The 244,405-nt window shown below is 47.0% G+C and overlaps 2 protein-coding genes and 1 long non-coding RNA gene across 12 annotated transcripts; 1 reads left to right on the top strand and 2 right to left on the bottom strand.

The window, feature by feature from the left end:
* Positions 1-6,123: 6,123 nt before the first annotated feature.
* On the bottom strand, positions 6,124-9,945 carry ARMH2 (armadillo like helical domain containing 2). The gene is made up of 2 exons (XM_019425285.2): positions 8,929-9,945; positions 6,124-6,614 (listed from the first exon to the last, which is right to left on the bottom strand). Exons 1-2 carry the CDS (start codon positions 9,191-9,193, stop codon positions 6,187-6,189), a joined length of 693 nt encoding a protein of 230 aa, XP_019280830.2. The 5' UTR covers positions 9,194-9,945; the 3' UTR covers positions 6,124-6,186.
* A 3,220-nt stretch (positions 9,946-13,165) lies between these two features.
* RIPOR2 (RHO family interacting cell polarization regulator 2) lies at positions 13,166-243,392 on the bottom strand. Of its 10 annotated transcripts, none has more exons than XM_019425291.2 (23): positions 243,044-243,390; positions 75,356-75,482; positions 73,457-73,612; positions 72,587-72,665; positions 69,608-69,631; positions 68,467-68,520; positions 64,913-65,062; positions 61,157-61,220; positions 53,055-53,098; positions 51,164-51,289; positions 50,765-50,913; positions 49,125-49,254; positions 48,607-48,756; positions 42,825-43,502; positions 39,423-39,604; positions 36,540-36,711; positions 33,727-33,862; positions 31,522-31,683; positions 30,352-30,510; positions 27,883-28,085; positions 23,462-23,545; positions 19,649-19,739; positions 13,166-14,922 (listed from the first exon to the last, which is right to left on the bottom strand). In XM_019425291.2, the coding sequence occupies exons 1-23, from the start codon at positions 243,117-243,119 to the stop codon at positions 14,822-14,824; spliced, it is 3,297 nt and encodes a 1,098-aa protein (XP_019280836.2). In that variant the 5' UTR covers positions 243,120-243,390; the 3' UTR covers positions 13,166-14,821. The 10 variants fall into 10 exon arrangements, with proteins under 10 accessions (XP_019280836.2, XP_053760819.1, XP_053760821.1 ...); XM_019425286.2 differs by lacking the exon at positions 13,166-14,922 and adding an exon at positions 16,062-17,425 and having other exon boundaries at positions 243,044-243,391; XM_019425287.2 differs by lacking the exons at positions 13,166-14,922; positions 243,044-243,390 and adding exons at positions 16,062-17,425; positions 130,866-131,077.
* LOC128777701 (uncharacterized) lies at positions 106,431-114,280 on the top strand. The gene is made up of 2 exons (XR_008423019.1): positions 106,431-107,098; positions 113,553-114,280. It is a non-coding gene; the product is annotated as an uncharacterized LOC128777701 (long non-coding RNA).
* Positions 243,393-244,405: the final 1,013 nt, after the last annotated feature.

The raw sequence follows: 244,405 nt of genomic DNA, 5'->3' as shown, positions 1-244,405 counted from the left end.
TTATCTTTCGCCCAAGAAGGATAGGAGCTGGTGTGTCTGAGCTCCTGGGGCCTCTGGGCAGGATAACTGAGGTGTGTGCTGTGTATTTACTAGAGCAGTCCCTCAGCAGGATCACAAGTTCCTTTTTGCCTAGATAGTAACTTTTTGATAACACACCTTCTATCGGCTTTCTCCCCCACCCTGTTCTTAGTTCCTTAGGTCAATCTTGCAAATACGGTCCCTGCATTCAAATTCTTAACTGGAGTTCGCTTCTAGGAGAACTCAAATGTTGGGGAGAGATGCAGTTGTAAGGAGCAACCAAGGAAAGTAAAGTAACTGAGTGTTAACACTTTGGTAAACCAGTTTTAAATTCCAAGCTTAGCATACGAATGTCTCAAGGCCCGCTTCAGCCTTTTATTTTACCACCTTCAACTTCCACGTGTGCTAGAGTCCAAAGAGGAATCTGAATACAACAACAGAGCTAGGCTGCCTCATAAGCTACGTTTCCATAGATAAAATGTTAACCAAAAGTTCTCTAAGCATTGTCAGAAGAGGGGCCTTAGCAGTTTCCGGTTAAGCATGTGAGTCAAACCCAGCCATTTAGCTACTCTGTCTCCCTAGACCCCATTAAAAATGACAGTAATCTATAACAGACATAATCTCACACTGATGAGTCAGTTAATAGTCAGGGAGGATGAAGGAAAAGTGACAAAACAGGGCACAGAAGGAAACTTAAAAATATGAGTATTGCTAAGCAATCCCATTTCTAGAAATCTATTCCACAGATATGTTCCCACACATGTGAAATGATCTATATTTAAGATCATTTAATGATCTATTTATTTATTCTATTTATTCTATTTGTTCTATCTTATCTATTTAATAGATCTACTTAATGATCTATTCTTTAAGGTATAGAACCTAGACCAAGATAAAGTATTGGCAGATACAACACCATCTTTCACAGAACTAGAACTAATAATCCTAGAATTTGTATGGAAGCACAAAAGACCACGTATCACCAAAACTATCTTGAGAAAGAAGAACAAAACTGGAGGTATCACCATCCCAGATCACAAGATACACAACAAAGGTGTAGTAATCAAGACAGTATGGCACTGGCACAAAGATGGACATATGGGCGAGTAGAACAGGCTAGAGATCTCAGAAATAAACCCACACTTTTCTGGTCAATTTATGATGAGGCAAGAACGTACAAGGGGAAAATACCATCTCTTCTATAAATGGTGCTGGGAAAAGTGGACAGCAGCATGGAAAAGAATGAAACGGGACCACTTTCTTACACCATACACAAAAATAAACTCAAAATGGGTTATAGACTTAAATGTGAGACCTGAAGCCATAAAAATTGTTAAAGAAATCGCTGGCTATGTGTTCTTCTACATCAGTCATAAAAACACTTTTCTAGATAGGTCTCCTGAGGCAAAGGAAACAAAAACAAAATTACTTTGTTGGGACTAAACCAAACTAAAAAGCTTCTGCACAGTGAGGGAAACCAGCAAAACAAAAAGGCAACCTCCTGAATGGGAGAAGATATTTGCAAATGACATATCCAATAAAGGGTTAATATTTAAAATATATAAAGAACTTCTGTAACTCAACACACACACACACACACACATAATCCAACTAAAAAATGGTCAGGGGACCTGAATAGACATTTATCCAGAGAAGACCTACAAATGACCAACAGACACATGAAAAGATGCTCAACATCACTCATCACCAGAGAAATGCAAATTAAAACCACAATGAGACATCACTTTACACTTGTCAGAATGACTTAAATAAAAAACCACAAGAAATAACAAGCGTTGGCAAGGATGTGGAGAAAAAGGAACCTTTGTGCACTGTCGGCAGAAATGTAAATTGGTACAGATACCATGGGAAAGCAGTATGGAGGCTCCTCAAAAAGTTACAAATTGCAATTAACCATATGATCCAGTAATTCCATTGCTAGATGATTACCCAAAGGAAATGAAAACACTAATTTGAAAAGATAAATACACCCTCTCTTTATTGCAGCATTATTTACAATAGCCAAGATACGGAAGCAGCCCAAGTGTCCATAGATAGATGAATGGATAAAGGAAGTGTGGGATAGATGGCATATAGATTATAGATATGCAGAATAGATGAGTGGATAAAGACGTGAGATATAGATGATGTAGGTATATAGACAATGGAATATTACTCAGCCATACAAAAGCAGGAACTCTTGACATGGGCAACAAACAGCATGGATGGACCTGGAGGGTATTACGCTAAGTGAAATAAGTCAGAGAAGGACAAATACCAGATGATTTCACTCATGTGGAATTCAAGAAACAAAAAAAAAGAGACAAACTCAAAACAGACTCTTAAATACAGAGAACAAACTGGTGGTTGCCAGAGGAAAGATGGCGTGTGGGGGGTGATAAGTGAAATAGATAAAGGGGATTAAGAGTACACTTATCATGGGACACCGGGGTGGCTCAGTTGGTTGAGTGTCCGACTCCTGATTTCAGCTCAGGTCATGATCTCATGGTTAGTGATTTGAGCCCCGCATCAGGCTCTGTGCGGACAGTGTGGAGCCTGCTTGGGATTCTTTCTTTCCCTCTCTCTCTGCCCCTCCCCCGCTCATGCTCATTCACACTCTGTCTCAAAATAAACAAAACAAAACAAAAAAAAACACTTGTCGCGATGAGCACTGAGTAATGTATAGAATTGTTGAATCATTACATTGTACACCTGAAGTTAATCTAGTATTATATGTTAATTATACTTCAATTTTTAAAAAGGTGAATACCAGAAAAAAATTGCTGCAAATAAAATGCTACTATATGTTAAAACAAGACTAAGAAAAGGGATATATGTACCTTTCCTTGTATACAGATAGAATATCTCTGGAAAGTATTCTTTCCAGCAGGGAACCTGCTACTTTTCTAAATCTGGTGTTTTCGGGCACCCGCGTGGCTCAGTCAGTTAAATGTCCAACTTCAGCTCAGGGCCTGATTTTGTGGTTTGTGAGTTTGAGCCCCGCGTTGGTCTCTGTGCTAATAGCTCAGAGCCTGGAGCCTGCTTCGGATTCTGTGTCTCCCTCTCTCTCTGCCCCTCCCCTGCTTGTACTCGGTCTCTCAAAAAGTGAATAAACATTAAAAAGAAAATCTAAATCTGAGGTTTTCTTCCAGGAGTGGGAAACTCCAGTCCTGTAACACTCCTGGTTTCAGCAGAGGTGAGTGACCTCACTGACTATAGGCTTTGGGAAAAACAGAGCCTGGCTCTTCTCTTCTGAGGAGTGAGGAGTTTGAGGTCCTCTGCTGCTCCTCCAGGGTCAGAGGCTGGCTGAAGTCAAATGATCCCTCCAGAAAAATAAACGTATCATCGGAAATGGCAGATCTCCAAAAATTAACCTCCTCTTCATTCTTTCTGAGGAAACTAGTGGAAAACCCGCTCCAAATTCAGATGTGGGAGTGAACCAGAAAAAGGAAAGCAAAAGTATGTGGGATCCCTCAATAGTATGTGGGATCCCCCAACATGGGAGGGATAGAGGGGATCCCTGGTGGTGAAGGGAAATCCTAAAATCTTTGCTAGCCAGGTGGGAGGCCCAAATGGGAACAATAGCATGGTGGCATCCAGGATGGGGGTGGGGGTCTGTCTTCAAGAGGAAACAATTACTCAGCGTGTAAGTATTGGGTGGCTGAACAGTTATGGAGAATGGAAATCCGTGAATGAAACTAAGCAACACAACAAAGGAATCAGACTCCAGGGAAAACAGTTGTATGAGGAAGGAAACGATACTACACATACTACTTAGCCATGAAAAACGCTGAAGTACTCCTCTTGTTTTAATGGACAATTGTGGCACAATTATATTGAGAGACGAAGGGGAAACCCCAGCAAGGAACAGGGTTAGAACCTTAAGACCTTGCCAGTCATAGTAAGAAGTAAAAAGAAAATTACCTAAAATTGGGGGGAAAAAAAGAATTAGCAATATATGTGAACTACTTATTTTTTAATGTTTATTTTTGAGACAGAGAGAGAGCATGAACAGGGGAGGGTCAGAGAGAGAGGGAGACACAGAATCCAAAGCAGGCTCCAGGCTCTGAGCTGTCAGCACAGAGCCCGATGCAGGGCTTGAACCCACGGACCGCGGGATCATGACCTGGGCCGAAGTTGGACGCTCAACTGACTGAGCCACCCAGGTGCCCTTATGTGAACTATTTAGAACTAGGATAGTCATAATAATAAAACAATAATAATAATAAAAACCAGAAGAAACAGACAAAAAGCCTCAAATGGTCGTCTCTGGGAGTGCGAATCAGGAAGGGGTTAAGGGACTGCTATTTCTCAGTCTGAGTCATTGTATTATTTGACTTAAATTTTTTTTAAAAATGTTTATATTTGAGAGAGTGCGCACAAGCTGAGGAGGGGCAGAGAGAGAGGGAGACACAGAATCCTAAGCAAACTCCAGGCTCTTAGCTGTCAGCACAGAGCCGGATGCAGGGCTCGAACTCATGAACCGTGAAATCATGACCTGAGCCAAAGTCAGGCACTCAACTGAGTGAGCCACCCAGGCACCCCGCATTATTTGACTTTTTAAATTATGTTTGTGTATTACTTGGACATTACTATTAAAATTTAATTTTAAAGAGCATTAACAGGGGCACCTGGGTGGCTCAGTCAGTTAAGCGTCTGACTTCAGCTCAGGTCACGATCTCACAGTTTGGGAGTTTGAGCCCCGTGCTGTCAGCACAGAGCCCACTTTGGATCCTCTGTCTCCCTTTTGCCCCTTCCCTGCTGGTTCTCTTTCTCTCTCTCTCTCTTAAAATAAACTTCAGAAAAATAATAAAATAAAAAGCATTAACAAAAAGTAATTTCTGACCATGACCCAGTCTCTAAATGGGACTTCCAATTTTCAACCCTTAATCTACCACCATAAATGGGATTCTGGTTTGAGAAAGTCTGCATTCACAAAATTCACAGAGGATGAGAATACACAGTTGCTCAGCAGAACACAGCTTTCTCTGGTTTAACACCTGAGAACACTTGTGCCAAGATCCCTATGAATCCGCGTGATGTGATCAGCCCTCCTATAAGAAATACAAGCAGGGATCACAGAACTGCTTTACCATTTTACCGTCACATTGAAGCACAGCTCAGTCAAAGCCAGTTTGTGAAAAAGGTGAAAAATTCAACATCCACTGGCTGCAACTTAAGGCAACTGTCGATGTGCCTTTAGGCACTTGCAATAAATACTGCTTTTTGCACTAAAGCTTTTAATGAGACTGCGTAGCACAGAAGTCAAGTGCAGGCTTTCTGCTACTTATTCTCTAACCGATAATACAGGGATTGTGCACATCGTTGTAGGAAAACCCAAGAGCCTACCTTCAGGCTGTCTCTAGACGTCTGAACACGCGGCACCCCGTCTCCATCCAGAGTTGTACCGGTGGAGTTGAGTTGAGGTTTTATTGAGTGTTAATTGCCCCGAACTTTCAGCTGGCCTCACGTGCGAAGGGATCATGCTTTGGTGGCCAGAAAACCCTCTCAGATAAAGTCGTGGCAGCTGGATGATGAGAAGATCAGCACTGAGATAGGGCTAAAAGGGCACAGGTGGGGTAGTGTCCATTACAAGAGGTGGCTGTGGGCGAGGTTAGGGTTTGGCATTTCTAGGTGCCTTGGCTTAATGTCATCTGATGACCCCCCCCCCAAACACACCATTGCTCCTAACAGTTGTATAGGTAATGCATCGTTCACTGAATCCCCATTTTATGAACCTACATTTTATGAGGTCATTTTATTTTTATTTTTAAAATTTTTTTTAAAGTTTATTTATTTATTTTGAGAGAGACAGAGATAGCACAAGAGGGGGAGGGACAGAGAGACAGGGAGAGAGAGAGAATCCCAAGCAGGCTCCGTGCTGTCAGCTTAGAGCTCGATGTGGGGCTCAAACTCATGAAATGTGAGATCGTGACCTGAGCTGAAACCAAGAGTCGGACACTCAACTGACTGAGCCACCCAGGTGTCCCTTTATGAGGTCATTTTAAACAGCGGTGCTTTTCATACGTTTGGTTATTTCGGTCACCGTGATGGTTGATAGAGAATTTTTCAACTGCCTAAAAGAAAACACTTTAGGGTACTATCTCGACTTGTTATTGTTTATTTCAGTTTTCCGGGTTAATGCAACGGTAGCTGCCCTTAGAGAAATTAATTCCTGTGAAAACCAATGAGGAAATATAGCACCTCTGCAAAATTCTCAGGCCACCCAGACCAATTCTCAGCCGCCAGTATTTGCAAATGATATTTCAGATTACTTAAGTCTCTAAGCTCCTTCATGCAGGACACATTATTGCAGGTCATGACAGAGAGAACGTAGCAAGCCCAAAATTTAACAAGGAGGTGTTTGTTGATTTCAGTTTTGATGACAGAATCGACTCTGTACTCAAAAATCCTCACGAGGATAGGGATAAACTTGAAATTCTTGGCTTTCCTCTGGCTGGTAGGATTTAAGTAACACCAGCAGGCTATACTCTGGAGCAGCAGAATCTTTACTTTCGGCGCCAGCTGGTGATTTTGCAACAAACTGGCCACTTCTTTTATGTGCTCAGTGGCGTATTTCCCAGCCGTGGGTCCTCCTGGAAAATAAGTATTTGCATTTCAGAAGTATTTGGTGTATCTAGGAGCTGGTGACATTTGAGTGCTGATGTGTCCATATTCCTTTTGCTGTATACTGACACTTTGGATGCTCTGAATTTTCCTTTTCCTTCCCCCCACCCCCTCCTGGTGTGCTGCTGTGAACAGGAAAAAGTATGTTGATAAGCACAAAACACGAAAGGGACTGGAAGTTCCCCGCCTGTCAAAATCTCCTCCCTGGCTCCTTTATTCAAGCACCTACTTGAGTAGGTGTCAGGAGTCAGTACTTCAAGATGAACAGAGCAAACAAAACAGAAAACCAAAACACTGCTCTGCAAAGCCAGGGTGTAACTCGTAAGAGAGGTTTTTCATGAGCCGTCCCTTGCTGTCCTGTTCTCTCTGATGTCTCATTTCTCAGCCCGACTCTTGCAGATCTGGAACCAACGTGACCTTATAAGATTGCTCTTGCTTGGGAACCCAACCTGGTTCCCAGACTGACCCCACCTGAACCCGGGCTCTACTTTCCTCGTATACCGGAACCCCAGATTGCCCCAGTTCAAATCTCAAACCCTAAGAAGGTACTGGCCAAGAAAACACTAGATGAAGACTACTCAGGAGGTGAGGAGTAGCTGGCATACTTGGCCAGATTCTAGCCACTGGGGTTTTGACCTGGCTTGGATTTCTCTTAGTGGCACTACCACAGTCCCGTGGACCCAAGGATGTTCTAGCCAATGCTAAAGCTTTAGCTGAAGCCTGGGCATAGGCTCTTTCCCTGCCTTCTACAAGTATAACTAAGACTGAGGTTACATACCATCAAGTTAAAGAATTCTGACTCTTTTATAACCACCCAGCTCTTCCCCCAAATGGTGAACAGAGCTCTACAGGGAACTTTCTCAAGTGGTGGGCGCCATTTATCCTTCCTTCACATGGGAGTCCTCCAGCTTCTTTCTAGCTCTGTGCCACTGGTTCTCACCCATCCTGGCACCTAGGACCCCTTGGTTCCTGAAAACGGTAAATGTTTTCTCTCACGGACGCCATTCTTTGAAAAATTTAGTCTATCAAATTACATCTAGGCAACCCATTAAAAAAGAGATCAGTCATCTTATGATACTTATAGCTACCAGAGCTTCTAATCAAGAGACGTGTTGTTGAAGATTATGTATAAAATTTCACTGCATATCCTGAAATTTATTGGAACAAAAAAAGTGGAGTTGAGTTTAAACCTGATAATCATTAGAGTGGTGTGTGTTTGAGCAGTTTACCACGTAATTTTCTGGCCAAATATACATTCACGGTTGCTTTTCACTGATGCCCCAAGTGCCTTCCTGATAGGTGTTTTAACAGCCTTAGGCTTTTAATGATTTTTCTAAGGTAGTTTCTGTGTAATGCATTTTTGCAAGATAAAAAATGGGGTGCCTGGGTGGCTCAGTCGGTTAAGCGTCCGACTTCGGCTCAGGTCGTGATCTCACAGTTTGTGGGTTCGAGCCCCGCGTCAGGCTCTGTCTGTGCTGACAGCTCAGAGCCTGGAGCCTGCTTCAGATTCTGTGTCTCCGCCCCCCCCGACCCCCCAACCTCTCTCCTGCTTTCTCTCTCTAATACAAATAAACATTAATAAAATAAAAATAAAATATCAACTGGTATTACTCTGTGTTGGAATCATATCACTAAGTTGGAATTATATCAAGTCGGTTTAGATATTTTATTTTTTAAATAATAATGAGAACTTTGATAGGCAATTTCAGTATAGTTGTTTTTAATAAAAGTGGGAAAGTTCTTACTGAGTAGTTTATTTGATGGACATTCTTTTTTAAATTAAAATTAATTAATTAATTTTTAAATTTACATCTAAGTTAGCATATAGTGCAATAATGATTTCAGGAGTAGAATCTAGTGGATGGACACATTATTTTAAAACATGAGATCCTTAAGGAGAAAATGATTAGTAAATATCTTTGGTGGTACAAAGACAAAAAACTAAAAATTTAGGCAAAGGAAATGTTATTGGAATTTTAAGATCAGAGCTATGAAAATCACTAACTTACAGCATTATAACAAGCAGAAGATTTTGAAAGACCTACATTAGCACAGCTGGTTAAATCAGTACCAGCATGGGGCTCCTGGGTGGCTCAGTGCCTCAGGTCATGATCTCGTGGTTCGTGAGTTCGAGCCCCTTGTGCTGACGGCTCAGAGCCTGGAGCCTGCTTCAGATTCTGTGTCTCCCTCTCTCTCTGCCCCTCCCCTGCTCACGCTCTGTCTCTCTCTCAAAAATGAATAAACATTAAAAATAAATAAAATAAATAAAAAATAAGTCCGTACCTGTGAAGGCCAACAGTCCGATTCTATATGCAGCCTGAGCCCTCTTCTCAATGGCTAGAGATTGATTCTTCAATACACGACCAAGCACCACGAATTTTTCTTTGTGAAAAATACTCTCAACCGAAGGGATATCTTCTTCCTTCTTCTTAATGAAAATGCGCCTAACAGTGACATTCCAGAACTTCTGGAGGCGCTGATACAGCCCCACAAAATACTGGTAGATCTGAGTTGAAAATTGCACATAATAAGTATGTGCCTTAGACATCGTATGAAAAAGGCCAGTGGTGCTTCAGTTATCCTTGTGTTGTGGCAGTTGAAGTCAACAGTCTAGAACTCTGGAATGCATCTCTTAGCGACACTGGAGAATGGAATACACAAATCAGGGGCAAGCAATGGAGGCCTAAATTCTTCAGGCCGCCATCGAAGGCCTACAATTTCAGTCAAATCAAGTTCACTTATACGCCTCTGGTGCACGGAATCTCAGCGTCGACCACACTGGCTTCTCCTCACATACGCCAGGAGTGTTCCCGCCCTTGTCCCTTTGCTTGCACAGGATCTACGGGAACTTGCCTGTTCTACGTGGCTTGTTCCAACACATCCTGAATTTCCTTTCATAGCATTGTGGCTATTCTGCTTATTTGTCACGGAATCAGAGTTTTCCTCCACATCATGGATTTCCTATGTTGGTCCTATTTTGCTGAGAAAATAGAAGCAGTCAGTGGAAGGCATGGTTGCCTTCATTGCATCCACCTATCTCCATCCGTGCACATATACTCCAACTGTCCTGTTGTTATGGACCCCTCTCCATTCCTGCAGTACACTTCGTGACTTGTCCCACTCAAGGAGATTGCCCTACAGTTCTTCTCTTGCCTTAACTAAGTTTTTCATGTTGACTGGATCCTTTTCACATCAACAAGCAGGCTGTACTTGTTCTCAAAAAAATAAAACACTCTCTTGACCTCATAGAACCCCTCTGCCAAGTTATTGCTCTGTTCCTGTTTATACAAAAACTTTTCTTTTTTAAATGTTTATTTTTGAGAGAGAGACAGAGCGTGACCAGGGGAGGGACAGAGAGAGAGGGAGACACAGAATCTGAAGCAGGCTCCAGGCTCTGAGCCATCAGCACAGAGCCTGACACAGGGCTCGAACCCATGAACTGTGAGATCATGACCTGAGCTCAAGTCAGATGCTCAACCGACTGAGCCACCCAGGCGCCAAAAACTTTTCAAAGAGTTGCCATACTTAGTGTTTCAAATATTCTTCCACTGTCTCTTGGATGTACTCCAAAGATGGATTTCAAACCCATGAATCTTCAGGCTCACCGATGACCTTCATTCTGCTGAGTCCAATTCTTAGTCCTCAGCATTGGATACTCCTTTTTCCTTGAAACACTCAATTCACCTAGCAAATAGCTTCTAAGATGTCACACTTGATTTTTCTCTTGCTTGCCACCCTCCGTTTTCCTTTGCTGGTTCCTCTTCTCTCTATGACCTCCAAATATTGGGGTGTTCCAAGACTGTTCCGTCACACACACACAAATATATTTTAATATTTTATTTAAAAAATTTTATTTTTGAGAGAGAGAGAGAATGAATAGGGTAGGGGCAGTGAGAGAGGGAGCGTGAATTCCAAGCATGCTCCATGCTGTCAGCTCAGAGCCCGAGGTGGGGCTCAAACTCATGAACATTAGATCATGACCTGAGCCGAGATCAAGAGTCAGATGCTCAACCGACTGAGTCACCCAGGCGTCTCATATTTAACATTTTATTTTTTGAGTAATCTCTACACCCAACATGGGGCTTGAACTCACAGCCCTGAGATTAAGAGTCACACGCTTCCACCAACTGAGGCAGCCAGGCGCCCCCCTCCCCAGTTTTGTATTCTTAACTAGATTTCTCACCTGGACTCCAAACACAGTCACCAACTTGACAGCCATCCATTTGGATATCTACGTGGCTTCTCAAATATAACATGTCCAAATCAGAATTCGTGCATTTCCTGTCTAAGCCAGCTGCTGCTCAGGTTCTCTGTCTCGGAAGAGGGCACCCCGATCCTTCCAGCGGTTCAGGTTGAAATTTTTGGATTTATCCTTGGCTTTTATTGGTCTCGCATCTCATTTCCAACTTATCGACAAGGCTCTACTGTCAACGTAGAAATTTGGACGGCGGGTCCCTCTCCATTCCTACAGTACATTTCATGACTTGTCCCACTCAAGGAGACTACCCTACAGTTCTTCTCTTGCCTTCTACAAAGTGTACCTGCCTATCCTCTTCAAATATATCAAGATACGGAAGCTCAAGGAAAGGGGGAGTGACTACTGCTGTAAGTGAGAAGAGCCTTAAAGAGACATGACAACTAAACATGTAATCCATGGTTGGAACCCTGTATCCATACGCGTGTGCATGCGTGTATGTGAGCACCTGTGCATGTGGGTATGCGAGCACGTGCATATGCATGTGAAGGCTATAAAGGATTATTAGTGGGACAACTGGGAATCATGGACATGTGTTGGCCAGCACGGCAGCCACATGTAGCTTTGGAGCACGTGAATGTGACTAATCTGAATTGAGCTGTGCTGTAAGTATAAACTACATACCGGATTTCGAAGACTTAGTATGAGAAAAAAATAAAAAGAATGAAGGTGCCTGGGTGGCTCAGTTAAGTGTCCAACTCTTGATTTTGGCTCAGGTCATGATGTCATAGGGGAAGGGGCAGAGAGAAAGGGAGAGAGAGAGAGAGAGAATCTCAAGCAGACTGCATCATCGGTGTGGAGCCCAGTGCAGGGGCTCAAACTCACCAACCGTGAGATCCTGACCTGAGCCGAAATCAAGAGTTGGTTGCTTAACCGACGGAGTCACCTAGACGCCCCCCAAAATGTATTATTAAAGTTAACTTCCCCTATTATTTTTACTTTTTAAAATCTATTAGAAAAAAGATTAAAAATAAACTGTGCCTGCTAGTAAAATCTAAAACCCCAAGCATGGCTCCTCTTCAAGGCCATTGGACTTATTGTTACCTCTTCTTCCTGGGGATATTCACGTGGTTCACCCCTCAGTTCCTCAAGTCGTTGCTCAAATGTAATTTTCTATTAGGCCTTCCTCGAACACCCTCTTCAAACTTGTGACCTTTGCCATGTCACTTCTCCCTTCCCCAACCTTGTGCAATTATGATCGCCTTCCCTGTCTTTCCTTCACCAGAATATGAGCCCTGTGAGGGCAGAGATTTTTTTTTTTTGTTTTCTCTTCACTGCTGTATCTGCAGTGTCAAGAACAGACCCCAGGGGGCGCCTGGGTGGCTCAGTCGGTTAAATGGCTGACTTCGGCTCAGGTCATGGTCTCACCATTCATGGGTTCGAGCCCCGCGTTGGGCTCTGTACTGACAGCTCAGAGCCTGGACCCTGATTCAAATTCTGTGTCTCCCTCTCTCTCTACCCCTCCCCGACTCGTGCTCTGTCTCTCTCTCTCTTGCTCAAAAATAAATAAACATTAAAAAAATTAAAAAAAAAAAAGAACAGTCCCCAGTATATACCTTACTCATAGTAAGTATGCAAATAAACAAACACACAAAACTTGTTGAATAAATGAGAAGTTAGAGATCAGGTTTGTAGCAAACAATTTGTTTCTCACACAAAGCATACTTAGAATTTCTCAAAATCAAGAGAATATTAATAAGAGATATTATCTCCAGGAAAATTTCAGGGATAAAAATATTTCTCTTTCTATTTGACTAATTTTCTTTTCGAATACAGTAAGAAGGGCTGGTGTTTTCTGCCGAGTTGGGGTTTACGGTTTTCCTTTACCATCTTGTAAAGTTAAGGAAGACAATTCAGTTAAACAGTATAGCAATAAACCTTCCTTGTAGGAGAAAATTTTTCCTGCTGACTCAAAGGAATCACTGGTATTTAATAGCGTCAGTGGGTGAATACTCTCCCAGCTGAATGCTGGGGGCTCCTCTGTGATGACACGGGTGGGGTGTGGGCTGGGAACACACAAATGAAGGCTCTTAGCATCCTCAAGGGGCTCGTGGTCTCTGCTCACAGATACCACAATTCTGAAACACAGCTCTTTTCCTCCAATTAGCTTTACAACACATTGAGAAGTAAACATTATTATCTTCATTTACAAGTGAAGGAATTTCAAGATGAGAAATTCAAGTTGCGAAATGAGGCGCCCTGTGCTGTAGAAACGCCAGGTTAAGAACGGCATGTGAAAAACAGAGCAGACTCTGTGCATAAGAGTAACAATTCAAAAATAATTTTTATTTTAACTTACATGATCGAAAGAGTGATGGATACAAATGCCACGAGACTAAAGGCACCCCCTCTGAGTGAAAATAAAATGCAGAAATGAATACAAAAGTACGTAATTAATTACTCATGCAATATTCAAAAAATTAGAAAACGAAAACAAAACTAACAAAAAACTCTGTAACATTTGTGATTTGACTTTCTACAAAAAGAATCAACCATCTAACAGAGACTATAGGCTACAGACTATACATGCTAAACTACAGACTGTACAATGTACCTTTAAAATGAAGGATATATGCATATATATAATATTTATAAATATACAAATATATATACACATTATAACTTCACAGTTGAAAGAACTATTCGCCAGGAAGTCTGGCAAACAATTCTTACTTTAAAATGGATTAAGAGTTGTTCTTAAAGGTCTTGCTAAAATGTAAATATTTAAAACGACACCTAAATATTTGATACGAACACATCCAGAATACAGTTGATATTCCACGGTTTAAATCACACTCACACATTTTATTTTGATATCTTGGCATATCCCACCGTGTATACTCTTAAGAGGAAGGAAAGTTAGTTAGTACGAGCTATCTAGTGGTCTTGTACTTTATTTAGTGGAATTGCTCCCCTGATACAGAAACAGTGAGGGGAGCTGTTGTTTTAACTATTTGGCCAAGAGATCCCACCCAGTGACGAGTGATTTCTCTGGGGCAGTAACTGTCCCTGTGCCTCGTCCCTCGGGACATTCTTCCTCCTAATCTCATGGTAATTCCTGTAGAAGCAAGGACCACTTGTGAATCTCCTTCTGCTCCCGCCCCATTAAGATTCCTCCAAGTGCCCAGTTCTACGACCCCAAAGAGCATCACAGCTTTCTGATTCCATGAGTTTTTGTTTTGATTTGTCTTAGCAGCAAAATACCTCTGTTGTAAAAGTATCATAAAAAAAAAAAAAATGGCTCGTGTTCAAAAAAGCTTCAACTTCGAATGTCTTTTTTTAAGGAGTACGGGTATCATCTTAGACATCAACCTGTCTTTTATCCATCACAGAAACATGCTTTGGGAACGGTCAGGATGGAGAAAAGAAACAAAAGAAGTAATGGAGGCTTGGAAAAAAAATGAAGTTAAAAAAAAATTTAAACTCTTACAATGTGTCATTTTACCGAGTTCTGCGGGCAAACTGTTATTCGAAGAAATTCTTTTTTGTGCTTTGCATTTAAGGTAAAATTAGGTAGCTGGTGGGGCCCCTCAACCCTCAGGACACGACGGGGAGACACCGCAAGGCGTGTGACAGTCATCAAAGTATCATGTGACGATTTTAGGCTTAGAGAAGAACTTCCAAAAAAGTACAAAGATGGCTGTTCTAAAATTCCATACATATGAGATAAGATGGATTCTTTTACCAAGTATTGTCAGACGCAGTCGACACCGTCATCTACGGAGTCATATTGGCCCTATTCTATCGGCCAAAGGAAAAGTAGATAGGTACTATGACGCTCGACTTTGACTTCTATCTATGACGTGTTAAATTTCCAGACAACCTCAGCAGAACTCTTCAAGGTTTAAACACGCCCGCTAAATCCCAGCACCATCTTGATGAACAGGGCCATTTATTAAGATGGCTGTTGGGCAGAGCTCATTAAAAGGCCGTGGCAACTTCAGCCCCATGACGCCCTCCAGCGTTAACACGGTCTCGAGGAAATTTGTCCAGCTGTTCGTACGCCAGCCGCCCATCTTCTCCTGCGCGCAGAACATCAAAAATAAACACCAGTTTAACCTTCTCATTCATCACTCAGGATAACGAATTGAAACCAGTTGTTTGGGAATGGATTGCTATATTTGCTAATGTTAACTTTAGTAAGGAAAGTCATCTTCTGTAATTCTTAATTATGTGGTTTCCTAGGTACTGTTTAGAAGAGCCAAGAACTTTTTTTTTAATACTCAAAAAAAAAAAAAAAAAATTCCAGGGGCTCCTGGGTGGCTCAGTGGGTCGGGCGTCCCACTTCGGCTCAGGTCATGATCTCACAGTTTGTGGGTTCGAGCCCCGCGTCGGGCTCTGTGCTGACAGCTCGGAGCCTGGAGCCTGCTTCGGATTCGGTGTCTCCCTCTCTCTGCCCCTTCCCCGCTCGTGCTCTGTCTCTCTCTCAAAAATAAATAAAGATTAAAGAAAAGAATTCCAGTGTAGTGAACATACAGTGTTGTATGTTTCGGTTTCGGGTGTACAATACAATGATCCAACAATTCTATACATTACCCAGTGCTCATCAAGATAAGTGTACTCTTAATCTCCCTCACCTATTTCACCCATCCCCCATCCACCTCCCCTCTGGTAACCATCAGTGTGTTCTCTGTAGTTAAGAGTCGGCTTTTTGGTTTGTCTCTTTTTTCCTTTGTAGAACAACCAAGTACTTTTGAGTTAATGCCAGAGACTAAAATAATGTCAGGGTGTGGAACAGTTGAACTCCTAGGGGCATTTAATGGCAATAATTTCACACATAGATTTCTTCCTGAGAAACCATATGGATTATAAGTGTGTTAGAGATTTCAGAATGGCTGGTCCTTGACTTCAAGGCATTGAACTTTGATATAGCTTTTACTTTTTTACATTATATATTGACATATCTAAAGGGTCTTTTATAAAAGTCAAATTTAGCTAGACTTTAGCTAAAAAACTTTAGCTAAAAAAAATTACCCTTGGCCTTGGACACATGTGGTGATGCCATCTACCAGCTAGTAACTAGGTCACGTCTGCCAGTAGAACCATCTCGAACAGCCAACAGGTATTTGTAAGTTATCTGAACATTCCATTCTATTTTTTCCTATTTAAAACAATGATTAGGAAACGGGGAAAACAATCACAGAGAAGTAGTGATAAGAAGCAGGTTTTCACGTATTTAATACAAGAGAGACAAAGCTGGGAATAATGAGTTGTGGTCAATCAGAAGTTCATTAAGAGGGACACCTGGGTGGCTCAGTCGGTTAAGCTTCCCACTTGGGCTCAGGTCATGATCTCACAGTTCATGGGTTTGAGCCCCGTGTCAGGCTCTGTGCTGACAGCTCAGAGCCTGGAGCCTGCTTTAGATTCTGTGTCTCCCTCTCTCTGCCCCTCCCCAGCTCACATTCTGTCTCTCTCTCAAAAATAATAAACATTAAGAATAAAAAAGAAGTTCATTAACAAAAAAAGTAAAAAAAGATTCATGAAACGCTAGAAATACATTGATGTCAGTGAGTTTTTGAAAAGCAGTGTAATGGTGGATTTTATAATATATCGTAGTCTCTGGAAACAGAAGCCTCTCGATCAACTAAAGTTTGTCTTTTAGAGGGGTATATTTAATTTTTTCGGTAATACATCACATACCAAAGGAGGGAGTCACCTGCACTTATAAGAACTTAGCGAACTCCTCTAGACAAAGGCCACCAAATTTTAGAGATTTCTGCAGATTGTTTTGTCATGCCTTGTTGACTTTTCTGAGGCAAATGCTATTTTTTCCCCTAATTCAGTAATTTTTACTTTTTTATTGCTTTGGAGTGGAATCCTTTTTTGAGACAAAATATTTGCACAAAACCCTGACATATAAAACATTAAACACAGCACCTTTCCAGGTGATGACAGCGGGGCGGGGGGGGGGGGGGTAGAGAGAGACAGAGTTAGGCACATTCATACCATGGCACACAGCCTGAATGGCTTGGGTAACTAATGCTATTTAGAACCCAGTGAATACCCGGCCCGTTCCTAGCGTGTGCATGGCTGTATCCCAGTTTAGAGGTGTGCAGTCCTTCCCCAGAGTCCCGCAGAGTGTAGGTGGGTCAGGATTCCATCGCGGTGCCCTACCGGGTCTGGGTGCCCATAAGTGAGTTATGCCTCAATGGGCCCTTCTGCAAAATGGGACTAACTGCCCTTCTCCCTCGTGGAGTCCTTCGGAAGATTAAATGTGCTAACTCATGCAGGTCCCTCAAAACAGTGCCCGGCACAGAGCGAATCCTCTACGGGTGTAACTCCGCATCACTGCAGAGACACAACCAGAGCTGGGATGCCGGGGCCTCTTACTCTAACGTTGTTTTCCGTGGGCGTTGATCTGCGTTGGCCCCTCCTCTGGTCTGTCAACAGCCCTGGGAAGCAGGCAGGTGTTGGAGGAGAAAGGGCCTGAGCTTTGGCACATGGGGCAGTGTGCTTTCAACCGGTCTGAGGCCCAGCCGGACGGGTAGGTGGCCACAGCTACGCAGACAGCAGTGGGGCAGCGGCCTCAGGTGGCGATTTACATGTGAACGGTAACGACTCAAAATTAAATACGGTTAACCTTCAGTTCCTCACTTACAGAAGCCACTAATTCCACAGCAGCCGTCTAGGACAAAGAGACCGGCCCTCAAATCACAGGGGGACCTACCAGACACAATTACCAACTCGGTCATCTGGGTGAGTTAAAAACACACCAGTGTTTGTGTATTAAGGTCAAAGGAGATTCATAACATCGGGTTCAAGCATCGGTTACATCTTAGACTCCCCTGGGGGGCTTTGAACTGTCCCGGCACCCAGGCACACCCCAGCCGACTGAAATCAGAACCTTCGGGAGTAGAACCCCGGGCATGAGTGTATTTGAGAGCCTCCTTAGTGATTCCAAAGTGCCAACTAGTGTTGGGAACGTGAGCTGGTGGTATGAGGGGGGCATGGGGGCCGGGGGAGCCCCGCAGGTGAAGCAGGTGTGACCATCGCTCCTGGAGATGCTGTTTGTGCCGCTGAAGTGACTCCTGGGGCACATCTGGCGGGGACAGGCTTCTCTGGGTCACACTGGATAAGGAAGTGTCGCTGAGCTGTGCAAACACTTGGCTTGCCTTCAGTGTTAGCCCAGAACACTATGGGATAAAAGAGGTTCAAACTAATAATACCCTGGGCATGTGTTTAGGGAATTAAAGTTGTATGCCTAAAGCAGCCATAAGGAATCACTGTTTTTTAAAAAAAATTTTTTTATGTTTTTAATTTTATTTTTGAGAGAGAGAAAAGGGGAGGGGAGGGGCAGAGAGAGAGAGAGGGAGACACAGAATCTGAAGCAGGCTCCAGGCTCTGAGCTGTCAGCACTGAGCCTGATGTGGGGCTCAAACCCACGAACCGCGAGATCATGACCTGAGCCAAAGTCGGAGGCTCAGCCAGCTGAGCCACCCAGGCGCCCCCTCACCCAAATTTGTTTTAAAATTTTTTTAACGTTTATTATTGAGAGACAGAGACAGAGCATGAGCAAGGGAGGGGCAGAGAGAGGAGGAGACACAGAACTCGAAGCAGGCTCCAGGCTCTGAGCTGTCAGCACAGAGCCCCACGTGGGGCTCGAACTCAAGAACCTGAGATCATGACCTGAGCTGAAGTGGGATGCTTAACTGACTGAGCCACCCGGGTGACTCAAGGAATAACTGTTTTATCCTTCAAACAAACATGTGCTGGCTTGGATTTCTGTGGATCAAATGATGTATTCGTTAGCAGAAGGAAGTGTCATTAAACCAGTAACTGTAAGAAAGAACACCTACAACAACGAATGTGATTTGCACGGTGATTATAAATGCCACGAGGTTCTGCCTTACGTTATTATGCGACTATAGCCAAACCAGGGTGGCTTCTTTCCAACTAGTATTATTAGCCGGATTATATTTGAGGACTTTTAGAAGCATAGTTTTTGCACATTAAGAGCGGTTGCAGTAGTAAAATAACAACTGTCTCTATCTTTTATGCAGGTTAGAACAGCCTCTCTCTGCCCCCTGCACTCCCCCGAAAGAACAAAGGCGTGAAACCTGGTAGGCAGGTGCCTTTACAAGGTGAAGTGGGGAGGGGGGTTTATCTGGCTATTCCAGCATTCAAGAACCACACTTCTTTTCTCCGGTGTCAGGACTCAGCTGGGCACAGGTCAGCGGGGCAACCAGAGGCTAACCTGCGAGGCAGGGTGAGGAGGGGACTAGTGTGCCCGCCGTGCCTGCCGCCTCAGCCAACCGCGGCCCCCGGAGTCCCAGCCCAAGCTCGCCAGCCCCCCCTGGATCCCTGACTACTGCCTCTGCTTTGGGTTCGAGTCTACGTCCTGGCCTCCAAACAGCGCAGGCTGATCGGCCTGGCGGGGCTCCCGAGAGCGGCCCTCCCCCAGCTCCAGGCGGTGAGAACCGGGCATTGGAGGGAGATGGGAAGCCACCAGTTCCTCATAGTGTGTGTGTGTGATTGTGACCTACCTTGTGTGTGTGTAACGTGCCCTGTGCAAGTGCGCGATGTACCTTGTGTGAGTGTGACCTCCCCTGTGAGTGACGTATGCCATGTGAGCACGCGTGTGACGTCCCCTGTGCGAGTGTGATGTCCCATGTGTGTGACGTCCCATGTGTAAGCATGAGTGTGAGCAGGGCCCCCGGGGGGGAAGGTGCTCCCACGGCCCCCACGAACCTTCTGGGCCCAGCTCCCTTGGAGAGCACCAGAAGGAAACAACGTGTAAGCGAAACTCACCGAGAGACAAGAGGGTCTCCGAGGCCACGTTTCTGATTTCCTCCGTGTCGCACTGACACAAAGTCACCAGCATCTTAATGCTTTCGGTGGCCTGCGAGGAGAGAGCCGTTAGTGCTGCGACACCCACGGCGGGGCCACAGGGGCGGTACTGTCTTGCCCAGGGTTCCCTGGGCCCGCTGAGCGTCCGGCTCCTTAGGGGCTCTTTTAAAGGAACACATTCCGCGCCGTCCCTCCAAGATGCACCGGATTCGTCTCCCGGGATGGCGCCTGGGCCACGCACCGCAGGAGCTCCAACAACGCACGTTTGGAAGCGGAGTGGCCAGCCTGTCCTTCCAGAACAGGATCCCCTTCCCCGAGCTCTTTCCCACGCGCCTCACTGGTTCCAACCCAGTGCTCAGCTAAGGACTCTGTGTTTGGCTTGTGTGCGCAACGGGAGGACAGCCAGAGCAGGTGGTCGGAACCCTCGTGTCTGTGCATCCCACACGTATCAGCGCCCCAGGGACCGGGCAGTCGGCCAGGCAGCGAGCGGGGCTCGGTCCTGACCCCCCAGGGTTTCCGGTCCGGCGGAAAGACAGACGGTGGGACAATGACAGGCGGGGACACGGTGCTCGGGCAGAACAGAGCTGGGAAACGTCATCTGGTCTGACCTGGAGAGTCTTCACAGAGGAAGCGGTGTCTTAGGGCAATTAGCCACATTCTGGCAAGTGGTGTGTGTGTGTGTGTGTGTGTGTGTGTGTGTGTGTGTGTGTGTGTACGTGCGTGCACGTGTGCATGTGTTGGGCGGTGTGGGGCAGGAAATACATTCCAGGCGAGGGGAGCACCTCCTACCAGGACCCCAATCAAGGAGGGGCCTTACCAGCCACATTAAGTGCTTTGAACTTCATCCTTAGCATGGTGGAGAGCCACATAAGTGCTTTAGAAGCGGGATTTGTGGGGTGTTTTGTTTTGCTTTTATTTATTGATTTTGAGAGAACTAGAGAGCGAGCAGGGGAGGGGCAGAGAGAGAGAGAGCGAGAATCCCAAGCGCTGACGGCGCGGAGCCCGACGTGGGGCTTGAACTCACGAACCGTGAGCTCACGACCGGAGCTGAGATCACGAGTCTCACCCTTGACCCACGGAGCTACCCGGGGCCCGGGACTCGTGCTGTAGTGAGAGCAGCCTCGCCGCCGCAGAAAGCGCGCACGGAAGGCGGCTCCAATCGGGGTGGGCAGAGCGGGCTGCCGGGCGGTGGGGTCCGCGGGCGGGGCCGTCGGGGGGTGAGGATGAGGTGGGGGAGGGGCACGGACGAGCTGCACCCCCCACTGAGGTGGGCGAGCTGGGTGCCGGTCGGAGGTGACTTCCCAGCAGGGACACCCCGCAGCCAGCGGGGCACGTGCCAGCGAGGGAAGAGCCGGCCTGGAAACCGGGGCGGGGGGGCGTCATTGGCCTGGGGAAGATGACAGACACCCCCGGGAGAGGACGCGTGCAGGCAGAGGAGGGCCTAGGACCGCGTTTCCACGGACACCACGGCGTGGGGCACGCCTGCGGCCAGACCCAGATGCTTCCGCTGAGGTTCTGACGAGCTGAGGGACCAGATTGCGAGATGGCGATTCTCCTTCTGGAAGGAAGCCAGGCGCAGAGAGCCCTGGTGCCGGTGACAGAGGTGTCAGTGGCAGTGAGCAGCACGGGCAGACCACAGGCTCTTAGCGCAGAGAAACAGATGAGGGGCCCGAACTTCGAGGGCCTCTTGGTTTGAGGATCTCGATCTCTCATTTGGGTCCAGTTTGGTAACAGAAAAATGTGGCTGTCTGCTTGCTAGCATTAACTAAGTACTACTAATAATAGTAACGATACAAATAAAATAATGATAATAATGATAATGATGATGATGATGTTTTCCCTGACAGGTTAGCTAGAGTTGATTGGTTTGGGTGGATGAAACCCCCGTGTCCACACTGTTTTTCACACCATGCTGCCCAGAGCCCCTTTCAGGAGCTGGGAGGCTGGGGATGGTTTAAAAAGAGGTGTTTTGTCCAGCACAAAGGATCATATTTTCTGGAAGAAAAGAGAACAGTGGAGGAATCAGGGCTCTCAGACTTGAGATCTGCTGGAGTTAAAACTGTTGCTTTTACTGTCACGTTCACACTGTGCAAATCCACAGAAGCGGACACAGTTCACTGTACCCTGGTGACTTTGTTTCCATTAGCTCTGTGTCACAGCCATCGTCTCTGAGATGTCACGGGCACCAGGAGGCCACTCAAATAAACAGCAGTCACTGTGGGCTCTCTTGGCCACATAAGGTATTTTTCAGCACGTGACAAGGAAGGCTATATTTCCCAGAGCTGTTTTTCTGCACAGGTCATGAGACTTCTTTTGAGAGTATTAACCCCTCTCTTCATGCCCATCCGGCTACAGGTCCTGCTCCTTGTTCCATGCGGCCATCCAAGATTTTAGCAAGTTTGAAGGTGTGACTTTATCTTTTTCTGAAAAGTGACTAGTCTTATTTTTGATGATTTAAGGTAGGTTGAACATTAAATCTTTCCTACTGAAAGGCAAACTTTTTTCTTTTCTTTTCTTTTCTTTCTTTCTTTCTCCCTCCTTTCCTTCCATTTCCTTTCTCTTTCTTTCTTTCTTTCTTTCTTTCTTCCTCCTTTCCTTCCATTTCCTTTCTTTTCTTTCTTTCTTTCTTTCTTTCTTTCTTTCTTTCTTTCTTTCTTTCTTTCTTTCTTTCTTTCTCCTTCCTTCCTTCCTTCCTTCCTTCCTTCCTTCCTTCCTTTTAATTTCCTTAAGTAATCTCTACGGTCAACCTGGGGCTCAAACTCATGACTCCAAGTTGCATACCCCTCTGACTGAGCCAGTTGGGCACCCTGAAAGGCAAAGTCTCTCATGTTGGGAATTCTCAGCCTTTGTTTCATTTACATTTTAGCCCTGTCACTGCTCAGTGACATGTCCCCCTGACACACTTAAAATGGGTGAGCTGCTGCTGGGGTGCCTGGGTGGCTCAGTCAGTTGGATGTCCAACTTCAGCTTGGGTTGTGGTCTTGGGGTTTGTGGGTTCGAGATCACCATTGGGCTCTCCACTCTTAACAAGGAGCCTGCTTCAGATCCTCTGTGTCTCTCTCTGCCCCTCCCCCATTTGCTCTCTGTCTCTCAAAAATGAATGAACATAAAAAAAATTTTAAAAAAAAGGAAGGGTGAGCTGCTTGTTAAAGCAGATAGATCATGAGGAAGCATCTGGGAATTTATCGGCACATTGAATTTCAGTATTTCCTTACAAATTTTATTTGTCCCTGTTCTTTCTTGTACACAAGAAAAATTGGTGAAATCATCCTATCAACTCTTTTTTTGGGGTAAGCTATCCATTTCTGGGCTGCGGGCTGCTGAAACACATAATTATTTCATTTGGAAAATGATCAACCCTAAGGAAACAAAGTCACATTTAGCTACTATTTAAAGAAAAGACCCCCAGGGCGCTTGGGTGGCTCAATCGATTAAGCATCTGACCTTGGCTCAGGTCATGATCTTGTAGTTGGTTCCCTTCATAGGTTCGAGCCCCGCATCGGGCCCTGTGGTGACAGCTCAGAGCCTGGAACCTGCTTCGGATTCTGTGTCTCCCTTGCTCTCTGCCCCTCCCCCACTTACTCTCTGTTTCTCTCTCAGAAATAAATAAACATTAAAATGAAGTTTTAAGAAAAGACCCCCAAATGAATACACAGTTCCCACCGTGAAGGAGGTAAGACAGGTGCCCCCAAGTATGGGAAGAAAGCTGTTGGGTGCACTTGGCCTAGACTTGCTCAGAGCTGAACTGCCGGGGCCTCGGAGACTGGATCTTACCTGCAAGCTTTTCAGGGCCAGGCAGGCTGCCTTCTGGAGCTGGGGGTTTGCCTTTGTCAGTGCCTCACAGTAATACAGCAAGGCCTGGAAGAGAGGGAGGGACCCCGTGAGGACATTTTGATGTGTTTGCAGTTTCAGAGGCATCACTTTTACTCCCGGACCTAAACTATAGATAAAACGAGACATTTCATATGACCTTCAGAGCACAAAAAAAAAAAAAGAAAAAAAAATCCATAACAATTCATGTTTACTAAAAGAACTGTCTCTGAATTCAATCCATTACTCTATCAGGTCACAGACTCTGTGGACTATGAAGCTGGAAGGTCCAAAGTTACGTTTCCAGCATTCAAGAGCCCCTGAGGTCTGGCGCAAGTGCTAAGATTGCAGAAGGGTCTGTAGGGAAGGAATGTGTCTCCACAGAAGCTGCGAGATGCTAAGTGAATCGCGTGGAAGAAAGCCACCTTCCAAAGTGCCAGGACACGGTGCATGAAAATGATACTCGACCTGGACCGGGAAGGACGGGTTAGATTTCAGCCAAAATTAAGAGTTGGACGCTTAACAGACTGAGCCACCCAGGCTCTGCCCCCCCGCCCAATTATCTTTTAAGCTGGCTTAAGACCCAGGCCCTGCGTCACCAACCACTATGTGACCGTTTCTCTACTATCTTTCTGATTTCCTATGACTTACGTTGACCTAATTATCGTTACGTATGTACACATATGTACGCCTGTGTTTATATCTATTTCTACTCTCTCAACTTGCTCACGCGTGCTTCTGGCATTTTACTTAACTTCCTGTGCCGTAGTCTGTCAATCTGCAAAGTGAGTAGAATCAAAAGCCACTCACAGGCCTTTCTGATTCTTCCACATGGTGACACATGTCAAGGACTGAAATCCGGTCTTAGCATGAAGTAAGGCCTCGATAAATAGAGCTGTAGTGTTACTGTTATTCTTATATACATCTGCGTATTCATGTATTTGTTTATAGGAGATACAACAGTGACTCCATTTCTGTTGAAGCTCCCTAAAAGATGAAGATCTTGTTTTTTTTTTTTGTTTTTTAATCTTATTTGATTTCTTACAGCACCTAGAATGATACCCTGCGCTGAGTGAGCACCCATCAACTCTGGTGCCACCATCGTGCCTGGATGAAAGAGCTTGAAAGTGTAACCAAACACCTGCTGATGTGTTTGCTCATGGGATGGCACCTAGCACTGTGGTGGTCCCTCCCAGTTGTGATGAGACACAGCCTACTTTCTCAGTGCTGGACAACAGCCCCACCCTTAAATTTTTTTTAACGTTTATTTATTTTTGAGACAGAGAGAGACAGAGCATGAACAGGGGAGGGTCAGAGAGAGGGAGACACAGAATCCGAAACAGGCTCCAGGCTCTGAGCTGTCAGCACAGAGCCTGACGCGGGGCTTGAACCCACAAACCGTGAGATCATGACCTGAGCCAAAGTCGGATGCTCAGCCGACTGAGCCACCGAGGTGCCCCTGTTTTGTTTTTTGAATGTTTATTTATCTATTTATTTTGAGAGAGAGTGTGCCTATATGAGCGGGGGAGAAGGAAAGACAGGGGGAGAGAGAGAGAGAGAGAGAGAGAGAGAGAGAATCCTAAGCAGGCTCTGTACCACCAGCACAGAGCCTAACGTGGGGCTCGATCCATGAACCGTGAGATCATGACCTGAGCGCAAGCCAAGAGTCGAACGCTTAACCAGCTGAGCCACCCAGGTGCCCCAGGAACAGGATCTGTAGATGGGACTTCTGGACCACACTGTCCCTGTGAGCATGAAGCCCGTAACTCTGCTGGCTTGAGTGGGAACTGGGCGCTGTTCCCCGGCCTGAGAAAGCATGTGGCACTTCTCTGTGCCTTGCAGAGATATACCATCTCACAGGACACGTAAGCAGCATCTTGCTCACTTGGGTTTGAGCAGTGGCCCAAGAAGAGGTGGCTGCTGTGACATTTGGATCGATAAGAGTTATTTTTTTTAATATTTATTTATGAGAGAGAGAGAGAGAGAGAGAGAGAGCGCGCACAAGCAGGGGAGGGGCAGAGAGAAAGGGAGACACAGAATCCAAAGCAGACTCCAGGCTCCGAGCTGTCAGCGCAGAGCCCGACGTGGGGCTCAAACCCACAAACCGTGAGATCGTGACCGGAACTGAAGTCGGACGTTTAACCGACTGAGCCACCCAGGTGCCCCACAATTGGTAGGAGTTCTAAGAAGCCAAGAGAAGCTGTGCTGTTAAGCAAGAAGTCCCTGACACTGAACAGGACAGCGAGCATCTCCTCTGGCAGGTCCCAGATGATTGGAGAAACAACATCCCAACACAACGGTACAACTGGAAAGGATGGACATCTTCTACTTGTTTGGGGTGGGGGAGCAAAAAGCATCAAAAGTGAACCAACCTACAACTTTTAGTTTCAGTAGCTACGGGTTCTCAAAGGTTCAAGATTTATAGAAACACCAGCTCTCACCTAGGTATTTTTATATTTGCTTTAGCCCTTCACATGTGAGTACAGAATTAATGTGCCAACGTTTGCTGTTTCATACAAGAAAAAATGGAAAGAACTCAAGGTTTGGGCACGGTGGGTCCAACATTTCTAGGTGGTACCTAAGTTTCTAGCTTCTTAACTAGTGTGTCGTCTAAGCCATCTGCAAGGGGACACTCTTTCGTGGAAAACGAATCCAAGGGCATAACAATGAGAGCTGAACTGGAATAAAGAGAGAGCATGTGGCCAGTGGCATGTGCCCTAAAAGTAGAAGGCGCATACAGAAGAGCCAAAGAAGGGCTGTGTTGTAACTGCTGTGGTTGCTACTGTTTTCTGTGTTGTTTTTTAATTTTTGATGTTTATCTATTTATTGTAAAACTGAGAGAGCAAGTGGGGGAGGGGCAGAGAGAGGAGGAGAGAATCCCACACAGGGTCCACGCCGTTAGCACAGAGTCTGATGGGGGGCTCCATCCTATGGACCGTGAGATCATGACCTGAGCCGAAATCAAGAGTTGGATGCCCAACCGACTGAGACACCCAGGTGCCCCAGGCTGCCTTTATCTAAGGAGACGCTAGACCATGGGTCCTTGTCATGACCAAAGGGCACTTGTCACGACCAAAGGGCACCATGATCCCACACACAGAAGACTGTGTCTGTATAGGCTGCTACCAGCAGCGGTCACACGCCTTTAATTTTCCTCCTCTCTCTTCAGTAGAGTGAGGATGATTGGCCCATAGAACAGCCTGTTGAGCAAATCCCAGAAAAGACTGGAGCTTTGTAGGAAAGAAGAACATGAAGTCCCTGCTCTTGGGCCCAGATGACCTTAGAATGGAAGGTCTTGTGGAGACACAAACATCCCACCATTCCCCAGCTTAGCTGACACCTCAGAGAAGTTAAGCTCTTCTCAGCTGTCAACATTTGACCTTTCCCAGGACAAGAAGGGGCCAACTTTGATTTTACTGAGCTGATTTTACTGGGCATGAGCTGATTTTTAGAACAACTGTTCAGATTATAAAGGGGACCGAGCCGTTGTCTGTACGGGGCCCCTGTGTGCTTGAATTGCCAATGCCTGTTACACCCGGCTGGTACTGAATTAAAGCCACGGAGGGGTCAACCTCCTCTCCCCTGGCAAAAAGGAGTGATGGCTTTCGAAATTAAAAATATTCTTGTTCTTTGACTCAATGGTTTGATGACCGATGCCAAGTCACAAACTGTGTGTGCCTGTATGCTCATCATGATATTTTTCAGAGTTGGGATCTCCACAAAGGCCCATCAGTATGGAACAAGATAATAAATTATAGAATATCCATACCCTGAGATGCACATTCACCCCTCAAATAGAATGAAGTAGATCAACATGTTCTAACAAGGAAAATAACCATGATCTATTACATTTAAAAACTCAGTTATGCAACAGAACAGTGTGATCTCATTTAAGAAAAAAAATTATTATAGGGGCGCCTGGGTGGCTCAGTCGGTTAAGCGTCCCACTTCGGCTGAGGTCATGATCTTGCACTCCGTGAGTTTGAGCCCCGTGTCGGGCTCTGTGCTGACAGCTCGGAGCCTGGAGCCTGCTTCGGATTCTGTGTCTCCCTCTCTCTCTGCCCCTCCCCTGCTCACACTCTCTCTCTCAAAAATAAATAAATATTAACAAAAAAGAAAAAAATAATTATAGACGTTAGCATATGCGTAGAAGAACATTAGAAGGAATGTACACCAAATCCCTAACAGTTTTCTCTGGGGGCTGGACTTATGGGCACTAAAATATTTACAGTATATTTTGTAGTTTAAATTGTGTTACAGGGTATGTATTATTAATAGGCAGAAGAAAGTTATTTTTTTATAAGAAACATTTGGCAAAACATTAATAGTAAATGATAGAAAATTAAAGAAGCTTCTGGCTTGATGTCCGTGGTTTGGGGCTTTACCTTTTCCCTGAAGTGCTCGTTTCTGGAGGCTGCGGTCAAGTACAGCATCACAGCCTCACGGGCTTCCTGGTCATCGCCAGTCAGCAGCACAGCCAGGGTCCCGAGTACTTCCTGCTGGGCCGAGAGGCTGCCCAGTGCAAGGTCACTCATGGCCTGGAGCAGTTTCTCATCTCTCAGCGACTGCAGGGTCTGAATCAAGGAAACTAGGAAGTGAAAAGAAAGCAGAGTTCACTTTCTGATTGTAAGGTAACACACTCACTTTTTTTTATACGACTCAAGTATACATGTAATAACAGACCCACGTACGCAAAGTCAGCATATGATGAAGGTGATGTTTTCAGTTAGTGAGAAAAGGGCATGATTCTAGTAACTCTATTATGGCAAATGGCAAACCTTAATAGGGAGTAGCGAAGGCAGATCTCCATCTTGTACGGCCACTAAAATAACTTCTAGATGAATTAAATAGTCAAATGTAAAAATATACAGCGAAGGAACTACAAGTAAACTTGTAGTTTACTACAAATAAAATCTTCCCAATGAGAGCCAACTCTGTTGCCGATCTTTTAGCCATACCCGTCTGGCAATCCCCTGGCCCCGAGTGACCCCAGCTTGATGTTCTCTCTGTCTGCACTCGGGCACCTGGGCCCCGATGGAGAAATCCAGCTGGTTGGCTGGAATATGGAGATGATACGATAAAAAATAAAATTCTGAGTCCCATTTGGACAAACTGATGATGTTCCATGACCAAGGAATGTATTCTGATCCCTCATAAAGTACCCGGTGCAGGCATCTGTCACCGAAACATTAGGATAAGAGTGTATCTGGTCAGTACAGATGGGAAACGATAACCTAAAATTCACGATCCATCAGTAGACAGCATCCACTATTCAATGGACACATTAGTGAATTTTTGAGATTTTTTTTTTTTTGGCTTTAATTTCCTATTTCTGCTGCTGGGGATGTTGTGGTCATTTCACTGCTTTTTAAATAAATGCCACAGCATAAGGTCTCGAGACAGTATTATGTATAACAATGGAACAAACAAATCACGGAAAACAACCTAACTGTTCAACAATCATCAACTATATTCGCATGCACCCAAATGCAGGGATACTCCAAAACTGAAAAAACTTTCAAAGGATAACATGGGATATAATACCAAATAAAAGCTAGGACTGAATGCTTTATAATAGGTCATCCTAGCTTTGAAATGTCAAATCCATGCATATCCAACTAAATACATTAAATTTTAAAAGTAAGATAGTAGGTGATTTGAATATTTTTAGGTGTACTTTTTTGTTTTCTAGTCTTTTTTTTTTTTTAAATAATGAGGGCCTTTTTCTTATTTAAAGGAAGAAGAAAACAAAAAAGACATGTACAGGGTTAGGGTTTCTCCACGGTCCTCCTCCACTCCTACTGGTAAGTAGGTACGCCTTCCCCCGGGACCGTCGGGGGGAGGCTCAGGGATGTCAGCTGCTATTGATGTCATTTGAACAGTAGAGAAATTTACTCAGAAAACTGCTTTAGAGTCAGTGACAAACTTAGAGAAGATAGGAATACTATCCTCAAGTGAGATCCTGTGGTCTCCCGCCTCGGTTCTCCTTCTAGAACTCTGGACCAGCATTTACTCATCATGAGGGCTACGTAGACTCTCCTGTGTTCGGGCTGGCTTAGGCACCGGGTCGGGGGGAGAAAGTGCGTCTTCTCACTGGGATGTGAGCTCTGTGACGGACCTGTCAGTGCAGGGTTCAGCGTTCTGGAGGGAAGGGCTAAGTCTGGTGCTGAGCCAACCCGTCTACTCCTAAAGAACACGCTGCAATCCCACCCCCTTTCACCGGCAGCGGTGAAGTCTGGGTGGATTTACAGAGCACAGACTGGGGAGCCAGGACCCAGCCCCTCACGCCTGGCTCTGCCCCCAAAGAGGTTTCCTCTCATTGCAGCTGCTTATTTTATTTTCGGCATGTGACACCACGCAAGAAGCAAGGCAATCGTGAACTTCAGGCCACCCCGCTGTGCTGGTGCCCGTTCTGCACCCTCCCCGGAGACACAGCCCGAGACGTGGTTTTCCATCTCCTTTCCTGACCAACATGTCGCCCCATCTGCCTTCTCGTGAATCCCATTGCGGACTGTTATGAAAGTGCCTCCACAAAGGGCAACGTAACACAGTACTGCCTGTAGGCTCGATCCCACAAACGGCAAATACATTCGTGAAGAAATTACATCATTAAATCAGCTTCTGGTCAATGTCGTATCCTTGCTGCGTGATCAGGATGCTCTCGGTACACCCCTGGTTCATTGCCAAGAGGCTCACTACTGTTAGGGGTCCAGAAGTCGTTGAAAAGGCTGATCTCATCCCAGCTGTTGACTTGGGGGAAGAAATGGTTACCAGCCCTAAAAACTATGGCTGAAAAGACCAGAGCTCACTCCACATGGAGCCACCACACGGTGCAACGAAAGAACACGTCCCACCTTGCTTGGCCAGCTGGTTCAAGTAGCTCTCTAGGTCGCTCACACCGTGGCTGGTGAAGTAGCCGTAATACTGGAAAACGGTGATGACCTCCGAAGAGAGGCTGGAGGGGAGCAGAGGCTCAGCCTGGTCCAGGATTTGGGACACCAGGGTTCGAAACACTGTTTGGAAGGAGAAACACAAAGAGGCTTTGAAGTGCCACGAGCACTCATTCGTCCACCTGTCTGTCTTTGTACCGTGGGGTCCGGCAGAGCACAGTACGCGAGACGAGCTAGTCCTCAGTGAATAGCTGGACGATTACTGGACGTACGTATACATACCTGTGTAACTGCGTTGGGTCAAGAACAGAACACTGCTGGCACCCCACCTGGTTGACTCATGCCCCCATCTCAGTCTGTAGATCCCCCCACCCCCACCACAGGTAACTGATAATCTGACTTCTATCACTAGGACTCAGCTTTACCTGTTCTTGAACATCATATAAATGGGATTATACAGTATATACTGTTTGTATCTGGTTCCTTTTACTCAATAAAATATTTGTGGGATTCACCTACATTGTTGCTTTCAGTTTATTCTTCTTAAAAATTGCTGTGTGATAGCCTATTGTATGACTGATGCTATAAATACACAATATATACATATATACAATATTATATACATACACATTATACACACACACACATACACAACACATTTATTTTCTTGTTGGTGGGCATTTGAGTTGTTTCTGATTTTCAGTTCTTGTGAAGAAAGGTGCTGTGAACCTTTTTTGTGACTATAAGCATCTATCTCCCTTGACATATTTAGGAGCAGAATGGCTGGATCATAGGGTAGGTATATTTAGCTTTAGTAGAAATTGCCAAACTGTTTCCCAAGTGGTTCCACCATGGGACACGCTCCTGTTGGTAACATTTTAATGAAAAACATATACAGCCACCTATACAGCAACACGGACGCACAGTGCTTTTAAAAGTCACCGCTGAGATTCTGAGTTGGAACGCGTTCGTGCTCTTTCTTTTCTTAGAGTAGATGATGGACAGATGACGTCTTCTCCGGAGAGTCAGCCTTTTCTCCAGGGCTAGCTGCTGGGGAAGCGGTGAGGGGCAGCCCGCCAGTGCTCGCTCTCAAACCAAACGGCGGACCCCTTCCTCCCCGCCCCTGCCCTGTACCTGGGTCTGCGAGTCCTGGATATTCTCTGTTGACAGTTCTGGCAAAGCTGGCTTCCAGCTGCTTCATCACTCTGTCAGCCGAGCTGTGGTAGACCCCCACCGGGCTGCAGCACCTCGTCCAGAATGACAGCAAAGACAGCTTTTTGTGAAATTCTGGGATGGCTGGAAAAGAAGAGCAACCCCCACCCCCAACACACAGTTGGAACGAAGCAGATGAAGAGATGCGCCTGTGTGGGGGTGGGGCAGGCATCACTGCCCCCCCCCCCTTTTTTAAAGATGGTGGTTTTTAAAAGTTTTTTTAAATTTTTTTTTTTTTTTTTAATTTGAGAGAAAGAGAGAGAGAGCGGCGGAGGGGCAGAGAGAGAGGTGGGGACAGAGGATCCAAAGCAGGCTGTGTGTTGACAACAGAGAGCCTGATGCGGGGCTCAAACCCATGAACTGTGAGATCGTAACCTGAGCCGAAGTCAGATGCTTAACCAACTGAGCCACCCAGGAGCCCCAAGACTATGGTTTTTACATAAAAAAAATATTTACTGATTTTGAGATACAGTGGGGGGGGGAGGGGAAGAGAGAGAGAGAGGATCCCAAGCAGGCTCTGCACTGTCAGCACAGAGCCTGACACGGGGCTCAATCCCGTGAACTGTGAGATCAAGAGTTGGATGCTTAACGGACTGAGCCACTCAGGTGCCTCTAAATTTTTTTTTTTTAAGTAGGTTCCACACCCAACGTGGGGCTTGAACTCATGACTCAGAGAACCACAGTCTCCTTGTTCCACCGAACGAGCCAGCCAGGCATCCCCTAAAGACTGTGGTTTAAAATTATTTTTTTAATGTTTATTTATTTTTGAGAAAGAGAGAGACAGAGCATGAGTGTGGGAGGGGCAGAGAGAGAGGGAGACACAGAATCTGAAGCGGGCTCCAGAACTGTCAACAGAACTCCGAACTGTCAGCCCAGAGCCCGACGCCGGGCTCGAACCCACAAACCGTGAGATCATGACTTGAGCTGGAGTCGGCTGCTCGAGCAACTGCGCCACCCAGGCGCCCCTAAAGACTGTTTTTTAACTGGAACTACGAGATTCCTCTGTAGTTGGCAGATTTTCTAAAGGGCAAGGAACTTATGACCGGGAGCTCATCTAGCCCGGGCGGCAAAGAAAACACAGCAAAGGCAAAGCTGTTTGCTTTCGGTGAGAGAAAACCCAGCAGCCCTCCTCTCGGAAGATGCTCTCACCATCTCCCCCCCGCCGTAACTTTCCTGCAAACCCGGCGACAGGATCAGAGAATCACCCCTCAGGAGATGTTTCTGAAGGGGCCATAACACATCAGGAGGTGGGCTGGGGGAGTGTGACACCCGCCTGGGGGGGCCTCTCCGGCTGAAAAGGCGAAGAGCACCGTGTAGGCAGCACACGGTCAGTGACCGTGAGGTCGTGACCTCATGCGGTTGGGACCATGAGGAGGTGCCTGGGAGCCGGGAGGACGCGAGTCACTTGCATCCTCGGCTTCCTGTCCCCTTTTACGTCTCTCAGACACCTGCCGAGGTCACCGGCTCCCAGGAGGACTGGATGCGGGAGGCACAAATCTAAAACGGGAACCTACAGGGAGGTCTCTTCTAGGCTGGGTCTGAGCGACCCAGAGAAGAGTCTGGCACCCCACTACCTCCACGGGATGTGTGCTGTGAACAAAGACGAAAACTCCTGTCTTTATAAAGAGCTCTGTGGCCAGACCACGCAAGTTCAAAGGCAGCTTCCCCACGTCAAGTTCTCCACCTAACCCTCTTGGAACCGGGGACTTTCCTGAGAGCCTGCCAGCGTATTTCTACCTTTTCCAAGGACAGCTGGGGAGTGTCCTGCCTTTGCCAGTCAGCTGCTGTGGGAGCTGTGTCTTCACCAGCAACACGGCACAAGCACGGTCCCGGTCGCCTGTCCCCCAAATGGAACCGCGCTGGCAGAAAAAGTCCGTGAGACTGCCTGCGAGGCGCACGCTGGTTCTGCTTAGACGCGGGTGTCTGACTTCCGGAGGTGGGGGGCTGGCCCCACGGAAAAAACCGTGTTCTGCTGGTTCGACTCCGAAGGCTGAGGCGCAGTGTTAACGAGATGGCACCAGTCCACGCTGGTGGGCACTGGACACTGGCCATGCCTCCACTGTTATGCCTTCCTGCCGGCCCCACGGAGCAAGGGAGAGGCTGGGGGTGTGGCACACACGTGCTTACCTTCAATGACAGAACTGATGTTCCCTATGTTCTCATCGCTGACGGCCGACAGTTTCTCCATCACCTGGACTTGCCGAGAAAGCTTCTCCAAGAGGTTGCTCGCCACAAATGGGGTTTTGCTCGAGAAAACAATTTGCTGATGAAACAAACGAAGCCGCCGTGTCAATCACGCCCACTGTCGTCAGCGGAGGTTTCCCGACCCAACCCCGTCCTTCCCCACACGGCCGTCACGCTAAATACACCTGCACGGTGCTCTGTGCCGGTGTGAGAACGTTCCTCGTTCTGTGCCAGTTACAACACCTGACGAAATCACACGTGTTTTTGTTGCCTCTCAACTTTTTCCGTGCCTGTATGGATTCTGGGATTTTTTCACTAATAGAGCCACAAGGTTATTATCAAGTTGAGGCTCTGTAAATCCTCTTTGAAACTTCGAAGGCATATTCAGGCTGCTTATCTGTGTGCTAACACAGATAAAGAAAGATTGCTTTCCCAAGTAGTAATTTTTCCCAGCACGGATTTCTTTCTTTGTTTTCAAGCTGGAAATGAAGAATGTGTGGTATAATAATCATGACTATAATCAAGGCTTTCTCATTCTAATTAACAAGTGCTGATTATGTACCAGGCACTGGTCTGAGCCCATGTATTAGCTCATGTCATTGCTCACCACCACCCTAGGAGGTGGGTACTGTTGATGTTCCATTTTACTGCTGGGGAAACTGAGGCACAGAGAGGTCCGGTAGCATGCCCAAGGCCACATAAATAGTAACTGATTTCATTTGAGTGCAGGTCACAAGAGTAAAGGGCATGAGAGAGGACAGAAGTCACTTGTTGCCTGAAGGTTCTAGACCTTTCTGTGTGCCTCAGAGACCTGTCCAGTCACCTGGTGGGTATGGATGCAGGGAGCTGACCTGTACTGCCATCCTCCCCTGTCTAAACCATGTAGATTCTATGCACATATGATTTCCAATCTCCGAGCCTAGTGTGGCAATTATGTGCTGATGCCTTTCACATATGTAGATACAAGTAGAAGCGAACTGACTTCAGGCATAACATATGGTCCACATGGGATGCCTGTTTTTTTCTCTTTGCAATTACATTCTGAATGAAGATGTAAACTCACCGATTAGGCAGTGGGTGTGAGCTAGAAATTACGTTTCTAATCCTTAATCCTTTACATCTCTGTACGTGTGCCTCTTCTGTTTTTTTGATGCTGATTTTCCCCACAGTGGGGTTGACTTGTTATGGTCATGGTCATGGTCTGGTCTGAGTATCGGGAAGAACGCTGCACTGAATATTTTTAAATTTTTTTTAGTTTATTTATTTTTTGAGAGACAGTGCACAGGGGAGGGGCAGAGAGAGAGAGAGAGAGAGAGAGAGAGAGAATCCCGAACAGGATCTGTGCACTGTCAGCACAGAGCCTGATGTAGGGCTCAAACTCACGAACTGCATTGCACTGAATATTGCTTGTCAATTAGTCTTTGAGAGGAAAACATTCATTCCTTCATGGAAGAGAATTCTCTTATGTCTCACAAGATAATGACTTTACCTCTACAGTGCCAACAGGTAGTGTGCTCAGCACAGAATCAGGCTCAGCAAGGACGAAGAGTTGTGAAAACCATCTTATTCAAGTGGTTGGATAGAGAATAGTTATAAGCAAACAACAACCCTTTCCCATTTTGGTCAGAAAAAAACCACTGGACCTTCTGCCAGATTGGTTGTCAGTAAATGGCTGGCAAATTCAACAGTCAACAGAAGAGATCAACTGGGATGTTGGCCAACCTAGCGGTAAGAGTCGTAATTGCCAACCAGTTTCCCACAGTGTCTGAGGTGACTCTGGGGTTGTTTGTTCACGGAGGAAAAGTATATTCTCCATCTCATCACAAGTGCGTTATGGAAAAAGCACACTAACCCACTTCTGGCCTCTCTGGGACCCCCCTCCTCCTTACCCTGCCTCTTGTCTGCCACTTGGTCCCATGCTCTTAGGAGCATGATTGATTGATTGACTATTTATTTATTTATTTATTTATTTAAGTTTTGCACCCTTCCTGTCTGGCCAATCCCCCTGAAGACCATTACACATTTGCTTTCACATTCTCATCCTGTTCCCCACACATGCAAACAGGCTGGGGAAGACAAGCAACCAGGCGAGGAGGAAGTATTTAAGGAGATGCTTGGGGCAGGAGGTGGGGAGCACTTTGTTCAGGGGAGCTAACGCACTTCCTGCAACCAAAGAATTTCAAAATATCCGCTTCACTGTTGCAAAATCTTAACAGGTAAGTAGCCTGAAATGAGAAGAAAAACAAGTCCCATGGCGTCCCAGAACGAGCGCCTACCTGGCAACGATAATGGCCTCTGGAACTATTCTTTCTCGCTGCTAATACGTACTTATTCAAGATCTGGGAAACCGTGTTTATATCCTGCACCATTTCGCCTTTAGCCGTCCAGGTGGAGTGACAATATTCACACTACCGTGTGCCCTGTAACACTGGCTTTCGAAGTCCACCCGTTTGTAGATGGCACAATGCAATTTTTTTCCCCTTAGTCACGTTACTCTTCTCTTTTGGCAAATGATTTGAAATCAAGAGCTAACCTATTGCATGTTCGAGTGCGGAGAGCTAGGTTTCAAGATAGAAAACCCAGGGTTCAGGGAGGATGGCCAGGGCCATCAGAACTTTCGAGTCGGCCCAAAGCGAAGCAGGCTTGTTCTCATATTCCTGAATGTTCATTTCTCTGGCAAAACTGAAAAAAGGCAGCACACATTCTTGGTGCATAAAGCGCCTGGGGTCTAAAACAAACATAGTCGCCGAGCCCACCTGAACGAGTTGGGTGCAATACTGAAGGTGCCTGACAATGGTGATGTCCAGGCTCTCATTTCCTGTGGTCAGGGGGAGGGGGCTTCCGGCCACACTGGTCCCGACTCCTGTGTCTTCTGTCAGCGCCTCGCTCAGGTGCCCCCTGGCCTCTGGGTGTACCGACCTGTAAGGGCTGAAGCAGGAAGGTGAGCGCAACGTTAGCGGTTTCTTTCAGCGGGGAAACCCCAGGTCAACCCTACGAAGCTCCCAGAAGGCCCCAAGTAGCACCTACCGCAAAGAGGCTGTCGCTAGCCTACCTTGGAAAACCGAGAGACCTTTCAAAAGCTACTTCTTGATTCAGCCCAGTCACCAATGTGCCGTATTAAAAGATCACACAAAGAAACTGCTTCCAGAATTTGCTTCTCAAGCACAGTGAATCAATGTTTAAAAAATTTTAATGTGTATTTATTTTTGAGAGAGAGAGAGCGAGAGTGAGAGCGAGAGAGAGCACAAGTGGGGAAGGGCCAGAGAGAGAGGGAGACACAGAATCCGAAGCAGGCTCCAGGCTCCGAGCTGTCAGCACAGAGCCTGACGTGGGTCTTGAACCCATGAACTGTGAGATCATGACCTGTGCTGAAGTCGGACGCTTAACAGACTGAGCCACCCAGCTGCCCCCAGCAGTGAACCATTTGTAAAGCAGGCTCACCAAGGAATCTGCTCTCATGGTGCACCTGTTACACTTTCTTGCTTTGGGGATGGGGCGCTTTGCCAAATATCCTGGGATTAAATTGTCCTCTATAGTTGTGGTTTCCCAAGAGCAATTCCATTAAGAAATAATGTCAAGGTTTTTTTTTTTTTTTTTTTTTGGCCTCAGATCAATTGCTACTAGAAGAGAAGGAAAAAGGAAAACTGCCAACAGGAGGCATGATGTTCTACCCCAGACAAAGGCTAAAAGGCGTTTATTTGACTCTTCCAAGGCAGAGCTTGGTTCTGCCTCTCCTACCTTGTTTACTCCCTGCTGGTGAACTGTCTAAACCTGGGATCGTGACGGGCACTTACGTTTACAAATAAATATGTTGCCTCTATGATCCAATTTTGTTCTTAAAATTAATCTGTGTGGGAAAGAGGGAAGAGCTGTCTCATTTCACACTGGGAGGACTGACGGGCAGAGGTGTCCCCCGTGGGGTCCTGTTCACATGGCTAGACAGCGACCGGGCAGCTGCTGGCTTCTGGGTTCCTGGCCTCCAGCCTCCATAATTTAAAGAGATCGTGAACCTGAGCTAAGAGGCACTGGACGCTTTACTCCACTGCACACCTGCCTCCAGGGGAAAGCACTGTGCCTGCATCCCGGCCATCAACACATATTTAATACTCACACATGGGGGTGCCTGGGGGGCTCAGTTGGTTAAGCGTCCGACTCTTGGTTTTGGCTCAGGTCATGATCTCAGTTTCGTGAGTTCAAGCCCCGCATGGGGCTCTGTGCTGGCAACACGGAACCTGCTTGGGATTCTCTCTCTCTCTCTCTCTCTCTCTCTCTCTCTCTGCCCTTCCCCAACTTGTGCTATCTCTGTCTCTCTCAAAATAAATAAACTCAAAAAAATAAAACACACAATTTTCACAATTTTCCCTAATACCACTGAGGACATATACTAAAGTTGATCGATTCAGTCAATTTAATAGCAATGTTCTATAAAACGTACCAAATCTACGAGGTTTTTGTTGTTAAAATGCTTCTGAGAGCCAGAAGAACGAAGCTTAGACTGATGTCTGACTCTGACATATTATGTAACGAGGAGACAGATTTTTGGTTTTGCAGCATTTCACAAATTCGATCAAGCTGGAGAAATCTCAGCATAGAATGCAGGGGCATCGCTTAAACGTTGCATTCGTTTAGTAACTTTTGTTTGCAGTGTCCTCAGTTTGCTCAAAGCATAAATTCTAGTTCTCACTTTTTCTCTTCCTGGTTTTGGAAGAAGAAAACCACCAGGAACAAGAAAACCCCAAAACACTGACATAACATCACCCACAGAGAGGTTTGTGACGGCGTAACTTGAAAACCTGTTTACATAACACGGCAAAAGTCAAGATGGTGAAAATCTGCCCTTTCCTTTGGGAAAGTGTGTGAGTGTGTGTGTGTAGTGAAGGTGAACATATTCCACTGTGCTTGGTTTGCTTCGTTCAAGTTACAAAATGGACCCCAGACGCTAGTGCCAAAGACAAGGTGTGGCCGCACACGGAAGGCTGATGGAGAAGGTGACAACAATCCCCCTTCCTCTTCCCTTCCCTCCCCAGAGAAGGCCTCATTCTCCACCTGCTGGGCTGCAGAAGCAGAAGAAATCGTTCTCAGTTATTGGTCATCCCTGTTACATTCTGAGGCAATTATGTGCCTGGACTTAAACCTGGCATTGACGTGTGCACGGATGAGGTTAACGTACAGCAACTTTGCCAAAGGGAGCAAGAGATACAGGGGTGGAAAAAGCAGAGCACAACAAAATGAAGAGATAAGAAATAAGACACGCAAAGAGAGGAGAACCAGGTACAGGTGGATCATCCAGTAAGAGTTCTCCAGACACATAGCACGCTTAGTTAATTTGGAATTCATTGCACTGGGGGCAAGTTGTCGACCCCCGGAGCCTCCAAGGTATCGGTGTGCACAAGACACATGCCCATACAAAAGTTTCCCCTTTATTTACAGCGAAGAAAGGTGATTCATTTTCCCTTTGACAACACAAGAGAGATGAACAACATTTAAAAATGGCCCTTGCCAATAAGAGGGAATTGAAAGCCAGTTGGTCATTCATGTAGGGAGTTTTCTCTTCCTGGAGATGTGCACGGGTCCCGTCTGAGACTAACAAAGAACCACTGTTCAGAAGAGAGGTAAGCGGACGCTGACTTGACACTTACCTATTTTTCTCCGTCTCAGTGTCTGAAAATACCGAGTCCGTGCCTCCTCCAACAGTACAAACCTCATCACCATCCTCCTCCTCGTCAAAATCAGAGGTGTTCAGGAAATCAAAGCTTTCTAAAGCACTTTCGACTGTAAGACTTAAACTGGAAGACCGGCTGCGGTTTCCGGCTGGCTTACACTGCAAAGGCAGAAGGCATCGGGGAGAAGGTCAACATATCCAGAAGCAGAAACACAACAGGCAACACTCGATCTGAGATGCGACACTTTCTTTTTTTCCAAGCTTTTATTTTTTGTTGGTGTTGGCATTTAAAAAAAAATGCATTTAAAATCTTCGCATTAAAAAAAAAAAAAAACTACAACGATGGATTAAATGACACAGGATCTGGGATTTGTTCCAAAATGATCTGGAGGGAAATAAGCGGGGAGGAGAACAGACGGAACAAGACTGGCCGTGAGCTGACATCGTGGAAGCTGGGGGATGGGCGCACTGGGAGCTGTTACAGGATTCTCTCTACTTCTGCTTGAAAGTTTTTTAAGAAATTTTTTATTTAAAAAAATTTAATGTTTTTATTTATTTTTGAGACAGAGAGAGACAGAGCATGAGCAGGGAAGGGGCAGAGAGAGAGGGAGACCCAGAATCTGAAGCAGGCTCCAGGCTCTGAGCTGTCAGCACAGAGCCCGACGCGGGGCTCGAACTCACAGACTGCGAGATCATGACCTGAGCTGAAGTCGGACGCTCAACCAACTGAGCAACCCAGGCACCCCTACTTCTGCTTGAAAGTTTAGAATAAAAAGTTGAGAAAACATTACAGCCCAGAAAGCCTTGGGAAACGGAACTGCCGTACCCCTCTGCCTAGAGCTCAACTCCAAAGAAAATACAACCAGCAGACAAATCTAGAGAGTCACGGAGTCCGTGCCAAATAGTAACCAATCTGTAACGTGTGCAGTGTCCCGAGACAGGAGCTGACTGCCCAAGGAACCTGTTCTAAAGGATTAAAAAAAAAAAAACACAACCCCAGGAAGAGAAAACTACTCAAACTCAGACTTAACTCATACTCCCTAGGCAAGTGGACTTCAAATTAATTTTACATTCACGGCATATCATTTTCTTTGAGCGCTGAGGAGAAAAGGAAGGGTACAGGCCCGGCAAGAAGGGTCCCTGCTTCCTCTCCGGAACAAATCCCGTCACTTCCGTGACTGGGCCCTGGGATACTGTGGGCAAACCCATCCTAGGGCCTGGGGAATTCTGTATTGCTAGACACAGACAGAAGCAAGACAAACAGCGTAACGCCAGTTGCTACGGGCACAGAGATGGAAAGAAGTCCTTCCAAATATTCAAGAGGACGGACGCTGGGGCGGACTGAACGGGACAAGTCTTGTGAGTCAGAAGAACTACATGTCCACCCTCTCGGGCTCTCCTCGCTGACTTCGCAACACAAGGCAGGCAGCGCCTCGCAGAGAGCTGTCTCTGATTGTCAAGATGGCACAAAAGCACGGGGGAAACCGCCTTTCGGTCTTTTAAATCAGAGTTGTTTCCTTCACCCTCAGTGATCTCCGTCCCAGGGGCAGCATCATTTAGTTTCTGATCCTCAAGAGGCTTTAGCATCCTAGGAATGTGAAGGGGGGGAGAAAAGAGAAAGCTTTGTCCAGCTGACGCTTTAATTCTGGCTGGATCTAAAGCCATTTGCCCCAGCCCTCAACTCGAATGCTGTTTTCAGTCTCAGACAGGTAGAAGGAGCCGGTCCAGACTCAACCCACCTCTAGGGTCTTCGTTCTTAAGGAGCTATCTGCTGAACTTGACCTGGCACGGTATGGATGCGTTTACATATCGATCATAACGAAGGGAGGGACAGTAAAGGATTTTAGAGGCATGACCGTTCTGGAACAACAGCAGATTGAAATAACACTCTGGAAAGAAATCTGTGACCCCCAGGTTTTTATAAGACTAACAGATGGGGTGCTTAGTGTTTCCTGGTGGGCCCAGATACTTCTCAGCAATCCAGATGTCTGGAAATGGGAACTGGTATCTCCACTTGCTTTCTCGAAGGCATCTGCGAGAGGTGGGGTCAGTTGTCTTTAAATTGAACACCTTTCGCCCACTAAGCAAAGCTGGTCACCTATGCAGATAAGAGCTTGTTGGGGGGTTAGAAGATGTTTTCACTGGAGTACTAGGCAAGCAGCATGAACACACGGGTCCTGAACTGGCACTTTTATGTTTTACAAAAGGCAGATTCAGAGCGTCCTCTCAGAGGCTATACCAACAACTGAATTAGTCCGTCATGGGCACTAGACGATCTGCGGAGTTGGGATTGAAGTCTCATCTGCCCTGGGGACAAATCCCGCTCCAAGCTAGGGGAGCACGACTGAGAAGGCTAAGAGAGTCAGAGAAGCCTTGGAAATGTGTGGAAATGTACTTCCCACAGGCCACTGAGAAGACCACATCTCAAAAACAGTCATTCCAAGGGACACAACAGCCTTCTGTGGGTGGAATCTCGGCTCTCCACTGGCACCTTATTTTCAAGCCTATTTTACAGCACAGGTCACCAAAGAATTGCTGTTTCCTGGAAAAGGACCCGATTTCTTTCCTGTGTGGCAACCTTAGAGTAGCAAAGGACACAGAAGTGGTGTGGGATTCGGGACAAAATCAGGTCCTGTCTTCTTGTGCCGTGTTTTCAAAAGTTTAATCTGTATGCCCGGTAGAAACATACATTCCGGTGTAGCAACAATGATCCCATCGTTAGGAACCCCCGCCTGTGCGGAGATCATCCCTCTTGCTCTCCGCTCCCACCACGTCCACACTGAGCTGTCTGATCAGGAACAGGGTTGAGAAGGACATCTCTGGTGGACTTGGGGGTCCCTGGCTTCTAGAACACAGCAGATGACGATTGGTGCTGGATCTGTCTCAGATTCCGACTCACTGGTTGGGACGAGTCTGGAGAAGGGACTCTTTGGAGGCAGTGCCCGGGGCTGGCGGGGAGGCCTGTGGCGGGGGGGGGGGGGGTTGCGGAGGGGAGAGACCCATGGCTCCACCCCTGCCTAAGTCTTGATCAGTCAGGAAGGGATCCTATCCAGTAGCATCCCAGTGACATTATGAGCATCAAAATGCCTCCGTTTCACATCACATCACATCACATCACATGGGTTTACAGTGACTAACTCTGGGACCGAAGGGGCTCAGCCACTCCTCAGAGCTGTTTAATTTAACTCCTGATCGTCTTAGGTACGTCGATCTGTTGTGAGGAAAAACGAAACTTAACCCGTGCTACCGGGGTGGAAAGGTCAGCGCCAAAGGATGGTTATCTATCGGTCAGGGAAAGATAGATACGCAACTTTGCACAGAAGCTGGCCTCAGACGCCTCTCTCCAAACCTAGTCTGGTTTCCCTGAAACGGTACTTACTTTTAGAATATCATCCAAATGCTTGACTTCTTGGTTCAGATCCTGAAACTCCTTATACTGCTCCTTGTGGGGCTCCAGCGCAAGGAAAAGCCCGCTGAAGGCGTCCTCCAAGCTTCCGTCCAGGAAGGATCGACAGCCTTCGGATTCTCCGCTGACCGAGCCCTCGGAGAGCAGCCTGTCCGCGGCCGCGGGCGCCTCGGCCGAGGTCAGCCTCTTCACCAGCTGCTTCGTGAGGTTTCCTTCAAAAGCGTCCAGTTCGACCGGCTTGAGCTCGGACGCCTCGTCGGACTCCCGCAGGAGCGCCTCGGCCACCTCCTTCTCCAGGAACAGGCGCTCCGGCCCGGCACCTGCCGCCGCTCGGCGCTCCGGGGGGCTCCTGGGCCCGGCTGGGGGCTCCTCCGGGGGCGGCTTGGCCTCCCGGCCCTCTCGCGAGGAGTTTCTGGAAGATGCTGAGCCGGAGTCTTCCGTGCCCTCGTTGTGGGAGGACGGGCCGCTGGGGCTCAGCTCTGCGGGGGTGATGGTGATTTCGGGGTTTGCCGCACCCGCGCCGGAGAGAGAGCCCGCTGGGTCCGGGGTGAGGGCGCAGTCCTCGTTGGGCAGGTCACCGAAGCTGAGAGACAGTGGCGTTTTCTCCTCAGCGGCCTTGCCGTTTTCAAAGACGTCATCGGGTAGATTAGACTGTGGATAAAAGGCGTCTCGTTATTATTTAAAAAATTTTTAATGTTTCTTTATTTTTGAGAGAAAGAGTCAGGGAGTGAGCAGGGGAGGGGCAGAGAGAGAGGGAGACAGAATCCGAAGCAGGCTCCAGGCTCTGAGCTGTCGGCACAGAGCCCGACGCGGGGCTCGCACTCGTGAACCGTGTGTGAGATCATGACCTGAGTCAGACGCTGAACCGACTGAGCCCCGGGAGCCCTGACACCATTATTTTTAAATACAAATTATATGCTTGGTGTGGTTTGTGTGCAGACAAGATACGAGATCATTAAAATAAACAACCGGCACTTTCATATTAATGTTTCATTTGTTGATTGTGTGTGTGTGTGTGTGTGTGTGTGTGTGTGGCTGTGCGTGTGTGTGGTTATGTGTGTGGTTGTGCGTGTGTGTGTGGTTGTGTGTGTGGTAGTATGTGTGTATGTTTGTGGTTTGTGTTGTGTGTGGTTATGTGTGGTTGTATGTGTATGTGTGTGTGTGTGGCAGTGTGTGAATGTGTGTGTGGTTGTGTGTGTGTGTGTGGTTGTGTGTATGTGTGTGGTTGTGTATTTGTGTGTGGTTGTATGTGTGTGTGGTTTGTGTGTGTGGCTGTGTGTGTGTGGGTGTGTATTTGTATGTGGCTGTATGTGTGTGGCTGTGTGTGTGGTTGTGTGTGTGGTGGTATGTGTGTGGTTGTGTGTGTGTGTGGTTGTGTGGTTTGTGTGTGTGTGGTTGTGTATTTGTATGTGGTTGTATGTGTGTGTGGTTGTGTGTATGTGTGATTTGCGTGTGGTGTGTGTGTGTGTGGTGTGTGTGTGGTTGTGTATGTGTGGTTTGTGTGTGTGTGGTTGTGTATTTGTATGTGGCTGTATGTGTGTGGTTGTATGTGTGTGTGGTTGTGTGTATGTGTGATTTGCGTGTGGTGTGTGTGTGTGTGTGTGGTTGTGTATGTGTGGTTTGTGTGTGTGTGGTTGTGTATTTGTATGTGGCTGTACGTGTGTGGTTGTATGTGTGTGTGGTTGTGTGTATGTGTGATTTGCGTGTGGTGTGTGTGTGTGGTTGTGTGTGTGTGTGGTTGTGAGTGTGGTTGTGCGTGTGTGTGGTAGTATGTGTGCATGTTTGTGGTTTGTGTTGTGTGTGGTTATGTGTGGTTGTATGTGTATGTGTGTGTGTGTGGCAGTGTGTGAATGTGTGTGTGGTTGTGTGTATGTGTATGGTTGTATATGTGTGGTTGTGTATTTGTGTGTGGTTGTATGTGTGTGTGGTTTGTGTGTGTGGCTGTGTGTCTGTGGTTGTGTATTTGTATGTGGCTGTATGTGTGTGGTTGTATGTGTATGTGGTTGTGTGTGTGGTGGTATGTGTGTGGTTGTAGTGTGTGTGGTTGTGTGTATGTGTGGTTGCGTATGTTTGGTTGTATGTGCGTGTGCGTGGTTGTGTGTATGTGTGACTTGTGTGTGGTTGTATGTGTGTGTGGTTGTGTGTGTGGTTGTGCGTGTGTGTGTGGTTGTGTGTGTGGTAGTATGTGTGTATGTTTGTGGTTTGTGTGTGTGTGGTTATGTGTGGTTGTATGTGTATGTGTGGTAGTGTGTGTATGTGTGTGTGGTTGTGTGTATGTGTATGGTTGTGTGTGTGATTGTATACGTGTGGTTGTGTGTGTGTGGTTGTGTATTTGTGTGTGGTTGTATGTGTGTGTGGTTGTGTATTTGTATGTGGCTGTATGTGTGTGGTTGTGTGTGTGGTTGTGTGTGTGTGTGGTTGTGTGTGTGTGGTTGTATGTGCGTGTGTGTGGTTGTGTGTGTGACTTGTGTGTGGTTGTATGTGTGTGGTTGTGTGTATGTGTGATTTGCGTGTGGTTGTGTGTGTGTGTGTGGTTGTGCATGTGTGGTTGTGTGTGTGTGTGGTTGTGTGTATGTGTGACTTGTGTGTGGCTGTATGTGTGTGTGTATGTGTGGTTGTGTGTGTGGTTGTGTGTGGTTGTGTGTGTGTGTGGTTGTGTGTGGGTGTATTGCGTGTGCATGGTTGTGTGTGTGACTTGTGTGTGGTTGTATGTGTGTGTGGTTTTGTGTGTGGCTGTACGTGTGTGGTTGTATGTGTGTGTGGTTGTGTGTATGTGTGATTTGCGTGTGGTTGTATGTGTGTGTGGTTGTGTGTGTGCGTGGTTGTGTGTATGTGTGACTTGTGTGTGGTTGTATGTGTGTGTGTGTGTGTGTGGTTGTGTGTGGTTGTGTGTGTGTGTGGTTGTGTTGTGTGGCAAGAGAAAACAAAGCTCTTAGAAAGGACTTCTGGTGTTGAATCTAGGTGAAAGTTCATTAGACTATTCTTGGGTTTAACATTTTCAAAAGAAAAGGGTGGGGGAGGGGAGACAAGCGAGCCTGTTTCCTAAAACGCAGGATCTCACAATATTTGGCAGCTGTACTTATGAATAATGCTACCAATTTTGGGGGGGAGGCATTTATCTTAAGAGACTTGACAACATTCATGCTATTTCACTCAAAAGACGGGATGCTTTGTTCTGCTTCAGTTCTCATAGATTATTTTAAAAGAATCTCTACCCACAAATCCAAGCCCTTGAAAATGTTCTATTAATTTGGTAACCATGCCACAAATAACTGAGGCCAGAAATACACTCGCATAGCTTCTGTAAAAACGGGAGACTAATAAACTTGAACATCTCCCGCGATTGCACAGCCAGAGCTGTGTCTAGAAACAGCGAGTCCTCTTGTCGAGCCCACCCGGGCTGGGTCAAGTACACTCTGTGATCCATGAAGCAGAGCTCAGAAGGGGGAGAGGTTCCAAATATCCAGGTAACCAAGATAATTCCTTTATGCGGGCATTAAAATGATTTCTAAGTCAGTTTTCCCTACGTTGCGGTCCGTGCAGGGTCTCGGTACCAAATGCTGCTCCGTGGAAAAAGTTTTCTGGGTATTTGAGACCAGCTCTTTCAAAATGGATAATTTCTCCTGGGTTCTGGATTTGATATTCTAGGTAAATGGTAAGTACCACGCTCATGCCTAATTCTATACAAAGCAAGGAATTACCATCATAGTTCTGGGAAACAAAACGTTCCAGCCAGTGAAATGGGAGCGGATGGAAAGGGAGCCCCTGTCCTCCCCAGCCGTGTCTCTGGTCCCCTCGCTGCTGGGCTGGGGCCGCCAGATCCCAGCACGTGCGGTCAGTTCAACCCAAACTTCCTATTCTCATCTGGTTGACCACAGGGTGAGCTGTGTCACTGGGGCACTCCAGGAACCTCTGCAGCTCAGTTTTGCCTCTAAAGAACGTTTTCTTCCGTGAATGGTCCCCGAGCGTGCTGCTCAGGGTCCTGGGGGTGCAGGGGCGGGAGTGGGCGGAGTTCTGGGAACCCCTCCAGGAGCCGCGAAGCAGCAGGTGGGCCCCGTGGGCTCTGGGGCTTGTCTCCTTCGGTGTCCTCTGCCCTCTGTCTGCCCCCCCCCCCCCCGCACCTTACCCCTCTAGGAGAGACAAAGGGGGAGCTTCTGGTAGGATTGGAAAAGGGCTACCCCCTGGACTTCCTCCGAGGGGATCCCTCAGGCATCTCACAGAACCCCCGGGGCCCTGGCCGCACTGGGGGACGAGGGAGGCACTGGCTGAGGCAGGGGGTTGCTCCATCAGGATTCTTGCGGAAATTCCGAAGTCCTCACCAGCCGTTTCTCTCGGGCCTCATGTTCCCAAACCCAACGCGCACCTACACGAGTGGCCAAGGTTGAGTTAGACGAAGCCGAGGTGCTCTGCTCAAGGGGACTCCCGGTGTGCCAAGGGGAGCCTATAAACGGGCACACGACAGTACGAGCGTGTGTGCGATAACTGAGGCGTGACACAACAAGGCAGGACCCCTGCACGGGGATGGCTGCCGCCTGGAGAACAGGGGGTCCCAGAGCTCAGCCCTGGGGGGGCGGAGGCGAGGAGGAGGGAGTGCATTCGAGAAGGAACGCTGTGTGTGCAAATATGGCAGCTCGCGAAGGGTGTGGTGGGGTTGGAGAGCGGTGGGGAGGTCAAGGGGCTCAGGCAGAGGACGAAGAGCGGTCAATGGCAGGCGTGGAAAGCCGGGCTGAGGAAGAGCCGCTCTGAGGCGTCTGCCTTTATCCAAAAGGCTATAGGAAGCCATCAAACTCTTGTTTAAATTATGCTATTAAGATCTCTACCAACTCCCTCCACAACTTAAAGCAGGCGAACATGGATATACACGTGATATCCGTGGTTACGTATACAATTGTATCTGCTATGTCGTTTTTGGGTCCATGTGTTCAGGCACATTTTCCTTACACGATCTTTCCGTTTTCCTCGGAAACTCCACTACTTTAGTCTGGTCCTTGTCACCTGGGATTTGTAATTCAACGAATTAGATGCAATTATTATGATCATTAACCAGAAAACTTTTTAGTCCTTTCCTTTCTGGACATTCAAAGATGACTCCCCCCCGCCCCCAAGCATGACTTCTATATGTTCGTAAAGAACAGAATATTCCACGTACACGCGTACGTGTGTGTGTGTACGTGTGTCCTCTCTTGTGACCTAACGTCTACCACATACAATGTAGGTCACCTGTTGCATTCCTGGCTACAAATGAGTTTCTTTTGCTAAGGCAGCAAAAATTAACAAACACTACCATAAACCAAGGCTAAGAACCTCTTTAAATAAAAAAGGCTCTCATAAAATTGGTATGCATCCTTTTGACCTCCTCGAATGCCAGTTTTTGAGGTTACTCAAATGCTAAGTGCATCTGAATGCCGAAAGGCCTAGAGACTGTTACCGGTGATAAACTAGTTGGACTCGGGAAGGAACGTCTTTGACCGCAAGTGTAATTGTATTTTTAAAAGATGAAGATCTTGTTACCATGGATATCTTTGCCCCAGCGGAGAAAAACCACAGCACAAAAGCGGGGCTCGCCAAAGACAGGGACAACCACCTGGCGGACAGAGGCGCATGCGTGACCCAATTTCCCGCCCCAGGGACAGGACGGCTGTATCCGTCGCCCCGTGAGCGCGACAGAGAAGCGGGAAAAACGGACAGACCACAGCACACGTGCCACCAGCCCCCACGGCAAGCACTTCCCAGCGGGCAGGCCACCCGCACTCACATAAAACTCTAGCCCGGCCTTGGGTCTCAGCCGGAGGGAGGGCAGGTCACTGAGGGAGCGGCTGCAGTGCAGCTTGGCCAAGAAAGTGTCCTGCCAGGCACTCAAGACAGACAGCCGCCGCGGCCTGTCTGCCGGAGGGCGCAGCCACCGCTTGGGAAGTCAAAGCAAGACGCGCAGTTAGCGGAAAGCATTGGTTCCCGTGTCTCGTTAGCTTTCGAGCCCGCGTTTCTGATTAGAACTAGGAGGCCGCTGTGGACCCCCTCACTCTAAAAGGCTGAGCTCAGAGAGTCTTCAGAAAAGTCTGCGTGTTATCAGTGCGATCAGTAAAGGGGGGGTGAGGGGAGAGGAAAGACGGCAGGGGGCGGTCTACCACCGCCGTGTGCAGATGGCCAAGGGCATCTTGGAGCATTATCAGGAGTTACCGAGAACCCCTAATGCCGTGTCAAGCGTTTCACATACTGGGTGCCAGCCCCACCTCGGGTTCAACGCGCCTCCTCCCCAGATCACCGTGAACTTACGAAAAAGGAGTGGTCCTTCAGGGTGGGCGTCTCCGGGGTCCCCTGGCTGTACATGGACATTCTCCTCTGCAGGGCTGCGGCCTTGCTCCCGGCGCCCGAGGACGGGGCCATGTCCTCCACGTCAAAGGGGCTGCAACACAACAGGTCCCCGTGAACGCACGTTTGTTAGGTCGCCTCTAACCCCTGGACTGCAGGCCGAGAAGACATCTCATTATACTAAAGTAAACTCAAAAAAGTGGGAACTGGGCTGGCCGGGCGGGCGATAAACCAAGATAAAACAAAGTGGAGAAGACCGAGTCCAGACCCCTCCAGGGGCCAAGGTTATCATCATGGCATTAAGTGCAATTCACCTATACACCCAGCCATTAGATAAATCTGTTTCTTGGTTAATGTTAGACATGGAAACGTATTAATGCTTGTCCAGTACAAGATGTCAGTCTGTGAAGATTCTTTGAGCTTTATGTTGGCACTACAGGAGAGTAACGTGATTGTTCTAAAGAAAATGAACGTAGACTCCTGTTCGTTTCTGTCAACACAGAGCCTGTTGCGTGCGGGACAGTCTGTCCACCGTCACCCTGTTTATCATCATGCCATCTGGTTCATCCGGCAAGACAAACGATCTTGCCTTTGCCACACCGATGACTACAGCTGACGTGGAGGGAGGCCGGGCAAAAGGTGCCCACAGGCGTTCATGGACAAGATAACGGGGTCCTTGCTGCTTCCATACCTCACCCTCTATGTCGGAAAGAGGACCCTGAATATCGGTGCCCCGCACGTCATGCTTGCGTGGAAATATACCAGGGGCACAGTGTCAAATGTCATGGGCAACCAGTGTTTAGTGGCTTACGACTTTTCTCATGAGGTGACTTCAGAAAACCACCTTTAAGTTCACTGCTCTGACAAAAGGTATCTCTTGCTCTCTGGCAATTTTCTATTTCAGTAGAGTGTGAAAGATACCGAGAAGTTTCCCAGAGCAGCATATGGCACACGAGATAAAGAGGGACAGGCAATGAAGACATTATAGAGAGAATCGGGATTTTTTCCAAGGGTGAAATATCTCCTTTGGACAGTTATTTTTCTTCCAAATTAGCTTAAGAGCTGTATTTCTGTTGTTTTTTAAATTTTTTAATGTTTACTTATTTTTGAGAGACAGAGAGAGGCAGAGCACGAGTGGGAGAGGGGCAGAGAGAGAGAGAGAGGGAGACACAGAATCCCGAAGCAGGCTCCAGGCTCTGAGCTGTCAGCACAGAGCCCGACGCGGGGCTCGAACGCGTGAACCGCGAAATCATGACGTGAGCCACCCAGGCGCCCCAGAGCTATGTTTCTTTATATACATTGAAAGGTTGAGAAGGAGGGAAGGCAGCAGAATAAACAATTTTCAAGCAGGAAGTAGGAGAGGGGCAGACTGGTAAGACAGAGGCTTCTCCAGCTTATGGAGCTGACAATGTGCAAACGTCACCTGCTGAGCCGGCCGAGCAGAGCCTCGGGCCCGCGAGGTTCTGACACAGGTCTCGGTGGGAACCGAGAGTCTCCTTCTGTGACAAGCCCCCCTGGGGATGCTGATGGTCCCCGTGCCACCCTCTGAACAGCACTGGTCTGCAGCACGTATTGACGTGGCAAAACTGAAAAGGACCACTTACTACCAGCTGATCTCCAGGCTCAGTTTGATGGTGCCAAGGTCATTGATGTCAACCGCCACCACCTGAGGTCGGGCGGCAAACAGCTCTTTGGTCTCGCAGGTCACACTGCCGACCAGGAGGTGAGTGGCGAGCCCTTTGAGTTCCGTGACCTGGTGAGAGAGGGACAGGGACGGCCTTACGTCGGGGGGCAGGGGAGGGGGGTGCTGGACAAATGGCAGGGATGCTTTCCCCTGTTCTGCTTGGCCCGCTCTGGGCGAGAGCCGCGGTCTTCACGGCAGACTCGGGGTGCAGAGGGGAGTCTGCAAGGCGGAGGGGCCGCGGGCGGAAGTCATGAACAAAGGTCCCCACTGACGGGGTCACCCATCCGTGCACCAGGATATGACAATGACGATACTGAACCTTGATGGAAATGAATCCGACGATCAGGGGCAGGAACACGACCTCCTCTCCATCCCAGCTCTGCTTGCCATTGGCTTCTATTCTGCCTTTCAGTTTCCACCTCTGTCGGCCGTACTTCATGAAAATCTGGGGGAGAAGACACCAAACCTCGGGTTCCAGGGGCCTCGCCCCGACTTGCCACCCACACTCCGAGATACACGGCAAGGGAATAAATCAGCTGCTGCTCCCCCCTCTTCCGTCCTCCTCGCCCACCCCCTTCTTGTGGGTCTTTCCAATTCCCTGGGGTCTGGGCGGAGGGGCAGATGGTGAGTGGGGAAGAGGCTTTTAAGAGGGAGCAAGGTCTGCTCCGCTAGGCAGAGGGGGTGGGGGGCCCTCTTTGTAAAAGGTCAACCCGTGTCTCCTTGTTACCACGGTCACGGTGACCAGATCCTTCTCCTGGGAGAATACAATGCTTCAGTACATTAGCCGTTGGACCCCCCAGCTCCGTGAGCGGGAGGAGAAACCATCAGCTAAAATCTACTGAGCAGCCAGAAGCACGAAAAAGACCTCCTCCTCCTCCTGGATGAGGGAGGCAGAACTGGACAAAGATTTTGAAATCCGACAGACCCCAGGGAGAGGGTCTCCACTCTCTTTGCTCAGGACAGCTTTACCGTTTAGGGGAAGATACCCTTCCCTCACACCCGCCCCAAGGATGATCATAGAGGGTTTTGGAGAAGACAGTTAGATGATTCAATTAGGGAAGTTCTCTTTTAAAGAGGGGAAAAGAGAAAAGCCTTTTTTACTTTCTGGAGTGTATCTTTATAAACAAAGGTCTAGATACTAGTGTTCTTTAGTCCGTGATATTTACGAGCACTCATGATCCCGGACTGGCTCTTGCATCAGGAGAAAAGGCTGCTTTCAAGTACAACATTGGGACTGGGGAAAATACGAATATGGACCGTATGGCAAATGCCAATGTTAAGTTAGCTGCGTTGAGAGTTGCACGATCCTGATAGGAAAGCATGTTCTTCCATTTTGGGGAAAATACATTATGGGGCAAAAGGTCACTATGCCTGTGCTTTGGTCTAAAACGGTTCAGCAAAATAACGATCATAGTAGTAATAATAAGGCAAATGTGACATTATGTTAAAAATTGGTGTCTGCAAAAATAGATCTACCCTATGACCCAGCAATAGCACTGCTAGGAATTTACCCAAGGGATACAGGAGTACTGATGCATAGGGGCACTTGTACCCCAATGTTTATAGCAGCACTCTCAACAATAGCCAAATTATGGAAAGAGCCTAAATGTCCATCAACTGATGAATGGATAAAGAAATTGTGGTTTATATACACAATGGAGTACTATGTGGCAATGAGAAAGAATGAAATATGGCCCTTTGTAGCAACGTGGATGGAACTGGAGAGTGTGATGCTAAGTGAAATAAGCCATACAGAGAAAGACAGATACCATATGTTTTCACTCTTATGTGGATCCTGAGAAACTTAACGGAAACCCATGGGGGAGGGGAAGGGGAAAAAAAAGTTAGAGAGGGAGGGAGCCAAACCATAAGAGACTCTTAAAAACTGAGAACAAACTGAGGGTTGATGGGGGTGGGAGGGAGGGGAGGGTGGGTGAGGGGTATGGAGGAGGGCACCTGTTGGGATGAGCACTGGGTGTTGTATGGAAACCAATTTGACAATAAATTTCATATTAAAAAAAAATTGGTGTCTGGATGAAGAGTATGTGGGGGTCTTCACCTCCAAACGTTCTCACTGGGGCTTCATTTTTCCCCCAAATAAACAAATGTAAAAGGAAAAAAAAAAGGGCAATGTAAGAAACCAAATAATGGCAGCTGACTCCTGTCCCTCAAATCCCCAATTCCAGCACGCAGATGGACACGATACTTACTTCGTACTGATCTCCAGGACAGAGGCGAGCAAAACCAGCCAGACCTGTAAGCATGCGACAGAGACATGAGGTGCGGCATAGACTCCCTTTCACAAACCCACACTGGGAACGTTAATAAACCAGAAAGCTCATGGAATAGTTTTGAGGGACCACCCGAGGGGATGAGGGGACAGCTGAGAATCCCATCTATCACCGCTGCAGAGAACATTCCTGGCCGGGTTAACCAAAGATGGTGCTTTCTAGGGCAAAGAAGGCTGCTCAACAGGGACTAGAACCCTATGAACCTTTGGCCAATTAGAAGTCCAGCCAGCTTCCAGGACTGGAGAATTAGGGTCAGAAAGATACATTCATTTATTTACCCAAAATATTCCCATGCAAATAAACTGCTGTCTTGTTTTTCCTTCTGTTCCAAAGATTGGTGATTTCTGATAAGTGCCTCTCACTTGGGTGAAGATTCCGTGGGCTTAGTCTGTCCCCCTTGCCTCTCCCCAGTTCACTCATTCCTGTGTTTTCCTATTCCTATCTACCCAGCATAATGATAATAGAGAGATAATTACGATAAGGACAACTAGACGGCATAATGCACCATCTAGTGTGTTATGAAATCACTTAAAACGGATTATCATCTATACAAAGGCAGTAATTAAGAAAACGAAAACAACCAACCAGATGACAACAACCCATTCTCCCCATGTGGAGACGGGGCTTCCCTTCGATCATGCCATCAGCACGTCCTCCCCCCGGCTGGATCTGTTCAACCTGAGATCCAGCCCCATCTCTGATGTAGCAGCAAGAACAAATCATGTCAGGCCACTGTCGTGGGACATCTCAGGGACCCTGAATTTAATCAGTCTCTTTCTTTCTGTAGATATTCATTGAGACTCCATGGCGGGGGGATCTGTGCATTGGGGTAATGATCTGGAAATTAAGAGAGAGGTCACCGATACCCAGAAAATAGAATAAAATGTGATTAAAGTCCACAGGGATGAAACAGACAAGGACCCGAGGCAGTAAGAGGGGTTAAAGCAGAAGGTGACTTCTGTTTTATTTACCAGAGAGCCTACTCTAGGTATCAACTCCAATTTCATCACCTCTAAAAGGGTGGGGAGGGTCACAATCTCCACCTCAGAGAGCTATTTGTAAAGACAATTGATGGCCTCTGGTCCATAGTACGTGCCTAATGCATAGTAATGATTATATATTCAGGAATGGGGTCATACTATTCATTCATTCATTCATTCATTATTTATTTATAGTTTATTTATTTATTTTGAGAGAGAGAGAGAGAGAGAGAGCGTGAGCGCACAAGCAGGGGAGGGGCAGGCAGAGAGGAGAGACAGAATCCCAAGTAGGCTTTGTGATATCAGTGCAGAGCCCGATGTGGGGCTTGAACTCCTACAAATCGTGAGATCATGACCTGAGCCAAAACCAGGAGTTGGAAGGTCACCCGACTGAGCCACCCAGGCGCCCCAGGTCATACTATCTATTGAGCATGTGCCATACATGGTTCATTTAAAAGATGTTATCTATATGAAAAGGTAGCAAATTGATGCACATCAGACAGGGGGACAGCAATGGAGAGATAGTAAAAGGAGATGTTTTTCTATATTTTGAATTTTTGTAAGAATGTGTTACTTAGGTGTAATTCAACAAGAAACTCTATCTCATTTAATGCAGGCTAGTTTCTTGGAGGAAGGTAGTATTTGAACAACAGAATTTCACCACAGGCAAATGAGGGCATGGGTAAGCGGGGCACTTCTGGGCAAAGGGAGTGGCCTGTATTCACGCATCAATATTTCCGGAACGCCTACTGCGTGTCAAGCACAAATATAGTCGTGGGGAGGGAGAGACGCACATCACATGTGCACAATAAATGTAGGGACTAAACTCATCAATAGGGGCTTATCAGTAATCCTGGCTCTGCTTCCATGCCAACCACAAAGCAAAGTCTCTTACCCTAATAGGGACATGAAGACACAGTTTTAATGAAGGAATGAAACAAATTTAATAAGAATGGGCAATTTTATTTTCTCATTTTCTAATGAAAAGCACCAATATAATTTTATGAAAAAAACCCTCCAGTTCAGAATTCACTACAAATGCTTACACACAATGGAATACTACAGAGCCATATAAAAAAGGACGAGATCTTGCCATTTGTGACAACATGGATGGACCTGGAGGGCATGAGGCTAAGTGAAATCGGTCAGGCTGAGGAAGACAAATACCATATGATTCCATTTATATGTGGAATCTAAAAACAAAACCAACAAAATAAACGAGAAGCAGAAGCAGACCCATACTACAGAGAACAAACTGATGGGTTCCAGAGGGGAGGCAGGTGGGGGGATGGGCCAAGTGGGTGAAGGGAAGAGTGGGAGGTACAGGCTTCCAGTTATGGAATAAGTCATGGGGATATAAAGCACAGCGTAGGGAATATAGTCAATGGTATTGTAACAGTGTTGTATAGGCAAGAACGGTACCTACAGTCACGGTGGACACAGCAGAACATATAAACCTGTGGAATCACTACGTTGCACACCTGAAACTAATATAATATTGTCAACTATACTTCAATTAAAAAAAATTCAGTACAAATGTTTAGCTATCTTTAACAAGCTATTATTATTATGTATGAATTATGTTATAATAATTAATATAAATATTAAAAATAATGGTCTCTGGTAAGGTGGGATTAAGAGGAAAATTAAACGTTTGGCATTCAGTAGTGATTTTTATTGGATTTTTTTTCAAATATCATGTGTTTATAAGAAAAAAGACATAAAAAAGATCACGTATGTTGGTTGGCGGGCAGCATATATGCGGAGAACAGGCTGTTGGATATTCATGACAATTTTTACAAAGGTTAGCACTAGATAGAGGGATGACATTATGACTTAAAAATTTTGGGTATATTTGCCAATGTTAAAAAAAAAATTAGAAGGTACCATTTAAAAAATTTAAAACTGATTCGAGACGAACAATCCTGCTCTTTTCGTAGAGGCAGCCGGAGAGGAGATAATTTTGAATGGCTGGTATGAGAGCGGCCCTGGGACTCACAGCTGCCTTCGCACACAGGGCGTCCATACGGCCAACGGACCCCTTGGTGGCCCAGTCTCCTCCAGCTGCTGTTTACGACCTTTGAGTTCCTAATTGATTTTATGTGAGGATAAGTATGGTTTTACCCGTGTAAAGATGACCGCGATGGTATCACACAGTGGATCTTGCCTTCTTTGAATGGCCCCGTTAAGCTGTGAGGCTGGAAGGAATGACCGCCTCTCCCGGGTCCAAGAGGCACGGCCACAGTTAAGAGGATAGGGAAGGTCCATTTAGGCTTAAAAAAAGCACCCGCTGTTACCACTGTCTGTCAGTAGATGGCAGCAACTCACCACCTCCTTCTGCCTCCTTCCCCACCGAGCCAGGCCACTTAGGACTTTGCCAATAACTAGAACATTACAAGCCACTTTAAAAAGATTTACTGAAATAAGAGCAGAATTTAAAAAGTCAATTTTCCCTAGTCATTTTCTGGAGGATTAGTCTTTTTTTTTTTTTTTTTTTTTTTTTTTTTTTTTTTTAATACTTAGGGGGAAAAAAGCACAATTGACTGGTTTTTACAAATCAGGATAGGGCAGATGTGCTGATTCTAAGAAAATCCAAAGTGCCCTTTAAAACCTGTGCAAATTAGGGCAGGTTTCATCCGCTGCAGGCTTACCTGTGCAAATACACCAGAAGCCTGGTTAAAAAACAAAAACCCCAAAACTGACAAGGTATGTAAAGGGAAAAATCCTTTGAAGGTTTTTTTTTCCCCTTTTCAAAATTACCGGGAATTTATATCTGAAGAACTTGTCTAATGGGAGAAAGGTACTTGGTACTGATGTTTTTGAGCTTATGAGCCCATGTTATTAAAGCAAAATTTCTTGAAATCGCTTGTGGCGCTATCACACTGAGACCCTGATTACGACCATAATGTAGCCAATTGGCAACAGGCAGGCAAAAACCAGGTCCCGCCCTCTGCTCCCGTAAGCCAATCACCGTACTGGCTGCAGAATTAAAACCAACAGCAGGCCAATTGTAGTTACAGCCTGAGGTCTCTGAGGCCCGGCTGGGGGCTTGCTGGGATTTTCACAGTTGGGGAAATCTTTATGCTTTCTCAGTGGTTTTGTGATTACCGTTGCACGGTCTAGAAAGCTTTCATTTCGGCCTCTCTAAGGACCACTGGGGGCTAGCATCCAGGGATGGGTGGGGGTAGGGGACTTTTATTTCTATGGTGCATCCTCCGCTACCTTTGGCTGTTTTACTGTAAAACCTACTACGGATTGAACGGGCTTCTGCACCCCATTTGGAAGGCCCAGACACTAGACTAGGCAGCCGCTCACCTTTCCTTCCTTTGCTCAGAGACTTATCTGCCAGAACAATGCTCCCCACCCCACGTTTTCTAGTTCTATGATGCTCTTCCGCTCCAGAGATAAAAAAGATCACACGTGTTGACCGCATATACACAGGGAAAAGGGTGGCCGGGTATTCATGACACTGTGAACAAAGTTTAGCACCTGGTGGAGTAGTTACGAAGCTAAGGAAGTCACACTTTCTACTCCGAGGCGAAGAGCCAAGCAGCTGGCCAGCCAGGAGCTCTGCTACAGGCCTTCCTGATTTATTGACCAGGTATAAATAATGCAGATTTACTAGCCCACAGGGAGTTCTCCCCTCTGCTGAGGCCTGACCCGCCCTGCAAGCTGGACGGGCAGGTGTAGGCGTGGGGACACACACCCCCTGGAGGGTCACTGGAACAATCGCTGCGGGAGCTACTGTTCCCCGAGAGCCCACGTCTTTTCGTCACCGTCCTGGTTAACAAGACGCTCCCTCTTCAACCTGACATTCAAGGTGCTTTAAGATCCAGTCCCAACGCACGTCCGTAACTCTTCTTCCGGGAAGCGGCTCAGCCCTGCCGGCCCACCTGTCATTTTCCACATGCTTTTCCCTCTTTGGTGAACGCCATTGCCTTGCTGTTCACGTGCCCAGAGCAGTCCCTCTCATTCGTGTTCAGAGGTGACACTGGGGAGCCTTCCTCCTTCCTCCCTGCTTCCATCCCCCAAGACAGGTGAGTGGCACCCTTCTCCCCCCGCCCCCCCCCAGGCTTCTGAGATAATCCAGCCTCCCCACTGGTCCAGCAGGTGATTCGTTCCACTGGATGAGAACACGCTGGCTCATACCTCTGGCTCACACCTCCATCTTCTCCAGTGGATGTGTGGAACTCACACCTGGGGCCACGAATCGGGAGGCAGTGTAGGGCGTGGCCAAAAGCAGGGGCTCCCTAAGTGTTTGATCAGTTGTTTTTATCATCGATCCAGCCACACCCCCACTGCCACACACACACACACACACAGCCAAAATGGTTGTTTTCTTCACGTTGGGTGGGGCAAAAAGGGAAGTGTGGAAGGGTGTGGCAGGAGGAAGTCGGGTTACCAGGTCTGAAAATATTATGAAATATCCTCAGTTTATGTCAATATGTTTGTTGGGGTAGTTATGTTTTACCAGAAGGAAAAACAGATAAGAAAGTAGCTGATGGTAAAGACATAAGACTTCTCAGCAGTGTGAGGACGCTTCCCTTTATCAAAAGAAAGGAAGATTTCCGTGCCGGTGTTACCCTTGAAAGGCTTCCTAGTTGTAGTTTCTGAGTTTTCATGTCAGATTAGGGAAGTGAAAGGCCATGCTCTGAGCCACAGTTTATAGCGTCTGCTTTGCTCTCTTAAACTGCAGTCCTCCTCATATGGGACTGAGCATGGGACTGGGAGAGGCCTGGAATTCAGTGTCAAGTTTGACTCCAACTTAGCGAGTACTAGGACAAGTCACTGAATGCCCACTTCCTGCCAATAAAATGGGGGGAGTTATCACCTCACCAATGATGGGTGTCCTGGAGAGCCGTGAGCACCAGAAATAGGGGAAACCTGGGACCCCCAGTAGGAACAGTGGGAAGATGTGCTGCCCGAGTTTCTCTCAGCGAGAGACAGACTAGTCTGCACAGATGGTGACCGAGCATCGAGGGAAAGGAGAGGGAAGTGCTTGCTGCTAAACACTGATTCAGGGCAACTGTCTTCCAGAATCAGGCTGCTGCTGAAACCATCCTGAGAATCTTAAAAAATCTTGCCAACCCCTCCCCCGCCCCCCCCCCCCCCCCCGACTTGCTGGGTCTGGGGCAGGGCCTGAGCGGTTTTGGAACCTCTGACTCTCGTGAGGAGCCAACATGAAGACAAGAAACGGAAAACTGAAAGGGCACGGATGCCCCACCTCGGTGGTACTGCCGGTGTTGAGATTTAACACCAAATCCAAACCAGTTCACTCTCAGGCCTGCCCAAGAGAAGAATGCAGCCATTGCAGACAATGAAGGTCAAGGTCACTGTTACTCCAGCAATAAACATGCAGAGCGGCTCTCGTGCTGTCACGGGGGGCCTGGTGTTGGACACAAACAGTGCCCTGCAGACTTAAGTGACAGATTCCAAAACGAAAGTCTCCTGTTGAACACTTGAAAAAGTACCCCTTCTCTACTCCCTTCACTGCAAAAAGTAGGCAAGAGGGTGATTAAGTTCCCATTAGCAACAAGCCAGGGATCAGGCTGCCGACGAAACCCGAGGACCGGAACCGCCTGCGCCCAGCCCTCGAGGCTGCAGTCAATGGGCCCAAACTCAAGACTCAACGGATTTGCCGCTGCTGATCTGAGAGCCCTGCCCGCGAGGCCCCGGGCGATGCTCCGTCTGCTACAGCGGGCACGCCTTGTTTGTTCTGAAGATGCCGCGCTACAAATATAACCCCTTCATGCTTCTAGGTTGGAACTTTCCAGAGCAAACACCACAGACGCACTGGGAAAAAGAGGAAAACGCAGAGACCTCTGTGGGTTTAACACTAGAGATGAATAAAAGGAAGTAACCGGTGGGTAGTTTACAGAAAACATGAGTGCAAAGGAGTAACTGAAGTGACACCACAGAGAAGCCAGAAGACAAATCGAGGTGTGGGATACTCTATACAACGGTTTCTATGCCAAGTCGACGGTAGGAAGAAAATGGGAAGGGTCTGTGTTAGGTGATAGCAAGCCTAAGAGAGACACCGAATGACCACTTACGATGCCTGGACCTCATGTGGATCCCGATGGCAACATACCAACCATACAAAGCATTTTTGAGACAACTGGGAAACTTGGATCAGGGAACAGATTAGTAACAAAGGCATGTTCGTTTCATTAGACATGATAATACTGGGCATTGTGGTTATGGGAAAAGATGTCCCTATTCTTTTTAAAAAAAATTTTTTTTACGTTTTTATTTATTTTTGAGAGACAGAGAGAGACAGAGCATGAGTGGGGGAGGAGCAGAGAGAGAGAGGGAGACACAGAATCGGAAGCAGGCTCCAGGCTCTGAGCTGTCAGCACAGAGCCCAACATGGGGCTCGAACTCACGGACCATGAGATCATGACCTGAGCTCAAGTCGGATGCTTAACTGACCGAGCCACCAAGGCACCCCAAGATGTCCCTATTCTTTAAGGGATGCGTATTGAAATATATACAGGCAGACTCATATCTGGGCTATACATCATCAAAGGAAAAAACCAAATGAAGCAAATGTGGCAAAATCTTACTAATTATTAAATCTAGGTGATATGGGGCTCACTGTAAATTCTCTTCACTTCTGTGTATGTCTGAGATTCTGCCATAATAAAGATTCAAGGATGCAGGCGAGTCTTAGGACCAGAAGGTTCTGGAACATCAATACATTAACATAAATGGGGAGGGGTAAAGGTGGCGGCACAGTGCCTTTGCAAGAAAAATAAAAATAGTGTGAGCTCTGTCTGTGGAGATGGCTCCTGACTCTCTGTGGGGGAAAAATACCTTTCATCTTTTTTTTTAGTTTATTTATTTTGAGAGAGAGAGAGAGAGACAGAGCGTGACCAGGGGAGGGGCAGAGAGAGAGGGAGACGCAGAATCCCAAGCAATCTCTGCTATCAGCACTGAGCCTGACACGGGACTCGAACCCATGAACCATGAGATCATGACCTGAGTTGAGATCAAGAGTCAGACACGTAACTGACTGAGCCCCCCAGGTGCCCCGAGTACCTTTCATCTTGATGGAGAACTCCCCCAGCAGATTCTCCAGCTCTGCTTCAATGGCACACATGTTCTGTGGACAGTACAAAAGAGTGGCATCAGACCTAGGCTTCTCTCCCACAACAGCTCAAGCCGCACGACGTTCTCTCGGCCGCAAACAAGTAACTAGTGCTTGGATTCCAGGAGACTCCTGGAGTCTCCAGCACTGCCGGAGAAGCCTGCTCGACAAAATGGTGCACGGGAAATTCAGAGCCCAGAACAAGTTCAATTATTTCCATGCGCAACAACGAGGACTGGGATGCTAGATAAGCAGGAAAGCAGTCTTCTCCTAAATGGAGAAGATCAAGGCCGTTACGTTGCTGACTCCGGGACCTACTGCAACAGGAGCCTTGCTGTGTTGCCTTCAGATGGCACATCAGTTATGTCATCAAATTATGCCATGGACAGACGAATCCAGAACATGACATGCTGGAAGAACTGGCCGGGATTCTATGTAAGGTCAATGTTGGCGGGTGGGGGGAAGAAGTTCTAGACAAAAGAGGCTAAAGAGACATAACAACCAGATGCGACCTGTTGACTTTCATTGCATCCTGATTTGAAGGACAATAAACTAAGACAGAAAAGACATTACTGGACCAAATAGGGGACGTCTGAAAATGCACAGGCTCTTTGATAACTCTGTTGAGTGGATTAATTTTCTTACTTGTGACAATGCTGTGTGTTTGTGCAAGGGATACACAGATTACACGGGTTGCCATTATGGGATCGGCGCTGAAATACTTACTGTAAAGTGTCATAATGTCTACTACTGACTGTCAAATGACTCAACAAGAAAAAAAAAAAGAAAAGAAAAAGAAAAAATTGGGCCTATGTGAGAGAAGGAAAGCAAACGGGGCAAACTGTTACCAACTGGTCAACCTCCGTAAAGGTAGATGGTGTTTATTACGCTAGTCTTGACTGTTCTGTCGACTGGGAATTTTTCTTAATGAAAAGGGGGGGGGGGGCAAAAATAGCACTGTGCTCTATGAGTGACGCGGGGCTCCTGAGGTGCCCGGAAGTGATTCCTGGGTGTGACGAGAGTCCTCTGCTGACTCTGGAGTTGAGGGGACACTGAAGGCAGAAGAAGGGACACTATCTCAGCGTGTGGTTAGACTCGTCATTGCCCCCACCCTGCCTCCTCAGTATCTGATGACCCAAACAGAGCCACTGGAGATCAGAAAAGGAAAAGCACCCTGGCGGGGGGGCTCTCCCCACGGGGCCCCTCTGCAGGTAGACCAGCTTAAGCTCCGGAGACCACCTCGGCTGCAGGAAGCAGCGGTGCCCATGCCCGCCCCCTCTCCCAGGCGGGGGCACCTGCAGGCTTCCCCCTCAGCAGTCAGCCTCCACGATGGGAGGGAGGGTGGGGGTGGGGAGGGCCAGCCCAGGGTGCTGACAGGGATGGCTCCCTTTACATTTTGTTTGCTGAGGACTTCAGGACTGATCTGTAAGGCTACTGCTTCTCCTACTTGTTCCTTTGTTCTGCCCCAAAAGATCACTCTTCTGAACTGGTGCCTGAATGGGACGCAAAGAGAATGGCATTGTCTTTCCCCTTGTAAGCTCTTAGTGCCTGAAACAGCTTCGCAAACCTGGGGGAAACTTCCTGAAGTCTGAGCTCTGTGCTGCTCGAAAGCTTTGAAAGCAAACCCTCGGTATTATAAACCTCTTTTCTTAGAGCATCGTGCGTTTCTGTGAAAGAACACGTTACACTCTCCAAAAAGGCCAGTGATGTTATCATGCAAGCCAGGATTGGCACCAGTGTCCTCAAAAAAACCTTGGGGCCAGCTAGTCTAGCGGCTGAGGACCTCTGTGGACAGGATTTGCTTCCATCTCGCCCGTGCAGCGACTGATGAACGTGGCTGCACCTGCGGAAGCATCCAGAGCCTTCTTGCCCTAAACATTCTTTGCTATCAAATCCTGGCTTTGCAGTTCTGGGAAGACACAAACCCACCTGATGTCAAGTGAGGTAGGGCCCTGCAGCAATCCGACACTTTCTTCTCTAAGGCAGAAGTCCCTCTTGCTGAAATTGTAATCTACATCTTTGAATTTGCGAGCAGACTGTGATGCCATGTTTTGGCACTTGACCAAGGGCAGGTGCTTCCAAAACGGCCAGCAAATGTTCCAGGACAGGAAGCTCCTGCCGGTCCGTTATCTGCTCGTGGACTCTGAACGACCTCTATAACTGCTCTTTTGATGTCATGAATACGGAGAAAGGTGGTCTCATGAACCAGGGCTGGGCTACTTCTAAGCCAGAGATCCTCAACCCCTGGGTTCACCAACTTGGACGAGGAAAAGAAACCCTCCGCTGTTTCCCAACCTCTAATTGAAACTTATCATGTTGAAGTGTCACAAATGTAGAAAGGAAGCCCCAGCAGTATGACCAGTACCTGTGACTCTGACACGGACAGAAATCACAGGCATGTTCCTGGTCACATCATTTGTTCTAGGTACCTTGAAAAATCATTTATACTTTTTGCTGCTTTAAAATCTTATAACTTCAAACAAGTAGAGACACTGCTAGATCTTATAACTTAACGTTGATGTGCTAATAAAGCAGCAGAACCAAAGCATAGCATGATAATCAAAATATTTTGCTTTTTAAGGTATTTTGACAACTGGACGGCTAATATTGAAATATCTGTTTCAGGATAATTGGTTTCTTTTGAATTCCTGGATTCTTTGTATTTTATTTCATGCATTTAAAAAGCGTTGTTCTGAAAGGGGAACATGGGTAAAGAAGCCCATTTCAGACCACGGAAAGGGACTAATGGTTCCGACCAGAGGCACAGCTTGAATGGCCATACAAAGTGACCCGTGAGGTCCCTCCCGCCGCAGGGCTGTGACAGACGCTCCGCTCTGGGAACTGTCCAGCAGACCCTCATGGGGCTGATGACTTCATTCATGGAATTCGATCGGTGAGCAGACTCACGGGCTAGTGAGACAAGCTGCTTTAATAATTCAGCTTTCATCAAAGACACTTGGTATCAGGTGACCCCAGGAGGACTGAAGATCTCCCTGTGTCATATGTTTGAGCCTCAGAGACAGAAGCCAGGAGAGCACACTTCTGCTCAGGGTTCTTTATCTTGCCTCCTTTAAGATAGAAGGGAACTTCCTTACAATAAAATAATCCTGGGCAGGAGGCTTAGCGATACCCAACATCCAGGGAAGCCATCTTACCCACCGGGTCTGTTCGACTTCCAGGAATAAAGCCAGATTCGACCACACGCTAGAAAATTTGGAAGCGCACTTAAATGTCAAAAACCAGGGCATCGCGGCTGACTTGAGCATTCACTGAAATTTCCGACAAGTGTTTGCAGCCTACGTGTGCAAAGAGTACAAGGCAGCACGAGCACACAAGAGCGAATGGCTTCGTAGAATCTACAGTCTTAGGGTTTTACAAGCTTGTGAGCAAGCATGTTCCAAGGCACTAGGAAACGGGTGTCTGACAGGCGATGTTCGGGGACTGAGAAAAGCCAATAAAGGCTGCGGGGTCTAATGAAGACTCTGAACAAAAATACAACTGGGCAAACTACCCAGCAGTCATCTTAAATAATTCCACGGACAGCCTCAAACCAACGCGAGAGAGGCCAACAGTAAAACATCTCCCTGAAGAGTAGCATGGGGCCAGAGGCTGCCGCTCCCTTGTTGCTGGCGGTGACCAGCAATTCTGACAATCCCGGGGTGGGGGGCCTGGGGGGGACTTAAGCTGCTGAGAAGACCTGCGCGTACCTCCGTGTACTCCCTGTAGCTGCGACTGATCTCGGACAGACTCTCCCGGGCAGCTCTACTGGCTGGGGAGGCTGCGAAGGCTTGCTTCATTTTGCTGGCACCGTCTTGGAGGCGTCTTTGGATACAGTAAGCTTCGTAGAGTTCGTCCACCTGTCAGAATCACAAGAGGGCACACAAGGGATGTAAACATTTCATCTCACTTGGAAGAAGTTACATAGGCCATGGCTACGTGCTTAAGGTATTTACGTTTCCGACCTCAACAAGGGGACTCTTGGCAGAAGCGTCATCCTTTCAGACAGAGACCAATCGTTTTTGTTTTAGCCACTGGGATCCATTTTCCATTTTGAAGCAGATTTTAATCTGAGCTGTCTTTTCAAATGGCACAAAATGGAAATGAGCTGAACACCGGTGGCTGTGTGAGATGCGTACTGGATAACGAAGGCAGGAGTCTTCTTCATAAGCAAAAAAACGCTGGAAGCGTTTATATGAGGCTATTATCACTTTATTTTAAGAGGACTGTCACAAGGTGATATCCACACATGTAAATTTATCAATTAAAAAAAAAAGAAATTGAGGGGTGCCTGGGTGGCTCAGTCGCTTAAGCGTCCGACTTCGGCTCAGGTCATGATCTCGCGGTCCTTGGGTTTGAGCCCCACATCGCGCTCTGTGCTGACAGCTCAGAACCTGGAGCCTGCTTCCGATTCTGCGTCTCCCTCTCTCTCTGACCCTCCCCCACTCATGCTCTATCTCTCTCTGTCTCTCAAAAATAAATAAACATTAAAAAAATTTTTAAAAAATTGAGCCAAGATTTTACAAAAATCATTTTCAATAAAGAGCCTCACAATAGACGTGAGCATTTTCCTCCTACACCTCTACACCTATGCCTCTAGATGATAATAAACCTTCTGCAAATGACTATCAACCATACTCATTCTATAAGCCTGATAATCACTTGATGCCTCTAAGGCAGTGATGTTCAATCAACCCAAGGCTGTTTTGACACCCAGGGGACATTTGGCAAAAGCTGGGGCCGTTTTTTTTCCCGTGGCACAGCTGAGAGGTGCTACTGCTATCTGGTAGGTATAGAGGCCATGGATACTCAACATCCTGAGCAGGAGAGGGCAGCCCCCACAGCACAGGCCATCTCCAAGTGTGCCTACACCGAGAGAACCTCGTTATTGCCGGTCACGTGTAGGTGCACAGGCTTGGACTCTCCTCCATTATCCACACGCTACCCAGTTAACTACAACAGCTTGCAGGCAGATTAAAAGGACACTAGCACCAGGAGTGAGCAGAAGCAAAGGAAATCCATGAGACCAGGAAGCCTGCCTCGGACAACTTGTTTTCCTTTCTGTACTTCACTGCCTCAAAAAGCTACAGAGCCAGAAGACGGTCGAGGTAAATGTCATGGGTTTTGGAGCTGAAGATTCCTCTTTGGTTCTGAAGGCGAGTTTTGGGGCGCTCGCTAAAAAGCATCAGTAGGACCCGCCAGTGGCGTGGTTTTCCCCAGTTGCGGTCTCTACGTTAGACGTCATCACACTCAGCTTAGAAGATGAACGTTAAGAGATTGCAAATTATTCTCTGGTTACAGGATTCTCTGTCGCTCTTCAACAGTTCACTGCGCTCTGCTGAGAGCAATTGCCAGACTCCGGGAAGCAGCCTTTCATCTTTGGGGCCGATGGATTCGTGCCTGATTAAGGGGGAGACCTAAGACTCAGGGGTGGTGATGTGCCGGTAAACTCGTTGGGCTGGTGACCGGCACAGAAGGTGGTTCCCATACTTAAAAGTTAAACTCAGCCTTACTTGGTGAGCTCATTACCATGCTGATGGCCAGGCCCCACTCTGAGATGCTGATTCAGGAGGTTAGGGCTGGGCTGGGCATCTGAAGTTTTAAATAAACGCTGCAGATCGTTCTGACGCGGGAGGTCCCCACGAAACTCTTAGAAACACAAGAGCTGATACCTCTTCCAGCGCAGGTCAGGCGGTTGTACCCAGGTAATCCCCTGGAAGCCTGCGCCTTCAACCTTTCCCCCCACCGTGGCCGGGTTTGCCAAAAACTCCGAGTCTGTAATCCCGTCTACAAGGAAGCTGCTGGCGGGGTGCTGGTTTAGCCCTGATGATGTAGTCCACTACTTTGCATTTACAGATAAGTTAATTCTTCGTTTTCATTTCAATATCAACCTATCCTGGCCAAATGGAGTTCACCTTTAGGATAAAGGGTTACCACGTACTCACCTTAGTGGAAACGGGCCCGTCTGTAGGCAAGCATCTGTCTCGACTCTAAGTCAGCAGCGGCTCTCATCAAATAAACGGACTGACTCACTCGGTTGACTATAATTTGTGAGGCATGCTGTATATAGGTGTTGCAAACAGACCGCTACCAACCTTTAACAGCCGCCGGGATTGTTGTGTTTAACAACGATGGATACAAGATGGATAAATTCACTCCTACCTAATGCAGGGTTGTGCCTTCTTGCTGGGTTTCAATCTGCCAACACTTGCCGGCCACACGGATACCTTCTGATGGATGTCATTGTTTTATTTATTAACAGAAATTGGAGCGGTTTCAGATTTGCGGAGGGAAAAGGGATTTGTCAGAGTGGGAACGCACAAAGGCAGTTATAGATACGCGTGCTTACGTGCGCATAAATCATCACAGAATTTTAAAATGAAGGAACTCTTAGGGTCATTTAGACCGAACACGTGCACCTCCCAGCCCCATTTCACAGAGTGGAACACTCAGGTCCACGTAGGTGATAGAGGCCAGAGAGTACACGCCTGGAATCCAGGGCTTCTGACTCCTAGCACAGAGATCGGCTGAAGCATCCAGTCTCCGTACTTGGAAGAGTCTCCTCTGCCACGCGGGGATGCAGACAGGAATAGCCACTGGTGTGATTTAGTGGCTCCCAAAGGGAAATATTTCCAGGCTGTCCCGGTAACTCTCTTAAGTGTTCAGAACAAGGGGTGACAAAGTGCCACCCCACAGAAGTCTGGCTGGACCATCAGTGAAGTATCTGTAGGGTTCAGGGCTGGGTGTCAGGGAGCCTGGCAAAATGGCCCCCATCTATGCGGGCGACGAAGATGAAGAGGTCAAGCGAGGAAGGGCAGAAGGAACTGGGCGCTCGACAGAGTTAGAGAGGTACATGGAAGCGTCCGTAAGTACTTCTACGGCCTTCACGAAGAAGTTTCCGGGGTACCGAGTTGTATGCGTGCCCAGAGGTCAAGTTTCGCAAGCGTGAAGTTTCTCCTAGGTCCGTTTGGTTCAGTCTTTACCAAGACTACGTGGAGACTAAAAGCCCAGCAGGAGGCACTGTGGGTGCCTCACGGGAAGCACTTAATGTCTGTTGAACTGAGTAGGGTCGGTACTATGCCGGACTGTCAGGCTCCTAAGTCTTGTTTGTCTCCATCTTTACTGCCTGTTGGAAGACTTAACTGCTACGAGTCAATTAGGTAAGAAATTGTCCACGGACTAGATGCCACGCTTAGGCCCAAGGCGAAGTGATTAGTGACTGAGAACGGAAACACAGAAGCAAGACAACAGGAACTTCCATTACCTTACTGATGTGAAACTCCAGGCGTCTCATGTATCTTTCAATCGTTTTAATTTGCTGGAAATAAAAGAAGAAGTTTGAAAAAAAATGCAGCCATTTACAGTTTAACCCATCTAGACTGGCAGGAATATCTTCTCCCCGCTCTCCTACTCAGAAGTACCAGAAAATGCGAACCCTCCCCCCTTTCTTCCAATCTTGGCTATTTCAGAGACTATGAACAATTCGGGAAGTATTTTCTGAAACATGGAATAAATATTCCGACAGATGAACTCGAGCTGGTTATTGGAATCGTTGTGTGGAACATCGAGGGAAGCCAATCAAATGGAACTCACTGGGTCTCTGGCAGGACGGTATCATGTTGGGCTAGACCTCAATCCCTCCATTCTATCACCTCTAAGATGAACTCACCCCCCTGCCTTTTAGTGTCTCTGAAACGGGGGTGCATTTTACAATCCCTACTGCCGGTGCACACTCACAGATAATCACAGTGGTTCTACGTGTCATCCCTTCGTTTGAGTTATAAATACTGTTATTACACGCATTCAATTTAATTACCCTTTAAAATGTCTTCAAAAAAACCATCATACCATGATTCAGCATTAAAACTTTCTCTGCATCTACAGAAAGGCATGGGAAGGGGACAGCAGCATATTGAAAGAAACAAAAACAAAATCTACAACGAAAAGAAAGCTCGAAGGGCTTTGCCCTGAGGCATACAATACAAATTTTAAGTGAAAAGAAAAAAAATGGTGCCAGGATTTAACTGGAATCACTTTTTTCCCTCTTAGGCGCATATAAAATACCAGTGTATTTTCCAATCAAGGACGTCTTTGGCTTGATGAAACAGTATAGTCCATATTTAGAAGGGGCACAGGTAAGGTGCTTAAATACCCGGGAAGTCCTGAAACTCATCAGCACACCGAGAACCCTCCAACCAGGTGGCACTTTTATGGAAGTGACCTTAAAGACGGCATTGGAGCTACATGATGGTACCCCCTCATTAGAGAAAAGCATGACTTTTTCTAGGCTTAGAAAAATCCTCAGTTCTCTGAGGTCTTGTTATGCCTAAGAGGACATCACTGACCTCTATTCAAAGATTCAGTGCTTATTTTCCAGCAACTCTCAGCACAGAATGATAACTTACCTTGTCTAGGTCATACAGGACACCCTAAAATAAAAAAAAAAAAAAGGAGTGTTGGGATTAAAAGTTATTCTCAAAATTGTTACTGATATGAACAGAGGGGTTTAGTCTGCATTTCTGCATTACCAGTGAAGTGATGATCAAACCTGCCAAGTTCTACTGGGTTATTTCAAATAGCGGTAAGAGTACTTTTAAGAGCCAATATTTATTTATACTTCGTGTCTCCAGAATTCCACCCCAATCTCTCTGCATGCTGGGAGCTTTAAGGGTTTCACCTGCTTTTAGCTCTCCTCTCTTACGTATTGAGGAACACATAAATTCATGTTAACTTTTCATTTTTTTAATGTTTATTTTTTTGATAGAGACAGAGCATGAACAGAGGAGGGGCAGAGAGAGCAAGAGAGAGCGAGAGAGAGTGAGAGAGAGGGAGACACAGAATTTGAAACAGGCTCCAGGCTCTGAGCTGTCAGCACAGAGCCCGATGCGGGGCTCAAACCCATGAACTGTGAGACCATGACCTGAGCCGAAGTCGGATGCTTAACCGACTGAGCCACCCAAGTGCCCCCATGTTAACTTTTAAATAAAGAAGGGGCGCCTGGGTGGCTCAGTCGGTTGGGCGTCCGACTTCAGCTCAGGTCACGATCTCGCGGTCCGTGAGTTCGAGCCCCTTGTCGGGCTCTGGGCTGATGGCTCAGAGCCTGGAGCGTGCTTCCGATTCTGTGTCTCCCTCTGTCTCTGCCCCTCCCCCGTTCATGCTCTGTCTCTCTCTGTCTCAAAAATAAATAAAAAACGTTAAAAATAAAAAAAAATAAAAAATAAAATAAAATAAATAAAAAAATAAAAAATATTAAAAAAATTTAAAAAATTAAAAAAATTAAAAAAAATAAAGAAAAAAAGTTAACAGAAAATGCGGCAGTGATATATGTGTTAAAAGAATACTTGCCTTCCTGTTTAAACAGATAAAACTGGTGTTTAAGAGGTGTCCTGGAGGGCGGTGATATGCTTTTCACAAAATGTTTTTTTAAGCAAGTTCATTTCCTGTGTGCTCATAATATCACAGCATAATCAGTACACCATTCCCACAGCCCCTTCGGGAGGGGTTTTATGGGACACTAGGTCCTGGCAGAAGCCCCTCCATCCATTCACCATTGTTCTCCAAGGAGACACATTTGTTGCCATTGGGGATGGCCAAGGGCATAGAAGCCCATTCCATGAGGAGCCACTCCCCACAGAGATGGGGCAGTTCATACTCTAACATCACCAGGGTATAAAATCCTTAGCTTCCACAAAGCTTTTAACCTCTAAGCCTTCAAAAAAGGACACCACTACACTTTTTAGCAAATCTCCTAAAACAGAAGAAGAGAGCGGCTGTTCACGCACAGCTGGACCCTCTAGTATATGGAGACTTTTCCTGGGCTTTCCGAAGCCTCGAGACATTCTGGTGTAAGATCATTTAGAATGGAACTAAATCGTTTTTTAAAGCTTATTTCATTTATTTTGAGAGAGAGAGACAGAGAGAGACAGTGCAAGCAGGGGAGGGTCAGAGAGAGAGGGAGAGAGAGAGAATGACAAGCAGGTTCCACACTGTCAGAGTGGAGCCTGATGCGGGGCTTGAACTCATGAACCCAAGATCGTGACCTGAGCCAAAACCAAAAGTCAGATCTTAACCCACTGAGCCACCCAGGTGCCCCTGAACAAAATCATTTAAAATAGTGTATACAGGGGTGCCTGGGTGGCTCAGTCGGTTAAAGCATCCAACTTTGGCTCAGGTCACGATCTCACGGTTTGTGAGTTCGAGGTCAGCTTCGGGCCGTGTGCTGACAGCTTGGAGCCTGGAGCCTGCTTCGGATTCTGTGTCTCCCTCTCTCTCTGACCCTCCCCCGCTCACGCTCTGTCTCTTTCTTTCTCTCTCAAAAATAAACATTAAAAATAAAATAAAGTAGTGTATAGATTAGAGGCCCCTCTGCAAGCAGACAAGTCTTCACAGATTCATTGGACTAGAGGACATCTACAAACATCTTGGGTAGGAGGACATGTAACTAAAGTGGATGGGGGCCCCTCCAGCTTCTCATAACAGGCACCGCTGGAGCCTCCTTCCTTTCCCTCGTTGACGTCACTGAACTGTACTATTTTCTTAGTGGTTCTGGGTTCCAAATTCTGCACTAACAATATGCTAGGACAACCCCAATTTTGCATTTCCTTATATTACTGGGAGGAGAGGCAGAGGGGGTTGTGGCTGTTGTTTAGTATTTTTTCTTTTTTTTAAAATATCTTTTAAATGTTTATTTATTTTGGAGAGAGAGTATGAGCAGGTGAGGGGCAGAGAGAGAGGGAGAGAGAATCCCAAGCAGGTTCTGAGCTGTTAGCACAGAGTCCCCCGTGGGGCTCGAACTCATGAACAGTGAGATCATGACCTGAGCTGAAGTCGGATGCTTAACCGGCTGAGCCACCCACGTGCCCCAGTATTTTTTCTTGATTATAAAGTCTACCTGCATAAACATATTTGGAAAATACTGAAAAATATCAAGAATAAAGCATTAAGAAGAAATATAACCTCCTTCACAAATACGCATCAGGAAGCGGACAGTAAGTACTTTGCCCCTTGGATCTGATTTTTTTAAAAGATATTTCTATTTTTATTTTTTATAATGTTTTATTTATATATTTTGAGGGAGAGAAAGAGCAAGGGAGGGGCAGAGAAGGAGGGAGAGAGAGGAATTCCAAGCAGGCTCTGCACTGTCAGCACAGAGCTCAATGTGGGGCTCAAACCCACAAACTGAGATCGTGATCTGAGCCGAAACCAAGAGTCGGACACTTAAGCAACTGAGCCACCCAGGCGCCCCATGACCTGCTTTTCTTAAAGGTTCTTCCTTGTCCTCGTACCCTTCTCCATCTCCCCATTTCTATCCAGGACAAAAAGAAAAGGACTTAGCCATAAAAAGGAATACTGTGTTAACATCCTACTGGTTGCACGACACCTACCAGGCGAGAGTTCCTTCTCATATCTTTTAACTGAGCTGTCAACTTGTCCAACTCCGTCTGGTGAACCTCCAGATACTCGCTGCAAAAAACAACAGGAAACACCACTGTGAGCTCTGTGCCTGGCGAGTGACATCTGGTGCCGGTGCTGACCCTGTCCTCCTGAAGGGGATTGAGAATCTGGTTCCTGCTCTGCAGAGGGCAAAGTCGGTGGGAGAGAGGCTGTGTGTTTCCCAATCTCTCAACTTTTGGAAAGCTCCAGCAGTTGCTTCTGGTACTATCCAGATGGTTAAAGAGCAGAACCCTGTGAGGCTGAAAGTCCAAAAAGAAAAACCAATGGGGAGAGAAGGGGCAAAACACCTATGGAGTCTGTCCTGGGTCCAGGTTCCCAGAATTCTATCCAGTTAAATACAACACTGACTCTATAGGGCACCCTGCACTCTAGGGAAATTTTATTCTGGGAAAATAATAATAATAATAATAATAATAATAATAAATATATATATAATATATACGACACAATATGACATAATACAACAACTTGGGAAGGTTTCAGAACTCTTCCTCAGCAATCACTAAAATGGAGACGTCTGTCCACCATTGTTTAATTAAGTGAACTCCAATTCGAGGCTGAGTTAAACACATCACTAGTTCAGATGTCCTTCAATGTCATGGATATGATGTGGAAACCCAACATATTTCACATGTTTGGGGCTCATTTAAGGCTTCCTCGGTTGCGGTGCAAGAATGAAATATCATTACAGAAATAGACATTTTAAAATGATCTCCTAAGACTTTGCTGTGTGCCCCCACCTCCCCCAGGACTTTAGAAAGGAGAAACGTTCTAGGGTATTGTTGGTTCAATGTTCTTACTCAAGTCCATTTTTCAAGGCTCTGACGACCTCTTCTACCCTCTTAGGCTGAGGCTCTTTGGGAGGGTTATTGTTTTTGTGTCCTAAATTGTGCATTTTCTTCAGTTTGGCCTGAGGCTTCTTGAGAGCGGAGGGATTTTCGATAAAGGAGTTACATCTACGCAGAGAGAAAAGAGATTGTGAGTCTCAGCATCCAAAAGGACTTGAGCAAAGACATGCCTTTTTCATCATCTTGTGTTTGTATTCATGTCTTTCGGGGAAGGTATCGGTCCCTTATATATGCACAACCTGAGCCATCCTGTGTTTAGTTTATCAGCAGATGTACTATCAGATTTATTGCCCTGAACTGGACAGGCTACCTGGCTAGCCCGTCAGGTACGGTGCTCTGCGTGGAAACATGCCACACCACTGACATCTTATGGAAAGCCAAGGACAAACACTTCCGAGGAAGTGAGGAAGCAGAAGGATATAATCCACTGGAAAAACACGTGTGCTACGTAACCTTGGGCACGAACGTCTACTAAATTCGTCTAGGATGTGAATGAACAGTTTTGGTTTTTAAATGTTTGTTGAGAGAGAGAGAGAGAGTAAGTGTGCAAGAGGGGCAGAGAGAGAGGGAGACAGAGAATCCCAAGCAGGTTCCATGCTGTCAGTGCAGAGCCCAAATCGAGGCTCGATCCCATGAACCATGAGATCATGACCTGAGCCAAGATCAAGAGTCAGATGCTCAACAGCCTGAGCCCTCCGGGTGCCCCTGAACAGTTTTTAGATAAAGGTAAAAGCACGACATGTGGCTAACTCCAGACAGCATTAAAGAAAAGTCCAGGGGCGCATGGGTGGCTCAGTCAGTTGGGCATCTGACTTCGGCTCAGGTCATGATCTCACAGTTCGTGGGTTTGAGCCCTGCAGCGGGCTCTGTGCTGACAGCTCGGAGCCTGGAGCCTGCTTTGGATTCTGTGTCTCCCTCTCTCTCTTTCTGCCCTTTCCCGGCTTGCACTCTGTCTCTCTCTCTCTCTCAAAAATAAATAAACATTAAAAAAATTAAAAAAAAAAAAAAGAAAAGTCCATGTAGCTGGGCCAATAGCTTGTTTTCAGCTTGATTTTGATGGAGTAAATTATCTTTAGGTAGAACATAAAACTTAGTGTCACATTAGTGGCAGGGAGTGCGGTGGGAAAGTGGACACCTGATAGCTTAGACCCAAACTACCGATCCGATTAGGAGACCAAGAGGCCAGAACCTCACTGACCCCACTGTCAACAGGAAAGCCGTGACCTCCGAGTGTGGCAGGTGCCTGCCCCGTGCCTTTTCCTCTGCCGCAACCGTGCACACCAAAGGGGATGTGACAGGTCAGAGCACAAGGGCCCGAGAGCCTGTAAGACCTCTGCTGTGTCAGAAAAACTGACGACAGACCTACTCCATGTTACCTATTTCATTACCCGTGTGTTCCCCCAAGTCCTGGCGTAGATGAAGGGAGATTCCAGAGAAAGCGGAAGACTAACTTCCCAAGCCCGTATCCGAATGACATCTGCTGCCCAGAGTTGATGTGCAGATGCTGTCTTTACCGGCTGCGTAACTTTATACCCAACGCAGGCTCCCAAATCTGGATGCCGTGGGGAATGTGCTGCATGGGGCGTGGAGTGGGAGGGTGGGGAAAGCTATGCACAGATACCGCTGGCTTGTCCAAGATCCTCAGCCATCTGCTTTGCAGCAGGAATTTGAAATGACAGAAAAGAAACCACGGTCCTTAATTTTTGGTGCATTACGTCTGTTTCATGAAAGAGATTCAAATAGCACGTGTGTGTGTGTTTTGACAAGGCTGCGTGCTCACAGAGCCTCTCCAGGGCATGAGCTCACGTCCTTCTCGCGCTGCGTCCCGGAAGAGACCCGCACACGACTTGCCTGGATCGCCTCTCCTGAAGGCCGCTGAACCCCGCAAAGGACTGGCTTCTGATGATCCCATTGGGTCCCCCAGGTGAGAAGGACTGGGACCCTACCAACATGATTTCTGGGAGTCTGGCTGGTAGTCCTGTAAGACAGTGGAAAGATTATGGCAAATTACAGGCAGGTCCAGGCAGAAAAAACACTAAGCTTGTCAACAATGACAAAGGTGAGGTGAGGTGAGTCATGAGACCATTAGATGTTTGTAAGTCTTGTTTCCTAGGGCTCGTTCCTTTCCAGCCAAAGGATTCAGCTCGCGGGTGAAGAAGAAAAAGATACCCACCTACTGAGACAGAAATAAATGAAAATTGCATACAATTATCAGTCATTTTAGGTTTCTTTTCTGGGATTTTTTTTTTTTTTTTTTTTTTTTGACAGGCTCAGATACACGAAACCTTCGGAACGTTTACCTCCATTCAACAGCAGAAACACACAAACAGGCCAAGTCAACGTTTCGGCCAGGCCCAGCATCCCATTCAAAACACAGTCAGGTCTCAGGGTAGGATTCTACATTTAGAAGTCAGATGGCTGAAAACACGAGGTTTCTTGAGAGATGAATTTACTTAAGCTTGTTCTCCTTTCTACCCTTAAGTATATTTTGAAAGATACGATCTCGCCACTGTTGTGGCCTTGCAAAACAAGACGGGTAAAGAGAGCATTCACAAAAGTGGGGATAATGTAGGTTATTAAATGAGAATACAGGAGGAGTGGGAGGAAAGGGAGGGGGAAATACAGCAGAAAGCACGCCCCCTATTTCAGTCTCTCGCTCGGCTTTTGTCAAGACTCACCACGCCAATGACTAAGAGGCATTGTCAAAACACAACTCTGGCGGACACAAGCCTGAGGTTAGTTCCCCCAAAGGACTGGCCTGAGCTGTTAGGTAATTCTACCCGCCTAGGTCAGGCAGAGTGGAAGCAGATACCATTGTCTTAGCAGGGAACCTCACTCCGGAGAGGAACAGGCTCCAGGAGGATGGGGAGGCAGCCTCTGGGAGGACTGAGGGCTTCCAGAGTGAGCAGACACCGGCCTGGCCTGTTTGAACAGCACCAGTAACTGTCCTTTAAAGACCCAGCAAGCAAGCAAGAAAAGCTAAAAGGCACAGCAGCGGAACTTTTCAGATGGGATGGAAGAGTCACTTCGCCAGGGCATACTCGGACTGGCCCCCCCCCATGCCTTGGCTGGTTTCTAAATCCCCTCATTCGGTCCCTACCCCCTCCCTCCCTCTCTAGAAGAAAGCAGCTCTGGGGTGTACAGGGATTCTTGCAGAGCCCGGGTGTTGACTCACCCAGCAACAGGCTTTACAACAGGCACCAGGCTTGCTGGATGGGACCACAGCCCTACCAGTTCCATGCCAGCTATGGGGGGAGGGGGCAGGGGTGGGAGTGGGAGGTTAAGTTTTGCTGGCGTTCTTTAGCATTTTAAAAGTGACGATGGAGGGGCACCTGGGTGGCGTAGTTGCTTGAGCATCCGACTTCGGCTCAGGTCATGATCTCACGGTTCATGGGTTCGAGCCCCGCGTCGGGCTCGGTGCCGGCAGCTCGGAGCCTGGAGCCCGCTCCGGACTCTGTGTCTCCCTCTCTCTCTGCCCCTCGCCTTCCGGTGCTCTGTCTCTCTTTCTCTCTCTCCCAAAAATAAACATTAAAAAAATCAAATCAAAGAAGTGATGATGTGTGTGTGCGCGCGCGTGCGTGCAGTGAAGGTACTACCTCACGCACCGATGGCAGGGAGAAACGCAAGACTCAACGAGGTCCTTCTAGGTGCTCTCTGCTGCTTCCTAAGAGGTCGTCCGCGTCTCAGGCTCATACAGCACGCCTCTGCCATCTTTGTGTGTACACGCCAACCTGTCCTGAGTATCAAGAAGACACTATCATCGCGGCGCCTGGGTGGCTCGGTCGGTTAAGTGTCCGACTTCGGCTCAGGTCCGGATCTCAAGGTTCGGGAGATGGAACCCCGGTCAGGCTCACTGCTGTCGGTGCAGAGCCCGCTTCGGGTGCTCTGCCCCCCTCTCCCCGCCCCTCCCCTGCTCTCTCTCTCTCAAAAAATAAATGAATACTTAAAAAAAAAGGAAGAAGACACTTTAGTTTGCGTTATTTCTGTAGTCGACAGTTTTATAATCACCTTAAGGTCTAAATTTGGGGAATTTTATTAGTACTGTATCTCACTTTATAAATTATTGCTCAGTAGATCTGTTGTTGCAATTACGGGAATCTTCGATCATGGGGAAAGAATTAAAGCATTTGAAATATTTTAATGGCATGATCATTTTTTTAAGCCACAAAGATTTGTTTTCTCTTATCCATTCGATCGGTAGTTTCCACTAGGGGCATCGGGATCCTGTGGCCAGGCGTTCAATTTAATTAATGCGGAAGGCCACGTGGGTACTGGGGTTTTGCAAAGGTCCTCAACTGATTCTTAGGCTCAGCAAAGACAAGAAAAAAAAAATGATGCCAAGTTGGTTGAAATTTTAAAACTTCAGTTAGAATAATCTTCTCAACTCCAACTTTTAACGTATACCGTTCGGTCTTAAATAGGCTTCTCTTTGCAAAGTTTAAATGTCTGGTTAAATGAATTAAACCCATGAACCGGATGGTAGAATAATTCACCTTTTCCCTCCGTTCAGCAACAGATAAGGGTCTTGAGAATAAGACACACGCCTGTCCAGGATTCTACGACTGTAAAGTGCTTTGGGATGGGTAAAACCCTCGGAAGCTACATGTTGAATGGACGATCAGTAGGAACGTGCTTGCTGGTCTGAGGAATGATCATTATCAGGCAAGAATTTGGCCGAGAGCTGGTTTAGGCCAAGATCTCTATCCTGCGGGTCAGCTGTCCCGAAGGCTGACAAGCCGCCCAAGGGGAGTCGTAGAGCACAAGTGCACAGCCCCCCCACACAAAGTCCGGCTGTTGGCGAAAGGGGTAGGTTGGGAGCGGGGAGACAGAGGAGGAGGCATTCGGGCCACGTGACCACCCCGTCCCGCAACTCAGAAGGAGGCAAGTTCTTTGCTACCAGCCTTCCGGCCGCCTCAGCTTCTCCGCACTGGCACATTTACCTGAAAGGCTCTGTTGCCTCCTTTTTGATGACCCCACTTCCGCCTCTGTGCTCTCAAAGTCTGCAGGCTCCTCCCTGGCTCCCTAAGAAGTCCCAGGGATGCAGTCTTCCCAGCTTCCAGCAAAACCACCCCCCAAACTGCACCGGTCCCTTTCAGGGCTCTGAGGACTTAAAACCAGTCATCCCCACCCGAGTCATTTACATTTTCCTTTTACATGCTCCTTTGGCCTGAACGCTTGAACTTAAAAAAAGAAAAAAAAGGCCACGTAGAACTGGAGTATCGATGCTGGGATGCTGGTAGGGATAGGGGGTTAAAGCTGGGTTTATCCTCCCAAGTTTGGAGGACGATTTGGAAGATCTGTTTAAAAAGTAAAACATTTGGGGCGCCTCGGTGGCTCTGTCAGTTGAGCGTCTGGCTCTTGATTTCGGGTCGGTCATGGTCTCAGCGTCATGGGATCGAGCCCCACATTGGGCTCCGTGCTGAGCACGAATCCTGCTTAAGATTCTCTCCCACCCTCTGCCCCTCCCCTCTGCTCACCCTCACATGTGTGCTCTCTCTCTCTCCTCGAATAAATAAATACATAAATAAAATAAAAGGTTAAACATTGGTATCCTTTAACATGTCCTGTCTACTCTTCAGTATGTCCCGTAGAGAAAGACTCAAGTTCACAAAGGGGCATTTACAGGGATGTTGATGACAGGCAGTGGAACAGGGGAAAAACGGAAACAAATGCCAGTTTTTACAGCAACAGTCGATAATGCATCACGGCAAAACCCTGGGATAGAATACTACGTGGCAGTTAGAAAATAATAGGCCCGGGGGGCATCTGGGCGGCTCAGTCGGTTGAGCATCTGACCTCAGCTCAGGTCATGATCTCACGGTTCATGAGTTTGAGCCCCACGTCTGGTTCTCTGCTGTCAGCTCGGAGCCTGCTTCAGATCCTCTGTCTGCCCCTCCCCTGCTCGTGCTCTGTCTCTCTCTCTCTCCCTCAAAAACAAATAGACATTCAAAAAAGGACAAAAAAGGAACATATGTGATACGTGCTGGGCAACATATATACTTATATTGTTGTGTAGAAGTCTTGCAAAGGAGAAATCTGACTTCTAAGAAGCGATGTGTCAGGTTTCACAAATTCTCATTACACCAGAACAGTTCAGATTCCCCCGGTGACATCCTTACGAGTCCTGAGCTTTGTGCCAACGTCTTTATTTCATCTGCAAAACTTGTGTGTGTGTGGGGGGGTACTCAGCACATGGGGCACCCAGCACGTGAGGCCAACGCTCTTCAGATACCATGCCTAGTAACCAAGAAACTCCTCGGAAAACAACCAACTCTTCTTTGGGTGCTGCTACTTAAAACTGCTGGGGCTCCGAAAAACGTTTGGACTCATCGCCCAGTCTTCTGAAAGATGCCAACACCAGAGTTCCTCTGTACCTGACCAATCCCGGGCCAGTTTCCATTCTGGGGCAAACGGTCAAGTGTGGGTCTGGTCCTCACTCTGCTTTGTCCCAGGACACCCGGCTGGTGTTCCAGGCAGCTGTCCCTGCCCTGCCATTCCTCACTCCACGGGAAGCATGGGATGCCTCTGGAAAGAATCCCAAGCACCTTGCCTCGAACAGGCCCTGCCGTTCTGAGCTGAGCCTCTTGGAAAAGCAGCCAGAAAGCCACAGCTGCTTCTCTTCTCGACTCTTTGAAAAACGCAGCTTCCTTCTCTGTGGCACAGTGACAGGATCCGACCAAACACGGACCAGGGGCTTTTGCAATTAAAGCGAGTATCGGATTTTACACGTCATAACACGGGGATACAGGTACACTGGGCCTCGGTGGGCGCTGTGAGCCACCGCCCCCGGTGGAAAGTCCTGGGCTTGGTTTAGATTAGAAGGCAGCTGATCAAATCGGCAGGCAGGTCGTGGAGAAGAGCACAGAGCCTGGAGGTGGCAGGGTCTGGGGTGGGGGCGGAGGCAGATAAAAAGGAACCAGGGGATGAAGAGGTCCCCGCTCACGCCGCCGGGTCTCCTGCCCTGTTTCGACCACAATATGAGTGTAATTCAGAGGGGGAAACAGCCGGCTAGCTGGAGAACGAAGCGATAAGCTGACTCTTAAGAATACATGAATGAGTGATATAAAAATCAACCCTGGACAGTTGCTTGCGGGGTGGGCAATACGAGCTTTTATCACACAGCAGGCCCGCGTGCAGCAGGGTCTACACTGCGGCGTGTGGTAGCTACACCAGCAGAAGTGGTAAAAGGGGAAGAAAAACTTTGGAAAAGTTCGGTCCTGGCGATGGGTCTGTCTCCCATTGTATCTTTATTACCCTGTATTCTGGCTTATGCTTTCTTGTGACTTTGATGAGCCCGAGTTGCAAGCCTCTCCTCCCAAATCTGAACCGTTCCTCTAGGGGACCCATGAGGTCGAGTGCCCTAAGGTAAGGATCCGGAGAGCCCAGCTGCAGGCTGACCTCCTTGCAACACCTGCCCGGCCACAGTCTCCACACCGACCGGGTCAGGGAGGGGGGCCCGAGGCATGGAGCAACCTGAAAGTAACTGGACAAACTGTCCAGTCAGCTAGAAGGAATGTGAATCAGATTGTTAGAGCGAAATCTACCGAGATTCGTTCAAGGAAATGGGAATTATTGGGGTGCCCGGGGGGTTCAGTGGGTTGAGCTTCTGACTCTCCACTTCAGCTTGGGTCATGATCTCATGGTTTGTGAGTTCGAGCCCCGCTGACAGTGCGGAGCCTGCTTGGGTTCTCTCTCTCTTCTCTCTGCCCCCTCCCCCCCCCCCCCCCAAGAAATAAACTTAAAAAACACAATGATTCTGAACATAATGCATGCTAAATTTTGCAACCTGCTTATTTTTATCAGGTTCTTTTTATAGGGCTCTGTCGAAAGGGTTATAAATCAGCTTTCTTCATAAACTATCTTCAAAAAGGGTACTTAAGGGGCAACTGGGTGGCTCAGACAGTTAAGTGTCTGACTTCGGCTCAGTCATGATCTTGCGATTTGTGAGTTCAAGCCCCACGTCGGGCTCTGTGCTGACAGCTCAGAGCCTGGATCCTGCTTTGGATTCTGTGTCTCCCTCTCTCTCTGCCCTTTCCCTGCTCACACTTTGTCTCTCTCTGTCTCAAAAATAAATAAACATTAAAAAAATAAATAACAATAAAAAGGGTACTTAAGTCTGCCCCGTATTCCATATGTTCCTTTGGATAATCAGTGGAAATAGAACCAGTCTGTGTGATATACGCTTTTTATTTCTGATTTTAAGATGTGGCCAAAGGCAAAGCGAACCCCTCTGATGGTGAACCCAGGGTTCTCTTGGGGAAATGGGGGACTAATTAGCATTAGTCCACGCTTGGCTTATAGGACCCAAACATCGTGAAATTAAAACATGACAAAATGGCTGGACATCATCGCCCTAACCCTTGAAGAGAAAGCTAGTTTTTTTTTTAAATGCGTATTTATTCTTGAGAGGCAGAGAGCACACAAGTGTGCAAGGGGCAGAGAGAGAGAGAGAGAGAGAGAGAGAGAGAGAGAGAGAGAGAGAGGATCCAAAGTGAGCTCTGTGCTGACAGCAGGGAGCCCGATGTGGGGGCTCGAACTCAACTATGCGATCGTGACCTGAACCGAAGTGGGACGCTTAAACCAACCAACTGAGCCACCCAGGCGTCCCTGAAGAGAAGGGTTTTTACGGCGTTTTCCTCTTTTTATGTAACCAAATCTAATTAAGAACACATACAGGTAAATCCGGAAGACTCCCACTGCTGATAGAAAATATAAGACATCTGTGATTTCTGAGTGACCATGGTAAGGATATTTCGGCTCTCACCGAGGGATTTCTCCTGAGGGGAGAGTGTCTACTTAAAAGCCAACAGTTTCAAAGCTACGTCCTCTCCGGAAGTTAGGCGAGACCAATCCTCTGGGACAGGATGATGACTATAGCAGGTCTGGAGGCAGGTTGCTGGGTGATGTGCTGGTAAAAGTAACAAATGCTAGAATCAATTCAAGTGTTTGCCTGGTGCCAGGATGGCAGCAGCCACAGGGGCAGGAGAGACCTCTGGGGGGCCTTGGGAGTGTGCCAACACTGTGCTGTGGTCACGGTCGGACAACCGCACACATCTCCTAAGGCCCATGCTGTACACTCGGGTGAGTAAATGCTACGGTATGTGAGTTCTACGTCAATAAAGCTCTTAAAAAAATCACTGTCAAGTTTTAGAAAAAGTCCCCACTCCTTCTGCAAGAGGAAGTGCCAGGGAATCAGGACTTGAAAGGGAAAAGCGGAATCGACGAACAACCGGCTGAGAGTTGACGCTTTTGTGATCCAATCCCGAGGCCGTGTGAGATGCCGCTCGCAGCTCCCCCACCCCTGCACTTTCTGAGTCACTTCTGCAAGGCTGATTTGTGTTCCTTTCCTCTGCTTCTTAACATCGCCATCCTGTTTATGCTCCCCCCACCATCTTGGTCAAGAGCAGAAGTATAATTCAGTTGTCTGAAAGAGGCATGTGGGCCAGATGTAAATAGCCTGCTATGCTAAATGATGATTTAAGATGAATCCTAAAAATAGGCGTCTGCTTATTATATGGTTGCAAGGTGCCTATTACAGAAGTTGACTAATCTTTAAAAAAAAAGTAGATATATTTAAGTCATTGGCTATTTTTTTTATGCAGTGCTTTAAAATAAATCAAGTCAATGCTAATATTTACTTCTTAGTTGTCAACATTAACCGAATAATAAATGCACGCATGACACACGACACTAAGACAAGTAACCCGGATGGATTAAAAACAATCTAGCGAACAATGCGCCATAGACTCACTCGTCAGCAAGAGACGGCAGAACCAACATGGCATCTTGGGCAAGTGCCGAACCTGCTGGGTCTCCATTCTGGTGTCTGTGGAATGAGAGTGGTATTTCCTTCCCATAGTAACAGTTAAGCATTATAAGGTTCAACTGAGATCAATGCATCATTCAATCTTACCATTACAAGGCTACTTGAACATTTTTTTTTAAGTTCTACTTTTTCAAAGTTTTTATTTAAGTAATCTCTACCTACACCCAACAGGGCTCAAAACTCATGACCCCAAGATCAAGAGTCACATGCTCTTCCAAGAGCCAGCCAGGTGCCCCTTCTGGGAGATCTTCTAACCTGACTTCTCATCATCCCTGCAGATGGCAGGACATCAGCCTAAAAACATACATAAGATAAAAGAGGGCTTTCTACAAGACCAGTGTGCTAACCGCTGAGGTATGGGGTCTTGGTAGCAGAGTGCTTTCTAAAAGGTGAAATGCTACAGAAACACAGAGATTGCGATAATAAAGACTTAGGTTCAATTAACTTGGGAGAAAAAGAAAGAAATTCATCTTCAGAATCGCTGTAAACCAATATTGATGGTTTTCTTTCCATGGTTTCTTAGACTCCATCCATCGGCACATAATTAAGTATATGTGATACGCTCAACACTGGCAGGATTCTGCACGTTGTCCAAGATCCAAAGAGAACCGGAACAGGTCTCTGATTTAAACAGCTTCAGTAATTTAATTGGAGAAGAGAATATGACTGTACATAAGCAGATGGGAGACAATTTGTGATGTAAGAAACACCAAGGGCAGCACCTGCTTCTCAGGGCTCCAGAAAAGTGCCGAGCAGAGATGCCAGGGGTCTGGGCTCGGTTTGCGTGGTTCAGCTTACAGCCATTTGAACCGCTGCAAGTTACTTCTCTGAATCCCAGTCCCCTCATTTATATAAAGGATAAACACTTGGAAGATCTTTATGAGGGGCAAATGAGAGAGCATATATAATGCCTGGGAGGTAGCAGGTGCTAAACAAGACTAGCTTTTGATAATAACGTCAAACATAGAGCATCATGGGTGGGAACTCACGGATGCAGGAACCTACTTGTATTATAACTGTTTTCCTGAATATCTCGTCTCTTCAACCAAGCTACAAACTTCTCCCAATAGAGAAGATCAATGAGACAGTGGCCACCAGGAAGTTTCATAAAGAAGATAAAACCGGCTACTTCGAGAATGGGAGTGAGCCAGATAGGCAAAAGCGAGCAAAGCTGGAAAATCACATTTTTCTGAAGATAGCAAGTTTTAGATCATTAAAAGCCACACTACTTTAAATACTGATAAGGACTAAACACATGAGTGCTTTCGAAGCCTAGTTCAAAAGTCAACTAAAAAAAAACACACATGGGATTCTGAAATAATTTAAAGCTGGGGCGCCTGGTGGCTCAGTCGGCTAAGCGTCCGACTTCGGCTCAGGTCATGATCTCACAGTTTGTGAGTTTGAGCCCCGCATTGGGCTCTGTGCTGACAGCTCAGAGCCTGGAGCTTGCTTCAAATTCTATGTCTCCCTCTCTGCTCCTCCCCTGCTCACACTCGGTTTCTCTCTCCTTCAAAAATAAATAAAAACATTAAAAAAAAATTTAAAAAATGAAATAATTTAAAGCTTACGGAAGAGTTGTAAGAAAAGTACAGAAAGCTCTCCTATATCCTTTACCCAGATTCACTATTTTAAAAAAAATTTGTTAATGTTTTTTATTTATTTTTGAGACAGAGAGAGACAGAGCATGAGCAGGGGAGGGGCAGAGAGAGAGGGAGGCACAGAATCCGAAGCAGCCTCCAGGCTCTGAACTGTCAGCACAGAGCCTGACGTGGGGCTTGAACCCACAAACCGTGAGATCACGACCTGAGCTGAAGTCGGATGCTTAACCAACTGAGCCACCCAGGCGCCCCCAGATTTACTATTTTTTGACGTCTGCCACATTTTATGTCCTCCTCCCCCTATACACACACATACACATTATTTCCTAAATCATTTTGGGGAAATTTGCATATACATATTTATGCATATATTTGCTCCACCCCATTGAGCAATCGGCCAGTATGATGCAAATTTACTTTGAAATAGGTCAATGTGTATTTCCTGAGAACACAGACATTCACTGCCAGAACAACAGTGTAGTAATCAATATCAGGAAATTAAACATGTACACAATACTATTATCTAATGTGCAGATCTCATTCAAATTCCACCAACTGTCCCCATAATGTACTGCCTAGCACCCCTACCCTCATGCCAGGAGCCGGTCCAGGACCATGCCCTGTCTCTCTTGTCATGTGTCTTTAGCCTCCTTTAATCTGGAAGGGTTCCTTGCTTGACCTTTGTCTTTCATGACATTGGCATTTTCAGAGAGTACAGACCAGCTGTGTCCCAGAATGTTCCTTCGTTTGGGTTTGTCCGACATTTTCTCATAATTAGGTTCAGGCTCTGCATTTCGGGCAGTGACATCACATAAGTGGTACTGTTGTCCTTCTTAAGGCATCGCATCAGACGGCACGAGGACTCTCTTGGTCCCATTACTGGTGATGTTAACATTGATCACTCGGTTGAGGTGTTGTTGGGCAGTTTCTCCCCTGGAAAGTTACTATTTTTGCCTTTGTAATTGATAAGTGGTTGGTAAGGAGGTACTTGGAGGCTATGCCAATATCTTGTTACTCTGACCCAGGAGTTTTAGCATCCATTGATGGCTCCTGCCCAAATCAATTATTACTATGATGGTGGCAAAATGGTCCTCTTTGAACTTAATAACTTTGTTTTTTCTACTGTAAGAAAGAGCTTTCCTTAATCTTTTTATTTATTTGTTTGCTTATTCCATGATTGTCAGGATAGTCAGGAGGGACTCATGGATTCTTATTTAAGGGATTTAATCCATTAATTCCTTAAAATTTTTTTTTAATGTTTATTTTTGAGAGAGAGAGAGAGAGAGAGAGAGAGCGCGCGCACGCCAGTATCAGTGGGGGAGGGGCAGGGAGAGAGGGAGACTCAGAATCCAAAGCAGGCTCCAGGCTCCGAGCGGTCAGCACAGAGCCCGACGCGGGGCTCGAACTCACGAACCGCGAGATCAGGACCTGAGCCGAAGTCGACCGCTTAACCAGCTGAGCCCCCCCGGGTGCCCACATTGAACCCATTCCTTTCATTGACACCAAAGCCAACTGTCCTTCACAGCATTTTCCGAGCAGTTCACCGAGAGGCTCTTCCCTCTGCACCAAAACTCTGCATCACTGGCGGGAAGTCACAGACTCGACCCAACTTGTTTGATGACTGTTTTCTCGAACATCTCGTCTCTTCAACCGAGCTACAAACTTCCGAGGGGAGGCTCCGTCTATCTGCACCAGCTTTGTTGACTCTTGGCACAGGGTAGGCGAGAAGAGCAGAGCCCTGGTGCCAGGCTGATCCAGGTTTCACCCAAGTCCACTGGTCCTCTCTACGCTCTAATTTTTCTCAATACAATGAAGACAGTAGTAGCTAAGTCACTTAGGCTGTTGCAGGGAGGAAGTGAGACAATGTATGTAAAAGGCTGGTGTGAGCTAATGTCTACCTGTCAACCAGAGCCTGCGCTTTGAAGATGCCTCTGACTTTTATCAATCAAGTGGCATGTATTATTTAGAAAGCCATATGCGTTTTACAAGGGAAGAGACATATAGGAACGAAGTAATTTGACACGACTGCTTCCTTCTTTTTCGCTCTTTTATCACCCCTCAAAGCAATCACAGCAGAGCACGGGAAAGCTATTTTAAGGGTCTGGCTGACTCATCTGAAGAGTAGAGAAGAAATGTTAATCGCATGTCTATTCACCGGGACAGTCAGTTGCAGTAGCTCTCAGGTGACTGACGCCGGTTCCGCCTGAGGAAAACGAAAACTCTGTTTCTTCCTCTATTCTGGCAGATTAAATAAAATGCAGCGAGTGGCAGCTGGCCTTATGATAATTGGAGGAGAAATGACTCAGGACGTAAAACCAGCTTAAATCTCAAGAGGGGTTGGGTGGATTTTAACTAATGTTTTCATAACTCATCGCAAAATGCAAAGTCTAGAATAGTCCTAGACCTTCATTTGGTGCACACGACATGGCAGAACAGGACCAACGGTGTCCTGGTTGGAAGGAAGGAGCATTTTGTATTTCAGTGAAGGTTGAAGCTGTTAGCAATCACAGTACAGTTATACATATATTTAAAGCCCATGCACATCAAAAGGGAACAATCTCTTGGGAAAGCTGTCCCCAGAGACAGCTTGGCTGATCCTGCTGAGAGAAACATACACCCACCGCAAACCCTCACTTTCTGATCGCCAGATTCAAAAACAACGCTCGCACATAGAAGAAAACGGCCCCGTGCCTAGCAGCACAATCACCTCCTCCAGGCTTTCTCCCATGTGGCCTGTGTATCCCAAGAGCTTGGCAACTCATTTCCAGCTAATGGTGAGTGTTGTTTCTCTACTTCGAAAACGCATCAAAGTGATACTGACATCTTCTGATGCTATTTGATTCTCCTAAAATTACCATTTTTGTGAGCTCATATTTTTTATTGGTTCACTAGAACCGAGCCACATCTTTGGAAATCCTAAACAGAGAAAACAACAACGACATTAAGTTCTAGGAGAGGGTCCCCAGTAGTGTGCTGGGAAGCCTAGTTTTGCACAACGTGCTTGTTCTCTTGCCCAGCGCGTGTGGAGAACACCGGTCTTTACGAACGAGCATGAGACGCAGAAAAAGGAACAGTGCCTTATAATCAAGCTACGTGATACGTTTCATCCCAGAAAAAGGATAAGTTATCTTTTTTTCTTTTTGAGTAATCTCAACACCCGACGTGGGGCTCGAACTTACAACCCTGAGTTCAAGAGTCGCACGCTCCACCAACTGAGCCAGCCAGGGGCCCTGAAGGGCCGCATTACCTTTAAGCTTTTCAGATACATAATCAAACTAATAAGACATGTTTCGTCTGGTCAAGTCATCTTTTTTTTTTTTTTTTTTTGGCCATCCACACAAGTAAACTGAATTGACTGACGGTTAAGTGACGGCAAATACAGCTAAAAGCACGGACTCCATTATGGTCATATCACATGATCACGGCCTTCATCCGAGCCAGGAGGTTACAGTGAAGCCCTCGCAATGCTAAGGGAACACAATGGACTTAAAACTAAGGCAGTTCTTTCAAACTCAGTCACATTGTCGTTTTATTCCTGTTGTTATGACAACACTTTTAAAAGCAGCACTTCAAATGCTTCGCATTCAGGCATCTCATTATAGACGTGAAAAACACCTGAGGGTACGCAGTGCTGCTCCTGGGGGCTTTAAGAGGCACGAAGAGATGCGGTTAGAACACTTGGGCTCCTTCTCAGCGTTGGCCCCCGGGGTCCCTGACTTGGCTTTTTTTCTACCAAAACAAGTAATGCGGGCTCATCCAGAGACGGGAAGCATAAAGAATTTACGTGGGCAGATACGCATTATTATTTACAGTCTCTGTTCGTAGTTGCAGCCACAAACAAGACATTCTTTCGCGACCTTGCATATTTCAGGCTCTTGGCGTCACGCCGCTGTTCCAAGTCTGTAAATGATGATGAGTTCTGATCAACCTACAGTTGCTTGCTGTTAGCTCTTGGAGCGCTTCGTTTATGCAAGTGTAAGTTTCCAGAAGGACTTCTCATAGCACGGATTTGCTATGAAAATTAACAATTGATCAAGGGACACTGGTATTGGAGTGAACCTGTTACATGCATCAGTGACCTGCTGGGTTCACACTACAGTCTGGGGAAAGCGTAGACGCGTTTGTTAGACTTTGTAATTTTTTTTTTTTTTTTTTTTTTTTAAGCAGCCTACAAATAGAAAAATGTTTTGGCTAAGGAAATGAGCTAGCTGGATATTGACATTTTCCAGTCATTATGTTTTAATAGGGAGAAACTGATCTGTCATGTTGAATTCTCCCTGCCCTGACGTACAGTTCTCTGATCATATCACCTTGGTCTCCCTAAATCGGTGGTGTTTTACATGAAGGCACGTGAATTATTACTAAGCAAAGTACAGAGGAAGTAAACGACACCAATGGATTCGTTTTGGAAGAACTCAGTGTCAAAAAGTTACTCTGGGATTCTAGCAGAAAAAGGCTGGTATGAACGAGCTATCTTCTGCCAGCAGCTTCAAAGTCGAGGGGCTTTTCAGAGGCCCGGACACATGTTCTCTGCATGGTAATTTTGGCAAATTAAACAGCTATAATAAGGATAGTCGTTTCATTACTGGTCCTCACTGCTGCATACCAAGAAGGTGGCCATGTGGATAACATCTGCTGAGTTATTTTTGGTTGCCAAAAAAAAAAAATAATTTGTAATCAGAATGCAAAGCAGTTAGGTATAGCTAGATTATCAACAGAGCAGAAGAATTACATTCCTTTTTATGACACACCAAGAGTGGTCTATAATTTCGTACTATCCCTTGCTTTGTCCAAAGGATTTGAAGCTGTAAAAACGGCAATAAAGCAAAAAGCCCATCTAATCCTTAGCTTAAAGTACAATTTCATGCAAAGAAAGAACAAATGTTTATGGCTTCTTTCTCCCAAGGAACGACCCACACCAAAGAACTGCATCTTTCAACACGTGGTAAGTTTCTAACACCAAGGACAAAAGAATACATGAAGGCTTATTTGTACACGTGTGAAGTGCCACATTACTTGGATTCTGAGCCCAAAAGGCACCACCAGGATGCTTCCCCTCTCAGGTAGCCCACATAACGCGTGCAACCACACTGGGCTCTCTTATTAAGGTAACTTCCACTCTTGGCTGTCAATGATCCCTTTTGCCCATTCACTGTCCTGAGCCAGTTTACCTAGAGGGGGTCAGATCCGTTTTTTTTTAAGTTTATTTATTTATTTTGAGGGAGAGAGAGAGAGTGTGTGCAAGTAGGGGAGGGGCAGAGAGAAAGAGAGAGATAATCCCAAGCAGGCTCCACACTGTTAGCACAGAGCCCGACATGGGGCTTGATCTCATGAACCATGAGATCATGACCTGAGCCAAAATCAAGAGTCAGATGCCTGACCGACTGAGCCACCCAGGTGCCCCCAGATCCACTTTTACAGCAGGAAAAGGAGGGGTTGGAAGACTTTTCCCAACATCACCCGTCTCCCCTAATGCATCTCTCCACCGTCTCACTCTCACCAGCCTAAAACCGTGTTCTCTGCTAGACCTTCCCTATGATGGCTCACACATTTCCCTCCATTCTCTGGGTCACACCAGAACTGCGTGAAGAACTACTTTTATTTTTCTGGACTCAGGTCTTACTCTGCAATGCTTGGCCTTCCTTTGGCCCTTTTAAATTTTTTCTCTGGTTCACTGGTGAGAAAGTGGTTGTCATTCATTTTCTTTGGTCCTTTCCCACTGTCTCCCTCCGCCCCATCCCATCAGCTTGGGCGAGGTTATAAACAGAGTGAGAGCTGATGATTCTTCGGACAGACTGGGAGACATTGAACAGGGAACAGATTTCCCTGGGACCACTTCACAGGACCTCAGACTCCTTACTGATCAAATCATTTCTTCATGGGAAAAAAGAGAGGGGGAAGGACAGTAAGAGACTCAAGAGACATACCAACCAGATGCAACGTGTGGATCCTATTTTGACCATGATGACGAACCAACTGGGAAAAGGTCATTTTTGAGACACTCGGCACATTTTAACAGGAAGTAGATGTTAATAAGAAATATTGCTAATTATTTTGGTGTGAAATGGAATTAGGATTATGTGAGGAAATGTCCATACTTTTGAGATGCACACCAAAGGGTGTAGGAGTGAAATGACCTCAGGTCTAGATTTGCTTTAAAATGCTTCAACCATAATAACAAAAGGGAGAGAGGAAGCAGGTGTGGAAAATTCCTTTTTTAAATTAAATTTTATGTTGGAGAGCAGAAAGAGAGATCGAGGAGAGCAGAGGAGAGGGACAGAGGGAGAGAGAGAGAATCTTAGGCAGGCTCCACACTGAGCCATGGGGCTGGATCCCACGGGGCTGGAGCTTGGGATTACGACCTGAGCTGAAATCAAGAGTGGGACGCTCAACCGACTGAGCCACCCAGGTGCCCCAGTAGCAGGTGTGGGAAATTCTTAATAGTTGTTGCAACTGGTGATGGGTATTCAGGAATTTGTTATACCATTTGCTCTATTAAGTCTATTTATTGAATATTTTAATAATTTTAATAATTGGGTGTCTACTAGCCCAGTGCTGAAAAAAATGAGTCAATCCCAAGTAGCATGTGGGTATCAGGGCTCTGATCTCGCATAAAGCAGGCAAAGATGACTTCAGAGACAGTGATTCTTAACCTTTGCCCCCTTTCTGGAGCACTCTAGGACACAGTGCGTGAAAGAATGATGAGTGCAAGGTGGCTGCAACGCGGGATAACCCCTGTGTTCTTCAGATCCGGGTGCAGATCAAGGTGAGGTCATTGAGAAGGGAGATGTGTCTGTTTTCTCTAGAAAGAAAAGGAGATTTTGTTTGGCCTGTTAATTTCATGGGTCTACTGTATCCTACTTCAAAGCAAACAAGAAGTCTATAGTTTGACCACAATGAAGGTGAAATCAACTGGCTTCCGGTTCCAAATCCACCTAATTTTCCACTCCACTCAGGCCAACCTCTGGGTAGACACGAGAACTCCAAACTGGGACCATGTCTCTCAGGCAAGGAACAGGCTCGCAGAAAGGGGAGTTGTGTGGTCGGGGAGCCTCAGATTTTGCCTCTGTCCTCTGGCTCATGGGGAGAAGCTTGTGGGAGCACTCCGGGGCTTTTCCCTTAGAGCAGGCGGCAGAACGGGCAGAAACGAATGCGTGCTTCAAGCAAACCGGAGCATGGGACTGGGTAAGAAGAGCCACGCCAAAACAAAAACATGAAATAATCTCCGTGCGGGGAAGGCAGGCCTTCAAGCCAATCGACAGAGAGTTTCTCCAGCATGTGGAGCCTCTTTCCAAAGAACTTAGTGGCAGGCGCTAAACTGAGAAGACTTTAGCAAAAGTGACCCTTTGGAAATAAAAACAGAACGGTCCCTCGTCTGGTGGCTCCGCAGCTGTGTGTGCCTCCAGTATCGCCAAAGGGCCTCGGAGAGGAGATGGACGATTACTTTTATGTTTGCAGATTCCTCTTTTCCAAATGCTCTGACACCTCCTCCGTATCCTGATAGCGACCCTATCAGGCATGACAGTTATCACGATCCCAGTCGTCCAGGTAAGGAAACCTACCTGTATGCAACCGTTCCATTCTGGAACTAGAATCTGACTTTCTCCCTCCCAGATGTGTCTTGTGTCTACCCATCTCCATTTCCTTCAGTGGAGAAGGCAGAATTCCTCTACTAGTTTTCTTTGCCTGTTTCTCTTTTTTTAAATGTTTATTTATTTTGAGGGAGAGGGAGAGGGAGAGGGAGAGGGAGAGGGAGAGGGAGAGGGAGAGGGAGAACAAGTGTGTTTGTGCAGGGGAGGGGCAGAAAGAGAGCGAGAGAGAATATATCAAGCAGGATCCACACTGTCAACACAGAGCCTGATGCAGGGCTCGATCCCACAAACTGTGAGATTAGGACCTGAGCCGAAATCAAGAGTCAGATGCTTAATCAACTGAGCCACCCAGGCGCCCTCTTTGCGTGTTTCTTTTTTTAAAAAAAATTTTTTTTTAACATTTATTTTTGAGACAGAGACACAGCATGAATGGGGGAGGGGCAGAGAGAGAGGGAGACACAGAATCGGAAGCAAGCTCCAGGCTCTGAGCCATCAGCCCAGAGCCCGACTAGGGGCTCGAACTCACAGACCACGAGATCATGACCTGAGCTGAAGTCAGACGCTTAACCGACTGAGCCACCCAGGCGCCCCTCTTTGCGTGTTTCTTAATGTGACTTTCCATCGCCCTGGAGCGGAGGGTCATCAGTGTTCAGAAGGCCCCACAGTACTAATCAAGTACTCAGATGGCTCAGGAAGAATGGCTAATACTTGTCTATGACCCCCTTGCCTTGTATTTTCTTATTCTATAGCCAACCATTCCTACAATGAGGTGCTCATTATGGGTTAACAACACAATGATAATGACAGCATGTTAGACTCAACAAAAATAAATGAGCAATCTTTGCTACTCAAGGGAGATGCCCTCCCTGGATCTTATACTCTTGTGGTTAAGTCCAGGAAATCACGACCACCCTTAGGAACTCAGTCATTGTGTTTATTTGAAAACATCTGCTACGCTGAAATAAATATTTAACCTCCCTCCCAGCTCCTGTAACTTCCTATCAACATAACTATCAATAACCTCTAGAAAAAGCCTAATATACTGTAACATCTAACCTAGAAGTTCCCAAACTTGGCTGCAATTAGAGTCACCTGGAGAACTTTTATTTTCTTCTTCTTCTTCTTCTTTTTTTTTTTAACCTGGAGAGCTTTTTAAAACTGTCATTCTCTCCAGAGATTTCAATTTAGTTTATCTGGGGTGGGGCCTGGGGATAGTTACCTTAAAAAAAAATCTTCCCAGGGTTTAAATTTTCTCTGCACACGGTATGCAGCAATCACTGATCATATCTCCTTTCCATTCTTTTTTTAAAAAGATTTTTTTACTGTTTATTTTATTTTTGAGAGAGAGAGAGACAGAGGGGGGGAGAGAGGGGGGAAGGGAGAGAGGGAGGGAGGGAGGGGGAGAGAGAGAGAGAGAGAGAGATGGCATGAGCCGGGGAGGGGCAAAGAGAGAGGGAGACACAGAATCTGAAGCAGGCTCCAGGCTCTGAGCTGTCAGCACAGAGCCCGACGCGGGGCTCGAACTCACGAACTATGAGATTGTGACCTGAGCCGAAGTCAGATGCTTAACCAACTGAGCCACCCAGGCGTCCCTTTCCATTCTTTTAATATCCAAAAAATTAAGTCATGCATGGGTCTCCAGTCATCTAATTCCAATTCTACTACACAAAATATTTGAAAAAGGCACTGTCAGTCTTCACTGGAAAAACAGCACGATTGTATCTTTATTTAATGGCAAAAAAAAAAAAAAAAAGAAAAAAAAAGAAAGGGAGAATGGTTCTGGGAATCGTAGGACTTAGCAAAACTTTGCCGTTGTCGTGAAGACTTAAAAGTAAAGCCTTCTACTTCTGGGCTGTTGGGACTAAAGAACTCAGCCGACCTGGGTTTGTGACCAGCAGCACCGCTTTGTAAGTGCAGCTTTGACACGTTGCTTGACCTCAGTGACCTCATCTGTAAAAAGGGGATGAAGAAAGGACAGAGCTCATAGGTTGCTGTGAATATTAAAGAGGTTAATGAATGTCAAATGCTTAGAACAGTGAATAAGCATTTGCTATTTTTATCGTTACAGGGATGAGAATGTATTATCAAGTCATTTTTAGTTTAATAAGATCTAGGTTGAGACTCCCTTGTGCACCTCCCAGAGGAGAAGAACTTCTCAGGAGTTGATTGCGTGAGTTTCATAATTTACCTAGGCACTCGTTTGTAAGTCCTGTGCGTTCTCTAGTCTCTTGAAAGTTGAATTAGTAAACTGAGCTAGTGAGAGACTACGGAATATATGCAGAAGGGGACAAAAACTTGATTTTCCTATTTAAAACATGTAGTTGGTGAGGGTGGGGGGTGGTGAGCGCCTGGCTGGCTCAGTTGACAAAGCATGGGACTCCTGATCTCGGGGTTGTGAGTTCGCGCCCTACTTGGGGCGTTGGGGAGGGAGACTACTTAAAAATAAAATCTTTTAAAAAATGCATTTGGTATTAAATATGGTGCAGGACCCTCGGATATTTTACCCCCTGAGCAGGCAGTTTTAAAAGTTAAATTTCCGTGGTATGATTTGCTGGCGTTTTAGTCAACACCATCCAGGCAATCAGCCACTCTGAACATTTTCTTTTTTGAAGGATGTCATCCACACTGTATGTTTCTCAACCCTCTTCGCAGACTTTGGAATCGAAAGTACAGAGAACACTGAGTGTGGGTGTTGAGTACAATTGAAGGGGATGAGCACAATTCAGAATGTGAACTAAGTGACGTCTTTCAAAAATGACACAAATTCACATAAGAATGCATTTTGATCCCATGGAGGGATAGAATTTTTCTGTGCACCAAAAACACATCATTCGGCAGGATGGCTCTATTGTTTTTGTTAGCAATGCGGGCGTTCCAGCCCACGAGCAGACGCCCTCCAACTGTTCAGCCTGGGGTATTCGGGTGAAGAGGAGAGAGGACAACAGTGTGGTCAGGTGGCTAGACCCAGCCAGTCACCACATCCCAGCCCGCTGCCACCGTCCAGAGCTGGATTCCGGATTACGCTGCGTGCCATAATTAATATTCGCAGCAAGAGAGCGCAGTATTAAATTTACAGTTATGTTTCCGTTAGTACTTCTGGAGTCAAGGAAAACAGTCTACACTAGAGCATTTGTCCCAGCAAAGCAGCAGACACGTAAACGCTGTGGTTGCAAGTATTCTGCATTTCCAGAGAGTGGACTCAAGCAATTTCATGCCATCGAAGTTCAAGCTTGACAGAGGGTCTCAAGTCTTACAGGATCTTAGGGAAGGCCATAGCCGTTGTCTTTGTGAGGGGTAGAGAGAAGCGGCAAGTAAGAACAAGGAAGCGGCAGGATCCAGAAGCTTGAACACACACGGGCACACAAAGACACATCAAGTTGTGTGGTATGTGGTTACAGAACCAGTCTATAGTCACACAACTGGTGTGCATCTCCTCCTTGGGACAATGACCTCTGTTTGGCTCCCTCTTCTGTAAAATGGGGATCATTACACCTATCTCTTAAAGTCCTTGTGAGGATTAAGGGACGCCAGACCTGTAAAGCAAAATGCCAGGCACGATGTGTGGACTCAGGTGAAACTGACGGCTGTCACGATCATCACCGTCACTGCCATCCTCATCAAAGTCAAGAATAAAGACACCAGCCGCCTTACCTAAAAATGAAAGTTTTATGTTCTTATGCTCTGATTTATTTTGAGAATCAGGTTGGTCTTGCTAGAGCCCCAAACCTCAAGTGGGAAATTCTGACACAGTAACAAGATTATTATGGACTTGCAACTCGGTCGTCTGAGCCGGGCTCCCCCGTGAGGGGTGCAGGGCCAAGCGGCGAGTCGTGCTCAACTGCCCCTGAAGACAAGATCTGATTAGGGCATGTAACTCTGCCCTAGAAAAGCAGGGTCACTGTTTTCCAAACAATACCAACTGAAGGCCAAGTATACATGTTCTTTTTCTCTTCATGAAGCGTCCTTAGGTTGCTCCTTGGGATCTTTAGTGGAACGCAGGGGAGGAATGAGAAAACAGTAGTGAAGTTCAACACACGAGGTGTCGCCTTTTGAATTTCACCGCAAGGCGTTGGTTCGTTGGTTTACCTAGCTCAGTTTAACCTCCTCTACCTATATCGGTTCCCACAAGGGAATCCGCCCTCTGGGGGACCGCTGTGCTTTGTCTGTCCGTTGCTCTGATAGCAGTAACTTCAGTGATCATCTACCGCGGACCGCCTTTTGCCTGGCGTCAAGGAATTCGGAGCAAAGCCTGCGGCTCAGTTGGACGTGAACATTCACTCAGAATACTGACGTCTGGCTCCTCCTCTTGGTACTTCTTCAGTTTTTAAACTGCACGTTATTGTAGCCTGTCTCAAATTTTTGCAAAAGCCATAGAGTATAATTTTTCAAGCAGACATGTATCAAGTCCTGCTCTTCTCTGAACGATTCTATACGAGTTTAAGCCGTCTATTGCTCGACAAAAGTCATGAGGATATTTCCATCCATGTCTAGTCAATGCCTCACAATTTGTCCAGATGCTTTGTTTTAGTTTTTGGAAGCCACTGGATCCCAGGGGTTCAGAGGCAGTGTGGAAGCTAGCGATCCTGGCTATAAATCCCCCATCAATGCTGACAAAGGAAATCATCATCATTCCCCCTGAATTATTCCCACAAAAGAAATTATACTCAGGGCCCGTCAAGATAACTTCCGTTGCACTGATTTGAAAAATGGGCACTTCTGGAAAAGATGAACTGGGAGTTAAGTCAGTAAATTAAAGCTATTGTTCTGGGAATCATTCAAATCCAGTCAGTCCAAATCTGAGGACTCTATTTGGGATGCAAATCGAAGGGAAAAAAAAATATCCCCCGTTTAACAAAGCAACGCAAGTTGGCATATCACACACTGTGGTTACTGCTTTAAATCTTTTCTCCTAGAGAGAGAAAGAGAGAGAGAGAGAGCGGCAAATCGTGCAAGGATTAAGCAGACCTGACACGATTCATTTTTCTTCGACTGCAGGTAATTACCCCATATAATTCTCGTCCGCATAAATTAAAACTGCATGAATTAACAATAATGCTGTTTTCCTACATTCAGTAACTAAGACAAAAGTGATCGGGGACGCTTTACCCGTGGGTATGGATTAGACAATAGTCTTTATGAAAGGGGACGAATGATTCCTTTTTTCTCTGCTTTTTCTCTTTCCCTCCCCCTCAGAGCGGTTCAGATCTCTGAGGCATCGCGAGGGTCGGTCTTGCGCCATGAGAAAGGAGCCTCCTCACTGACAACGGTGTAATCTACCAAGATGTACTGATCACTCAGAATGGTGTCTGTTTCATTTCTCCAGCAGGGCATCTATGCAGACGCACCGCTTACCTCGCTGGAATCGTGAACGCCACGGCTGCCTAATGTGAAACAGCTTCTCGGCGATTACAGCCGAATGGCGAGGAGTCTCATTAGTGCCTGGATGTCAGCTGAGAACCTTGGCCTGCAAACCGCCTGGACGGACTCTGAGTTACTGAGTTGCTGCTCTAAGCGATCGGGTAACCGGAGTGCAGTTCAGCCGGCTTCCCGAGGGTGCTGCTAACCGGCGGTTAATTTCTGTGGGAACTCTGAACTTGGGGGTCTTTGTGTATTTACATCCACAGCCACAGCCCAGACTCGGAAGCCAGACGGCCCAGGTTGAAAACAGTGCTCTGCTCGCACTAGTCTTGCTGGGCCTTATTTCTCTCATCTATACACCGGAGATGATAATGGGAATGACCTCAGTTTATTATGAGGACTCAGGGAATTAATCCATGCGCCGGGCACACTGAAAACGCTACTAGGTGGTAGCTATTCTTATTAAGATGACTATTATATAAAATGTTTTTCTTTAGATTGTTTCACAACCTAAGGGGGGTTTTCTGTCAACACGCAATATCACATACATGTACACGCATCTGTAAGTCAAGATTTGCATTTATTTTAAAAAATCGTGGGGCACCTGGGTGGCTCAATTGGTTGAGCGGCCAACTTCAGCTTAGGTCATGATCTCACGGTTCTCATGTTTGAGCCCCGCGTCGGGCTCTCTGCTGTCTTCTGATCCTCTGTCCTCCTCTCTCTCTGCCTCTCCCCTGCTTGTGTGTGCTCTCTCTCTCTCTCTCTCAAGAATAACAAACATTAAAAAAAATTGCCATGACTTCAGACATTCCGGTGCCCAGGAAGGCCTGGCCTCTGTACCACATTCAGGATCACGTGATTTACCTACAGGGAGATGATGGAGGGAAGGTCCTTTTTGCCACGTGTAGAATCTATGTACTCAAGGTCTACCTGGGTCTATTTCCCACCCCCCCCCCTTGGATTTTAAAGGATGAAACTAGTTCCTTAAGTGAAAAACTACACATTTTCAGTACCTCTAGGTCGATAACCATATATTCGCACATATGGAAGCATCTTGAGTTGATGCAGACCCTTCGTCTCTTGCTTTGGCTATTTTCTTCCATCAGGGGGAAAGAGCCATTTTGCAGTGATCAGAGCCAAAAAAAAAAAAAATTGCATCTGGAAAATATCTTATTGTGAAGAAACACACACTGAGGATCTTTTGAAAAAAGAAAACAAACAAAATAACAAACCCTTGAAAAAGAAACAGCACATGTCATTTCTATCCTATTTTAGGCCAAAGACCATTATGACAAAATTCAAAGGTCAAACTTTTTTCGAAATGTCATGGGAGCCTGAAACGAGAGCAGTTCCTGACCTTTCTGATGTCATTACAGGGGGCAGGTTTCCACTTGCAAAATAAAGTATCAGACTGAGAGCACTGGCCAGGTAACGAGAGACAATAATCAGACTTTGGGCTCCCAGTGAATTTGGTTTCAAATAGGCCACCTTTCGGTGACTGAAGGCGGCGGGCAGGCAGAACAAATCACCTCTCCCTCTCTCCAGCTTAACACCGATTTTGCTACAGAGGCTAGTTGAGTGGACATCCTGGGGCGGACAGACCCCCATGAGGGCGTGGGAACACTCAGTGCTGACCCAGCCCCTTCTGCACACGCACACTGTCATCTTAGACAAGCTGTTTCATCCTGAAGTTTTGTGTCCCAGTGTGGGGGGCCAGGAGCATTACTGGGAGTCCCGCTACATCACAGGGGGCTGGGGTTTAAGCAGGACACGATGATGAAAGCTGCTGAAAACTGCAAACATCCACAGAACATATGACGGTACCACTCAGAGGAACGTATTACCATATTCTAGCATCAAGGGGGTCTTGAACTTGGACTTCAGGAACGGTAAACTTTAGGTATCAGGGAAGGAGGCGTGTGCAGAAAAGAAGTGGTTAGGAAGCAAGAAAAAGAGAAAAAGAGAAAAAGAGAAGGCAGCCTGTGGGGAGCAGGGCCTCCAGCGTGGCAGACCGTACCTTGGGGACCAGGTCCCCGGGGCCTGCCGGCTACTGTTCCAGGTCTTGTCCACCTCCTCAGAGGTCGTTCCCCAATTTGAGGACGCTCCCCCCAGCACCTCTACTGGCCACATCGAGGCAGCTCTGCTTTAAAAAGAACTTATTTGGGGGCGCCTAGGTGGCTCAGTCGACTGAGCGTCTGACTTCGGCTCAGGTCATGATCTCATGGTTCGTGGGTTCGAGCCCCCGCGTGGGTTCGAACCCCGTGGGCTCTGTGCTGACAGCTCGGAACCTGGCACCTGCTTCGGATTCTGTGCCTCCCTCTCTCCCTGCCCCTCCCCCACTCGCGCTTTGTCTCCCTCTGTCTCAAACATAAACAAACATCAGAAAAAAATTTTAAAAAGAACTTATTTGGATTCTTGCTCATTTACCTGCTGGCTTCGGCAGTTTGAAAACCCTCAGGGCTACCAGTCCCGCGCAAACAAACCAAAACGTTTGGCTAAAATGTGTATACATTTTAAGAATGAGTTTCTTAGGCTGATCTCCTACAGGAGAAGGCGGCTTTAGATTTAGATATGCTTCTACCGACAACTCTCGTGTTATCTCCTCCGATTGAAGAAATGTGACAGGAATAACACGAGACGGTTTTCATTTTCTGCATCTGACTGTTTGGACCAACGTAGGAAGGGCGTGTTGGGTGGAGATACGGTTGAAGACCCTTTGGAACGTACAATGTGCCCTACAGACTGACCGTATACAGTTAAGAGTTAAGCTACAGAACGTCGATATTTACCCCTAACACTGAGACACTTATGCACAATCTCTCCTTAATGCCACCCTGCCAACGATACATGACAAATCAGATAGTAACTTCTAGTATGGCAAACGGGCAACTATTCTGGTGCCTTTTCCTCCCCTCCCCCTCATGCTTTAATGGCTTAATAACATTTGTCAAGCTTCCTAAAAATCTCAGGCATCCACTTCTGTTCTGCCTCATGCCACAGTCCCTCAGAGCAGGACGGTAAGGAGTGCTGTGCCCCCCCCTCCCCCCCGAGCTCCCCGTGACTTCCCACAGCAGCTGCACTGAATATACACGACTGGCACTCGACATCACTCCAGCCTTTGAGTCAGATGCCTCCCGACTGAAGCTGCGAAGCACAAAGGCGCATTTCCCAGAACCCCCTGCAACTCGGATCCCACACGTGATGCAAGGGGGCTTCCCCCGGGTGCACTTGCACGAGATTTGAAGGCAGTAGTGATGGGGACGCTGCAGGTATGTTTCCTGTGGCTGATGTAACAAATCAGTACACGTTTAGTGGCTTAAGACGACACACATTTATTCTTTTATAGTTTCAGAGGTCAGAAGTCTGACATGGGTCCTGCTGGCTAAGATCAAGGTTTCAGCACACGGTGTGCCCTTCGGGAGGCGCCAGGGGATTATCCATTTCCTTGCGTCTTCTGGCTTCTACAGACCACCTACACTCCTTCTCCGTGGCCCCCGGCTTCATCTCTCTTATCGCCATGTTGAATCTCATCGCCATGTTGAATCTCTCTCATCCTGCCTCCATAGTCATGTGACCACAGCTTCTCTTTTAGAGACCCATGTAATGGGACTGGGCCCACCTGGAGAATCCAGGGTAATCTCAAGGTGCTGGACCCAATTACAGCTGCAAAGTGCCTTTTGCCACGTGAAGTAACACATTCACAGGTTCTGGGGAGCAGGATGTGGATATCTTTGGGGCGGGGAGCTTATTTTGCCGACTGTGCTGTACTTCTCCTCCTCTATGGTAACTACTGGTGACCACCCTCCTGGACCGTCTGGCTTTGCCGTGCTGCCTTCCCAACTGGCTGTTTTCTGGACCATGGCTGTGGCAGCCTCATTCGGGAGCTGGTGGCTTCTCCAATGGGCGGGCAGCTTCTTGATGATGGATCAGGCAGGGGCTCCATTAGTGACCCAACGTTACCGGGTGGCTTGGCGTGTGACCCAGCAGCTCCGTAAGCCATGTTATTTTATATCCTTTTCTGCCGAGTGGATCCTGTTGTCTGCATCTGAACCCAGACGCGTGGTCTCAGTGCTAGAACCTTGTGTGCGTCGCCCTCTCTCTTTTCTGAGCTCTGCTTATTTCTGAGGATGAGGCATCACCAAGACAACACGAAATCGGCTTAGCACTTGGGAAGGTAGGAATCATCCCAAAGTGGCTTCAAATGCTACCAGTAACCTTCTAAGCTAAAGGTAAGGCATTGCTGCTCAAGGGTTAGCAGCTGGCAGTTGGCCTGGAGGCTTCGTGTACAGGAGTTAACCTTGAACCTCCGCATACAGCAGGGCACCTACTGTGTGTCACGTTAATCAGAAGGTAACCGGCGCAGTTAAGGCCAAGGCCACGTCACTCCAGGCCTTCGTATGTAGCAAAAAGTGGGGAACTCACAAGCTCCACTGGGAATAACCTCTTGGGAACTGCACTAGCTCCACGAAACTTTGAATTTATCCCTCCAGTTCGGAGAAGGGAAAAAGCATGTGCCCCTGGTGTTCGTGTGTGCTGCTGTTGTGTTTATAAGGTGCCCTCCCCACCCCGCAGCAGGCTCCTGCCCTTGCCTCCCTTCCGAAACTCCTCCTAGAGGACAAGGACAGAAGGAAAGAAGCTGGAAGAGAATGGGGTCATTGTTCCTTCAGTTCCTTCCTGGACAATTTGCATGAGAAGGAAGAGATCACCTCCAGGCTAGAGGTGAAGGCCAGTGGCATTCAATTCAAAAGAGAAACGACAGAAACGAGAAGGAGTGACACCACACTGGCTTTCTGCGCGCAGGCTGCTTTTTGGAATGCTCAGCGCCGGCTTTGTTTCAGCATTTCTCGGCCTTATTAATAGCCCTGTTTCATAATTATTCCCATCTGACCTTCTCTGCCAGGCATGCCTCCGCACCGTCCCAAGCTTTCTTACTACCTTCAGTGCGGATCTTCAATCTGGGTCACGGGCAGTTGGTTAGTATTTGATGCCTGCCATTTGCTCCCCGCACATGCAAAGCCCCGAGGGCACAGGAACAAGGGAAACAGAGCCTCTGGGTCCTCAGGGAGCTCACAGTCTTTCCTTTTCCATCCCATTTGTCTGTATGCCTACACCAGGCTCGGGAACGAAATCTCCACCGGCTGCTCCCATCACAGCCTTCTTCTCCTCCCCTGACCTCATAGCCCTTATTTCTAGGATGACCGTGTAACTTATTGTCCAAACTGGAACACTTCTGAGCGAAAGAGGGTGCTAGGAATAATTATGCTGCTGCGTCACAAGATGCGGACAGGGCAAACCAAGACGTGTGGACGGCACACTGCTCAACACGACTGGGTTCTTCCTACTTCTCTTCCAGACTGTGCACCCCCTGGAACCTACCAACAATCAGTATCTTACACTTTTATACTGAATGCAAACTCTAGCTTCGGCCAGAGCCCAGAACAGTTGCTCAGTAAACAGGTGCTTAAATCAAAAAAAAATTTAGCACTCCCCTACATTACGACGTAACACTGCGGGCTTGGACTTCAAATCCACTCAGGAAATGAACATGACTGTTAATCACTCTATTATATTTTAGAATGCTGAACAGTGTGAAAATATTCCTTTGTCTAAGACTCCCCCCTCCTTGCTCTAGCAGAGAGCGTGTTTTGGTCTCGCGGAACACGACACAGACACATTGCCCCTCCTCTGCTTTCACTGTTAAAAAAAATCTAATTTCCTTTTTAATTAGTGTAATGAACATGTGAAAATATTCAGTGTCACCTAAACAATGCACAATAAAATAAATTGCCGTGGCTTCTTTTCCTGATGGTGTCCAGCGTTTCCAATGAGGGAGGGCAACCCAGCGTTGGGCCATGCGTCAAATGATCTTTTCTAGAGAACCTGCGAAACTCTAAGGAAAACATCTATGATTTTTAGGGAACATTTCCAACGGAAGTGATGAGTGTACTGTGACCAAAGAAAACAGCAACAACAACTCCTGGCCATTCACGCCATTAACCCAGAGAGGAACTTGGTGGCCTCGGAGAGGAGATCCAGAGAGGGAAGCGGGCGTGTGGGTGTTTCCATATGAATTCACCGAAGATAAGCGTGTCGAGTGATTCCGCTTAGTGGGAACTCGAAGGCTTCCGTGTACACAATGGTGAGGTTTTCATTTTCAGGGGGAGAAAGCTGTCTCAAGAAACGATAAGGATATGATTTCACAAGTGGGGAGAAATGAAAAGCCAGAGGCGGGTTCCCTCCAGGGAACGGGGAAAGGCACACCATCGTTTTCCTTTCTGAACAGATCTTTCCAATAATCACACTGCGGGGTGTTTACGTGACAACTGCTTTATGACACCATTCTGCATCCAGATTTGCCTTTGGGGAGCCAATTATGTGTGGCTGGTCTCTCCGTACCTCCTCTCCCCACCCCCACCCCCGATTCCCTTGTTTCATTGTCTGTTTTCAGCTGGTATTCTTTTCTGGTTGAATGGCCACAAACACAAGCTGTCCATCTCCTCCAGCTCCTGGAGTTCGGCTTGGCAGATGAAAATAACCTTGGTAAAGAAGCTGTTCAGAAGCACGAGGCCCTGCACAGGCCACCAGTGCAGAGGAAGCTCAGATGGAAAGTCAAATCTGTTGCCCCAAGGAGCACCCATCGTGTTAAATCACACGGACTTTCACTTCTACACCGCTTCCTCCCAAGAAAAGAAACTGGTTTTAGACTTCTTACTTCTTTCCAGAATGAAAACAAAACAGCTTTTTTATTCCCCCCGCCCGCCCCCCTCCAACCCGCTGAATGCAGTGAACAGTAAAAGACAACACTGGTTTGCAAACCCTTCGGCCCAAGGGACCATCGTTTGCTTCCTGCAACCACTTACTATAAATCGTGCAGGCTGTTCCGCTCACTGTGCATAACTGCCTTTGTCTGTGTTCTAGTCTCTTGACACTGAGGGATGAGCCAATAATCCGTGAATTAGACCAAAATATAACAGAGAGGTGACTTGGGTGCATTTGGAAGTCGGCGAGTGGTTGGTATCACAGCTGGGCAGGGGTTTTGCCATAGTAGGGATGTTTCCACTTAGTGACCTCAGATTCAGGGCAAGACACCGGCAGTCACGGGCGGGACCCCAAGCCAACGGACTTCAATGCTAAAGAGTGGGATTTTTATGTGAGTTTAGCTACCCCCATGTATAGATATAAATAAATAGCTCCCTCCAGGCCCCCTTGGCTTCTCTAGGTCACTTGTGAAAGGGGATAGGTCCCCTTTCTGCTGGAAATAATTTTACTTCGCAGTCCACAAAAGGAAGGAGAGCCATTTCTGGAATCTGTGTCTGGGTACTCAGAGTGCCATGCGAGTGCTCAGCGCATGCTTTCGGTTTTTCCCTGCTCTAGCTTAGTATTTCTTTATATTTATCCTAACGGTAAGATATTCAGAGCAAAATGTCATGTTGGAGTGTCAGAGGCAGAAGCAATACTGATTGGGGGTCTTTTTGGAAAAGCCACATACACAGCTTGTGTTTACTAAACACATTCTCCAACGTTCAGGTTTTCAGATGTTTGGACAGACACGTGTTTTACCTTCTGGGGGAAGAGCCCTAGCTTGGCAGGATCTGAAGTGAAGGGCAGGCCAGGCACCGGAGGCTTGACCCTGAGGGCTGGGCTGGGAGGTAGTGGTGAAGAGGGGGGAGGCCCTCTTCCCTAGCTGCTGTTACCCTGGCTGGACCCACCCCTGCAATTTGCTCCTACAGAAGGGGAATGGTTACTGGCTGCTTCCTAAGTAACCACTGGAGAATAGCCTGGCCATGCTGGTTCTTAGAGTTCACAGTGACGCCACCTGCTTGTGACAGCCGCTAAAACAGATAGATGGAAACAATGGGGGAAGCCGGTGGTTGGTGGTTGGTAGCCGGGGAGCTCAAGAGTCTGGTCCAACAAGACTAGGGGAGCAAGAGGAAGCAGGCAGATAAGCCAATACTGGGGTGGGGGTGGAAAGGAGAGGAGGAACATTCTCAGAGCCAGAGAAACCTGGCAGAAAACAAAAAGGAAGGAATGACCGTGTGTCAATCAGGTAACACAGGGGCGAATGCTGGCACAAGAAGCCCAGCCCCAGCCCCGCAGAGAGGGCCAAGTGCAGTGTCTTTGGCAATGGGGGCAAGGGTCAGTCGCAGTCCTAGAACTTCAACCAAGGACACGGATCTGAGCGTGTAAGAGGTGGCGGCAGGAGGAAAGGGAGCCCGACGTGATTTCTCCTGACGGTCCCCCGCCCCCAATCAAAAGCTTCGACGTTTCCGCTCGGTCACTCGAGCAACACGTGGGTATCTCTGGGACGAGAACCTTCGAGGCCGCCAATGCCTTCTCTGAGACCCTCCCCCCGCCTCCATCGCCCGGCTCTCTGGGTTTTCCACCTGCTCTCCGCCCCCCGGGGAGCTGCCCCTTCGCACTGGGGACTCGCATCGGGCGCTTCTGGCACCGTAACATCTGGGTGGCTTCCGCCTGCGCAATTTCAGGCAGCGCCCGCTCCCTTACACGTGAGCTCTTCTCTCTCTGCTCCCTACCCCCCTGGGGAGGGGACAGGAGGCTACAGTGTCGCCGGTAACAGAGTTGCACTTGCTCTTCTCCTAACCCCTCCCAGGCCACGGGAACTTGCAGGGCGCTCCGGGTCCTCAGGTGCATCGCCCTTCCCCCCATCTTTGCAGACACAGGTCGCCCGCCGCGCTCGCCTCTTCTCCCGTTTGTCACCTCGCCCACCCGCGCCCTCCCCACCCGGGCAAGGGGATTTCAGACACGCGGGGAGGAGGCTGGGTCATAGCCGAGCTCAACCCCGGCAGCCTCGGGACAAGTTCAGACGCTGGACACCGAGATCCCAGCCCCGAGCGGGACTCAGAGCGCCGGAAGTCGCTGGGTGACAGCGGGCCGCGGGACCCGCCCGAGGGCGTCCGCGCCCGCACCCCCGGGAGCCTCTCCCCCGCCCCCCGCTCGTCCGGCCGTGCGCCCCCCCCCCCCCCGCTCCAGGAACGCCCCGGGACCCGGGGCACTGCCGCGGGCTCCTCACCGTCCCCGCGGCCAGTCCTCCGCTCCCCCCGGGCGCCCCTCGGCTCCGCCTGCAGGGGTGCGCGTGCCCCTGTTCGCTCGGCAACTTCGCGCCCCTCCCCTGCGGGCAGCCGACGAGCGGACCCTCCCGGGCGCACGGACCTCAGCCGGGCTGCAGGCGGACCCAGCAGCCGGAAAGAACCCGCGAGAGGTGCACATACCTAAAGACGGAGGCTCCTTGTCATGACCGGGGGACCGGGGGCTCTCGGGCGTGTGTAAGAGCCTCCGGCCAATGCGACGCCCCGAGCCGCGCTCGCCCCGCGGGGGTGCGGGGACAAAGGGCCGCGGGGAGCCGCGGGGACCCTGCGCGCAGACCCCAGCCGCCCTCCCGCGTCCGCTCCCGGCAGCTGCGGCGAGGGGTGCGCGACGCTGGCGGAGCCGAGCGCGCGGGCGGAGGGGAGGGGGGGGGCGGGGAGCCGGCGCAGGGGAGGCGCGGCCGCGGGCCCGGCGGCGTCGGCGGAGCGGGGAGGGGGCCGGGGGAGACAGCTGCTCGACAGTCGCTCGGGCCGACTCCGCCAGGCTGCGCTTTGCTGCCCGCCTGCAGCCGATGGCGGGCGCGCGGGGGAGCCAGCCGGCTGCAGAGTGCACGGGGGCGAGAGGGCAGGGGAGGCCGAGGCGAGCGAAGACCCCTCCAGCTCACCTTTGGGGATTTGGGAGAGAGGCTGTGCCTGGAAAACGCGCGGGGGTGGGGTGTGGGGCGGCAGCGGCGGTGTGTGTGTGTGTGTGTGTGTGTGTGTGTGTGTGTGCGCGTGTGTGTGGTTGGGGGTGGGGTGAAGTTGGTTGCTCAAGGTAAGAGTTGTGTTGGAAAGCCCCCCGGGGAGGTGGGCCTTGAGTGGGCACTGCCCTAGGCTTGTTTGGGTAGACAGATCCTGTAATGGCGGGGAGAAACGCTTTTTATTTTGTTTTGCTGGATTTGACCTTTGGGAAACACATTCCCATTTTGGAGTGGGAACTCTAGGAGACCGGGAGTCTCTAAGGCCCCAGAGATGAGGTCTCTGCCACCTGCTTAAACAGGGAACCTCTGCTGTGCTTCAGTTTCCTCATCCGTAAAGCCACCGTCCTGTACAAACTGTGGCTTTAGGATACGTGAAACAGAACAGCACCGCCAGCCCCAGCTTGGGATTCGGTAACTTTGTGAGGGAGCTCGTACGAATGGATGAGCTTTGTGGCGCCTGGGTGGCTCAGTTGGTTCAGCTTCCCACTTCGGCTCAGGTCACGATCTCTGGGTCTGTGGGTTCGAGCCCCGCCTGGGGCTCTGGGCTGACCGCTCAGAGCCTGGAGCCTGCTTCGGATTCTGTGTGTCTCTCTCTCCCCCTGCATGTTCTTGCTCAGTCTGTCTCTCAAAAATAAATAAACATTAAAAAAAAAAAAAAAAAGGAATCCATGAGCTTAGACAATGAGCAAAAGGGAACATTCCAGAAGACTGTGTCAACACCAGAACACCTATATCCAGTTGTGGTAAAGAGAAAGCATATTCCCAGGCCCGGAGTAGGAACAGCCAAAAACACAGCCTGATCAACTAATCACAACCCACCGAAGGATACAATAGAAGCAGAGGGTGCCGGATGCCTAGAAAGGCCACCAAGGGCAAGCACTGGTCACCGTGTCTTTGCTTTAGACCGGGAAAGGCAGTGAGTGCCTTGACGTCTGAGCCTTTGGTTTTTCAAGACACCACCTCTCTTTGCCCTTCTTTTGACTTAACAAAATAGTTTCTGACAGCACTCAGTCTTCCCACGCGGGCGCTCCTTCAGAGGAGAAAACGTGTGCACCACATGACAGGAACGTTCCAGTCTGCGTGGCCAGCTAGTCTTTGTATGTTTTCAATAGTGGTATTCTTTTCTTTTTAAATTTTTTATTAAAAATCTTTTAAAAAATGTTTATTTAATTTTGAGACAATGCGAGAGACAGAGCGCGAGCAGGGGAGGGGCAGAGAGAGGGAGACACGGAATCTGAAGCAGGCTCCAGGCTCCGAGCTGTCAGCACAGAGCCCAATGCGGGGCTCGAACTCACCCACCGTGAGATCATGACCTGAGCCGAAGTCAGACACTCAACTGATTGAGCCACTCAGGCGCCCCCCCCTTTTTTTTAAGTTTATTTATTTATCTTCAGAGAAAGAGATCCAGGGCGGGGCACAGAGAGGAGAGAGAATCCCAAGGAGGTTGTATGCTGTCAGCACAGAGCCCGACACAGGGCTTGAACTCACGAACCATTAGATCGCGACCTGAGCTGAAACCCAAAGTCGGATACTTATCTGGCTGAGCCCCCTGGGCGCCCCTCAATATTGGTATTCTGGTCAATAGGAAAGTCCCTCGTGAAGTGGGTTGACTTGAGCCAGTCCTTGCTATGTCGAACACTCCAGTTCATTGACAGGCTTCTTCTATCCTTGGCTTCAGAATGGGTACTTCACAGTATCATTTATTCCTGACTATAATTCTGCAGTAGGCATTATTACACTCACTTCATGGATGGGAAAACCAAGATTCAAGAGCGTTAATGTGACTTGTCCAAGGTGGTGTTTTAAACAGCGACGTTTGTGACAATTTGTTATATGGCAGCAGATGACCAATACAGAAAGAGCAGTCTATTAAAATATGAATATGTTGTGGTCACTCTCCTGCTTAAAACCCTGTATGCCCCATTTCGTAGGGTAAATCCCAACTGCATACAAATGCTCCCAAGTCCTTGCGGCCTGGGGTCCCCCCCACCCCCTTACTAAGCTCCAGCCACAAGGGCTTTCTTTCAGTTCAGTAAACAAGCCCGAGCCACTGCTCAGAGAGGTCTTCCTTGCCCGCCCACGTCTCTAAGTATATCCTTCCCTCCACTTATTCTTTTTCAAACTCCTCTTTTTTTTTTTAGCACTAATTATAAATTGTAATGGTCTGATTTGCCTTTTTGCTCGTTTCTTGTCCTCTTTCCCAGGCCCGTGAGATCACATGGACGGAGAGCATTTCTGTCTTAGGTGCCGTAACCCAGCACAGGGCAAGAGCTCGGTACCTTCCTCCCATTCTGGAGCACTCCTTCTTCTTGGTGGGTCCTTTTATTTCCCTTGTGAACCCCGCCCTCCCCGGCAGCGTCTATCCATCTTTGTAATCTTTGCCCCTGTCCCCATATGGGAAACTCATCAAGATCCAGTTTAAACAGTCAGTCTGTTTCTGCTTTTCCGGGGTCCCTTGTCCCCCTTTCCTGCTGTCCTCACCACAGAACTGTCACAACATCTTAGATCTTAGCATCTCTGGACACGCAGTGCCCCTTGTACCTTGGATTGTAGCTATTTGCATAGAGTCTGATGCTTCCAGACATTTCTGCATTTACCTCACTCCGGACAAGAACACCTGGAGAGGAGCACAGAGGTGCAGTAGGAATTTGGGGAGAAAGGGGTAAAGAGCTATTGCACGTTAGCCTTGGTGCTGATAGGGCTGTGCAGTGGGGGGCAAATATCCACCCTTGGGGATAGTAGACTTCTCATCTCCCCCCCATACTCGTCCGCTCCGGCTGCCGTAACAAAATCCCACGGACCGGGGAGCTTAAAGGACAGACGTTTATTTCCCCACAGCGCTGGGGGCTGGAAGTCCAAGATCAAGGTTCTGGCTGATGTGGTTTCTGGGGAGGACTCCCTTCCCCGCTTGCCGAAGGCCATCTTCTCCCTTCGTCCCGTCCGCACACCGTCTCTCCTCAGTGCGTGTGCAGAGACAGCAGTGAGCTGTCTGGTGTCTCCCGCACGAGGACGCTCGTACTCGTGCACCGGGCTCCACCCTCACGACCTTATTTCCCTTCAACTACTTCCTTACTCCAAATACAGCCAGACTGGGAGCGAGGGCTTCAACACGGGAATCTGGGGGAACACAAATGTTCAGTCCACGACACCCCCCTTCCCAACTCCCTGCCTTCCTGATGAGGCACGGGGCGGTTGTAGACGTCACACAAATTTTATGGGGGTGGGGGGGGAGCGGGCGGAGGATGAAAAGAAGGATCGGCATTGTCTCACTTGAGCCGACAACAATCCCTTTTTCTATTATGTCCCCATTTGAAAGATAAGAACGCTGATGCTCTGACAGGTTAGAAAGTAACATGGTGGCTGTCACAAAGGTGGGGCTGTTACTCACAGTCAGAGGTGATACACATTTGGCGCTCTGTGTGCTCTAGGACATTCTACTCCCCACCCCGGTTTCCCCCTTTGGGCTTGGGTAGGTTGCTGGGGCTTGGGTGTGCGGGTGGGGGCAGGGGTGGGCACATTCAGAGCTAGAGGCCAGGGGACTGGGAGAGGCACGGAGGGACTGGGCAGCACAGGTCTACGCAAGCAGGACACAATCCTTAGTGGAGTGTCTAGTGCGAATCCCAGAGCCCAAGGGCACATAACCAGATCGAGTCCGCACCAGGACCAAGGTCTCCCGGTGCGTAGTCCAGCCACCTTCACGCTCCCTCTCCAATCACTGCCCCTGCTGTGGTCACTCCAGGGTCATTCCTGGGTGGTTATTTCCCCTGTCTCCCCACTCTCTCTGTTAGAACACCACCTCCTTCTTCCAGGGATCCCTATGATAGCCTAACCAGGATGCTTCTATCGCGAGACGTCACTGATGCGAGCATTCGGAGACTCCTTGGTTGAGCCCTTGTAAGTTCGTCCAGGGACACAGCGACTCCCAGAGCTGGTCCGGCACTGGGGGTGGGGATATTAGAGAAAACTCTGCTAGTTGTGGGACTTTACATCACTCTTTCCTGCCAGTGGAGAGACATGGTTCTCCTAGGGGAGAAAGAGTTTGACACAGACACCCCCCTCCCCTCCACTGATGTCAGTCCTAACTGAAAAGACCCCAAGGTACCGGAGAGAGCTTTTGTTTCAACTAAGGGCAGGAGACACGGAGGGGGACACGAAGGTAACCCATCTCGTGGAGCGGGGCATGAGGACACTGTAAATAACTGGGGTGGGTGTTATGAGAGAGGAAGGAGTACGGATGCTATGGGAACAGCGATTATTTCTGGTTCCATAAAACAGGGCGTTTGAACTTCAGCAGTACTGACAGGGGTCTCTTTCAATCACTGAATTTTATCCCGCTTTTCCCTCATGGGCATTGGTTCAAGCCAGGTTTGGGTTGGGGAACGGCATTGGCCCAGCCAGCCTGGGGGTTCTTTCTGCCATCAGTCCATCCTCGTAAACACACAGTTCCTTGGGGAAAGCAGAGGAGCATCTAAAAGGCAACCAACTTATTTTCCGGACTTAGCGATTCAGATATTTAATACAGAACTCGGAGCACGCCCGGAGACCCGCTGGGGCCACAAAGCGACACTGATGGAAGGTGTCGGAGATTCCGTGACATCTAGTGACCCCTCTCCATTTACACTTCTCTATATTCCTTCTGCCCATGATGCTAGTGCATTCTGGCTTCTCCTCTTGGTCCAGGGGGTAGCCAGATACACGTGAGATCTAAACTCTCTTCGTAACTGTGGTGCTTAGTATCCATGTGGACAGCAGATCTAACATCCTGATTTTGGAATTCCTTCTCTACTCTTCTGACCTTCCTCCATAGGCATCCGACCACCCAAGTGCATGGCCAGATCACGGCTTGGAAGGCTGCCAGCCCTAAGATTCTTGAACCCCTTCCTTATACTGTAACTCTCTTACCCCCTGCCTTGCTCACATCTGCTGAATTCTTCATTTGCTGCTCTGATCAATCTTTCTCTATTCCTTTTTGTTTTTCATTTGCTAACTTAGGAAGTGCATGAGAAGCACTGTGGGGAGGAGTGTAAAGTGCAGATTTTCGAGTTACCCTCTCTCCCGTTCCAATTTAGCCATTAAAAAAATTTTTTTTAACGTTTATTTATTTTTGAGAGACTGAGAGAAAGAGCAGGCACGGGGGAGGGGCAGAGAGAGAGAGAGAGAGAGAGAGAGACAGAATTTGAAGCAGGCTCTAAGCTCTGTGGGGCTCAAACTCATGAGCCGTGAGATCATGCATGACCTGAGCCAAAGTCAGATATTTAACGGACTGAACCACCCAGGAGCCCCTCCAATTTAGTCATTTTAACAGGCGCACGGACAACTCTGGTGCCGTTGTCTCAGAAGGCACTGTTCTGGATAAGACCCAAGCAGGTGCCCAGTGCACTAGGCACTATAGTGTGGTTCTAGAAGCTTCTTCAATACACCCTACCACCCTTAGGGCACTGCTGGCCCTGAGTTTGGCTCTTCCAGCTATGCTCTGTGTCCAAGGAACAGCCCTGTAGAGAGTCTCGCACTTGGTGACGCTTAGGTTCTATTTTGGTTCTGCCAATAGAAAGCTCAGGGCAGATCTTGACCTTTGAAATCTCAGTGTCCTCACCTGTCGAATGAAGGGTTTGCCAAGTGTCCTTTCGGCTCTGACATTTGACATTTTATGCTGCCACAGTTTTTGCTCTAATTTCCCACTGCCTGGAAATTCTCTGCTGAGAATCACCCATCGCTTTTTCTCTGACCTTTGATGTTTGTCTCTAGAAATCCTGCCTCCCCTATGAAGCCCTGTTCACACACCGCCTCCTTCATGGAGCCTTCCCTGGCCCGCCATGCTGTCCCTGCATTCTCCTGGAAGTACGGTGTCCCGTGAGCACAGACCCAGTCACATAATTTCTTTCCGTTACAGATCTTTGGTCCACTTCTCCTCATTAGTGCCTATGTCCCTCGATGTCGGGAACCATGCTGCTTTCAGTAGTGGAAGCTTTGTATTAACGGGTGTAGAGGACAGTCAGTAAACACCGACCGCGGAATGACAGCATAGCATGGGCCCTGCTGGCTTTCGTCACCGTTTCCCCCGGAAAAGAGCATAATATGCCCGCATTGACTGATGCCAGAACTATACCTACAGAAGCACGCTTTAGCTCGACAGATGACAGCCGGGTCCTGCTGACTGCTTTCTGAACTGCGGAGAGCAAGACCCCATTTTCCTTTGCCTGTGTCTGGAACTGATGATAAGGTTCTCAAGGGAGCAGACGTCTCAGGCTGTGATTTCCTCACCATTGTCACACGTATCTGCTTGCACAATGGGAAACGTGTTTGGCCAACGTCCTTAGCGTTTGAGTGCGTCCCAGGAATGAATGTCTCAGGGGTGCTGAAATCAGGCCTATGCACTTGGGCATCTGATCGCGACCCTCCACCCACCTCCACCCCTGCCTCTAGCTTCCACACCAGGTGACCTGGAAGGCGATGTGGGTAGGAGGTAGTGAGCAGAATGTTTCCCGGCAAGAAACAAAATGTGCCCTAAATGTAGCCAACAATCCCCTTCTATCCAGAAACTTGAGATTAGATGCTCAGACATTATGTTACAGCGGACGTAATTCTCTGCTGTAATATCATTTGGATTAAAAAAATTTTTTTAATGTTTATTTCATTTTTGAGAGGGAGACAGAGATAGAGCATGAGTGAGGGAGGGGTGGAGACAGAGACAGAACTGAAGCAGGCTCCAGGCTGTCAGCACATAGCAGGATGTGAGCTCGAACCCATGAACATGAGATCATGAACGGAGCCAAAGTCAGATGCTTAACTGACTGAGCCACCCAGACGCCCCCGTTATAATACCATTTGGACCAGCAGTTACCAATTTTTTGGTCTCAGGACCTATTACACAATAACATAAGCTAGACAAGTCATTTTATATTTTACATAATATGTATGTATATGTGAGATATATACATATATGTATATGTATGTATGTGTATATATATATATATATATCACACACACACACACGTGTGTGTGTGTGTGTGTGTGTGTGTGTGCGCGCACATAACATAATCTAGGCCAAATCCCTTCACGTTTAACAAAATTATTGAGAGTGGTGCCTGGCTGGCTCAGTAGGTAAAGCATCTGACTCTTGATCTCTCAGGGACATGAGTTCAAGCCCCATGTTGGGTGTGGAGCCTACTTAAAAAAAAAAATTACGGAGGACCTCAGGGAGCTTATGAAAGAGTGTTGGGAAACATTAGGGGTCCTCAGACCGCATGTTGAGAAGCTCTGATCTACCCTGACCAACATTTTGGCAGAATGTTAACTTTGCAAATTCCTAGAGCCGCACATACTTTAACGCGGAAGGTAAACAGCATACGTTTAATTCACTAAATGTTATTGCACAAAGATGTTAAACTATAAAATAATTTAAAAATGGCTGCAGAAGTGATTGGAAACCGTCAGTACATATGTGTAGACATAATGCTAGGCATTTGATACGGGAGCTTTCTTGAAGGTTCTAAATGGACTCACTTTAGAGGAAATCTGCCCCCTTTTCCTCATTAGCAGGGAAGCCATAAAAGAAGAGGTTTGTCCTTAAGGTTCTCCAAGGTGATTTATTGATTTACCTATTGTAAATAGTTGCCTGTTGATGATTGAAAAAAATGTAAAATCTGCTTGTATTCACATTTAAAAATTCTTCTTTTTTAAAATATTATTTATTTTGAGGCAGAGAGAGAGAGAGAGAGAGAGAGCAAGCGGGGAGGAGCAGAGAGAGAGGGAGAGAGAGAATCCCAAACAGGCTCTGCATTGACAGAGACGGGGCTGGAACCCACAAACCAGGAGATGATGACCTAAGCCCAAAACAGGAGTCAGCCGCTTAACCAACTGACCCACCCAGGCACCCCTCAAATTCTTCCTTCTGCAGATCACTCGTTTAGTTGTTGTCATGTCCCTTTCCATTTTAGGCCAGAGCCACTGTTGCACAAGACCCCGTTCAATCCCTTTCCTTCTTACCGCCCCAGTTATGCAAAACACCTTCCCAGACGTCAGTCCCTCCCTGATTCGAAGAGCAAGACTGTTAACGTCAGGAGGGGACCTCAGGAGGCAGCACAGGCCGGGAAGCCACATTATCGAACGCTCTGTAAAGCCTCACCATCATCACGGACGTTACTTGGGAGTCCAGTTCGGTCTGAACCAGGTCCCTGTGAGCTGAAGCGAGCGGTCACCACTCCTGGAGCGCTGGTAGAGCGAGCTGCAGCGTGTGGGACAGCGGGGGATGCAGGAGAAAACCCCGAGGACCAGGCAGGTGCTCTAGACCCCGCTCGTGGGCTCCCAGCTGTCGGGTGGGAAGGCCTGTGTTCCTTCCTCCAGGCCTGGAAACCATTCGCCACCCTTGCTAGCTTCCGGGTCCACGCCTCTGTCCTTCCTACGTCATCCTTTCACAGCCTACGCCCCTCACCCCAATGCACATTTTACCCAAAATCAGGATCGTCCCCCACCCCCCACCCGGTTTCATCTTGCAGAGGTGAGAGTGGAAATCCGACTCCCCAGGCACAGCTGGCTCAACCCATAGAACCTTCTTTGGCAGCAGGAACCCGGCCTGGCCCCGTGTCCCCGCTTCCCTTCTTTGCTCACACTCAATCCACGGCTCCAGCGGCTGTGGATGGGGGCTGTGACGCCAGGACAGGGCTCTGTCCCCCTCCATAATTAGCCAGGCAGCAAGGCTGCTGCAATGTCCCTCCGTTGACAGTGCTCTTGAACCAAATAAATTATTCACGCCACCAAAGTGTAATTGGCTGCCACGTTCAAAATAGGTCATTCACACTCAGGCTGCTGGAGGCGAAGATTTCGCGGCGATGGCAGCAAATCCGAGCGCTTAGGTTTAAGCAAATCTCCAGAGAAAGTGGCTTCTCCAAGCAACCCCCCCGCCGTTACATATCTTTCATCGAATCCTGGTGACGTTCATTAGCGGCAGCGCGAAGAGGCTGAAACAGCTATCTGCAGGCAGGCTGGGGTGCCCGGGGTGCGGGGTGGGGGTGGAAGGCTTTGTTCAGCCTCTTCCTGTGCTGACACTTTCTCCGTGAGCCTCAAGGGGCTCCTTGGGGAAAAGCAATGTGAACACGTGCTCGTGTTTGTTCTTTGCGCCCAAGACAGTGGCCAAGTCAGAAGGAGGACGTAACCGCTGGGCACCAGCAGGTTTTACAAGCGTGAATGTACGTGCACAGGCCTGTCCGAGGAGTGCCTCTCAGCCCCGGGTGAGAATTCAAGGTCAACAGCTGTGGCTGCGTGCCCCTGCGTTTCAGGTCCGAATTCACAGACATTTGGGCCTCTTTGCTGCTCAGAATACACTTGCCCTCTTGTTGGCATAGATGTGCCATTCAGCTCAAGTGCCTGCTGGAGTCCAAATATTTGACCGGCTATTTGAGTGTTTGGAGAGTTGCTCATGTGTTGATGCGTTCCTTTAATGGTTTTTGAGGATACCACAGATTATCTTACAGGAGGAAGAACATTTCCCCCCAGGATTAGAACAAAGAGAAGCGGTTGAACATGTAGCTTGGGGGGTTTGACTTAAAATAAAAGCGATTGCGCTGGTTGCTAGCTCTTGACTGAGAAATGGACGTGTAACTGAGAAAAGCTGATAAATCTCCTTGGGGAAGGGAAAGAAGAGAGTTTAGCAGTGGGATTGACCCCTCGTCTGCCTTCTATTAGGAAGATAGACTGGAAATCTCTTCAGGTCTCCTCCGGCAGAGGTTCTATGCCTGTGTAGCCTCGGAGCAAGACGGAGAGAAATGCAAGCGTTTCACTTGGTAAGCGTAGCACCCAATGTCAGGGGCCACGTTTGGACGCGCCTCCACGACTGTCAGCTTCGCAAGGGCATCAAGCTCTCGCCTTCAAATACGCACCTGCGAGAAGTCTGCCCTGATCACCCAGCCCTTCCCCTCTGATCTGCCTTTTAATCTCCCTTTCGTGTCTGTAAACACCTCGTATTGCGTTCTTGAACGCCTGGTTTTATGGAACAGCCTGTATAGGATCCTCTTAAGCTAGAGATGTGTCTGTGAGTAACTTTCAGTTATGCATATGCCGCTCTATCGTCAACGGTGCCACAGATGTTTCCTGAGTGCCCACTATCCTGGGGCCTTGGAGTGGGACTTCGTCAAGTCAGCCACTATCTATACACCATGAACGTCACTGTCCCGAACCGGGCTCCCGATCCCCGGCCATGGCCTGCTCTTCCGCACCTCCAAGCCCCCTCCTCCGGCAGCCTTCCTCCTCTGAGTAAAGAGCCCCGTGATCCTTCCAGATGCTTGGGCCAAAGCCTTGGAGTTGTCCTCGGCAACTCCCCCCCGCCCCTCACCTACAGAATTAGTTAGTGTCAGGCCTGGGAAGGGCCCCATCAGCTCTCTTCTGGAATATCTCAAGTCTCCCAAGTGGCCTCCCTGCCTTTGCCCTCCAAGCCCCCACCTTTATTTTCAAGACAAGTCAGAATGATCCTTTTGAAACGCAAATCAGATTATGGCACTTTGCTCAACACCCTCTAAAGCCTTCCATCCCCACAGAGCAAAACCTCAGACCCTTACAACGGCCTGGAGGACTTTACAAGGGCTGGACGCCCCCCTCCACCCCCCACCGGCCACCCCTGGATCTCATCTTCGCTGCTCTCTGCTCACGCACGTTGTGCTGCAGCCACGCCGGCCCCTGGCTCCTCCTAGAACACTCTGCCCCAGAAGTGCGGGACAGACCTACAGTTCATCAAGCCTCCGGGTCTTTGTCAGCAAAGGCCTCCCTGACCACCATGTTCTATCCTTCTCAGCCGGCACTCAATTTTTCTTCATAACGCTTCTCTCCTCTGACACATCCTATCTTTACTTGCTTGTCTAGCGTCTGGCCGCCTTTCACTACAATACAACTTCATGAGGGCTGGGCTTTGTTATGTTTCACTGCTGGCCCGGGAGCCGACGAGAATTGAACCTAGCGCATGGTAGACGTTCAATACGTTTTCTCTAAACAGCCAAAAAAGTAAATCTTATATGCCTCCATGGTTCATAACCTCCTGAGGGGGACTGCCTCTTCTGATGATTGCGACTCCTTTCAAGAGCTTCCTCAGGAAGTGCTCATCTCAAAATATATTTACGCAGAGATTCTAAAAACTGATTCCCAACCAGGCAGAAATTGGTGGAAAGAATTCCCATACCTGACTCTTACACATTTGTTTCGAAGAACACAGTCTTTCTAGGATTGTATCAGGTACGCCCAGCCGTGGTCAGAATCTGCTCCCCGGAACCACTTCTGTCTCTCACGGAACTTCCGTCCCTACGTTAAATTTATGCGATTCAAGAAAAGGCAACTGTTCTGCAGACTTTCAGGAACCACCCGGTACTTCGCTGTCTTGTTTGTTTGTTTTAGTGTAGCTATTCCTAACTCTTTTTTAAAACAATGTGGAGATATATACATGTGGTAAAATACACAGAAGACTAACCATCTTAATAATTAAGGGTACAGCTCAGTAATATGGAATACATTCACGCTTTCTACCACCCTTCTCCAGAGCTCTCTTCATCCTGCAAAACTGAAACTCTACCCTTAAACAACCCTCGATCCCCCCTTCCTTGCCCTTGGCTACCGCCCTTGCATTTTCTGTTTCCAGAAATTTGACTATTTTAGATCATATAAGTGGACTCATACAGTATTTGGTGGGGCGTTATTTTATTTTTGTAACTGGCTTCTTTCACCTAGCTAATGACCTCAGGGTCATCTATGTTACAGCCTATTTTGGAATCTCCTCCTTTTTTATGACTGAATAATATTCCATTGCATATAGACCACATTTTGTTTGCCCATTCAGCCGTCAATGGACATTTGGGTGGCTTGCACCTTTTGACTATCGTGAATAATGCTGCTATGAACTTGAGTGTGCAAATATCTCTTCAAGACCCTGCTTTCAACTCTTTTGGAGGTGTACCCAGAAGTGGAATTTCTGGATCATATGATAATTGTCATTTTTTGAGGAGCTGCCATACTGTGTTCCGTAGAGGCTGCACCATTTTACGTTCTCACCAACAGCGGACAATGGCTCCTTGACTGCTTTTAACAACAAGATATTTTCCCTTCCAGCAAGTTAGAACTACTCAACGCTGCCCAGTAGAGCTAAATATTCCTGCTGCTTCTCATGCTTAGCAACCAGGAGCCGAGTGGTCCCACTAAATGTGCATAAGTGTGTGAGGTGGTGCTTTTCCCTCACTCCTTCATGCCCATTTTGAAAAGGCTTCCTTGTCCTCCAATTGACATGCAGGCTAAGTGGACACACACTGGTCTGCATTACAGACAAAAGGCCGTGGACAAGAGCCAGCACTGTTTTGGGATGATCAAAGCTCTGCTAATCCCATGTAATCTTCTCATGCCAAGGTAATGTATTTCCACTCGTGGTTTCTTTGAGTGATTCCGCCCATGATGAACTGGGAGACTTGGGGTGATGTGGGGGGAAGAGCTGAGAATAGGACTGGAGTCATGCTCACACATCAGTCGTTCCTTACCAGGAGTTCCCAAGGGTTCCGGACCTTGGACACATGTGAACCCAAAGAGTCAAATGGGGAGAAAAATCCCTTGAAGTGATGCAGAGGTATATAGGTGGAAAGGACCTGGGGTGCCTGGGTGGCTCAGTCCGTTAAGCGTCTGACTTTTGCTCAGGTCACGATCTCACGGTTGGTGAGTTTGAGCCCCGTGTCGGGCTCTGTGCTGATGGCTCGGAGCCCAGAGCCTGCTTCAGATTTTGTGTCTCCCTCTCTCTTCCCCTCCCCCACTTGCACTCTGTCCCTCTCTCAAAAGTAAATATTAAAAAAAATAAGTGGAAAGGACCCTGGACACCCCCTGTGTGCTACTTTCTTTCACCTCATTCAACAATGGGCTGGGAGAACATGTCCCTAGTTCCACTGCGTTTCCTGCTTGAGTGGTATTGCCTTCTCTGGCCTCCCCAACCAGGGCACCCTGTCTGTGACTTTGCCTTGGACCACAGATTTTTCATCATCCTTCCAGTTGGTGTTACAGAGCAGTGTCATATGCTGACATATATTCTCTTAAAAAGAATATTTAAAGCAATAAAAGGGGAATAGAGCTCCTCTTAAATGGGGGTTTAAAAATGCTAAGACCTTCCCAGCACATGTGAAAAGGGGAAGAGCTGGTGGGAGACACAGTTAAGAAATCAATGACCTCAAGAGGCAACATGATTTGGAATTTTGGTAACATTGGCTTTTTCTATGAAGAGCCATACAGCAAATATTTTAGGCTTTGTGAGTCAAGAGGTAAAAACAAGGAAATTATGTAGATACCTCCACATAATGAGAGAAAACAAAATTATCACATATTTTTATCGACAAAATTTAAAATGTAATAATTGAGTACTTTTTTTGTTTCGCAATACTGGTCTGCTTAAGAGAAGAATGGAATTCTTCTTCTTTGGGATAACATTTCACCTAATTGGAGTTCAGTGTTTAGTGTTCTCCATCATCAACTCAATTGCAAATGTTCTTCTGTAAAAACCATTCTTTTCTTGGAGGCTGTGTGCAGAAACAGGCAGCGGGCTGGGAGTGGCCTGCAGGCTGTAGTTTGGTTGACTTGACTTCTGAGTAGGTCAAGATGGGGTGGAGGGCCACTGACTCACTGCGTGCGGTTCTCAGCGTTGCCTAGTAGGTTGTAAAGGCGTAAGCACCTGTCTTTCTGAAGTATCATGAGTGTTAGGAAGATGCACGGGGCTTTGTCCTCTCCTCTTCGCTGTAGCCTGTGTTGTAAATAACAGAATGTGTTGCTTTTCTCATGCAGATGACGATGCTCTTGACCTACCATCATCTGTCTCTCCAGGAGTGGGGAGGATTTGAGTTGACCCATCACTAGTCTACCCTGCCACAGCGGGTACAGTTTCTGCCCTCAAGGATCAGTTATGTGCACTGGTCATAACTTTCAGTGAGTGGTGCTCAATCAATATTTGTTGATGAGTTCACAGCAGGTTGATCGTATTAATTGTTCTCTAACCCGTGTAGAATGATTATTGAGCAACCGAGCTAACATTTGTTCTCCTGTGCATGTGTGTGCACATTCACATATTTATAAAAAAAATATACACAAAGAGATCACCACAGTTTCTTCCAGGAGGTTTTATCATTGAAAATATTTTAGGGGCGCCTAGGTGGCTCAGTCAGTTAAGTGACCGACGCTTGGTTTCGGCTCGGGTCACGATCTCTTGGTTTTGTAGTTTTGAGCCCCACATCGGGCTCTGTGCTGACAGCATGGAGCCTGCTTAGGATTCTCTCTCTCTGTCCCTCTCCTTCTTGGGTGTATACACACACACACACATACACACACACACACTCTCTCTCTCTCAAAAAAAAAAAAAAAAAAGAAAAAAGAAAGAAACTATTTTAAAAAGCAATGGAAATAAGAACCAAACAAAACACCACTAGAAGGGATGTTGTAGAAGCTTCATTTAATTGCTATCCTGAAATATTGTAACATGTATGTAATTCAAATTCCAATGGATGTTATCCTTAAATTAGAAATGTTTTAACAAATAAAGAGAGCCTAGCCTTTCTAAGATTACTGAGATGGGGGAGACAGTGTGCTATGTTTACTGCAAGTAAATATTTATCCAGGAAATAGAGACTGTATATTATTATAAATACTGGTAGAGACATGATTTCTGATGTCCAGAATTCCTGGCCAAGGCAAGGGGACTCTCTCCACAAGAAAACTGCCGTAGCGTATATTACTCTTCAATACTTAAAGAATTTTCAGAGGGAGACCAGACTGGCTAACAATAAACAAAATGGGTAGGAAGTCACATACTTATTCTGTGCCAAATGATGGGGTTATTCTGAGTTCTGCTTTGGTTACACGGTGGAGATCAGAAAGCAGCCAGGCTTGTTAATTCATGAGCCAGACGCACCTTTGTATTCCCAGGAAAGCATTTGAAATGCACTGTCTAAATAACTCTGCTCTCATCAGCTTGTGTCTTTGTTGATCACAGGCAGTAGGAGAAGAAGGGAATTGCACAGACCTGGGAGGCTGGGGCCTCAGTTCGATAATAACTGACATTTACATAGTAAGCCCTTAATGGTTTCCATTACCTCATACATTATCTCCTTTAACTTCACAGCAATTTTCCCTGGAGGTGACCATTACCAGCATCATCATCCCCGAGACCACCACCATGGCTGCCACGGTCATCACCACCACCATCATCATCACCATCATGATGACCATCATCATCATCATGACCGTCACCATGACCATCACTATCACCATCACCATCATCACCCCAACATCATCCTTATCACCATTATTATCATCATCCCCATGTGGAAGAAGGTAAACGAAGCTTCTGAACGGTTAGGTAACTTTCCTAAAGTCAAACTACTAGTAAATTGAAATAGATCTCTTGAGTCCAAAAATTTTACTCTTTCTACTATGCTACCTGCCCTCAGTTTTGAAGTCTGAATAGTAATAACCAAAGATTTAAAAATAATGGTGGCTTCAAATTCTAAGCAAAGTACTTAATATAGCAATATGGCCAGAAAAGGGGTTTGGCCCTCTGCTAGAAGCTGTTTGCAGGGCAAGCATACAGTTTTACACACGGAGTTTAGATCCTTCAAAATAGCCATGTTTTCTGAAAAAGATTTTTCATCGTGCTTTTTATTAAGACTTAGAATTTGAACTTAAGTTTCAGGTTTTAGGGATACCAATGGAGATTAAAAGGGAGCTGAACATGTCCCACTCCAAAGACATCCCTGGTACCCCTCACTATATCCACCAGAAGCTGAAGGAGAAAGGTGTGTTTTTCCTAATATTTCAGTCATATAATTTATCTGAAAGTGGTTAAAAGTGCCTTCCACAAATCACGTCTGCATATTTGATTCTCGGACATACTTTTCTTCAAATACCATCTATCAGTTCATTGTGCTGTTACAGATAGGAAGAAAAATCCCACCACGGAAAATATTTTCATATTTTCTCTTTCTCAGAGTTTCCTGAATGCCAATTTATAGAGAAAAAAATTAAATTCAACTGCTCAGCCAGCTGACTCAAACTGTAATCTAAAAGTCAAGTTACTTTCTTCCTGTTTCTTAGCTCATTACATCTTAATACTGAATGGATGGTTTAGAATGAAGTCAAGAGGGAGAAGGGCCCAGCTGGTTTTCCCCTGTTGCTGTTTGAGTTGTAAAGTATACATATTTAAACTTTTAACCCCAATGATACAAAGACTAAGAAGGAAAACACTGCAATGAGAAGATGGCACCATAATCTCATCGCTTTCGAGAAGACGGCATCTTGTTCTTTCTTCTATTTAGAAATGTTCATTTCCTAGGGTTACAACTCCTAATACAGCAGAAGATAAAACACCCTCAAGGTGTCTTCTCTGTCTGCTAGGTTATCTATTACTGAAAATCTTTACAAAGTTGACAGGGTTCTTTTTTTTTTTCCTCCCTCAATTGGGAAAACAGACATCTCATGCCTCCGAAAGTTTACATTTTTCTCACTTTTATATTTCAAGGCCCGCGATTCTTACTTTGAATCCATCATTGACCTTTAAGTGTCTTCTGCCTGAAGCATTTGCTCAGCGAGGTAAAGCACGAAAAAGTGTAAGATGTGGAAAGTCCACGCGTGAGAGATACTGATATAAGTTATTAATTTGCCCTCCATAGTAAAACTGACCTTTATTCCCGCCCTTTGCTGTCCCGGCATGGGTCAAAATCTTTCTCTTAAAAATATCTAAACTTGATCAAGTAGATTGTTCTTTTTCCTGGAAGGGAAGTTCTAGGTGCTTGATGAGATATGTTCTGTCTACACAGCACAAAGGGGTTTTTTCAGCTTAAATAACCTGGTGTATCTGCCAACAAGGATCGAACACTTCAGATTCTCATCAGATGCCTCCTTCACTCCAGGTTGGACACATGCTGTCGAATCATCACCCTCACACGCAGCCAGGTACACTCACGTTTCAGCCTCCCCAGAAACCAGCCCCCAGTACGGCCTGGAACGTACTGAATAGGTCAACATCCCACCGGCACCTGAGCGTTTGGTTTCATTTTCTTTTCTCCATTTTACTTGCTTGCTGAGACCGGTCACTATTTTTTTTTCCCCCTTCCTCTCTAACTCTTCTCTGTCCTGGTAGCTGAGATAGTCATTGCAATTTGACTCAGCGAATACCTCTTCCTTCTGTAAAACCTCTTCTGAAATCCACTGAATCATAAACGTCTTTGTTCGACATCACAGCTGCCTGGCAAACAATCAATAGGCAAAATGTAGCCGTCCAAAAATAAATGAGAAGTTGAATGAGCGGACACTCACTGAGCACAATAAAACACGTGAGGAATAGTTAACTGGAGAAACCACATCTCTAGTGAACATGTTGACTTGAGTAAGTCAAGTGACTTCTATCAAGGGGGGAGGGTAATACTACCAATTTATTTCACTGTTTTGGCCATAATAACTACACATTTCTTTGCTTCAAAGCATTTTTTTTTTTTTTTTGGCTACACAGACAACGGGTATGCTCATAACGTTTCGCTCTCATGTCCTATAAAAGATATACGTGAGCATATCTTATACCATTCCTAAAAAGACTTGGCTGGCTGCCTCATAAAGATATTAGATAAGCATTTAAAATGCTTTATTTGTGCCATTGGGCCCCTTTGGCTTTGGCCTGATCTAAATAGGTCACTCTGAGGTCACTCGAGACCATAAATCAAGGGTGGGGGGGGGGGGTGGACCTGTGGTTAAAACAGCCTGCATAGCTTTCATGCGAGGTGCTATTTTCGTTTGTCCCTGAAATGACACCATCCATTTGGCACCAAAGAAAGCTTCCTAGACATCTATGGGAAGGGAATGTTTTGCAATAATCCAAGACATAGGTCACAGAGGCATGAGTTACCACGGGGAGGTCTGTGTCGGCTCCAGAGCCGGTGGTGACAACGTAGGAAAAACGACTTCCCAAGCGAAGCATTTATCCAGGACCGTGAGGAGGGGGACCTGACCCAAGCCGACTTGGCAAATCACGACAGCCAAGAGTGACCGGCTGTTTTCGACTCTGGAAACTAGGGCAACCTCTTCTTGGCCGCTTTCTAATCCCACGTGAGGACCCCAGGTACGGACTCTCAGAGGAAGGTCCAACATAGCTGATTAGCAATTATATTTATACAACGTAAAATGTGGCATAACCAGACAAAAAGCTCCGCCTCCTCCCGGCCGAGACGCATATCTTTACGTTCTATCTTTATGTTCGTATTTTTATGTTCCATCTCTTAAGACTTTTTCCACAGAGGGCATGACTTCACCAGACTGAACTTTTAGGGTTCATTGCTTTTGTACGTATTGGGAATTGAATCTCTTCTTCCTTTCTTCTTTCTCTTAATCTTAGAAAGGGCACGTGTGATTCAGTAAACAACTTCCAAATATGCCAGATTAGAAAAGACTGTTATTGCCGACCTATTAAAAAGTATCTACCTTGGCTTCGTAAGCAGTAAAGACAGAGAATCAGCATCTGCTCCACTCTACTTATAGTTCTTGTTTTCTTTTTCTTCGATAAATCTTTTGCAGTTTTCTTGCTCTCTCTAAGCTGCAATGCCTTTTGAAAGGGAAAATGTGCTAATTGACTTGGCTTGGGGAAATGAGAGAGGTTTGGTTCAAAGTGAGTGGTATTGCTTCTTAAATATCTGCTGGTCTGCTTAAGAGCAACAGACAGCTAGGGGTGCCTGGGTGACTCAGTCAGTCGAGTGACTGACTTTGGCTCAGGTCGTGATCTCCGGGTTCATGAGTTCGAGCCCCGCATCGGGCTCTGTGCTGACCATGCACAGCCTGCTTCAGATCCTCTGTCCTCCTCTCTCTCTGCCCCTCCCTGCCCCTCCCCTGCTCATGCTCTCTAGAAGAAATTTTTAAAAAATGAGTGCTCTCTCTTCTGTCAGCTCATCTGCACCTGGGAGGGGTCCCCTCCTTTGGGAAGGTTGAGAGCTTTCTTAGACACAGTGATCCAGGATGGGAAATTTTCTCATGCTATGCTGCCTTGTACCAGCTCCGAAGAACATTCGACAGTCTGGCAAAAGCTTTGCCGTTCCCTACGGTCTTTCTAGAAGCAAGATCTTATGAGGCATGTGAGTGTCCTGGGAAAAAGGAGCCTGAGAAATATTTTGCACGCGTACCTGAGACCCCGTGGTGTGTTATTATTCTATCCATTGCACTTGACGGCAGATTATTGAGCAGGGCTGAAAACAGGGCAGTGACTTGTGGTTCTGAGGAAAACGGCAGCTACAGCTTTAACTTGGGCCAAGGAATAATTTCGGCTGCTGAACCAGCCACTGACCACCACCTGGGGAACTGTTTCCTCCCACACGCGAATTCCGTTCTGTTCCTGAAAGCTGGCCAAGGGCCTCCATTGTGCGTGAGGCTTTTTTCTTTTTTTCTGTTATTACTATTATCACCGCCATAATTGTTAGAGTTATCATGACTATTATTATCCATCCAGCTAGGTTCTACTAACATACACCAGCCTGTCAAGAAGGCACAGTGACAAAACAGATGAAAGCCTTTTAATCTGATAAGTTTGAAATAATGACGGGAAAAGAGCATCTGATTCCACTGACTGATTTTTCAATACCTTGGTAATCAAATCAATCATTTCCCCCCAAGAAAGAACAAAGTCTACCTGGTAGTAACCATTTTCTAAAAGGCAGGATGGTGTTGGGGTTATTCGGAAAGCCAACCTGAGGCATTGTGTGTGTGTGTGTGTGTGTGTGTGTGTGTGTGTGTGTGTGAGAGAGAGAGAGAGAGAGAGAGAGAGAGAGAGAGAGAGGAGTAAATATAGAAATATTGGGGTTTCTGGAGGGTAGGTAGATTACTGCTTCTCTTTCTCACTAACCATTTGCAACTCTCCCCTAGAACAGAACAGAATTATACACCAATGCTTCTCACTTCTGTGAACCTTAACATCTTCTTTAACCACAGAAAACAATAGCTGAAGCAAACAGGATTTCAGAAAGGCAGTTAAAAAATATTGTGAGCATGACTCATTTTTTTTTTTTTTTTTGCCCAGGTCCATAAATCGAAATGGATTTATATATACTTTTAAGCAAGTGGACCTAAATTCTAAATTTGTGTCCCTTTAGGGGGAAAGGGTTCTTTAAACATGTGTCCATTGCAAGGAAATATGGTTGCCTTAGTAACGAGCTCCTGGGCATTTTCCTTCCGTTATGTTAGAGAAAACTCATTGTACCGAAAGCTTTCTGCTTTCGTCGGCAGGCTAAATGAGCCAAAAGCTTGGGTGAAACAGAGCAAACATGAATTCTTCTAGGTAGATGTATGCCGCTGTGCAGAGAAGATTGAGCGATAGAATGCTGGAATTTTTAAAACCGAAATCTTACAGGATGTGTCATCGGCCCTCTTGTTTTAGATGAAAGGTAAGACTCAAAGAGATGAAATGATGTCCAGGACCCCACACGCCTGTGACGGCAGGGGCAGAGCTCCAGGCGAGCTCCTAGCAACCTGCCTGATGTGTTTTCACCATATCATAACCTCTGAAAACTTGCTTATAGGCTGAAGTTCTTTTTTTAAAATTTAAATCCAAGTTAGTTAACACGTAGTGTAATACTGATTTCAGGAGGAGAATTTAGTGAGCCATCACTTCCATACAGCACCCAGTGCTCATCCCAACAAGTGCCCTCCTCGATGCCTGTCACCCTTCTAGCCCATCCCCCACCTCCCACCAGAAACCCTCAGTTTGCTCTCTGTATGTAAGAGTCTCTTATGGTTTGTCTCCCCGTTTTTATCTTACTTTTCCTTCCCTTTCCCTATGTTCATCTGTTTTGTTTCTTAAATTCCACATGTGAGTGAAATCGTGTATTTGTCTTTCTCTGACTGACGTATTTTGCTTAGCGTAATACATTCTAGTTCCACCCACATTGTTGCAAATGGCAGGATTTCGTCCTTTTTGATGGCCAAGTAGTATTCCACCATAGGTGGCTATCACATCTTCTTTATCTGTCCATCAGTTGATGGACATCTGGGCTCTCTCCCTACTTTGTATAAGCTGAGTTCTATAAATAAGTCCTAGGCTGACCCAACATGTACAAAAACTGTTCTACATCACCTTGTAGCCTCTCTATAAACCCATTTTTGTGACTACATAGTAGGAACGAGTATTTACTGAGTACTTACTATGTTGTGGACGCTATTCCAAGCACTTCCCCGTAACTGGCTGTGAGGTTTGTACTCCACTAAAAAATTTTTTTATGTTTATTTTTTGAGAGAGAGAGAGAGAGAGACAGAGAGACAGAGACGGACAGACAGAGTATGAGCGGGGGAGAGGCAGAGAGAGAGGGAAACACGGAATCCGAAGCAGGCTCCAGGCTCTGAGCTGTCAGCACAGAGCCTGACGTGGGGTTCGAACCCACGAACCGTTGAGATCATGACCTGAGCTGAAGTCGGACGCTTAACTGACTGAGCCCCCCAGGTGCCCCTGTACTCCATTTTATCAGTGAGTGAACTGAGGCACAGAGCAATGAAGTAACCTGCTCAAAGTCACAGAGTGATTCAAGTGGCAGAAGCCAGGCGGTTTAACTAAACAGCTGGGCCCCCTGTTGACTGTCACTCCCAACAGAACTTGCTTAAATGAGTCACCCGCCAGACAAACGCTCGCATAAACTGGCCAACATGAGCCATAGCTTGGAGTACTGAATAAAAATAACACCGGATGTTGGACTTAGAAGCATTCTTTCTCTCATCTTTGGAGATGAAGTTAGGTGAGAAATTGAGCCCAGAAAGTATAAAGCACATCACGGGTGAAGTGCAATGCAAACATTATGAACCTATTTTGAAGATGGTCTACAACCCAGTAGCTGGTACTGTGCCATTTTACCACTGAGGAAACTGAGGTTCGGTGTAGCAAGTTAAAGGACTTGCGTAAACCACAAAAGTAGTTCATGGCAAATGAGAATTTCAATCTGAATCCTGTCTGACTCCCAACCTGACTCTTCACCATGCTTGTCGAGGCTGAAGTACTCACCTTAATAACCCTGCATATTCATGGGAGAGCTCCTACAGGTCACCGAGCCCTGCTGTACTGACATCTCAGCCCTCCTTGGGGGTGGGGGCCACACATAAACTGTAGTGCGGCGCATTGGACTATAGATGGCGCTCATTAGCACCACAGTTACCCGCAAAAGCCTCCCTTTCTGGGAAGGAAATGTGGCCTGGGCGTTTTGGGGGCTGGGTGAAAAATGACCAGATTGTCCAGTCTAGGTTTATTTTCCTAGTTGTGAGCCTTTTTATAAGTCCTGATGGGAGTAAATATCTGAGGCCAAAGTTCAAGTGGCTCTAAATAGCTGTCATCAAACTAAAGCAACGGACTGAGTTTGGCAAGCACCAACGAAGCTTGAGCTGGTATTCTTAAACCCGATTTCAGTTATGATGCAATTCCCATCAGGATTTTAAATATTTCTGAGGCCAGAGAAAAATAACAGAAAGATACACTGAAACACTCAGAGTGTCCCCGAGTCCACATTACCATTTATTTCGACCATTTCAAATTCTAGAAAAGCTCTCACCTATGGCCCATATCATTGGTAGCATTTGACCAAGACACCTGTAGGTTACTAGATTAGCTAATGAAAATCACAACCCTTACAGCCAAACCCCCACCGCACAGGTCTGCTCGTGGAAGAGCCATGAAGTAAGAGGGGAGACCCATATGGTACCAGTGGGTATTAGAAGCTAGCATCCCAGCCTGGAAGAAGAGGAAGAAGGCATGGACACCTGGGGTGCCAAATGTGTCTGAGGAAGAGAAAATGATCCAAGGGGAAAGGGAGAAGGGGGAGAGGCAGCGAGCGCAGGTCAAAGCAATATGGTACCACGGACAACCATCCCTGGTCCACTTGTCCAGCTGCTACCTTAGCAGCTCTGCTGGGTGCAAAGCACCATGACAGCTGTCCCTTAAGGTGTTAGCACAGAAGAGGGACAAGAGACATAATCTTGTACTACCTTCCTCCCTAAACTAAACCTTTATCTAGTCATGACTTCCCAAAACAAGATATTTGGAGGAACCATTCAACTCCCTCATCTCCTGCTTTGCCTGGTATTCATTGGTGCCCAGATGATATCCACAACCACCAGGATGCTTTCAAAGTACCCAAGCTGGGCAAAAGTTCCAAAGCGAAGCAAAGTAGACCGGAATGGTGCCTGCCAGAAAGACGTTTACCTTCACCAAAAATGTCATCCTCTTCCTCGCCCGGGAGCTCCTCGGGGTCCAGATACTGCATCTTGGAGAGGGCGGCAGTCCGCGGGTGACAGCAGGTGTGCAGCCACGACCGTTCCCACCGCCACAGTGCGCAGGGGCAATTTCCTCTCTGAGGGTTGCAGAAGCCCTCAGGGAAGGCAGCTTCCGCATCTGCCCTCCGCAAGCAGCTTCATTCATATGAATAGGCTCCCTGAGCCTTTCCAAGCCTGCATTCCAGGTGGGGTAATTCTCAACCCCCCCAGCCCCCCCCCCCAGAAGAAAGAACTTCTTTTGGAAGGGGGCTGCAGATCCGGTTGGGTCTGAACACAGATAGAACTTAAAGGCCAAGTGCAATGAATTCCTTCAGAGCGACAACTTTCATATTTTCTTAAGGAGGAAGGTGAGCTTCCAACTTTCGTACTTATGAATTTGAACACAATGGGTCGTGTTGAAAGAGACGGGGTTCACGTTTCTCATATCTCGGTTTTGCTTCAGTGACAATTTATCTGAAAGCAAAAGCCGCCGCGCTGCACCAAAGAGGCACCTGCAGGGACGCAGCCTCGGTTTCACTCCGAAGAAGTTGCCTTTTTCCTTTTTGCAAACCTCTTGCCTTTGGGGCTGAGAAACTCTGTAATGTTCCAGCCCAGCTCAGCACACATCTGGGCTCTTAGAGGCTCAATTCAATCTATGGTCAAGCAACAGAGAACTAGTTTGGGTCGAATGACTTCCATTTCACCCTATTTACCCAGCCTGGGTCTTCAGACTTGATCGCTAAAGAAGAAAGAAGAAAATGTGACTCAAAAGGGCAGCTCCTCCCAGAGGCAGGAGTAACCAGTGCGCTTTCACAAGAGTGTGGGGGCGGGGGCTGGCATCGCCATATGGAACCCCCCAAAGTGTGCTACGTTCTCCATGGCTATTCAAACACCAACCTGAGTGATATGCGATTTCATAGTGGGGGGGGGGGGGTTCCCAGAGCTCTCCATCGTGTTGCCAGACCTCACAGATGGTCAGAAGCCCAGAAAATGCAAACAGAGATAATGGTGAGGAGTTGGTAGCCCCCAGTGTTTACTTCCGGCAACTTTATTTCCTGAGTAGGGTTTTAAAACAAATAAATAAATAAATAACATTTTAAAGTTTATTTATTTTGAGAGAGAGGCAGAGAGCGCGAGTGGGGGAGGGGCAGAGAGCGAGGGAGGGAGAGGATCCCAAGCAGGCCCAGCACTGTCAGCGCACAGCCCAACCCGGGGCCCGATCCCATGAACTGTGAGATCCTGACCTGAGCCGAAACCAAGAGTCAGTCGCTCAACTGACCGAGCCCCCCAGGCACCCCAAGAATATATTTTTGATAGACTTTATTTTTTTAGAGCAGCTTTAGTTTCACAGCAAAATCGAGAGGCAGTACCGGTTTTCCCATATGCACCCTGCTCCCCCCACATCCACACCCTCCCCCACTGCCACCCCCCACCGTCATCCCCAGCATCCACCGTCAGAGAGGCACATTTGTTACGACTGGTGCATCTACACGGACACGTCATGATCACTCAGAGTTCGGAGTTTACCTTCGGGTTCACTCTTGGTATTGTACACTCTGTGGATTTTGACAAATGTTTAACGACACGTATCCACCATTAGAGTATCATCCAAAGTAGTTTCGCTGCCCCCCAAATCCTCTGCGCTCTGCCTGTTCAGGCATCCCTCCCACCTACCTCCTGGCAACCACTAATCTTAAAATACTGTCTCCCAAGCTCTGCCTTTCCCAGAATGTCATATAGTTGGACTTACACAGAATAGAGACTTTTCAGACTGGTGTCTTTCGCTTAGTAATATGCACTTAAATTTCTTCTATGTCTTTTCATGGCTTGGTAGGTCATTTCTTTTTTTTTTTAATTTTATTTTTAAAAATTTACATCCAAATTAGGTAGCATCTAGTGCAACACTTATTTCAGGAGGAGATTCCTTAATGATCCATTACCCATTTAGCCCATCCCCCCTCCCACAACCCCTCCAGCAACCCTCAGTTTGTTCTCCATATTTATGAGTCTCGTCTGTTTTGTCCCTCTCCCTGTTTTTATATTATTTTTGTTTCCCTTCCCTTGTGTTCATCTGTTTTGTCTCTTAAAGTCCTCATATGAGTGAAGTCCTATGACTTTTGTCTTTCTTTGACTAATTTCACTTAGCATAATACCCTCCAGTTCCATCCACGTAGTTGCAAATGGCAAGATTTCATTCTTTTTGATTGCCGAGTAATACTCCATTGTATATATATACCACATCTTCTTTATCCATTCATCCATCGATGGACATTTGGGCTCTTTCCATACTTTGGCTATTGTTGCTAGTGCTGCTATAAACATGGGGGTGCATGTGTCCCCTCGAAACAGCACACCTGTATCCCGTGGATAAATGCCTAGTAGTGCAATTGCTGGGTCGTAGGGTAGTTCTGTTTCTAGTTTTTTGAGGAACCTCCAGACTGTTTTCCAGAGCAGCTGCACCAGTTTGCATTCCCACCAACTGCACCAACTGAGTGGAGAAAGAGATCCTCTTTCTCCGCATCCTCAACAACGTCTGTTGTTGCCTGAGTTGTTAACGTTAGCCATTCTGAGAGGTGCGAGGTGGTCTCTTATGGTGCTTTTGATTTGTATTTCCCTGATGATGAGTGATGTGGAGCATTTTTTCATGTGTCGGTTGGCCATCTGGATGTCTTCCTAATAGGTCATTTCTTTTTAACACCGAATAACATTCCACGGTCTGTATGTGCCACAGTTTCTCTACCCATTCACCCACTGAAGGACACCTCTGTGGCTTCCGGTTTTGGCAATTACAAAGAAAACTGCTATGAACACCCCCGTACAGGTGGTGTTTGCCTGGACACAAGTTTCCAACCCCACTGAGTAAAGACCCAGAAACGCAGTTGCTGGGCTGTAGGGTAAGAATATGTTAAGTTTTGCAGGGAGCCTCCAGACTGTCTTCCCAAGGGGCTGTGCCATTTTATCCTCCCACCAGCGATGAAGGAATGTCCTGTGGTTTCACATCCTCATCAGCATTTGGTATTGACAGTGGTCTAGGTTTTGGCCATGCTCGTAGATGCGCGCTGGTTTTTCACTGAGTTACTGAGTGCTTTTGAAGAGACTGCTGGTGCCCGCTGCAAGCTAAGAACCTGTCTCCTCCTCTGTTCACTGCCCCTTTGAAAGGACACCAGCTTCTCCCAGCAGAGAGCGTGTGAATTGGGGCTGGAAGAGTCCAGCCACGAGGAAGTATAACCAAACTCAAGGGGTTTGCCAATTGGGGTGCATTAAATCAAACACAACCTGAGGAAACATTGAAAGCAAAGAACTTACTATTCCTTGTTACAAGTGAGGAGAGAGAGGGGTAGCTCTCAAAACCCTGACTCCCCCTGGGGTGAGTGGGGGGACGCTTCCTCAGTGGGGGCTGGGGCGGGAGCCGGCACGTGTGTTAAGGAACTTAGGCATATTCGATTACCTAGGTGCTAGGGCTCAGTTGTACAAGCCTAACGTGTCAACATGCTGGTGCACACTTGGCATGTTGAAAAAGTGGCAGAAAACCCCGCCCACAGAAGGAGATCTTCACGTTACAATGAGCTAAAGGTAAGTTCAGGACAACGCAGGGGGGCTGGGGCACAAGTCCTCAGCTCCAAAGGCGCTCCCCCTGGCTCACATGAGGGACTATCAGGTGTCTCACTGGAGGGAAATGCAGGTTCGGCCAAACACAGCACATTCCCTCCCAGCTTTTGTCCTTGCCCCCCTCCCTCCCTCCGCTGGTGGCTTCCAGCTCCCCATCCGAGTACCTCTGCGTTGCATCCCAGCTCACGGAGGGTCAGTGAGGAAGGGCTACTGACGCCCCTGCGGCCGTCTGGTTGCTGAGGGGTTCCCAGAGAGAGCACACAGCTCGGGGGCTGCTGGAACCTTCCATCGCCCTCAACCAGGGCTGGGGCCGTCCTGAGGGGAGGTTCTGGAACTATGTGAATGTTTGGGGGTGCACGATGACTGCGGGTCTTACTGGTATTTAATGTCTTGGTACTCTTCCTGCAACGCGTGGGACGGTGGCTCCAGAGGAGGAACTTCCAGCCCCAGTGCCAAGAGTGCCCCTTCCCCACGTGAGAGACACGGAGGGGAGGGGCGCCTGGGGGGTGCTCAGTCAATCCTCTGCCTGCCTTCCGCTCAGGTCATGATCTCATGGTTTGTGGGTTCAAGGCCCGGGTCGGGCTCTGCGCTGACAGCTCAGAGCCTGGAGCCTGCTTCGGATTCTGTGTCTCCCTCCCTCTCTCTCTGACCCTCCCCGGCTCATGCTCCATCTCTCAAAAATAAACATACATTAAAAAAATAAATAGGGGTGCCTGGGTGGCTCAGTTGGTTAAGCCTCCAACTTCAGCTCGGGTCAGATCTCACGGTCCATGAGTTCGAGCCCCGCGTCGGGCTCTGGGCTGATGGCTCGGAGCCTGGAGCCTGCTTCCGATTCTGTGTCTCCCTCTCTCTCTGCCCCTCCCCCGTTCATGCTCTGTCTCTCTCTGTCTCAGAAATAAATAAACGTTAAAAAAAATTAAAAAAAAATTAAAAAATAAAAAAAAGAAAAAAAAGAAAAAAATCCCGAGGGGCAGACAGCTGGAGATGATGCCTTCTCTGTCTCTCCTTCATTTCCCTCCTTTCTGGCCCTTCTGCCATCATCCCCCACCCAGATTCCCACTCAAATGACTTTTCTGGTCAAGGGTTGTACTGAATTAACCTAAATTAAATTAATAAAAAACGGGCCTGAATTGTAAGATGCTGCAGCCACTATGGGACACAGTATGGAGATTCTTCAAACAATTAAAAACGGAACTACCATATGATCCATCCATCCCAATTCTGGGTATATGCCCAGAAGAATCGAAAACAGGATCTTGAACGGATCCTTGCTCTGCCATGTTGCTACAGCATTATTCACAATAGTCAAGATGTGGAAGCGAGCGAAACGCTCACTCACAGACGAATGAATAGAGGAAGTGACATATGTATATATGTTCATATATATATAATATCACATATCTTCGTGTATCTCACATATATGAATATTACTCAACCTAACAAAAGAAAGAAGTCCTGTCACATGCGACCACCTTGTATGAACCTCAAGGACGTGATGCTATGTGAAAAAAGCCAATCACAAAAAGACAGATACTGCGTGATTCCCCAAGTAGTCAAATTCACAGAAATGGAAAGAAGGGTGGTTGCCAAGGCCCGGGGCTGGAGGAAACGGGAGGCTTGATGGGTATAGAGTTCAGTCCCGCAAAATGGAGAAGTTCCAGATCTGCTGCACAACAACGCGTTTACAGTCAACGGTGCTGTAACACACACTTACGGCTTATTAGGAGGGTGAATTTAGGGTACTTGTTTTTTTCCCACACACAGGCAAAATGGGCCCAATTGCAGGAGATCTGGGTTCGGACTAGCTGGGAGGAAGGGCGGGCTATCAGTTTTGAACGTTACTACGTTTCTTACCCATCGTCTCCATGCCCTTTACCCTTCATAGCCCTGTGAGGGGGATGCCGTTAGTTCATTTTACAGATGAAGCCGTGGGACTCTGAGAGCTTAAGTAACTTTCTGAAGAGCACGTAGTGGGTGAGGGGCAGATGTGACCAGCTCCAGCTCACTCCGTTACCTCTGGTCTAAACACCTTTGAGGATGATCTGCGTCACCACAGCCTCCCATTAGCTCTTGGGGTTACCACACTAGGGACTCCCAGTCATTCCGCATGAGCATGATCTCTCTAGGCCTATTTGCTCATGTAGAAATGGAGAAAATAACATCTGGGGATGGGCTTAATTGTGTCCCCCGGACCCTCCGGAAATTCATATGTTGAAGCCCTAACCCCAGGACCTCAGAATGTGACCTTGTTTGGAACTAGGGTCATTGCAGATGTAATTGGTTAAGGGGAGGTCATACTTCAATAGGGTGGGGCCTTAATTCCAATATGAATCGTCCTTATGAAAAAGGGGGATTTGCACAGAAACAGGCACACAGAGAGGACACCATGTGAAGACGAAGGCAGGGATTTAAAAGCCAAGGATTACCAAAGATGGCTAGCAAACCACCAGAAGCTATGGAAGAGCATGGGACAGATTCCCCTCGCCCCCCTCAGAAGGAACCGGCCCTGCGGACACCTTGACCTTAGACTTCTAGCCTCTAGAACCGTGAGACAACAAATTCTGGTTATTTAAGGCACCCAGTTTGGGGTCCTTTGTGATGGCAGCCTTAACAACCTAATACACTTCCTCATTTGGCTTGTTCTGAGGATTAAATAGGTTAGTTCATGTAAAGGAGCTGGCACAGTACGTGGCCCACCATTCACATCCAATCATAATTATCCAGCTCAGATCTCTCACGGGGCAGCTTGGAGCCATTTCTCTGGCAGAAGCCTCAGTGGGGGTAGAGAATGAATGGTCACCGTGCTCGGTATGAAATCTCAACAGCCCTTGGTAAGTTCCCCTCAGTTTTGTCTTCTCCAATTTAGATACTCTAAAAACAGCTACTAGTCTCAAAGAACAAACCACAGATGCCACCAAGAACACCTTGAAACCAAGGAATATAGAAAACATGGTCCTTGCTCTTAGAGAGATAATGCACACACGTGTGATGTATTAGCTCAGCTGGAAAACTAATGAACTACAGGGGCAAACATCAATACGGATAGATTTCAAAAACACAATGTTGACGGGAAAACCCCACAAGAACTTAAATAGTATGATTCTATTTACGTAAATGCCAAAAAATGGGCAAAAGGAAAAACCACGTAACAGCTAACACTGCTCTGGTGCCAGCCACAGTTCTAAGTCCATTGATTCACTGAATTCTCTCACCAACTCTGTGAAATTGGTATTATCTTCATTTTACTGTAAGGCCCCAGAAGTAAAGCAACCCACCCAAGGTCATGCATCCTGTGGTGGAGCTGAGTTCTAACCCAAGCCCTCATCTCACCCTCACTCGCCATGTAACATAGTCTCTCATCTGTGTAAAACATAAGGGACGGCTGAGCCACCCACAGCTCCCCAACGGTAGACGCTCCAGACCTTCCCTTATGTGGCTCCCCTCCTCCTGTTTGCCCTCCCAACTTGGACACATCCATTCACCTTTCAGAGCTTGATCTAAGGGCTACCACCTCCATGAAGCCTTCCCTGATATCTCCAGGTGGAAATGCTTGTCCTGATCCCTTGGTCCACCCATTTATTTATGTGCCTATGTCACCCCTGCCCTTCCCTCCTCGAGACAAAACCTATGTCTTCGTAAACTTTGTATCTCCAGTCTCCTAGGGTATTACCAGGAAGAAAGTCATTGATCGATAAGCATTTTAAAAATGAGTAATAATGATGAAGTGAAAGGCAGAAAGCTCTAATGTGAACTGAATACGAGGGCAAAAATTCTTACTTGGGAAGTCACCCTAGAATCTACAGGGGAGAAAAAAAACCCCTTTCCCGTATCCTTTTAGGTCTTAAACTGGGACCTGTGAATTAAACTGATTAAAGACATATTAGCAGTAGAAAGAGTGTACAAATTTTATTAACATTTCTATGTGCACAGGAGCTTCATGGAAAAGAAGTGAAAATCCCAGAGAAGTGGTAACTCTTGGTCTATATATCATTTTAACAAGGAGCAGTAAGTTGTGGGTCAGTGACGAGACAAAGGAAAAAGGGAAGGTTTGGGCTCCTAGGGGTGGTAAGTTGGGGGAGGGTGACCAGGAAATGTGTGATCCATAAGGGTTGTTTAATAACATTTGTCATGCACACTCTTCATTGTCTCCGGTGATAAAAGTGGTCTTCAGTGATGAAGAGTCCCTCTCTCTCTTATGGAAGAGACCAGACCTTTGCAAAGAGGGATGTGTGCCCTGTATTTAGGCAGGAAGGGAGAGGGCAGAGAGTTCTCCTGTGTCTGCTGTTTCTCAACTGCCATCAGCTAAAAATAATCCTAATGCCAACGTGGCATATTTTTGGGTGGCCTATTCTGAGCCTCTTCAAATCCGTACTAGAATAGAAAGACTAAGGCTAGAGAATCTCAGTGCTCACAGCTAGGCAGTCAGGGAGGGAGAGTTTACAGGGTGTAGGTTGCAGGGAGTCGTTTGACTAGATAGTAAGAGGTGAGTCTGGAACAATAACCGAAGGACCTTGCTTTCAGTGTCAGAGGCAAACAGCTCTGATCAATGCATTTGGGGTAGAGAACAACAGTAAGCATGAGCCGGTACGAAGCAACTATTCCGTGCGAAGACTGTTTGTGACAATCTGGGTTATGTGTAACAATGGAACCTCGTCAAGGTCAAAAGTGCAGGAACTTGGCAAAGCTTTTTTTTTTTTTTACGACTCTAAACAGTTGGTGCCCCCTTTGTGCTATACGGGGTGTTCGAAGTTCAAAGACATGCAAGTCCTTGTCCTTGCTTTGAGGAACTTTACTCACCTGTGGTCATCCATCGATCCTTCCCTTCACTGAGTCATTCATCCACCCATCCATTTGAAAAATAGTCACGAATGCCTACTCTCTGTCTGGCACGGTGGGAAACATTTAAGTAAATGTATAAGTGACTGTGCATGTGTTACGCTGAGCATGTGGAAACCAACACAATACAGTAAAACCTTGGATTGCGAGTAACTTATTCTGCGAGTGTTCCACAAGACGAGCAAACATTTCTGATAAATTTTTAACTTGATAAACGAGCAATGTCTTGCAATACGAGTTGTACATAATGCAAGGCATCGTATGATCACAACTGACCCAATGGTTCTTGAAATTTGCTTGGATATACAAGTGCTTTAGATCACAAGTGTGTTTCTGGAACGAATTACACTTGCAAACCAAGGTTGTACTGTATTATTATTTTGTGGCATGAGAATTTGGTTTATATAATGATCAGCTGTTTACTTATTAAACAATTTTTTTAATGTTTATTTGAGAGAGAGAGAGAGCACATGCGCGTGCACATGAGCAGGGGAGGGAGAGGGAGAGGGAGAGAGGGAGAGAGGGAAAGAGGAAGAGAGGGAGAGAGGGAGAGAGAGAAATTCCAAGCAAGCTCCAGGCTCTGAACTGTCAGCACAGAGCTTGAAGATGGGGCTCAAATTCATGAACCGCGAGATCATGACTTGAGCTTAAGTCGGACACTTAACCAACTGAGCCACCCAGGCGCCTCTATTTATTAATTTTAAACATTTTTTCAGGGCTTGCTCTTGTGAAAAAGACACTTCCACCTGTGAAGAAGCGCTTTGAGGCAGAAGCCATACTGGTGGGAAAATGGCACCATCCAACGCGAGCTTTCCTTCCAATAGAGAATGAGTATCACAGTCTTTTCTCTGTACCTACTTCTGGAGAGTTTCCCAGTCTCTCTAGAACATGTTTTTGATGTTCAGATACAAAAACTGCAGAGCAGGGGAAAGAATCTGAAATAATTAGGGGTAAAATGTTCTCCTTTCAGAAACAGAAAGGAGAACAAAGTAGGAGAGAGGAATTGAAACTGCGGAAGGGCTGGAATCAAGAAAGAAAAAGGTGAAGAAAACCACAGAGCCAGAAATCATCTTATCTTTGGGTACACCTGCCTGTAAAAATGCACATGAAATGCGTCTAACCGCACAGGGCCGTGACCAAGGAGCTGAGACTAAAGGAACACAGTTTCTAACGATACTCATGTTTTCACGTTGCCAAGAGGAGGTGCCCACCTCATGGGATGACAGCCCAGATGCTCTGGAGCCTTCCGCCACGCACTCCCCGGTTTTGGGTGTATCTCTTGGCCGAAGGAGCACACTCGGGGTCACTTGTGGGGGGTGCTGGGGAAGCCTCCAGAACAGGCTGACCAAAGCCCTGGATGGTCCTCTTCCGTAGGACTGAAGACAGTGAGGATAACTGCCCGGTGAAGGCATCTGCTCACTCCTGTCTGGAAGGAGGGAGGAGAGCCCAGCAAAAGCACTCTCTGTGGCCAGACTCACACAGACTACGGCTTGTGCGCGTATAGCCTTGGGCTTTGGGTAGGATTCCCGGGAGTGGTTAGTCTGCGGCTAGTGACTTTTAAAAATGGCATGAAGGGCACTGGGTCTGGGATCTGACAGAACTGAGTTTCAATCCTGGCTTTGCTACTACTACCAGCCCTCTGACTGAAGTTATTGAATCCGACTCTGTGAAATGGAACAGTAATCTGGAGTTCAGCCCTCTCTCCTCAAGCTGCCCCCAGTGAAAACACAATCTTCATCAATACTTTGTGCCAACTATACAAACATGACTGTAAGACTTGGTCCCTGGCCTGTACCCTCCGGCTCAACCAGAATATAATCCCGAGGGCTCTCCAGCATAGAAAACTTTTGACTCCACTGGATAATAACATTTACCTCCCAGGGTTGTGGTGACACGAATTGAGATGGGAATCCCTCTCTGGGGCTCTGCCACCCACTTTAGAAGAGTAACCAGAGATCACTGTGCAGTGTGCCCTCCTCCCCCTTTCTAACCTCAGGACCACTTTCTTGGTATGGGAGCCGTGGAAAGCTGCACAAGTGGTCAGGAAAAGAAACTCTGAGAGGGCGGAGAGAACCAGTCCTTTGCGCCTGTGGGAAATTTAGGGGGGCTTTTAAGGGAGGCTGTAATACTCCCTCCCAGACTGTGACTCCAGACCCAGAAGGGCATTTCTGTCCACAGAAGGGAGGCCAGATGAGGAAGCGTGACTTTCCGAACTTTGAAAGCAAGGTACACCTCTCACCATCCTAAATTTTATGACGAGAGGTTGCCCTGTGGTGCGTAAATCACCGGGTGCCAACTCCAGGGAGAATACGAAATATTGTTGTTGAAAACATGAATGACACTAAATGATGGGTACTCAGTCCTTTGGCAGGTCACAGTTTTTCCAGCAATTTCCAGAAAATTGAAAGAGGACCTCGTTGAGTTGTTACGGGTAGATTAATAAGCACGATTTTTGATGGTAAGTCACTATGAGATTTTTGGTACATGATTAAGAAAGGTCTGAGAGAAAAATGTGGTGGGGTAAGGACCTTCAGAATTCAAAAAAACCCTCTCTTCACTGAAAGCAAAAAAGGAACACCAGAAAAATTGCTGATTGTCAGCTATTTCGGGACTCTGGAACATTTAGTCAAGAAAAACAATGAAATTTTCATAAGAACAATGAGTTTTGTGGCATTTTAACTTGTGCTATTCCCACCTCGTCCCCAGCTCTGTGGTAGCCTTGAAAACCAAGAGTCTGCAATCACAGTGAAAACAGACTGGCAGTCATCGGAGTGGTTGGAGAATGGGGCTGGAGTTTCTTCAAGGCCCCAGTCCCAGAAATGTCATGATTTGACCCGTCTTGACCCCATCGACAAAGCTGTCTTTATTTAACCTGACTCAGAGTTGCCCAATGTGAACACCTTTCCACTAGCTAGACCTGCTTGTTGAAAACAATCAGAGGCCACTGCTAAGCAACGAAGCTGCCTGAGGTGGTGGTAAGAACAGTAGGGGGTAATCGGTAAACCAAAATCTTAAATAGGAAAAGCTGGGGGGCACCTGGGTGGCTCAGTGGGAAAAGCGTCTGACTCTTGATCTCAGCTCAGGTCATGATCTCACAGTTCGTGAGATTGAGCCCCACATCGGGCTCTGTGCTGACAGCATGGAGCCTGCTTGGGATTCTCTCTCACCCTCTCTCTCTGCCCCTCCTTTGCTCATGGTCTCTCTCTCTCAAAATAAATAAATAAACTTAAAAAAAAAAAAAAAGGGAAAAGCCAGGGGAAAAATGGTCTTAGGGGGCTTTGGAAAGTTCTGACATATTTCTGAGAAGCTAGAAGGCCAAACACGTTTACGGCTGTGTGCATGCCCTGGGCTGTGCACATGCTTACAGAAGACGCCTGATTGGGCTATGAATTCTCACCACTGCCTAATCTTGAGGCTCTGTGGAAGCAGGAAGTAAAGGATAAGGCAGAGTTGTAAAGTACCTAGCTAAATGTGGAAGGTATGTCCCAGCTTATACATGGAGCCCCTTGGCAAAAACTAAGACTTAGTTCCAAGCATTTAAGATATCTCTGTCCAACATCAGCTGACCACTATGCGACTAAGCAGAGATCTCAGTGGCTGCGCGTGACAGAGATCGTAGGCTTTACAGAGCAAGTCCAGAAAAATCACTAAACAGCAACAACAAAAGCCCTAGGGAGGTGGGAGAATCTGATTTCCACACTTCCCACATGTATTATTTCAACTGTCCAGTTTTCAGCAGTTTTGAGATGTGTGAAGAAGAAATTATGGCCCACACACAGAAAACAAGGTAAAACACAACCAGTCAATAAAAACTGCCCCTGAAGAAGCCTAGATGTTGGTCTTACTGGGACAAAGACTTTAAGTTATCTATTTAGAATATGTTCAAAGAATGAAAGGAAACTAAATGTAAGAACAATGTCTCAACAATGTAGAATATCAACAAGAAGGTTAAAACTACCAGAAGAAATAAAAAATACTAACTTGAAAAGATATATAAACCCCCACGTTCATTGTAGCATTATTCACAATAGCCGAGATATGGAAACCAAGTGTTCATCAGTGGATTAATAGATAAAGAAATTGTAGGAAATCTTTGTGTCTGTCTGTCTACCTATCTACCTACCTACCTATCATGTAATATTAGTCATGAAAAAGAATGAAATATTTTCATTTGTGACAACATAGATGGATCTTGAGGGCATCATGCGAAGTGAAATAAGTCAGACTGAGAAAGATGAAAATCACATGATCTCTCTTATATGTGGAATCTAAACAAACAAACAAACAAACAAACAAACAAAGATCATAGATACAGAGAACATACTGGTTACCAGAGTGGAGGGTGAGGGCTATTAGAAATGGGTTTAAGGGGCACCTGGGTGGCTCAGTCGGTTAAGCATCTGATTTCAACTAAGGTCTTGATCTCAAGTTCATGGGCTCGAGCCCCACATGGGGCTCTCTGCTATCAATAGAGAGTCCGCTTTGGATCTTCTGTCCCCCCCTCTCCCTGCCCCTTCCCTGCTCACATGCACACACACACTCTCTCTCTGTAAAATAAACACTTAAAAAAATAAATGGGTTTAAAAAGAAAGTCAGAAATTACAAAATAAAGAACCAAATAGAAATCCTGGAGATGAAACGTATAGTGTAACTGAAATGAAAAATTCACTGGAGATGCTCAACATCAGATTTGACCAGGTAGAAAAAATAATCGGCAAACTTGAAGGAGATCAACAGAATAACAGAAAGGAAAAAAAGAGTAAGGAAAAATGATCGGAGCCTCATAGAACTTGGGATACCACCGAGCATACCAATGTATATATAACAGGGCCCTCCGAAGAAGAGAGAAAAAGAAGCAGAAAGAATATTTGAAAAAGTACTGGCCAGAAAGTTCCCAGATGTGATGCGAAGCATTAATCTATACCTTGAAAAAACTCCGCAAACTCCACATACATAGGGTTAAAGATATCACACTTAAACACATCATCAAACTGTCAAAAGCCAGAATCAAGGGACAGTCTGAAAGCAGAAACACATGACTCACCACATACAAGGGAGCCTCTAAAAGGCCAACAGGTGAGTTTCTCATTAGAAACCACAGAGGGCAGAAAACAGATAAAATATTTAAAGTTCTGAAACGACAACAAAATATCAACCAAGAATTCTATATCTGGAAAAACTATCCTTCAGGGATGAAGGAAAAATGGGTATGTTTCCAGATATACAAAAGCTAAGGAATTTCACTTATACAAGAAGTATAGTATAGACCTGCCTCATAAGACCTGCTAAAGGGAATCTTTGAGGTTGAAATGAATGGACATGAGGCAGTCACTTGAAACGTTACCATCAAGAATGTATGTATGTGTGTATATATACATGTGTACATGTATATACACACATATATACATATACACACATATATATACACACACACATATATACATATATATATACACACACATATATGTGTGTGTATATGTGTATGTGTATACACACACACATATATATATTGTTATGATCAATTTGTACTAGTGAATGCAATGATTCTATCCAGACAAAAATTTTAATGCTGAAAACCACTTAGTCACAGGAAAATGCTACATACATATGCATATTTTCTTCTAACAGAGAATTGTGATAGAATGACAGAACAAGACTTCCGAGTATAAAAATACATTACATTGTAAGAAAGGCAATTGTCCCACACTTGGGCTGAAGTAAAACCTTGTGGTGTGGTGGGATCAGCATCACCTTCTGGGATGCGTCTAGCATTTCTAATAAAATATGTCATCAATTTTCTGATAGATTTTAAAGAAATGAGTCCATCTGAAATACTGATTGATCCTATTTGTCTAACTTACAGTCTTAGAGTGAACCTAATGACCTTACGCTAGAAATTGTTAAAAAGCAGAGTCTAATATATTAATGACCAGCTGAATATCTTTTGTTTCTTCTTTTAAATGTCTTAATAGTTACAGAATAGTTATGGTAGCTCTCTCAGGAATGATTCTCTTGTGACAAGTATAAAATGAAACTTTGACAATGTATCTGAGAAGTTGCCTTCACGATTAGGATAAAATTCTCTCGAGGTGGAGGAATGGAATAAAAATACGAATCCAGAAGGAAAAAGGAAAAATGTAAAACATTTCCAAACCTCAAAGAATATGATCATTTAGTTTTTTTATGTGGATGATGGAGATATACATATTTGTATTATATATTACACTCTTTGTAACTTGTAAAACTTATGATAATAATTTTAGATATGCAAGGGTACATAATTTTCCAAAATTTATTTTGGTTTTCAAAAACCTAGACGGTTAAAGACCACTGGTACAGACTCCACATTAAATGGCGCAGGACCTCAGCAAGCCCTGTAGGCCAGGCATCAGGATCAGTGACCCTGAAAAAGCATATGGCGGCCGGGGGCCCATGGTGGCCGGGCATTACAGAGGGAAAGCCTGGTAGATCCGTCCCTTTCCATGGACTAACTCTGGGTTGTGACCCCCTTTGCCTCCTGACCGGTTTCCTCTTAGCCTCAAAATGTCTTCTTTGTAGAGACAGCAACAGAAACAAGGGTCTGAAATTGGGATTTGTTATGTTCTGATTTTGACCAAATGTTTTTGAAAACTCTTCCCACCGTGGCTTCTCTTTAATATACACATCTCAGTGACTTCTGATTTCAGAGAGGACAGAAAAATAATTTGGGTAAAGAGATCTTACAATGACTACATTCCAGAAAAAAAAAAAAAAAAAAGAGGAAGGACGGAAGGAAAAAAAGAAGGAGGACATGTTACCAATCCATCTATCACAGCCACTAACTCAGGTAACGAGCGGGTGAGCCTTGGTGCCCTGCCCTGGCCAACAGCTCCCTCCCCGGGAATCCCCACGAGTCCTGGACCAATCAAAAGAACAGCTCCTGGCTGGGTTTGCTAACTCTGTTGCAGAACAAACTCAGATAAACTTGTTGGCAAGAGAAGCCAATCATTCAAGAGATGAGGACCAGGAAAGGAGAATGGGAGAGATTTCAGGTGGCAGCAGCCAAGGGAGATGACAGGCTCAAGCCTTCATAACCAACCTCTCTGCTTGCAAGATGGACGCCTAGAGTTTTATAGGGCGAGGTTGTGTGCGTATGTGTGTGGGGCCGGGGGTACGTGCCCAAGAGCAGGCACAGAGCACAGAGTCATGGGTGGGGGTCCGTATGTGTTCAGCGTACGATCATGGGCAGGGAAGGGGACACGTGGGGTGTGGTCTTCTAGGCATTCTGTTGCTATCAGGGCTATTCTGGTCTGGCCCGGTTGGTTGTCCTGGTCATTGCAAAATATCTTCAGCAATGCCTCGAGAAGGTGTGAGAAGAAATAAACACGATGGGTTTTAGTTAGAGTATGAGTTAAGAGTCTTGCCTCTGGTTTTAACTGGTGGGGTCTATAGTTGAGCACAAGGGCTCGCTAACAGAAGGAGACAAGAAAAGAAAGCATGGGGGGGGCAGAATATTTCTTTTTTGGAAGGAAAATACGTCCAGATTGCATCTGGGTGTTTTGAGGGGGGGAGGGTTGCTGTTTGTTTTGTTTTTGTTTTAAAGTTCCATGGGAGAATACGCAGAGATACTCTTGGATTTGAAATTTCAGCCTTCGCGGGGCCCCTGGACGGCTGAGTCGGTTAAGCATCTAAACTTCTGCTCAGGTCACGATCTCACAGTTCATGAGTTCGAACCCCACGTCCGGCTTTGTGCTGACAGCTCGGAGCCTGGAGCCTGGTTCGGATTCTGTGTCTCCTTCTCTCTCTGCCCCTCCCCCACTCACACTCTGTCTCTGTCTCTGTCTCTCTCAAAAATGAATAAACATTAAAAAACACTTAAATGCAACGCCCGCAGGTGCATGTAGCCCGGAGGAGGGCTCAGCCTCCTCCTCTCTCAGGCAATTGTGCCTGGGAGCTTGTAGTTATTAGTCAGTTTGCAACTTCCAAAAACAATTTCCGCCCTCAGGTGTGAGCTCAGGTTGCCCGCGGAGAAGCTTTGTTATCACCCCTGGGTCTTGACCTGCAGGCCGCGGGGTTCCCCTTCCCTGTCATGCTCCGTCTGGTCCCTGTCATCTGATTTCTGTCAGCTGAGAGTGTGAAAAAACAATCTACGGTTTGTTTTACCTCCACACCCGTGTCAGGCCATCCTACAAACATCCTCCTCAAAGCAAGACCTTTCTTTCCCTTTCCTAGAACTCTGCTGTGCGAGCAGGCTGCTCAGTTCCACCCATCCTCTCTGAGACCGCAAACAGAGCTGAACCAGAGAACCGAGACTTATAAACAAGGGTGTAGGCCGGTGAGTGTGGTGGGGTCAGGGGAGGAGGGAAACAAGCCAGAAAAACAAAGCCCTGCAGCTTGAGGTGGAGGTGAGCAGAAAGCAGCCAGGCCTCCAAAAAAAAAAAGTGTCAAAAAACAAAACTCAGGGGCGCCTAGGGTGGCTCAGTTGGTTAAAGCCTCCGACTTCGGCTCAGGTCATGATCTCATGGCTCATGGGTTCGAGCCTCACCTCGGGCCCTGTGCTGACAGCTGGGAGCCAGGGGCCTGCTTCGGATTCTGTGTCTCCTCTCCCTCCCCCTCCCCCGCTCACACTCTGTGTCTGTCTCTCAAAAACAAACATTAAAAAAATTAAAAAAAAAAACACAACAAAACTCAAACCTCATGTAACCGTCATGAGGTTGAAGGCTTTAAAAGTTGTTTCTGCTGCAGATTTTGGAGGCTTGTTCTCTTAGCCAGAGGCACCCGAGTGTTGCAAACCCGAATCCTTACAAGTTCAGTGTTAAGCTGTAGGGGGCAAGGGAGGCGCAAGCCTGTTTCTCTGCCTTGAAGGGTCTCGGTGCTTCTGAGGACACCGCGAGGGTCACGTCTTGTGGGATGGGTGGCTCAGGCCAGCTGTCTGGGGGGCTCTCATCTCTGCCAGTGAATAAACAAGCCAATGTGGAGAACACGGGCCTGGGGTAAATGAAGGCAGAAGGCAGGTGCAACCTAAAAGGTCAACTTCCTGTCTTCTCCTATCGTGGAAACCTGAGGTGGGGACGGGGCGGGGGTTTTGCTAACCACCCCGAGGGGAAAGAGAGGCCCCCAGACACCGGACGCTGGGTAGCAAGAATTCAGGGGGGTAGGATTTTTGCCTCTTCCTTCAGGGAAAGCCCTGGGGTACCCCGGCCCACCCCGCAGAAGGGGTAGCTGTGGGAGAGGTGTTGGGATGACAGGTGAATTATTTTCTTGCAAAATTTCATGAAGAGTTGTATAAGCAAAGTACACAAAAGGGGAGGCGGCAAATGCAGTGTGGATCAGATGGAGGGAGGCGGGAGGGGCAGGGGCGGGTGGGCTCTGTCCTCACTCCTTAGCCTAAGTGTGGTTTCATGTAAAACCCACTCAGCCAGCTGCCGGCCACACCCAGTGGTTTGGCTGTTAATTGTAGAAGAGGAGAAATGTCCCCGGTGCTGGTGGGGAACGGGGTGCCGAGCAGAGCGCCAGGCTCTGGAACAGCACTTCTCTCCCTGGACACTTCCTAAACAAAAAGCTTTTGCAAACATAGTAACTATTATGATCCTAGATATTACCCGATCATAATAATTCTGTACCAGTTCCTGTCTCACCCAGATAACTCCGCGAGGGGAGGGGGTTGGCGATACATGTCTGAAAAGCAAGATTCTTTCTCTTCTCTTCCTCCCTCCCTCCCCCCCGCCCCCCCAGCCCCAGGAAAATCGGGGCCCTGTGTTAGCCATTGCTCACGTCTAGGATCTCCTGGTTTACTTTACGATGACAACTTTCAGCCCAGCAAGGGCACATTTCTCCTAAGAAATTTGGGAATGGATGTCACCTGGTCTTCTGAGTTCCTTCCGAGGTAAGGAAGGTCAGGGTGACCGTCCTCACTTTCTTGATTAGGGAGGAAGAGGGGGAGGGACATTTGTGACGTGGCTGAGTGGCTGCAGCAAGCCAAACGCTCCCCAAGAGCGGGCCAGTCCAGATTGCCAGGCAAGTGCTCCTACGGACCACCGCAGGGCTCCGTATAAATGAAAAGAAAATGTATTCGTGTAAAAACAAAAACAAAACGCCACGGTGCAGATATCCAATGGGCAAAGGGGACAAGGCTGGGCCAGGAGGGTTCGCAGCGCTGGGCCTGATTTCTCGGGTCTCTCATTCTCTGTGAGCTCGGCAGTCGCCCAGAACACAGTCCAGCCATACGACTCGAAGCCATAGGATCTAGGCCACATTTTCTCAGTCTTCAGTCAGCCGGTCCTACTCAACACGGAGCTCCCAGAAGGCAAAGGTCAAGTACCATCTTCGCATATTTGTTTGAGGCCTGATGGGAACCAGCGCTCCAGAGACATTTTCTAAATGAATGAGTGACTGAGCCCCGGCCGTGACCTCTCATCTGTTCGGGGAGTGGAGGCTGTAGGAGATTCCTATCAGCACAGAAATGGGGGAGTGGAACCCGGGAGAGCTGGGCGGTCGCCAGGTCCTGGGGTGGTAGGAGGTTGGGAACACCCACCCCTTTGCTCCACTGTGACCTTTATCCCAGCTCTGGTTCCTGGGTGGGGGGAGGAACCGTTATCACACAGGACCTCAGAGTGCTTTTCAGGTCTGGAAGGACTTGTGTCTCTTCCAAGTAGGTGACCCCAGGCCCTGGAGCGAGAGGGACAAATAGATGTTTTCTCATGTAAAGCAATCAGCTAATTCGTGGGTTTCACAGTTGAATAGGTGTCATGTTATCTGAAGACTACTGGAGGGCTTCTGATTTATTGACATAGATAAGGCTTCCTTCAAAGGCTCCCCTTGAAAGCTGTTTAGTGAGGGATTCCAAAGCAAGGTGTTTATAACAATAATAAATGTTTTTCCACCACTTTGTCCCAGGTTTGTCTGCTCCTAGTTCTTTTTCCTGATTTCTCTCCTTTTCTAAATTTATTTTTATTATTTTTTAAGTTTATTTATTTATTTTTGAGATGGGGGCGGGGAAAGAGAATCCCAAGCAGGCTCCGTGCTGGCAGCACAGAGCCTGATGCAGGGCTCAAACTCAAGAATGGTGAGATCATGACCTGAGCCAAAATCAAGAGTCGGAGGCTTATCCAACTGAGCCACCCAGGTACCCCTTGCCTCCACTTTTTAATGCACTAAAAGAAAGCTATAGAAGAGACCCTTAAGAGAGACATTTAAAACCGGTATAAGGGAAATTTCACAGTAGGGGATATTATGAAGATTGGGTGAGAAAGAGTTCAGACCTTGCTTCTTGGATGATTTTCACTGAGCCCTAGTCCACAGAACCCAGGCAGCTTTAGTAGTAATTTTTAGTTCCCCTTTCTTTATGCTTACTGGGATAAGATGGTATCTGGGAACGGAACTTGTGGTAAAGAAAACCTTGCTACAGAAGGACCCCACCCTTGCTTACCTTCCTCTGGAGCCAGTGGCAGTATGTAGTGAATGGTAACTGGGGGGCTTCCTGTATTCTGCAGTGGGCATTGCTACACCACTGTCTCCAGTGGAATGAACCAGAATACAAAATGTATGCCTCTTTTGAAATGTGATGAAGCAATACACAATTCAGAAATAGGGTGACCACATTTTCTGTACTATGTTGCACTCTTTTGCACAATGTGTAAGAACACAACGTGAGAAACCTACGAAAGAAGGAAATAGAACAAGTGAGGTTGTTGGCTGGGTAGGTTCTGTAAGGTAAAGGCAGAATACTAAACACTCCACCTAGCCAACATCCTCTTGGCTATTATTCCTGTTTCCAAACCTCTACCACTCTCCCCTCCTCCATTATTTCCCATCATCCATCCATCCATCCATCCTTCCTTCCATCCATCCATTCATCCATCCTTCCATCCATTTGCCATTTATTGGGCACCCTGTCATTCTAGCTGCTGAGAATATAGACATCAGTGCCAAGCCAGTAAAGGTTAAACCACCAGTGTTTGCTGACTTTCATAGTGCAAATACCCATACCCCGGCTGATCTCAAGCCACCAACATCATGTCATTGAACACAAAGTGGGGAAGAGATCATCAGAAGCACTCAATTATATGGTGTTTCCAACATACAGCTAAAATGGATGCCAAGAACCTCAAGTACACAGATAATGGTTAAATTGGTCATTAGGAAGTGATAAGTTTTGAGTAGTATTAAGTTTGCTGTCAATATAATTTATTTAATTATACATTTATGTAATTTAACTTCAAATAATGGCTGTCTTAACAGCTCACGACCTTTATGAAAATTTAACAGTTGGCTCTTATGAGCAAAAATGAGTTGGCTCTAGCATACCACTGGACGGAGAGAAATAACGTATGATATCTGCTTTATGAAAGTGTTTTATCTAGAAAGTGAGAACATATACGTATGAAAGTGAGTAGTACTCCTTCAGTTGGGGAAAATGCTGGGCATAGAATTACTGGGGACGTACTGTGAGATCCCCTGAAATAAAACCACCTTTAGGAGAGGGTAGTTACTTGGACTCTATGCCAGCACCAAAGAACACAGAGCAAAGTTGGTTTGAGCACAGCAGGTGGCTCTTTCCAGGTCAATAATAGTTTCTCTCTCAGTCAGCGTCCTTAGACTCAAACATCCTGGGACAACTGTCATCTTTGGCAGGGTGTTGACTGCCGAAGGGAAAACTGCAACTTAGGAGCTTAACCCTGGACACCCCAGCAGGGCAGGGGAGGGCTGGGGGGAACAGGGACCCCTCAGTGCACAGAATCACACCTGTGGAACTGTGCATGTCTGGGCTTCAACATTGACTTCTGGTGGCAACGAGATGAACGGCATACATTGGATTAATGACATTTTCCAAGTTCCACGATTCCTGGAATCAATAGCAAAACGTATACCCTTTGGCATGAGAAAACCCCTGAGATATTTAGATAGTTTGGTGGCTGGCAAGAATTTAAGGGAGGTCCTCCGACTGTGACATATGCGGACTTGAGCAAATAGCAAAAATAAAAGAATTAAGAGTTATGGCCATCTGTATTCTGATTTGCAGAGCAGGTCATAGGGGATAGAATCTGCCATGTATACGTGTGTGTGCTTAGAGAAAAAGATGTTAGCCAAAATCTTAACAAGTGTTTATCGCCAGATGGTAATGTGTTTGCTTTTTTGCTTTTGTTTTCGGTGCCGACACCTGAGATCTGAGCTAGACGATAAATGTGGAAGGAGGATTAGCTTTTATAGATTTGCTTGCATGGTTTAATAATTTCATCTATTTCTTGTCAAAAAATTAACCAATAAATCATATCTGCCAATTGTAAAAAAAAGCAAGTAAGTTTAAAGAAGGAAACAGAAAAATCCAACTGTAATTCCAACAGCGAGAAATGCCTACTGTTAATATTTTGGTGTTTAACCTCTAGACCTTCTGCTACGCGTGATGTATTTCCTTTGTACCTTCTCATCAGCCTTGGGTTAATCTGCCTCCTGACCTATGCTTCTGAGCATGGAGTGGGGGCAGAAGGCTCATAGCTCATAATGTTAAATTAGGTTTTTCAACAAAGTAGCCCCTCAGGCAGGCTCAGGCATTTGTTTTTAACCTTTCTCAGCCACTTTTCATTCCCTAAAACTATTTCACAACTTAAACCATCCTCTCTGCTGCTTACCTCCCACTTCAGAGAAAATACAGACCATCATATATGATTTTTTACTTCTGTAGGGGCCAAAGGCAGGCTAACCCAAGATGGGCCACTTTGACATGAACATCATTTTGAGTTAAAACTAATCCAAACCCAGAAGATTCAGGAAAAACTCTTTTATCTCCCCTCAACTGCCTGCTTGTACCAGGACAAGAGCTATTAACAAAGACTCCTCTTTGCCTAAGAAACTTCTCTACATAACAGGGCACCTGTGTTTTCCAAACACTTCCCTTCACCTTCTTCCTAATGGTCTTTCTCCCCTTGGTATCCTCAGACCCCTACCCTCTCTTCAGTTCATCTAAGCCTCATATTGCCTGACTGCCCTTGGAATTTCATTGTCTGTGTGGATTCCCCACATGTACATACACTATTGAATTTGACTTCTTCCTATTAATCTGTCTCATGTCAATTTGATTCTTACTCCAGCTAGAGGGACCCCAAAGGGCAGAGGAAATTCATCCTCCCCAACACTTCCTTCCCTTCTACCTCTAAATCTGTATCTAACTTTTCTTCCCTCTGTTTTAAATGAAACTCTACCTTTTACTCTGACCAAGTGAATGCTGTTTCTTAAAAAAAAAAAAAAAAAAAAAAAAGAAAAGAAAAAAAGAGGAAATCACAGGTTTTTTTTTTTTTCTGTCTTCACAGGTAATCACATCCATATTGAAAAATTCAGAAATATAAGACAGCACATGAGGGAGAAAATAAAAGTCACATGTAATTGAAACAAAAAAGACACTCAGTGCTACCATTATAAATTCCTGGTTTTTTTCCATGCATGATTGTATGTATCTGTACATTAAGTATTCTTTACACAAAGAAATTATTCTGTATATGCTATTTCATGAGTCTCCTTTTCCTCTGATAATAGATCATGAATATTTTTTACGTGATGGAAAATATTCTTCAACAATGAGACTTTAAAATAATTTTTGAAAGTTAAAAATCTGGGGCACCTGGGTAGCTCAGTCGGTTAAGCATCTGACTTTGGCTCAGGTCATGATCTCGTAGTTTGTGAGTTCAAGCCCCATGTCAGGCTCTGTGCTGACAGCTAGGATCCTGGAGCCTACACTGGATTCTGTGTCTCCCTCTCTCTCTGTTCCTCCCTAGCTTGTGTTCTGTATCTCTCTCTCCCTCAAAAATAAACAGAGATTAAAAAAATCACTTCTGTGGGTTTCTTATTTTAAAAGCAGTGTACAATAATTAGAAGACTTGTACAATAATTTGTACAATAATTAGAAGATTTAATTAAAAGGAAGAAAAACCTAGATATCTGTAATCCCATCTCTGAGATATGACCAGCTAACAAATTTTATTTAAAATTTTTTTATTTTTTACATTTTTATATTTATTTATTTTTAATAGACAGAGAGCACAAATGGGGGAGGGGCAGAGAGAGAAGGAGACAGAATCAGAAACAGGCTCCAGGCTCCGAGCTGTCAGCACAGAGCCCAACGCGGGGCTCAAACTCACAAACCGTGAGATCATGACCTGAGCTGAAGTTGGACACTTAACCGACTGAGCCACCCAGGCGCCCCACATAACTTTATTTAAATCTATCTTACAAAAATAGGCTCATAACCAGCTGACACAATCTTATATAAAAACTGCCTTATAAAAATAGGCTCACCCAGATATCATTCTATGTCATTTTTGATATACAAATATTACCTCATTTAATCCTCATAACACCTTATGTGGTTGCTATTACGAAGATAACCTCCATTTTCCAGATGAGGAGACTGAGGCCCAGAGAAGCTAAGAAACGTGCCCAAAGTTGCATAACAGCAAACAGCAGAACTGGGATATGGACGAAGGCAGTCTGCCTCCAGAGGTTGGTTGCTAACACCTATAGAGCTCTCAACTTATAGAGAACATCTTTCCATGTTGATAAACACCACTCTCTGTGCCATGCTTATAATGATCTACCACACCTCAAATATTGGGGTTTGCTTCCTCGTGGTTCTTTTAAGATTTTCTTTTCCAGTTAATAGTTGCATATGGAATTATTTTTGTGCTGTGAATGGATTCTCACTTCAGCTTTTTCCGTATGGTTAACCAATGATCCAAGTTTTACTTATTGAATTACCTACCCTTTCTTCACTAATTTAAAAGGGTGCCTTTGTTTTTGCTTCTCTCTTTTCTTGCCTTCTTTGGAAACCTGCTTCATTTATTATCCACTATCTCCCCTGGATCTTGAAAATATGAGCTAGCTCTGAGCTAATTATACATTTTCTGGGTTAATTGATGTACTTGTTCACTTAGGAAATTTATAGGGGTTGCAACAGTGCATAAAATTTTAAAAACTTTCTCCTGGGGCTTACAGCGTGTAGCTAGATATGACACTTTTACAAAATGCTTGAATGTCACACTTACAATGTGCTGGGCACTGTTTTTAGTGACTTACAAATATTATCTCATTTAATCCTTGTAGCAAGTCTTTCAGGTAGGTACTATTTTTATCTCCGTGTTTCATGTGAGAAAATGAAGCATAGAGACATTAAGTAACTTGCCCAAAGTCTCTTAGTGGATAAATGGGGAGCTGGGGAAAACTAGTAGGCAATTCCCATTTAATGCAATAGATGTTGTATCGTGGGGGAACTACAGGGTTCTTGATGGGGCCATGAGGCTCAGGAAAGACTTTTGCCAGGAGTGGCGTCCAAATGATTCCTGAAGAATGAGAAGGAGTAGGCTGGTGAAGGGAATTGGGGGTAAGAATATTTAAGCTGGAGAGGGAAGTGGTACAAAGTTCTAGAAAAGAGAGAAAGAATGTTATTTCCTAGGAGCTGAAAGAAAGGGAGAAGTGTCACTGGGAAGGAGGGTGGGGTAGGGTGGCCGGGAGGTGAGAAGTCCTAGACTTGGAAGGGTCGGTAGGAGCCCATTGTCTTGTGAGTCTCTTGAAGGAATTTTGACTGTAGTTTAAATGTTGGAGGAGACTCTGAGGGGATTTAAACAGGAGAGAGATTACTCTGTCTGCCACATGGGAGATGGGTATCAAGGGGACAAGGGTGTGGGCGGGGCAAAGTGTTAGAGGGGCCGTTCCAACAATCTGGGTGAGAAATGATGTTGCCTTCAGAGCAGTAGCAAGGGGATGGTGAGGAACAAGTGGCCTCAGGTGCTCCCTTGAAGGAATTTGGTTGGATGGGTCAAAAGGAGGGGAGTCAGTGATTATAACCTGGCTCTTGCCTCAACCAGTATGTCTCCCTGTTACCAACTATGGCTGCGATGAAAATCAGGGTAATAAATAGTCTAGACTTAATATGCAGAGAAGAAAAGATAACTTGCCTATGGTCTAATCGTTACATTCCCATGACGTCCCCCTTTAGCACTCACCAAACCCTCACTGAAGGAGGGCTGCAAAGTTTGTAAATATGGCGGGTGTTAAGAGTATCATTTCTGGTGGTAGGATAAGGCATGATTAAATAAAATTGTTTTTGCAACTTTACTGAGGTATATTTCCTATGCCATAATATTCACCCACTTGAAGTGGGTGGTTCAGTGGTTTTTAGTATATTCAGCGTTGTATACTCATTACCACAATCTAATTTTAGAACATATTCAATACGTCTGAAAGAAACTCTGTACCCATTAGTAGTCACTCCCTATTCCAGGTTCCCATCCTCACCTCAGCCCAGGCAGTCATTCATCTGCTTTCTGTCTCTCGGACTTGCCTATTCTGGACATATGACATAAAGGACGTTATAATATACAGTCTCTTGTGGTTTGCTTTTCACTTAGCATAATGTTTTCAAGGTCCACCCTTGTTAAAGCTTGCAACAGAACTTCATTCCTTTCAATGGGTGAAGAACATTCCATTGTATGGATATACCACATTTTGTTTACATATTCATCAGTTAATGATCATTTGGGTTGCTTCCGCTCTTTGGCTATTAAGCATATGCGTCCATGAACACTCATGTACAAACTTTTACACGGGCACGTGTTTTCCAAAGCCACCACACCATTTTACCTTCCCATCAGTGATGTGTGAGGGTTTTAATGTTTCCACATTCTCTTTAACACTTGTTACTGTCTGTCTGTTTTACTTTAGCCATCCTAGTGGGTGTGATGTGGTATCTTCGGGTAGTCTTGGTTTGCATTTCTCTAAGCACTAATGACGTTGAACAATTTTTCATGTGTTTTTTGGTCATTTGTAGATCTTCTGTGGGTAAATGTCTCTGCAAATTCTTTGCTCATTTTTAAATTGGGTTATTTATCTTTGTAAGGGTTCTTTATATATTGTGGATACAAGCCCCTTGACTATATTGATTTGCAAATATTTTCTCCCCTTCCATGGGCTGTGCTTTCTTAATGATGTCCTATGATACACAATATTTAAAATTGATAAAATTCAATTTGTTTACTTGTTATTTTTTTTTGTTACTTATGCTTTATAAGAAACCATTGCCTAACCTAAAGTTAGGATTTGCTCCTCTGTTTTCTGCTAGAAATTTCATAGTTTCAGGTCTTACATTTAGGCTATAACCCATTTTGAGTTAATTTTTGCATATGGTGTAAAGAAGAGTTTCAGATTTATTCTTTTGATATGAATAACCAGTTGTCCCAGAACCATCTGTTGGAAAATTTCCCCACTGAATTGTCTTAGCATGCATAAGTTAAAATTTGCTCCTTATATCTTCCTTTTCCCCAAAATTACCCACCCCCCCCAAAAGAAAACTAAGAAAGAAACAAAGGAAGAAAAAAGAAGAAAACTAAATCCATGATCTTTTTCTTTCTTTTTTTTTTTAACGGAAGGTGCAGTAAGTTTTGCTTGAGTTGAATTTAGCTGGGGATCTTTTCTGACACCAGATTATATCATCCCTTTTTCTTTGGCTCATTGTTGAAACAGCCAGTCTCCTCTCGAGCCCCACTGATTTAGAGTTTGTGACAGCACAACTATCTGGTGAATTTTAGCTGTATAAGTAAAGTGAAAGGCCCATAAAAATAGTTAACAATTTTCCCAAGCACTCAGATACGTGGGAGAAGTTACTCTTCCCCTGAGGCAGGAAACAAATGTAGTTTAGTTGCATGAGTTATTTGGTTATAATGCCAAATTAATTTTTTTTTAATTTTAAGTAATCTCTATGCCCAAGGTGGGGCTTGAACTCATGACCTCTAGATCAAGAGTCACATGCTGTACTGACTGAGCCAGGCAGGCACCCCTATAATGCCAATTTTAAAAATGTTTTCAAGGCTTATGAAGAAACGCGTGATGTTTGGTATTATACATCTGCCAAATGAGACTTTAAAAATATTTAAATCATGGGGTGCTGGGATGGCTCAGTCGGTTACGCTTCCGACTTCGGCTCAGGTCATGATCTTGTGGTCTGTGAGTTCGAGCCCCATGTCGGGCTCTGTGCTGATAGCTCGGAGCCTGAAGCCTGCTTCAGATCCTGTGTCTCTGTCTCTCTCTGCCCCTCCCCTGCTCATATTCTGTCTCTTTCTCAAAACATAATCATAAAAAAACAAACAAACTTAAATCCTTCTGATAACATTGTGGTATGGTCAAATGCCTGAGTCTTTTTTTTTAAGTAGGCTCCACACTCAGCACAGAGCCCAACACAGGGTTTGAACTCACAACCTGAGATGAAGACCTGAGCTGAGATCAAGAGTCAGGCACTGAACCAACTGGGCCACCCAGGAGTCCCAACCTCCTAAGTCTAAGAGAGGCATGATGATACAAAACATACTGTTAACATTTCCACCCAGTAACATCTTTTGGAAAATAACCGAAGGAAATATTCTAAAAGAAGGAAAAACTACAAAGATGTATTACTTATCATAGGCAAAGGTGGAAAACTATTTCAATGCCCGAAAAGCTAGAGGATGGATAAGCAAACTATGTTCTACGGGAAAAAGCTAAAGAGCTCAAAGAACCGTGGTTGTTAAGGGTGGTGTGCTAACACGTGCTGAAGTGAGCAAAACAGAATTTGCATATATACCTTGACCGAAAAGGGCATAAGGGTGGATGGGTGCTGACAAAGTTCAAAATTAATTTAGCACAATATCGACACCCGTTAGATTTATTTCCACAGCACGCACGAAGGTCTCCCTAAATGGAAAATGGAAGCTGAAACCAACTTTTCTGAGAGCCAACTCACACACCTCTGTCTTTCTGCCACGTATCTTTTTCTTAATGATTTTCCTAATTCATTGAATTCTTCTTTTTAATACCTAGGGGGGAGGGAAGCATAAGCCCTTGGAAAGAAGAAATTCAGGATTTCTCAGAAATTAGCTATTGAAATGATTATTCCCGTGGAGGGGAACCGGTGTCTTAATGAAGCATTTTTCTCTGAGGCTTGATGAGACACACTGAGAATGCATCTGCCCATAATGTGGGTTGAGGAAGAGCGAACTTTCGGTCTTGGGCATTGGGTGGGGTACTCATTTCCTGGGGCTGCCGTGAACAGAGGACCACAACTGGTGGCTTTAAACAACAGAATCTTATTTTCTCATGGTGTTAGGGGTTGGAAGTTTAAAACCGAGGGGTTAGCAGTGTTGCTTCCCACCGAGGACTCTGAGGGAGAATCTGTTCCTTGTCACTTGCTCGCTTCTGGTGACTGCTGTCATCTTTGGTGTGCCTTGTCCTGTAGACACATCACTCTGGTCTCTGCCTGTCTGCGTCCTCTTACAAGGATGCCAGCCATATTGCATTATACGCCCACCCTACTCTTTTATGGCCTCATTTTAAATTTGCTAGTCATATTTATGATAACCTTATTTCCAAATACGGTCACAATCTGAGGTACTTTGTGTTAGGACTTCAACATATCTTTTTGTTTTTTAATGTTTATTTATTTATTTTGAGAGAGAGCGTGTACCTGCACACGTGCATGAGTGGGGCAGGGCACAGAGAGGAGAGGAATCCCAAGCAGGCTCTGTGCTGTCAGCACAGGGCCTGACATGGGGCTTGATCTCACGAATTGTGAGATCATGGCCCGAGCTGAAATCAAGAGCCAGATGCTTAACCGACAGAGCCACCCAGGTGCCCCTCGACATATCTTTTTAAGGGGACAAAATTCAACCCATCACTGGTGGCCTTGGGTTAACTTAATAAATGTACTGTTCTGATTAATTCCAGAGCAAAACCTAGGCTTCCCATGACAGGTCCTAGGAGGATCCACTCGGGAACAGTGGTTGGTAATGGAGAGAATGGTGTCACGATAGTGGGATACATTGCTCTCATAGACTGTTGACCTTTCTCCCTGAGAGGGGGGCCTCACTCCTGGTCGACCATGAATGTAATGGCCAAACCCAACTGATGAAGACAGAGGCTGTCGTGTGGGGGAATCTCTTGATTGTACATTTCCACACGTTAGAGAAATTCTCCCGTCCTCATCACTCTCTCCCTCAGCCTCCTCAGTGGATGAAGAGTGACTCGACAGATGGGTGTACCAGAAAGATGGCTCTGAGCATGCTCCAACCAGCCCCTCCCTCTCTCTGGAGCCAGCTGCCTGCACGTTCTGTGTTCTTTCACACGCTAAGTTGAGCTAAGCGTGCCACGGGGAGGTCAGCGGTTGCCCCCGTGCTGCTTTTGACTGGGTGGGTGAGTCTGCCTACTTCTGAAGGGTCAAGATGAGCCTATCACTTGACTAACAGATGCAAGACCCATATCCACCCTGGCCTGTACCTATATTGGAAGCGTGTCTGCGTTTCCTGTAATATAGGTGATGTTTTGGTTTTCTTCAGCCCAGCCCTGAGTCTAAGTCACAATTGTTTCCAAGTTGGGGGGGGGGGGGGGAAGAGATGCCCATCTAGGTTTCTTTGAGTTTCCAGTTGTTTCCAGATGCCCCCCCCCCCCCCGTAAGAAACAGGTGTGGAACAAGGGAAGATATGGCAGGTACGTGAAACGAGCTCATCACCTCTTCCTCTGCACAGTCGTGAGCGAGGGCAGGGTGTGCTAACGCCCGCAAACGGGGCAGCGGCGAGAATAAGGGGACACTCTGTCCATTTCTAGCTGCTTTTGTGCTCATTTCTCAATCAACGCACATTTAAGGGGCTTCTGCTCTGGGCGAGGCGCCATCCCAGTCCCCGCCAGGGACACAAAGAACCGTAAGGCCAACAGGGCCCATCCTCAGCGGATTTACAGTCTTGCTGGAGAAACAGGCGCATTAAAAAAGACAAGTGACAATGCAAGACAGGATGTGGTCAGTGCCAGTGAGTTTTATGGGCAATTAAAGTGCCATAAAAATTCAGAAGAGGAAAAGAACATTTTGGGACACTTTGAACTGATAAGAAACGGGGGGGGGGGGCGGTACTTGTTGGAGAGGAGAATTTTCCAGGCCAGGGGTACAGTGTGTGAAAAGGGTCCGGATTTAGAATGGTTAGGATATTTTAGTGAACAATTCGAACAACATTTGAGTCCCTGTTGTGTGAAGAGCCAGGGACGTGGTGGACAGGCTCAGACGCCAGCCACGCAGACTGGACTTCCAGCTCAGACTCTCGTGATTGGTGTGCTCTGGGGCCAGTCACTTAACCTCTGCCCGCCTCAGTTTCCCTATCTGTGTGAGGGGTGTTGCCATAGACACTGAGGATACAGTGGTAGGGAAAGTCCAGTTTATAGCATGCTCACTGTAGGGCATAGGCTGTGTTCTAAGCCCTCTTTAAAACATTTTTTTAAATATTTATTTTTGAGAGAGATACAGTGCGAGTGGGGGAGGGGCAGAGAGAGAGGGAGACACAGAATCTGAAGCAGCCTCCAGGCTTCGAGCTGTCAGCACAGAGCCTGATGCGGGGCTCGAACTCATGTCTCTGAAGTCATAGGCTTAACCAACTGAGCCACCCAGGCACCCCTATATTGTTTTTTTTTTAACTTTTTAATCTTATTTAATTATTTTGAGAAAGAGAGAGAGAGAATGTGAGCAGGGTAGGGACAGAGAGAGAGAATCCCAAGCAGGCTCCATGCTGTCAGCACGGAGCCTGACATGGGGCTTGAGCCCACGAAACGTGAGATCATGACCTGAGCTGAAGTTGAAGTCAGACGTGCTTAACTGCTTAACTGACTGAGCTATTCAGGTATCCCTAAGCCCTTAAAAAAAATTTTTTTTAAAAATATTTACTTATTTTTGAGAGAGAGCGTGCAAGCAGGGGAGGGGCAGAGAGAGAGGGAGACACAGAATCCAAAGCAGGCTCTAGGCTCTGAGCTGTCGGCACAGAGCCCGACGTGGGGCTTGAACTCATGAACCACGAGTCCGTGACCTGAGCCGAAGTTGGACGCTCAACCCACTGAACCACCCAGGTGCCCCACCCTAAGCCCTTTTTAAATATGAATTCATTTAATCCACAGACTAACCCCGTGAGGCGGGTACTTTTCTTGCAAAGTGTGTTCCAGAGAAGCTAAGCACCTTGGAAGCAGAGGCAGGATGTGCACTCTGGCGGGTCTGGCACCAGAAGCCGTGCTTTGAACCACTGTGCGAACTTGCCTTTGAAAGGGAGGGTTTGGTGCAGGGTGTGGGGGGGGGGGGTGGGGGAGACATGTGCTGGGTAGCTCTGGTGATGACCTTCTGCGCTAGAGCGAGGAAAATAACATCTCGCAACTGGAATTCTTTTCGTTTACTACTCTGCTGCTTGAACAAGCTGTTTGGATTTAAAATTATAGGTTCCATGTGGCCATTGAAAGCCTTGCAGGAGAGATAAATTAAAAAAAAAAAGAACCGATTTTTTTTCCTTATGACATAAATTGTGGGTAGAGGAGGAGGAGACAGCTTAGAGGTAAGGGGGGGGACGCGTCTCATCAGAAGGGGATGATAAACCTGGATCAAGGGCAGAACTGACAGACAATCCTAACGGACGAACACTCGGCTCAGTAACAACGTTGAACACACTAGTCTGGGCCAGGATTAATACCAGCGCCGTGGTTCTTAAAGGACTCGACAATCACTAACTAATTAATCCATCCCACTGGGAGGTATACTTATCATTAAAGGGAGGTAGCTGATTTCAAAGCTTCGTGCCCTCCTTTCACGGTCCAGCTTTATATTTGTTTTCCAGAGGACTATGTGTTGCCTGGAGAGCTGGGAGAAAAGAAACCTCATGCTTGTTTTCTGCAGTTGGTGTTGAGCCTGCAGCTGCTTATTCTTTAAGAAAAAGGACACCTTAACTTGTTGGGATGAGCACTGGGTGTGGTATGTAAGCGGCGAATCACAGGAATCTACCCCCCAAAACCAAGAGCACCCTGTGCACTGTATGTTAGCCGATTTGACAATAAATTAAATTAAAAAAAAAAAAAGGAAAACAAAAGAAAAAGGGCACTTTATAGCTACAACAGGAGATCGCAGATTGGCTTATGGAAAAAGGTGATCGAAATCTGGCCACGTTAGCGCTCTGAAAAGCTCTCAATGTAAAGAATGATGTAGATGTGCCCATCTTCAAGAGAGAGATTAGAAAGTCACGAGCTGTATCTGCTTGAGGATTCAAGTGCGATTCAGTGATCTGGAAATGGAAGAAGGACGCAAAATATTTTCGTTCTGATTGAGACCAGGTGGGAGAGAATTTGAGCTCTAAATCCCGCTGGGGCAGGACCGTCTAATCCTCTTTTGTTTGGTTGGTATGGAGACTTCAGCAGAGATGGCTCAGGGTTCTTCACCTCACTGTCCAAACCTACCACACGGTCAATAATTAGCACATGTGCTACGCTCAGCAACGTGAGGAAAAGACATTGCTCATTCTTTTCATAAAAATTTCAGTATCGTCTCAAATGTCAAGAATCCCAAGAACAAATGTAAAGCAAGACAGGATACTAGGTAGCCATTTATGAGACGCAGCAATGTGTACGTGCTCACGTGTGAGGCATTTTGCTGGGAAGACAAAGGATAAAAATGGCTCTGATGGAATTTGCATCGGAAGGAAAAGAAGCCAGGTGCGGAAGAGTTTTGTACAGCACGGTCCCATTTTCTGTTTTCAAAAAGGTGTATGTGTGTGTGTTTGTGAATGCACGGGGATGTCTCTGTGTACTCAACTTCCTCGGGATTCATTTACCTTCTTGGGTAAAATACCCATCTGTTGTGGAAAATTCTCACACCTTATGTTTTCTTCTTCTCAATTTTTATTTGGAAATGATTATAGATTCCCAGGGAGTTGCAGAAAACAGTACAGAGAGGTCCTATGTACCCTTCTCTCAATTTCCCCCAATGCTTACACTTTGCATTGACAATAGCACAGTAGCCCCGTCAGGAAATCGACATTGGTGCGCTACGTGTATAATTCTACGTTGTTTCATCGGATGTGTAGATTCCTGTCCCGACTGCTACACTCAAACCACAACACTGTTGCATCCCCACAAAGGTGTCTTTGCCTCTTTATAGCCACACAGACCTCCTTCACCTGCCTGTCACTATTCCTAATCCCCGGCAGCCACTAATGTGGCATAAAATGTTTTACAACAGTTGAGAATGTTATCTCAATAGACCCACAGTGTGCGTCCTTTGGTGATTGTTTTTTTCCACTGAACACGTTGCCTTGAGATCCGTCAAGTCCTATATGCATCAATACTTCCTTCGTTAAAAAAAACTTTTTTTTTACATTTATTTATTTTTGAGAGAGCGAGACAGAGCATGAGTAGGGGAGGGGAAGAGAGAGGAGACACAGAATCTGAAGCAGGCTCCAGGCTCTGAGCAAGTGTTCAGCGCAGAGCCCAATGTGGGGCTCGAACCCATGAACTGTGAGATCATGACCTGAGCCAAAGTCAAACACTTAACCGATTGTGCCACCCAAGGAGCCCCAATATTTCCTTCATTTTTATTGCCAACTAGTACCACGGTTGGATGAGCCATGGTTTAACCATTCACCTAGGAGAGACATCAGTAGGTTGTTTCCAGTTCTTGGCTACTACAAATACAGCTGTTATGAATATTTGTCTCCAGGTTTTGCGTGGACGTAAATTTTAATTTCCATGGAGTAAATGCTGAGGAGTGGGTCTTATGGCAAGTATGTGTTTAAGGAAATGTCAAAATAATTTCCAGAGTGGCTGTACAATTTTATATTGCCACTGGCAATATATGAAATATCCAGTTTCTCTATATCTTCACTAACATTTGCCATCGTCAGTTTTTATTTTAGCTGTTCTAATACATGTATAGTGACAATTTATCTTAGTCTTGTGTTTTTCCTAAGGACAAGTGATGTTGAACAACTTTTTATGTGTTTGTTTGCCAAATGTAACTCTTCTTTGGTGACGTTTCTGTTCAAATGTTTGCTAATTTTTAATGTTTTTATTTTATTATTTTTAAGGGTTGAGAGTTTTTGCCCTATTGTTCTCTTGCTTGAGCTACTGGTTTCTCTTGGGATTTTATTTCTGGAGCTTCCTCGAGGCTCTGGAAAAAGGTGGGTTCCCTTCAGAACATTGTTTCTGCCAGGTACCTAGAGCCACAATCAGCTTGGACTCTTCTAAATTAAATTCTTGGCTTGAGGTAGTTCAGTACCTCCAGGTGCTATGAATTTTTCCTGCCAACCCTTAGTACAACCAGCTTCTGGTTCTAAATTCTCATTTCTTTCTTTCCTCCCATAGGTTCCAAGGTTTAACATAATTCCTGGTCTTCCCAGAAGGGGTGGGTGTGGGTGTGGCGATAGGGTGAGGGAGCTGGTTTTTTTCCAATTCACTTTTATACTGAGAGTGAATCCTTTGGGATACCAGCTTTGTACGGGGTGGAGTTGGGTGTGTGTGTGTGTGCATGTGTGTGTGGGGGGGGGGGGTGGGGTGGGGAGATCTGTTAAATCTTGGGAAGGTCCTGGGTTTTGTCTGCTGTGTGAATATATTTTTACCTTAGATGCTTTTTTCAATCATGAGATTATGGAAAATGAGATTTAACTTTCCTTTTATGTGTCAATTTTTTTAATTAATTAAAAAAATAGGGGCACCTGGGTGGCTCAGTCAGTTAAGCATCTGACTCCAGATTTCGGCTCGGGTCATGATCTCATGGGTTTGTGAGATCGAGCCTCGCATCGGGTTCTGAGCTGCTTGGGATTCTCTCTCTCCCCCTCTTTCTGCCCCTCCCCCACTCATGGGTCCCCTCTCAAAATAAGTAAATAAACTTAAATTCTTTAAAACCAATAAAAAAATATTAAAATGAAACAAAAGGTGAAAATGAACAAAACAAACCTAATTTTTTTTTTTGAAAGGTGGTAACATTAATGAGAGAACGATAGTTACTTATCCAACTAGGTATATTTAAGTTTACTATTTAGGAAACAGCTATCAGTAGGACAGTGCTAAACAGTTCTAGGGAATAAGAAATCTTCTTTTGGTAAATGTTTCTATTAAAGAGCCCGGAAAGCCCGAAGCCCTTGTGTAGAGGAAGGGGAAGAGAGGGCGGTCTTACAGAGGAGGGAGGGCAGCTGCCACACCGGTGAGCTTCCTATTGAGGGAAAGTGTGTATTAGTTTCCTGTGGCTGCTGTAACAAATTGTCACAAATTTAGTAGCTGAAAACAATGCCAATTTATAAGCTTACAGTTCCAGAGGTCAGAAGTCTGAACTGGATCTCACCAGGCTCAGAGCGAGCTGTCAGCAGGGCCACATCCCTTGGGGGGGCTCTAGGGGACAATCAGTTCTCTTGCCTCCTCCAGCTTCTAGAGGCCGCCTATGTCCCTTGGCTTACGGGCTTCTTCTGTCCTCCGAGCCAGCAGTGTGTCTAATAGGATATTCCAGGATAATCTCTCCATCTCAGGGTCAGCTGATTGACATCCTTAATTCTATCTGCAATTTTAATCCCCCCTGACCATACAACGAAACACATTCACAGGTTTGGTGGGTTAGGACATGACCATGTTTGGGGGCCGCGATTCTGCCTAACATAGCGGGAGGAGCTTTTCGGTCACTTGGTCCAATTAAGATGGTGGGCGCTTCTACAAATCACCTGCAGATCCATGCTTTTTAAAAAAGAAAGCAAAACACGCAAAAACGAATTTGCAGCTCGTGACTTTTTACAAGGCAAATGCTACTGTAACTTTCTAGAAGGGAAACTTTGACAGCTTCCTGCAGAAGCACCTCCATGTGCCCAGTCCCTGCCCCAATCGGATCTTCCAAAAATTATGTATCACGTGGTAGACACAACTCTGCATAAATTAATTTTCCTGTGTCTCACAAGGGCTTCAAACCCTAGAATCTGTAGGGTCTCTGATTATGACAATGGAACGAACAGGGTCCCTCGAACCGTGTGCAAAATGAACTGGCAGGAAACAGTTTGCCTCCCGTAGAGAAACAGTGGGATTCAGTGGAAAGCATCCAAGGGGTTTTGCAATCTTACTCTTTCCTCCTTTGGCTCTGGTCCAGTTTCTTCTCTTTAGCTACAGAGAAGCAGCAGAAGCTATGAAACCATGCTTTCCACCTGAGGCTTTCTTTGACTTTAAATGTGATGTCAAGATCTCAACCTGGGGCCCGGGGGCATCAGTCAGCCCATAAAATCATTTGGACAGACTGCCACGAAGCTCTCTGCAGGCTCTGAGCTAATGCATCCTGTGAAGCTCTTTATATAACAAAAACAATACTAATAACAATGTAATTAAAGTATACATGTACTTGACCGATTCTTTCTGAGAATACAATATTCAGCGGGGCAATTTCTTGGGGGCAACGAGAGTATTTTTCATATTTGAGCTGCTGAAGTAAGTCAGCACTGGGGAACTCACAAACCAGATTTGCATCGAGTTTTACCGCGACAGACACATCATCCTTATTAATATGGTATTAAGTTTACAAAATTACCTAATCCTAGCCCCAAATGCTTTAACACTGTGTTTTTGATCCCTGGATCAGACAGCTGGGATGCCACGTGTTGGGGCCCTGCCGAGTTGGGAAATTATACAGTCGATGATTATGAAATTGGTCTCGATTGATTTAATCACTGTAATCATTGGCATTGTGAGATATGCAACCGGGAAGTTTTCATTCCAACAATTACACACGATGAAGTCACGTTATGTGGGAAGCTCATCCCTGTGTTTATTTCTGTCTAAATGGGAAGAAGGACGAAGAGAGATCCAGGCATGATTCAGGGTACAGCCGTGGCGGGTGAACCCACATTACACAGCCAGGGAAAGACAGGGTCGAGTAATGAGCTTAATGCAGCCACTGCGCTGTACCTGGTTTCCCCCGGACTTGGCCATGGAAGAGAAGTTGTATCTAATTAAATATATACTATGTCATTATCCCGCAAGAGGATTAAACAGGCAGAGTGCCTGGCACACGATAAGAACTCCATAGATATTAGTTTCCCTGTGACATCATCAAGGGGACGCAGGGAGGTGTGCAATGGTGGGATGCTCCTCCTTTCTAGCCACCCCTTACTCTAAACCCCCCAACTCTCCCTCCCGGAGCTGGACTGGAGGGGAGCAGGAATGCCTTCCTTCCTCCTGGGTCTACAGACTGATTCAAGTTGCTGGCCAAAGGAGTGTCTCCCCATCGGGAAGCTGTGCTTAATTAGGGGAGCTAGTTGGTCTTTAGGGGAGGCTTTGACGGGAGCCTGTCGAGTCTACACCAGGCTCATCATCATGGAGTCTCAGAGCTCTGGCTCGGGAAGGAGCAGGCTGCAGGAACACCGGCTCCTCTTCACAGACTTCGGGATCGTGAAGTGGAAGGAAGGAGGCAGCGTGGGGGAGTGTGGAAGTGGCAAACAAGAAGCGAGAAGGATGCGGGGGGAGAAGGTGGGGTGAGCTAGCGTCCAAGCGCAGAACAGAGGACAAAGACCCACTGTCCGCGGCCTCCACGCACAGAACCCGGTAGAAGGAAGGAGGACTTTGGAGACCATCAGCTCCAGCCTCATCATTCTGCTGACGAGGAACCGGGACCTGGGGAGGGTGACCGGGATCCCTCGGCTGGGGACAGGGCAGGGGGTCCCCCGGTCCCAGGGTCGCTGGCTTCCTGAAGCGTCCCGTGCGCCCCCCTCTTACAAGTCCGTTCACAACGTACAACTGGGCCCGCTGCTAACTGCCGAAAAGCTTCCGTTAGGGCCGAAGTGACTGGATGAATATAAAGAAAATAGTAGCTGTTTTCCTGTGAGATTAATGCACGACTTAGTTTAATCCTCTGGACAGGTAGCCCCGTGTGGTAGGTATTTTCACTGTTTTCTTTTTATGAGTGAGGAGGCTGTGGCTTCAGAGAAGTTGTGGGATTTAGGGATTAAGTGGGTGGGAGGAGAGCCCAGGTCCCTAGACCCTAGGCCCTGGGCCGCTCATCTCAGGTGCAAGACCCCAATCCGGCCGTGTGCAGTGAGCTTCTGCCGTCGCATCGTGATCCCTCGGCCTCAAAGGCAGGCTTCAAGTGCCTTGTGTGTATCTGACAAGGATTTTGAGGCCCCTTCCGCCTGGTGGGGCATCTCTGGGGCATTTTTAGCATCTGCTCCTGATGGTGTGGGTCTCTGAGGAAGGCAAGCACCATCCACACCCAGCCCAGCCAGAGGTCCCGTGGATTGGAAGCTCAGTCTGGAACAAAGCCCTGTGCTTTCCGCTGTGCCGAGAGCGGTTCTCAGCTGGGGCAAACAGCAGGGGCACTTGGCAATGTCCGGAGATGCTCTCCGTGGTCCAGAGGAGTGACATCCCAGTGTCCTGAGACTGGAAAAGAGGCTGGTGAGACCCTGTGGGTGCCTATTTAAGGAACAGAGGGGCAGGGAGGAGGGAGGCGATTCTGAAGGCAGGAAGTACTGTACTGTACTAATGGAGTTTATGGCGTTGCTGTGGAGTGGCTAGGAGCTTGTCCTTTGGGGTCAGATGGCCCGGGTTCGAGTCCTGGCATTGCTGTCAACTAACTGTGATCTTGGGCACGTTGCTGAGGTTCTCAAAGCCTCGGTTTCCCCATCTGAAAATGGGGGTGATAACAGCATTCACCTCATTGTGCTAGTGTGACCACCCTAGATGGGCTTTCCTTGCAAAGTGCCGGAACGGTGCCTGGAGCACGGTCAGGGCCGGCTCTGGCAGGGCTGGTGCTATCGGTCTGGCAGTTGGCGAACAAAATACGAAAACGGGCTGTTAAAGGGATGACCCGTAGAGACTTAGAGGAGGAAACAAAGACCATTAGTGAGGGGGGCACTCGCCACATTTGAAAACAGGTTCAGCACAGACTCCTTCCATTTGGAGGGGACACTGGCCATCGCCATGACATGGGCTCACACAGAGGCCAGGCTGACATCACTGCTTTATTTGCCAGGGAGACCCAGATCAGGGAGATCGGGGGGACAGGTGGCATCTGGGTCATTCACACGCACTTTCGGGATCTCCCCATGGACGAGATGGAGACACCCGTGCCGACACAGGGATGACTGAGCTGCTGTGGCCACCTGAATGCCTACCTGGCAGGAAGTGGCAGGTGGCTGTGGCTCTCTTCTATCACTGGCCCTTTCAAAATTTGTAACCCCTAGTTCAGAATGCATATTTTGCAAATTTATTGTTGGGAGCATTATTTTGCTCTGTATGCATTGTGAAGAGAGAGCCCAGCGTACAAAAGCGGAAACCAGTGCTGCCCTGACTGAAGGCTCGGGGGACACCGGAGAGGGTACCCTTCATGTCCCGAAGCAGCTACGGAAGCTTGCGTACCCTGAGCTAGAGTGGAATCACGGAGCCCACTCTTGCCAGATTTGCTGATCCGAAGGCAGGAAGGCAGCAGCCCCGCTGGCCCGGGGCACTGGGCTCCAAAGCCATGGGGAGTAATATGGTAGACTTCCTGAGAACTTGGCCTTTGAAGTCAGCAAACGTGGGTGTGACTCAGAGAAAGTTAATTAACTGTGCCATCTCGGTCCTCCCATTCCTTTAAAATTTTTTTTAATGTTTATTTATTTTTGAGAGAGAGACAGACAGAGGATGAGCAGGGGAGGCACAGAGAGAGAGAGGGAGGCACAGAATCCGAAGCAGGCTCCAGGCTCTGAGCTGTCAGCACAGAGCCCGACACGGGGCTCGAACCCACAAATGGGGAGATCATGACCTGAGCCGAAGTTGGGCGCTTAACCAACTGAGCCACCCAGGCGCCCCCTCGGTCCTTCCATTCTAAAATGAGGATGGTAACGGTACCCACCTCACGGAGTGTTTGTAAGATTCAAAATGAAATAATAATGAACGTAGAGCTTTTGACATATTATTCTTAATATTATTATTATTATTATCATTAATTATCTTTGATGGAACCAAATTCAGCAAGATGGCATGTATCAGGGTAAAGATAAAAATTCTATATTTGAATCCTACCAAGACATGCAGAAATGCAGAGATGGGGTTCATTAGCAGTTCAGGTACGAAAGAAAAAGTAGGCATTTTAGTTGACGAGGAAACCCCGAGTGACAGGCAACCCACAGGATAGTCAGCAACAATAGCCAAAGGGCACAAATGCAATCGCAAACTGCATAGTTTAGAAAATGTCCATCAGACTTGCTCCTGGCCTGCCTGGGAGTTGTGCTGGGTCAGGGAAATAAGAGAGTCGGACCGTTCACAGAAGGTTGGTGAAGCCCCCATTCAGGATCCACAATTCTTGAGGGACAGTTGGATAAATCGTGATGTTTACCTCAAAGAAGAGAAATCTCAAAGACATAGGATAGAGGATTTCACATATGTGGGTGGGCCTCCGGGATTTTGTAATAACTCAGGGGGTGGAACTGGGATGTGGAAGCTTCAATGAAGTAGATTTAAGCTCAGGCTAACAAAGAACGCTCCAGGAACAAAGTTCTTTGTCCAGCAGTACAATGAACTGCCTCAGGAAGTAATAAATTCCCTGTCATTGGATGTGGGCATGATTTGGCAGGGTAGATGACAGGAAGAACTCATGGGTACTTAGGCTGGGTGAGTTTTAAATGCCCCTTCAACCTTGAAAACTATGTTTTCCTAATAAGTTATGAAATGCTGAGTAACGACTTTATTTTGTGGGTGGAGACAGGAATAAAATCTCTTTATAGAAAACATATGTTAATGTGAATCCTGGGCCAGTACCCAAGCTGGATGCAGGCTTGTTCATCTGCTGGGGGACACAGGCACATTTCAGCTCTTTGACTGTCTGAAGGCACAAATTTGTGAATAAGTAATGGAAGGAGAGGAAGGAAGATAAGAAGGGAGGGAGGAAAGAAGGAGGAGAGAAGGAGGCATCTGTCAAAATACAGTCATTTGATCTGAGTAGACATCTCCTCAAATAAGATATTTAAATAGCCAATTAGCACATGAAAGGATGCTCAACATCATCATTCATCCGGGAAACGGAAGTCAAAACTACAATGAGATACCACTCCATCCCCACTAGGATGGCCACATCACACACACAGAAAATGACAAGTGTTGGGTAGGATGTGAAGAAATTGGACCCCTCATCCGCTGCTGGTGGGAATGTAAAATGCTGCACGAGCTTTGCAAAAAACAGCTTGGCACCCCTCGAGAGTTCCCATCTGATCCACCAAAATTCGATTCCTAGGTATATACTCAAGATAAATAAAAACACAAGCGAGCACAGGGTGATGTACAGAAGTGTTAAATTACTATATTGTATACCTGAAGCTAATATAATACGGTGTGTTAACCATCTGGAATTGAAACAAAACTGGAAAAATAAAAACCTATGTCCACACAAAAACTTGTACCAGAATGTTCACGGCAGCATTATGTATAACGGCCAGAAAATGGAAACAACTCAAAGGCCTACAGATTGTGGAATGGACAAGTAAGTTGTGGTCTATTCACACAAGGCAAGATTACTTGACAGTGAAAAGCATACAGGGCACATGCTAAAGCCTTCACAACAGTATGCGAAGTGAAGGAAGCCAGGCACAAAAGACTACATATTACAGGACTCTATCAATATGAAATGTCCAGACATAATCCAATCTATAGAGACATTAAGTAGACAAAGGGTTGCCAGGGGCTGGAGAGAAGGGTAAAATACATAGCGACTGTTAACGGGTATGAGGTGTTTTTGGGGAATGATGAAAATATTCTAACCTTGATTGTGCTAAAGTGGTCGTACGACTCTGAATATACTAAAAGCCATCAAATTGTATCCTTTAATTTTTTTTATGTTTGTTTATTTTGAGAGAGACAGAGATAGTGTGAGTGGGGGAGGGGCAGAGAGAGAGGGAGAGAGAGAATCCCAAGCAGGCTCCGCGTTGTCAGCACAGAGCCCAGTGTGGGGCTTGAACCCACGAAACCATGAGATCTGAATTGTATACTTTAAATTGGGGAATTATGTGGTGTATGAATTATAGCTCAATAAAGCTGTTGTATATATCCCCCCCATATATGCATATGTATGTGTATGCATATATGTATAAAATGCATTTTAAGTTCAAGACGCTTCAGAAATAGCTGGCACAGGAAGGACACTCTGACCCTCTGTGTCCCTCTGAGAGCAGGAAATAAATGTCCCATGTGAAAGGCACCCTCCCTGGACCAGGAGGTAGAGAAACAGTCTTGTCACCAGAGATGGGGAATTCGGGGCCAAAAAGGCTGTATAAACAAATCTTGTTGCTTACTAACTTACTACCCCGCACTCAAACTTCTGTATCGGGTCAGTTCTTTACAAATTTATCATCCCTTTGTTTAAGAGGCATAAAAGCTGCCCGCTTTGGTCACTTCGTAGAGTCTCCTATTTCTATCAGCTCCCGTACACAGGTATGAGATTAAGTTTGTTTTTCTCTCGCGAATCTATCGTATTCAATTTAATTATTAGGCCAAGGAACCTGAAAAAGAAGAAAAAGTCCTCCCCTACACCCGTAATAGTCCAACTAAACATAAAGAATTTAGAAATATTTATGGCATGTGTCAAAGAGAATGGGAAACAACCTTTAACAAAGAACTCTTTCACGTAAAATGAATAAATATAAATTAAAAAGAAAAAGATGAACAGAACAGTTAAAAAATGGGTTAAAAACACAGGGTGCAAAAGAAGTGTAGGTGAAGAATAAACTGAGAAATGCATCAAACTCATTAACAACTAAAGACACCAGTGGAAGGGTGGTTGGTCCAGACTTTTTGGAGGGAGAATTGATCACACGTTAAAAGATTGAATGTCTAACAATAAGGAAATGGTTACAGATGTTATGACATATCCATACTTTAAAATACTGTGCAACCATTTAAATTGTGTTTTTGAAGAAGACTAAATTATACTAGAAAATGCTTATAATATAAAGAAAGAAGAAAAAAACCCCACTGTATGTATAGTATGAAACAAATTTTCTGGTTAATAACCCACACATAGGGGAAAAAATACACCAAAGCCTGATAGGATTACCAATGGTTTCTATTTTTTGCTTGAAACTACTCTGAACATTCTAAAAGGTCTACAGTCTACAATGAACATGGATTCCACTTTTTTTATATTTCTTTTTAATCATAATAAAGATAAATGTTAATTTAAACAAAGACATTTAGAACATGAAGCAAACCACTAATTCTTTTTAAGAGCAAGGTCTATCTAGAGTGTTAGAGGAAATTGAGACCAAATATTTATGCCTCCCCCCAAAAGCATAGTACTTTCATATTTAAAAAATGTTTATTTTTGAGAGACAGAGAGAGCGCACGTGCGCGCGTGCTCGTGCACGAGTGGGGGAGGGGCAGAGAGAGAGAGAGGCGGAGGAAGTGAAGCGGGCTCCAGGCTCTGAGCTGTCAGCACAGAGCCGGATGTGGGGTTCGAACTCATGAACTGCAAGATCATAACCTGAGCTGAAGTTGGATGCTCCATCGACTGGGCCACCCAGGCACCCCAGTAGTTTCACATTTTATTGTTCAAATATAAGAAAAGTCAGGGTGAATCATATTAACAAATATCTTCTTGTTTTGACAAAAAAACTTCATGATGGGAGGTAATAGTGAGGTCCAGCCTCTGGCACGTCAGCAGTGGGAGGGTAGCTATTGCTCCTGCTGAAAGGCTGACCTGATTTTTTGGTGGATTCTAGAAACATCTAGAAAGCCTAATCAGCGTGTAAATGTTTTGAGACTAAAGTCTCAAAAAACATTAGAATGGTTTCTTCAACTGCATACAAAGCTTTCCTGCTCACCCCAATTTATAATCTAAAGCTGTTTAATCAACAGTGGGTTTTGGGTAACCAGCCTAAGGTCAGTCAAAACTCGGCAGACAAGTGGGTAAGCTAAGGGTGATCAGGGCTGCCTGCTTATTCTGGAATGAACCTGGGAAGCAAAATCAGGGCTCAGCTTGGCAAGCTTGAGAACTGGAGCTTCTCTGCAACTCCAAGAGTGAGGATCTGATATCTCAGGATAAGTAAGAAGACGCTTTTAAGGGGGGAAAAAACGTGTTCAAAACAACTATATTGCCCAAATATGACTCTAGTGTGAATGAGTCTTTCCCCTTCTGTATAGCTCCATTTTCCAGGCCAGTATACTGCAGTTTCAAAACTATTTTGTTAAACTAAAAGTTGCCACCTGGCTGGTTTTGGGCACATCCCGTAACTTCTCTGAGCCCAATTTTCTTCATTTCCAAAAGGAGGTAATTTCAAATTTTAAACTTACACAATTCACTGAAACTACCACTTTTATTCATACACACATGCACATACATCATAAGAACATATAAATATGCAACACTTTAAATGACTGGTTGGGAAACATAGTCTTATTTATACCAGAGATCTCTGAAGATAGAAGCCAATTGATATATGAAAAACCCACAGCTAACATCAGCCTCAACGAGGAAAAGCTCGGAGCTCTCCCTCTCAGGTCAGGAATAAGACAAGGATGTCCACTCTCACAACTTTTATTCAACATAGTACTGGAAGTCCCGGCCATAGCAATCAGAGAAGAAAAAGAAGTTAAGAGGCATCCGTATTGGTAAAGAGAAGTAAGCTGTCACTGTTTGTAGACAACATGATACTATACATAGAAAATCCTAGAAAATCCACCAAAAAAGCTACTAGAAGTAATAAATGAATTCAGTAAAGTGACAGAATACAAAATTAATAATACCTGGAGATAAGTGGCATTTTAAAAAAAAAAAATTTTTTTTTAACGTTTATTTATTTTTGAGACAGAGAGAGACACAGCATGAATGGGGGAGGGACAGAGAGAGAGGGAGACACAGAATCGGAAGCAAGCTCCAGGCTCTGAGCCATCAGCCCAGAGCCCGACGCGGGGCTCAAACTCGCGGACCGTGAGATCGTGACCTGAGCCGAAGTCGGACGCTTAACCGACTGAGCCACCCAGGCACCCCAAGTGGCATTTTTATACGCGAATAATGAAGTAGTAGAAAGAGAAATTTTTAAAGAACACCATTTACAATTACACCAAAAAGAGTCCTAGGAATAAACTTAACCAAAGATGTGAAAGACTCTGAAAGACTCTGAAAACTAGAAAACACTGATGGAAGAAATTGAAGATGACACAAATGGAAAGGTATTTCGTGTTCATGGGATGGAAAAAAAAGTTTTGTTGAAATGTCCTTATTACCCAACGCCATCTACAGACCCAATGCAATTCCTATTAAAACACCAACAACACTTTTCAGAAAACTAGCATAATATTAAAATTGGTATGGAACCCGGATAGCCAAAGCAATCTTGAGAAAGAACAAAGCTGGGATTATCAGAATCCCAGATTACAAGATACACAACAAAGGTGTAGTAATTAAAACAGCAGGGTACTGGCACAAAAAGAGACACAGAGGTCAATGGGTCAGAATAGAGACCCCCAAAATGAACTCACAACTATATGGTCAATTAATCTATGACAAAGAAGGCAAGAATATACAATGGGGAAAAGATGGTCTCTTGAATAAATGGTGTTGGGAAAACTGGACAGCTACATGTAAAAGAATGAGGCTGGGTCACTTTCTAACACCAGAGACAAAAATAAACTCCAAATGGACTAAAGAATTAAATGTGAGACCTGAAACCATAAGAATCCTAGAACAGGGCACTGGCAGTAATTTCTCTAATATCAGCCATAGCTACATTTTTTAAGACATGCCTCCTAAGGTAAGGGAATCAAAGGCAAAAATAAATTATCGGGGCTACACCAACATAAGAAGCTTTTGTATGGCAAAGGACACCGCCAACAAAACAAAAAGACAACCTGTCGAATGGAGAAGATATTTGCAAATGATATATCCAAAAGGGAGTTAATATCCAAAATGTATAAAGAACTTACACAATTCCACATCAAAAAAATAATCCAATTAAGAAATGAGCAGAGGACCTGAATAGACATTTTTCCAAGAAGATATCTAGATGGCTAACAGACACATGAAAAGATGCTCAACATCACTAATCATCAGGGAAATACAAATCAAAACCACAATGAGATAGCACCTTTCACTTGTCAGAATGGCTAAAATCAAAATGATAAGACATAACAAGTGTTGGTGAGGATGTGGACAGAAAGGGACCTGTGTTGGGTGTCTGGGTGACTCAGTTGGTTAAGCAGCTGACTCTTGGTTTCAGCTCAGGTCATGATTTCATGGTTCGGGAGATCAAACCCTGCGTGGGCTCAGCGCAGAGTGCAGAGACTGCTTGGAATTTCTCTCTCTCCCTCTCTCTCGGCCCCTCCCTGGTTCTCTCCCTCAAAAGAAATAAACTTTAAACAAAAAAGGAACTCTTGTGCACTGTTGGTAGGAATATAAATTGGTGCAACCACTGTTAAAACACTATGAAGTTTCCTCAAAAAATTAAACATAGAAATGCCCTATGATCCAATAATTCCACTATTGGGCAAAATTTACGCAAAGAAAATGAATATAATAATTCAAAAAGATATATGCATTCCTATGTTTATTGCAGCATTATTTACAATAGCCAAGATATCAAAGCAACCTATGTATCCATCAAGAGATAAACGGATAAGGAAAATATCACACACACACACACACACACACACACACACACACACGAGTATTACACAGCCATAAAAATGGATGAGACTGTGCCATATGAGACAATATGGATGGACCCAGCAAGTATTATGTTAAGTGAAATAAGTCAGTCTGAGAAAGAGAAATACCATATAATTTCACTTATAAATGGAATCTAAAAAAAAAAATCAATAAAACAAAGCAGAATCAGAACTATAAATACAGAGAACAGATGGTTGCCGGAGAGGAGGGAAGGGAGGGAAGGGAGGGACACATCGGGAGAAGGGGAGAGGGAGACACAGGTGTCCAGTAACGGAATGGGTAAGTCGCGGGAATAAAAAGCAGAGCATAACAGTGAGGTGACAGGATAGTAGCCACAAGCGCGCTGAACACAGCATAATGGATAAACTCGTCAAATCCCTGAGTTGTACACCTAAAGCTAATGTGACATTGTGTGTCAACTATACTCATAGAAAAAGCCAATTGGTTCAACCAAAATGCCCCGAAAAAATCCTCCTTCCCTCCTCAGCCTCTGGTGTCATCTCATACCGGAAAGCAGGGTCTGAAATCCCACGTTCAGAGATTTTTTTTTATTCAGGAGTAAGTTTGATCCATGTTTTGTCATTAATGCTGTGCGGTGAATGATGGCTGGAGGCATGTACTCTATGGTCAAAGAGTCTGGGCTCGAATCCTAGATTCCACGGAGCTCCAGGAGTTGGGCTCAAATCCTGAATTCCACGGAGCTCCAGGAGTTGGGCCGGCTAGGTAATCACTCTGTCCCTCAGTGTTGTCACTCACAAACAGGGCAAACATTGGTACCTTCCTCATAGGGTTGTGGCAAGAGAGAATTGAATAAGGTGACGCGTCACATTTCCAAGACATGTTCAACACTATTTCTTTTGGTGGGAGAATTTCACAGCATGTGAGAGCTCGGGGCAGATGAGAAAAGGCCTCAGGATGGACGTTGACAGAACGTAGCTGACACAAGCCTCACCTTCTAGATGCACCCTGTTGAGATTCACACAGTTTTGGATAAAGCAGGAAGACGGTTTCCTCTACTTGGCGAACGAATTCTTCCCATCCCCAATTCCCTTCTATAATTGACCTCTCAACACTTTCTGTTGCTCTTTATGGAACAATTAGAAACAATGGGCTTGGTTTTCCTCTTTCAGAGGGGTGTATCTCAATTATGGTCACAGAGAACCCCACTCTGCCCATTCCCCCTGGGTCTATATCTGGGTGACCCCCAAACCATGGGAGGAACCTTCAATGACGGGCGAGTTATTTGCAAAGCTGTAGATTTTATTTACTTATTTACTTTTCTGGTTTCTTAGCCCTAACGTGACATTCTTCTCCTTGTTTTTAAAAGTCCTCCTCGGGCTCTGGGCTGATGGCTCAGAGCCTGGAGCCTGCTTCCAATTCTGTGTCTCCCTCTCTCTCTGCCCCTCCCCCATTCATGCTCTGTCTCTCTCTGTCTCAAAAATAAAAAAACGTTAAAAAAAATTAAAAAAAAAAAAAAAAGGGGCGCCTGGGTGGCTCAGTCGGTTAAGCGTCCGACTTCAGCTCAGGTCACGATCTCACGGTCCGTGAGTTTGAGCCCCGCGTCGGGCTCTGGGCTGACGGCTCAGAGCCTGGAGCCTGCTTCCGATTCTGTGTCTCCCTCGCTCTCTGCCCCTCCCCCGTTCATGCTCTATCTCTGTCTCAAAAATAAATAAACGTTAAAAAAAAATTAAAATAAAAAAATAAAAGTCCTACGGTAAATCTCCTGTCCCTGGGAGGACCATACGCCGTCTAAGTCACACTACCTTGCGCATACCCAGGTAAAAATGTGTTTTCTCTCTGGGCACAGGGAGCTTCCCATTTGAAAAAGATCCTGATGAGATTAATGTGAGTGGGGTCTTACTCTTCTTTCCATAACCCACTATCTGGTGTTTAAAAAAACAACAACGACATTTTAGGTTGATGCAAAGCCTCTAGTTCCGCGTTTCTGGGGAAGGGAAAGGCCAGTTCTCAAGACTTCCTCCGCATCGTATTGGGACCAGAGGCAAAGGGATGACCCATCTGTCCTCCATATGACATCTGTCCTCCATGTGACTAGTTTTGATTTGGAAAGTTACAAGCCTGGTCTGAGTACTGAAGGCAAGTTGGTAGTGTATCGCGGTGATTAAAAGCACGGGTTTTAAAACCGGCAGATCTGGGTTCAAACTTCTGCTCAGCCACTCACAAGTGTCTTGTCCACACTCCATTCGCAAGGTGGGAACAGAATTACGTCCCTTGTAGAAATTAAATGAGGTTAGATGTCTGGCACATGGTAAGAACCGCATAAGTGGCAGTCAATTTTATGACGGCTGCTGGTTGGCCAGTGACGTTTCCGACCACCAAATCCTGGAGGGAGCAGTGCAGGTGGGCAAGAGAGAGCCTGTGAGCAGCGATGCCCCCAGGTAGAGCCTTCCTGCCAGGATGCATCAGGGAGGTCCATCCCAGACAGGCTCCGTGGCCTTGAATGTTTAATGCAGTCCAAATCTCTCGCTTTTCCGCAGTCTCAGCCTTGTTAATCCTGGAGCTGCTGAGAAGCTGCTGGGATCTCGACAGACACCAGGAACTACTTTGAATTACTCTCTCGGCAGCTTGGCCCAGATTCAGAAATTCAGGAAGCAAGGAGAGCATTTCCTCGTTCATCTATTGGAACCATTTGGGTTGAGGCTCTTATAGCGGGGATGTGTGTGCCCGAGGTGGCCGGACATCCGCACGCCTTTTACGTGCCACCACCAGCGAGCAAAATCAGGATGCCTGGTCGTCGTAAATGTGACCCAACAACGTAACATTTTACAAAGATGTGCATTTTTACCCAAATGGATTTTGAAAAATAGAATCGTGTACTTTTCCCCCCTGTGAGGACAACGGCTACGCCGTGGGTTTCCTTCTTTTCTTGTTAGGGTCACAGGAGCAACAATGGCTTGAGAGTGAGGAGGCAGTTGTCCCCTCACGCACGGAAGGTGAAGGGCGAGTGAAGAGAGACGGGGGCGCGTAGCTCTCCACGTGGACAGGGGCACTGTCGATTCACAGGTGCGAGTGGGATACGGGCAGGAATGCCATGGAGTCAAGGAGGGAGGCGCTGAGCCTCGCTGCAGCCCTTCAGCCAGCCTCTCTGCCCTCCCCCCCCTACCCTGCTGAGGCTGGGCTCTAGGGGGAGAAGGCACCTCAGTCTGGATCGGGAGAAGCAGGGTGAAGCTGGACAGGGCCCGCAGAGAGGGAAAGCATCCTTTCTCTGGTCCCTGAATGAGCACATTCATTCATTGTCCCAGGCTTCTATCTCGAATTCCTCTGCTTTGCTTCTCTGTGGGATAACTTTCTGCACCTCTGCGTGAGATACAAAAACAGGGGTGGGTCTCAGATACTTGAAATTCTTTTCTATTCGCCACTGCTTTTGCTCTCCTCCGTTTGAACAAAAGGGTGTAGAGTTTGGATGAAAACCAACAGGGTTATAAAGCCTTTTATCTTTGGATAAGACTTTCCACGGCTGCTTTCTGCGTCCTGTGAGACCAGGGTTGCCTCACGAGTAAGTGGAAAGCACTTATCAACCCCAACAAATATTTCCCCGGGTTCCCCTTCCCCGTGGAGCCACACCGGGTTCTACGGTGAAAACAGCATAAATTCTTGCTTGCCCTGCAACTTTTTCCTCCGCCAAAGCAGAAGGAATTGTGAATTTCGGAAGGAAGGGGATGAGATTCAAAGAGGAAGGATGAAACATGATGGAAGGAAGGGCTTTCTCTCTCCCTCTCTCTCCCTCTAGGGAACATGTCCTGGCACTCTGCCAGCAACAGCGCCCTCCCTCGCTTCCTCTGGCTGCAGCCGTGTAGCATGAATCTGTGCTGAGTAGGCCCGCGTCCTCCTGGCCAGCCCTCAGTGCTCACTGCGTCTCATGTCACCTGCAGCCCCAGATGTTTGGCCTAAGGGGATGATGCCGGAGTACCTCGTGCAGCCATATTGCCTGGAGTCTCAGCCCTGCTTCTACCGTTTGCTAACTGTGTGACCTTGGGCAAGTCACTTGACCTCTCTGTGCCACAGCTTTGCCATCTGTAAAACACAGGGTACAACAGCACTACCTCCCGGGGTTGTGGAGAGGATCCAGTGAGGTAATACTTGTGAAATGCTCAGAAGGCCTTCTAGCACTTGCTAAGTGCTCCATGAATGCTAATTAGTATTCTCTAAGCCCAAAGTAGCACAGAGAAGACAGGGCTTACTCTGGCCCTTGGCATTACCGAAACTGAGTTTGCTCCAGACATGGCCCCTGAGGCTGGGCCTCCACTGTTTTTTTTAACAAAATATTTATTTTTGGGAGACAGGGAGAGCACAAGTGGGGGAGGAGCAGGAAGAGAGAGCCACAGAATCCAAAGCAGGCTTCAGGGTCCGAGCTGTCAGCACAGAGCCCAACATGGGGCTCGAACTCACGAACCGTGAGATCATGACCTGAGCTGAAGTCGGATGCTCAACCAACTGAGCCACCCAGGCATCCCTCCACACTATTTGACTTCTGAGGAAGGAACTGATTAAAAAAACCCAGTCCAGAGTGTTTGCCTCAGTATCAACCTCTCAAAGGTTAATAATGTCTTAGCAAAATCTTTGACTTTTTCAAAAGATTTCCTCTTCCTTTCTTTTAGGAACAAAAGGAAAACATATCTGTGGTAAAAAAAAAAAAAAAATCCATATAATTCTAAAGTATAGGAAACGAAAACCAAAAGCATTTCTCCACAAAACCCGTTTTCCAAAGACTGTTAGTAATTATCGGCTTTGGACAGAAATAAATAAATAAAGTGAAATGAAATGAAATAAAATGGGTAATAACGACTGTTCCTATTCCAAGATCCAGATTCTTTTAGTTTCGCTGTCTCTTGATGCAGAATGAATTATTCAGTAGTTCTGTGACTAACATTGCCCATTCGAACCATACTAATTCAGTGAAGTTTTCTGTTTTAGTTTGAAGTGACTCAGTTTGCCTTGTTCCTCTTGCCCTGGTAAGATTCATTCTCAACTAGTGCTGTGCTTTGCTAACCCCCCTTTCCTGGGCCAGGTGGGATTATCACTTATTCAGGCACTAAATATTTATTTCTAGACTCAAAAAAGTCTCTTAGTATCTAAATGTTTTTAGACATTAAAGGAGAACATTTGATCTCAGTGACTTGCTCACTGTGTCATTTCCTGGGAAGCACATATAGTACTTGGCTGGTGTTCCTGTGTTTTCTCTGCATATAAAATGGGCACAATGTATTAGTTTGTCAGACGGTCCCGATAAGGGCTTCCGTGTGAAATACGTCCATTTGAAAGTAGTTACTGCATTGCTGAAAATTGTTCACTTGCACTTCATCGAAATGAAAAACTTCTCTTTTTAATTTTTTAACGTTTCTTCATTTTTGAGAGACAGAGGACAGAGCGTGAGCAGGGGAGGGGCAGAGAGAGAGGGAGACACAGCATCCCAAGCAGGCTCCGGGCTCTGAGCTGTCGGCACAGAGCCGGACGCGGGGCTCGAACTCACGAACCCTGAGATCATGACCTCAACTGAGAACCGACTGAGCTACCCGGGTGCCCCTAAAACTTGTGCTTTTTGAGAGACTCTGTTAAGAGAAAGAAAAGACGTGCTACAGATTAAGAGAGAGAGAGAGAGAGGTAAAAAGGAACAGACTATGGGTCCTTACCTAAAACAACACGGATTCATCTCGAAATAATTATGCTGAGTGACGGAAGCCACATCAAAACACGGTATGTTTTATCGTGTTTATGCGGAACTCTAGAAAACACAAATAATCGATAGCCGTAGAAAACAGATCAATGATCCCTGGGGGAGGGGGTCAAAGAGAGGCAGGAGGAATGCATTACAAGGGGCACATGGAAAGTGTTGAGGAGGAAGGAAATGTTCATTCTCTCGATCACAGTAATGTTCGCATGGGCGCGTGTGTATGTCAAACTTGTCAAATTGTACATCTCGAATATGCGTGGCTTATTGTACATCAGTTAGTCGATTATACTTCAGTAACGTGGTTTGAAAGGATGATGTGGTTCTGGAAATACAGCTTCACAGTTCCACCGTACTGTTCCTTCTTGGGGTCTGGGGACCTCGTGAAATTTCTCCCTAATTTTTCTGCTTGGAGGCCAGATTGTCAGGAACGCTAAAATACGCATATAAGCTTTGGAAGCCGACTGACTTGGGTTCTCATTGCAGCAAAGACAGCTAGCTGTTCCCTAACACCCATTCCCCCCCTTGTTCCTTAATATTAGAATCCCTGAGTCTTAGCTGAGCACATGGCTGTCTGGAACAGATATATTTTTCTGACCCTTTTTGCAGGCAGGTGTGGCCATGATTAAGTTCTAGCCAATGGAATACAAGCAGAAACATTATGTGTGACTTTGGAGAAGTGTCTTTAAAGGGTGGGACACACACTTCTCTGGCCTTCCCCCTTTCTGCTGGCTGGAATGAGGATGTGAAGGCTGGAGTGTGAGTGGCCCTCACGGACCCTGAGGAAAAAACCACATGGGAACAAAAATGGGTGACCACATGGACAGAGTCCCACATCTTGACACCTTGGAGCACCACAGCAGCCCTGCATTATTTATTTCTGGCCTATTAATACAGGAAAGAGAAAAAAGAAATCCACTGGTACACATTTTGTTTAAGTCTCCCTGTTTTCTAACGCGTACAGCTGGGCCTAATCCTACATATTGGACAAATTACTTACAATTTTCTAGCGTATAAAACTTGAATGCTTTTATAATAGTCTCCGTCTTTAAGAGTTATTGTAAGAGCGAGAATAGGTTTAAAGCACTTGGCCTTTCGCGAACGCTCAAATACAAGCTTCAGTTACTGTTATTACTTACATGAACTCACCCGTGATTTAGGAAATGAAATCCGCCCTAAGGTCTTAGCTCAGACACTGATTGGCAGTAACAGGTGTCTGGGCATCCCCTGGGTCCTGGCACCCTGTGGGAGTAGCACTGGTAGTGTGCACACACATCCCACGGCAGCTATGGACGCTGGCACTGGGGACCGGGTGGGGACCCCTGCAGCCGCTCTGCCAGCCAATCCCATCAACTCAACGAGCACAACTCCAAGTGCAGTGAATGCGGTCAGCGTGCTCCCCTCCCCACCCCCCTGAAAACGCTCTCGTGCACAGCACACGGGATGCCACCCATCCTCTCTGCTGTGAACAATTCCATGCTGGGAGGGACCTTCACTTTTCCCAGTTGAAAGTGGCACATTGACTGAAATCCACAAGGAAATTGCACTCTGGGGACCGTTATCATTCCCTCTGTATCTTCTGCAGGGACCTCCATCCTGGGGACGCGCCCGTCTTTGTTTCAGTAAACTTGGCTGTGCTGGTTTAAGAGGAAAGAAAGCAAACTTTGCTGGGAGCAAAGGGGTCAGTCACTGCTTGCAATTCAAAAACTTCCTCTCTCCCAACATTGCCAGCAAATGACCAACACAGCAGTTGGAGGTAACCTGGGTCGTGAAAGGCAAGAGGTAGAGCGAAGTGATGGAAAAAACAACAACAACAACAAACAAGCCAAGAAAACCAACAACAAAAACCCACTAAAATGAAAGAGAAGGCTGTAAGTGAGCAGAATCACTTGACAATAACAAGTTGCTGACTGGCCCCGAATCTCTCAGCAGGAGCACATTGTCCCAGGAAATCCAACCAGACTGGATGATAAGCCTGAGAATGTAGGCAGTCACTCAGGACAGCCAAGCCGGCCCTTGTACCTCCACTTCTTCATCGCATGAGGTGACCAGATGACTCTGGATCCCGTCCACCCCCGCCTCTGCCACGCACACTTCCCATTCCAGATGAGTTAGGAATAAGAAGTAGGGAATTCTGGGACCAGCGGCTGGTCGACGTGGATCCTATACCCGAATGTTTACAGCAGCGCCGTCTACAGTAGTCAAAGTACAGCGAGAGCCCAAATGTCCATCGAGTGACGAATGGATAAAGAAGATGTGGCTTGTATATACAATGGACTGTTACTTAGTGGTCAAAAAGAATGAAATCGTGCCATTTGCAACAATGTGCTTTGAACTAGAATTTACGCTAAGAGAAATGAGTCAGAGAAAGACAAATATCATATGATTTCACTCCTATGTGGAATTTAAGAAACAAAACAGATGAACATAGGGAAAGGGAAGGAGAAATCAGATAAAAACAGAGAGGGAGGCAAACCATAAGAGACTCTTAAATGCAGAGAACTGAGGGTTGCTGGAGGGGACGTGGGTGGGGGGATGGGTTTAATGGGTGATGGGCACTAAGGCGGGCGCTCTTTGGAAGGAGTGCTGGGTGATGAATCACTAGGTTCTACTCCTGAAACCATTATTACGCTATGTGTTAATTAACTTGGATTTAAATAAAATTTCAAAAAAAGTTGTAATCTAAAAAAAAAAAACCCACACAAATCCTGTAAACATCTATAGGTCTCGGATAAAGCGATGTCTGGGCTGACGCAGAGGGTAACTGCAGATAACTGTCTGCAAACTAGTCTTGCTCATAGTGGGAAGTCACCCTGGGAAACTTCTATTGTATTTTGCATCGTTTGCAACGGTAGTTCACGGAATCACTGACAGAGCCCACACTTGGGGGCTGCAGAGAGGCTGGAATAATGTACTAAAAACAGGGCAACATACATCAGCCACAGATTATGAAGTCCTGCATTCAAGTTCCAGATATCAAGCGTGGACAGAGGCTGGAAAAAGTCTTCATCGTTCAACATGATCAAGATGACGGGAAACCCAGTCCAAACAAACCCTCTTCTACAGGATTCTCTTTCAGGAGGTTCACACGGTGCGTTGCATAATTCATGTTTTGCAAGGACTTATTACATACTGGGCATCATGGTGAGACCTTCCTGTATATTTGCTCTTTAGCCCTCCTGATGACCCTGTGTAGCCAGTGCTGTTTTACTGTCCCGGTCTGCGGATGGAGACACTGACGCACAGAGTGGTTAAGTAACCTGCCCAAAGTCGCACAGCTGTCAGAACTGTGACCTGAGCCGGTGCCCATGTTCTTCATCACTACATCGTAGTGCCTCTTGGCGGACTCATCAGTGAAGAAACGGGTTGAACTTTCAATTAGAATCTCACATACCTGCTTGAGCACCGAACGCTTTTTTTTAAGGCACCCTGATTATGCCTGGTAGACCAGTGTTTCGTGACACAACCATTTGGAAAATAGTGCTAAGGTCAGTTGACCCCAGTGAAGGCCAACAATATGTTACAGCTGCCAGAAAACTGAAATAACGCTGTGTGGCAATAAAAGTATTCTGCTCGTGAGATGCATCTGTCCTACTGTGTGCTCTGTGCTTGTCTGACCTCATCTGGACCACTCTGCTCAGCAGTGGGCATCGCGTTTTATCATCAACCCAAGATGGCCAAGAGTCTGAACAGCACTGTCCTATGAGGACCAGTGGATACTGCTAGGTGTGTGCGGTCTGGAAGGGAGGAGGGACGATTAATTTCTTTAGCCGTGCGAAGACTTCTTTGAGTTCGTTCATAGCACGGAAGCAGGATCAGCGGATAAAAGCCACAAAGAACCAACTTTCCACCCAGAATACAGGAGAATTTTCTAGACTAGGACGAGCCTTAAGTGTTGAATACCTGACTCTCCGGGATGGCTGAGCAGGAGGCAGGCTGCGGGCCCGGCCAGGGTAGCAGTGGTGGAGACACTGACGTCAGAGGACCAGGTCCTACCCTGCTCCTCACCAGCTATGGGACTGGCCTGCCAGCTGGCCTCAGCGTCCTCAGCGGGCCAACAGATGCGTGACGCGGAGTGCATGGCATCCTGTCAGCTGAGGCCAGGGTAGAAAGAGGTTTAATGGCAAAGCAACTAACGGGTGGTGTCGTGTGGGAGATCACCTCGGCACAGAGGAAAGTTCCCAGGATAGACAGGACAAATGATCCCATAGGTCACGGAGCAGAGAGGCTCACAGGCCGAGTTTAGAAGCGCAAATCACATATTGGATTGAATCGTGTAGAGAGCACAACGAGACGCACGGGGAACAAGATGGAGTACATTGAAATGCTTATGGAGGGTCACAGGCACAGTCTAGTTACGGTCTCGGGGTGTGCAATGTTCACGACGTAAGGACTGGAACCAAACGACTTTGTCCCCAGGCGCAGATCCCGTGGTCACCGGGGGTAGGCACAGCACGAACCTTCCAGGGAGAATCAGAAGGCCACTGGACGTTTGTCACTGGCCTCCCTATTCACAGTACCTGACCCATACCGATCATGTTGAGTAATAAATATAATAAAATAACCAGGCCTAAGCTGTCTTGTCATCAACAGATGGCTCCTGTCTTCCTCCTCATGCTCGTCTAAAGCCCCTTGCTACAAACCACAGCTCTGAAGTTGAATGTTTTTGAAGAACCATCAAAGACTCAATAACAGATGGTACCTAACGCCCATCAGGTTCTACCCGAGGGCTGGGTCGGGATTTTCAGGACTCTTTCCGTCCAGAGGCAGGCCCCAAAGAGCAGAGCTTAACCCGAGACCAACAAAACAAGAACGAATTAGCTGGGACTGAAAGAACAGATTTGATCGTGGTTCATGTTGCCTTGTGAATTGCCTCTTAATCTCACTTTATCTCTCTGTTGAACACTGAACACACTTTCAATCGGTATCTTGTTTCAAATTTCCCCTCAGATTTCAAAAACTTATCTTATAAAAACTCTTCTGGTACATTTTCCGAAAAACCTCAAAGAACAGTGATTTTGCAGAAAAGATGTCGTCTATTGATTAGTCATACTAGTCAGAATCACATGTAAATACTCTGCAGGGGTGCCTGGGTGGCTCCGTCGGTTAAGCATCCGACTTCGGCTCAGGTCATGATCTCGCATGGTCCGTGAGTTCGAGCGGCAGGTTGGGCTCTGTGCTGACGGCTCGGAGCCTGGAGCCTGCTTCGGATTCTGTGTCTCCCTCTCTTTCTGCCCCTCCCCTGCTTGTACTCTCACTCTCTCTCTCTCAAAAATAAACATTAACAAAATTAAAAATAAATAAACACTCTGCAATTGTATTTACTAAGTTTCTTTTTGTTGTGATGCAGCTATTTGCATAGGGTTCATTACTCAATATCTCTTATTGTATCGGTGTAAATAAAACAGGCCAAGTGCAGCATCAGAAATAAAGTGTTCAGTCCCGCAGTCCTGATTTTTGGACATTTTCTCACAGTGAGAGGGCTGGCTTATGTAAAAGTAAATGATGCATACAGTTATATTGTGACATGTTTCTAGACTATGTTTCAGTGCACTCAAAAGATAAAAGTCTTAGCTCCTGGACCTGTCAGAAGACAAGAAGCTAATCAGCTGCAGTAGATAGATATTGGAAAAACATCACAAACAGCGCTTCTGATGAGGATGCACAAAAGAGAAGTCAAGACCAAAATAGGAGCGTGGATGTTGCAAGGACAGTAGAGCAGGTGGCAAAGCGATGCGACCTGGGTGCCTGGAGCTTCGGGTGGCCTCATGGTCTAGGGAAGCTGACGCAAGTCACAGCCCTGGCTGGGGCTTCGGAAAAGACTGGGCTGAGCGGGCTCACGTTCACACGGGTGCGTTGTTTGCTGTTTCCATATTGTTTACTATGATAATGATGGTTTATAGTTTTACCTTCTCTGTCTGGCGTGTCAGAGGGAGAGAACTGAGTATTCTGGGGGTGACGGGTAGTGCGTAATTGTTGCATTGTTGAGAACATTGTCATTCTGGAGAAAGAAAACACCATATGGGACGGATGAAACTCGTAACACGTGCTAAGTGAACCTAAGCAGTCGGGAAGCAGAGCGCGTGTATGTTACACGTAGATAGAAAAGAATGAACACGCCATCCTAATGTTCATGAAATACTATACGTGAGACATTATGAAATGCTAACTGTACAAGAGAACCCAAGTACTCAGGATATACAAACTATGCAGGAACGCTCCGTGTCCAGAAGGCCTTAATTTGGCCAACCCCTCGTGGGTTGGTATCTATCACCCCTCGTGGCCTATCACATTCTCTCTCCAAGAAATAGAAATAAAGTCCATGGTTGTTCAATAGGCTGATAGGCTAATCAACGAGCTACAGCTGTGGCCGGGCATACTTGTCCTTATGCCTCTATCTGTCGGAAAAGTACGTATCATCACATCTGGGAAACTTCTGCCCGTGGACTGCCCTGTGCAAGGCTCAGTTGCCGTTGTGACCAATCAGAGCATCAGTGGTGAAGGCTAATGTGGCAGAAACAGAGAGAAAGACAGGACAGGGGAGTTTTAAACTTTAGGATTCAAGTGCTATGGTTCTTTTACCCCATCCGCACCTTGTTTTGTGTTACCTTATGAGATCGCTTCCCACTTGCTTCTTGCATTCTATTTTATTTTATTCTATTCTATTTTATTTTATTTTATCTTATTTAAGAGAGAGAACACACAAGCAGGAGACAGGGGTAAAGGGGGGAGAGAGGGAGAGAGGGAGAGGGAGAGGGAGAGAGGGAGAGGGAGAGAGAGGGAGGGAGAGGGAGAGAGAGGGAGGGAGAGGGAGAGAGAGGGAGAGAGAGGGAGAGAGAGGGAGAGAGAGGGAGAGAGAGGGAGAGAGAGGGAGAGAGAGGGAGAGGGAGGGGGGGGAGGGGGGGAGAGAGGGAGAGGGAGAGGGAGGGGGGGAGAGAGGGAGAGAGGGAGGGAGAGAGAGAGAGAGAGAGAGAGAGAGAGAATCTTAAGCAGGCTCCGTGCTAAGTGTGGAACCTGACGTGGGGCTTGATCCCACAACACTGGGACCATGACCTGAGCCAAAATCAAGAGTCAGATGCTCAACTGGCTGATCCACCCAGGCACCCCATGCTCTGTATTTTAAATTGACTTGATAGCCTATGTGATGTAAGCATTTTAATTTAATCTGTGAGCCTTTGTATTGTGTGACCTCTGGGACGGTTGCCTGGTCATGCACTAGGAGGTATATACTGCACCAAGGTGATTTCCTACCAGATAGATGAGATCCAGGATTCTGGAAACCTTGGCCAGCTAACTGTTATGATCAAGTCCCTGTTACGCTCCCAAGGGAAATCTATATACATGTTTAAGGGCCATCCACGGAATCCCGCCTGTGAATTTGGGCCCATGAAATTCACCATGAGGCCTTACTATGGGCTCCCGGTGTGCTGGGCCATTTGGAGCCATGAGAGGTCCTTCTGCTCAGGCTGGGTGTCCATCCAAACTGACTAAGTGTCTTCCTTATCCCCCAGGCCCATAACCAAAGTTCAGCTCAAAGGGTCAAGGAAAAAAAATAGCGTCCTGGAGACGGCAGGTCAAAGGGTGGGAGCGTAATCTGCTCGCTCCAGGCTGCCCCAGGGAAGCCGTGACCCTCTTCCTGTGCCTGATTTCTGGGATAAGAGAGGATTCCATAGACAGAGTTCACCATATGGGCTGAGTCCTTTTTGTATCTACCATAACTATTCGAAAGTTCAAGGCCATGGGGGGCAAGACTGGGAGCCTAGCACTCCACCTGGTGGTCAGAGTGGTATACTAATGCCACAGCAGGTTTTTGCAAAGAATCTGTGATAATTTTTTGTTTTCTCAAGGACTCTGCGAACGGTCACGAGATCGGATGCTCTACAAGGGGACGCTCCTTTGGAGGCCGGAAAGCCCTGGGTGACTTTTAATGTCCATTCGAAATATTAGGTCTTAAGAAGCTTTCATACTTTGTCTTGTCACACAAAAGACAGGTTACAGGTTGTTCTCGCTTTGCACGGTTCTGATTCACAGTGACTTCAGTTTTCATGATCTAGTTAAGAAACACCAGTCCCTCAACTACCCGGTTGCCGGGGTATGTTAACTGTAAGTGATCGTGTTAAGTACAAACAAACTTCATTTCTAGCTCCACCCACAAATCACTTACGAAAATGACCCATGTGCATTTAGGATCAGTGACCAGTGATGTCAGACCACCGGAGCACAGACAGCAAAGCGTGTGGCTTTGTGGCCTTCTTTATCTCCTGGTGACAAACCATGCGACGTGTTACAAAAATGGGCCACTGAAAGAGAGAACTGGTCCGCAAAGATGAAAATGCAGGGAAGAAACAGAAAGCGGTTAGAGGGAATGTGGCATCCAGCTGAGCGCAGGGTGAGTTACAGAAGTCCTAACTGCCCGTGGGGGTGACGGTCTAACTAAGGGAGCCGTAGCCAGAGGAACTACACGAAGGCAGACTCACTGACCTGTCAAAACTTCCCGTTACAAAACCTCTCGGATACGTTTCACGATGCGGAAGGCACAAAGGATAAAATTTTGGAAGCTGACCCACCCTTAGAAAGGATCATGACACTTCGCCAGGTCGTAGAAAAGATGGGGGCGCCTGAGTGGCTCAGTCGATTAAGCGGCCGACTTCGGCTCAGGACACGATCTCACGGTTCGTGGGTTCAAGCCCCGCGTCGGGCTCAGCTTCGGATTCTGTGTCTCCTTCTCTCTCTCTGCCCCTCCCCCGCTTGCGCTCTGTCTCTCTCTCTCAAAAATAAACATTAAAAAAGTTAAAAAGAAAAGATGCTTACTGCACGTGGTCAATTATGATGGTCGGCACAGTTTAAACTACTTCTGAGAAGTTTTTACAAAGAAATCAAACACTTTCCTCCTCGACGTTTCAGATGTTTAAACTCCAGTGTACTGAATAAACATTAGTGTTACATTTCCCGCCACTTCCTTGTATATAACTGGCGCTGGAAGAGTTTTTCATGTTTTGATAAACATTTTTAAAGTTTATGGAACAATCATCGTTTTCCTATTGATCATGACGACCACGTTGCACGGTTTCCGCTCGCTGGGTCGTTTCCAGGGTCCTGGACAACCATGCAAAGTGCTCCTTGTCTGCAATCTTTAAAGCAGGATTGCAAACTCAAATACCCACCTTCAGGAGCCGGGAAAGGAAGGTAAATGAGAGAAGCAGGAAGATAGAAGGTGATGTATGGCAATGAACTCCTTGGCTTTCATGGATAAAGGTGGAAACCGTGCCCTTTCTGGAAAGGAAGCTTTATCCTGGCTAACGAGGCCAGTCTCTACCCGCCGCCGGGAGAAATGCCGGCCAACGTGGGCAGATCTTCCAATTCCTCAGGAGATGCCTGAGATCTGGATTTATGCACGCAATGTCACAATTTCAGAAGAAGGACAGTTTGGACGGGGGAGAAGTCAGATGATTAAGAAGCAATAATGCTCCTGCTCACTTCCTCACACAGTAAAGCTGAGCTTCCCACCGTTGCGTCCCTGGAAGACAGGGGGCTGTTTGAATGCACACAGGTTGGGCAGGGCGCCCAAAATGGGGGAGGCAATGAAGCACACGTTCGTTGTTATCACAGTAGCGAGAAGGCAGGACTCTCAAAGATAGAAGTAGGGAAGTTTAAAGGATAGAAGTAGGGAAGTTTTGCTGGGTGGGAATTGAAGGCACAGCGTATACCCGGCTGTTGCTGGGGTGATGGGAGGGCTACAGGCACCAGGGCCCTGCAGGTGCCCACAGACTTGGCAAACTACTACTCAAACTGGTTAATGGGACTAGAAGTTGTCAGATTGATTTTTGTAACAATTCTTAGATATTGGAGGGAGATGAACCATCTGGAATATCTATTTAGACAAGTAACAGCAACTTTAGCTTGTACAAATGAGGACGACGCATTGGAAGAAATCCTAGCAGCCACTTAGTCAGTACCTCAACCAAAGCAAGAATTTCCCTGCAAAACTCCTGGCCTGAGACCAGCCAGCTCCTGCCCACACCACTTTCAGGGACTTGCTTCATCTGTAGTAATCCGACTGGCGTCCTCTCTCACACGCTTCTGACGTGCAGGAACAAGACAGATGCTCAGCCAAGGGCATGACCGCCATCTTGCTCAATGAGAAGAGAAAGTTTGCGAATATGGAGGGTTTGACGTTAATGTGGCACAGTGGCAAAAAGGGGATCTGGAGGGCAGATGTGATCAGGACATATCACTGTTTTCAGTTTGAAGAGAATAAACCAGCTGGTAAGGAATCCTTCACGAGTTTTGAGAGCTACACCCAGCTTATGGTAAAGGTGGCCACGAACCAAGAAAGCCACTGTTCTTCTGGAGTAATTTTCTTTGTGTCTTTGATGCTAAAAGACATTGCTTCCTTTAGAAATTACATGAACAGTATTACAGAACATTTAGGAAAAACATGCGTAATCCTATACACGAATATACTTTTTCTCTTGCATCTTTCTTTTTGGCCAACCCTTGCTTGAATGCACACATAGTTTCACACAGTTGTCATCAAAGGGTTCACGTCATTTGATTTTGAGGACGACTGTCACTTTCCCCCTAAATGCCCATTTCCCCCTTCTTTCTTGTTAATAGAACTCTTATCTTGCCTCCTGTGTGGCAGTGTGCTCAGTCCCAGACGGTGGTAAACCAGTTGTGGCCATCCTGTTCCCCATTTTCCCCTACAGCATCACAGAGGGGGTGATCTGTGAGCCGGTTTTGGCCAAAAAGACATAAGGAATGCCTGCTACGGGGTGCTTCTGGGAACATTCTCATTTTCCTCATTAAAGGGAATTCTCTTATCCCTTCTTCCTGTATTGATCATAGACATGATGGCTGGAACTTTGGCAGCCATCTTATCACTAAGAGGAAAGCTCTGGAGACTCACAGAGACGTTGGCCTTGAACCAACGATAAAACTGGATTTCTTGATTTCTAAGAAAAGTGAATGCTATTTGAGCCATTGTGTTAAGCTCGTCTGTTACTTGCAGCTGAATATAATCCTCATTGATCAAAGCATTCTGTGTATACTTAATTTCTTAATTATTCTCTGTCACAGGTCACCATGTTCAGTTTAGTTGATATGTCGTAATTTAAGCTATTTTATTACTGAGGATTTAGGTTGTTCTTAGTCATTTGATATTATAGCTAATGCTTCAACAAGCACCTTTTGTGCATTTAGCCTTGATTTTTTTTTTTATCAGTACTGTGTTAAAGTCTGTGAATATCTTGATGGCTCTTAAATTGTTTTGCAAAACTGCTTTTCTGAAGGATTATATAAATGTACCATGCCTCCAACAGTATATGAATACATTCATTTCACCACAATTTCGTCAGCAGTGAGGACTACCATTATTCTTTGGCCTGCTTTGTATAGATAAGATGCTACTCCAAGCTTGCTGTAGTTAATGTCTCAGTTTTAATAGGAAGAGATTAGTGATTTGTGTGGGAGGCCTGGGAACTAGGCCAGAGCTGTCTGTGCATATGCAGGGTGTTTGCTCCCCTCTGTGCATCACCTTCTGTTTATTAGGAGGGTCTGTGCTGGAGAGCAGGACCCCAGGCTTAGTAGGCCTCTCGACTCTGCTGTGGGTCTGCCCTGTAAAGGGGATGCCTGTGAGTCCACAGAGACCTTCCCTGATGTTGACTGTGGCTGCGGAGGAGACCGGAGGCCTCAGGAACAGTCTGCTGAGGAGGGAATGAATTCTGTGAGTGGGTCCCTGAGGAAAGAGGAGAACGGTCCCCCCGAGAGCCCATCTGGAGTGACGGCATTGGGGTGGGCGGGGAGTAGGCAGGTGGCCATGGGGGGCGGGGCTTGAGCCAGCCTGGCCCGGTCCAGGAAACCACCAGTCCCGAAGGGCCAATTTGGCCCTTTGTCAAGCTCATCATCCACTAGACTCTGCACTAAGCAAGCCTGGGGCCGAGAGTCCGGGAGCTACGATATTGCAAAACCCAGGGGCTCTGGCCACATGTAGCACAACACCCAAGGCTCCCCTGCTCAGTCCGCTCGTGGACCGTGTGACGAGGTCGTGCGTGATCACGGTGAGCTAACCTCACCTCACATCTTGGCCTAAAAACCATCACTGGCTCCCTCTTGCCTGCACAGCCCAAACCCCAGAGTGCAAGGTCTTTTGTGAACTGGCCGCACTGACTCCCCAGCTCTGGGCTACTCTCCTGTCTTCGCCACCAATGTATCTGCTTCCTTTAATACCAGATGGCCCAACCATGCCCATATGCCTGACATTTCCAAACAGCACTGTTCACTTTCCACACCCAGCTCAGAAGTTGCCTTCTCTGGGAACCCTTGCCCCAACTCCCCCAGGGCCCCCCCTGGGGAGAGCAAACCACTTCTTTCCTTGTGATACTTCCCCGGTGCGACCCTGACACTTTGCCTGTCCTTCTGCTCCAGCCCTATTGTCTTGTACACTGGGGATGTCTGCATGCACTGGGTGGTCCCTGCAAGGCAGAGCCCTCAAACTTCTTTAACTTTCTGTTCTTAGCCCATCGCATAATACACAACTCACACATACCACCCAATGAATGTTTGCTACGTGAGGGATGTCTCACGGGCCTAACTCGTCTCTGGATGGAAGGCTTTCTTCAGCTGCAACCATACACATGGTCAAGAGGCTACACATGTCTCTTCCCATTCCCGTACTGTCAATTGCTGGGTCCCCAGCAAGGTGGGATGCCAGTGGTTCTCGACCCTGGCTACACCCGGATTGACTTTCGGAGCTTATCGACGTCACTCATCATCAGGGAAATGCAAGTCAAAACCATGATGAGCTATCACCTCACACCTGCCAGAGTGGCTAAAATTAACAATTCAGGAAACAACAGATGTTGGCGAGGATGTGGAGAAAGGGGAAGTCTTTTGCACTGCTGGTGGGAACGCAAACTGGTGCAGCCACTCTGGGAAACGGTGTGGGGGTTCCTCGAAAAATTAAAAATAGAACTACCCTATGACCCAGCAATTGCACTACTAGGCACTTAGCCAAGGGATACAGGTGTGCTGTTTTGAAGGGGCACATGTACCCCAATATTTATAGCAGCACTATTGACAATAGCTAAAGTATGGAAAGAGCCTAAATGTCCACCAACTGATGAATGGATAAAGAAAATGTGGCTTATATATACAATGGAACACTACTCAGTGATGAAAAAGAATGAAATCTTGTCATTTGCAACAGCGTGGATAGAACTGGAGGGCATTATGCTAAGCAAAATAAGTCAGCCAGAGAAAGATAAATATCATATGACTTCACACATACGTGGAATTTAAAATACAAAACATGATCGTAGGGGAAGGGAAGGAAAAATAAGATAAAAATAGAGAGGGAGACAGACCATAAGAGACTCTTAAATACAGAGAACAAACTGAGGGCTGCTGGAGGGGGATGGGTGGGGGGGGATGGGCTAGATGGGTGATGGGCATTAAGGAGGACACTTGCTGGGATGAACACTGGGTTCTCCTCCTGAAGCCAGACTACACTGTATGCTAACTAGTTGAATTTTAAAATGACCACCACAACAAAAAACCATGAACCAACAACTCTCGGGGCTTACAAAACTCCCACCAAGCACACCAGCACACAGAGCAGGTAAATCAGAACCTCTGCTGGTGGGACACAGGCTTGTGTGATTTCAAGACTCCCCAGGTGATTCTACTGTCCAGCTTTGAGCTGAGAACGACTCCTTTACACCATTTGAGACGTTAATTTAAAAAAGCTTTTCCAGGGGCCCCTGGGCGGCTCAGTCGGGTAAGCTTCCGACTTCAGCTCAGGTCACGATCTCACGGTTTGTGAGTTCGAGCCCCGCGTCAGGCTCTGTGCTGACAGCTCAGAGCCTGGAGCCTGTTTCAGATTCTGTGTCTCCCTCTCTCTCTGACCACCCCCCCCCCCCGCCCCCCGTTCATGCTCTGTCTCTCTCTGTCTCAAAAATAAATAAACATTAAAAAAAAATTTTAAAAAAGCTTTTCCAGTGTGCTATGTGACCAGCATTTGGAGGCAGGGTGGGGTGTGGCGGGAGGTGGTGCCTGCTTCCCAGGGAGGGGAGCCCCAGATTCTCTATTAGACATTGCACTTGCCCGAAGAGACTGCTGTCGTCACAATTGTGAGGTCTAAGAGGGTGTCTAAATCGTATGGTGTAGATCAAGGTTTCACAACAGTGGCATTTTGGGTTAGACAATTCTTCGTGGGGGGCCCTGCAGGATATTTAGAAGCATCTCTGCCCTGTACCCTCTAGATGTCAACACCCCATCACCACCATTTATAACAACCAAAAGCTATTTCCAGAGGGGATCCGAAGGCCCCTGGGAGTAAAATCAGCCCCTGGTGAGAAACGCCGATTTTGATGTAGGTGCTGCCTTTGGCTAAGACACGTAGGGGATCCGTGTGCACAATAAAGCTTGAGAAGAAGCACCAGGCTCGAGTAGTGGTTCTCAAAGTGAGTCCCCAGGTCCCCAGCAGCATCATGTCACTTGGGAGCTTGATGGAAATCTCTATTCTGGGGACCCGTCCCAGACCTACTGCATCCCAAACTCAGTTTTAGGTCCTCCGGGTGATTTTCATGGACATTCGGTTTTCAGGGCTCCCAACACGTCTGGAGAGGAAAGAAAGAGTGGATCCTTTGGCGAAATTCTTAGGAGAGCAAAAGTATTTCAGGTGAAGAAGGTGGCAGGAGACCAAGATTTTCAGGTGGAAAGTAGCCTTAATTTCTCTCCCTTAATTTTTCTGTTATAACTTCCTCTGTTGCTTTCATTATTTTTTTTTTAACGTTTATTTATTACCGAGAGACAGAGCACGAGCAGGGGAGGGGCAGAGAGAGGGGGAGACACAGAATCCGAAGCAGGCTCCAGGCTCCGAGCTATCAGCACAGAGCCCGACGCGGGGCTCGGACTCACAAGCTGTGAGATCATGACCTGAGCCAAAGTCGGACGCTTAACCTACCGAGCCACCCAGGCACCCCTCTTTGCCCTCTTATATTTTGGATAGAAAACTATTTTCTCTGCAATTTATATTCTGTAGTATGTTCCCCAACTTGCTCCAGTAATTCTTTGGGAATCTCAACAAAACACGTGCTCACGTACACAAACACAGGAGTGTGTTTTTGAAAAGTTGTGCACAAGCGTGTGTTCACTGTTGGACATACGTACAAGTCAACACATATTTACAAATGTGTTTCTCATTTGCATGGTTTTTGTGAATCAAGTTGACGTGTTTGTATCAGCCCAGATGTTTTTACAGCAGATGGAACATCCAAGATCTATCCTGCAGCTGGAGTGAGATTTTCTACGCCAAAAAATCGCATCCTTTCACTCCCTTAAAGCCTTTTGTTGTTTTCCCACGGCCCCAAGGACAACGTCCAAAGTCCTTAGCATTTTTCAGAATACGTTGTGCTACCTGACTCCTACTTCTCTTTCTGGGTTCATCTATAGATTAAATCATGGGCAAAAAAAAAAAAACAAAAAAGAAAAAATAAAACAACCCCCCCCCCCCAATGAACAAGATAGAAACGGGCTGTCCGTGGCTATTTGATTTTATGGCCCGGTGTTATTATGTGATGAGAGCCCTCATCAGCCCAGGTTGGGCCCTGCCCCACCGTGTTATGGGCGTTGACGGCTGTGCAGCCAGACGGGGCAGGGAAGGACTTGATAGGTACTCCTGTGTTTTGACTGTAAAAGCCTGTAGTCCCTTCTTCCACTCGGTTGGACTTGGGAGGACACTTCTGGGAAAGGTATACACGGGTGACATGTTTCCTTCTGCCTCGGGCTCCAGTGCAGCCGTGCGTGGTTGTGGTTGTGACGTGGGGTGTCCCACTCTCCTGTTCCGTCCCAGAGATCCAGAGGGGGCCGAACAGGGGAGCTGGGGGACAGCGACATGGGTGACGGGGACGGAGATTTGGCCAGCTCCAGGGGTGCCTCCCCCCGCCCTGCCCCCCACCCCCCCGGCTCTGGCCATCCTTGGCCACGTGTGCATCCCTGTCCTTGTGGTCTGGCTCCGCTCCGGGCCTTGTACCGCTGGCTTCTGCTGCCGAGACGTCCTTGCCGCAGTCCTTCAGCCTGGCCAACTTCTGCTTCCACTTCGCTCTCGATCAGCCGTCGCTTCCTCCAAAAATTCTTTCCTGGCCCCCAAGGCTCCAGGACGCGGCCAGCCGTCCCTCCTGTCTGCGCAGCCCACGTGTGACTCATTCCCAGCTCCTCGGAGGGATGTGCCCTCTAATCTCGCCCACTCGCCTCTCTCTCCCCCCTCCTGGACTGCCCCTTGGATGCTCGTGGAGCCCCCCCTCACCCCGAGCCGAGCCCGGCACCTGGCACCGAGTCAGTGCTCGGTTAGCCCTTTACTAAATGGATAAATGAGCAAAGGAATACCTGGCTCGAACAGGAGGGGCTTGTAAACTAGGATGAACACCACACTTCTTCCCTGAAACGAAATGACAGCCGTGCCGGCCTGCACTGTGTGTAATTTAAGTGCCCCCAACGTCTGTCTCTCCGTGAGGTCTTTTCTCATCCACTCTGGGAGGTCGTCTGAGTCCCCCCGCGGGAGAGTGCATGGCAGGGCATCACCAGGGAACTGCGTGCCTGTGCTCAAATCCCCTGCTGACTTTGTTTCCCCCTCCTGCTCGGGGGCCCTCCCACACCAGCGGCCAAGCCCTCGAACACCCTCACGGAAGTGCTTTCTCCAGACACAGACCCGTAAGTTAAAGACACAAAGAGCACACTTTCTAGATCTCCATCAGGCACGACTCGCCATTTCTGGGGGGGAGAACCAATAGGATATGTTCGGGGAAGGGGCAGCCGACCTCAGTTTTTTGAAATTGTTTTAGTGTTTATTTGTGTTTGAGAGAGAGACAGAGAGAGATCAGGGGAGGGGCAGAGAGAGAGGGAGACACAGAATCCGAAGTAGGCTCCAGGCTCTGAGCTGTCAGCACAGAGCCCCATGCGGGGCTCAAACTCACGCACCATGAGATCACGACCCGAGCCGAAGTCAGAAGCTCAACCTACTGAGCCACCCAGGCGCCCCACGTCTTGAATAGTTGTAATAATGTTGGCAGGTACTGGTCCGTTAAAGCGCTCTCGGTATAAGATGGGCTTGCAGTCACCAGTATCTCCTCATCCGTTCAGGGAGCTCTCAGAGAATGCAAGCTTTTTGATTTCCTGCACTTCTCCGTAGGAAACACAACACATATTTCACGCTTTCCCCTTACAAGTACCGGAAGAAACTGCCGAAGCAACAGCACCCTTTAAAGAGAATCAAATCTTTTAGACGGCAGTTTTCTCCTTTCTGGATCACATTCAGTTTTTGGCACACAACCCCTTGGCCAGAGTGACACCTGACTGTGCCCAGCACAAGAGCAATCGGGTACAGCTCGTGTGGAAGTGACGGCGGTCACGGGAACCACACCCGGCTGCCTGAGGCAGGCGATGTCACGGAGAGAAATGACTGAGCATCGTCAAAGCCAAGGAGTAATCCCAAATTAACTAATTCATCAATCCCATTCACCCTGAAATCAGATATGTGGCTTATCGCCCTCTCAGCCAGACCACCTTTGGCTCAAAAAAATTCAATTACAACAGTGGCTTAATGTCCGACTTCAGCTCAGGTCATGATCTCACGGTTTGTTAGTTTGAGCCCCGCGTCGGGCTCTGTGCTGACAGCTCGGAGCCTGGAACCTGCTTCGGATTCTGTGTCCCCCCCCCCCTCTGCCCCTCCCCTGCTTGCACTCTGTCTGTCTCTCAAAAATAAATAAACATTAAAAAATTTTTTAAAGAAAAAAAAGTGGCTTAAGAATTTTTCCCAGAACATGTATTTGTAAAATACAATACCTATCATCCAGCAACTGAAGGAAATCCACGGAATGTATTTTGATTTCAGACTTTAAGAGTATCTTTGGGTAAGAGGGGTTTCAAGGCTTAATTTTTTTTTATGTTTATTTATTTTTGATAGAGAGAGACAGCACAAGTGGGGGACGGGCAGAGAGAGAAGGAGACACAGAATCTGAAACAGGCTCCAGGCTCTGAGCTGTCAGCACAGAGCCCGACGTGGGGCTCGAACCCACAAACTGCGAGATCATGACCTGAGCTGAAGTCGGTCGCTTCACCGACTGAGCCACCCAGGTGCCCCTCAAGGTTTGTTTTTATTTAACTCTTCCTCCACGTTGGTTGACAAAACTCTGTCTCAGAATCAACACACCCCAGTTACTCTCATCGCCTTTAAAGGTAATGTTACTGGTTATTCTGAGTCTGACTTTTTTGCACCTGCAGTCGAAAGCAGTCTTTCTCCAGCCGCAGGTGTTTCCAACAGGTAAGCGTGATGTGCAGGTGCTTATGTGTTCAAATAAGAAGTGAATCCAAGTTCCGAAGTCACTTCTGAGTTCACATGCTACAAATATCCTGATCGATCTGACCTCAGTGCAGTTGTGTGTTCTTTTGTCTGTGAGGATAGGGAACAAAGAGACACAGCTGTAGTTGTATTTTGTAAGCCCCAGGCACGAAATAGCGCCCTTCTTGGGACCGGGAGCAGCACCCACTGAAAAGGAGTAGCCGCAGAGCAGCACGCTAACAGAAGTCGGAGCAGTGATGTGTTCGCTGTCTCAGCTGCCCAGGACTTACAGTCTCTGAATATCACAGAAGAGCCACCAACGCGCCAGATAAAGCCACAGTGATATCCAGTCCCAAAAGAAAGAAAGGAAAGCTGGAAATTAAAAAGGAAGCTCTGGCAGGGTCTGGTTGTTGAACAAGGGAGCCGAAAAAGCATCGACTAGCTGGTGAGCACAGGCAGGGTGTAGACAAAGCCGAGCGACCAAGCACCAGCCAATCGGAGGCGAGCACAGCGTCCTTCTATTTCATCGTATCTGCCTGCACCCCCCCCCCCCCCCCCCCGGCCAGCGTGCCCCTGCTGTTCTGTTCGGGCTGGAGGGGACAGCAGCAGATCTTCTGTGGCCGACCACGCACGCTGGGCTTGTCTCCACCCGCCCTCCTCCAGGTTTTCTCCCGCCAAGAAGGAAGATGAGTGATGGCAGGCAGTGCTGATTTGACAGTGGTCCCATCAGGATGAGGGAAAGTGCCTGGTCCCTGCGTAGCAGGATGACCACAGATCCCATTATGCCAGGGGCCCCCGAGGGCCTATTACCCACCCTGGGGCGAGTGGAGGCAGAAAACCGAGGGATGCTGTTTTAGACTTTGCATGGGTTGTTTTTGGAGAGAAGCCATGCCAATTTTGTGTTTGGCTGGCACCTGGGGTGTGTGTGTGTGTCTGTGTGTGTGTTAATCTTCTACCTTCAAAGGGAGACAAAAACTTTTTCAGTTTTTTTCCTTACGTGCTTTAGAATTCTCACATTTTAATTTCCCCCTTCGGGTTGGCATAACTGCCATTCAAATCGCCAAAAATAAGCTCGTTCCCCCAAATATATTCAAACAGCCTACACGCACGCGTGCGCACGCACACACACATACACACACACACACAAACACACCTGTATCACCCACTCCATTAAACCCAACATCATGGTATTCCTTAGTGTACCCTTACGCCTGTAAGCCATTGCTGATAGCTTTGCACCAAGAGAATTCCTCTGTTTATTTCCCCATTTGGTGGAGCCAAAAGGAACCAGAACGTCTACACCTGTAGGAGCTCTGTCACACTGTCTGGTCACCAGAGGTTGGAAAAAAGCCCTGGATTCTCATCTATGAAGGCGAAAGCTGTCTGGGTCATCCCTAGACTCGGGCCAGGTTCTCCTGCCATCACACCAGATGTAGCTCAAGGCATTCCTGTACCAGACTACACAGCAACTTATTAGACAAAGCTCCCCTTCCCCTTTATCTTTGTGTCACGGGCCACCCACTTGCACAGGTCTCCAAAGAATTTATACAACGTGATTTTGTGCTCTTTTTCCTACACGTTCATTCGCAAAATATCCCCCAAATGACTAGGGTTTCTAATTTTTCACTTAAAACAAGCACAGGAAATCTAGATGTCTCTTAGTCAATGAAAAAAGTATTCTTAACCATGAACAGAGAAGCAGAAAACATAGCCTCTCATAAGAGGGATTTGAAAAATAAAATCTCTGGGGCGCCCGCGTGGCTCAGTCGGTTGAGCGTCCGACTTCAGCTCAGGTCATGATCTCACAGTCCGTGAGTTCGAGACCCATGTCGGGCTCTGTGCTGACAGCTCAGAGCCTGGAGCCTGTTTCAGATTCTGTGTCTCCCTCCTTCTCTCTCTCACCCTCCGCCGTTCATGCTCTGTCTCTGTCTCAAAAGTAAACGTTAAAAAAAATTTAAAAAAAATAATAAAATCTCTGTGGACATTTTTTTTCACCAAAAGAAAAATATGCCATTGCTGAGCATGTCACCTGCTTCTCCTCTTCAGTGTGATCTTTTCTTTATGGTTCATGAACTCTGCGAACCCAGCCCCTAGAGAGTGTAGGTCTCCTATCATGGTGACTCACTAACTTGGCGCTAAAAATCTGTCTCTCTCTAAATTCATATGCTGAAATCCTAACCCTCCTCCCCCACAAAGTGATGGTATTTATTTGGAGGTGGGCCTTTGGGAGGTGCTTGGGAGATTAGTGGCGTTGCAAAAAAGACCTCAAGGGGGATCCCCCATCCATTTTTCCACGTGAAGACACAGCAAGAAGGATACCACCTATAAACGAGGAAGTGGGTCTTCAGCAGACAACAGCGCCTTGATCGTGAACTTCCCAGAACTGTCAGAAAGGAGCGTCTGTTGTTTATAAACCACCCAGTCTGTGGTATTTTGAGAGAGCAAATGTGAACAGACTAAGATACTTGTTGCTCATTAAAACAGTTTTCAGTTGATAAAAGCAATAGAACATTTAGAAAATGAACAAAATGAAACTCTGTAATTCCACGCCCAACACAAAACTGCTGTAAGCTTTATATGCTGCCTTCTGGATTTTAAATTTTTGAATCTTTACTTGAGGGTATTTATATTAAACAAGAATGAGAGCTAATTATGGAAAGATGAGGATATCACAGAAAATCATAAAAGGGACAAGTGGAGTAGGAGTAATTTCTAATCTCTGTAACCAGAGATAAACACAGTTAACATACATAAATCCTGTTTTTATTTATTCTTTCATATACCAATATATACTTTTTTGAGGGAGAGAGAAGAGAGAGCATGTGTGCAAATGAGGGGAGGGGGAGAAGGAGAGGGAGAGAGGGAGAATCCCAAGCAGGCTCCATGCCCAGCGTGGAGCCTGATACAAGGCTCGATTCCAAGACCCTGGGATCATGACCTGAGCTGAAATCAAGAGTTGGATGCTCAACTGACTGAGCCACCCAGGTGCCCCATCAATATATACTTTTTAAAAAATGTTTTTATTTATTTTTGAGAGAGAGAGAGAGAGAGACAGACAGACAGACAGACCAGTGGAGGGGCAGAGAGAGGGGAAGAATCAGAAGCAGGCTCCAGGCTCTGAGCCATCAGTACAGAGCCCAATGCAGGGCCCGAACTCATGAGCCACAAGATCGTGATCTGAGCTGAAGCTGGACGCTGAACTGAGTGAGCCACCCAGGCACCCCTACCAATATATACTTTTTTAAAAATGTTTTTATTTATTTTTTTTTGAGAGAGAGAGAGACACACACACCAGTGGAGGGGCAGAGAGAGAGGGAGAATCAGAAGCAGGCTCCAGGCTCTGAGCCATCAGTACAGAGCCCAATGCAGGGCTCAAACTCATGAACTGCAAGATCATGACCTGAGCTGAAGCTGGATGCTCAACTGACTGAGCCACCCAGGCACCCCTACCAATATATACTTTTAAATGGATTATTTCCTGATGCTCTTATGTCTGTTCTCCCTTCATTCGTTCATTCAATAAACATTTACTGAGCACCTATTGTGAACCAGCCAGCACTTCACTGGGGTTAAAACAATGTGCAGGCGTGCAATAACCCCTCATGGTTCTCATGATGCTTGTGGCCCAAGGGAGAAGGTGGATCTTCAACAAATAATTACTAATTTTTCTCTGAGGAACAAATTGTATTTGTCTGTTGGCCTTAACGTTTCATCTCCCTTTCAAACCTCTCCTACTGTCTCGCCCCCACACATTCTAATTTCTGTCTACTTCTTGTTCATTTAATCCCCGGCATCACAAATCCAGTGACAGATGCCCTGGGACTCTCTGTTCCCGCTTGCACATCTCACCCCATGGTTTCCAAGGGCAGGTGAGTCACTGAGCTGGGAGGTAGCTCTGTAGAGGACAGACTGTACCCTGAGCGGCCTTGCAACAGTTTCTGGTAACACCTAGGAGAGCTTCGAGATTTCTGAGAAGCACAGTAACAAGAAGGGAGGCTTTGGAGCAGGAAGTCAGATAGAGTGACTGCATCCAACACAGCCATCTGAAGAGCTGGGCTGACAAAGAGGAAGCAGCTCCTCGTTTTGGCCGCTACACGGCATTTTGCTTTGGGGAAAACAAACAAATTTTTCCCAGGCTGAGAGCCTGGAGGGTCTGGAACTCAGATTCTGGGAGGACCGCTGCCCTGAGTCCAGCGGCCCTGGAACAGAAACCGCGTGGCTCTCCATGCCAGCCCCCTTGTCATCCAGAAGCTGGGTAGAGTTCTTCAGAGCCAAAGGCCTGGGGCCATCATCTGCTTCCTTCCACCCAAGTGTCGACTCTGTGTTGGCTATGCAGACGTGAACCTTTTTTGAAAAAAATATCTTCCTAACGCCGCTGAGGAAAGTGGCCAGTATCTTAAAGTTTCCTTTTTTTTTTTTTTAGTTTTTTAAAGTTTGTTTTACTTATTTTTGAGAAAGAGAGAAAGAGAGAGTGGGCACAGGAGGGGCAGGGGGCAGAGAGAGGGGGAGAGTGAGAATCCCACACGGGCTCCACACTGTCAGCACGGAGCCCGACGCGGGACTCGATCTCACAAACCACGAGATCATGACCTGAGCCAAAATGAAGAGTCAGTCACCACCCAGGGCATCCCTTAAAATGTTCAGTAGATAAGAGGCTATTAACTGCAAAGCACCGTGAACAGAGGATGCCCCATGCGGATGGAAACCTGGCCCTCAGGGTCTACCGGAGTCACAATCTGCACCCCAGAGGACCTCGCTTATCTCTTGACACCTGTCTTCCCCACCGGTGGCACCACTGAGCCCAGAGGACCGGCCGATTTGTTTTTGCGAGCTCAGTGCTGACACAGCGCCTGGGGCATCGTGGGTACTCGACACCACAACAAATCCTGATGTGACAGACTGGGCAGAGGACACACTGACAAATGCCAGCACGGAGTGAGCGGGTCCCCGCGGACACATAAGAAACAAGATAATGGTCCAATAAAATTGCGCTGTATCTCCAAAGCAATTATTTGTATCCTCGTTATTTCCTTCTCTTTTTGCTTCCCCAAACACCCTCCGCTTTGTTACCTTATTTCTCTTCCCCACACACTTGTATCCATCGCCCCTCCCTGCCCACTCCCATCTCCTTCAACTACGACCTGTGTCTCCATGACTTCGCAAATGTACATCTAGGCCCAAGCTCTTCTCCAGGGCTCCAGATCCCTTCCTCCCGCTGCCTTGGAGACCTTTCCACACGGTTGGGTCTTTGGGAGGGGCCTCAGATATCACATGGCAGCATGGGGGCTCATTATGTCACTGCCTGTCCCCACCCCCAATCTGCCCGCCACCTGTTTCCTGTCGCCTTTGGTGCCGTTGCTTCAGGCAGCCGAAGCTGGAAACGTTGGAAACAGCTCCTTAGGAACGTCAAACTGGACTGTTTCCACCCCGTTTTCTGTCGAGCTGCCGGGACAAGTGTGACAGACTGAATAACGGGCCCCTCCCGACCAACCGCGGCCGTGTCCTAATCCCCAGAATCTATGGAGATGTTGACTCACACGGAGAAAAGGACTCTGTAGGTGTGACCGAGGATTCTGGGACGGGAGACCCCTCTGGATTCTCCTGGTGGGCCCAACGCCATCCCAGGGGCCTTTGTCAGAGATATCAATCGGGGAGGGACGAGCGAGGGCAGAAGCAGAGTTTGGACTGATGAAGCCATGAACCCAGGAGGCTCTACAAGCTGAAGACAGGGACGCAGGCTCCCTACCTACCCCCTCCCCTCCGCCCCCAGAAGGATGTAGCCTTTGATTTTAGCCCCGTGAGATCCACTTCGGACTTCTGACCTCCACTGGTGCAAGATAATACAGTTATGTCATTCTGAGCCTCTGAGTTTGTGGTGATCTGTTACGAGGGCCAGAGGAGACGAGCACGGAGATTTCCAATACCAAGGAGAGTGGGAGACAGGCTGCCACATAAAGTGGCCTCTGATGTTGGTTTCAAGGATCCAGATGATGGGAATGGGTCCAGGAGCAGAGGGGTTGGGCGAAGAGACCTGCAAGGTGGTGGCTCTGGGGGAGCCGGTGGCGTTTGTGGGTCTCCTCTCCCACAAGCCTGGCCGAGAGGCTTCAAGAGCAGGGCTGGGGAGGGTGGCAACGTGCTTCCTGCTGTGGGGACACGTGGGCCACTAGTGCTTGGCCTGGCCCTGCAGAGGCTGAGGCTGGCAGAGGACGGAGTCCCACCCCACTGGGAAAGGGAGAGACCCCCGGGGTCCCGAAATCCAGGGAAGAGAGAAGACTCCAGAAGGGATCCGGAGGCCAAGGCATCAGGGTCCCCTCGGATCCAAGTCGGTCCCTCAGGACAGGGGGAGGGTGGGGGTCCTGTGTCCCTCGGGTCACCTGGAGGGCACGGCGGAGTGGAAACGTGGCCGGGGACCGGCAGTGGAGCTGGGGGGAGGCGGGGTGGGGGGAGGGAGCGGCAGGTGCCGCGAGGGAGGCGGGGACCCTGAGCGCAGCCGGGAGAGGGATCCGCCTGCCGCCGCCCCTTCTCCTCCGCGGTTCTAGTCCAGGGGCCTGGACCCTCGAATTGCTGCATGGAGCCGATTTCGTGACTGAAAGCAGCCAGATGCCAAGTCTGAGGGTGACCAGGAAAGCCTTGCAGAGGCCGCCGCTCTTCCCCAGAAACAAAGGGCGCCTCCCGGGGGCAGCGGTGTGGAGGGGGCCCTGGGGGGGACACCAAGGCTGCATTGTGCCCCCGGCGCCACCGTCTGCGGGGTAGCCGGGCTGCCTGCCGCCCCCGCGGAGGCCCCTCCGCACTCCTGGCCCAGGTCCCACCTCTGCCGCGCCTGTGCCCCCTCGGCCTCCCTGCCTCCGTCTCCCCAGGCCACCCACACCGCCCAGCCCCTCCTGCAACAGCCCCACCCCCAGACACCCGGGACCTCCCTGCCCGCCAGCAGGACAGCATGTGTCCTGCCGCTTTGTGTGTCTTTCAGGGCCTCCTCGACCTCCCTCCCTCACCCCGTGTGCCCTGGCCCCACCACTGGGACTGCTTCCGCTATCAGAGCCCCAGGACCTTTGCGCATACTCTTCCCGAGTCCCCCTCTCCCCTGCCCCCTCACACTACCTTCTTTGTGGAAGTCCTACGTCATCCTCTGTAGTGGCAGGTCACTCCTCACCAAGCCACGGCCACTGCTCCTGGGCAGAGCCCAGCCTCCCTCCCTTCCTCCTGAGGATGCACCTGCACTTTTTTCACGTCCAGCGAAGGGTGCTGTGTTCCAAGTGGGATACCGGGGTAGGTGAGACGTGGCCTTGTCCCCAGGACCTTCGGGACACCGGGTGCACGGAGAGCTGACAAGCATAGAGGCATCAGCACCGTGGCAGTGACAGTGAGCAGCATCAGCACCGTGGCAGTGAGCCGCTGGTCCAGGACCCCGCCAGGGCCAGGATCAGGTTCTCCTCCCCCGGGCCTCCTCCGGGAGACCCTTCCACACAGTAGACCCCCCACGAGGGGCAGATTACACCTTTCACAACTCCACTTTTAAGTTGTGCGGTGACTTCGAGGCGTCAGAGCTCATCTGATGCTCTCCTCCACCACCGTGGCTCTCAAGTTCAGGTCCTTTCCAGAAACGCCGTTTCCCAGGTCCCAGCCCCAGACACACGGCTGCAATCACTCAGGCGTCTGCATGTAAGAAACCCAACCTTTCGGTGCACGGCCCCACGGCCAGGATGGAGGGGCGCCGCTCTCGGCCGTGGGGCAGTTGTGACCTCCGCGTGATGTGGACAACGTGGTTCAATAACGCGCTAGAGCTCGTGTGGCTCCTGGAGGGTGGATCAGGACGGCTGTGGCCCACGCTTCCTGCCGCCTCACCTCCGGGAAGGCAGCGGATGGGGCTCTGATGAGTGTCCGGGGTCCTGCCGGGGCGCCCTGCCCTTCCTTGGAAAGCCCCCGCGGAGCTGGCCGCCAGGAGAAGGCTCGCCATCCGCCGCAGGAAGCGTGGCTTCCTGGGGCCAGTGTCGAAAACAAGACCAGACCCGCTTCCGCGAGACGGGTCAGACACAATGCAGCGTGCTCTCCCGCCGGCCTCTTTGCCTGAGAGCTTTGACTGTGATTCATGGTTTCTCTGAATTCACTTGCCCTCTCCCAGTGACTCAGTCGTCGACCCTCCAGCCTGAGGTGCTCATCTGGTTGGTTAAACAGAAGGAATCTCTTAGGAGTCATCTGAAGACTCTGAAGGCCAGATTGTCCCAGGAACATTCACTTCTGCCAGATTCCAAGGCCCACGAAATAGTTCCCCAATTTTAACTTTGATTGAAATTTGTTCAAAACTATGAAATTAAAGGGAGAGTAAGAAACCATAAACGTAGTTACCACCTAGAGAGCTTCTAGGTTATGAATAGCTTGAATTCCAAAGTTTGTAAATCAGTTGTTGAGAATGCATGATAGAGTTGCCCAAAGAAATTGTGTTTTAAATGGTGGTGAAGTTCTCAATCTCCCCCATAAAGTTTGTGTAACTTAGGAGAGAACAAGGAATATTGAAAGAGTAGGGAGAATCCAGAAATTCTCCATGATTGTTTTGTGGGAGAAAAGCAGAATAAAGAGGGGCGCCTGGGTGGGTCAGTTGGTTGAGCGACCGACTTCGGCTCAGGTCACGATCTCACAGCTCGTGAGTTTGAGCCCGGCGTCGGGCTCTGTGCTGACAGCTCAGAGCCTGGATCCTGCTTCAAATTCTGTGTCTCCCCCTCTCTCTGTCCCTAACCCACTCACATTCTGTCTCTGTCTCTCTCAAAAATAAGCAAACATTAAAAAAAATTTTTTTTTAAAGAAAAAAAAAAAGAAAAGCAGAATGAAGGAAGAACTATCATTCCTAAGGAGCCCTCTCAATTGTCTCCAAGCTATTGACAAGCTAAGGGAGCATGGCCTTTGGCCATCCGAAGTTGGATGGAAATGCCAGTGGAAATGTGGCCACACAATTTTTTGTGTTACAAATTGAGTGTAGACACATACCTGTATATATGTATACATACAATCCTCCCACATATACACACATGTACACATGTATACACACATGTACATGTTTACACACACACCGATTTAGGGGTCAAAGGATCTCTTGGAGAGGAGCAGTTTCCATTTCCCAGGATTCAGTCTTTGAGTCTCTGGGTGAGACACTGGGGATGAGACAAGGATGGCCCGGACTCCGCACATTGATGCCGCCATTACTTTGGATCTTTTATCCGAGCCCTTGAATGCATGTATTACATACCCACATTTTAATCTGCTCCTCCGCAAGATAAATGTTTATCAAAGAACTCTGGGTTCTATGATGCGTGAGGTATGATGCATGCATCACCATGCACTATGATGCATGAGGTAAGCTGCACGGTCTTATTCTCTGTCTCATGGAGAATCCAAGCAAAGCTTTCTTCCCTAGGATAGGATCTGCATGTTTTGTGTTCCTTCATAAAGCTCATGCTGGAGCACAAGTCACATGAAACAAGTTCTTAACTATGAGAACCAGACTGCATGTCTCTGCCTCACACCATATACACAAATCAACTCAACATGGACCATTGGCCTAAATGTTAAAACAAAAAGTATAAAACTCCTAGAAGAAAACATGGGAGTAATTCTTTGTGATCTGGGATAGTGGTCAGGTACTGGTTTCTTAGATAAGACACTGAAGTCACAAAATGACAAGAGAAAAAGTAGATAAATCGAGCTTCATCAGAGTGAAAACCTTTTGGGCTTCAAAGGACGTTGTTAAGCAAAGGACGTGACCCTACAAAATGAGAACGGATATTTGCAAATCGTATGTTTGACACAGGATTTGTGTCCAGAATATAAAGAGATCTCTTACAACTTACAATAACAAGATACGTAACCCGATTTTTAAAAATGGGGTATAAGTTTGAATAGACATTTCGCCAAAGAAGATACCCAGATGGCTAACACAGACATGAAAAGATGCCCAGAGTCATTTGTTGTTAGGGAAATGCAAATCAAAACCACAAGGGGATACTAGTTTGCACCCACTCGGATGGCTAAGCTGAACGGGACAGACAACGAGGAGTGGAGGTGAGGATGTGAAGTTGCAACCCTCCTGCGCTGCTGCTGGGAATGTAAACTGGTGCAGCCACTGGGGAAAATGATTTCGCAGTTCCTCAAAAAGTGAAATACAGAATTACCAGATGATCCAGTAATTCTTCTCCGAGGTATATACCCAAAATAAATGAAAACAGATGCCCACGTAAGCACTTGAACATGAATGTTCATCAGAAGGATCTTCCATAATAGTCAAAATACAGAAACAACTCCGATGTCCACAAACTAAAAAATGGATAGACATAATGTAATATATCCATACAGTGGACCATTACTTGGCCATAAAAAGGAGGTAATGATACTTGCTACATGAATGAACCTTGAAAACATTATGCTAAGTGAAAGAAGTCAGACATCAAAGGTTGTACATTATGTGATTCCACTGATACGAACTGCTCGGGATATGCACATCCATAGAGACACAAAGCAGAGTAGTGGTTGCCCAGAGCTCGGGAAGGAAGAGGCAGAAATGGGGGGTGTTTGCTGATGGGGAAAGGGGCTTCTTCTGGGGGTGATGCAAATATTCTGCAGTCAGGTAGCAGTGATGGCTGAACAACTTTCTGAACATGCTAAAAATTGTGGAATTGTCTGCTTTAAAAGGGCAAATGCGATGGGATGTGAATTATGCCTCATGGAACTTAAAAGAAAAAAAACAACCATAACTCACAAGATCCCTGCTTCCATGGAGGGGGAGACCCCGGAGCACCACTTACTCTGTTGTCAGCAGAGGGTGAGCTAATTAAGTACCACCCCCCCCACTGCAATCACTAGAGACCTTCCATTCCCCGCCCCCTCCCCGATTTGTTTCAGAGGTAAGCGTCTGCAGATCGCGATCTGGCAGCGTGAGGAGTTCGTGAGAACACACAAGAATAGCATCCCACCTACTGAATATCTGTCATCTCTGTTCAGATGGCTTTTCCCTCTCTCTCCCTTTAAAAAATCATTAAATGCATACGGATCCCCAACAGAAAGCTCTAGCCTTTGATTTGGTCTTTGATGTGGATCTTCTGGGTCATCTTCTCTGATAGCTCAGTGAGTTTTTCCTGGAACACTGATACTTCAATGGTGGTCCGGAGAAGGTGGGTGGTCCCTGACTAGCCAGCAAATCAACTCACTTGGTGGCAAGGCAGGGCGGGGAGGGGAACAGGATCCAGTGGGTGGGGGCAGGGGAGCCCTCCTTACACCCAGCAGCCACAGCAGCAGCAGGGGGACTGTGACCTGGGATAACAGAAGCTGGAAATCTGGATGTTTTAAATGTAAAGTCTTCATTTTTTAACGAAAATTTTAAACGTTTACTTATTTTTGAGAGAGCGAGAGAGACAGACAGCGTGGCACACACAAGTTGAGGAGGGGCAGAGAGAGAGAGAGAAAAACATTGAATCTGAAGCCGGCTCCAGGCTCTGAGCTGTCAGCACGAGCCAGATGCAGGGCTCGAACTCACAGACCATGAGATCACCTCAGCCAAAGTTGGACGCTTAACCGACTGAGCCACCCAGGCTGGGCTTCTTGAATGTAAAGTCTTCCTTTTTAAAATGCCTTTTTTAAACAGAGCATTTGTGGGCTGAGTTCCCACCAGAGGCCACAAATGGGTGACCTAGGTTCCAGGCCCTGCACTGGCTCGTTTGTACAATGGACATCAAGATGTGAAGTCAGAAAGGGTGCGTTGAAATGGCCTGGGAGTTCATGTGGTTTGACCGCCTACCCCATGTTACAGTCCCTCCTACACCAGATGGCCACCCTGCATTTAAGTAAGTTAATAATTCGAGCCAGAAAACATGCAGTTTTTTTTTGTTAGCTTCTTAATAAAAAAACAAAACTGGGGGGCATGGGTTAGATGGGAAGACAGAGCTACAGCTGCCTCGAGGGGGGCAGGACTCACGCACGGGGCTGGAAGGGGCTTCAGCGTTGATTTTGTTTGGATGCTTCTCTCTCATGACCAGCCCTAGCATTTTCTTTTAAACTCTCATTCATTAAAGCATATCAGCATGTTTGGGGCTTCGTTTTCCCAGAATTCCCAGAGGGAAACAGAATTTTCGACCTGGAGTGGCTCTCCGAACTACTGGGGTCTGACTGCCTCATTTTACACCTAACAGAACTGAGATCCTGAGGCTTGAACTGTTTGCTCGAAGACTGTCAGACATCGGCGACCAACTCTGACTGCACGTTTAGCCTACAACTTGTAACTCATAACCAGGATCCAGTGTAAGTGTGATGCTTTGAAATTTCTTGTAGCCTTTTGTAAGGGACTCAAGAGCACTCGTGTTCTTATTTTTATTTTTTTACATGTTTATTATTTTTGAGAGAGAGCGAGAGTGAGTGAAAGCGAGAGAGCGAGCAGAGCACAAGCCAGGGAGGGGCAAAGAGAGAGGGACAGAGGATCTCTATCCTGACAGCTGATGGCCCAGTGCAGGGCTTGAACTCACAAACCATGAATGAGATCATGACCTGAGCCGAAGTCGGACGTTTAACCGACTGAGCCACCCAGGCATCCCTGTGTCTTTAGAGATAAAAAGATTTACCAAAAAAACCCAAAAAACAAAAAACAACAACAAAAAAACCCATACACAAAAACCTCCAACAAGCAATAACCCCCACCCCCTGCTATTTGGTTCACTTTCCGAGCTACCTTAATGGAATCGTGCAATAACTCACAATGTTATCTATACGTAGAACCTACTAGAGATTACTCAGGATTCTGAAGACAGGGTTGGCACAAACCACAGCGATCCCCACGACTCATTTTACCGGTTCCCCATCTTCCCGATAAAACCCTCTCGAGAGCTGCCGCTACGTTTTGGATTCACTTGTGTTTGGCTGCCTTTATTTGCCGTCTCCATGAGACTTGGCAGATAGCGGGAAGGCCGAGGAGGAGAAAGGAAGGACTCCAAGAGCCCCCGAATTTAGTGAATGCATCCCTAGATAATTGAAAACTGTGTCATTTGGCACAGAACTCTCGGAGTTGAATTCTTTTGGTCACTAGGCATGAGGAGAAACAGGGCCCAGCAAGTGGGTGGAGAAGGGCCTGCGTGATCATGCCCTTGGCTTGCACTGTGGGGTCCCCCCGCCTTGGTACAGCACCTACATACGGATTTGACAAGCCAAACTAGGAATAAAAACACAGGCAGCAACAATGACCCCTTATTAAATGCAGAGATAGTTATGAGTCCCATTAAAAGTCAACAGAAGCCTCCGTTCCGGTAATCATCGAGATTCCCTTTTCCTGCATTTGTGCTCGGCCCTTCTCTTTAATTATACAGAGTTGCCCCCACAGGCCCTCGCAGTGACGGGCAGGGACACCATTACTTCAGCAGGGGATCAGAGCTTTTGAGATACATCGTGCGCCCGCCTTAGCCAAATGCGAAATTTCAGCCTGCGTCTGCGCTAAGTGCGGTCGGTCAGGAACCTTCTAAACCTTTTGTGCGAGTCCAGGAGGGAAAACAGTCTGGCAGATTCTGACAAGCATCTCTTCAAGAGCACATTTGTACGGGGTGAAAAAGCCCAGGCCGGCTGCTGCTGGGTCGTCATGGCAACAGACATACACATCATTGACGCGTCAGCTTCTGCAATGAGCACAAAGTAAGGAAACCTTCCCCACATGAGGGCATGTGGAATGAAGGGATGCGGCCTCCGTGCAGCCTAATCACGTGGTGTTTTCCGTCCTTCCAAGGGGCTCGGGCGGGCACGCGGCCCTCTTTATGGCCTAGATGTGACCCAGGGGAACATTCGCAGATCTCCCCCCGCCGCTCTGTGTAGACTTCAGGACGTCAGTCACATTTACCAAACCCTCCTTTCCTTTTCGAAGCCTGGTTACTAATTGATGGCAAACAGTATGATAGTAACTGGGGAGGAGAAGGAAGGGCCTCTTCGCTTAGTCCTCCCGGAAAGAAATTTCCCTAGCTTTCCATGGAGGTTGTGTGGGGCGCTCTTATGTACTGAGGCAGGGGGTGGCCTTTCACAGGCCTACAGAAAGAGAGGTGAATCGTGGCTTGAAAGCCTTCTCTTGGAAATGGAGTGCTAAAAATAATAAATAGCTATTCACTCAATACTTCCCGAGGCGAGGGCTTCAATGATGCACTGGAGCTGTAGGAATTAAGCCCAGAGGGGTGGAAAATTTAGACCGAGGGGAAGCTGGATCCCTGAAGGTAAACTTCAGTGATTTCAAGTGGAGAACAAGGATGAAATGTACCCCCCCCCCATTAGTCTCGAAGGAAACCCACAGGAGCTCTATTCATGAGAAGTAAAATTAGCTTTATGTTCAATTTGCATGACATTTACGGCAGTAAGCATTCCACAGCATGACTTAATTGTGGCTGAGACACCTAACAGGAAAGGAGAAGAAAAGGAAAAGAGAGGGTTTGATCCGTTGAAGGACAAATAGTCACGAATCCAGGAACATTTAACGACCCGGTGACGGAGTGTACCTCACAAACAACAACCCACGGCTCACAAAAGTTCCACTGACGGTGATGAAGTTTCCTCAACTGTTTCATTACTTCTTTCCTTCCTGTAATTATGAACATTCGTCAAATAAGCGCTGACTTTAAAATGTCAAACTGTCTCCTTTTAGTTTTGCTTTTGTTACCTTGGAACTTAGAAAAACATTTTTTACCGATTCCGATTTTTATTCTGGGTCGTCTTTAAAAAACCATCCCCGGGAAAAAAAAACCTAGGGTAAGGATCCCTTTCCTGTACGGAGGGGATTATAATCCCTGCTAGGTATTGCGCTTAGACACGGTCGATCAACAGCCTAGAGGCTAAAGAAGCTTAAAGAAATTAGCTTTTTTCCCCCCAGAGATTTCACACTGGTGTCCAGTCAGGTGGCAAACATTTTGGGGAGGGAGGAGGGATGGAGGGGCTGACACAGTGTTAAAAGAAACGACATGAATGCCTATTAGGCTTGGGGCACCTGGGTGGCTCAGTCGGTTAAGTGTCCAGTTTCGGCTCAGGTCGCGATCTCATTGTTCGTGAGTTCGAGCCCCGCGTGGGGCTCGGTGCTGACAGCTCGGAGCCTGGAGCCCGCTTCGGATTCTGTGTCTCCCTCTCTCTCTGCCTTCCCCTGCTCATGTTCTGTCTGTCTCTCTCTTAAAAATACATAATAGACATTAAAAAGATTTTTTTAAGTGCCTCTTAGGCTTTTGTTCTGCAGTTTGCTACAGCGCCCCCCCCCCCCCCCCCCATTCTCCAATGCCTCCCCGCCCAGACTGCCCATTCGCTTAAGCTGCCTGCTCGAAGGCTTGGGGTTCCCGGTCTTGCACACATTTGCTCATGCTTTTCTGCTTCTCTTCTTTTTGGTAGGCGTTCAGACGAAGAAGTCCCTTCTTCCAGAATTAAGTCAGGTCCTCCTCTTCCGGTCTGCTGGTCTCCCCTGGCCATGCCTACCACCCCATGCCAGCGTCCTCGCGTTTACTTCTCACTTGTTCTCTACTTGGGTCCTGACGCTGAACAGGAAGCAGATGGTAAACTCCTGGGGGCTGTGATTTGCCGCTCTCGTGTCCTAACCCCGGAGAGCGGTGGCTGCGGTGTGGGAGCCCAGGAAAACGAGCCCGGGCTAGGGATGGATGGAAATGTGGGGGCCAAGACAGAGAGAGCATGCGCATTGGCACAATGGGGGGGAGCCAAGACAGAGGGAGCATGCGCATTGGCACAATGTGGGAGCTAAGACAGAGAGAGCATGCGCATTGGCACAATGGGGGGGGAGCCAAGACAGAGAGAGCATGCGCATTGGCACAATCTCGTCTGGACTCGCTTCCGAAGAAGAAGGGAAATGACTGGGGAGTGTTCAGAGCTCCTCGTGAGGGGGATGGTTCTTTTGGGAGTTGAGATTCCTCTTTTGGTTATTAGAATACTTAAACTACACAGTTCTGCTTAAAAGCCATACATAATTAGGGTTGTCAGAAGTGGGATGCACAGACCCCTATGAGTAATTGCATAATGTCACCCAGAGAAGCCATGGGAATGGATAGAAGTCTTCGGTGACTGCATCAGTTTCCTGTGGCTGCTGTAACAAATTACCACAAATTTAGTGGCTTAAACAAGAACACGTTTGTTGTGAAGGTCAGAAATCCTCAAATCAAGGAGTCAGCAGGGCCACCTTCCTTCCGGAAGCTCTAAAGGGAGATCTTTTCCCCTGACTTTTCAGTTTCGAGAGGCCACTTGCATTCCTGGGCTTGTGGCCCCATCCTCCGTCTTCAAAGCCAGCCAAGCAGCATCTTGAACTTTTCTCTTTGATTATCCAGCCTCCCTTTTATAAGGACCCTTGCGATTATACTGGGCACAAGCAGATAATCCAGAATAGTTTGCCTATTTTTTTTTTAAGTAGCCTCCACGCCCAACATAGGGCCTGAATCCAGGACCCCAACCAAGATCAAGAGTCGCATGCACACCCCACGGGTTGAGCCAGCCAGGGGCCCTAATTTCCGTATGTTGAGATTACTTGATAAGCGTCATTAATTCCCTCTGTGGCCTTAATTCCCCTTTGCCATGGAACCTAACTTACAGTTCCAGGGACCAGAGCAGACCTCTTCAGGGGGCATTCTTCTGACTGCGGCCATGAGAAGCATGTAATAAGTGAACACCCAAGAAAATGACTGGTTTTCCTGGACTAGGTGAGAAAGCTACCCTATAATTCTGGTTTAACATAGGGGCGCCTGGGTGGCTTGGTGGGTTAAGCATCTGACTCTGGATTTTGGCTCAGGTCACGATCCCCTGGTTTGTTAGTTGGAGCCCCATGTCGGGCTTTGTGCTGAGTGTGGAGCCTGCCTGGGATTCTCTTCCTCTCTCTGCCCCTCCCCTGCTCGCTCGCTCTCTAAAAAAAAAAAAAAAAAAAAAAAAAAAATCCTAAAAAAACTGTTGTATTCCATCTACTGATATTCTAAAATTGCTTATAGACTTAAAGAGCCTTTAACAAAATGCTACCATGATGGAGACACAACTGGTTTTGAACATTTTTTTGAACATTTTTGAACATTTTTTTGAACATTTTTGAACATTTTAAAAGAAAGGGGATGATGCAGTGAGTTAAAAGAGTGCTGCCAGAAAAACTAAAGAGTAGAAAGAAACTAAAACTTCAAAAATCAAGGTACACCTCTCATCCCCAATCCGCACGCACACACATTTAATTCTTGGGACTCCACACCCCTGAACTGTTTGTGTAGAACCTAGAACCACTCCATCCATCATTCCCAATTCTCCTGGTTAAGCACCATTTCTTGTGGCCATCCACACAAAACATGCGTGCTACTCTATTTGGGTGGGCCAAACCCATTTAATCTCTGATCCGGGCTAGACCGGGAAGAGGGGTGGCAGGGCTTTCCACATAGAAAGTGGGGATGGGAGACCGAGAAGAAAAGGAAGATGAATGTATGTCATCCAGGGATTTTTAAGTGGTTGCAAGGAACTTATGTCAAAGTAGCCACAAAATCGTTCAAGGAAGGGCAAATGAATGTGAAACCATGTTTACTCTTAGAAACCCAAGCTTTTTCTGAAATCTTGGATTTACGGGGAGGGATGGACAGGAGAGCATATCTGTTTATTCCCGGATCCCTTTCTCTCCCCCTAATTTCTGAATGTGGGGTGTGGAGGCCCCATTACTGGAGGATGTTTCTTAAATGGTTAATTTTGCCCTACTGGCCACTTCCTTTCCCCTTTTGTCACTTCAGAATACATGCCAACTCTCTCCCCCCTCTCCTTTTTTCTCTGAAAAAAATGAAATGAATATATAAAGACTTATTGGTGCTGAAAAAAAACCAACGTGCAGACAGAAGAATGTGGTGATGTTTACTGTCTGCTTTTCCTCTGCAGACTATTGTATAGAGGACACCCGTAATTGATTTGTCCTGAGGCTCTATTATGTGGAGAAATGGAAAAATGTCTTATCTTGGCAAGAAAGATAGTCATGGCAGGAGGAACTCAGATTTACAACACGTAGAGTCGGGGAGGCACTTCATACCCTTCCTGATTCTGCGGTCTCTCTGTGTACGCATGCTGAGCTACCGTGAAACAATGTTGCCAGCCATAGGTTACATAGAGGAATAAAATCATATTTGTCTCCAAGAAGCTCACCATACGGAAGAAAGAAACATAATTTCATTATTGTATAGTATGAAGCAATGTTTTCAGATGTATATAGATCCTGGGGAAATCTCAAAGGTGAGAAAAGAACTACATGTTCTTGAGAAAAAAGTTTGGTTGGACAGTCCTTAGAAACAGTTGTGTTTAGTGACAAGGGCCCATGAGTGGATTTAGATTTGTCAATAAATGTTAAAGTTTGATCATTGTACAAGATTACTCAGTTGGGAGCTATGGTTGTATAGAAAAGATACGTGAGTGAATAATGTGTTATATCCTTATTTCTTTCTGTTGAAGTCAGAAGAGATGTTTGATGTTGGGGTCAGAAAAAAACCAAAAACTAGAAAGTGGCGCCACCTGGTGGTTACTACCCAAACTGCTTGAATTGACCTTCTGCAATTTCAAATACAGTGATGTCATCTTGACTAACTCAGAAGTCTTCTTATTAATGCTTTATATAAAATTTGCAAACTGATATATATTCTCAGAAAATCAGAAACATAGGGAAAACATTTAAAATTGTGGCCAAAGAAAACCCAGTAATACCCAGAATAATCTACTACCAAAAAAGAGACTTTGTATAGGATATTCGTTGTATGATATCGGCTTTCCATGATGTAACAAATAAGACTTTCTTACTCTGTTATTTCTTCATTTTTTAAAAGCACAGATTCATCCACACAGAACTTTTCAACATCAGTTCATCACACTGCTCTCCCCCAGTATTTCCGTCGACAAATACTATTTATTTGTTGAAAATTTATCCTATAGAACTTTCCACATTCTGATTCGGGCTGATTACTTCTTCAGGTGGTTGATTAACTTGTTTTTCTATTTCTTACATTTCCTATAAACTAATAGGAAGATCTAGATCAGATAAAATCTTGATTAGATTCCAGTTCAATGTTTTCAGTAGGACTGCTCACAAGTGATGCTGTCTGCTTCCTCTCTGTCAAATCCCGAGGTACACATGTCACTTGTACCATTCGTAGTGATGTTAAGACTGATGGATGAGCTCACGTGATGTCATTTGGATCCCTCCATTATAAAGGTCCCCAACAATTTCTCATTGAGAGTTTGGACATCTACTAATGATCATTGTCTCTACCCATGATTTCATGAGGACTACAGAATGATGATCTCATCAGCTTCTTCACAGCAAAGGAAACAATCAGCAAAACTAAAAGGCAATCGACGGAATGGGAGAAGATACTTGCAAACAACGTATCAGATAAAGGGTTAGTATCCAAAATCTATAAAGAACTTATCAAACTCAACACCCAAAAAACAAATAATCCAGTGAAGAAATGGGCAAAAGACAGGAATAGACACTTCTCCAAAGAAGACATCCAGATGGCCAACCGACACATGAAAAAATGCTCAACATCACTCATCATGAGGGAAATACAAATTAAAAACACAATGAGATACCACCTGACACCTGTCAGAATGGCAAACATTAACAACTCAGGCAACAACAGATATTGGCGAGGATGCGGAGAAAGAGGATCTCTTTTGCATTGTTGGTGGGAATGCAAGCTGGTGCAGCCACTCTGGAAAGCAGTATGGAGGTTCCTCAAAAAACTAAAAATAGAACTACCCTATGACCCAGCAATTGCACTACTAGGTATTTATGCAAGGGATACAGGTATGCTGTTTCGAAGGGACACATGCACCCCAATGTTTATGGCAGCACTATCAATAGGCAAAGTATGGAAAGAGCCCAAATGTCCATTGATGGCTGAATGGATAAAGAGGATGTGGTATATATATATATATACAATGGAGTATTGCTCGGCAATCAAAAGGAATGAAATCTTGCCATTTGCAACTATGTGGATGGAACTGAAGAGTATTATGCTAAGTGAAATTAGTCAGAGAAAGACAAACCTATGACTTCACTCATATAAGGTCTTTAAGACACAGACCAGATGAACATAAGGGAAGGGAAGCAAAAATAACACAAAAAACAGGGAGGGGGACAAAACATGAGAGACTCTTAAATATGGAGAACAAACAGAGGGTTACTGGAGGGAGGGGGGGGGATGGGCTAAACGGGTAAGGGGCATTAAGGAATCTACTCCTGAAATCATCGTTGCACTATATGCTAACTAATGTGGATGTAAATTAAAAAAATTAAAAAAAAAGAATGATGATTTTATCAATTTTTCTTTTCCTTTCACATTTATAGCTACGATTCCCACATCATCTTTTTAGTTAGTCTGAAATACAGTTTGCGCAGGGAAGAAAGGACAGATGTGTGATTTCTTTAAAGTATATTTTGAAGATCATAAGGTGACAATGATATTTTCTGTGTTTCATTGTGAATTCAGACTGTTATATACTTGATGTATTTCAACCATGAGTGGGCATTTTTCTTTTGGTGCTCAAATTATCCCACCTTTGACCACTGTGCAGATTTCTAACACAAATACTCTAACAGGTGGTACAGTTGTCGAGAAAACAGGCAAACTCTTACACTGTTAGTGTAAATTTATTACTTTCAAGGAGGGCAATTTAACAACATGCGCCAGGAGGCTCAAAAATGTTTATACCCTTGTATCACACTTAAATAAATCTTTTCTATGAAAATAATCAGAGATGTGGACAAAAATTATACAAAGGTATTAATTCTAGTGAACGATTAGAAAGAGATGTCAATAGGCTTTGTTACATTTGTGTGATGAGATACTACATATACCATATTAAAAATCCAATTTTTGAAAAATTTTTACTATCAGGGGTACATTTTTTATGATATAATAATAACTGAAAGACTACCAAAATCTTATACATAATATGACCCCAGTTATTATATATAAATATGTATATAAACTAAAGACTAGGAAGACATACTTCAAAATGTTAACAATAGTTGTACCTAGGTGATGGTATAATAGAATATTTTTATGTATCCTTTGTACTTCATTTTATAAGTAACCTCCAATGATATGTATCACATTAGATCTTATTAAAAAGCAGCTCGTATTGAAATTTGTTGTGAGTCAAATGGATTTGTTATGCTCTGAATGACAGACCAATGTAAATGTCTCCTTTTGTACTAGTGCAAATTGTGCAAGAAGGAAAACATTTTTTTCCCCTTAACCAAAAGATGGTTGTGACTTGGTTAAAGAATGAAAACAGAACTGAGCTGTAGTTTCCACGAAACACAGGACAGGCGTGGTGAGGTCTGTTATATTTTCCCTCCTAGGATCTGCTCCTTGCAATTAATTACACTTCTCCGAGAGTCAATTTCCCTGTGCTCTCCAATGAGCCAATCTGATATTTCAGCTTGATTCTTACTGTGAATGAGGAGCACCAATGCAGATTAACATAGATGTGTCTGCCGTTTGTAATGGATTCCACAGGCCATCTCCTCCCACCAATTTCTTTTTTGATAGTGACAATTTCTGATTTTTGACATCCTAATGTCTAGTTGTCACTTTCAAAAGTCTGACAATCTCTGGTCCAAACCACTTATTAAGTCCTTAATTTCTGCTTTCCCTTCTTATTACCAGTGTAATAAGTATTCAACATAAAAAAAATAGATAACCCCGATGAGCTGAAAGAATATACAATTCACAAATAATTCTGTCAAAACACTTCTAATATGTTGGCATAAATTCTATTTCCTGGATCTATATGACTTAGCTTATCAGCTCTTTGGGGAAAAGATTCCGATCTAGTTTATGGTCTCCTTTGCACATAGGACGCACACTTCCTGGGTATTTACTGATGCTGGAAATGAGCTCAGGTAGAGGAAGAAGAGAGCGAAAAGGAAAGCCCTTCTGGACAGGGCAACAACAGGGAAAAGGCACAGAGGGAGGAGTGAGCTCTGAGTGTTTGAGGCAGGGGGAGACCAGTCCTGCCTGGTAAGAGGGATCATGTGGGGGCAATTACGGGAGGAAAGTGGTAGCAAATGTGGGAAGACTATGGCTGAGGATTTTGTTTGTAATACGAGTTGGTAAGGGACCATATTGAAATCTATTCTATTATATGAAAGTCCTTTATTCCTTAATTCCTTGAATCAAAGAATTGGTTTATAATGAAGGTTTGTGGCAAGGGGACCTGTGTAGAAATGGACCCATAATTTGATGAAATTAGATACATTTCTCTTGGGGGGGGGTATAATTTACACAGGGTACAATTACCCCTTACAGCGTACTTTTCTATGAATTCTGACAAATGCAGACAATAGTGTGACCCTCATGACAATCAAGATATAGAAGACTTCCATCCAAAAAAAAGATCCCCTCAGACCTCTTGGTAGTCAACCTCTCTATCCAACCCTTGGTGGCCAATGATTTGTCTTCTATCCTTACAGTTTTGTCTTTCCCAGAACTCCATGTAAATTGAATCACACAGTATGTAGCCCTTTGAGGCTGGCTTCTTTCACTTAGAATAATGCATCTGAGCATAATCCAAATGCATGTATCCATTCCATTCTTTTTTATTGCCATATATATGCCATGGTTTGTTTAATCATCTACAAACCATAGATACACCATGGTGTGTTCAATCACCTACAACTGAAAGGCAATACGTTTCTTTTTAATATAACACATATAACTAATATTATACCTTCAACCTGCCAAAATGAGATTTCTAAGTTTCAGAGATTTATTTACTAATTGTCAAAAACAGTTGGGGACAGGAAAAAGAGAAAATCCAAGTAGAGCATAAATTAATTTTAAAAATATGGATGTCACTACCCAGCAGACTCACTTTTCAGAGCAGTTGGAGAAAGAATGGCTGAAGGTCTCCAGGCCTGTGTCCTGGAGTAGCCTCACTGACGACTGAGCAGAGAGGAAGGAGGGCCCTTGCCTGTACCCCCCAGAGCATTCTCTAGAGCCACCTCCCCTGCGGGAGGACCCCGCAGAGTTAAAAGGGCATTGGGATGAGCAACAGCTGATGTTTCTAGATCTTGCCAACATCTTGTCTTCAGTTCTTCTCTATGCTCATTATAATCCATGGATATCCTTCCTACCACAATATCCTTTGATGGCACGAAAAGTGGTTTTCTATGTTTCTAGCTACTTATTTGAAAAATGAAGTTGCTATTATTTCTGCCTCACAACATTCTTGGAGGCCAGGTTGGTGACTCTGGGTTAAATCTCCCAGTTAGGTGAGTAGTTAGGCATGATAAAATGGGAAAGACAGAGAAGACGGGGAGGAGGGTGGGTGTAGGGAGGACAGAGGTGATGAGTAGAGATGTCTGCCTATTCATCTAACTCTAAGGGGAAGCCCTCTCTGCCTCATGCCCATTCCCACCTGCAGGTCCCGGTGTTCACGTGGCTGGTGGGAGCTCAAATAATCTGATTTAAGGTGTAGGCAGAGATGGAAAAAGGTTATTTAAAAGCTTCTACTTATTACTCTAGGGTCCTTCTAGACAAAGAAATTCAAGTAAGTGCCTGGTATTTTTTTTGAATTTTCTGCTACTTGGAAATAATACCTTGGATTTATACAGGGAGTATCTACTGAACAACAGTGCTCTGGGAGGCCAGAGCTGGGGAAACGCTGGGTATCATGACAACGAGACTTGTTAAGGGTTAGAAATGTAAAAGCAGCATGGCATTTAAAAACGACAGGAACAAACTTCTGAGGAATGGTAGAGTAGGAAGATCCTAAGTTTATCTTGTCCCATGGATACAACTGGATGATACCCACATTAGTGTAAATAATTGAGAAGCAACCCAAAGACTGGCAGAACAGACTCTCGATAGCTAAATGTAGAGAAGAGACCACATTGAAGAGGGTAGGAAGGGTGGAGATTGGTTGAGAGCTAAACGTACTGTCCACGAGAGGGAGGGATGCTGTGACCATCGAGAGGGGAGAGAAATAGACCCTCACACCAGGCACTCCAGGCACAGGGAACCTGCACAGGGAAAAGGAGTTCCCATAACTTTTGGCTGTGAAAAACAGAGAGGCCAAATTTGGGGTGTTCTTACCATCAGTAGGGCTTAATACCTGGAACTTCAAAAATCAGCAAGCTGGGCTCTGGGAGAGGCAGGAATGCAAAAGGAAACTGAGTCCCTGCCATTAAAAGGACAGCTTGACAAACAAACCACTGAGATACAGCATAGAGGCAGCGATTTGAAAAATGCTTGGGTTATTTGGGAGGGAGATTTATTTACTAATCTCAGAATATGTGCTAAAGGGGCAGGGATCTTTTTTTTTAAAATAATATTTTCTTATTATTTATTTATTATAGAGAGAGAGACAGAGAGAGAGCGAGCATGAGTGGGGGAGAGGCAGAGAGAGAGGGAGACACAGAATCCGAAGCAGGCTCCAGGCTCTGAGCTGTCAGCACAGAGTCTGATGCGGGACTCGAACCCACAAACTGCGAGATCACAACCTGAGCCGATGTTGGGCACCAAACTGATTGAACCACCCAGACACCCCTAAAGGACATGGATCTTTGGGAGACCTCTCCAAGAACAAAAAAGACAGTGGGTACCATTTTTTTCCCCTGCTCCCTGAGAAACAAGGGCCCCTTAGGGAACCAGCACAGCAGGAACATTCTCTGTCTGGCTTTCCAATAGCATGCCTTTCCTTGCTTCTGTAAATTCACCCACTGCAGCCTCTAAAGTGGTTCCAGGTCCCTTCACAGATTAGACATGCAAAACTTTGCTAGAACCATGTCCCCTCCCCCACTTCTCCTGAAGACCTTCCCTCTCTAATATGTCCTTGGCTGGAGCCCATCCAAAGCAATACCACAAGCCTATAGTGTGCAAGCATCCCCAACAGGGGGCCAGCACCACTCCAACGTGACTCTAGCCCCACGAAGAGGGGAAGATAAGCACGTACATCAGTTTGACTGTGGTCCCAGTAGGGGGCTGAGGCAGACATCTGTTCTGCCTGCTGACCCTGCCCACCAGTGAAAGATTCTCAGGGGAAAACAAAGGGAAAGCAGCCTGCAGTTCAGGGTTACTACATCTCTGCCAACTGTCTGCTCTGATTTAGCTCAAGGCCAAGGCAGCCTCAGACCGACCTGCTAATAACACAGGGACCAAACCTTGTTCACAGAAGGCAAAGAGAGCTATCGCAGACACCTGGACTGAGGGAAAATGTGGCTCAGTCACAACAGTTGGGTGCAGCCAACACACACAGGAGACAGCACTGAAGCACCAGGTTCTGGAGAACAGGGGACTGTGTACCATAGGCGCACAGGACCTATTCTTCACAAGGCCACTGCCTTCAAGGAGACATAGCTGACTTTCCTAACACATAGGAACAGACACAGAGAGCTAGTCAAAATGAGGAGACAGAGGAATATGTTCCATATGAAAGAACAGGGCAAAATCACAGCAAGAGAGCTAAACAAAATGGAGAAATATGCCCAATAGAGAATGGAAAGCAGCAGTCATAAAAATACTCAATGTACTTGAGAAAAGAGTGGAGGACCTCAGTGAGACCATCGATAAAGAGATAGAAAACATGAAAAAGAACCAATCAGGGATAAAAAACTCAATAACTGAAGACAAAAACACACTAATCTGGGGGAAGGAAACAGAAACCCAGATCCAGGAGGCACAGGGAGCCCCAAACAAAATCAGCCCAAGAAGGTCCACATCAAGACACATAGAAATTAAAATGGCAAAAAGTAGTGACAAAGAGAGAATTTAAAAAGCAGCAAGAGAAAAGGAAACCATTACCTACAAGGAAAAGCCCACAAAGCCATCTGCTGATTTTTCACCAATAACTTTGCAGACCAGAGGACATGGTGTAATATATTTAAGGGGCTGAAAGGAAAAAAATCTGCATCCAAGAAAACTCTATCCAGCAAGGTTATCATTCAGAACAGGAGAGATAAAGAGTTTCTCAGATGAACAGAAGTTAAAGGAATTCATCGCCACTAAGCCAGCCTTAAAAGAAATGTTAAAGGGGACTCTTTGAGTGGAAAGGAAAGGCCATAAATGGGAGTAAAAACAGTAGGAAACACAAAGGCAGTAAAATTAAGTATGTCTTTAAAAATCATTCAAATAATACACAACATAAAAGGATGTAAATTATGACACCATATCCCTAAAACGTGGGGGAGAGGAGTAAAGAATGGGTTCAAACTTAAGCAACCATCAACTTAATGCAGACTGATAGATGCGTCAGATGTTAAATACAAACCTAATGGTAACCAAAAATTAAAAGCCAGTAACAGATATGCAAAAAATAAAGACAAAAGGGAATCCAGGTATATCACTGAAGAAACCCATCACCCACGAGAGAAGCAAGAAACACGGAACTAAAAAAAAAACCCCAAAACAAGGAACAAAATGGTAATAAGTATATACCTATCAATAATTACTTTGAAAATGGACTGAACACTCCAATCAAAGATATAGCGTGACTTAATGGATAAAAAAAAAGCATAAGACCCATATATATGCTGCCTACAAGAGACTTATTTCAGACCTAAAGACACTTGCAGATATGAAAGCAAAGGGATGGAAAAGATTTCATCATGCAATCGGAAGTGGAAAGAAAGCTGGGTAGGAATACTTAGATGGGACAAAATGGGCTCTAAAACGATGACCGTAACAAGAAACCAAGAAGGGCACTATATATTAATAAAGGGGACAATCCATCAAGAAGAAATAACGATTGTAAATATTAATGCACCCCACACGAAAGCCCCAAATACATAAAGCAACTAATAACAAACATAAAGGAAGTAATTGATACTGATACAATAACAGTAGGAGACTGTAACACCCCACTTATGTCAATGTAACTTCTCTGACATCGAACGTAGCAGCATTTTACTAGATATGTGTCCTGAGACCGGAGAAGACAAAAGTGTCAAAATAAAAAAGCTTCTGCACAGCAAAGAAAACAATCATCAACAACAACAAAGACAACCCACTGAGTGAGAGAAGATATTTACAAGGGACATATCTGATAAAGGGTTAGTACCCAAAATATAAAAAGAACTTATACAACTCGACACCAGAAAAGCAAATAATCCAGTTAAAAAGTGGGCAGAAGGCATGAACAAACATTCTCCAAAGAAGACACAGGGATGGCCAACAGACACATGGAAAGATGCTCAACATCGCTCATCATCAGGGAAATGCAAATCAAAACCACAATGAGATACCACCTCACACCTGTCACAAGGGCTAAAATAAAAAAAAAAAAAACACAAGAAAGAGCAAGTGTTGGCGAGGCTGTAGAGAAAAAGGAGCCCTCATGCACTGTTGATGGGAATGCAAACTGGTGCAGTCACTGTGGTAAACAGTATGGAGGTTCCACCACAAATAAAAATAGAATTACCGTATTATCCAGTAATGGCGCTACTCAGTATTTACCCAAAGAATAGGAAAACAATAGCTCAAAAGGATATGTGCACCCCTATGTTTCTTGCAGCATTATTTATAATAGCCAAATTAGGGAAGCAGCCCAAGTGTCCATCAACAGATAAATGGATCAAGAAGTGATATATACAAGAGATATTAGCCATAAAACAAAGAATGAAATCTTGCCATTTGCAACAACATGGAGGGATCTACAGAGCATAATGCTAAGTGAGACAAGTCAGAGAAAGACAAATACCATGTGATCCCATTCGTATGTGGAGTTTAGGAAAGAAAACAAATGAACAAAGGAAAAAAAAACAAAGAGAGACAAACCAAAAAAAAAAAAAAAAACAAAAAACCAGGCTCTTAACTATAGAGAACACACTGATGGCTACCAGAAGGGAGGTGGGTGGGGGATGGGGGAAATAGGTGATGGGGATTAAGTACACTGATCATGATGAGCACCGAACAATGTACGGGCTTGTCGAATCACTATAGTGCACACCGGAAACTAATGTAGCACTGTATGTTCACTATACTGGATTTACAATTTTTTTAAATGACAGGAACAGGTGAGGAAGTTCCTTCTGTCCCTCCACCCCTCCCCCAACCCCCCAGCAATGGTTGTGCCTTAAAACAAAGGAAACGTAAACAGTTTTTGTTTTAATTTAAGCTGAATTTCTGAGGATAGCACCTTAAAAAAAAAAAAAAAACTCTTTTGAGAATATAATTGATCAAAATAAAAATGGGATGCTGGAATGGAGAAGACCATACAAATTAACTAAAGATAATGTGCTCAAGGCTTTAAAAAAAAAAACCTATTTCCTGTGATGTGATGAATATGAATGTTCCAACGTGGCTTTGGAAACACTGTGGACTTTGGGGAGCAATCATTCTCCTCACTGAGTCCCTCTAGTGAGTTACTGTTCAGGGAGAGTCGGAAGCTGACTGTTCCTAGAGGGGAAGACTCTGGAAACTAATATAATACGAGGGCTTGAGTGGAAGAAAGGAATGTGTCGTAAGCTTCTTTATGACCCTGAGGGATGTTTTGTTTATGCTTTATTTAACCCTTGGTACCTCAAAGCAAATTGTAAGTACATTCGTGAACAGAAGAAAACTGAAAAAAAAAAATTGCGTGAGATTAAAAGCTCCAGAGATTGTTGGATTTTGAATCACAGACGAGTCATTTTTGAAAGCATGGTGTTCAGAAAGACAGTTTTATACATGAATGCTATTTACAGGTAAAACGAAAGGCGAAAAGCCTCTAGATGCTACCCAGGAGGGTGTGGGATTAATCAGGGCTTTCGTGTGCGGAAGGGGGGAAATTGCCTCCATTTGTTGTGTTTGGCTGATAGTGTGGGTTTTATTAGGTGTTTATATTAGTGTGCATTTTGCCACACGCATAAAGGAGAGCCGAGTTTTATTACGTGAGGCCTCGCGAATTCAGATTTATGCTCAACATTACGTAGGCTGAAGAGCATCTTTGTCTAACAGAGGAAACATGAGAGACCGAAGGGCGGAAGGAACAGATCAGTCTTCTAAAAACACTTTGGGAGGTCAGCTCGTGAACAGTGGGGACACGAACCGTCATAAGTCCTTGTTCTTCCTCAAAAGTAAAGAGCCTGAGAATTTCTACAAGTCAGTCCTCGTTAGCCTGTTTTGAGTTACCGTCTATTTTCTTTCTGTTTTCTGTACATTTTTACAAGTGAACAAAAAACGGGTGCCTGGGTGGCTCCGTCGGTGGAGGGTCCGACTTCGGCTCAGGTCATGATCTCTCGGTTGGTGAGTTCGAGCCCCACGTCGGGCTCTGTGCTGACACCTCGGAGCCCGGAGCCTGTTTCAGATTCTGTGTCTCCCTCTCTCTCTCTCTGCCCCTCCCCCACTCACTATCAAAAAAATGTGTCTATCAAAAAAAGGAATAAACGTGAAAAAAATTTTTTAAAAAGGGGACAAAATGAATGTATACTGGCAAAAGAAACCGGTGGTATGACTTTAGAACATGAATTCCCCTGCGATGTCTTTGAACCGGTGACCTTCGCGGTATAGCGGAGGTCACAGTGGTCTTCAATGCAAGACTATGACAATTTTAAAGACAGCAAATGGGGGGACGTCGGGAGGTATATTAAACAAGAGGAAGCTCTTTAAGAGCTTTTTGATAAGTTATATGTATTTTTATAATACACTGTGTTTACCATAAAGAATAAAACTGTAAAGGTACGCCCTAATGCGCGTTGTATCGTTGTGCAAGCTGACGAAACATTTTCACACGCACCGTCGTCCCGAGCGCTCAGGACCCCAGCGAGGGGGGGATGCCGCCCGCCCGCTTGGCAGGTGAGCCCGCAGAGGCTAAAGCACACAGTGTCACCGGGGGAGCGGCCGGCTGCCGCCGGGGGAAGGGTTGAAGCTCCTCGGGGAAGCCCGAAGCCTCCCCAAGGTCAGAAGGGAAAGTGTGGGGGGCGACCTTGATGGGAGGGGTGGCTTACCGGGTGCTGGCGCTGCACGAGCCCTGCGGGGCACAGAACCGGAGGTGTGTGCAGCCCAGGGAGGGGGTCACCGGTTTGGGGACGGCCTCTTACACACGGTGACCCAGGAGCGGCTGGAGTAGGGAGGCCCCAGTGGGTCTGGAGGGAGGCATCCTCTGGCGAGCCCCAGGGGAGTCTGCGACTCTGTGCTGGGGAGGAAAGGGGCCCCCGGGGTGGGCCACCGCATCCTGGGGCCATGGGAGTTGCCCTCACCCGCCCTATTCCTCCCTTCAGCTCAACCTCTGCACAGATGTGGGGAAACACAGTGTCAGAAGCCACCAGCAGGATGGGAACCGACTGAACAAGTAGGGAGAGGCGACTTTCAGGGGTCAACAGATAGCCAAGCAGGACTGGCACCCTGGAGGAGGCAGCCCTGGTCGCGGAGGGTGAACGGAGCCGGCCTGACTTCTCCCAGTTCTGGAGGGGGCGCAGGGGTCCCGGGTGGTCCGGTTGCGGTCTCAGTGGTCCCGACCACCCTTGTCTGGCATAGAAAAGAAACGGGGACTCAGGGTAGACGTTCCATCACGATTTGAACATTCTGTTAGTGTTTTCCTTGCATCTCTCAGATTCCCGAGCCTCTGGCACAGCTCTGGAGACACGGTTCGCAGGGGATAACCGCACGTCCCTTCCTCTGCGGTCAGACAGTGGGGTTCCGGAGTCGGCCTCTGGGGGACACCCGCAGCTGCGTGCATTTCATCTGGGCCCAGACCTTGAGACGTGGGGAGACACGGTAAGGTGAATTTCCGGAACAGGCAGAAACGGGGTCGGACTGAGCGTCAGTGAAAGAGTGACTCACGCAGCAGCTGGCTTGGTGCCCGGCGCGGGTCCCTTCCGGAGGAGGGAGCGGTGTCCCCTCGTGTTCCCTTCTCTCTGAGCCTTCGTCCCCACGCGAGCGAAAGGGCGTAATACAGATCTTTCTAGCTGACAGGGTAGCTGGGAGTCGGCAGCGGGAGGATGCAGGGGGAAGCACCTGGACCCACAGAAGTGTGAGATTTGAGTCATTGCCATGAGGTTGACACACTGGGACCCGTCCCCTGGGCGACGCCAGCGTCAGGAGGCTGCGGAGAGCAGTGGGTTTGGTCTGGTGTGGGAGGAGGTGAGGCGAGGCGCTGAGAGCTGGGCTGTGTCCCAGGCCGAGGGGGCAAACGCCAGAGGCACTGGGGTGACCCGAGGTGCAGAGCACTGGAAGGGAGCACTGAGAAAAGCCGGTGCCCAAGAGCCCCAGGGCGGGAAAGGATGGCTGGACACCGACAGGCTACGTGCTCTGAGCGGCTTCTCGCAGATGACCCGAGGGGAGACCTGGAAACGAGTCCCGCGGCCGTGGTGGGGATGTCGTGGGCCCCCACATCACAGATGACACAGAAATGCCGCTGAAGGCGAAGAGAATCTGTAGTCTCACCTGAGGACTGGGTTTCTCATCTTACAAAACCAAGCAGCTTTGTTTTAACTGTGAGGTTAAATTCAACTTTGATCCAATGTGATTTAACTTCTATTTAGAAGGAAATCGAGTTGTTGTCCTTTGGGGGAATTATAACTATGTCTGGGCTAGTCTTTTAAAAGCTGAATTAGGGGCACCTGGGTGGCTCAGTCTGTTAACTGTCCAACTACAGCTCAGGTCATGATCTTACGGTTCGTGGGTTCGAGCCCCGCATCGGGCTCTGTGCTGACAGCTCGGAGCCTAGAGCCTGCTTCCGATTCTGTGTCTCCCTCTCTCTCTGTCCCTCCCGTGCTCATGCTTGTGCTCATGCTCCATCTCTCTCTTTCAAAAATAAACAAACATTAAAAAAAAAATAAAAGCTGGATGAAAAGCTGAAAGCTAACCTACATGATTTCCTTGAGAACTCAAGACATTCCTTCACTCTTTTCCTTCTGGGCGCAGGATTTATTTGCTCTTGATGCAAAACACAACATTTTAACTCAAATTAGGGAGAAAAAATGGAGAGGGGTAACAGGGCAGCCAGAAAGCTCCTGGACCCCAGTAGGACTCCTGGGGTCCCCGTAACTGTCTCTTACTCTCCGGGGCCAGGACAGCCATGCCCCGGCCTCTGCTCTCCAATGTCGGTCTGATTCTGGGTCTCACACTGGGCAAAGCGATATACAGCTTCTACAGCCACATACAGTGTCATAGAAAAAAGAATGTAGCGTTGACAACTTGTGTGACACATTCCGAACTGTAATCATTTCCTACTGATTGAATATAGTACCCGAGAAGGTCCCACTGATGTTCCCAGAGTGTAGATGAGGCGTCGTGGGACTCCAGAGGGGTTCATTGTCCCTGATTTGCTTAGAGCTTCCCCTGAGAGGGGAACAGGTATATGAAGACCATTGAGATCTTGGGCGTTGTCCACACCGATGTCTACCCATGTAGACCATGTAGCCCTTGGGGACTGTCTACCTATGTGTTTTAAAGTTTATTTATTCATTCTTAGAGAGAGAGTGTATGTGTATGCAGGGAGGGGCAGAGAGAGAGGAGAGAGAGAATCCCAAGAAAGCTCCATGCTGTGCTGTTAGCACAAAGCCGGATGCCGGGCTCACACCCGTGAACCACGAGATCATGACCTGAGCTGAAATCAAGAGTCAGACACTTAACCGACGGAGCCACCCAGGCACCCGTGCCCATGCTTTTTGCCTAGGGACCTTGTCACCTGCAAATGATCCTACCCTATACAAATACGCCCAATAATGGGATACTACTCTGTAACGAAGGACAAACATTCAGGCGACAACATGGGGGAACCTCAAACCTGTTAAGCTAAGTGAAAGAAGCCAGACTCAAACGACTACAGACTGGAGGTGTCCATTTATAAACTGTTCTGGAAAAGGCAAAACCATAAGGCAGGAAGCAGATCGCCGGCTGACAAGGTCTAGGGAGGGGCTCGACAACAAAGGAGCAGGAGGGAAGGTTGGGGGGTGGAACGTCTAGATCTTGCTTGTTGAGGTGGCTGTACAGCCCCAGATGTTGTCAACACTGATGGGACTATATACCAAGAAGTAAAAGCACGCTCTATAAAAAGACACTCTGCAAATTATGCCTCAATGGATTTGACCAAAAAGAAATGTTTTTAAAGAACCATTGACCAAGAATGGGTGACACAGATGTTGAAGTGAAGAGTCAGTCATGAAAAAAGTAAGATGTATTGATGGATGTATAGGGGAATGGATGGACGGCTCGATAGGAGATAAAGCGAGTCCAGCGAAACTCAGTGGCAGAATCCAGGGGCTAGTTGTATAGATGTTCCCACTACAATTCTTTCAACTTTTCTGTATGTGAAAATTGTTGCCAATGAAATCTTGGAACACATTTAAAGAACACATCTAACACATATCCTTCACGATTGGTACCATTTAGAGGGGGCTTGCAAGCCCACAAAATCCCTTCCATGCCATGGCCTCTGATGGGCTCAACAGAGCATGTTTTCTGATCCTTTGAAGCCATGCTGATAGAAGTAAAGCTTCCCCTTGTCCAGAGGGGGAGTCTCTCGAGGTTCTTTGCAGGCTCCTTTACATGTGTTTACTTGTTTTCCTTTCACACAACGTTAGCAAGTGAATCCTCTAGGCTTTGTGTCACTTGCTCGGAAATTGAAGGATTGGATTAATTTGACTTTATGGATAACAAGTCCTCGGGGAAAGAAACTTTGGGCGGCAGAAATTCAGAGTCAGCAAATATCCCAGACCCTGTTTTTTCGGGATCTTTCCCGGCTATGCAGTGCACGGCCTCCAGCCCTAGATGCCTCTCTCCATTTTGTGACGGGGACAAGTGTCAAATCACCCACTCACAAGCACGAGAACACCTCTGGTGCCTTGGAAACCGGGCGTCATGGGACCAGCCCACAAGGGGACAGGGAATGGTCTTGTTTCCCAGTCGGCATTCATTTTGGCGGGGGGGGTGCAAAGATTCACTCTTCCGGGAGCATGTGGGGACTAGTTCCACCCTACATTACCATGTGGGGACAGTGGGGGCAGTGTGGCAAAGCTACAGAGTCCCAGACTCCAGGCGAGGTGAATAGTTAAGTGCACGCTCCAGTCCACATCCAATACAATCTCTTTTTACAATTATGGTCTTTGTGTGTGTGTGTATGTGTGTGTATTTGAGTGAATCAGATTAGATATACTCAAACTGCCCGAACCCTGCAAACCTTCGTGTGCATTTATTTGGCCGTATGAACCCCGTCTAAAGAAATTCAAGGCTGCTGATGGACACAGAAAGGTATGCAAGTTAGGTGGCTACATGAGACGAGCAAGTTGCAGAACAGATCCGAGAAAACAATATGTTTAGTATGTTTTAGTCCAAGAAATGAGAACACTATGCTGTATGGTCGTGGGCTGGGGGGGGGGGCGGGTTCTAGATGACTTCCCCCCCCCTCCCTTATGTGTTTGTATATTGCTTGATTCTTGCACCACAGAGACGTGATGGTTTTGTATCAGCTCAAAACGGAATGAAGATGTTTGTTTTCTAGCGTTACTGCCCAAGCTCGTGGTCTTCACAGCCTTGACAACTGGCGTGTGTGTACATGCACACACGCACACACGCACACACCTTCATATGGACTTAAACAATTTCCGATCTTGCTGTTTCTGAGGAAAACCCGGCAAGCACAAAGTGGGTGATGTTTGGCTCACATATTTCAAGATGGTTTTCATCTCCTGGAACCCTCCTCCCCCTGCCCCCACCCCCAACTTAATACACTAGCTTCACGTTACCCAGAAAATGTGCTCTTTTGCTAATTTTCTGCTTTTAAGCAGAGACCAAGTTGTTATTCTAGTGAGTAACTTTTGGGCTCTTTTTATCTGTCTACAAACAACCAATCTGGGAATAAAAGGCTTTGGGATCTGTCACCAAGCCCTGAGTTCTCTAATCCCTCTGCAGTTTTCTGCCTTTCTTTCTTTCTTTTCTTTCTTTCAAATTTGTGTTCATTGTAGTAGTGTTTCTTCTTCTTCTCCTTCCCTTTTCCCTCCACACCCTCTCTTTTGTCCGCCCTTGGCTGAACACAGCTAAAATATCTGTCCAGATCAATGTACATACAAAGAGAGCACTTTTTCAACCAACAGAACCCCCTTGAATTATTCAAAGTATCTCCCTTTCTCGGGTTTCCCGTCCTTTTTTTCCTTGACAGTAGGAGCTGGAATGGGGCATTTGGCAATGGCACTCCCAGACTCAGTCATTAAGGCAGAAGAAGGGTGAGCCTTCTAGAGAAGCAATTACTCTTCTGGACCATGAGAAAATAGGTAACGCCACGTTTGAAGGTATATAAAGGACTCTTACATCAGTGGGAATGCGAGGGTCCCTAAACAAGATACAGCTGAATCCTCTGGAACTGACAGGACTGTGGGGTAAACAAGATGTGGGACTGGGGGGAGACTCAGACCTGGGGGGGGGCAGTGGGGGGCAGCCTGCCTGTTGTCTGAGCTGAGGCTGTTAATGGACAATTTTAGCAGGTGGATAAAATGGAGCCTAGAAGAATGTGTAACTTAGGGATTGCGGGGAATGTTCTAAAAGGCATCTTTCTTCGGTTTTTATACTTGGGGCGCCCCCTCATTTACCGGCTCCCAAATCTTTAAGCTTACGGCTTTACAGCAAACAGACACCACCACAGGGATTCTCGGGTGGGGAGATGGACCAGAGAGGCCCAGCCCACAGCAGTAGCAATGCCGGAAGGAACAGACACTCAGGGCGATTCCGATGGCATCAGGGCAGCACCCTGGCGGGTACGAGGCAGCAACGTGGCTTCTGCTCCTCTGGGACGTTCGAGCGTCTGTGCGCTGAGAAGCCAGCTCGGGGCTTCCCCAGGCCAGACTCCCAGGGGAGGGGGCACAGGGAAACGTGAGAGTGTCCAGGCCCAGCCCGGCCAGCAAGCAGGGAGCCAGTGCCGAAAGCCGATAGTAAGCGGGCCTGCTCTGTAAGCTGACGCTGGCTCTCAGGCAGGCAAGGGCCATCTGCGCAGTGGTGGCCCCGTGGGGACAGAGGCCGCCGGGAAAGGCGCCCCGCGTACCTTCCGTAGGCCTCTCTGGCTCCCCGGGACCTGCCCGGGGCCTCGGCCCTCGGCCCGAGCTCCATTGGAGCCACCTGTTATTTAGAAGAGACTCCGAGAGCTTTCTAGGGACCAGAGCGCTCCCCAAAGCCACGCGGGGTGAGGAGGAGCCGCAAGGTGTTCTTACCTCCTTGTGCGGAACTGCACGTCCAGGACAGCCACGGACGGGAGAGCCCTCCTTCGAAATCTCGCCCGCGCTCCCAGACACGGTCCAGAAGTCTCCCCGCTGCCCGCAGGCCCCCAGCCGCCCCGTCACAAAGAAGAACGCCACCCACTGAGCCAGGAGAACGGGCAGAGGAGCAGACCTGACAGCCGAGTCACGTTACCCCTGGGAAGGAAGTCGCCAGTGGTATCTCTGAGCAGCATCCCTAATCTCAACCGTGTATCAGCTTTGTCACTGCTGTCTTCCCAGGGACCCAGGGAGCTGTCACTGGGGTCCGCGAGGGTGCCATTCTGCGGCCTTGTCCATCAAAGTTCCACCAGACGGGGAGGCAAAACCTCTGGAGGACACGAACAAGACGTCCTCGGGCTGTGTCATCTGGATGTTTTTACTGGTACGGAGAACGGCCTGGGGATCCACCGTTGGGGAAAACGCCGGGTTTTCCAGAAGAAAGGAGTTGTCGCACCCCCAGAGGCCAGAGTGGTTTTCCTGGGCGCGGCTGGACCCTCCCGCCTGCAGTGGTGCCCAGGGCTGGACGTGCGGGCGGGTGACGCCAAGGCTCAGGAAGAAGGGCCACCTTCCCCAATGCGACATTTACCCCCCCAACCGCCCAAAAGCACTGGTGGCCCCGCTGCACTGTCCCCCACGTCACTGTCACCACTTGTGTCCTCTCAGATGCCAGCAGCCACCACGGCCATGTATCAGGCACGGTGCAAGGAGGGGACACAAGTCATGTCTTTTAACCTCCCCAATAGCACCGTGAGGCTGGTGTCATCGTAATAGCCATGTTACGGTCAAGGAGGTGGGCACCAGGGAGGTACAGGGACCCCCCACAGGCCAGTAGCTAAGAAGTCTCCCTGCTGTCAGAGCGTTACCCTTGCCAGGGGTCCCGTCCCTCAGTGTCCCCTAACTGTGGCAGAGTAAAGGAAAGGCAGGCTCATGGCCAGCCCAGATGCTGCTGTCCTCGTTCAGAAAGTCCAGGTGTCCATTGAGCTATTGGTCACACCCCCCTTTACCTGGGGGTCTCAGGTAGGCAGCCTGGTAGGGTTTCTGGGGTGTCAGAAGAGCCCCTCTTCAGCCTGCCCACCATCGTGGATTTGGGCCTTTCTCTGGTGGCCCCTCGTAAAATGCAAATATCCCAGGGGCACCTGGGCGGCTCAGTCGGGTGGGTTTCTCACTTTGGCTCAGGTCACGATCGCGCGGTTCGTGGGTTCGAGCCCGGAGTCAGGCTCTGTGCTGACAGCTCAGAGCCTGGAGCCTGCTTCGGATTCTGTGTCTCCCTCTCTCTGCCCCTCCCCAGCTCGTGCTCTGTCTCAAAAATGAATAAACATTAAAAAAAAATTTTTTTAGGGGCATCTGGGTGGCTCAGTCGGTTGAGCGTCCGACTTCGGATCAGGTCACGATCTCACGGTTTGTGGGTTCGAGCCCCACATCGGGCTCTGTGCTGACAGCTCGGAGCCCGGAGTCTGCTTCGGGTTCTGTGTCTCCCTCTCTCTCTCTCTCTCTGCTCCTCCCCTGCTCACACTCGGTCTCTCTCTCAAAAATAAAATAAAGATTAAAAAAAAAAAATCTAAAAAAATTTTTAATCCAAACATCTCTACGAAGGGTAACATGTTGTAACTCTCATACCTTGGTACCATTACGTGGCACGCCACCCTACTACAGACCGTAAACATCTCATTACAGACACCGGGAGTGAAAAGCAGCAGCCAGGGGTAGTAAGGGAAGGTGGCCTTCGGGAGTCATTGCTTTAATAAGAATACAATTTTGCTTGAACTCAAGCCTTTACTGAGTATTCTAGGTGCCGGGCATTTTGCAGAGTTATAGGCCTGTCATAATGTCTGCAATTTACTTTAAAATACTTTGGCAGGAAGTAGATAAAGCGAATATGGCAACATGGTAACGATTGTTAAGTTTAGGTGATGGGTGTACGGGATTCGTGATATTATTTTCTCTACTTCTCTGTATCGTTGAAAATTTTCATAAGAAGAAGAAAAACAAAGCTTTCCAGTAGCTCAGAATCCATCTTCTACCGCAAGGATGACAGGTTCTGTGGTAAGCATAATTCTAAGATGGCCCCTGACTCCTGACCCTGGCACACATGCTCTGTGTGATTCCCTGATCTCCAGTGTGGGAAAGACCTGGAATATGATGAGATTTTACTTCCATGACTAGGTTATATGGGCAAAGAAGGATTTTACAGATGTAATTAAGATCCCTGATCCCTGATTTTGAACTAATCAAAAGGAGATTGTCCTGGGTGGGCCTGGCCTAATCGGGAGAACTCTTTGCAGGAGAGATTACACGCAGTACCAGATACTCTCTAGTTGACCTTAAGAAAACAGAACTGCCATGGTGGAGAGAGGGCCCTGTGGGTAGCCTTTTCTTGCTGAGGGCCTCAGTCCTACCACAAGGAACTAAATTCTGCCAACAACCGTTGAGTTTGGAAGGAGACTCTGAGCCTCAGAGGGTTCAGCAGTTATGGCTGACACACCGACCACAGCATTGGCTGACCCTGAGTAGACCCAGCTGATTCGTGCCTAGTCTCCCGACCGATGGAAACCGTGAGGTAATAAATGGGTATTGTTTGAAGACAATAAGCTTGTGGTAACTAGCTACAAAGCAACAGAATACAAATACAGGTTTTTGCTGTTGAGGCAGGTCTAATTGATGCGAAATAGTACTGGGTTGGAAAGGATTCCAAGACTGGGCCTGGCTTCCCTGGGTGAGGAGAATGGTGGTTGATTAGCAACGCCTGCATGGGCACAGGGGTGCAGAGTTGATTAGCAATGCCTGCATGGTCACGGGGGGGGGGGGGGGGGGGGGGGTGGTTACCAACGCCTGCATGGGCACGGGGGTGCAGAGTTGATTAGCAACGCCTGCATGGGCACGGGGGTGCAGAGTTGATTAGCAATGCCTGCATGGGCACGGAAGTGCACAGTGGTGGCATGTGTATCTCCTATTGCCATTCAAGGTCCCTTTGTGAATTTGGGGGAAAAGGTTATTAACTTATTTTTTCTCAGTAACAGAATCACCCCGAGGGTTACTCTTGGGTGTCTGAGTCAGAGGGGATGCTGACCTGTAAGAAAAGCCTCAGAGAAAGGGGACAGAAAAAGTTATCAAAGACCGAGTTTAGCAACTGCAAAACAATGTCTAGGGCCAGGCTTGTAGGCTGGTGTTTGCAGTGAGAAACTTCTCCATTGTTCTCGCTTCAGCGTCCTCACTCTTTTCCCCTTTCCATGGCCTCTACTCCTCGGCCTTCAGACATGCACAGGTGTTCCATGAGTTGGCAAAGTCCACCCCAGGCAAAGTCACTTGATCCGCTGCTGATTCTGAGTCACACTGACTCTCTAACACGGCGGGCCTCTTGACCACTCTGCAGGAATGTCAGAAACCCACCCCCACCTTCCTCAGACGCTTATGCCAAAGAGGTCGGGACCAGCCTGCTTAATGTCAAACCTGGATTAAGCATCTGTTAACACCTCATTGTTTCGTATCAAAACCACGCAGAAACCTTCTCCCAAAGTCCAGGCGTTAGTCCCATAATTCAAGTACGATCGCTGTCATGAAACCGGTCCTCCTCCCAAGTTCTTGCCGGTGGAGGGCAGGCTGCCCCACCCCCACCCCATCGCTATGCAACAGCACAGATCATACTCGACCCTTTCTCAGCGACACGCCCCACACCGGAGGTCTTGTCCGAAATCGGCGGGACCACAGCTCTTTCCCCCACGGACACAGAATGAAGGCTCGCCAAAGCCAGAGTCCGAACTTGAGAGGTTCAGGTGAAAGACGCAGAGAAGTAAGAAAGTTGCTAACGGCTGTTCCTTTATATTCAAGGTTCTGCTGCGTGCAATTCCTTGCACGTGGGGTGCTATTTGAAACCCAAGCAGCCCAGCTGGGCCCCCCACGCTAACACATCGTCACCGTTTGCTATTTATCCTCCCAAACCCCTCATTCCTCTTAATTCAACCGTCCTCACCGGGGGCTCCTAACACGTGAGAAAGTCTCGCCAACATCTAATGAGGCTGAAACAGCACCGTGTGATGGGCCTTTAGCGAGAGTAACACCCAGCCCTTAAACCAGGGCCCGGGGGTCCACAGTGGTCACACTCTGTGTCACGGCCTACTGTCCGCTGGTGAGTATTTAAAGAGTTCACGGCTCGTGTTTAGATTTGAGGGCTTGGACTGAGAAAGTAGCGTGTTTTTGTTTTCTGGAAAAGTCAGGAAACCTGGCCACGTGGGCCTCCGTTCGTTCCTCACGAAAACAACGTGACGACAATATGGTGCCCTCTTATGGGGGCACACGTGTTCCCCATTTACCACAGTCTCTACCGTTCCCTGTTGCCTCTTCAGGCCGAGGCCGGAAGTCACTGAAGCTCGTCATCATGGCTTTACTGTTGTTTTTCTCATGACAAACACGAGCGCTGTGAAAACGGCCCTTGACCCACTCACGTACCTCAGCAGCCTAGCCCCTCGATTTGAACTTGCTGACACGTGGGGTTAAATGACCCTCCCCGGCAACAGACACACACCAGTATGGTACTTATTGCGGGGTGATGGTCCCGGCATATATTAGGAACGCTCTTTCTTTCTCAGATTACTTCAACACTGAACTCTCCCTTTTGGTTAGCGTTTCTGTCAACTCAAGGGGAACCTCAGTGAGAGTCTGAAAATTTAGGAAACACACGACTGGTCCTTTAACGGAAATGTGACTCACCCGAGTCTCACCCGCTCTAGCTACCTGCCCGTTTGAGCGGACATCTGGCGCCTGGCCCCCCCCTGTAGAAAACGAAAGTTCCGATTCACACAACCCCTTGACTGGTGTCAATACTCATTTGTAGTTTCCATCTAGATGCAGAAATAAAGAGAGAGGCTCTCTCTCACCTGCTACTTGAAACAAGGCATATTTTGTTACCTCTAATTAGGAGGCAGCTACAGGAAGGAAGGGGGAAGGAGGGGAGGGGGACGACTAAGGTCTCGGCGAGAGGGTGCCCTGGACGAGGAGGGGGCAGGGAGGGGTGCGGAGGGGAGGCCAGCACAGAGGAGGGGCGCAGGCCACACCCTTGGGACACTCACGGTTGAGCTGCCTTCTCCGGATCCTGTCCCTCCATGGCCTGCTTCTGACCCAGTGTAATCGTGAAGGTAGCACCATGGTCCCGGCCTGAGCCTTCTACAACCTTCTCATGGCAGGGAGCAAAAGGGCGCCGGGGGATACGGAAGCCAAGTCCACTTGTATCAAAGAAAAAAAAAAAAGCACCCCAAACACAAACCGTCTTCTCTTTTTTGTATCTGAGGCTTCCGTTGACTTCTTTATCTTCTAACTTGCTTTTTCCTTTCCTTCCCTTCGCTCCCCGCTGGCCCGAAGGCGGCTGCCGGGCCGCGGGGCCGAGCCTCTCCCGGCCTCCTGTGCCATGTTTTATGCATGAAGATGATGGGGCGGTAATTTATTCTAGAGGAGCTCCTGTGTCCGCCCCGCGTCACAGCAGCCAGGCGCTGGCTGGGGGAGGGCAGGTGGCGGGTCCGCGGGAAGGACGGGCTCCCGCTCTGCAGGCAGGACTGCGGAGCTGGGGGGGGGGCCGGGGCCCTCACACCTTGGGGCACTGATTTATTTACTGTTGGGTCTCTGGCACCAGGCACAGGGCGGATGAACAGCACATAGTTGGTGAATGGATGCACGGTCCCGTGATAACCGACGTGAGGACTTCTTTGTGCCCCCGGGAGCCCTTTGCTCCAGTTAAGCTGCTGGCTCCCTGCCTGCTCGAACCTGCCCGCCCGTGTCTCTCCCTGTACTCCCCCCCGCCCCCCACTGGAAATCTTGTTTTCCTGTGAAGCATTCCTGAACCCACATTGACGGGGCCGGCCCCCGTGCACCTGTGCCCCTCACGGTCCTCTGGCCCATGGCCAGACGGCCCTCATCCGTTAGAGCTCTTCTCCGTTCGCTGGTTTGTTTTAACGCGCGTGTCCGAAAGGGAGGCAGCTTCTTGGTGGCAGGAAGTATAGTCCTTTCCCCGAGCTGCCGCGTGCCGCGGTGCGCATGGGAAACTGGTGGCACGAAGGAGTGGCTGGGACAGTCGGCCTCCCCGATCTCCGTAGCCCCTCGTCAGACCACCCTGAATGAAGACACAGTGTAAGGAAATACACTGTGTGGGTGATAAAAACGCAGCCTCACGCGGGGCCCGCAGGTGCGGCCCCTCCAAACAGATGGCTTTCTGGAACAGCCCTCACGCAGACGTGGCAGAGCCTCGCCCGGGAGGGAAGCTCTCCCTGATTGCCCTTCCGGACGCCCTGTCACGTTGCCGCACACAGCCTACCGTCAGTGGTCAAGGCCTTAGGAACAGCCTTGCCGTGAGGCCGGGATCGGGAAAAGTGACACTCAGGTGCCCGGACTGAGCCCAAGAGAATCCACCAGCTGGCTGAAGGCAGGGTCCCTGGCATCTC

The sequence above is a fragment of the Panthera pardus genome, unplaced genomic scaffold (genome assembly GCF_024362965.1).
Source record: "Panthera pardus isolate Hobbes unplaced genomic scaffold, ASM2436296v1 HiC_scaffold_17, whole genome shotgun sequence".
NCBI classification, from domain to species: Eukaryota; Metazoa; Chordata; class Mammalia; order Carnivora; family Felidae; genus Panthera; species Panthera pardus.
This window is presented reverse-complemented; position numbering and strand designations above follow the sequence as displayed.

Bases quoted from the DNA above. Each gene is read 5' to 3' on its own strand.
- ARMH2 (XM_019425285.2), bottom strand. From the start codon at position 9,193: ATGTCTAAGGCACATACTTATTATGTGCAATTTTCAACTCAGATCTAC. The intron at 6,615-8,928 runs GTACGGACTTAT...CTTATTTTCCAG, and splicing joins CGGACTGTTGGCCTTCACAG to GAGGACCCACGGCTGGGAAA.
- RIPOR2 (XM_019425286.2), bottom strand. From the start codon at position 243,119: ATGGTGCTACCTTCACGATTACACTGGGTCAGAAGCAGGCCATGGAGG. The intron at 61,221-64,912 runs GTACGCGCAGGT...TACTGTCCACAG, and splicing joins GCTACAGGGAGTACACGGAG to AACATGTGTGCCATTGAAGC. The intron at 23,546-27,882 runs GTAAAGCCCCAA...CCTCTCTTCCAG, and splicing joins ACGAGCACTTCAGGGAAAAG to GCCTTGCTGTATTACTGTGA.